We start from the raw sequence: 246,487 nt of genomic DNA on the forward strand, positions 1-246,487 counted from the left end.
TTCTCCTCCGCTTGTTCTTTACATGTTGCAACCAGGTCATGGACAGTTTCGGATTGATCCTTCACTTCATGTTCCACATTAAGAACTCTGTCACTCAGACCCTTTACTTCCAGAGAGAAATTAGTCACCAAGGTGGATAAATGTGACATAAGTGAGGATTGCAGGGAGATAAGCATAGCTTTCATTGTGGTGTCCATTACAGGCAGCCCAGTCGTGGGATATTCAAGTATCGATGACGCAGTATCAGGGCCTGTCATAAATTGACTGACAGCTGTCACATTCGATGGCTGAATATGTAATCCGTCATCAACTTTCCTCCTTGATTTAGCAGGGCTTTGTGAGGAAGGACTGTTCACAGGGGAAGCAGGCATTTTGACACCACTCTCCTCAGAGATTAAAAAGCTAGGGCCATCGTCAGGCAGGTCAGTGTATGGCCGTGATTGTAATGTAACTGCGTCACCTCCGCCATCCTGTGCCCGCTCTCCCGCTTGATTCGGCACTTCAAAGAAGCCTGTCAGTTTCTTATTTAGTTTTTGTTCCTTCCGCTTACCCCGCTGTGTCGGGTCCATCACGGCACTCACGATCGTACCTTTTATTTTCACCACCGCCGTGTCGGAAGGGATCGTTTCGCCGTGAATCCCCGGGTATCTGTCGGAGCCTCTCACTCAAGCGGCCATCTCGGTCGCGCGCAAGCCACGCCCCCCAATAAGCATTTTTAATAAATATAAGCATCATCAGTAAGAAGGCCACATAAGGAAACAAAGTGGTTGGGAGTAATCTTTCAAGGAGGATACACTGCAGTGTACTACAGGCCTGTTGGGATGGGATACTTCAAGTCAAGGTACTTAGTATGGTTTCTGTAAGTACTAAGGAACATACAGGGAGTAGGAGTAGCGTCCGACAACCATGTCAGCACTCGACTACCCATATTTTTATAAAATGGAACAAAAAAAAAATAGGGGAGAGAACAGAATGAGGGAGAGGGGGGGAATTTAAGATGGGGGGCAATATGTGAGGAGGGGGTGGGAGTGAGACTAATTTTGCCCTCTCTAGCTTTAGTAAATAAACCCCATTGTCTCTATGCTGGAGCTTCCTGTAATCACTGCTGCTCTCTCTCCTTGGGCAGGGTTACTGGTCTCGTTTCTGCAGACAGCCTGTAGTGGGTGGGGGCTGCTGGGTCCCTTCCACAGTTCAGCACCCTGCACAGACTATATACAGCACAGTGATGATATCACTACTACCTTTTACAAGGCAACAACTGGGGTTGCAAAGGCATTTGGTGCACACAATGTCATTTATATCCTTTGTGACTATTGAGGAATTTAGGGGGGTTTTTGTGCCTGGAGTTCCATTTTAAGCTCACTCCCATAAAATAAAACAGTGGGTCTAGAGAACTAGACACATGATCTTTGCTACAGGGATGGGGCAAGCATTATGAACTTCAATCATCACTTTCAGCAGGGATCACATTTGGTCATGTACCAGGTTCTGTGGAATTTCATAGTACAGTAGTTGGGACTGCAGGAAAGGTTACTGGCTTCTTTCTAGAAATGGCAGTTGCCGCCTTTGGCTTCAGTATAAACATTTTGATATTACTGGCACATAGAAAGAATTGTGAAATTGCTAATATAATCGCAGAACTGGGAAGAAAGAGACCGTGAAACACACTGGTTTAAATAAAGTTCCTTTCATTTCCCATTAACTGAGAAAGGCACAAGCTGTCAGCTGACACCGATTGCGTCACTTTTTTTGCTACATAAAATAAACACAAACGTTGCTTTTGAAACATTATCGAAAAGGGAAACTAAAATGATTTAGGTACTTTTCTTTTAAGTGTATATATTTTGAAAATGTTGACATACTTCACATACATATAATCTCAGGATTTTTAAACCAGCAAGTTACATATTACACTCATATCATGAAAGGGATACTCTTAAAGAGGAGTTCCACCCAAAAATGGAACTTCCTCTTAACCCACTCCTCACCCCCTTACATGCCACATTTGGCATGTAAATTTTTTTGGGGGGGGAGTGGGGGGCTTTAGGAGAAGGGGACTTCCTGTCCCACTTCCTCCTTCCGCCGAGGGGCTGCAAAGGCGATTAAGCTTAATCGCCTTTTGGCAGCCCCTCCCTGTAGGCGATTGCCTAGGACATGTCAGGTCCTAGGCAATCGCCTGTCCAATCAAACAGCGCCGGGCCGCTCGCGCATGCGCAGTGGGTGCCTGGCCGTGAAGCCGAAAGCTGTCACGGCCGGGTGCCCACAGTGACAATGAAGACGCCGGGGAGGGGGGGGAGAGGAGCGGAGCCCCGGCCGGCGCGTCGCTGGAGCAGGTAAGTGTCAGTTTATTAAAAGCCAGCAGCTACACTTTTTGTAGCTGCTGACTTTTAATAAACTTAAAAAATGGGTGGAAAACCCCTTTAATGTCTGAACAGAGAGGCAGGAGAGAGCTCACTCTGCACCTCTTCCCAGCTTTCTCCTCTACATTGTTATCTGTACTGAACTGAAACCTGCCTGCGCCCTGCCAACCAATGATGTCATCAGCTGCTAAGGGCAGGTCAGGCAGCTTTTAGTTTTGCCGTAAGGGTACAGATAACAGTGTAGAGGAAAAGGTGTGGGATGAGCTATTTTCCTCCTCTCTGTACACAGAGTAACCCTTTCATGATATGACTGTAAGGGGCATGAATACCTCCCTCCATCAGCTCATGTCCCATGGGTGGAATTTAACCCTGCACCCTCCCACTGCAGGGGAAGGGGGGGGATTTGCAGACCACTTAAGGACCCCTTCACGCCGATATACTTCAGCAGAATAGCACAGCTGGGCATAGGCACGTACCTGTACGTCACCTTTTAAGAGCCCAGCCATGGGTCGTGACCTGGTCCTGTTCTCTGTGACCGTGCCCGTGGGACCCGATCACCGCCGGTGTCGCGCGTTCGGGTCACAGAGGGGAAGAACGGGTCAGCTGAGTGTAAACAAACCTTTCCCCGTTCTTCCTAGTGTGGCTGTCACTGATCGTCTGTTCCCTGTGTTAGGGAATGACGATCAGTGACGTCACAAGCACAGCCATGCCCCCCCCCCTCCACAGAAGGAACACTCCCTTAGGGCAAACTTAACCCCTACACCGCCCCTCCTGGTTAACCCCTTCACTGCCAGTGTCATTTTCACAGTAATCAGTGCATTTTTATAGCAGTTTTTGCTGTGAAAATGACAATGGTCCCAAAAGTGTGTTTCCGCCATAATGTCAGAGTCACGAAAAAAAATCACTGATCGCTGCCATTACTAGTTAAAAAAATAAAAATAAAAAATGCCATAAAACTATCCCCCATTTTGTAAACGCTATAACTTTTGCGCAAACCAAACGCTTATTGCGATATTTTTTTTTTACAAAAAATATGTAGAAGAATACGTATCGGCCTAAACTGAGGAAAATAAAAATAAAAATTATATATTTTTGAGGGATATTTATTATAGCAAAAAGTTAAATATTGTTTTTTTTTCAAAAAAATTGTCGCTCTATTTTTGTTTATAGCACAAAAAATTAAAACCGCAGAGGTGATCAAATACCACCAAAAGAAAGCTCTTTGTGGGGGGGAAAAAATTACGCCAATTTTGATTGGGAGCCATGTCGCACGACCGCGCAATTGTTAAAGCGACGCAGTGCCGAATCGCAAAAAGTGGCCTGGTCCTTTACCTGCATAATGGTCTGGGTCTTAAGTGGTGAACTGCCTTCCAAAAGGCATTTTAGGGCTATTTTAGTGCGGGATGCCTATTAAGTTATGCGTTTTCCCAAACCACACAAAAATGCTCTGCCTTTTGCAGATGCATGGGGTACAATTCATTCTTAAAATGGCACCCTCACACATCCACCAATTGCATGTACATTTGCACCTACTGAAATGCATGGTACCACAGTATAATGCATTTTGGTGGGGGCGTGATTTAAAAAATCATGCCCCCCCCCATTTTTTTTTTTTTTGCATGTTTCATGAGCATAGAGCAGCCTATTAAAAAAACACAACACAGGACGAGCCCTGAAACTGGTGTGCCCCAGGATTGTGCACAATTCTAAAGGGTGCCTAAACACTGATAAATGCAACAAGTGTTTTAAAATAAAAACATTTAATACAGGAATGTGTACATTATTTATATATTCACAAAAAAACGATTTCCAATCATGTCCATAGTAAAATGTACAAATCCCCTATATATTTCCTGTAAGAATTGGCTAGTTCTATTACAAGGCAACATTAAACACTTGTACCTAGATTCAGGTACGGCGGCGCAGCGCATCGTATTTACGCTACGCCACCGTAAGTCAGAGAGGCAAGTACTGTATTCACAAAGTACTTGCCTCCTAACTTACGGCGGCATAGCGTAAATGTGGCTGGCGTAAGCGCACCTAATTCAAATGAGGATGGGGGACGTGTTTTATGCTAATTACTCGTGACCCGATGTGATTGACGTTTTTTACAAACGGCGCATGCGCCGTCCGTGTACATATCCCAGTGTGCATTGCTCCAAAGTACGCCGCAAGGACGTATTGGTTTTGACGTGAACGTAAATTACGCCCAGCCCCATTCACGGACGACTTACGCAAACGACGTACAAATTTCGACGCGGGAACGACGGCCATACTTAACATTAACTACGCCTCCTAGGGGCAGCTTTATCTTTACGCAGCGTATCTCTTACGGAAACAGCGTATCTTTACCTCGACGGGCGCACAAACGTTCGTGAATCGGCGTATCTAGTCATTTACATATTCTACGCCAGGGATATGCAATTAGCGGACCTCCAGCTGTTGCAAAACTACAAGTCCCATCATGCTTTTGCCTCGGTGTCATGCTTGTGGCTGTCAGAGTCCTTCTATGCCTCATGGGAATTGTAGTTCTGCAACAGCTGGAGGTCTGCTAATTGCATATCCCTGTAATCTACGCCGAACTCAACGGAAGCGCCACCTAGCGGCCAGCCTAAAAATTACACTTTAAGATATGACGGCGTAGGAGACTTACGCCGCTCGTATCTTAGCCTAATTTAAGCGTATCTGGTTTCCAGAATACGCTTACATTTACGACGGTGCAGATTCAGAGTTACGACGGCGTATCTACTGATACGCTGGCGTAACTCGCTCTGAATCTGCCTATAGGTCAATAGGATATACACCGACATTTTGTCTACATCCATTCCTTGGGATTCAATAAGGCACTTGTGACATATTTCTGGCTATGTGGATGTAGTTCGAAGCCTTGCTCCAAATTTACAAAACCCTGCAACATTTTCATTGCAAATTCCGATCTGAGCAACAAACGAAAAAAAATTGTTCCTATATGCAACACTTTTAGTGTAGAACGCTATTGTTGGAACAAGTTCATAAAGAAAACCACCATACTGGTGATAAAGGAACGGTAAATTGTTGCTTGTGTTCCATCTTTGAACCAGTTCTGAAACAAACTTCCTCTGGAGTGGATATTTGAGAAGTTTCCATTACTGTCCCAACTTCTTCAAATAGCGCCTCTGCCTGGAAAACAAAGGCACTGCACAGGAGAGATGATTGCAGCAGTTTTGTCAGAGTTGCAAAAGGTATGATCATATAAATATAGAAATAGAACCCGGTCAGGTTCTTATTGCTGTCTGGGTTCCCACTAGGAAAAATGTACCTTCTTTTGTGCTGGTGACCATCTTTTTTTTTTTTTTTTTGTCCCGAGGCGAGTGGCACTACGCGCCGGCCCCCGCCCCGACACCATTTTTTATTGTGAAAGAAACTAATGGAAATATCTAAAGTTTTGAGGTGCTACTGGAACAGGAATGGGGGAGAAATCTTCTAATGGGGACACGTGTTGTGACAACTGTCAGAGACTTCCCTCACGATGGAGCGGTGATAGGACATGAAAAAAGGAACTCTACCTCATGGAACATAAATAGCAAACAAACAATCAGGTAGGGGTTTTATCTATTCCCTGCTCTATCCAAAACAAAAGGTTTGACCAAAGCAGAAGTTCAGTCAAATCCTAACTATACTTAAACCTGCTCCCATCTCCATTGTATGCCTATTCTAGTTACCCTGTAAGGCTGGGTTCACACTTGTGTGAATTGGATGTGGGGTTGCGCCACATCCAATTCACATGACAGTCAACTGACCGCCTCTCAATGGAGCCGGATCACACACCTCCAGGGCAGCCATAGTTTGCACTGGGAAAGGGTCCTGTGCGTCTTCGGCCTCCGTTTCAGGCCAGATTTACCCCTGAAACGGTGAACAGAGACACACCGGACCCCCTGCACATTTAGTATGAGCCCAGCCTAAAGGAAAGATGCTTATACTTACCTATGCTGAAGATTCTCTGGTCCAGTCACATGACCTCTCAAGCAGTCAGCTTCAGTAAAGAGGAGAGATCGCTAACAACTCTAGAACCTGGGCGATGACGTCACCCATAGGCTTACTATGAGGTGTCCATTGCCGGCTGTCCTTCCTCTACACTGAAGCCGGCAATGGGATCTAATCACTGGACTGGACTGGAGCGGCTTCAGAATAGGTAAGTATAAGCATCTTTCCTTTACAAGGTAGTTACAAAAGGTTTAGAATGGGGGGTGTTTAACTATAAAAAAGGATTCAGATGGACTGTAGGAGGTAGTGGTATATGTTAACATACAGTATATTGTTGTGTCCAAATATCAGAATATACTCTTCCACATCAGACTATGGCAGATAAAGTAGAGTTTAGAGTGCTGCACTTTACTAAAGCTGATCCTCACATACACAACTTAATAAGGAATATATTTCCACAGTTCAAATGATACTAAAAATTGTTTCTAAGCCTGTTTTTTCCTTTAAATATCTTAGTATTTAAACGGGGCCTGTTTGTGCTTCCCAGATTATTTCTATTAAGGTCGTTTCTTGGGAACACAAATATTGATTTTCAAAAATGTACATTATTATTTCTTTAAACGTGAGAAACTAAATAAATACATTGCACATCTTTTTTTTTTTCCTGAGAAACAAAAAAAGTAATTACAAGCCTTTTGTTACATAATGTAGAAATCAACTCACGCGGCCGACCAATCCTATATTTACTCTAATGCCCCGTACACACGTCGGAATTTCCAATGGAAAAAGACAGACGGAATTTTTTTTCATCGGATATTCCGACCATGTGTATGCCCCTTCGGGAACAGAAAAATGTATATCGGAAATTCCGACAGAAAAAAACATGCATGCTCAGAAACAATTTGACGTGTGCTCAGAAGCATTTTTCTAGGCTCGCCGTAGTGTTGCACGTCACTGCATTTTTGACGGTCGGAATTTGGTGTGTCCGTGTTTATGCAAGACAGCTTGAGCAGAATTCCGTCAGAAAAAACGATCATGTGTGTACAGGGCATTAGTCCTAGTACTGTAGCTTCAGCTATGCCGCAATACCAGATTTCACCAGTGGCGGCCGCTGCAGGTAACATCTGAATATATACAAACACAATTAAAGGGGTGGTTTCCCCTAAAACAAATTTCTAACAATACATTCGGAAGACTGCTTACACTGCTGGCTTTTTTTTTTTTTTTTCGTACATACCTCGATCATATCACATATCGCCGTTTCATCCCTCGGCTTCCGGGTATGAGTCTTGCTGGACCTAGTTGATTGACATTCCTCCGACCGGCGCATACTGCGTGTCACGACTTTCCGACAGAAGCTGAACGTCATTGCGCAGGCGCCGTATAGAGTCGGCTCTATACGGCGCCTGCGCAGCGACGTTCAGCTTCTGTCGGAAAGTCGTGACGTCAAGTATGCGTTGGTCGGAGGAACGTCAATCAACTAGGAACGCCCACCGCCACAAGACTCATACCCGGAAGTCGAGGGATGAAACGGCGATATCGAGGTATGTACAAAAAAAAAAAAAAAAAAAAGACAGCCTACCCGCAGTGTAAGCCGTCTTCCAAATGTATTGTTAGAAATTTGTTTTAAGGGGGAACCACCCCTTTAAGCTTTAAAAACTAACAAAAAAACAGAAGAAACTGAAAATTAAGTTCTCTTCATAAATCTATTATATAAAAAACAAAAGTTGAATTTATTCTATAAAGAACTTTCCATTAAGTTTAAAAAAAAAAAAGTTATATACATTATATAAATATTTTAGAATAAAGTTGTTCACTTATATTTGTATGTTTTGTGCAATGGAATTTAAATTATTTTATATATATATATATATTATATATATATATATATATATATATATATATATATATATATATATATATATATATATATATATATATATATATATATCACTATTTCCTAAAATTATTTTTGTAAATCAAAAAAGAATGCGACGGGAATGTTTTCAGTCTTGAAGTGCTGTGATTGCATCCCCTGTGGCAAGTCGTTGATAGAGGTCCTGTAGTTTGGCTGGATGTGGCAGCTCCGCTCCAGGTGATGAAGGGATCTCGAAGTCTGAAGAGCTCTGAGACTCTGCTTTTCTATCACGCTTTGTCGGGTCTGGTGCTTCACCTTGGTTTTTACTCACTCCAGAAGGCGATTGTATTGTATTGATAATAGGGTCGCAGTTTGCGGTGCTTTGTCCTCCTTCTGGCTTGGTCTCTTCAGGTAAGTCACCCTCTGGAATACTATAAGACGACCTACGTACAGATGCCATTTCAGCAGCCCTCCTTTCTTGTGATGACACCAGTACTGTATCGGCCTGACTGTCCCATCCCTGACTACCTTGCTCAGAGATGTGCGTAGACTGGGAGGAACTCAAGGAGGATATATGAGTAGAATCGTCTGAATCACTGACAAGTATTGGGGACTGCGAGTTCTTGTCTTTCCCTGAACTTTCTACATGGTTTTCATTGCCCAAAGCATCGTCCTCTTCCACAGATTGGAAGAACGCGCTCCACTTTGGCATCACATCTCCTGCAGCTTTGACATTTTCCTGTATATAGTCATCCGGTTTCTTTTCAGAAACAACCGTGCACTCTACAGAACACTTGCCTCTTTCAATAGGCTTCTGCATTGTAACTAGTAGTGGGGTATCTTCTGCTTCTTCTTCATCATCCTCATCCTCTCCATTGGACTCCTCACAATCCACAAAATTTACTTTTGTGGTAACAGGAACTGGGGAGGCCGTGGGATTCTCATTAGGCTTGTTGTGTTCACATTTAGCAGACAATAGGTTTTCCTCCGGTTTCCAGCTGTTATCCCTGACAATTTTTTGTTTCAAATTAGTTAATGGGTAATCATCAAACAAATCCTCAATGCCATCCTCGTCTGTAAATAGAAGATTAAAGTTCATGCTTTAGAATGATAGAACATCCATCCACAGTCAAGCTATCACAAACGTGATCCTGAACCTTACATACAGTGGCGTCACTAGGGTTGGTGTCACCCGATGCGGTAAAACATGGTGTCACCCCCCCCCCCCTCTGTCTAGGCTGCCAAGCAGGCGGGGCACACCCCAAACCAGCCCCTGTAAATGATAGTATAGGGCAGTATAGTGTTAGGGTAGTATAGTGGCAGGTTGGTGTAGTGGGGTGGTATAGGACAGATTAAGGTGGTATAGGGCAGGTTGGGGTGATATAGGGTAGTTCGGGGTGGTACAGGGCAGGTTGGGGTGGCATAGGGCAAGTTAGGGTGGCATAGGGCAAGTTAGGGTGGCATAGGGCAAGTTAGGGTGGTACATGGGAGAGGCTGGGGTGGCATGGGAAAGGCTGGGGTTGCACAGGGCAGGCTGGGATGGCACAGGGCAGGCTGGGCATGTCAGCTAAAAAAAAAAAAAAACAGGATGGTGTCACCCGGTGCGGACCGCACCCCCCTAGCAACGCTTCTGCTTACATAGTGACTTTACTGCAGGGTATAACTTTCCTAAAATGTATAAAGCGGGGGGGGTCAACATCCAGTAGATCGTGGTCTGGGCTTGCTGATCCGCCATTCCAGAGCATCAGAGTGCAATGCAGAGGGACTACTTGTAAGGTTGGAGCTGTATTAGGGAGCAAGAGCCATATATGCCAATGCCTCCTCTTTACTGCCGACTCCTGTCCCATGCGGAGTGATACCAATTCCACCTCTTATGCCGGCTAGCAATCTCCAGAGTGGTGCCAGCAACAGGAAAGAGGCGATCTTCAGGGGTCAGTGTGAAGCAACACACTGGGCAGAATAGCAGTGTTGCGTTGCTTTCTCCCCACCTGCTTTAACCCCTTGGACCCAGCAGAAGCATGCAGTTGTGGGGCACTCAAGGCGCCTGTTGCTTTTGTTGGGTGCACTTCCTGCTGTGGCATGTTTATACTAAATGAGGGTAGGGATTGGGGGTGGTAAAACTGGGACTCAGCTGCAGGGTTTTTACCACCTCCTAACATTACGTGTGAATGAGCCCTAAGGGTCCTGCTGCTAATTGCTAAGGGCTTATTTACAAGTGCAGCAGGCACTCCGCTTCTCTGCAATACAAGTGTGTTTGACAGGTGGCGAGGAAGCAATATGTTGCCTCCTCACTACCCGATTTAAACCCATAATTGCCATGAAATGCACTTGATTACGAGACAATAGTACAGCAATTAGAGATTTAAATTGGGTGTGAGGAGGTGACACTGTGCCCAGTGATCTTTGACTTCTCCCATGTTGTTCAGGTAGATCTCTGCCTCTTTAAGGTTGCCTACCCCTGGTATAAAGATAGCGTAATGACGCGAGTGTCACTCACTGTCCTGGAGGTACTGTAAGCCCAGCCTGTGCGATGACGTGCAAATGACAGAATGACAGTGTCATCCTGCCCTGAAGTGGACCTCTAGCAATTTAGTTTTGCTTTTGGGATAAGCTACCTGAAGAGAGTACACAATAGCAAGATGGCACCAATGCATACATTACTATACTCGTGTAGACTAGATTAAAAGGGAAGTATGGTCAAAGCTTTTTTGGTCATACCTTCTCTTGTGGATCACATGAAGCCACATACACTATATTGTCAAAACTATTGGGACACCTCCCAGTCTTAGTCCGTAGGGTTCAAGATTGAGTTGGCCCACTCTATAACAGCTTCAACTCTCCTGGGAAGGCTGTCCGCAAGGTTTAGGAGTGTGTCTATGGGAATGTTTGACCATTCTTCCAGAAGTGCATTTGTGAGGTCAGGCACTGATGTGGACAAGAAGGCCTGGTTCGCAGTCTCTTCTCGAATTCATCCCAAAGGATTTCTATCGTGTTGAGGTCAGGACTCTGTGCAGACCAGAGCAAGTGTAGAAACTGCCCTCCCAAGCCTCATAAATTCAAACTCATACCCTACAGAATTTGATTAATGACTGCACCTACTTCAATCATTGAATGTGGGCAACAGGACTGTTCTCACCTTCTTCCAATAATTTCACACTCCTTGTTCGCTTCAGACTGCCCAGTGGCTTATACTTCATCACAGAGCTTTCTGAATAGGAATTACAAAGTGGCTTCAAGCTGTAAAGAGAGATAACCCACATTAAAAAGGTTATTTTCTAATAATTTAGTGTTGACAATACTTTATGATATTAATCAAACAAACATTCAGACTATTTAACCCAGTTCCCATCTGGGACAATGTTTTTAATTTCCCTCACACATTAAAACCAAGGATGGGCCGAACACACCCAGTTCGGTTCGCACCAGAACTTTCCGAACAAGAAAAAAATTTGTTCGAACACCGTTAGTCTATGGGAGGTATGTAAAGGACCTGGCCAGTTTTTGCGATTCGGCACTGCATTGCTTTAACTGGCAATTGCGCAGTCGTGCGATGTGGCTCCCAAACTAAATTTTTCCCCACAAATAGAGCTTCCGTTTGGTGGTATTTGATCACCTCTGCGGTTTTTATTTTTTGCGCTATAAACAAAAATAGGAGCGACAATTTTGAAAAAAAAAATGCAATATTTTTTACTTTTTACTTTTTTTACTTTTTGCTATAATAAATATCCCCCAAAAATATATATAAAAAAAAAAAAAAATTCCTCAGTTTAGGCCGATACATATTCTTCTACCTATTTTTGGTAAAAAAAAAAAAAGCGCAATAAGCGTTTATCGATTAGTTTGCGCAAAATTGTTAGCGTTTACAAAATAGGAGATAGTTTTATTGCATTTTTATTAATTTTTTTTACTACTAATGGCGGCGATCAGCGATTTTTTTCGTGACTGCGACATTATGGCAGACACATTTCTGGGACCATTGTCACAGCAAAAAAAAAAAAAAAAATTCTATAAAAATGCATTGTTTACTGTGAAAATGACAATTGCAGTTTGGGAGTTAACCACTAGGGGGCGCTGTAGGGGTTATGTGTGACCTCATATGTTTTTCTAACTGTAGGGGGGCGGGGCTGGATGTGTGACATCATTAATTGTGTTTCCCTATATCGGGGAACACACGATCAATGAAGCTGCCACTGTGAAGAACGGGGAGGCTGTGTTTACACACAGCTCTCCCCGTTCTTCCGCCCTGGGGACCGATCGCGGGACTCCACGACGATCGGGTGCCGCGGTCACGGAGCTTCGGCCCGGGTCGCGGGCCCACGGCTGGGCACTTAAAAGGACGTACAGGTACGTGCTTGTGCCCAGCCGTGCCATTCTGCCGACGCATATCTGCAGGAGGCGGTCCTTAAGTGATTAAAGCTAAACAAAAATATTCCTTTAAATTTTCATACCTGGGGGTGTCTATAGTATGCCTGTAAAGTGGCGCATTTTCCTTCATGTTTAGAAAAGTCCCTGCAATAAAATTACATTTCTAAAGGAAAAAGTCATTTAAAACTGATTGCGGCTGTAATGAATTGTCGGGTCCTGACAAAATTGCTAATTTTAAAGGCGTATATGCAAGTTATTGTCATAAAAAGGGTTTGGGGACCCGGGTCCTGCCCCAGGGGACATGTATCAATGCAAAAGAAAAAACGTTTTTTCGGGAGCAGTGATTTTAATAATGCTTAAAGTGAAACAATAAAATATTCCTTTAAATTTTGTTCCTGGGCGGTGTCTATAGTATGCCTGTAAAGTGGCGCATGTTTCCACATGTTTAGAACAGTCCCTGCGCAAAATGACATTTCTAAAAAGGAAAAAAAGTCATTCAAAACTACTCGCGGCTATAATGAATTGTCGGGTCCCAGCAATACAGATAAAAGTCATAATTTTTTTTTAAAAGGCATGGGTCCCCCCCCCCCTATTACCAGGCCCTTTGGGTTTGGTATTAGTATTAGGGGAACCCCAAACCAAAAAAAAAAAAAAAAACAAACACACACAACAGGCACGAAAAATAAAAAACTACTAGTGTGTACTAGGCTTTAGGGCCATACTTGGGGCCAGATTCACAGAAGAGATACGACGGCGTATCTCTGATACGCCGTCGTATCTCTCAGAGTATCTATGTGACTGATTAATAGAATCAGTTACGCATAGATAGCCCTAAGATCCGACAGGTGTAATTGACTTACACCGTCGGATCTTAGGATGCAATACCTCGCCCGCCGCTGGGTGGAGTTTGCGTCGTTTTCCTGCGTCTGGTATGCTAATGAGCATTTACGGCGATCCACGACGGTTTTCGCGTTCGTTACGTTGTTGCTAGTAATTTTTTCCCGTCGCAAATTTACACCTGCTTTAACATGGCTTAACATTAGTCGAGCCATGTTAAAGTATGGCCGTCGTTCCCGGGTCGAATTTCAATTTTTTTTTGTTTTGGCGTAAGACGTCCGGGAATACGAATGGACGCTACGCACGTCGCCGTTCTAAAAAAGGACGTCACATCGCGCAAAGCACGGCGGGAATTTCCAAACTGAGCATGCGCAGTACGTCCGGCGCGGGAGCGGGCCTAATTTAAATGGTACACGCCCCATTTGAATTGGGCGGGCTTGCGCCGGACGTGTTTACAAGGTAAGTGCTTTGTGGATCAGGCACTTACACTGAAAACTTGCGGCGGTGTAACGTAAACGGGTTACGTTGCGCCACCGCAAAGGTACGAGAATCTGGCCCTTGGAGATGCTCGGAGTTTGGCTCTATAGAAGTCAACAAAGGGTTCACTACAAAGTACTGAAGAACTTCTCAGTGCTGTTGTTCCTCCACTTCAATCCCAGCAACCATCTCCAGAAAGTTGGCAGTGATTACCAATTGTTGTACAATTAATGATATACTCCCTCCCAGGCTTCACGTGCCACAATGAAGGAAGGCAAGGCAAATTTCACACTTTAATGGTGAACAGAAGAGACCTAAATATAAGCTTAGGCAACAGAGGGTAGGTTTGACGTTTAGTTTACAGGATATGAGGGGATAAGAGACACTACATACTAGCTCAACAGGCTAAAAGAAATGGGAACAGCTTCAGCCTTGAGCTCCTCCTGAACCCCAAGGGGCACCTGTTGATCTAGTGGTGGTGGCACCTCTCATCCCCTTATACTCGTACTCCATTTCATGCTGAACCAGTGTCTTCAATGCTTTCTGAAGCACCGACCTTGAAAAAGTATCCAGAACAGAAGTTCTGACTTCAGACTGAATTTCTAATCCGCTTGCCTCTTATGAGCAAGCGACAGAAAAGTATGAAAATCAGAGACACCAATGGAATTAGTATTTTTAGAATGGGCTAAGCAACCACATCCTTTCCCTATAATCAGATGTATTATTCAGATTATTATATTTCCTGGTGTAACGTTCCAGTTTTGAATAATGCTGCATTATCACGGTCTAAAAGCTGAGCTGTTCTGGTTGGGGGTTAGTCAGCATGCTCTGATGGGGGCAAGCTTACTGAGGAGGAACAGGAAGTGAGAAATTCAGGCAAAGAAAAAAAAACATTTTAGAAGGGAAATCAAAAGGAAAAAGGTAAGTGAACCAACAATGCCCTAGCGTAAAGGAACCCATTTAGAAAATAAAAAACAAACCTTTACAACCCCTTTAACCACTTGACAACCGGGCCTATTTTGGCAGTTCTCTCCTTCATGTAAAAATCACATTTTTTTTGCTAGAAAATTAATCAGAACCCCCAAACATTATATATATTTTTTAGAAGACATCCTAGGGAATAAAATGGCAGTCATTGCAACTTTTTTTCCCTCGCACGGTATTTGCGCAATCATTTTTCAAACACCTTTTTTGGAAAAAAAACAGTTTCACGAATTAAAAAAAATAACAAAACAGTAAAGTTAGCCCAATTTTTTTGTATAATGTGAAAGATGATGTTACACCGAGTAAATAGATACCCAACATGTCACACTTTAAAATTGCGCACACTCATGGAATGGTGCCAAACTTCGGTACTTCAAAATCTCCATAGACGACGCTTTAATTTTTTTTACAGGTTAATATTTTCGAGTTACAGAGGAGGTCTAGTGCTAGAATTGTTTCACACGCTCTAACGCACGCGACGATACCTCATATGTGGGGTTTGAACGGCGTTTACATATGTGGGCGGGACTTGCATGCGTGTTCGCTTCTGCGCGCGAGCTACCGGGGATAGGGGCGTTTAAAACATTTTTTTTTTTCATTTTATTCTTATTTTACTTTCGGGTACCGGGCGTGACGTCATAACGTCGCGCCCAGACCTCCGACAGTCAGAGATGACTGTGACCGTCTGGTCACCAGTCATCTCTATGGTTCTTCAGCGAGCGCCGGCCGATTCACTCTCCGGGCTGCCGATGGCAAGGGAGAGCCCGGAGAAGCACCGGATGGCGGCGGGAGCGTCCCCTCCCGCTGCCTACAAAAACGATCAAGCGGCGGAACTGCTGCTTTGATCGTTCTTATTGTGCACAGAATCGCCGGCTGAAGACAGTGATATCTGAATGATGCCTGTAGCTGCAGGCATCATTCAGATATCACCGCACAAAGGGGAAGACGTTAATTCTCATACTGCGGTGGGCAAGTGGTTAATGGAGATAAAAAGGCACTGCTCCTGCTTATATCCCCTTTACAAGGAACACGCTCCGTTTTACAATTTTCACTGGCATATTACGGCAAATAAAGCTTTTACTTACATTTCTTCTACATATGCAACTGTTCTTCCAACAGGAATCACATTTGCATATGCTTTTGTCGGCTGAATATAACGGAGAAAATCTTTAATCTAAAAAAAAAGAAAAAAAAAAAAAAAAAAGCATGGATTAAAATTTATAAAAAAACAAACAAACAAACAAACAAACAAACAAACAAACAAACAAACAAACAAACACACACACACACACACACTTTATCTTAAAGCGGATCTCCACTCTAAAGTGGAGTCGCGCTGATCGGCACCCTCCCCCCCTCCGGTGTCACATTTGACACCTTTCAGGGGGGAGGGGGGTGCAGATACCTGTCTACAGACAGGTATCTGCACCCACTTCCGGCTCTACGATGCGGGAAAAAGACGGGTTTTTCCCTTGCTTCCCGTCCGTCCCCCGTTGTATGCTGGGAACACTCGGCTCCCAGCACACAGCGGGAGCCAATCGGCGGGCGCAGCGCGACTCGCGCATGCGCCGTAGGGAACCGGGCAGTGAAGCCGGAGCGCTTCACTTCCTGGTTCCCTCACCGTGGATGGAGGGGGGAGCAGCAGAGTGACGAGCGATCGGCTCGTCATCTGCTGCGATCGGCGCTGGACTCCAGGACAGGTAAGTGTCCTTATATTAAAAGTCAGCAGCTGCAGTATTTGTAGCTGCTGGCTTTTAATATATTGTTTTAGTGGCACATCCGCTTTAAAGGAAAGGCAGCAACAGACAAGCACTGACAAAAGCAATTTGGTTTAAAGATGTTTGCTACACCAATGGGGCTGCTGGGAATGTGAGAGTATAGCGGCAACCATTGGACAGTAGTAGAACATACCTCACTGTACGACGAGTGGAAAGAAAAGCACGCCCGGTATGAACTGTCGCCGGTTCTAAAAGAGAAAGGAAAAATTGGGGACTACTGACTTCATTTCACTTATATCATCCAATCATTGGCAAGCTAAAAATTCAGATTTTTTTTATTTCCTTACATGTCACCCTTAGATCTACAGCGACTGAACTTCAAAGTGCACTTGCAGTGCAAAGTGGATTTGCCTTTCGTAAATAACCCCCACTGTACAAACATTACACACACATCTATATTGTATAGCTATACGTTTAGTCCAGGGCTCGACAAATCCCGGTCGCCAGGTCGCCATGGCGACTAGAAATAGCGCCCTGGCGACTTGGCTTGTGAGCTGGCGCCGTCTGGTGGTGAGCCATTGGTATTACAAGTAATTACCACCAGATGTGTGAGCTGGCGCCATCTAGTGGTGGCCGTTGGTATTACAAGTTAAGAATTACAGGTTAAACAGCAATTCTAATGTCATTTTTCACTGCCATCTTCTTCCCTCTAATTAGAACCCCCAAACATTATATATATTTTTTGGAAAAAATTACACTTTTTTAAATTAAAAAATAAGACAACAGTAAAGTTATCCCCATTTTTTTAATATTATGAAAGATAATGTTACGCCGAGTAAATTCGAACCCAAGATGTCACGCTTCAAAATTGCGTCCGCTCGTGGAATGCCGACAAACTTTTACCCTTTAAAATCCTCATAGGCGACATTTAAAAAAATCTACAGGTTGCAGAGGAGGTCCAGGGCTAGAATTATTGCTCTCGCTCTACCAATCGCGGCGATACCTCACATGTGTGGTTTGAACACCATTTACATATGCGGGCGCTGCTCACGTATGTGTTCGCTTCTGCGCCCAAGCTCGTCGGGACGGGGTGCGTTTTCTGGCTCCTAACTTTTTTAGCTGCCTCCTAGATTCGAAGCAAATTTGTCCAACCCTGGTTTAGTACAGCTACATAATAAAAACACACACTTCCTGTTCCTCCTCAGTAAGCTGTTCTGGCTGACTAACCCCCAGCCAGAACGGCTCGGATGATGGGGGCAAGCTTACTGAGGAGGAACAGGAAGTGAGAAATTCAGACAAAGAATAAAAAAACATTGATGCCTTGTACACACGTACAAGATTTGACAGGAAAAGTTCCCGTCAGAAATCCAGAGGGGAAAGCCGCGAAACCTGCTTGGTTCAGTCTTTCCCCTACAGGAAAACTGCGATGGAGCTTTGGCCTGGAATCCCGGCCGTGTGTATGCTCCATCACAGTTTTTCCCATAGGAAAACTGCCAAAAACCGCCAGACAAAAGCCTGTCAGATTTTTCAGCGGGGAAAAAAGAGAACTGGTTCTTTTTTTGTCTGTCGGTTTTTGGGCAGTTTTCCCGTCGGAAAAACTGCGTTGGAGCATACACAGGGCCGGGATTCCCGGCCAAAAGCTCTCCTCACAGTTTTCCCGCCTGGAAAACTGGCCGTGTGTACGAGGCTTTAGAAGGGAAATGGAAGGAGAAGGTAAGTGAACCAACAATACACTAGCCTAAAAGAACCTATTTAGAAAATAAAAAAACGAACCTTTACAACCCCTTTAACTGAAGATTTAGTAGAACTAATCTTCCCTTAAAAGGTATAAATTTGTTGTTTTATTAGAATTGGGTGGTTTTGAATTGTACATTACAGCAGACCAGGAGTACAAATGCAGTAAGTTGCCAGCGATAGGCTACATTTTTCTACAGATACATAAAATACGATCAGGAAGGTCATGTGACACACACCTTGCAATCACACTGGTTTTTCTTGTCCTCTCACCAAACCACATAGTTGATGGTTTAATGCTAATAACTCGTAAAGGGACTCCATCATTTGAAAACATTCCACAAGGCAATCTGTTCCCTCGCAGGAATTCTTCATTCTTATTTAAAAGAGAAGGAACAAAAATAAATATTCAATGTTTCTTTTACCAGCCATTTTTTTTATGTATCTGTATTATTACTCTGTACTGTTTAAAAGTCAGCAGTGGGTTAATTGTACCTTGGTGGCAGGGTTTCTCTTTTTTAAATGTTAACTAAGAATTTTCTAGACTAGAGAACCTGTCCGTTATGGGGAAACCTCTTGCTTCAAAGTTTTCAGGGTCACAGACCTGAAACAAATATGGGCCCAGATTCACAAAGGAGTTACGACGGCGTATCTCCAGATACGCCATCGTAACTCTGAGTGTGAGGCGTCGCATCTCTGCGCCTGATTCATAGAATCAGATACGCCTCACTGTTGCCTCGAAACGAGCGGCGTAAGTCTCCTACGCCGTCGTATCTTGGTGTGCATATTTACGCTGGCCGCTAGGGGCGCTTGCGTAGAATATGCAAATAAGCTAGATACGCCGATTCAGAAACGTACGTGCGCCCGGCGCATTGATTTACGTAAGGGTTTTTTCGGCGTAAAGGTACCCCTGCTATATGAGGCGTAGCCAATGTTAAGTATGGACGTCGGGACAGCGTAGAACATGGGTCTTCAAACTACAGCCCTCCAGGTGTTCAGGAACTACAATTCCCATCATGCCTAGTCATGTCTGTGAATGTCAGAGTTTTACAATGCCTCATGGGATGTGTAGTTCAGCAACAGCTGGAGGGCCGTAGTTTTATCCCTGGCATAGAATTTTGTGTTGTTTACATCGTTTGCGCAAGTCATACGCGAATAGGGCTGTGCATAAGTTACGTTCACGTCTAAAGCATTGACTATTTGCGGCGTAATTTGGAGCATGCGCACTGGGATACTTTCACGGACGGCGCATGCGCCGTTCGTTAGGAGCGTCAATTACGTGGGGTCACGAGTCATTAACATACAACACACCCACTACCAGCCTACTTTGAATTAGGCGGGCTTACGCCAGCCCATTTACTCTACGCCGCCGTAACTTAGGGCGCAAGTTCTTTTAGAATACGGGACCTGCCTCACTAAGTTACGGCGGCGTAGTGTATCCGAGATACGCTACGCCCGCCTAAAGATAGGCGATTCTACCTGAATCTGGCCCATGAATTTCAGGAAAGATGGAAAATAGTCAGAAGCCCCCATCTGCATACATGTTCCAGATCACAGTGCATGAAGCCAAGCAGCCGGGAAATTTGCATTTTTTAGAAAGAGAGTCAACAATGGCAGCGCCTCTGTTCTCTAGTGATATATTAAGGTTGTACATCTGAATGTGAAAGGAGTAGTGTTATTTTAACATGTAAATTTTACCCCTTTTTTTATTATTACAAAATGTACAGGCCAATCAAAATGCATTCTAGAACTGTTCCAAAAACTAAATAATAATAATAATAATAATAATAATATATAAAAAAAAAAAAAAAAAGCTAAAAATACACATTTAGCTGTAGGCACAGTTTTTAAAACATTTACAATGAAAAAAAAAGCTTACGTCTTAAATATTTGTTTCCATTTAGGCTACTTTCACACTGGGGCGGGGGTGTGTTGGTGGTAAAGCACCCCTAGTTTTAGCGGTGCTTTACTGGCATTTTAGCAGCGCTTTTCAGCTCCTAGCGGGCGCTTTTAACCCCTGCTAGTGGCCGAAAAAAGGGTGAAAAGCGCCCGTGTTGCAGCGCTGCCCATTCATTTGAATGGGCAGAGAGTTTTGGTAGCAGTGTATACAAACCCCCTGCACTGCTTCAAAGATTCTGCTTGCAGGACTTTTTCCCCCATCCTGCAAGCGCACCGTCCCAGTGTGAAAGCACTGTCTTTCACACTGGGGGGGCGCCTTACAGGCCCTTTTTTTTTTTAAGAGTTAAAACGCCTGAAAATCGCGCCAGTGTGAAGGGGGGTCTAAATTTTTCTAGAGTAATAGCAAAGCTGCCACCCGACAGGATCTTAAAATGTATACAATGATTTATCGATATACAAGGTAGCCCATGCTTACATATTTCAGCCTACACAGCCTTAATCATAAGGATTATGTGTTTCAACCAACATGGCCCTAATCATATAACGAAAGCCATGTCAGCTGAAATGCGTGACCTTGTATACCAATAAAACTTAAAAAAAAAAAAAAAAAAAAGTATATATATTTAATTTTTTTATTTACTTTCTGCTATAAAACATATCCAAAAAAAAAAAAATTATATATATACAGGCATACCCCACTTTTAAGTACACAATGGGACCAGAGCATGTATGTAAAACGAAAATGTACTTAAAGTGAAACAATACCTTTTTTAACTTCTAGGGTGTAGTGGGGGGTCAGGGGCTGTAGTTAAGGTCTCAGGGGCTGTAGTGGGGGTGTCAGAAGCTGTAGTTAAGGGTCCCAGGGGCTGTAGTGGGGGTGTCAGGGGCACCCGGGAACAGGGCGGGCCATGCTCTCGGAGCTTCAGCTCCTTCTACTGTGGCTGCAAAATGTCTGTACAGTACTTGTAAGGCACTTTACATACACTCGCGGGTGTGTCCTTACTCGCGAGTGTATGTAAAGTGAGTGTACTTAAAGCGGGGTATGCCTGTATATATATATATATATATATATATATATATATATATATATATATATATATATATATATATAGAGAATAAAAAAAAAATTTGATAAATTTAGGCCAATGTGTACTCTGCTCCATGTTTTTGTACAAAAAAAATCCTCACTCGCTGTAATGTAATTCAGATGCGTCTCTGTATTTCTGTATGTTCCTCCTTTCTAAATAAAGAATTTATTAAAAAAAAAATAAAAAAAAATAATAAAAATAATAATCCTATTAAGCATATATTAATGGTTTGCGCAAATGTTATAGCATCTACAAACTATGGGATATATACTGGAATTTTTATCACTAGTTATGGCGGCGATTAGTGACTTATAGCAGGCCTGTGATAAACAATTACAGGAAATCACGCTTCCAACACACCCAGGATGTGTGTAATGTGGAATACTCTTCAACTGCCGTAGTTTCTAAGGACACCAATGATGCCCCACTCCAGGAATTAAGCATCAAGTATTAGGTCTTTTTTTCAGGGGGTGGTGGCAGGTTTTAGTTTTTTTATTTAAGGAGACAGAGCAGGTACTACTGTATAATGTGAAACACAATTACCAATGGATGCCGACAGGCATGAATCTGTGTCCTGCAATCGGTTGTCACGTGACAAAGAATTTCAGGCATGTTCTTAAACATGTCCAGTTTGTTCACATGCACCTGAAAAAGAAATAGATGACAATAGTAATTAAACTCTGACACACATACACTTCTATACTGAGCAATACTATATACACACACACACACACACACACACACACACACCTCACTGACTGCCAAGGGTCCCGCACCTTTAGCCACTAACTGCCACAGCACCCACTTCCTTGGCCACCGGCAACCATAACAGCTGCACCTTTGGCCATGAACCTACAATACAACAGTGCTCTTGGCCTTTCTACCAATGCATGTCAGAAAATGAGAATGGAATGGAAAACGGAGAATACATCAAATGAAATCGGAAATACATCATGGACATGGCCAGATGAAAATTTTAGTTTGAAAAACACATACATAGATTTTTTTTTCCCTACACATCAAGGCAACATTTATTGCACTCTGAGATAAGGAAATACTATCTAAATACAAGCAGCATGTGTACTCTCTCACTTAAAGTGGTTGTAAACCAACTCTGACAACTTGCACCTACAGGTAAGCCTAGATTAAGACTTACCTGTAGATGCAAGAAACATCTACTTAACCTACACGGTTAAGGAGATATTTGCAGAAAACTCTGCACCGATGTCTACGGCAGGCGCACTGAGCATCCCGAATTTCTGAATGGGATTATGCCAGTCCCACTCGCATGCGTGGGAGTGACGTCAGACACTCCGACCAGTCACAACGCCGGAGCGGCGATACCCGGAAGGCGCTCAGAGGGGACATGGTGGGGGCGGAGGAGGGGGAACGAGAAGCGCTTTGGGGGCTTTGATCTCAGGTAAGTCATTCATAATGAGCTTGTATGCTATGCATACGAGCTCATTATGCCTTTCTCTTGCAGTTTATTTTTCATCATCCCGGTATTGTTTTCAGTCGGCTTTCTTGTAAAAGCAATCCTAGAAGCTAAATCCGTCACACCGGGTGACCTGAGTGATCAAGCGGCGGATCATAAAGCTGAACAGAGACCAGAAGGGCACCGATCATCTCTATGGTATAGGAAACTGGAAACGATGGAGCATTTAATCACTTACGGTTTCACAATTGTAAGCAAACCCTATTGGGCTTGGAAAAAGCATCAGGTCATACTAATCTTGGTATGACATAAAGCTTTTATTGGCAGAGGATGGATCTGGGCACCATTAAAGGAAAACAAAAAAAGGGGGGGGGGGGGGGGGGTGGCGGGGAGAAGCGGTAACATTGAATATGCAAAGGACATAGATAATTCCTATATCTCTCCCACTCTCTTTGAGGAAAGAGTTTTTAAGCATTACCAATTTGCCAGGATTAAAATATGATGAAATAAGATAAGATGCTCACCTTTGCTCCAAATTCCTCACTCATGTTTGTGAATAAATACTCATATCCATAAGCGGCTTTGCAGTTAAACCAAACAACATGATGAGGACTCAGTGTTATCCAGCTGTGTACCAACTCCAAAACTCCAGATAAACATTCCTCCTACAGTAAGCAAAACCCAAGAAAAGTAAGCAAAACCAAATATGTGGAACTTCGTGAAAAATTACAAAGAAATGAAAAAAAAAAAAAAAAAAAAAAAAATGGACTTACTCTGCTAGGAATCTGGAAAAATTTAGGGTCGCAGAACGTTGTATCCAAATAAACGCTATCAATCTCTTTTACCCTAAAATAAATATTATATTTATTAATATGAATAATAGTATTAAGGGACATTTGGTTGGCTGAAATCCAGGCAATTTTTATGCTTTCATTTCAAATACCCAATTTAGAAATTACCGTATTTATCGGGGTATACCGCGCCCCGGCGTATAACGCGCACCCCAAGGTAAAAAAAGAAAATGTTTGCCCTGCGTTCATCGGCGGCCTTGTCCAGCGGCCTTGTCTGGCGTCCGTCTGCGGCTTCCTTGCGCGGGGTCCTTCCAGGTGAGCGTCTCCGGTGTCCGTTTTTCAATTTTGGCGGGAGCCAAATTTCCTGTGTGTTCGGCTCCGAGCCGAGTGCGCAGTACACTCGGCTCGGACAATGTCGGAGACGACGGGGTATCGGCGTATATCGCGCACCCACGATTTCCCCCTGATTTTAAGGGGAAAAAAGTGCGCGGTATACGCCGATAAATACGGTACTTACCTTGCACAATAGTAAAAAAAAAGTTTGCAACTTTGCACTTTAATTATTACATTTAAAGTGTTTGTTACCCCAACACGTCATATTCCTGATATGTGGCTACTGTACCATGTACTTGTATGAGAAAGTATCCTGTTCTCTTTGTATTGCTTCCTTTATGTGAAATCTCTGGTGTTCCTGCCAGTCTCTCTGCTTTCCTATTAAAAACTGACCAAACTAAGCAGGAAAGTACAACGTGGTGAGTTCTCTAGCTATGCTGGGAATTTAGTGTGTTCTCCAATGATCAGACCAGTCCTGAAACGCCTCCCGCTGTACAGCCAGCCAGTCACTGGGAAGCTCAGTGTACTGCTGCTTCCCCTCACCCCAGCTCTTATGTAGCTGAGAGCAGAGGGAATGTGATCACTTATTAAAAAAAAAAAAAAAAAATGTATGTATGTATGTATGTATATGTATATATATATATATATATATATATATATATATATATATATATATATATATATATATATATATATATATATATATATATATATATACACACACACAGTTGTATTCAAAATTTTTCAACCCCCACTGAAATTGATTGTTTTGCCCAGTTTGACATTGATTTTGATCATTCAGTCATCCTGCTTACAATTAAATCAAAGAGGCACGTGTAGGTCAGACAAATATAACATAACATTTATAATGAAATAACCACAAATGTCTTTTCTGTGCTCACATCATTATCAGATTTATTCAACCCCCAAGTGACATTCAATCTTAGTACTTAGTACAACATCCTTTTACAGTTATAACCGCTTTTAAATGTGAAGCATAGCTTGACACAAGTGTCTTGCAGCGATCTACGGGTATCTTCGCCCATTCGTCATGGGAAAAAGCCTCCAATTCAGTCACATTCTTAGGCTTGCGCATTGCAACTGCTTTCTTTAAGTCCCACCAGAGGTTCTCAATCGGATTTAAGTCTGGTGACTGCGATGGCCACTCCAAAATGTTCCAGCCTTTAATCTGCAACCATGCTCTAGTGGACTTGAAGGTATGCTTGAGATCATTGTCCTGTTGAAGGGTCCAACGTCTCCCAAGCCTCAGGTTTGTGACGGACTGCATCACATTGTCATCCAATATCTCCTGGTACTGAAGAGAATTCATGGTACCTTGCACATGCTGAAGCTTCCCTGTACCTGCAGAAGCAAAACAGCCCCAAAGCATGATTGACCCCCCACCATGCTTCACAGTAGGCAAGGTGTTCTTTTCATCATAGGCCTTGTTCTTCCTCCTCCAAACATAGCGTTGATCCATGGTCCCAAACAGTTCTAATTTTGTTTCATCAGTCCACAGAACACAATCCCAAAACTTCTGTGGTTTGTCCACATGACTTTTGGCATACTGCAGTCGACTCTTCTTATTCTTTGGAGACAGCAAGGGGGTGCGCCCGGGAGTTCTGGCATGGAGGCCTTCATTACGCAGTGTGCGCCGTATTGTCTGAGCAGAAACTTCAGTACCCACATCTGACAAATCTTTTCTCAGTTCCTCAGCAGTCACACGGGGACTTTCCTCCACTCTACGCTTCAGGTAGCGCACAGGAGTCGAAGTCAGCATCTTCTTTCTGCCACGACCAGGTAGCGTTTCATCAGTGCCCTTTGCCTTGAATTTGCGAATGATGCTTCCTATGGTGTCTCTTGGTATGTTTAACATCTTTTCAATCTTCTTATAGCCATTGCCCTTCCTGTGAAGAGTAATCACCTCTTCTCTTGTCTTCCTGGACCATTCTCTTGACTTCACCATGTTTGTAACCACACCAGTAAATGTCTAGAAGGAGCTGAGTATCACAGTCATTTCAAAGCTGCCTAATTGGTGCTTATTAGGCTTTATTGCTGCTCCCTGACATCCGCAGGTGTTTTCAATACCTGATTGAAAACACTTCAATGAACCTCTGTTCTTCAGAGTGGTAGTCTTTAAGGGGTTGAACAATTGTGTAAATGAAGAATTCACAAAAGAAACATTGACTACTGTATTACAAAACCAATTGATGTAATTTTAGTTGCATATGGTTCTTTAAGAAGTCCTTGTAGGATTTCATTCTGAATACAATTACAAATGTACACTAAATTCCCTAAAACCCTTTACAGCATTGGGGGGTTGAATAATTTTGAACACAACTGTATATATATATATATATATATATATATATATATATATATATATATATATATATATATATATATATATATAGCGCTGCGCAAACTGTTGGCGCTATATAAATCCTGTATAATAATAATAATAATATTTATAATATAATATTTATAATGTTTGTTTAGATCCATACAAACATGATTTGCCTTTCATTTCTATTTTGAACTGAAGTGTGAATAAAAGATACGCAACATGTTAACAGAAAAAGTATCAGCGGTTTTGGGTACTTCACAGTCAATTCCGCAACACCTTTGGTCATAGTGACTGGTAAACATTACAAAACGGCTTTCCCACACCATATTACTCATCAGCAACCATAGGCCTGAGATCCTATACACGACATGAACGTATTCTCTGGGTCGTTAAACCGCATGAGGCATGTATAGAAAAATAAATATGCTGTATTCTATGCACCTGTTTCCTGAATGTAAAAGCTCCATACGCGCCACTTCTCCTTTTGCAAGCCTGAAATCTCCAGTATACAACACGGTGCCATTTTGTCCTTGGAACAAAAACCTGAAAGGAATTGTAAAATGTTAGCGTAAAACTGAAAAAAAAAAAAGGGAACAATTGTTGACTACCAAAACATTTTTAACATAAATCTGACCTACAACACCTACCTAAAAAAAAAAATCCTAAAACAGCGCTGAAATATACTGTAATTACTACTGTTAAAAGTACATTAAAAAAACAAAACTTTTTTACAGGTATATCCGAGCTACCACGCGCTATGTAGTAATCATCCACTTCAAAAGTAGAACACTCACCCTGGAAAGGCCACCGAAAACCTCCATAAATCAACCAGGAAAGGGAAAAGGTGAGTGCACAAAGAAAACTACTAAAATACATTAGAACTTTATTACATACTGGTGAGCCAACGCATTTCAGCCGTCAGGCCTTAATCAGGGCTGAGCCCCGATTAAGGCCTGATGGTTGAAACATGTTGTCTCTTCTTGGCTATTTTTCCAACACTACTTAATAAAGTTCAAATGTATTTTTAATCAATTTTTGTGGTACTTGCCTTTTCCCTTTCCCTACACTTTTCACTTTGGATAGAGTAGGGAATGATTAAAACCCCTGCCTTGATTCCACCCCTCCTCTGCATCCCATTGGGGAGATTTCCTTTTACTTCTTGTAGACACAACAGGAAAGGAGATCCTTTAAAAAAAAAAACTTGAAAGTGAGAAAAATTTCCACTTAGACAGTGATCACCAAAATGAATGTCATCATTGGAAGATTTTCCCTATAATAATTTTGCCCATGGAACAATACTCAACAGTGTGACACTATATTCCAACATGGTGGAGGTTTTTACCTCTACTTTCCTTATCACCAATATGGGGGTATTTCCTTATGAATTTGTCACAACAGAGGCGATATACAATAAAAATGTCTTGCAAGTAAGAACTACTTTAACCCCCTTCCTGCCTAGGGCAATTTTCAGCTGTCAGCGCTGTCACACTTTGAATGACACTTGCACAGTCATGCAACACGCTACCTAAATGAACATTTTATTATTTTTTTAGACAGATAGAGCTTTCTTTTGGTGGCATTTAATTATCTCTGGGATTTTTATTTTTTGCTACATAAATAAAAAAAAGAAGACGACCAGGAATTTAGAAAAAAAATAAATTTTTCTTAGTTTCTGTTATAAAATGTTGCAAATAAATAATTTCTCTTCCTAAAATTTGGCCACAATGTATACTGCTAAAGTTCTTTGGTAAAAAATAACCCAAATCTTGGCACTGATGACAGCTGCTCTGTTGTGATAGGTGCACAAGATGCAATCTGGGCACCAATGGCGGCTGCACTGGCGCGACAGGTACATTGCTGCAATCAGATGACTCTGTGTGCGTTTACAGTAAAGCAAGGGTTAAATGTGGTAACTCACAGCTCCCGGTCGCTCTTTCCTCTCACACGTGGTCTGTGTGTGAAGGAGAGCCAGTAACGGCAAGCACCGGCTTTTGTTTACATTTTTGTGATTGGCTGTGATTTGACATAGTAATCACATGGTAAATAATTACTGTAAATGGCTCTCTACTCCGAGCTGTGAGGGGGTGTGTCCAAGCTGGTCAGAAATAGGTGCGCACCAGTGACAAGACATCATATGACATTCTTAGGAAGTTCCCACCCAGCAGTGATTTTACTATAGGCAAGGGCCAGAAGTGGTTATAGGTCAGGAATGAAGTGGTTATAGGCCAGGAATGAAGTGGTTATAGGCCAGGAATGAAGTGGTTATAGGCCCACAGAGATGTTTTACAAAACACATGCACCAATGTGGCTCAGTGTGCTGTACAAGTGACACGATTGGTCCCTTCAGGTGCAGAGCAAAAGCACCATCTGGGACTTCTTGTGTTCACCACTAACCTCAAGACCAAAAGGGATCCTGTGCTTTAGACCTGTGTACCATTAATAATACAGTTAGAAATAATGTCATACTGAAAAAAAGAAAAAACCCCCACACACACACACAACACGACTTAAAATGTAAACATAAAGGCTTAGGGGTAGATTCACGTAGATCGGCGTTTCTTTGTGCGGGCGTAACGTATCCTATTTACGTTACGCCTCCGCAACTTTTACAGGCAAGTGCCGTATTCTTAAAAGAAAGTTGCGGCGGCGTAGTGTAAATAGGCCGGCGTAAGCCCGCCTAATTCAAATTGTGAAGAGGTGGGCGTGTGTTATGTAAATCAGGCTTGACCCGTCGTGATTGACGTTTTTCCCCGAACGGCGCGTGCGCCGTCCGTGGAATTTCCCAGTGTGCATTGCTCCAAAGTACGCCGCAAGGACGTCATTGGTTTCGACGTGAACGTAAATGACGTCCAGCCCCATTCACGGACGTTTTACGCAAACTACGTAAAAAAAATCCAAAATTCTACGCGGGAACGACGGCCATACTTAACATTGGTACGCCGCACTTACGCCACCATATAGCAGGGGTAACTTTACGCCGGGAAAAGCCTAACATAAACGGCGTAAATGTACTGCGTCGGCCGGGCGTACGTTTGTGAATTCGCGTATCTAGCTGATTTACATATTCTAGGCGTAAATCAGCGTACATGCCCCTAGCGGCCAGCGTAAATATGCAGTTAAGATCCGACGGCGTAAGAGACTTACGCCGGTCGGATCTAATAGAAATCAATGCGTAACTGATTCTATGAATCAGGCGCATAGATACGACCGGCCGGACTCAGAGATACGAAGGCGTATCTGGAGATACGCCGTCGTATCTTGTCTGTGAATCTACCCCTTAATTTCTAGATATACGTGTGTAGCTTATAAAGGGCCCATGTCTGCCCAAAACTAACATTTCTGGTGAAAAAGTTGCTGATGAGTTAAATACCCCGACAAATACAAAGAGATTTACAAATACATCCAGTACATCTAAAATGTGAGAGCCCATTCCGGGGCTGGAGTTTGCCAAAAAGTAAAAAAATGCTCTAGTCGTGAAGGGGGTAAAATAGTAGGCCAGAGCTTAAAAACATATCTAGGGATTAGTACATACACAAACATTAGAAAAAGACAAAAAGTATTACTGAATGGGTTACATTACTGATCCTGGACAGTGACCGGCTGGTAACAGTGTGATCAAAACATCTTCTTTCTAGGTAAAAATAAAATAATTAATAACATATTACAAAACAAATACTTTTTTAAATAATTTTTTTAAACTGAAGTCGCAATTCCAAATGCAAAATAATTAAATGGGGGGGGGGGGGGGGGGTTGGGTGACATACACAGGGGTCTATATCTTTCCTTAAAAAGGAGTCAAAGAACTGCAGCTATAAGAATATGGACATTTTCATTTGACAGCTCAACCCCCATCTATTCAAAGCACAGTCCACACATAGCAGATTTTTAAGCACATCCGATCATCAGACTGTAGCTGGTGATGTGACTACTGTATGCCATGTAGGCCCGAAACAACAAATCGATTATGAAATTAATCCATTACAATTTTCATAATCAATTAATCAGCCAGTAACATAATGGGGTTAAAAAAACTAAAATTAGCCCTTTATAGTACAAAAAAGCAAATCGCTACGGTAAATATTACTTTCACTGTCCCACAGTAAAAAAATTGAACCCCTTACAGTATCGATTATTTGCTCTTTTTGTACTTTATTTTTTTAACCCCCATTATGTTACTAAACATCTCAGGCCGGGTCACACTTTTGTTTTTTGGTGCTTTTTGCAGAAACACACTACAGTTATTTACATGTTTTCCTATGGGACACGTTCACATCCATGATTTTTTTTTTTTTCAGCTGCTGCGTATTTGGAAAGGGCAAGGACTTTTTAATGCAAAACGGTGCCATTTAGTTTTTTTGGCTCAATATACTTCAATGTAGAAGCTGCAGAAAAGCATGTAATGTGTTTTTGCGGCAATTTGCGATTTGTAATCTGCCCAACAACAAATTGGCCCTATTATCCGATTAATCGAAACAATAATCGACCAACTAATCGATTAGTTGCAGCCCTACTGCCATGCAAATAATTAGCACAGCATATCCATCGATGTGGCAGCAAATTGGTGGCGATGAAGATGCTATAGCAAACATGCGACCCAAAAGTTGCACCCATGCGGCAGCACCGTTGAAACGGCAAACTTGCGATGACAAAGTTGCAACAACAAAGTTGCAACCATGCGACCTAAAAAATGCGACCACATGGACAGAAAACTTGCAACGGAATTCTTGTGACCATGGAACGTTGCGACCATGAGATGAAAAAGTGCGACGGCACAGTTGCGACGAAAAACTTGAGACCACGCGATGGATAAGTTGCAACCAATGCGCTAAAAAGTTGCGACAGCAAACTTGCAACCATATGGACAGAAAACTTGTGACCAAGAATAGTTGCGACCACGAGAAGAAAAAGCTGAATGGTGGGGGAGAACGGGGGAGGGGGGGGGGTTGGAATTTCCCAGAATTTCAGCTTTAAGAAACCTGTGGATTAAATATCTAAACGCAATTATAAATAGAAATCTCATTCTTTGGCAGACTGACCAACAATCCCCTCCAGTACTCACCTCACCAGTAGCTTCATCAACCAAGGAGATCTGAGTTGGAGTGTCCACTTCTATAGGTCTCTGTTGGAAAAAGTCACCGAATTAATAAAGACACACATCAGTAACACTAAACCAGGGTTTGACAAATTTGCTTGGAATCTAGGAGCCAGCTAAAAAAGTTAGGAGCCAGAAAATGCACCCGTCCCGACGAGCTTGCGCACAGAAGCGAACACATACGTGTCACGATCGTTAGAGCGAGAGGAATAATTCTAGCTCTAGACCTCCTCTGTAACTCAAAACATGCAACCTGTAGATTTTTTTAAACGTCGCCTATGGAGATTTTAAAGGGTAAGTTTGTCGGCATTCCACGAGCAGACGCAATTCTGAAGCGTGACATGTTGGGTATCAATTTACTCGGCGTAACATTATCTTTCACAATATAAAAAAAAAATTGGGATAACTTTACTTTTGTCTTATTTTTTTAATTAAAAAAAGTGTATTTTTTCCCCAAAAAAGTGCGCTTGTAAGACCGCTGCGCAAATACGGTGTGACAGAAAGTATTGCAACGATCGCCATTTTATTCTCTAGGGTGTTAGAATAAAAAATATATATAATGTTTGGGGGTTCTAATTAGAGGGAAGGAGATGGAGGTGAAAATAGTTAAAAATGACACACATTAAAATTGCTGCAATGCCAATGGCCACCACCAGATGGCGCCAGCTCACAGAAGCTTCCGAAGAGCTTGGGACTTCACAAGGCCGCGGCCTTGTAGGCTGCAAAGCCGCAGCCTCAATTACCGGCGGGCGCGGGCGCCAGGTCACAATTTCATGTCCCCGATGCGACCTGGCACCCGGATATTGTCGACCCCTGCACTAAAACATACCAGTGCAGTAAAGGGTTTGCCTGAAGACTCGGTACATGGAACCCAAACATGGTACACAACAATTTTTTTTTATATCTAGGCCTAAATATTGAGTTACTGGACACTTTTATCCCCTTCCTTCCCAGGCCAATTTTCAGCTTTCAGCGCTGTCACACTTTGAATGACTTTTGAAGTTGTAGCTTTTGGTCACAATTATGGGGAAAATTAAGAAATAAAAAATAATAAAAGAATAAAAAAGTGTTTTTTTTTTCCAATCCTTTACCACCCAATATTTTTTTCAGATGGCATGAATGAAAGCCATCTATTGTGTACAACCGTCGTGTGATCTGCTGTGATTGATCACAGCAATCACATGGTACCGGCAGCAGCCAGTACACAGATCTGTGATTCCGCTGTGTCATCCCGGAATCATGAATGTCCTGCCAGGCTGTCGTTTGTCCATAGGCCGGGAGGAGATGGTGCTTAAAAGGCAAAATGTATACATAAATAAAAAATGAGATGTTAAATTTTTGGTGTTCTATACTTCTTGGTGGTTCTCATTGAAAGGAGTGGGTCTCACCTATCCTGCTGAACTTCCCTATGTGTAATATAAATAAAAAATATATTACAGCTAAAGATGAAGTTTTTTTTTAGCTAAATAGTATTTCTCTTCCGTTCATGGATGGACACAGCAGCCTTTGACCTTAAGGAAGCGGATATAACCCTAAGGTCAAAGGCTGTTGTGTCCGTCCATGAACTCAGAGAAATGGATTTTACGGAGTACAAAAATCCTATTTTTTCTCTACAGCTTTAGTTACAGTATTTATCTGTAATGAAGGCTGTCATATGATGTGCAGGGTCCTGGATTCTGTAGAAATCTGTACTGCAGGGCTGACCAGTCCTTCCTCCTGCTGAATTCTCAGCACTGAATTCTCTGATACACTACAAGGTGATCCAACAAGGACACGCCTCCTCCTCCATTGAGAAAGGCCATTTTACCGATTACACTGCCTGTAACATGATCTGTGAATGGGGAGACAATTCTATGGGTGATCACACTCTCCTCCATTCATGAATTGTGTTGCAGTCAATGGAATCAGTAAAAGACTACAAATAAAAATAAAATAAAAAAATAAGGTATAAATAAAATACTTACCATGCGGTTTTCCCAGAATGCATACTTAGGACTTGTCAACAGAAGCTCTTTGGTGACTGGAGAACAATAGAGGAAAACTTTTAGGCTGCAAAAAAAATAAAAAAATAATCAGAGTCAAAACATCAACAGTAGCCACTTGCTTACTGGGCACATAAACCCCCTTCGTTCCCAGGCGAAATTTCAGCTTCCGGCACAGTGTCGCTTTAACTGACATTTGCGCGGTCGTGCGACGTGGCTCCCAAACAAAATTGACGTCCTTTTTTCCCCACAAATAGAGCTTTATTTTGGTGGTATTTGATCACCTCTGCGGTTTTTATTTTTTGTGCTATAAACAAAAAAAAAGAGCGACAATTTAAAAAAAATATATATATTTTTTACTTGTTGCTATAATAAATATCCCATTTTTTTTTAAAAAAAAACTATTTTTTCTCTCAGTTAAGGCCGATACGTATTTTTCGACGTATTTTTTATTTTTTTTTACAAAATCGCAATAAGCGACTGGTTTGCGCAAAAGTTATAGCGCCTACAAAATAGGGGACAGAATTATGATTTTTTTTTTATGATTTTTTTTTTTACTAGTAATGGCGGCGATCTGCGATTTTTATTGGGACTGGGATATTGCGGCGGACGTATCGGACACTTTTGACACAAATTTGGGACCATTCACATTTATACAGCGATCAGTGCTATAAAAATGCACTAATTACTGTATAAATGTGACTGTCAGGGAAGGGGTTAACACTAGGGGGTGAGGAAGGGGTTAAATGTATTCCCTGGGTGTGTTCTAACTGTGTGGAGGGAGGGGGGGTGACTGGGGGAGGTAACCGATGCTGTGTCCCTATGTACAAGGGACACAGATCGGTCTCCTCTGACAGCACGTGGAGCTCTGTGTTTACACACAGAGCTCCACGTCCCTGCTGTCACCTGCTGTGTCACCACCAATCGCATGTACCCGGCGGACATTGCGGCCGCCAGGTACACGCATCGGCTCTTCAGCGATGCTCCGGGACAGTGTTTACCCGCTGCGCGCCACCCAGTGGCGCGCGCGGGTAATGCTTTTAAAAAGACGTCCACTTGGCACTTGAAAGCCGCGCTGTTGATGTCTTTTGTCAATAGCGCGGGTCTGAAGTGGGTAGTATATTCCTTTGTGTAACACGGGAGAGAAACAATCCTGTGGGTGCCGAGGTGGACAATGGACAAGCTTGTAGTCAGTGAATCATTGCATTGGTACAGGTGCTGAAAGTGCCAGTCAATGGGCAAGCACACAGCCCACTGTGCAGTACTTGAGGGTGAACAAGTGCTCCAAGTCTAATGGCGTCAGTATAGTGGAGACTGCATTGGGCAGAGCCAGTGGTGGGTGTGCATGACAGTCAGACCAATACTCCAGTGAATATCAGTCAGTATAGACATATGCTGTGCAGGTCATGAGATCAGAAGTACACATATGATTTGCAGTCTGTGAATCAAGAATTAAATTTTTAAGGTGCCATTTCATGGGTAAGATCATAGGTGTTGGGGCATTTGGTTGGCAAATGCATAGGTAGAAGGAATACATTACTGCAATGCCAATTGTGGGCAGGCTGCCAAATGTTAGAGCAGTTGGTGGACAAGAGCGTAGGCACCATGACAGTAGGTGGACAAGTGCACTGTAAAGGCCCATACACGCAATCGGATTTTCCGACGGGAATTGTGTGATGGCAGGCTGTTGTCAGAAAATCCGACCGTTTGTATGCTCCATCGGACAATTGTTGTCAGATTTTCCGACAACAAATATTGGATAGCATGCTGTAAAATTTTCCGACAAAAAATGTGTGTTGTCGGATTACCCGATCCTGTGTACACAAGTCCTTTGAAAAAAAAAGTACAAAACACAAATGCTCGGAAGCAATGTTAACCATAACACAACATTAGCAGAAGTTGCCCAAAGGGTGGCGCTAAAGAGCTGAAAAAACACATAGTTTGTGTTTGTTGGCCGACAATTTTTTTGCCATTTGTATGCAAGACAAGTTAATGGCCAACATCCTTTTGGACAAAAGTCCTATGTTTTGTCCGCGGAAAATCTGATCGTGTGTATCAGGCTTTACAGTGAAAGATTACATTTTTACCGTGTCAATTGTCATTGCAGCCAGTGGACAAAAGCACAGGTGTCGGGAGAGGGAGAGAGACACAGACAGAGACATGATATATCAGATTATTTTACCATGATATATCATAAGCCTAGGCTTTTTACCAGACAAGAAACAGGAAGTGGGCCGTATAAGGTATTTACTGGCAATTATATATATATATTATATATACATACATACATACATACATACATACATATATACACACACACACACTTTTATACATGCTTATAAATGTTTCCTTCATTATGGAGATGTATTATTCCAGTTCTTAGTAGACAGGAGCCACAAGGCTGTGCAGCCCAGATGTGCACTGTTGGGGTGTGTGTATGTATGTATGTATGTATGTATGTATGTATGTATGTATATATACACACACACACACACACACACACACACACATACACACATACCCCAACAGTGCACATCTGGGCTGCACAGCCTTGTGGCTCCCGTCTACTAAGAACTGGAATAATACATCTCCATAATGAAGGAAACATTTATAAAGCAGCTGCAGCTTCCAACATTTGCAAAAATCAGAAAACAAGAAGCAGCATAAAATCCAAAGCGGTTTCATCTTTCAGAATAAACAGGCGACTGCTCCAGTTTCTTGTAATTCCGCCTATTCTGCGTTCTCTGTAACACACCTGCACTCCAGTCTTCGTTTTAGGAGCGGAGCACGAAGTCCTTTCATGTGATCTATAAAAAGTAAAAATTGCTGTGTTAATAGTTTATTAGACAAAGTATGAGAAAACACTAAATTCTAATAGATAGATTCAGTAACATTGCCGCAACTTTGCGGCGGCGTAGCTTAAGGAATTTAAGCTACGCCGCCGTAAGTTAGCGAGGCAAGTACATGATTCACAATGTCCTTGCCTGCTAAGTCACGGCGGCGTAGCCTAAAGCGGCGGGCGTAAGGGCGCTTAATTCAAATGTGTTTGAGGGGGGCGCGTTTTATGTTAATAGTGCTTGACCTTTGACGTTTCTTTCGAACTGCGCATGCGCCGGGCGCCTACATTTCCCAGTGTGCATTGCAGCTAAGTACGCCGCACGGGCCTATTGATTTCGACGTGGACGTAAACGACGTAAATCGCTATTCGCGGACGACTTACGCAAACAACGTAAAAATTTCGAATCTCGAAGCGGGAACGGCGGCCATACTTTAACATTGCTATTCCATCTAATAGATGGAATAACTTTAGGCCTGATAATGGCTTACGGAAACGGTGTAAAAGTACTGCGGCGGCCGGGCGTACGTTTGTGAATCGGCGTATCTACTCATTTACATATTCTACGCCGACCGCAATGGAAGCGCCACCTAGCGGCCATCCGAAATATTGCAATCTAAGATAGGACGGCGCAAGCCGTCCCATCTTAGATATGTTTAAGCGTATCTCTGTTTGAGCATACACTTAAACATAAGTCGGCGTAGATTCTGAGTTAGGTCGGCTTATCTACTGATACGCCGGCCTAACTCTTACTGAATCTACCTATAAGTGTTTAAGACATGGGAAAAGTGAAATAATATTTATACTGATAGATTTTAGGAGTTACAGACTTTGAGGTGTGAGAGATACACGGGGGACTCCTAGGGTGCTGTAGACACCCCTTAGAATATTGTTGGGCTGCTGCACCAAACCAGTCAGTGCTTGAGATCATTTCATGTACCAATCACAGACTGGTTCATGAATCTGTCCATGCCTGGCACTGGGCACTCCCTCCCTAGGAGTTATCACCCGTCAGGTTTGAATGATGGAGCTGTAGATGGGATGCAATGGCTACAGATGTTTGGATTCCACTTTTGTGAAGACAGTCAGGGGTTGATAACAGTGGGACTTTAGCCATAGCAACTTGATAATAAAAAAAAAATTGCCAGGAATATACATTCCACGTTAATAATTATTCCACCAAAATGAGTGAGCGCTGTAAATTGCCTCCATCATTGCCAACGTTTCTTCTTGTCAGAGGCTGCTATTTTACTGAAGCCCAGAGCCCCTGAACAGCAGTAAATCATAAAGTGAAACTAAACCCATCAATTTAACAGATAAAAAAATATAAACATTCGGTTATCGGAGAGTTCCAGTAATAGTTATTGGAGGGAAGGAGGGAGGATTAGAGGTTTTGCTCAACCTCTTGGACACAGAAAGTTCCCGTTAGGGGTGTCGGAGAGGTTGATGCACTCCGGATATCTTATCCTTTAATTATTAAATTAAATTAATTTAAGTAATTTAATCTGGTACACTCAATTAGTTTTATCCCTTATATAACTTATTGTGTGATAACGCTAGACCTAGGAATTCCTTGATATATGAAAATATTCTGTTTCTCTTTCAAGTTTAAAGTATTACTTTGAAATAGTCTTTTAATTTAGCTTATGTGAACTGCCTTACTTTCACCACATGGTGTAGAGCATATAGGATGGATAGATATAAGTGGCAGTTAATAAGACAGGAATGATTATTACGAATTGAAATGTATTTAAATTATTATATTTCTGCGTGCTATTGACTTATTTCTTGCTAATTTAATACAAATGTATGTATTTATTTTATTGAAAATAAACTTAAATTTGAATGAAAAAAAAAAAAAAAAATATATAAACAGTTACTGAAATGTTGGGATTTCTAACTGTCGCGTGCTTGTGACAATCACTTTAAAGCAGAAGTAAACCCATTCATTTAACAGTTTAAAAAAACAGTTACATTTCCAGCACATGCCGGGAATGTAACACTCCCATTGGTTGCGCTCTCAACCAAACTGTCAAATCATCCAATGGCTGGTGTCATAACTGATCACATGTGCAGCATCATGGCAGTTGTAGATCAAACTGAGGCCAAGATGGCTGCTTCCTTGGCTGTAAATTATAGGAGGGTTTACTTCCACTTTAACAACTTCAATACCAAAACACTTTTACCCCCTTCCTGCCCAGGCGAATTTTAAGCTTTCAGCGCTGTCACACTTTGAATGACAATTGCGCAGTCAGGCAACACTGTACCCAGATGAAATTGTTATTAATTATTTTGAGACAGAGCTTTATTTTGGTGCCATTTAATCCCCACTGGGGGTTTTATTTTTTGCTTAAAGCGGAGCTCCACCCTAAAGTGGAACTCGCGCTGATTGGAACCCTCCCCCCCCTCCAGTATCACATTTGACACCTTTCAGGGGGGAGGGGGTGCAGATACCTGTCTAAAGACAGATATTTGCACCCACTTCCGGCCCAGCATTCACGGGCAAAAGACGGGCATTGCATCACATCCCGTCACCCCACGTTGTGTGCTGGGAACACTCGGCTCCCAGCGACTCGCGCATGCGCCGTAGGGAACCAGGCAGTGAAGCCGGAGCACTTCACTTCCTGGTTCCCTCACAGTGGATGGCGGGGGGGGGGGGGGGCAGCAGAGTGACGAGCGATCGCTCGTCCTCTGCTGCGGACGCCGCTGGACTCCAGGACAGGTAAGTGTCCTAATATTAAAAGTCAGCAGCTGCAGTATTTGTACCTGCTGGCTTTTAATATTTTTTTTGGGCCGCACATCCGCTTTAAAAAGTTAAAAAACGACCAAAACATTTTTGGAAAAAAAAAGTTTCTTAGTTTCTGTAAATTTTGTAAATAAGTATAATTTTACCCTTCACTGATGTGCGCCGATGAGGCTGCACTGACGAGAAGGCACGAATATGCAGCACCGATAGGCGGCACGGATGAACAGGCACCGATTGTCATTACTGATGGGCACTGTTGGGGCTGCACTGATAATCATGGCATTAACCACTTTCCGCCCAATCCTATTCTGGCACTCCTCTCTTACATTTAAAAATCATAATTTTTTTTGCTAGAAAAATTACTCAGAACCTCCAAACACATATACATATATTTTATCAGAGACCCTAGGGAATAAAATGGGTCGTTGCAACTTTTTATGTCACGCGGTATTAGTGCAGCAATTTATCATAGGCATTTTTTTTTTTTTTCAATATATATTAAAAAAAAACACACACACATCAAACAGTTAGACCCCTTTCATACTGAGGGCGTATTGCAGGTACTATAGCGTTAAAAAATAGCGTCTTTGTTTTCTTGCAAGCATCCAGATCTCCCTTGAAACAAATTTCCCCAAGAGCTGCGGATCTTCGTTCCCCTGTGCTACTTTCCCACACCTGCTTCCCCTCTCTGGCTGGTCGTAAGATGTTGTCAGCTGTGGATCTTCCCGCTGCCACTCTGTTGCTACTTCATTCACTTTTGTGATTTCTTCTGACAATTTGTTGCGTGTGTGCGTCTATGCGTATGTGGTCTGTGCTTCCATCACATAACTTTTACTGAGGGGTGAACTAGTCTCTCTGATCCCCATCATGCTCTGCCCACCCCTGGGCCAGGTGCCCATCAAGGGTACAGTGGTTGTGGGGCGCTGAGGAAGGAGTGTCCAGTATAGACAACATCATCTACTTCTCTGTCAGGTACACAAATCCAATGCAAGCATGGTCACTGTCAGTGCTGTGCAAACACAAAACTATGTAGGATGCGTAGGACACATTTTACAAAGAATGGCATCGCTATGGAGGGTGTGGACCACACTCAGGTGATAGGGGGTGACACCATCAAGTAGAAAGTAAGGGGGGGGTGACACCATCAAGTAGAAAGTAAGGGGGGGGTGACACCATCAAGTAGAAAGTAATGGGGGGGGTGACACCATCAAGTAGAAAGTAATGGGGGGGGGGTGACACCATCAAGTAGAAAGTAATGGGGGGGGGGGTGACACCATCAAGTAGGAAGCAGGAGGGGGGGTGACACCATCAAGTAGGAAGCAGGAGGGGGGGGTGACACCATCAAGTAGGAAGCAGGAGGGGGGTGACACCATCAAGTAGGAAGCAGGGGGGGTGACACCATCAAGTAGGAAGCAGGGGGGGGGGGTGACACCATCAAGTAGGAAGCAGGGGGGGGGGGGCACCATCAAGCAGGAAGCAGGGGGGGGTGACACCATCAAGTAGGAAGCAGGGGGGGGGGGTGACACCATCAAGTAGGAAGCAGGAGGGGGGGTGACACCATCAAGTAGGAAGCAGGGGGGGGGGGTGACACCATCAAGTAGGAAGCAGGGGGGGGTGACACCATCAAGTAGGAAGCAGGGGGGGGGGTGACACCATCAAGTAGGAAGCAGGTGGGGGGGTGACACCATCAAGTAGGAAGCAGGTGGGGGGGTGACACCATCAAGTAGGAAGCAGGTGGGGGGGTGACACCATCAAGTAGGAAGCAGGTGGGGGGGGGGGGGTTTGACACCATCAAATAGGAAGCGGGGGGGGTGACACCATCAACCAGGTGACACTGACCCTAGTGACACCACCACTGTTCATGAATTCCATTTTTGTAGCAGCTATAAATACACATTCCTGACCCGACACAAAGCTTTCCTCATCTAGAATGAGCCATTGCTCACAATACAAAGACCCTCGGCTATAATAATAACATTACTGACTATAAAGATTAGCAGAGAGGGCTGTGGGTGGACACTTACCTTTGTGACAATGGGATAGAAAGAAAGCCTTGGCTGAGATGTTCTCCCTATCAAACCTGTCTATAGATATGGAGGGGTACTCCTTCATCCGGCCCAGGAAGGAGCTCATCTTAGCACCATCAGCAGGAACACACAGCCCCAATACAGAACTACACCGGAAGCGGCACACAAAGGTACAGCACACCGCACATGCCTCAAACTCCACATTCTGACCAATCAGCGCGCTGCAAACTATACACTAAGTTCCTCTCCTCGCCCGGTGGCCAATGGGATAGCTGGAGGCATGCGCACAACAAAGCACGTAGTAGCGGCGCTCTGTGTATGAACGTGCAGCCTCCCTCGCTGATTGGCTGACACTAGCTGATGTCTTTGTCTTCTCTCCTCCCCCTGAAGGTGCGGCGCGTCATTGGTTGCCAGGATACCAGGCTGGGCTCTAACGGTGACTGATCGGGTGTTTGTCGGTGCGGGTCTTGGGAGATCAGGTGAGGAAAGCCTGGGAGGGAATGTAGGGAATGGATAGTCTCTGTACAGGGGGCTGAGGACACATTTATAACAGAGAGGGCTTGGTGTAAAATAATGAAGTTAGTGGCAGATAGTGTTATTCTATATAAAATAAGTATTTCATACAATTTTCCATTATGTTGCCTGGAAAGTCAGTGATCTGGTTTCCATAGAGATGTGAGTGCGGAGACGCCGTCTCCTACTTGGTGTGTGTGCCCTGTACTCCCAGAGACGTGGCTCCCAAACAAAAAAAGAACGTCAATTTTGAAAAAAAAATTATATATTTTTTACTTTCTGCTATAATAAATATCCCAATTTAAAAAAAAAAAAAAAAAAACGATTTTTTTTCAGTTTAGGCCGATACGTATTCTTCTACGTATTTTTGTTAAAAAGAAAATCGCAATAAGCGACTGGTTTGCGCAAAAGTTATAGCACCTTCAAAATAGGGGACAGAATTATGATTTTTTTTTTATACATTTTTTTTACTAGTAATGGCGGCGATCTGCAATTTTTATTGGGACTGCGACATTACGGCGGACACTTTTGACACATTTTTGGGACCATTCACATTTATACAGCGACCAGTGCTATAAATATGCACTGATTACTGTGCAAATGTGACTGTCAGGGAAGGGGTTAACACTAGGGGGCGAGGAAGGGGTTAAATGTGTACCCTGCATAGTGTTTCTAACTGTAGGGGAAGGGGACTGACTGGGGGAGGTGACCGATCTGTGTCCCTATGTACAAGGGACACAGCATCGGTCTCCTCTCTCCCTGACAGGATGTGGATCTGTGTGTTTACACACACAGATCCACATCCTTGTCTGTGTATCCGCCGATTGCGGGCACCTGGCGGACATCGCGGCCGCCAGGCACGCACATCGGCACTTCAATGATGCGGAGGGGGACGTCCATAGAAGTCCTCCCGGCAATTGAGAGCCACCTTGTGGCCGTCTTTTGTCAATTGGCCGGATGTAAAGTGGTTAGCAAGGAAGATACATTCCACAATAATATTTATGCCACCAAAATTAGTGTGTGCTGTAAATTGTCTCGAGCATTGCTCCTGTTTCTTCTTGCTGGGGGTGGCCATGTTGCTGAAGCCCAGAGCCCCTGAACAGCAGTAAATCATAAAGCAGAACTACACCCATCGATTTAAAGTGGAAGTAAACCCGGGGATTTAACAGTTTCAGAAAACCATTACATTCTCGGCCAAACAATCAAACTGTCAAACCATCCAATGAGTGGTGTCATAACTGATCACATGTGCAGGATCATGACAGTTGAAGATTAAACAGAGGCCAAGATGGCAGCTTCCTTGGATGAAAACGATAGGAGGGTTTACTTCCACTTTACTGGTTTTAAAAAAACAAACAGTTACATTCCTGGAATGCTGGAAATTCAAACTGTCCTCAACCAAACTGTCAAACCATCAAATATCTGATGTCATAACTGATCACATGTGCAGCATCATGACATTTGCAGTTCAAACAGAAGCAACTTTACAGATAACAACTTGATAAAAAATAAATGTTCTTTTGCCGGGAACTCCAGCATTGCTCCTGTTTCTTCTTGTTGGAGGCTGCCATTTTGCTGAAGCCCAGAGCCCCTGAACAGCTGTAAATCATAAAGTGGGACTAAACCCATTGATTTAATGGTTTCGAAAAAAGTTGCATGCCTGGAATGCCGGGATTGCTAACTGTCACATTTGCTTGCGCCCTTAACTAAACTGTAAAACCATCAAATGTCTGGTGTCATAACTGATCACCATGGCAATTGCAGATCAAACAGAAGCAGCTTGGCTGTAGGGGCTCTTTTACACCTACTTCGGCTTCAACACACATTTACGGCTAGTTTACACTTGCTTTAAAACAAGGCCAACCTGATTTCGGAAGCAGGCAGGGTCCATAGAGGTTGTGGGCATCTGAAGTACTCTCTTATACCGATACTTTTTTCAATGTCATGTGATAGTGGACTGTGTCAGTATTTTTTTATTTTATTTTTTACAATGCTTTTTTTGTGGAAGGGGAGTGAACTGTGTCAGTGTTTTTGTTTTTTTTTACAATTTTACCTTTTGAAATTTAGATTTATTTTTTATCAGCCCTGTTGGGGGGGGGGGGGGGTTGTGAGATGTGACCCCTGACATCTCCTTTTTGAGACAGAGAAAGGGACTGAGGACAGAGATTCCCCAGTCCCTTTCTCTGCAGCCTCAGCTACACTGAAAATAAATGAACAGGAGACAACGGCTCCTGTTCATTCATAAACTGAAGCATCATAAACACAGCTTATGATGCTCTGTTATGAATAGACAGAGGCAGTGATCATCCTCCGCTCTCCATCCTGAAAGATCTGGGACAGGGGGGGACTGGAGGAGGATATGGAGGGGTACTGGAGGAGCACAGAGGATGCAGAGGGGGACTGGAGAAACACAGAGGACATGGAGGGGGGCTGGAGGAGCATGGAGGACATGGAGGGGGACTGGAGGAGCACGGAGGACATGGAGGGGGACTAGAGGAGCACGGCACGGAGGACATGGAGGGGGACTGGAGGAGCACGGAGGACATGGAGTGGGACTGGAGGAGCATGGAGGACATGGAGGGGGACTGGAGGAGCATGGAGGACATGAAGAGGGACTGGAGGAGCACAGAGGACATGGAGGGGGGCTGGAGGAGCACAGAGGATGCAGAGGGGGACTGGAGGACATGGAGGAGGACTGAAGGAGCACAGAGGATGCAGAGGGGGACTGGAGGAGCACGGAGGACATGGAAGAGGACTGGAGGAGCTAAAGGACATGGAGAGGGACTGGAGGAGCACGGAGGACATGGAGGGGGACTAGAGGAGCACGGCACGGAGGACATGGAGGGGGACTGGAGGAGCACGGAGGACATGGAGGGGGACTAGAGGAGCACGGCACGGAGGACATGGAGTGGGACTGGAGGAGCATGGAGGACATGGAGGGGGACTGGAGGAGCATGGAGGACATGAAGAGGGACTGGAGGAGCCTGGAGGACATGGAGGAGGACTGAAGGAGCACAGAGGATGCAGAGGGGGACTGGAGGAGCACGGAGGACATGGAAGAGGACTGGAGGAGCTAAAGGACATGGAGGAGGACTGGAGGAGCACGGAGGACATGGAGGGGGACTGGAGGAGCACAGAGGACATGGAGTGGGACTGGAGGAGCATGGAGGACATGGAGGGGGACTGGAGGAGCATGGAGGGGGACTGGAGGAGCATGGAGGACATGAAGAGGGACTGGAGGAGCACAGAGGACATGGAGGGGGGCTGGAGGAGCACAGAGGATGCAGAGGGGGACTGGAGGACATGGAGGAGGACTGGAGGAGCATGGAGGACATGGAGGAGGACTGGAGGAGCACAGAGGACATGGAGGGGGGCTGGAGGAGCACAGAGGATGCAGAGGGGGACTGGAGGAGGTCTGGAAGAGCACAGAGAGGGGGACCGGAGGAGCACAGAGGAGGAAACAGAGAAGGACACAGGGGACAGTCAGGGATGATTGGTGGGGGAAGTTACAAGGACCGATCTCCCTGTATACATTTCAGAGAAGCAGCTAAAAGCTGCCAAGGTATTGGATCAAGCATTGGAGCATTTGCATGAGTACAAGTACCCGTACAAATGCTTGGTATCATATGCAATGCGGATGGGCACGTGGATGCAAGTAGATTGTAAAAATAGGTGGAACTCTGCTTTAAAGAGGTGTTAAATACAAAAGCAAAAATGTAATACAGTATATAGCAGTTTATCAATCATTAGCGATGGGGCTGCATCAGTTTTCTTTTTTAGGCCTTTTTCCCTCTGTTTTCACCTGGTGATCTGGCCAATAACACACCTCTTATATTAGAGTGCCCCCAGTCTGAATGAAGGTGCACAGGGGGCACGGCAGGCAGCTGCATTGTCAGTTAAATGTATTGGCAGGTTTAGATTAACTAACAAATTTAAGCCAAACTCCAGCGCACACTTTATAAGCAGTGACATGAAACAGTTTTTTCCCTTTTGGGATAAAAAAGAAAACAAATGCAGTCATCACATCTAAGAACTAGTCAGCTGCAATATAATAAATGTTTGAGTTTAATACTGCTTTAATACTTACCAGTGGTCCTGCTCCTGTGCTGGCATCTTCTTCTGAGTTCTGGCCTTCAGGCCTCTTCATTAGCCATCAGGGGATGATGTAATTCCTGCGCATGGGCAGGAGCTGACTTAATATTTGCAGAACTGAATGAAGAGCCACTTTAACTTGTGCAATGTTAGTCTCTTACCAGTCCCAGGGCACTCCAGTAGTGTCCGCTCTTAGGTGAATGAATGTGGGGGTCGCAGTCTTAAGAACAGGATACTGAAGCAGCTTGGCACCAGAGTATGAGATGGTAGCAGTGCCGGTATGCAGGCAGCGACCAGCGGCAGCCGGGTAACAAGGGACAGAGTCAGCAGGCAGTGCAAGTCCAGGAAACAGGCCAAGGTCGGTAACAGCCGGCAGCGCAGTACAGAATGAGGAGGCAAAGACGAGTCCAGTAAACAGGCCGAGGTCAGAGAAATCAGATGAACAAGGTTAATGCAGGAGCAAAGTCAGAGTCCAGGAGAAAGCCGGATCATACACAGGTAAGCAGGTTCAATGGATCGGGTCACAGGAATACAGGTACAAGCTAAAGACCAATCAACAACTGCTCAAGGTGACAGGCCAGTTTAAAGGGGTTGTAAAGGTAATTTTTTTCCCCTAAATAGTTTCCTTTAACTTAGTGCAGTCCTCCTTCACTTACCTCTTCCTTCCATTTTGCTTTTAAATGTCCTTATTTCTTCTGAGAAATCCTCACTTCCTGTTTTTCTGTCTGTAACTCCACACAGTGATGCAAGGCTTTCTCCCTGGTGTGGAGTGTCATGCTCGCCCCCTCCCTTGGACTACAGGAGAGTCAGGACACTCTACGTTGCAGATAGAGAAAGGAGCTGTGTGTTAGTGGGCGTCCTGACTCTCCTGTAGTCCAAAAAGAAATAAGGACATTTAAAAGCAAAATGGAAGGATGAGGTAAGTGAAGGAGGACTGCACTAAGGTAAAGGAAGCTATTTAGGAAAAAAAAAATTGTACCTTTACAACCCCTTTAAATTGGCAACTGAGCGCCAAGTATGCACGCTAATTTGTATGCACACGATGAACTGGAATAATACATCTATTGCCTCCTTGCCTAAAAGTATTGGCATGTGAGCAATGCGCACAAATATGAGCATAAGCCCACACTGGTTTCCTGGTGCTGGGAATCTGGTTTACCTTACAGGTATATACATAGCTATACTAATCCAAGCTGGACCATTGTAACCATATACAACATTTACCATGCCTGGAATTCATCTTTAAGTTTGGAAAATGAAAGTTAGAATTAGATTGGTTGCCATGTACAGCTGCTAAAGTGCCCTCCACCATGTGTCATGATCTCAGCTGCACACCGAACCTAGAGAAGCGTCTGTTGAACAGCAGTGTCGTATCTGTAGAAATGCCCCTTTTCTCCCATCCCCACTGCCCTGCAAATACTACTACACTGCCGTCCCCAGCTCAGCACCACCGTCTCCTTGGAAATTTTCTTATCAATATATTGATATAATCAATATACAACAGTCAGATGACCCAGCTCTCTCCCAGCCTTTCTGCAGGGAAACATAAGCAGGAGGAGATTCCAGTCCTCTGCTGCTGGTCACATGTTCAAAATGTAAAAAAAATAACAGCCTTTGGAATACAGAGTACAAATAAATAAATAATATCAATAAACTGTTTTAAAGTGGCATAAAATATACACTTAGGGCTAGATTCAAGTAGCCCGCCGTAAGTTTGTGCGGGCGTAGCGTATGTTATTTACGCTACTCCGCCGCAACTTACACGGGCAAGTGCAGTATTCACAAAGCACTTGCTCCGTAAGTTGCCGCGGCGCAGCGTAAATGGGGACGGCGTAAGCGCGCCTAATTCAAACGAGTATGAGGGGGGCGTGTTTTATGTAAATAGTGGTGACCCGACGTGATTGACGTTTTTCCCGAACGGCGCATGCGCCGTCCGTGGAATTTCCCAGTGTGCATTGCTCCAAAGTACGCCGCAAGGACGTCATTGGTTTCGACGTGAACGTAAATTACGTCCAGCCCTATTCGCGAATGACTTACGCAAACGACGTAAAAAATTCAAAATTTGACACGGGAACGACGTCCATACTTAACATTGCGTACGCCTCATAATAGCAGGAGCAACCTTACGCCGAAAAAACATAAACGACGTAAAAAAATAGCGCCGGGCGTACGTAAATTGGTGAATCGGCGTATCTAGGTTATTTGCATATTCTACGCCGAAAACGATGGAAGCGCCACCTAGCGGCCAGCGTAAATATGCACCCTAAGATACGACGGTGTAAGAGACTTACGCCAGTCGTATCTTAGGCTAATGTCGGCGTATCTTGCTTTCTGAATACAGAAAGAAGATACGCCGGCGCAGCTTTGAATTTACGCAGGGTATCTATAGCCGGCGTAAATCTTTTGTACTTTATATGTTTATTCGTTTTTTTCTTTTCTTTACATAAAACAGCATATGGAAAGGCACAGGGCAAATACTCTGCCCAAAACAAACATGAATACAATCCTCTTGACAAAAAAAATACATACATATTCGCTCTGGACCCTCCCATAAACTCCCTCACTAAATCTTCCCACTCTAACCCTTTTCTTAGTCATCACTCTCTCTCACAGAGAGACAAGTGATGCATCTGCCCTTTCCCAGCTCCCCCCCCCCCTCAAAAGACGAGAAAAAAAAAAAAAAAAGAGAAAAAAAAGAAAAAAAGATAAGAGGGGGAGAGAGAAGGGGAACCCCATCCTCTCCCTCCCTTAAACCACAATTTATAACAGGAAAGTCGGTTTATCCTTCATATTATATTTTACATTATAATTCCCTGCGCGTATCCGATTCTTCATTTATCAGGTTCAGTCATTAATCTTTTCCCCTCATCTGAATTTTTAAACAAATTCCAGCTCTTCCACGTTTCTTTGTATAGTTTATTTTTACCCTTAGCTGAGAGAACTAGGTCTTCCATAGCTTCTATATCTCTAACTATTTATCCACTCTAAAACTGTTGGTGACGTAGTATCCCTCCACCGTAAGGGTATACCTGCTTTAGCTGCATTCACCAAATGGCACAGTACTGAGTTCCGATAAGTCTGAACTGGGATCTCAGATAGGTGAAGTAGGAAAAAAGCGGGATCATTGGGTATTTTTAACTCAGAAATTTTTTGCAAGATTTTCATAATTGACAACCAATAAACTCTTATTTTTTTACAAAACCAAAATATATGAATCAATGTCCCGCTTTCTTCTCCACATCTCCAACATCTGTCAGAATTTTCATTGCAGAATTTTTTGAGTCGTACTGGAGTATGGTACCACTGCATCAAGATTTTATAGTTTAATTCTTGAATTCGTGTACAGATTGAAGAGTTTAGAGTCAAAAAGATAATCTGTTTACGTTGTAATGCAGAGAAGGTCCTATCTAGGTCCTTCTCCCATTTGTTAAGGCCTGGTATCTCCTGATCCTCCCTAAATTTATTTAATAGTCCATACATTTTAGAGATCTCTCGGGCTAGTGGTTCTAAATCATTACAGTACGACTCAAAGATTGTTAACTGACGATGAAAATTACTTCCCGGGCCTAATGATCTAAAAAAATTACTTAATTGCAACGCCTGCCAGATATTGACTTCAAAAGGACCTCCTATTTGTATTAATGTTTTAATCGATGGCCAGTTTTCTGATATAATAAAATGTGAGGCCTGATATACTCCTTTCTCTATTAATAACCGGAAACATCCTCTTTCATTACCCGGACTAAAACTTGGGTTCCCCAAACAAAGGTGATCGCACTGTAGAAAAGTTCCCGTTTTGGCATATACGTGCAGTAATTTTTATGCCAATTATAGGGTGATTTTTAAGAGGAGCCGGTAATACTGTATAGCACCATGGTGCTCTACCTAAAGGAACTGTACTCAGCTGTTGTTCTATGTCAACCCACCTCTTAGATCTAACATGTTTACACCAGTCCACTAATCTAGATAGATGTACTGCATAATAATACTTAAATATATCTGGGACCCCCATTCCACCAAGATTCTTAGGCATAGTCAACAGATCTCTTTTAATCCTAGGACGTTTCCCGGCCCAGATAAAATTCATAAATAAACTACGTATCTGACGCAAAAAAGTCACTGGAATCTTAATTGGTAGCGCCTGAAGTAAATACAACATTTTCGGAAGAACGGACATTTTGATTATACTAATGCGGCCAAACCAAGAATGGGAACCAAGTCGCCATTTGTCAAGTAGGGCTCGTAATAGATTATACATTGGTAAAAAATTCATTTTAAAAATGTCCTTTTCTTTTGATGGAATATTTGTGCCCAAGTATCTAAGCATTGGACTCCATTTAAAACAAAAATTCGCCCGAATGGAATCCCGGGAAAGAGGGGATAGTGACATGCTCATGGCCTCTGATTTAGTCTGATTTATTTTTAAATTAGAGAGAGTGCCATATGTCTCAATCTCACTCAGCAAAGTAGGGAGAGAAATATGAGGCTCGGTTACTGAAAAAAGCATATCATCCGCATAAGCAGAAACCTTGTGGATTCCTTCCCCAACCCTAATACCCCGTATATCCGGATTCAGGCGAATTCTGTTCAGCAATGGTTCCAAAGAGAGAACGAAGAGAAGGGGTGAGAGGGGGCAGCCCTGGCGAGTACCATTCGAGATGCTGAAGGGTTCAGAAAGGACCCCATTTGCCTTTACAACCGCTTGAGGGTTTGTATAAACACTTTTAATCCAGCCAATCATTTGTTCTCCCATTCCTATTTGTTTCAGCACCTCAAATAAGAACCGCCAGTCTACCCTATCAAACGCCTTCTCCGCGTCTGTATTTAAAAATACACACGGTATTTTTTTATCATTTACCTGATTAATCAAATTAAGAACTTTTGTTGTATTATCTCTACCTTCTCTCGTGGGGACGAACCCTACTTGGTCTAAATCTATTATTTGGGGGATCCATGATTGTATTCTGGTTGCTAATATTTTCGTAAATATTTTTAAATCTGTGTTCAGTAACGAGATGGGTCTGTAACCTCCACAATCCGCCGGGTCCTTCCCCTCTTTTGGAATTAACGTAATATGTGCTCTCAGGGTATCCATAGGGAATGTGGAAGTCAGACCCACCGCATTAAAGACTTTTGTCATTTGTTTACTTAGCAACTCAGAAAATTCTCTGTAGTAACTTATAGTAAAGCCATCCGGACCAGGAGATTTTCCAGATTTGAATGATTTTAATACTTCAGTCACTTCTTTTACCGTAATAGGAGTGTCCAGACTATAACGGGCTGGTGAGGGTAATCTCGTCATACCTGTCGAGGTTAGATATTCTGCTATCCTGGACTGAGGGGAAGTAGCGTGAGGCAAGTTATACAAAGTAGCATAATACTTCCCGAATGTCTGGGCAATATCTTTAGGTATCTGTTTTAAATGTCCCTCTTTATCTTTTATTTGTGATATATAAGTTGACCTATTCTTTTCTTTAATTTTCCCTGCTAACAATCTGCCACATTTATCTCCTATTTCATAATCTATTTGTTTCCCTCGTTGGATTAGGGCTTTTGCTTTAAACCGTAAGATCTCCGACAGTTGTCTTCTCAGATGTCCCAGCTCCCTACCTACTGATGCTGTCTGTATCTTTTTATGCTGTGTTTCTAAGGTCTGGATCTCATCTAATAATTCTTTGGTCTGTTTTTCCCTTTTCTTTTTCAAAATTGCTCCATGTTTGATTAAAATTCCTCTGATCACGGCCTTGTGTGCCTCCCAAATCATACCTGGGTCACTCTCAGGAATGTCGTTTATCTGAAAATATGCTATCATTTCTTTAGATACATCGTCCCTTACTTCAGGATTTTGAAGAAGGCTTTCATTCAATCGCCAGCATCCCTTACGTTGAGTGGCCAGGGTAGACAGGGAGAGACACAACGAAACCGGAGCATGGTCCGACCATGTTATATTTCCGATTATGATTTCTGTAACGTCTGAAATTAAATAGTGTGGAATCAAAAACATGTCAATACGCGAGTACACTTGATGTGGGTTGGAAAAAAAAGTATAATCTCGTTCTTCTGTATGTAAAGTCCTCCAGCCATCTACCACTTGCATTTCATGCATTTTTTGTAGTATACTTCTTCGGACCCGACAGGGGACAGCTGAAGTTCCTGAGGAGGTGTCGATTCTAGGATCTAGGGGGATGTTGAAGTCCCCTCCCAGAATCAATCTCCCCTCTATAAAATCCCTTAATTCTGAAAGAATTTTTTTAACAAACTGGTCCTGCTGTTTATTTGGTACATAGATTGTTGCTAATGTTACCTTAATGTTTCCAATGCTTCCTTTAAGGAAAATAAATCTCCCATTAGGGTCTACCCGTTTGTCCACTAAGCACCATGGCACTCGATTAGATATTAATATTGAGACCCCCTTAGATTTAGCCTGTTGATTTGGAGCATGATACACACAAGGGAAAAATCTATTTTGAAGAAGAGGGAGTCTACCTGCCTTAAAGTGTGTTTCCTGAACATAGGCTACATCTGTCCCGGATCGCCTCAAATCGTTCAACAACATTTTCCTTTTCTCTGGGACATTAAAACCTTAACATTCAAGGAGGTAATCTTCACCTCTTCCATTTTTCAGACAATACTGACAACAACAACAAAAAAAAAAAATAAAAAAAAAGGAAAAAATAAAAATAAAATAAAAGGTGGGGGGAGAGCACCCCTCCCAAACATACCTATACGCCCCTTCCTAACCCCTTCTAATCCCTCCCTCCCTTCTAGGCCCAATCGGGCGCGCACCCAAAACTGAGCCACCCGGCTCTGAGTTTACTACAATCACCATCTGTAGTCAATCTTCTAAACGTATATATCCACTTTATATTTAAGCCAAATCGCCTTATTACTTTTTATTTATATCCATAAAAAAAAAAAAAAAACGCTCATCAACGCTACCCTATATCATCCTTCCTACTCCATCTCTCATAGGATCCGGATAATCCACTAAAACTCTAACAACACATATATCTATCTTCTAATCATTGCACATTCATGTTCCTCTGCTCTCTCCCTGGCAGTCACATCTTCCTTACTTCCTCTTCAATTCCCGAAAACGAATCTTTAACGTTTAAAGCAAAGATTCTCTATCTCTATCGCCGGCGTAAATCAATGCTGAATCTAGCCCTATATTACTAAAAGTATTGGGACGCTTGCCTTTACACGCCTATGAACTTTAATGACTTTAATGACATCCCAGTCTTAGCCCCATACACACTTTTATATGAGGTCAAACACCTTTGGGATGAATTAGAGTGGAGACTGTGAGCCATACCTTTCCTTCCAACATCAGTGCCTGAACTCACAATTCTGGAAGAATAGTCAAACATTCCCATAGACACACTCCTAAACCTTGTGGACAGCCTTCCCAGAAGAGTTGAAGATTAGAGCTGCATAGTTGGGCCAACTCAGTATTAGACCCTACGGACTAAGACTGGGATGCCATTAAAATTCACATGCGTGTAAAGGCAGATGTCCCAATACTTTTGGTAATATTGTGTATATTTGAAATCAAATCTATTATTTAGTGGAAATAACATGGTGTGGGCTGATTTCTGCCAGTTACAGGCTGTGTCACACCCCTGCAGTCTGTGTCTTAGAATAAGAGGGAGGCAAAGCCACCATTAAACTGTGAAATCCTGTCCCCATTATGTTGTGCTGGTTAGTGGGCATGGAGGAAGAGGGAGGGAGTGGGCTGCCATTAACAACTGTGTATACACCTACATGTGTGACTCTATAGACCAGGCATGTCCAAAGTCCGGCCCGCGGCCAAATGCGGCCCCCCTGTTGATTTAATATGGCCCCCCTGGGGATTTGGATATATATTGTTTGTGGCCCCCAGGGCCACAAAAGATATATACCGTATTTATCGGTGCTGCCCTGGAGGGGACAGGGAGGGGGCAGGACGAGCGCCGTCAGATTACATTAAGAGAATCTCCTGTTTAGTCAGCAGCGTCTGTATTGGAAGTCCCGTCTCCTGGGATGCCATTGGATGGCTGTTCTGTCTATCATAGGAGGCGGGACTTTGTATTAAAGAGGCCACAGAGTAAACAAGAGATTCTCCTGTTTGTAATCTGTCGGCACTCGTCCCGCCCCCTCCCTCTGCCCTCCGAGGCTGCAGATGGGCTTTGATCAGGTTGCACCGATGACAATGGTAAGGCTGCATTCATGGCACATGTGAAGCTGCATTTATGGCACATGTGAGGCTGCATTTATGGCACATGTGAGGCTGCATTTATGGCACATGTGAGGCTGCATTTATGGCACATGTGAGGCTGCATTGGTTACAATAGTAAGGCTGCCTTCATGGCAATGGTAAGACTGCATTCATGGCAATGGTAAGCCCGTGCGTGTTATCCGCCGATAAACACGGTATATCCAATTAACACGCCCAAGCTCATCCTCAGTCCTAAGCAGCACTCTGGGATTTGTTGGGGCCACAAAAGAAATGTATACAGTATATCCAAATAACACGCCCAAGCTCATCTATTCGCCACACACAGCCACAAAGGCAGGAGAATTCTTGTTGGGCGGTGTATTAGTGCTGGGATGAACACACTTAGACTGAATTTTAATGGTTCAAAGGATGTCAGGCAAAATAGTCGGCCCTCACGCATGTTCACTTCATCAAATCTGGCCTTCTTTGAAAAAAGTTTGGACACCCCTGCTATAGACACATGGGCTACTCGGGTGATATAGGGAGGAAATGCTAAACATAGAAACTCACTGAAAACTGAGCATGTGCAGAGTTCCCATAACAACTGCAACACATCGTGAAAAATGCTCTGGAGCCCACACACGATAATTTTTAATGACATTAAAAAAAAAAACGTCATTTTTTACAACCCAAAAAACGGTCATGTGTACGCGGCTTTAAAATTTTCCAACAACAAATATGTGATGTCAGATTATCCAATCGTGTGTACAGAAGTCCATCGGACAAAACTCCAAAGTACAAAGATATTTGAAGAAAAAGGAGAAAGGAAAAGGGTATTTTTTATGATGCAATAGATACTCATGTAGTGATGAGAAAAAAAAATCGTTTTGACCCAATGATACAAAAATATAAATTTTCTTTAACCACTTAAGACCCGGACCAAAATGCAGCTAAAGGACCTTGCCCCTTTTTGCGATTCAGCACTGCGTCGTTTTAACTGACAATTACGCGGTCGTGCGACGTGGCTCCCAAACAAAATTGGCGTCCTTTTTTCCCCACAAATAGAGCTTTCTTTTGGTGGTATTTGATCACCTCTGCGGTTTTTATTTTTTGCGCTATAAACAAAAATAGAGAGACAATTTTGAAAAAAATGCAATATTTTTTACTTTTTGCTATAATAAATATCCCCCAAAAACATATATAAAAAAAAAAAAATTCCTCAGTTTAGGCCGATACGTATTCTTCTACCTATTTTTGGTAAAAAAAAATCGCAATAAGCGTTTATCGATCGGTTTGCGCAAAATTTATAGCGTTTACAAAATAGGGGATAGTTTTATTGCATTTTTATTATTATTTTTTTTTTACTACTAATGGTGGCGATCAGCGATTTTTTTCGTGACTGAGACATTATGGCGGACACTTCGGCCAATTTTGACACATTTTTGGGACCATTGTCATTTTCACAGCAAAAAATGCATTTAAATTGCATTGTTTATTGTGAAAATGACAGTTGCAGTTTGGGAGTTAAACACAGGGGGCGCTGTAGGATTTAGTGTTCACCTCGTGTGTGTTTACAACTGTAGGGGGGTGTGGCTGTAGGTCTGACGTCATCGATCGAGTCTCCCTATAAAAGGGATCACTCGATCGATGCAGCCGCCACAGTGAAGCACGAGGAAGCCGTGTTTACATACGGCTCTCCCCGTTCTTCAGCTCCGGGGAGCGATCGCGACGGAACGGCTATAAACGAATAGCCGCGCCGTCGTCTTGGATCGCTCCCCGAGGGAATCCGACCGCCGCATGTAGCGGGGGGGGTCCCGATCGGACCCCCGACCCGCGGAAAGGCAGGGACGTACAGGTACGCCCATGTGCCTGTACGTGCCATTCTGCCGACGTATATCTACATGCGGCGGTCGGGAAGTGGTTAAACTTCACTGGGACGGTAGTAATGAAGACTACATAAAATGTATATCATAGAGAAGGGTACATTGGAATATCTTACACTTAAAGAGGAACTGCAGTCTGCTCACATAATTTATAATAAAAACATCTTTGCCATTCTGAAGTTTCCCTCCAATCACTTTGCATATTTTATATATACTGTGATTCTGTATTTGCCAAATATCCTGCAGAAATCTCCCTCCACTGAGTCTGGCTGCAGCCATTTTAACTGTGCGCAGCTGAAGCTGCTGCCTATTCGCTTCCTGGATTTACACAGAGGCACACCTCCAGCTCTGCAGCTCTCATTAGCCCTTTTATGACTCATGATTCAAACAGGAAGTGGGCCGTATAAGGTATTTACTGGCAGAAAAAAAATGTTTTTACTATCCAAAGTTAAAACAACAAGGGCAGAATAAGGGCCGGTTCACACTGGGGCGACTCGTTAGGCGACTCAGCCGCCTGACAAGTCGCGTCCCGTTCTAATAGGAGCGACGCAAGTCGCTCCGACTTAGAAAAAGGTTCTTGTACGACTTCGGGGGCGACTTGCATTGACTTCTATACAGAAGTCATTTTGCAAGTCGCCTCTGAAGTCGTCTTCAGGACGCCTTGCCAAGTCGCCCCCGAAGTCGTGCCGCCCCAGTGTGAACCGGCTCGAAATAATGGATGGAAAGATGAAAAAAAATGACTGAAGGTGTGCATTAAACAAATGATATACTTTGTCTCCTAGGTACATCAATTTTGTGTGACTCAAAGCAGTAATCATGTCTGGAGAGGATCCTGATTCCATTAAACCAAAATCAATGTCTCGGGCAAAGCAATGGTCAGATGAGATTGAAAATTTGTACAGATTCCAAACCGCTGGATATAGAGATGAACTGGAATACAAGCACATACAACAAGTAGATATGGTAGGTATTTTGTATGCAGTTGCAGCAGCATAAAGCTAGCCACACATACAAGGTTATTCCTTTATTTCTGAATAATTCTATACTGTTCACAAAATGAACACTTCTAAGGGCCCTTTCACACCAGCGGACCGTATGTCCATTTTTTCATCCTGAAAAGGGGACATGCATGTATCCCTATGAGATAGCGGGTGTCAGCGGATGAACATCTCATCGGTGTCTGCTATGCTCCAATTCTGCAGACGGAGGAAAATCCTATTTTCCCCCCATAGGGGAGAGCGGAGATCTACAAGGAAAGAGGGGGGTGGAGGCGCCAACTGTGATATTCTTAATGTTTGTTAATAATGTAAGTATAGTATATATATATACTCACAGGTTCACTTTGCAATGAAGTCCATCGAGGATGGAGGTGTCCTTAGGTCTGTAGATGCCGGTCTGCAGGCTCTGGTGGTGTTTCCCCGATGTTTTGAATATCGTGTCACAGGCTACTCAGCGATGTCACATGACAGGAAGCTCCACGCTGTCCAGTCTGGAACGCGGAAGCGGCAGTGACGTCACACGGCAGGGCAGGCAATCAGACAAGCTTGCCCTGCCGTGTGACGTCACTGCCGCTTCCGCGTTCCAGACTGGACAGCGTGGAGCTTCCTGTCATGTGACATCGCTGAGAAGCCTGTGACACAATATTCAAAACATCAGGGTGACGTCACTGCCGCTTCCATCCTCGATGGACTTCATTGCAAAGTGAACCTGTGAGTATATATACTATACTTACATTATTAACAAACATTAAGAATATCACAGTTGGCGCCTCCACCCCCCTCTTTTCTTGTACTGTTTTGCTGACAGAGGCCCAGATTCAGGTACATTTGCGCTTTATTTGCGGAGGCACAGGGCAACGATTTTGCCCTGCGCCCCCGCAAATATTTTGCGCTGCCCTCGATTCACGGAGCAGTAGCTCCGTAAATTGCGAGGGCGCGCCGGCAAAATTGCCCGGCGTAAGCGCGCGCAATGTAAATGATCCCGCCGGGGGCGGGAATCATTTAAATTAGGCACGCTCCCGCGCCGAGCGTAGAGCGCATGCTCCGTCGGGAAACTTTCCCGACGTGCATTGCGGCAAATGACGTCGCAAGGACGTCATGTGCTTCAAAGTGAACGTGAATGGCGTCCAGCGCCATTCACGATTCACTTACGCAAACGACGTAGATTTTAAATATCGCGACACGGGAACGTGGGTATCCTATAGCATTGGCTGCGCCTGCTATTAGGATGTGTAACCTTACGCGAAACCCGACGTACGCAAACGACGTAATTTGCGTACGCAGGGCTCGCGCAACGTTGTGAATCAGTGTTAGTATGCAATTTGCATACTATACACAGATCACAATGGGAGCGGCCAACGCAAGAATGCAGCCTAAAATCTGCGTGGCATAAGAGCCTTATTCCACGCAGATTTTAGGCTGCAGTCGGCGTAGCGATGTTCCTGAATCAGGAGCATTCGCTACGCCGGAGCAAGTAAGCAATTGCGCTGTGTAACCTACACAGGTGCAATTGCTTCTTGAATCTGGCCTAGAGGTTATGGACACCCTCTGAGGATGGCTGCCTCTTCTTGCCTTTGATACACAGAATAACTTAGAAGTGCCATCAGAGCCACTACTACCATTGTTTTAAAGGCATCACATCACTACGAGCGCCGGAATCCCCCCCCCCCCTCTCTGACAGGGCGGTCCCTGCACATTGTGCAGGGGCCACTCTGTCATCTGGCGGCCCAGCGGGGATCAACTGAGCAATCCCCGCTGAGCAAGCGGATGAGACATGTATGGATCCTCGTGGGATCCGTACATGTGAAAGGGGCTTAAGTCTCTTGGAAATCTGTTGAGCTATGATTGGATTTTTGATTGTATGAGAGAATGGTTTGAAGATAACATACACTGTATGACTCCCGTTATACAGTGACAGTACGCAGGTTTTTATTACTGTATACATTTTGGAAATGAATAAATTCTAGGAAAGCCACAAAAACATTTTCCAACTCCTTTACTCAGCGTTTCTCATAAAGATACATTTATACAGTTCCATCTCCTTTTCTTAGTTGCTTCATACAATCTAATTACATATTTTCTAGGATTGTAACGTGTAAAGGAAATGAAAATGAGGACACTAGATGAAGACAATTGTAGTATATAGGTCACTGCAATGCATTATTATGTATTACCTGTATAACCTACATACAGTACTTGTTATTGTAAAGTCCTGTACATGCTAATTTTAGCAAAGCAGTAGAATACTGAAACATTTTCACCACACAAAATATAATCAGTGTAAGAAAAAAGGTATCCTTCACAGTGGCGGCTGGTGTTTTTTTTTGAGTATGAGTGCCCCCATAGCAATCAGCTTGCTATGGGGGCACTTGGCAGGGGTGCAGGAGAACTGGCGGGGGACCCCAGAAGAGGAGGATGGAGGCTGCTCTGTGCAGTGGTTTCAGGTAAGTACTGTATAACATGTTTGTTATTTTAAGAAAAAAACATCAAGGCTTTACAATCACTTTAATTGAACAAACTGAAGTTAGAAGCTGATTGGTTACTATGCACTGCTGCAGCAGATTCTGTGTTCACTAGTTTTAGTAAATCTCCCCCATACCTTGCTGAGTAGATACCATATGTAAAATTATTATCTAATGTCAGATGCAGAAGAAATGTGTTGACTTTGAAAAAGGCAAGCTTCATACAGAGAGTATCGTATATACTTGAGTATAAGCTAACCCGAGTATAAGGCACCTAATTTTACCACAAAAAACTGGGAAAACTTATTGACTCGAGTATAAGCCGAGGGTGAGAATGCAGCAGCTACTGTAAGCGGGAAATAAGGGTCAACAAAGCCCATTTGCAGCCTGACCTCACTGTGCCCATTTGCAGCCTGACCTCACTGTGCCCATTGCAGCCTCACCTCACTGTGCCCATTGCAGCCTTACCTCACTGTGCCCATTGCCACCTGACCTCACCGTGCCCATTGCAGAATCCGATCTGTGTACCCGAGTCTGTGACATAGACGGCGGCCGTGCAGTTTTAAAAAATCGCGCTCCTCCTTGTGCTGTTCCGTGATAGGCAGAACACTTGGTTTCCCAGAAAACACTGTGTTCAGTGTTCCGCCTATCACGATCGCCCTCTTGTCCATCACAAACGAGAGGGCGATCGTGATAGGCTGAACACAGTGGGGTAGATTCAGGTAGCAATTACGCCTGCGTATACATAGATACGCAGCGTAATTGCTTAGTTGCGCCGGCGTATCTACTTTCTGTATTCAGAAAGCTAGATACGCAGACTTTAGCCTAAGATACGACTGGCATAAGTCTCTTATGCCGTCGTATCTTAGGGTGCATTCTTACGCTGGCCGCTAGGTGGCGTTCCCGTAGTTGTCAGCTTACAGTATGCAAATTGCATACTTACGCCGATTCAAAAACGTACGTGCGCCCGGCGTTCGATTCTTACGTCGTTTGCGTACATCGTTTTCGTCGTAAGGCTGCTTCTGCTATTAGGAGGGGCAGCCAATGTTAAGTATGGATGTCGTTCCCGCGTCGCGATTTTCAAAATTTACGTCGTTTGCGTAAGTCGTTCGTGAATGGCGCTGGACGCCATTTACGTTCACGTCGAAGCAAATGACGTCCTTGCGACGTCATTTGCCGCAATGCACGTCGGGAAATTTTAGGGACGGCGCATGCGCGGTACGTTCGACGCGGGAACGCGCCTAATTTAAATGATCCACGCCCCCTACGGGATCATTTAAACTACGCGCGCTTACGCCGGCCCCTTTTACGCTACGCCTCCGCAACTTTACAGGCAAGTGCTTTGTGAATCAAGCACTTGCCAGTAAAACTTGCGGAGGCGTAACGTAAATTTCTTATGTTACGCCAACGCAGTTTTTCACGCGCCCCTACCTGAATCTACCCCAGTGTTTTCTGGGAAACCGAGTGTTCCGCCTATCGCGGAACAGCAAGGAGGAGCGTGATTTTTTAAAACTGCACAGCCGCCGTCTATGTCACAGACTCTGGTACACAGATTCTGCAATGGGCACGGTACTGACTCGAGTATAAGCTGAGGGGGTGATTTTAAGCAAAAAAAAAAAGGCTGAAAAACTTGGTTTATACTCGAGTATATACGGTAAGTTCTAGAGAAAATTTTACATATAGTTTGTATATGTGAATAAAGTTCTATCATGTACTAAAATAAATTATGTTAGAAATAGTACTTCCTTACAATATGGCAAAGTGATTATTTAAAAAAAATATATGTTTTTTCTTATTCTAGGCAGAGCGATGGCCAGACACTGGATTTGTGAAAAAACTGCAAAGAAAAGACAATACATTTTATTATTATAACAAACAAAGAGAGTGTGAAGATAAAGAAGTACATAAAGTGAAAGTGTATGCTTACTAAATAAATAACTGAAAGTCTACCAAAAAAATAAATAATAATAAATTGTTTTAATTTCTTTACTTTTTACTGTATGCAAGGTAAATACTACATTGCCTAAAATCTAAAATCTGCTTAAAAGTAAATCTAAAATGACAAACATAAAAATCAGCACAAGAGAAATAACTCCACTCGCCTCTCCCTGGCTATTTTCTGCTCCTTTCTCTCCTTCAATTGAACCCCCCCCCCCCCCCCATATCTGAACTCACAGAATTAGGACACCCCAAATCACAGCACTCATGCATACACACAACACCCAGGCACCACATAATGTGACCACATTCCTAGGTCTATTGTTTACTATATTTACAGTATCCAGCTTTATAGGGTTTACAAATGTAGCGCTACCCCAGTGGGAGCTGCTTTATCACACATTCCAACTTTTTGAGATGGGAACGAAGGACACCTATTAGCATAAGTATGTAGGCATAGGACACACCCACCTGTCGTGCCCCCCTGAAGGGGGAATTAGACAAAAAAAGGGGTTGTAAAGGTACAATTTTTTTTCCTACATTGCTTCCTTTACCTTAGTGCAGTCCTCCTTCACTTACCTCATCCTTCAATTTTGCTTTTAAATGTCCTTATTTCTTCACTTCCTGTTCTTCTGTCTGTAATTACCGTAATGCAAGGCTTTCTCCCTGGTGTGGAGTGTTGTGCTCGCCCCGTCCCTTGGACTTCAGGAGAGGCAGGACGCTCTCTACGTTGCAGATAGAGAAAGGAGCTGTGTGTTAGTGGGTGTCCTGACTCTCCTGTAGTCCAAGGGAGGGGGCGAGCATGACACTCCACACCAGGGAGAAAGCCTTGCATTACTGTGTGGAGTTACAGACAGAAATACAGGAAGTGAGGATTTCTCAGAAGAAATAAGGACATTTAAAAGCAAAATGGAAGGATGAGGTAAGTGAAAGAGGATTGAAGTAGGGTAAAGGAAGCTATTTAGGGAAAATCATTTTTTACCTTTAAACCCACTGGTGCTTTTGCTTTACCACTACTATTTCTTTATATTGGCTTTGGAATTTTACAAATGCAACAGTGTAGAAATTAGATGAAAGGTTTAGCACTGGGAAACACTTTATGAAAGATAAATAGTGCATTATATATACAACTATAATAGATCAGACCAAAATGAGGGACAAATGAGGAGGAATGAGGGACAGAGGGACAACCACTTTAAGCAAATGCACTGCTACTGGGGGCAGAAATATAGATACACTACACACAACTAAGGTTCAGTATAAAAAAACAAACATCAGACTGGTTAGTGGTAAATGAACCCAATATATTGTCACAGGTTGCAGTAAATAGCAGTATGCACATAAATGAATAAGTAAAGGATTAGGCCAGCCAAAGTTCACTAGACAAAATATTCACTCGGCTATAACAGCATAGAATGGAGTGCCATGCATCTAAATTAACGTAAACCTGGTAATCCACAAAATCAGCAATAGGTAATGGCATTTGATAACAGTAATAGCAATGATAATCAATAATGTGATAACTCCTCTGTAAGAAGTAGGCTATATTCACTTTACATTGAACTCTACTGTATATGAATGGCAGTGATGACATTTAAAACTCCCCAAAGATGTACCTCTTATGCCCCGTACACATGATCGGATTTTCCGTCGGAAAAACCTTGGATGGCTTTTCAGACAGAATTCCGCTCAAGCTTGGCTTGCATACACACGGTCACACAAAAGTTCTCTGTACTTTTGTCCGTCAAGAATGCGGTGACTTACAACACTATGACGAGCCGAGAAAATGAAGTTCAATGCTTCCGAGCATGCGTTGAATTGTCTCCGAGCATGCGTCTGAATTTTGCCAGTCGGAATTTCTACAGACGATCAGATTTTCCGATAGGAATTTTTTACGTCAGAAAATTTGAGAACCAGCTCTCAATCTTTTGCTGGTGTAAATTCCGACAGCAAAAGTCCGATGAAGCATACACACGGTCGGAATTTCCATTCAAAAGCTCACATCGGACTTTTGCTGGCAGAATTGAGCAGTCTTTAGCCCTGGTTCTTCAGCCAGCTAGCATTGGGGCCCAATCTTTATGGTGGTTCACATGGGTACATTCCCAGTAAAGTCTGCATTCAGTAAATAATGCTGCTAGTTAGATGGCCAGTCCCTATGTTCTCAGCAACAACAGCACCAACAACCATGGTATTCAGCCTGTGAAAAATACAGCTCTCTCTTTATACCCAGCTCACATTGGGAATTACAGTCCAATCATGCATAGACTGGCATAGTAAAGTTTCTTTCCAAACTTCATCTCCCGTGATTCAATGCTGCCAACCATCAAGTCTCTTGAGCTCGCTCTGCTTAGTGTAAACCTATTCAGCTGACGTCTATTGGGAGCACTACAGTAGACCATCCTAAATCCTTCTCCATCTCTTGCCAAGCGCCTGGCTACAGAAAGTATTTGCAATTCTAAGTGATATCTTGGTTACCTAGTGTATTCAGCTACAAATAGACTTATCAATGTTATGTGTTAGTTAAGAGTAGAGTAGAGTGATTGTCTGTTCCTAGTAATTAGGAGCAGCGATCGGTCTCCTCCCCCAGTCAGTCCCATCCCCCCACAGTTAGAACACACACTGAGGGAACACATTTAACCCATTGATCGCCCCTAGTGTTAACCCCTTCCCTGTCAGTGACATTTATAAAGTAATCAGTGGCTATTTTTAGCTCTGATCGCTGTATAAATGTCAATGGTCCGAATAAAGTGACAAAAGTGTCCAATCTGTCTGCCGTAAAATCACAGATCGAACCATTACTAGTAAAAAGAATAATAATAAAAATGCCATAAATCTATCCCTTATTTTGTAGACGCTATGGCCCAGATTCACAAAGCACTTACGCCGACGTATAACAAGTTACGCCAACGTAAGTGCAAATGTGCGCCATCGTATCTGTGCGCAAGACCCACAAACAGAGATGCGCCTAAAACCAGGCTACACCCCGCCGACGTATCTTGCTTACGCCGGCGTAGAGTGGGCGCACATTTAGGCTGGGAGCATGGTGCCGCTCCCATTGATTAGTCATTCAAACATGCAAATGAGGGAAATACAGCGATTCACGAACCTGCGTGCGCCCGACGCAGGCTACGAGAGGTGCGCGTAAGTTGTACGTCCGGCGTAAACTTAAGCCCCATAAAGGAGGTGTAACCCAGCAGCAGACATGCAAAGGTCTGCACCAGGGAACACAAGCCGGTGTATTTTACGTTGGACGTGTGTCTGGCTGGGCGTAGGTTACGTTCATGGCGTACGCAGTGATCCGGCGTATCTTAGGCAGTTGTTCCGACGTGGTTGTGAGCATGTGCAGGGGGATGCGTCCACGTCACGGCGCATGCGCAGTTCGTTAAACGTACTTGTCTGGCTCTCAAACCATCATTTGCATGGGGTCACGCCTCATTTGCATGGGTCAAGCCCACTTCCACCTACGCCGGCCTGTGCCTTTGAAACCTACGCCACGCCGACGCAGCGGCTTCCTGAATCCCATGCTTGCCTCTCTGCGCTGCGTCGGCATGGCGTATGGCGTTTGTGTTACGGCGGCGTAATGTGCACCCAACTCTCTGTGAATCTGGGCCTATAACTTTTGTGCAAACCAATCAATATACGCTTATTGCGTTTTTTTTTTTTTACCAAAAATATGTAGAAGAATACATATCGGCCTAAACTGATGAGGAAATTTTTTTTGTTTTTGTTTTTTTTTGGGAAATTTTAATTATAGCAGAAAGTAAAAAATATTGTGTTTTTTTCAAAAACCGCAGAGGTGATCAAATACCACCAAAACAAAGCTCTATTTGTGGGAAAAAAAGGACATACATTTTGTTTGGGTACAGCGTGAAATTGTCAGTTAAAGCGACGCAGTGCCGCATCGCAAAAAGTGGCCTGGTCAGGAAGTAGGGTAAAACCTTTCTGGGGCTGAAGTGGTTAAGATCATTCATATTAAAGCAGATGTTCACACAAAAAGTGGGGACCCTCCCCCCCTCCGGTGTTACATGTAGCACCTTTCAAGGGGGGTGCAGATACCTGTAAAAAAAAGGTATTTGCACCACTTCCGGGTTCGGAGTCCGCCCCTTCGCGTTACCCACCCCCGCTGTCTTCTGGGAAACACTATTCCCAGGAGAGAGCAGGGACCAGTGATGGCGCGCAGCGCAGTAGGGAACCGGGCAGTGAAGCCGCAAGGCTTCACTTCCTGATTCCCTCACCGAGGGTGGCGGCTGAAGCATCCGAGGACCGAGCGATTGCTCAGCCTCGTTTGCTGACATCGCGGGCGCGCTGGACAGGTAAGTGTCCATTTTTTAAAAGTCAGCAGCTGCAGTATTTGTAGCTGCTGGCTTTTAAAAAAAAAAAAAAAAACGTGTGGACCTCCGCTTTAACATCATTGTAATTACAGGCAGCAGGACTCTGCATTCTGAACTTTCCCACTAGATGGAGCTGCATCGGTCCCACCCAGTCCTGGCTTTGACCAGAGGAGATAGAAGTGTATGGCAGGTAGGAAAGGCAGAAGGGTAGTTGAAATTTGGCGATCGGTGCATTGACCCACCTGAGAGCCAGTGTGAGAAAATGTGGCACCAGATGGCTGTGGTGTAAATTGAGTTTCCACTGCTTCACCTTTACCCTAATGTAAGCCTTGTCAGCACAGGGACAGAATCATGAGTGTCCAACCTCACTACTAAGGAGCAAGCCCAATGGGGTCAGGAATGATCAAACCACTGCATAGCTCCATTCAGGTATTGAGCCACTACTGTACAGAATTTAGGAGCAGATAGGGGCACAGAGAAGAGAGACTTGTGCATTGTGGACTCTATTCCTTAGTGTGTATAGACCCAGGGCAGCCATCACAAATTTTGGGGCCCCTTACACAGCTTTAGGCAGGGCCCCCCTGGGGACCATCGGGCCTCTTACAGGTGTAATGAATTTTTTTTTAAAATAAAGTAAAACGGGAGGGGGGCCAGCCCGGGCTTGTAAGGGGCCCTGGGGACCATCAGGCCCCTTACAGGTGTAATGCAAAAAAAAATTGAAAAAAAATGGGAGGGGGCCAGTCGGGCCCCTGGCGACCATCGGGCCCCTTACAGGTGTAATGCAAAAAAAATTGAAAAAAATGGGAGGGGGCCAGACGGGCCCCTGGGGACTATTGGGCCCCTTACAGGTGTAATGCCTGTACCCCCCTGATGGCAGCCCTGCTGTCACCACTGAGACACTTGTAAAGAAAGCTATAAAAATAAAGGATATATACCAGTAGTTACCTTTCTGGTGGCATGTGTATTAAAATCACAGGTGGCATGCTCTGTGATTGCCAAGTCCTTCGAACTCAGCTGATCACAAATCGATGTAAAGGGCCAATCACAGAAGCCCTTTACTAGGTGATCAGCTGTCAGCAAATGACAGCTGATCACAGGATGTAAACACAAGCTTCTTATCAGAAGAAAGAAGATAACCAGCTTATGTTAAAGGGACATCGGCACTGATAATCAGGACACTGGTGGTGTCCTGACTCCTGATTATCAGGGCAGTCCCACCTGTTCTGCCAATTAGTGCCCACCAGTGTTGCCAATCAGTGCTGCCTATCAGTGTCCTTCCGTGCAACCTCATCACCTATCAGTGCCCATCAGTGCTGCCTATCAGTGTCCTTCCGTGCAACCTCATCACCTATCAGTGCCCATCAGTGCTGCCTATCAGTGTCCTTCCATGCAGCCTCATCACCTTAACAGTGCTGCCTATCAGTGCCTTTCCATGCAGCCTCATCACCTATCAGTGCCCATCAGTGCTGCCTATCAGTGTCCTGGGTAATGGGCACAGTGGCTGCGTTTGGCATGGCACAGTGGCGACAATGGCATGGCACAGTGCCAACAATGACATGGCACAGTGACTGCGTTTGGCATGGCACAGTGCCGACAATTGATGGGCACAGTGGCGACAATGGCATGGCACAGTGGCGACAATTGATGGGCACAGTGGCGTCAATGGCATGGCACAGTGGCTACGTTTGGCATGGCACAGTGGCGACAATTGATGGCACAGTGGCAACAATTGATGGCACAGTGGCTGCGTTTGGCATGGCACAGTGGCGACAATTGATGGCACAGTAACTGCGTTTGATGGCATGGCACAGTGGTGACAATTGATGGCACAGTAACTGCGTTTGATGGCATGGCACAGTGGTGACAATTTACCCTAAGACCCCTTTCACACTGAGGCGCTTGAAAACTGCCTATAAAACGGCGAGTGCTTTTGCTGTGCTTTTCAGGCGCTCTTTATTGAAGGTCACGTGACTCACAAAACTGCTGCAAGAACCATTTTGAGGCGCTTCCCATTCATTTCAATGTGTGAAAGCATCCATTGATTTTAGTGGGAAGCAGTTTTTTTCGTGAGCTTTTCAGGCGCTTTTTCTAACGCAAAAGTGATTTGAAAAACTCCTCAGTGTGGAAGGGGTCCAAGTCCTGCTAGATGACTTCAGTCCGGCCCCTTTTGCAGGTATAGCTATATACAACAAATACAAATAAGTGCCTCTACCGTTTAACTGCTTCTGGACCGCCCACCACACATTTACTGCGGCAGGGCGGCCCGGCTGCGTTGTACATTGTTTCCGACTTGGGGGCTAAAGCGCATGCATGCGCCACCAGTGACCCGCACCCACTGTTATTGGACACAGCAGGAACCAATCAGCTGCAATAGCTGCCGATTGTTCACTGGACAGGGCAGAATGGCGGTCTGTCGCCGTAAACAAGGTAGTCCGGTGTTCTGTCAGAGAGGCTAGGTTCACACTGGGCTGCGCGAGTGAAGCCGTGGGAGCGCGCCCGCAAGGACTGCGCACAATGCGAGCTCTCACATGAATGTGTGGAGTTCTTGCGGGGAGAACCAGAGACAGCCGCTGAGGGACCCCAGAAGACGTGGATCTGGTCACCAGTCATCTCTATGCTTTCTATCCGGGGCTGGGCGATTTTTTCTCAAGGCACCGGATGGCACGGGAGAGCCCGGAGAAGCACCGGATGGCAGCGGGAGAGGGGGGATGTCCCCTCCCGCCGCCTATAAGAACGATCAAGCGGCAGAACAGCCGCTATGATCATTCTTATGGTGCGCGGGATCGCCCCCGGAACACAATGATATCTGAATGATGCCTCTGGCTGCAGGCATCATTCAAATATCACCGCACAAAGTCCAGGACGTCATATGACGCCCACCCGGGATGGGAGATCCCCTTTGTGGACGTCATGTGACTATGTGAGGTATTGAAGTGGTTAACCTCTTCCCTGCCAGTGTCATTTATACAGTGACAGTGCATTTTTTTTAGCACTAATCACGGTATTAGTGTCACTGGTCCCCAAAAAGCGTCACTTAGTGTCCAATTTGTCCACCGCAATGTCGCAGTCCTGCTAAAAATCGCTGATCACTGCCATTACTAGTAAAAAAATAAAAATGCCATAAAAATATCCCATAGTTTGTAGATGCTAGAACTTTTAGCATTCTCACTTTTTCTTCCTGTTTGGTTAATGTCGCCACCGCATTGTTTACCTCATCGGTCTGCTTGATTTACTTTGCAAATAAAACTTTTTTTATAAAAGAAAAGGAATTGTCACTTCTTTTGCTGCATTCTTGTTCCAGCAATCCCCTTATTATTACTACTGACAGCAATAGCAGCCCTCAGTTATCACTCAGGACAGGGGAAGTTTGGGGAACTAGAAAAATACTGGAGATAAGCCAGTAACAGCCACATTCCACCCCTCAACTTTGGCAGGTAGGTGTAGTGCTGTATAGGTAGGTGTGGCGTGGGTAGGTGTAGTGTAGGTAGGTGTAGTGTAGGTAGGTAGGTGTAGTGTGGGTAGGTGTAGTGTAGGTAGGTGGGTAGGTGTAGTGTGGGTAGGGTAGGTAGGTGTAGCGTGGGTAGGTGTAGTGTAGGTAGGTAGGTGGGTAGGTAGGTGTAGTGTGGGTAGGTGTAGGTAGGTAGGTGTAGTGTGTAGAGTGTAGGTAGGTGTAGTGTGAGTAGGTGTAGTTTTGGTAGGTGTAGTGTAGGTAGTTAGGTGTAGTGTGGGTAGGTGTAGTGTAGTGTAGGTAGGTAGGTGTAGTGTGGGTAGGTGTAGTGTGGGTAGGTGTAGTGTGGGTAGGTGTAGTTTTGGTAGGTGTAGTGTAGGTAGGTAGGTGTAGTGTGGGTAGGTGTAGTGTAGTGTAGGTAGGTAGGTGTAGTGTGGGTAGGTGTAGTGTGGGTAGGTGTAGTGTGGGTAGGTGTAGTGTAGCTAGGTGTAGTGTGTAGGTAGGCGTGGCGTAGAGTGTAGGTAGGTGTAGTGTAGTGTAGGTAGGTAGGTGTAGTGTGGGTAGGTGTAGTGTAGCTAGGTGTAGTGTGTAGGTAGGCGTGGTGTTGAGTGTAGGTAGGTGTAGTGTAGTGTAGGTAGGTAGGTGTAGTGTGGGTAGGTGTAGTGTAGCTAGGTGTAGTGTGTAGGTAGGCGTGGTGTAGTGTAGAGTGTAGGTAGGTGTAGTGTGGGTAGGTGTAGTGTAGCTAGGTGTAGTGTGTAGGTAGGCGTGGTGTTGAGTGTAGGTAGGTGTAGTGTAGTGTAGGTAGGTAGGTGTAGTGTGGGTAGGTGTAGTGTAGCTAGGTGTAGTGTGTAGGTAGGCGTGGTGTAGTGTAGAGTGTAGGTAGGTGTAGTGTGGGTAGGTGTAGTGTGGGTAGGTGTAGTGTGTAGGTAGGCGTAGTGTAGTGTAGAATGTAGGTAGGTGTAGTGTAGTGTGGGTAGGTGTAGTGTAGGTAGGTGTAGTGTAGGTAGGTGTAGTGTGTAGGTAGGCGTGGTGTAGTGTAGGTAGGTGTAGAGTGTAGGTAGGCGTAGTGTAGGTAGGTGTAGTGTAGAGTGTAGGTAGGTGTAGTGTTGTGGTAGGTAGGTGTACTGTGGTGTAGGTAGGTAGGTGTAGTGTAGAGTGTAGGTAGGCGTAGTGTATGTAGGTAGGTAGGTGTAGAGTGTAGGTAGACGTAGTGTGGGCAGCCCCTCCTCCTCTAGTCAGCCATCTCCACTCATCTCGGCTCATCAATCCCGCGACGTGAACGTAAGGGGGCGTGTCAATCAAAGCAGCCAGCTAATACGGTAGGAGATGAGAGATGTTCCTGCGCATGTGCAGATTACCCAGCTGTCACTGCCTCCTTAGAGCGTTGTACTGGTGGCTGTAGTCCGGGTAACTATGTCATGAAGTCGGGGTGACAGCTGATGGTGGCTCTCGTGTTGAAGTCGGGATGATCCAGGTGAGAGATGATGGGGGAGGGGTGTGTTTCCCCATGATAGGGATCAGTGTGTATCTGGCTGAGATCGGGGCATGCGGTGTGCGATCTCCTAGTGATCGGCGATCTCTCTGCACCCTGACACTCATTTCCCCCCATCCTAGTACAACCTGAACCTGGACATGTCTGATGGGACCCTCCATGGCTGGAAACTCATTTCTACACCCTGTCAGGTCACATTCTGTGTGTGTGTGTTATGTATAGATATATCTCTCCATCTAACACACAATGTGTCTCTATTAGCATGGCTAGAGCAGTGAAGGGTTAAATCTCCGGCCAGGTTTTATCACTGATGGGTCATTAGTGATTCTTTATATTGACACATATGATCGGGGAGATCACACACACACACACAATCACACACATCGGGGAGATCACACTACACACACACACATCGGGGAGATCACACTACACACACATCGGGGAGATCACACTACACACACACACACATCGGGGAGATCACATTACACACACACACACACACACACACACACACACACACACAGTGATCTGGGAGATCACACTACACACACAGTGATCTGGGAGATCACACTACACACACAGTGATCTGGGAGATCACACTACACACACAGTGATCTGGGAGATCACACTACACACACAGTGATCTGGGAGATCACACTACACACACAGTGATCGGGGAGATCACACACACACACAGTGATCGGGGAGATCACACACACACACACACACACACACACACACACACACACACAGTGATCGGGGAGATCACACACACTACACACACACACAGTGATCGGGGAGATCACACACACACACACACACACACACACACACACACACGCACACACACACACAGTGATCGGGGAGATCACACACACACAGATACATATTCCCCCAATACAATAATACATCCACAGTACAATGTAGTGGGTAACTCCCTCACCTGGCAGCAACAATGTCACAGGTTCAAACCTGGACCCGGACCAGATTCCATCTCCTCTGCCTGGAGTTTGCATGGTTCTCCCTGTGTCTGCGTGGGTTTACTCCGGTTTCCTCCCACACTCCGAGAAAAATGTGCGCAGAGAAGTGGATTTGACGTGGTATAAATACACGGTTAAAACATAATAAACACAGTGCATACACTTTTTGCCCAAAAAATACCCCAAATCACACTTTTTGCTCCAAATTTCACTTTCTGCTAAAAATTGCCCCAAATCACACTTGTGAAAGGCGCAATTTTGATGGGGCAATAGGGTGGGGGCAGTTTTTGATGGGGGGCAATTTTTCATGGGGGCAATAGGATGGGGGCAGTTTTTGATAGGGCAATAGGATGGGGGGCAGTTTTTGATTGGGGAATAGGATGGGGGCAGTTTTTGGCGGGGGCCGTTTTTGATGGGAAATAGGATGGATGGCAGTTTTTGACGGGGAAATGGGATGGGTGGCAGTTTTTGATTGAGGGGGGGGGGCAATATGATGGTGGTAATATGATGTAGGCTTTTGATGGGGCAGTTTTGATGGTAGACCTTTTTATGGGGCAGCTCCTGCAAAAGGTAATTACTTTTAAAAACATGCTGATTCTCACTTCTTCAACTTTTTACTTACTTTTTACTTACGGATTTAACCACTTAAGACCCGGACCTTTAGGCAGCTAAAAGACCTGGCCAGTTTTTGCGATTCGGCACTGCGTCGCTTTAACTGACAATTGCGCGGTCGTGGCTCCCAAACAAAATTGGCATTTTTTTTTTTCCCCATAAATAGAGCTTTATTTTGGTGGTATTTAATCACCTCTGCGGTTTTTATTTTTTGCGTTGTAAACAAAAATAGAGCGACAATTTTGAAAAAAATTTATATTTTTTACTTTTTGCTGTAATAAATATCCCCCCCCCCAAAAAATATATATATATATATATATATATATATATATATATATATATATATATATATATATATATATATATATATATATATATATATATATATATATATATATATATATAGTTTTCCTCAGTTTAGGCCGATACGTATTCTTCTTCTTCCTATTTTTGGTAAAAAAAATCGCAATAAGCGTTTATCGATTGGTTTGCGCAAAATTTATAGCGTTTACAAAACAGGGGATAATTTTATTGCATTTTTTTTATACATTTTTATATTTTTTACTACTAATGGCGGCGATCAGCGTTTTTTTTTTTGTTTGTTTTTTTCGTGACTGCGACATTATGGCGGACAATTTTGACACATTTTTGGGACCATTGTCATTTTCACAGCAAAAAATGCATTAAAAATGCATTGTTTACTGTGAAAATGACAATTGCAGTTTGGAAGTTAAACCACAAGGGGGCGCTGATGGGGTTATGTATGACCTCATCTGTGTTTCTAACTGTAGGGGGGTGTGGCTGTAGGTGTGACGTCATTGATTGTGTTTCCCTATAAAAGGGATCACACGATCAATGACGGCGCCACAGTGAAGAACGGGGAAGCTGTGTTTACACACGGCTCTCCCCATTCTAAAGCTCCGTGGGACCGATCGTGGGACTCCAGTGGCGATCGGGTCACGGAGCTTCGGACCGGGTCGCGGCACGCGCCCACGGCTGGGCACTTAGAGGACGTACCTGTACGTGCTTGTGCCCAGCAGTGCCATTCTAATGACGTATATGTGCAGGAGGCGGTCCTTAAGTGGTTAAGCTATTCATCCAGTTGGCTTTAGCAATTCAGCATTCCCACGCATTTTCTGCAGGAAATGCATTTTCTAGTTTCACATTTATTATTATTATAGCCAAATTTACCACCCTAACTCCTCCCACAGCTTTTACAGTACATAGATTGTTCCCGATTGGTGTGCTATTGCTTTGTGGAATGTTTCGCTGAATGGTTCACGAAATATCGTTGTTTTTTTGGCGAAATTGGTCCCATAGGAATGAATGGCGAAATGTGGGAGCTTAAAAATATCAGTGTGAACCCAGCCTCCATGTCATTTAGTAACAATTTTGGGGCCCCTTAAACAGCTTCAGGCATGGGTCTGGCCCCCCTGGAGCAGAGAACCATGGGGAGGGGGGGGGGGGTGCCGCAAATTAAGGTCGGGGGGGGGGGACTTTGGTTGCTGACGAACAATAAAATATAAGGGGGTTGCGATCCCTTAGAGTTCGGGGGGGCTTTGGGTGCTAGCGGAAAAAAAAAAGGAGGGATGCCATCCGGGCACCTTACAGGTGTACTGCCTGTACCCCCCCTGATGGCGGCCCTGAGTGTACTATAGTAGGGTGTGAGGGTCATGATTCCCTGCATCCCCATGCAGGTAGTTCCAACTGACACGAACAAGATTCAGCGGCTGCACAGACACATTGCTGGTTATTTGACATTCATGCCGGTCCCCAAACTCGCACACAGGGATGAGCTCTGGTGTGTTCGCACACTCCACGTGCAGAGCCTGCCAGGAAGTCGGCACGCCGCTGCGCTAATCGCAGGCAGGGAGACATTGTCCCGATGCGCGGCTGCAGAGATCAGGAAATGTCTCCTTGCCTGTGATTGGCACAGTGCCGTGCCGACTTCCTGCACGTGAAGTGTGCGAACACGCCGGAGCTCATCCTTACTCGCACAGTCTGTGTTCAGGGCTGTATACCCGTGTGGATGTCCCATAGAGAGAAGCGGCTGTGTCCATAGTGACATCAATAGGACTGCCTGTATTCAGGGCTGTGGAGTCGGAGTCGGGGGAAATTTTGGGTACCTGGAGTCGGAGTCGGCAAACAATGCACCGACTCCGACTCCTACTAAATTTAGATTGGAATAAAAAAAAAAAAAAAGCAAGTTTAAATGTCCCAATTCACAAAAAGTTATAATTAATGACTTCTCTACTGTAAGAATAAAGACCAATGCATGCAGTGCCTCACGTAACCGCAAAACGAACACGTTAAGTGACCGTGAAGAAGCATGCTTTTCATGTGCTTCACTATATGGCACACAACGCACAATTGGGAGCTGCAATACTTATACTTTCCATAGTGTTGTGTTCTGCTTTTACAGGGAGCGCATGTTAGAGAACCAGTAAGTGTCCAAATAAAAAAATTCCAACAGGAGTTTTATAAAGCACTAAAAGAAGTTGAAAAGTATGATCGCTCATCAAAACTTACTGTTGAAGAAGCCATCCTTGTTTATCCAGAGATCGTTAGTGATGTGGCCAGAATAGTTACTGCAATGCCACCCACCCAAGTCAGTGTCGAAAGATTATTTTCAGCCCTAAAAATAATAAAGTCTGACTTAAAGCGGATGTGCCATGGGAAAAAAATATTAAAAGCCAGCAGCTACAAATACTGCAGCTGCTGACTTTTAATATAAGGACACTTACCTGTCCTGGAGTCCAGCGACGATCGCAGCAGAGGACGAGCGATCGCTCGTCTCTCTGCTGCTCCCCCCCGCCATCCACGCTGAGGGAACCAGGAAGTGAAGCGCTGCGGCTTCACTGCCCGGTTCCCTACGGCGCATGCGCGAGTCGCGCTGCGCCCGCCGATTGGCTCACACGCTGTGTGCTGGGAGCCGAGTGTTCCCAGCACACAACGGGCGACAGACGGGAAGTCAGAAAAACCAGTCTTTTGCCCGTAGCGTGTGGCCGGAAGTGGGTGCAAATACCTGTCTTTAGACAGGTATCTGCACCCCCTCCCCCCTGAAAGGTGTCAAATGTGACACCGGAGGGGGGGAGGGTTCCGATCAGCGGGACTCCACTTTAGGGTGGAGAACCGCTTTAAGAGCTTCTATGAAAGAGGATCTGGCAGAGGCAATTCTCTTCCTTAGAACTCTACATTGAATTGATTTGCATTTGCTAAGCCTATAACTACATTTCAAGATTAATATAAACCATTTCTAGGTTTTACAGATTTTGTTTTTGGTTCATTATAGATAAGTTTTGTTTTTGTTCTAAAACAACCAAATAATGTGGTTTGTATTTTTGAACTGGTAAAGATCCTGTTCCTGATGTTTATGCCTGCTGCTACTATCCAGCCACTTGATTGATTAATACATTTTTTTTTATAAAACTTTGTTTTCATTGTGTTTGTCTTTTGCTTAAACTGTGCAATACAGTAGACTGTTGGCTTTCCAGCCAGTAGTCCTGTGGTAGGTTGCGTTTTTTTCCCTCAAGGAATGTATAAAATACATTCGCATATTAATACAGAGGAGTCGGAGTCGGAAGTACATAAAACTGAGGAGTCAGATACATTTATCTACCGACTCCACAGCCCTGCCTGTATTAGGATACACAGAACACCTGGATGTCCCTGCATGTGATGTACAGCGCCCTGTGTGAATGAGGCCTTTGGTGTGCTGCTGTTTCATCTTCTTATTATTAGATTATTACAGTGCCTCTATTCGCAGTAGTTCAGATGACTGTGCGGCGTGGTTGGATGAGTTGTCGGTTGTCATAGTTCTGACCTTTACCTGAACTTTCATCTCCCGATTCATCGTTTGTTTCATATTCACTAATGTTAAGTGTCAAAATCTTTTTCCTGGATCTGCAGTTGATGTGCTGGCTGTTTTGTAATAAGCTGCCCATAGATGGATCCCTCCTCTCCTTCCCTTTTTTTTTTTTTATATTTATTTTTGATCAGCCAGGGAGGTACAAAAACAAAACAAATTCCCCCATCCACACAATGGAGGAATCTTGTCCTCTGCGCTATTGTATTCTGACAGTGGGGACTTCTCTACTATCAGAATACACTGATCAGCACTGCAACCAACTGGCTGCAGTGCTGATTGGATGAAAACTTTCCAACATTCCTCTTCAAGAGAAGCCGATCATTAGATCAACTTCTCTCTAGTGCCAAAGTCCCCAAACTTTTTGGCATTAGGTACCGGTTTCACGGAAGCCAATTATCCCAGGGACTGGGGAGGGGCTATTCACGGAGTCTGTCCTTAGTTCCCCTTTACATCACAGCCTTCCCCCTTTTTTTACATCGCAGCCCTCTCCCCCCTTTTTTTACATCACAGCCCTCTCCCCCCTTTTTTTACATCACAGCCCTCTCCCCCCCCTTTTTTACATCACAGCCCTCTCCCCCCCTTTTTTACATCACAGCCCCTCCCCCCCCTTTTTTTACATCACAGCCCCTCTCCCCCCCCTTTTTTTACATTACAGCCCTCTCCCCCCCCTTTTACATCACGGCCCTCTCCCCCCCCCCCCTTTTACATCACGGCCCTCTCCCCCCCCCCCCCCCTTTTACATCACGGCCCTTTTTTCTCCCCCCCTTTTACATCACGGCCCTCTTTTCTCCCCCCCCCTTTTACATCACGGCCCTTTTACATCACGGCCCTCTTTTCTCCCCCCGCCTTTTACATCACGGCCCTCTTTTCTCCCCCCCCCTTTTACATCACGGCCCTCTTTTCTCCCCCCCCCCCTTTTACATCACGGCCCTCTTTTCTCCCCCCCCCCTTTTACATCACGGCCCTCTTTTCTCCCCCCCCCCTTTTACATCACGGCCCTCTTTTCTCCCCCCCCCCTTTTACATCACAGCCTTCTTTTCTCCCCCCCCCCTTTTACATCACAGCCTTCTTTTCTCCCCCCCCCTTTTACATCACAGCCTTCTTTTCTCCCCCCCCCTTTTACATCACAGCCCTCTTCCCCCCCCCTTTTACATCACAGCCCCCCCCTCCCTCTTACATCACAGCCCTCACACCCCCCCCTTTTACATCACTGTAAATGGGACTGCTCTGTAATGATTATAGTGCCCCTAGCAATCACAGCCACCCCCCATCATAGTGCTTTTGCAGTCTGCCCTCCCCCAGCAGTGTAGCTGCTGACTTTTAATAAACGGACACTCTCCTGTCCCACGGTCCAGCGATGCCGGCATTACAAGTGTGGGTACCTGGCTGGCCGCGCGCTGCACTCTCTGTGGCCAGGCAATCTTCTGTGACCTATGACATGTCCCAGAAGATTGCAGAGAGGGAGGGGGAGAGGAGGAGTCGCCTAGGGAACGAGGGAAGGAAGTGAGAGCTAGGTACCTGCCCCCCCCTCAAAAAAAAAAAAAAAGAAAAGCTACATGCCAAATGTGGCATGTAATGGGGCAAGGAGTGATTAAAGCGGACATTCCACTTTTGGGTGAAACCCCGCTTTAAGTGGTTAAATTATATGGGTTGTTTTTACAAGGAGATCGTTTAAAATCACTTTAAGACCCCATACACACTATTAGATTTTCTGTAGATTCTTGTCTTCAGATTTACCAAAAACATATAATATGAGGTCAAACCTTAAGGCCCCATACACACGAGAGGATTTATCCGCGGATACGGTCCAGCGGACCGTATCCGCAGATAAATCCTCTCGAGGATTTCAGCAGATTTCTATGCGATGGCGTGTACACACCATCGCATTGAAATCCGCGCCGAAATCCTCTGGCGATGACGTGTCGCCGCGATTATGACGCGGCGACGGGCGCGACGCTGTCATATAAGGAATTCCACGCATGCGTCAAATCATTACGACGCGTGCGGGGAATCCCTTTGGACGGATGGATCCGGTGAGTCTGTACAGACTAAGGCCCCGTACACACGATAGAATCCATCCGCAGATAAATCCCAGCAAATGGGTTTCTGCGGATAGATCCTATGGTGTGTACACGCCAGCGGATCTGTTTCCGCTGAGAAATCTCCTCTGGGATGGATTCCAGCAGATCGGATATTTGCTGTGATGCACAACAAATCCATCTGCTGGAATCCATCCCAACGGATGGATCCGCTCGTCTGTACAGACTCACCGGATCCATCCGTCCAAAGGGATTCCCCGCACGCGTCGTAATGATTTGACGCATGCGTGGAATTCCTTATATGACAGCGTCGCGCCCGTCGCCGCGTCATAATCGCGGCGACGGCGCGACACGTCATCGGCAGAGGATTTCCGCGCGGATTTCAATGCGATGGTGTGTACACTCCATCGCATCGAAATCTGCGGAAATCTTTGAGAGGATTTATCCGTGGAAACGGTCCGCTGGACCGTATCTGCGGATAAATCCTCTCGTGTGTATGGGGCCTTAGAGTTTCAATTTGTATGCAATCAGGCAGGCCATTGCACTACATGGTTTTGGTAAATCTGCAGAAAATCTAATCCTGTGTATGGGACTTAATTCGGGGGGTAAAGAGAAGCTAGAACTCCTCCCCGCCGCCTGTCAAATGCCTTCTTAAAAATGATCCAAACGTGAATTGCTCTTCAGAGGACACCAACAGTGCGAGAGAGCCCTTGGGGACCAGCAGCAGGGAACCCGCAGACAATGGCAGTGACTAGACCTTTGGCCTCTGTTCTTATTTTGCAGAGCATCCAGAGTTCAGTAGTTCCCCTTTTATACTAGAAATGACAAAGTTCTCTGCTTGTGGAAAGGGGAGAATGTGGGGGAAATGTTGCTTCAGTACTAGAGTTTATTGAGCCATTCAGCACATCCGGTCATCCAACAGAACCGGTCACCAGGATAATCATTCCCGACCACATTGTTTTATTTCTCTTTGGGTCGAGAAGCAAAGGTTTCCCCTGCTTTATATGGCTATTTGCATCCCTCATGGAGAGATTTCACCTTTTTTGTCCTGTCTAATGAAGCTGTCAGTTTATTGACCAGTTGTGACCTCACAATCGCTTAAATTGTTGATTGCCTAAAGCAGTGATCCTCTGCCTCAGTTCTCAAGTTCCCCCAACAGGCCATGTTTTGGGAATTTCTCTTATATAAAATAGTTGTCCAAAATACCAAGCTATTAAAGTGGAAGTAAACCCACCTATCCTTTTCAGCCAAGGAAGCTGCCATCTTGGCCTATATTTAATCTTCAACTGCCATGGTGCTGCACATGTGATCAGTTATGACACCAGCCATTGGATGGTTTGACAGTTTGGTTGAGAGCACGACCAATGGGACAGTTAGCAATCCCGGCATGCCGGAAATGCAACTGCTTTTTGAAACTGTTAAATCGATGGGTTTACTTCCGCTTTAACTCTGCTTAAAACACCCGTGCAAGATGAAGGAAAACCTGCAAACATGGCCTGTTGGGGGTATTTGAGGATTGAGGTTGAGAACCCTTGGCCTAAAGTATTGCTTGTTATACCCACTGTAGAACCTAAGGGGTTAATCCTCCATATTGTGTAAAAAGGCTGATCCTGTCTTCGCTGATCTGCCTCTTCTTGCACTGTCCCCAATTCATCTCCTGATGAGACAAAGCCTTTGGAGTCACTCTGCACATGCTCAGTTTGACGTGTATTGCTAGAGAGCTTTTTTTTCTTTTGTGGGGGGTGCATATGATCAGCACAGGGCCAATCAGCACTGTCCAGACAGAGGGTCAGGGGTCCTGGGCAGTCAGAGTAGAAGTAAAACTCCTCCAAGCTTTAACCAGACACTTATAGAAGTCACAAGACTGCTATATACTGCTGATGAGAAAAGGTACTTGGCCGTTTATATTTACTAAAATATTTGCATTTCTGTGTACCGTGGGAGACCAGATATAGTGAATGCAGGGTCCTGGGTTTAGTAACGCATTTTAAGGCCCCTTTCACACGGGGCAGTGAAGGTGCAGTGGCGGTATAGCGCCGCTAAAAATAGCGGCGCTATATCGTCAGAATTGGTGCAATATTAACCCCCGCTAGCGGCCGAAAAAGGGTTAATACCGCCCGCAATGCGCCTCTGCAGAGGCGCATTGCAGGCGGTATTACCGCGGTTTCCCATTGTTTTAAATGGGAAGGAGTGATATACACAGCGCTCCTCTCACCTCTCCAAAGATGCTGCTTGCAGGAGATTTTTTTTTTCTCTTCTGCCAGCGCATCGCCTCAGTGTGAAAGCCCTCGGGCTTTCACATTGAGAATGCTGGGCGGGAGTTTTTCAGGCGGTATTTAGGCGATATTTTTAGCGCTATACCACCTAAAAAACGCCTCAGTGTGAAAGGGGCCTAAATGTAATAACTTGATGCAACTGATCTTTTGTGCTATTCTCGGAGGATGGAAGGTGTCACTAGCGTGCCTCTATAGTGTGCAGTACACAGGTTTTAATAGATTTTTTCCCTGGTCCAATTCCAGGATACATGTTCTATTCTGCCGCTGAGCCAAATTCATGATGATGTGATGTGAGCATACATGCATGTATAAGAAATTAAACTGCTTCAGTCTCCATTATCAACTCCAACAGGAAACCCTTTATTCAAGTTACAGCTTTTATAGCCAAAGTGACATAAGCAAACGTCATCACATATGGGTGCATCTGATTGGTTCATCCACATATGGTGTTCCCTTATTACATCTGTTCTTGACCACGAGGCTTCGCATTCCAGGACATGGGGGCCATTTTCTTTTGCTCGGAGGGAGGAGTAGTGAAGGAAACATCTGTTTCTCATTTATCTGTTAGTCATTTTTGAGTAAGGAATCGTACTGCTGGCTGGTTACAAGACCACTATATAATATATATATATATATATATATATATATATATATATATATATATATATATATATATATATATATATATATATATATATATATATATATATATATATATATATATATATATATATTTACACATCGCAACATGAAAGAAATTAATAATAAAGAAGAACAATATGAGTGGTTAGAAGAGAGAGAGAGAACATAAACACAAAATAATCAACTCCATCACAAGGTCTCTAGGGGGAAGGGGGCCCGCTGTGCTTTCACTGGGGATTTGACTCTGGAAGCGCTCTTTGTTGTGATGCAGTCCGGTGATCTGCAGCTGTACCTGTCACTTGCGCTTACAGCACAAAGTGGATCCATGTATGCCGACACCGCTCTCACCTACTGAAGGAGCAACGCTGACAATACACAGATAACATACACACCTTTTTACGTAGGCTTTTCCTCACCAGTTCCCACAAACTATTCCAAATAATAACAGGTATTCATACACCAAGTAATAGTATGGAGTCTGAAAGGGATGAGGGGCTCAGAAGTATTTTGAGTGCGAATCAATGGCCGGCACTTATTGCATTTAATCGGTGCCTGTGATAGAGCCTGGGTATGGATGCTTTACATCCAGGGTTGCCACACAGGCTCGCAGCAATCAGAAAATGCTCCTGGAAAGATAAAATTGCCTACACTGTGCCACATGTATTTGCCTGAGCTCAGTACCGATAATGCACACTTAAAGGGTAACTCCACTTATGGGGAAAAAAATTGGCAAATAAAAATATAGTGTATACAGCTACACCACAAGTTCTTTTGTAATTGTTCTTAAAGTGGAGTTCCACCCGTTATTGTGTTTATTAAAAGTCAGTAGCTACAAAAAGTGTAGCTGCTGACTTTTAATAAAGACTACCTGTCCCATAGTCCAGCGATGCGGCTCTCCAAACCCTTGCTCCTCTCCGCAGCGCCGGCATTACTACTGTGTGCACCCGGCTATGACAGCTTGCGGCTTCACAGCTGTGTGCACGGCATTATCTGAGTGGCCAGGCAATCTTCTGGGACCCCTGACGTATTCCAGAAGATTGCTAGGAGGAAGGAGCCGCCAGGTGGCCTGGAGCGCAAGTAGGAACTGGTTATCTGTGAAAACTAGATACCCGTCTGGATTCCTTAAAGCGCAAGTTCCACTTTTGGGTGGCACTCCACTTTAAACATTTCCTTTCCCTTTCATAATGCAGCTCTGTCATTTTCTGTAAAATGCAATATGGCAACCCAGAGGTGTTGCTGTACAGAACACCCCTTGAAAATGTTTTTTCTTGCTTGTGTGATTAGCCTACTGATTTTATTTTATATATTTTTTTTCCCAGAAGTCTGCTCGAAGATACAAATCAGAATTTTGGCTTTTTTTTTTTTTTTTTTTTGGTGAGAGGCTCCTAAATAGAAATCTTGCCCAAGGCCTGATTCACACTTGTGCAGTTTGCATATTGCTGGTGCGTTTTGCATTTTTTCAATACACCTCTTTAAACCATTTAAGTCTATGGAACCGAGAACCAGAAAATAATCCCTGGCCCTAAAATGGTGAACTAGGATGCACTGCACCCCTGCTAGTTTTGCCAACCTCCAAAAAAAAGCAGCTACAAATTCTGTAGCTGCTGACTTTAATTAAAAGAACACTTAACTGGCCAGGGATCCAGCACTGTCCCCACCTGGTTCTTCGGCGGTACCCAGTGCCTCCATGCTAACTGTGTGGAACCAGCTATGACTTCTTGTGGTTCCACAGCTGGCTTCTCACTGCCCATGCGTGGGCTACGCTGTGCTGTGTGAATGGTCCCATGGGACCTGTGATGTGTGCTAAGAGGCTGTGGGCACGGGGGTGAACTTCCACTCAGATCACCTAGGTCAGTGGTTCTCAACTTGGGGGTCACATTATGATTTGCCAGGGGTCACCAAATCCTGGGCTGTTCCTGAGGCCTGCACTGTTCTCCCAGGAAGGGAGATAAGAGGGGGAGGAACAAAGAAAAAGGGAGAGCAAGAAAGACAGAGGGAAAGATGGGGGGAAAAAAACAAGGAATTAGGATAGAGAGAGATAAAAGGGAAAGAAAGGAGAACAAAGAGAAAGAGTGGTACATCCTAAAATGTACTATAAGGGGTTTTAATACTGTAAGGCACTCAGGGAGCGCTAAATGTCCGGGTTAGGGGCGCAAATTACTAGTCTTGCCTTGGGTGCTTTCAACCCACGTTATGAAAATAATTTTACTGTTAGGGGTCCCCACAACTTGGGAAATTTATCAAGGGGTCACGGCACTAGAAGGTTGAGAACCACTGACCTAGGTGGTCTGAAAAGAAATGGGAGTGGGTACCTGTCAAAACCAGGTACCCACTCCCGTTCAAAAAAAAACTAAAAAAATCCAAAAGTTAGAGGGGGAGAGAAAGCAGAACTTTCTGAACCTTTTGGGTCAAGTTCCATGTTAAAATGTCTTATAACAAAGGTGCTGTGGGGATTACATGAAAGAGAACCAGTTTTGTTGCAGCTGAAGTTTTAGGCATAGACTATTTTTGGATGGTTACATTGGTCCAGGCTGGAGTAAATGAAGTATGCATGTGCCATCCTGGGGGATCCCTGCAGAATCTGGAAATCATTGCTGCTAGCCTCCAGGTTCTGTGCTGAGCTGCTGCCCTCATGCTTGGTGAACACCGGAGGACGCTCACTTGGCACAGGCATCATTCAGGGAACACTTTGCATTTCATCAATAAAGGCAAAGCAGAGTCTGTTTGGACAGGCTGTAGAGGTGGGTTGGTGATGTCACAATCTGCACCTCAATCAATCCGAGAACGCTTTGCACTCATTGGGAAAATGTAGTGTTCCCTGAATGGTGCTTGTGCCAAGCGAGCGTCCTCCTGTGTTCACTAAGCACAGGACCTGGAAGCTAGCAGCAGTTTCAAGCTTCCACTGGGATCCCCGAGTTTTGGAACATGCGTACTAACCTTGGTCCAAGCTAGATCAATGTATCCTCTTCCCCCTTTTTTTTATTTTTATATAATTTCTTTATTTTTATTTTAACAAACGGAAAATGAACAGCCTCTTCCATAATCGACATGCATCACCTGTATATAAGCAACCAACAACATATCATCAAATTCAGTATCATTTAACCTTGACGTTGAATCTGGGGGAATATCAAAAACCGGAAATATCTCCATCTATATTCCACTTTCCAAATTGCTCGCCAAACCTGGTTAAGGGGGAGCGCAACACCTGATTCAGGACCTGGCACAGCAACTACCCCCCCCCCCCCCCCCCCCCCAATGTTCTGGACATAGCAGCTAATATCGGACTATTCCCCTCCTTTTTTTTTTTTGCCACCCTCCTGCCCACCTTTTAAAAAGGGGGGGGGGGGGGGAAACCTAATGCCCCGTACACACGTGCAGCATTTCCGGCGGGAAAGCATTTGTGAAGTATAGCTGGGGTTCTGTACCAATGGAAGATGATCTTATAATTTGTTTCTTGCATTTTCGTACAGGTCACTGTTTTAACTATGGAATGTATTATGTTGGCCACTTTTGCATATGCTCTCTAAAGGACCTGTACACACAATAGGACTTTCCGTCAAAAAAAGTTGGATTTGAGCTTTTGGTCGGATATTCCCACCGTGTGTATGCTCCATCCAACATTTTCTGTCAGAATTTCTGCCAGCAAAAGATTGAGAGCAGGTTCTCTATTTTTCCGACGGAAAAGTTATATTCCGTCTGTATGCAATTCCGCAAAAAAAAAACACGCATGCTCAGAATCAAGCAGAAGAGCCAAACTGCCTATCGAATTTCATTGATCTTGGCTCGTTGTACCTCACGGCGTTCTTGGCGGTCGGAACTTCAGACAAGATTTGTGTGACCTTGTGTATGCAACACAAGTTTGAGCCAACATTCTGTCAGAAAAAATCCACTGATTTCTTGTCGGAATTTCCGATCGTGTTTCCGGGGCATAAGATCATTGTATCTATGCAAAATGATGTAAGGGTTTATTGAGCCCAACATCTCAGAATATCCTTGCTTTCTTCTGCAGGGCTTGAAAACGCAGGCAGAATTTTTCTCAAAAGTTACACGGGAGCTGCCTGCACATTGGTATTCAGTGAACAAAAGTGAGAGCTAATGCTTGTGTATATGGCTTTTATCTCCTGCTGGGTTTAAATGTTATGCCTAATTTCATGCTTGTATGCTTTTTAAAAGCGTGCAAAACATTTTAAACACACGTCTGTTTGTTTGGTCTAATCACATGCCTTTGGAATTAGAAATAACGTATTCTTCAGTGTATTTTTCGGATGATCACAAGGATGCATTTTTGATTTGTTGCCATAGAGCCATCTTAGGTGTCTTCACATGCTCTGACTGCACATGAATAGGTCCAGGCATCCTTGCTATTATATAATTTAAAAAAATGTAAACGTTACTGCTGGATGGGATGCACTAAGAGTAGCTGGTGATTTCCAGGTACAGTTTGCTGCTGAGCCAGGGATGTGGGGTAGCGCACAGATACATTGTTACTGATACTGAATAAGCAAATGTATATGAGAAAAACTGGTGTGTAGAAAGTACCGTACCACAATGTGGTGGATTAAATGCATACCGTGTCATATAAAAAAAAAAAAAGTATAGGCTCTGTAGTAATGTGTTCATATCTTAACTACTTCCCGCCCGCCATATGCAGAATGACGGCAGGAAGGGGTTCTGGTAACCTGACTGGGCGTCCTATGACGTCCAGCAGGATAACATGCCGGCATGTGCCCTTGGGGGCGCGCAGCATGGCGATCGAGAGTGCGGCGAGTCAGTCTGACACCCCGCATCTCTGATTGGGATAAGAAGCCTCTGTCGGAGGCTTTTTACCACGTGATCAATCACAGATGATCATCGCGTGAACCAGGAAGTGCTGGTAAACGGCATCGATCTGCGGCTCTCCCTGTCAGAGGTGGTGGGTCTGTGCTGATCGGCACATTGATTATCGGCACAGCCCCCTCAAATGTACCAATCACCTGCCAACCAGTGATCAGCAATGTACAAACATTAAATTCTGCCAGTGCCCACCACAATGCCAATCGCTGCCCAGCAGTAACACCCATCAGTACCGCATTGGTGCCCATCAGTGCTGCATATCGGTGCCACTTATAAGTACCCATTAATTCAACATATTGGTGCCGCCTCATCAGTGCCCGTCGGTGAAGGGGAAAACCAAATGTTATGAAAAACTAAAAAAAATTTGTTTTATTTTGTTTAGCAAAAAGTAAAAACCGCAGAGGTGATCAAATGCCACCAAAAGAAAGCTCTATTTGTGGGAAGAAAATGATAAAAAATGTAGTTTGGGTACAGTGTTGCATGACCACGTAACTGTCATTAAAAGTACTACAGCACTGAAAATTGCCCTGGGCAGAAAGGGGCGTAAGTGCCAGGTATTGAAGTGGTTAAGGGAGTGCTGTGAGCATCTGGATCTCGTATTATGACTGTGCTCTGCCAACCACGTTCCCAGTTGAGGGACCACCATGAGTAGCAATGTCAAGTGTTGGTGGTGGCCACAAATCAGCCAAGGCGTGTACATATGTAGCACTCCCCTACCCCCAAGGAGCGTTTACAGACCCCAGTGGCTGGGTGGGCTGATATTTCAACAAAGGATAGACATTTACTAGGGTTATGAACAGGTGGGCATCGGTCACTTTTAGTTTATTTGTCACCATAAACTCTGGGATAGAGGCACAGGACACTTACAGAACATTGCAGACCCCGCTGGAAAAATCATGCTCCCAGCTTTCATAAGTAAGAAGAACCTTTTAGGCAGGGTTCACATATACAGTGGATATAAAAAGTCTACACACCCCTGTTAAAATTTCAGGTTTCTGTGATGTAAAAAAATGAGACAAAGATAAATAATTTCAGAGCGTTTTCTACCTTTTTATTGTGACTATATATATATATATATATATATATATATATATATATATATATATATATATATATATATATATATATATATATATATATATATATATAATCTAGGGTTGTCCAGATACCGATACCAGTATCGATACCGAGTATTTGCGGGAGTACTCGTACTCGCGCAAATACCCCCGATACCTAAATAGAATACTTCCCCCCCGCCCTCCCCCCCCCCCCCCCCCGCCGCTGCCGCCGCATCGAGGGACATGGCTAGAGGGACATTGCTGCATATGTGAGGGACATGGCTAGAGGGACATTGCTGCATATGTGAGGGACATGGCTAGAGGGACATTGCTGCATATGTGAGGGACATGGCTGCATATGTGAGGGACATGGCTAGAGGGACATTGCTGCATATGTGAGGGAAATGGCTAGAGGGACATGGCTGCATATGTGAGGGAAATGGCTAGAGGGACATGGCTGCATATGTGAGGGACATGGCTGCATATGTGAGGGACATGGCTAGAGGGACATGGCTGCATATGTGAGGGACATGGCTAGAGGGACATGGCTGCATATGTGGGGGACATGGCTGCATTTGGGGACACATTTAAAAAAAGTATCGGTATTCGGTATCGGCGACTACTTGAAAAAAAGTATCGGTACTTGTACTCGGTCCTAAAAAAGTGGTATCGGGACAACCCTAATATAAACTGTACAACTCTGTTGAAAAACAAAGTAAAATCGTTAAGGAGGGGAGGATAGTAAAGATAAAAAAATAAAACAATAAATAAATATTATAACTGGGGATGTAGCTGTGTTCAGAATTAAAGAGGAGTTCCACCCAAAAATGGAACTTCCTCTTAACCCACCCCTCTCCCCCTTACATGCCACATTTGGCATGTAATGTTTTTGGGGGGGGGAGTGGGGGCTTCAGGAGAAGGGGACTTCCTGTCCCACTTCCTCCTTCCGCCGAGGGGCTGCTAAGGCGATACGTCATATCGCCTTTTGGCAGCCCCTCCCTGTAGGCGATCGCCTGGGACACGTGACAGGTCCCAGGCGATCGCCTGTCCAATCAAACAGCGCCGGGCCGCGCGCGCATGCGCAGTGGGTGCCCGGCCGTGAAGCCGAAAGCTGTCACGGCCGGGTGCCCACAGTGACAATGAAGACGCCGGGAGGGGGGGGAGGAGCGGACCCCGGCCGGTGCGTCGCTGGAGCAAGTAAGTGTCAGTTTATTAAAAGTCAGCAGCTACACTTTTTGTAGCTGCTGACTTTTAATAAAGTTAAAAAATGGGTGGAAAACCCCTTTAAGCAATCCCATCCAAAATCATGTTAGGCTGGATTCACACCTTTTTAGTGCTTTTTATATAATATCATACCGTATTAATTGGCGTATACCGTGCACTTTTTTTCCCCTAAAACCAGGGGAAAATCGTGGGTGCGCGATATACGCCGATCCCTGCTTCCCGCGCTGTGTTTGAACGCCGCCGCCGACATATACCGAGCGCAGTACACTCAGCCAGGCTCGGCTCCCCTCGCGGTCACGCCCTGTGCCGCCTCCTAGCTTTTATGCGAGAGGAGCCAAGCGTGCCCGAGTGTACTGCGCTCGGTATATGTCGGCGGCGCGGTTCAAACACAGCGCAGGAAGCGGGGATCGACTCAGAAACAGCGCGGGAGGGCCGCAGACGGACGCTGGACCGGACAAGGCCGCCGATGGACGCCATTCAAGACACCGACGAGGGGCATTCAAACTGAGTTTTTTTCTTTTTCTCCTGAAATTTCCCTTCCAGGTTGGGGGTGCGCGCTATATGAAGATAAATACGGTATATATAATATTATATTCCTTTTAGGTAATCTGGTTAAATTCAAGGTTTTATCCACTGTGACCTTTGGATTGATCGGGAAGTGGGCGTGTTGTCTGGCTCTGAAATGTACACGGGGAGATGAGATTTTTTGCATTATTATTTTGAAACATGTTGAGCGACTTTATTGCAGGCTTTCCATGCTCACGGTTTGAGCGTTATCTATCTCTATTTTTATTGGATGGTCTTCTATGTTTGAGTTTTCATTTGTGTATAATAAAACATCAAATTTTTTACTATTTGTTTGTGTACTACTAATCAATGTATTGACACTGTTTAAAGTCCCAGGGTTTAGTTTACCCAAGTCCTTATTCTTTTCTAAAATTTCAAATATGGGATGTGGTGTCTGGTTTTGAGGATCTGTGTCCCACAAATTGCTTTTGCTTAAATGTGGTGTTTTTTTTTTATTTTTGTAGAAGGCTTGAAAGGCATGCCATAGTGCAGCACTCTTCAGCTAAATGAAATACAACTCTAAAATGCACAATAATAGCATCAGGGCAAACAATAGATGTCATTAAAATGTTTAGTAGCGATAACCTTGCCTTGTGAAACGGTGCTGACTTGTTCAAATGAATAAAAAAACAAATGGATACAAAATCACAAATGTATCTGAACTAAATATAGGTGTGTCTTAAAGCTCAATTTCCTTTTTATAAATGTGTGTTCATATTTACTGGAATGGTCTAGAGCTGTGAGCGGGGTGCCACAAGCCTCTGTTCTGGGATCAATTTTGTTTTTAAAGTGTTCATAAATGGTCGAGTCTCTCAAGGTTGGAATAAATCGTTCAATCTCAGTTGCTTGTGATACAAATCTAAGCAGGGAAATAACTTCACAACATGATTCAGCAAATCTACAAGAAGACCTCGGTAAAATTAAAGGGGTAGGCAGCTATTTGATAGATGAGGTTTAATATTGAAAAATGTAAAGTAATGCACTAGGGAGCTAAACAATAAGTTGCTTGCTAGGGGGAGAACCTCCAGGGGAATGGAGGATGGATAAGGGTCTGGGGTCCTAGTAGGTGACTGACTTGGCATTAGGATGCAAAGCCAGAAGACTATTCGCATGCATGAGAGAGGATTTTTACTTAAGAGATAAATCTGGGGAGGGATGGGAGGAAGAGGTGTGGAAGTGAGAGGTCTCCCTTGAATACCCCCCCTCCCCCCTTTTTTTTTTTTTCTTGTTCCTCCTTCTCTCATTTTCACTACGAGGAGGAGGACTGGGGCGGTCAAGCTCCCTTAAATCCACAATACTTTAGATTCCTTCAATTTTAAAATAGGATGGTTAGAATATAAACTTTAAATTAAATATGTTGCACACATGGGTGTTCCTATTTTTTTTTTTTTCTACCCTCTCTCTCATTGGGAGAAAGAGGGCTGAGGTAGTTGAGTTTCTTTAACCACTTCCATACCAGGTACTTACGCACCTTCCCGCCCAAGCCAATTTTCAGCTTTCAGCACTGTCGCACTTTGAATGGCAATTGCGCGGTCATGCTACACTGTACCCAAACAAAATTGGCGTCCTTTTTTCCCCACAAATAGAGCTTTCTTTTGGTGGTATTTGATCACCTCTGCGATTTTTTTTTTTTTTTTTTTTTTTTTTTTTTTTTTTTTTTTTTTTTTTTTTTTTTGCGCAACAACTAAAAAAAGGCTGAAAATTTGAAAAAAAAAATACGTTTTTATTTTTTTCTGTTAATTTTTTTGTAAATAAGTTTTCTCTTTCAATTACGGGCACTGATATGGCGGCACTAATGGGCACCGATGAGATGGCACTGATGGACATCGATGAGGTAGTACTGACGGGCACAGATGAGGTGGCACTGATTGGCGGCGCTGGTATGCGACACTGATGGGCACACATAGGCGGCACTGATGGGCACACATAGGCGGCACTGATGGGCACACATAGGCGGCACTGATGGGCACACATATGCGGCACTGATGGGCACTCATGGGCGGCACTGGGCACTCATAGGCGGCACAGATGGGCACTCATGGGTGACACAGATGGGCACTGCTAGGTGGGCACTGGGCATGGATGGGCACTGTGGGGTGGCGCTGATGGACACTGGGGTGGCGCTGATGGACACTGGGGTGGCGCTGATGGACACTGGGGTGGCGCTGATGGACACTGGGGTGGCAGCACTGATGCCAGTCAGTGCCCATTTGTGGGCACTGACTGGCATTTTTTTTTTTTTTTTTTTTTTTTTTTTTTTTTTTTTTACCCTTTTTTTTTTTTTCTGGCTTTTTTTTTTTTTTTGCCCACCCTGGTGCTCCAGGGTGGGCATCCCTGGTGGTCCAGTGTGGCGATCCGAGGGGGGGCTGCGCTGATAAACAATCAGCGCGAACCCCCCCTGTCAGGAGAGCCGCCGATCGGCTATCCTCTACTCGCGTCTGTCAGACGCGAGTGAGGAAGAGCCATCGGCGGCTCTTCCTGTTTACATCGTGATCAGCCGTGGTTGGACACGGCTGATCACGTGGTAAAGAGTCTCCGCCGGAGGCTCTTTACCGAGATCGGAGATGCAGGGTGTCAGACTGACACCCCGCATCACCGATCGCCGCGATGCGCGCCCCCACGGGCGCGCGCGGCATGAAATCCTGCAGGACGTTCTAGAACGTCCTGTCAGGATTTCATAACCACTTCCCGGACGTAAATCGGCCATAGGCCGGGCGGGAAGTGGTTAAATTCACAATATCTTAGAATCCTTCACTTATAAATTGGGAAGGTTAGAATATAAACCCTAAACCAAATATATTGCACACATGGGTGTTCCTCTTTAAGGGAATGAATGAGTCAGATTGACCATATCATACACAGAAATATGGGGTGTTTTTTTTTTTTTTTTTCCCTTTCCTCATTCTCTCACTTTTAATATGAGAAAGAGGACAGGGGGGGTCAAACTCCCTTAAATCCACAATACTTTAGAATCCTTCAATTATAAAATAGGAAGGTCAAAATCTAAAAAGGTTAACTAAAATCTGTAGTACACATGGGTGTGTTTTTTTTTTTTTTTTTTTTTTTGGGGTCTCATTAAAAGAAAGAGGTTAGGGATATATTTTTGCCCCCTTAAACTCACAATGTTATGTACATGTTTTTTCTCTCTTTCTCTCTTTCTCTCTTGTCAATATCTCTTCCCCTCCAAGTACCCAGAGTCTATTTTCTCTTATCCCAGAGAGCTATTAAAGTCAATCAGGGGGAATGTCTTAAAGAGGGGTATATCGATCAGAAGAGGATAGGATGAGGTGTAGTATGAACTTTGAATATGCCATCATAGATTAACCTATATAAGGGAATATAAGGAGACCATGTGTATGTTGTTGTTTGTATGTTAATGTATAAATGTAATAGTGTTTATGTTGTAAAGTATTTAATAAAGAAAAAATGGATTTTGAAAAAAAAGAGATAAATCTACAATTCTACCAATGGACAAGCCACGCAGTTTTCCTAGAGTTAAGGGTGCAGTCGTCCCCCCGCTCTCCCAAACGTCCACATTATGACAGGAGAGAGGCACAGCAGCGGGCTGCATATGCTAGATCCCGCTCGTCCTGCTTCTCCCTCTTTCAGGAGCTGCAGGACTGAATGGCCAGGAAATAAAGCAGAGCAGCACTCCATGTTCCTCCTGCCCCCACCTGACAGACTTTTGTAGCACACGGCCGAGTGAAGTGTTCTGGCTGTGTCCTGCAGGTTTGAAGCTTCTGCTATGAAGCTTCTGTCATCAGGTGAGACAGACTGGGGGAGGATGGTGATTTGGCATGTGCAGAGAATTTGCTGTAATGAGGTTGGAGGTGAATTTGTGAAACGAGATGAGGGCTGTGTAGGGGGGCAGGTTGGGTAAGCTGACACAGAGGTGGATGGGGGGGGGGTGGGGGTACAGAGGTGGACACGTGATACAGAGGTGAGCTATGGGTGGGAGGGGGCAGAGTTGAGCTGTGGATGGAGGGGGGGGATACAAAGGTGATCTGTGGGGGGGTGGTAAGGAGGTGAGCCGTGGATGGAGGGGGGGGATACAGAGGTGAGCTATGGGGTGGCGGTACAGGGTTGTGCTGTGGATGGAGGGGGGGGGGCGTACAGAGGTGGATGGGGTGCTACAGAGGTGGCTGTGGGGGGGGGGGTGGTACAGAGGCGACCTGTGGATGGGGGGGGGGTGCAGAGGTGGACGAGTGATACAGAGGTGAGCTATGGGGGGGGGGCGGTACAGAGGTGAGCTGTGGCTGTGGTGGGGTGGTGCAGAGGCGACCTGTGGATGGGGGGGGGGGGTACAGAGGTGAGCTGTGGCTGTGGGGTGAAACAGAGGCGACCTGTGGATGGGGGGGGGGGTACAGAGGTGAGCTGTGGCTGTGGGGTGATACAGAGGCGACCTGTGGATGGGGGGGGGGGTGGGGGGTGGGTGTGTGCAGAGGTAGACGAGTGATACAGAGATGAGCTATGTGGGGGGCGGTACAGAGGTGAGCTGTGGATGGGGGGGGGGGTTCAGAGGTGGATCGGTGATACAGAGGTGGCTGGGGGGGCGGTACAGAGGTGAGTTGTGGCTGGGGTTGCATAGATAAACAAAGGGGTGTACAGATGTGACCAGTGGGGGGTGTCCATGAAAATGTTTTCCCAGGTTGCAATCAATATTAAAGACTGTATAAAAGAAGGTGCAGTACAACAAGGCCTACTGCTGCACTTCCGGCGCCAGGAAGCGAATCGATCTTTCAACCAAAGTGATAGTGAGGTGGTGACACACTATCTATAGGTGTAGACACAATACCAATAATGTAAGGTGTTGTTTCTAAAAGCAGCTATTTAAAATAAATGGTGACCCATCTATAAAGTGTAAACTAAAAAGTTATCAAATAAAAGTGAACTGTTGTTCAAAGTGATAAAACAGCGCTATAAACAGATATACTCTGTTCAGATGGATATCCTGAATAGGTGATGGTGAGGGAGGTGATCGATCAATGGTATATAAGCACCTTATACCAAACAAAATTTGATTTGTGAATGCACCAAAATTGTGGATAAGTCGCCCAAAAAGGAGGAAATAGGCTTACCACAGCAAATCTAAATGAGATTTGCTAACAAACCATCTGTGTATTCAGGTACTGTGCGGGTTAAACCAACTCAGGCGGGGGTACATAGGAGGCAAAGAAACACAAAAATAATAGTGTAATATGACTAAACAATGACCCCTCCTAAGCATGGAAAAAACCTTTTGATTAATGCCCGTACAATATTGTAAACAAAGGTATGCATATATTGAAAAGGTTTCACCAATCAGCTTCTGTCCCCGGGAGCCGCGCGAGTGCTGTAGATCAGCTGGTCTCGTTCTCCTGCTGTGTTGGACAAAAGGTGAAGCGCGGTGGAACGCACTTTCGACTTCCGTGTAGCGTCTAACTGTAGCCACGCCCTGACGCGTTTCGTCACTTCCGACTTCGACTGAGGGCGTGGCTACAGTTAGACGCTACACGGAAGTCGAAAGTGCGTTCCACCGCGCTTCACCTTTTGTCCAACACAGCAGGAGAACGAGACCAGCTGATCTACAGTACTCGCGCGGCTCCCGGGGACAGAAGCTGATTGGTGAAACCATTTCAATATATGCATACCTTTGTTTACAATATTGTACGGGCATTAATCAAAAGGTTTTTTCCATGCTTAGGAGGGGTCATTGTTTAGTCATATTACACTATTATTTTTGTGTTTCTTTGCCTCCTATGTACCCCCGCCTGAGTTGGTTTAACCCGCACAGTACCTGAATACACAGATGGTTTGTTAGCAAATCTCATTTAGATTTGCTGTGGTAAGCCTATTTCCTCCTTTTTGGGCGACTTATCCACAATTTTGGTGCATTCACAAATCAAATTTTGTTTGGTATAAGGTGCTTATATACCATTGATCGATCACCTCCCTCACCATCACCTATTCAGGATATCCATCTGAACAGAGTATATCTGTTTATAGCGCTGTTTTATCACTTTGAACAACAGTTCACTTTTATTTGATAACTTTTTAGTTTAATATTAAAGACTGCCCTGGTCCTCAGGAAGGATGTGCTGGAGAGAATCCAGAGAAGGGCAACAAAGCTAATGTGGAGGCTAGAAGAGGAATGACTACAAACATTAAACTTCTCCTTGGAGAAGAGGCATTTAAGGGAGATGGTGATCACAATATAGAAATCTAGAAACGGTGACTAGCTTCAGGAGGAAACTATTTAACCTAAGGTCTCTAAAGACACAAAGTTGGATGGGAAGCAGTACAGTTGTAAACTGTGTAAAAGATTCTTTCCCGTTAGAGCGGTAAGGCTGTGGAAGTTCCCTTCTACAGTTGGTGTCGGCAGGTCACGTGCACGCACCCTCGGGTTGAACTGGATAGACCAGTCAGTGTCTTTATTCAACCTTGCCAACTATATTGTCTCTTTGTAGCCTCTTCCTATTTACATGCATGGCAGCCTCTTCTAGTAATCATCAGAAGCCTATGTTACAATGCAGGAACACAGCTGGGAGAAAGGGACAGGGCATTGCCACCATATAATGAGAAATGTCTAGAAAAAGGATCATCGGCTATCTATTATTTTAATGACAGCTGCAGATGTAAAACTATTGCAAATGACTTTTGAAATTTTGTTTTCACTTAAAATGAATCGTGTTTTGTACAAGGTCTGTCTTTATAATCTTTTATTTATGTATGTATGTATATATATATATATATATATATAATATATATATATATATAGAGAGAGAGAGAGAGAGAGAGAGAGAGAGAGAGAGAGAGAGAGACTCTCTCTATTCTCCTATAATATATAAAAATAATAAATTCTATCTCTTTCCTGTGCAACTGTCAAGTCTCTCTTTATTTCCCATATATAGTTTGTAGTGTTAACCGTTCCAGTGCACGTGTATAGTGTGAACAGGATCCTGATTAATGCAAATCAACGCACCAGGTCAAAAAAATTGCATGAAATAGCTTTTCTTTATACAACGAGGTGTGATTAAATGTGTTCTTTCAATGAAACAAATGAAATTAAAAAAAAATTGCACTGATTTGCTTGCTATGTACCTGGTTTGGGAAAATGTGCTATTGATCCCTGGATCATACCACTACTAGGGCTAGGGAAAAAATTGATTCGATTTTAAAAATCGAGTTGTTGGGTCAATCGATTCGATTCATATTATCCAAAAATCGATTTTTTTTTTCCAGGACCGACGCTAAGAAGGGCCGCGAGGCTGGCCGTCACGGACTAGGCCGAAGCCACGGCCTCGCCTAAAAACTCCTGCCCACAGCTCCTCAGGACCGGTGTGGTGTCCATTTAAAAAAAAAAAGTCGTATCGTTAATCAAGTTTTTTTTATATTTATATCGCCCAGCTCTTACTACTACTACTACCCATGTGCATGCTTCTATTGTCTGTTGGATTGAATCTAGGTCAATGGTAATGTAAAGCCTAGTACTGGACACACTAGACTCAGGCAGAGCCGCTGTACTAACTATCCAATGTTAGTACAGTGATCTCCCCTGTTCTATTGTGTTTTGACAGGACCCCACCCCCTGCCAGAGCACTCCAGTCACCGTTCTTAGCCATTGGCTGAGAGCGCTGATCGGGAGCTGATCGGCAGACCTTTTTCAGTCATGGCCCCCTTGACAGAAGCCAGAGTGGAATGCTTCTGTCAGACCATCTGTCGTACACACGGGCCGAACGGCGGACAGTCTTTTATTGACCCGGCCGATGCCACCCGACATTCGGCCCGTGTGTTTTAAGCTTTAGTCTTGCAGTAATGCAAGTAAGTCGCCCGTGTGCGCCCAATATTTTCTCACCCATTAGCTAGCACCAGGATAAAGCTCTTTTAGAAGGTTCCTATCAAAGTGTTGGGATTGCTGTTATCCTAAAACTGGTTTGATTTTATTGTGACGTTATGCGTTTTGGTCACCACACCGTATGTGTATAATGTAAGGGGTTGTAGTATCTCATTCAGTGTTCTTTGTGCTTCTCCAGGCAAGAAGTCACCCTGAAGTGAACATTCCAGGGATTTTTCTGTTCCAAGTAGTGAAACGTCGGTGCTTCCTTCACAAGTGGATGCTCTCTCTATACAGATTATATTCTGAAGGTTTCCGCTTCCTTGTCAGGTGTATGCTATAATACACGGAACACTCATTTAATGACTGAAGAACATTCTCCGTTTATAATGGACGACTATACCACCAGGACTTATGGAACAGGTGGCCAGGACAACAGACCTTTGTTTGGGGAGACCTCTGCCAGGGTAGGTACTTTGTGCCATTTTTGGTCATATTATAGATTAGCTCAAAGTGAATTTTTTCTTTTTTTTTTCTTTGTAGCTCTACAAGTATGTGTGAATAAATAATTTTGTCCTAATGTGACTTTACCTAGGCTCAAATGATGTCATCAGTCTGCTGCAGACAGGTGGAGACCCTTTTCTCATGCCTTGTACACACGATCGGTTTTCCTGGCGGTAAAAAGTTCGCCGGGAAAACCTGCTTGGTGGCTTTTTTTTCCCCCTACACGCGGCCGGGTTTCCCGGCAGGAAAACTGCCATGAGAGCTTTGGTCGGGAAACCCGGCCGTGTGTATGCTCCACCGCAGGTTTTCTTCATAGCCAAGAACTTCAGTCAACGAAGGAGTTATGCCGCGTACACACGGCCGTTTTTCGGGTTCTAAAAAAAATTACGTTTTTTTTTTTTAATGTCGTTTAAAACGATCGTGTGTGGGCTTCAGATAATTTTTGGGGTTCTAAAAAAATGGCCAATTTTTTATTTTTTTTTTGAACATGCTCTATTTTTTCACAACATTTTTATTGTTGTCGTTTTTAAGGTTGTAAAAAATGGTCGTGTGTGGGCTTTAACGACGTGAAAAATCCGCGCATGCTCAGAAGCAAGTTATGAGACGGGAGCGCTCGTTCTGGTAAAACTACCGTTCGTAATGGAGTAAGCACATTCATCACGCTGTAACAGACTGAAAAGCGTAAATCGTCTTTTACTATCACGAAATCAGCTAAAGCAGCCCAAAGGGTGGCGTCATCCGCATGGAACTTCCCCTTTATAGTGCCGTCGTACGTCACCGCACTTTGCTAGAGCATTTTTTTTCACGATCAAGTGTAGGCAAGGCTGTTTTAATGATCGGGTTAAAAAAAACGTAATTTTTTAGAACCTGAAAAACGGTTGTGTGTACGCAGCATTACATTTGACTAACTCTGGGCAGGAATTTCACTCCAGAAAGTAAATGCTGACCCTGAGTGATGCCTGAACAAAGATGGCTTCGTCCTTCAGATGAAGGCATTGCCAGGGGGGTGTACTATGATCTTTGTAAAAGATTTATTAGTACCTGTCAGTGCTAAGCTTGCATATCACTTGGTATGTATGACCTTAAAGTATAACTAAAAGCAAAATCCTGTTAGTGGCGAGAGGTTCAAAGTTTTTATTGCTGTCTGTGTCCCGGTAAAGGAAATTCACCCCCTCTAATTTGATATTTTTTAGCTAGCTAAATATCCCAAAATTTGAGTTGCCACATGAACAGGAGGTTTTCCAATGGGGCACTTGTTTCAACTCTTCAAGATGGTGTATCCCTCACATACTGTGGAGTCTATCTTCCTAATGAGATATGGCAACAAAGACGCTGGTTTTAGGTGGTTTTAAAGCGGTTGTAAACCACTGAGCGTTTTTTCTTTATTGTACCCGGCAAGGTAATGGCATAATGTGCTAGTATGCGGTGCATGTTTAGGAGATCTTTACACCACATATAGGTAAGCCTTATTATAAGCTTACTGATGGGTAAAATTCAGAGATGGGAGTTTACTCCTACATTAAAGCAGAGTTCCGCCGGAAAAATAAATAAAATATATATATATATATTAAAAGCCAGAAGCTACAAACACTGCAGCTGCAGACTTTTATTACATGGACACTTACCTGTCCAGGGCGCTCGTGGTGTCAGGTCTCTCGGCTGGAGGCGCCGCCATCTTTAGTAAGGGAATCAGGAAGTGAAGCCTTGCAGCTTCACTTCCTGGTTCCCTACTGCGCATTCGTGAGTCGCACTGTGCGATCCCACTGGTCCCTGCTGTCTTCTGTGTGTCTCCCAAAAGACACCGGTGGAATGGAGTAGGCGCTGGTCGTGGCGTAGGTCACTGCGGTGATCTTTGCCCGAAGGTGGGCGCAAATGCCTGTATTACACATGTATCTGCTCCCTCCTCCCCCTGAAAGGTGCCAAATGTGACACCGGAGGGGGGAGGATTCCAAAAAGCGGAAGTTTTTTTCGTTTTTGGGTTGAACGCCACTTTAAGTTTTGGCTTGAGATATATTTTAAAGCGGTTGTAAACCGCTGGACGTTTTTTGGGAGTTTCTTTTCCCCGCTTACCTGCAAGGCAAAGGCATAATGTACTAGTATGCATTGCATACTAGCACACTTTGTAAAACTTGCCCAAAAACAAAGCCTTCCCACGATGCAATGTCATCGCTGAAGATAGCTTACATCTTCACCAATCTTGCTTCTGGGTTCAGACTTGGCTCTGTGACTGGCTGGAGTCCCGATGACATCACTCCCGCGCATATGCCAGTGGTCAAACCCACAGGGCTCTGAAGGAACGGCATGGGTGGCTGTTCCTTCAGAGTGCATGTGTATGTGATGTCAGTGGCTGCATGTAAAGTAAATATCTCCAAACGGTGCACATTTAGGAGATATTTACACTACCTATAGGTAAGCCGCCTTCTTATAGGCTTGCCTATATGTAAATTTCAAAGATGGATGGTTTACTTCCTCTTTAAAATGGTGTTTCCCAACCCAGGGTTGTGTAGTAGAACTGTAGGGTACCTCCTAAAGCGGGGGTCAGCAACTGGTAGATTGCAGTCTGGGCTTGCTGACCCACCATCCCGGAGCATCAGACGGAGTGCACTTTAGAAGGACTACTTGTAAAGTTGGAGCTGTAGTAGGAAGCAAGAGCTGCATAAGCCAATGCCTCGTCTGTAGTGCTGACTCCTGTCCCATGCGGAGTGGCCTCATTTACTTGAATAGGTCCTGATTGGCAGGAGGTAGTATGCACCAAAAGCAGCCGGGGGCTTAATTCCTGCTGCAGCATGTGTACACCTTTTGGCTGATGCCTCAGCAGCTAAAGAGGGTAGGAATTGGGGCAGTAAAATCACTTGATTTAGATCCATGATTGGTGTGCAATGCACGTGATTTAGACACAATAGTGAGGAGGCGACACTTTGCCCGGTGATCTTTGACTTCTCTCATGTTGTTCAGGTAGATCTTCACATCTTTAAGGTTATCTACCCCTGTCCTAGAGGTTGCTAGGGGTTCATTATGAGCAATGTCTGCCTCCTTGGATAAGTTCCACTGACACCATTGATCCTTTTTAGCTATCTGTAAGGGGGACATTCTTTCCAAAGACCACAAGTGTAAGGAGCCTTCTTCCCACTGACCATCACATTAAGGCTCCTTTTCACATGGGGCGAAATCTGTCCAAGCGGATCCGCCTGCTCACCGGGGGGGGGATCTGTCTGCTGATCTGTGCTGAGCACGCGGATGACTGGTCGGTGTCTGCTCTGCTATGCAGAACGGACACAGCCCGCTGCTCTCTGAGGTGGTTGGATGAAAATGGATTGTAATTGTATGTCCCTTTTCCATCTGCTTGTCATCCGATGTAATCCGCTGGACAGATGGCAAACGTATCCCCATCTGTCTGATTTTTGGCAGATCAAATGCCAGCGGGTTACAGCAGAACATGTCCGCTGATATCCACCACCCTATAGAACAATGAATGGTCCAACTGGTTCCGCCTGAAAAATGGGACAGGTGGACCTGATTGGTCCATTGGTGTGAAAGCGGCCTAATGTATCATGTGTTGTAGATATAGTCATTTTTAGCAGAGGTTCCCTGAGAACGGAAAGTTATTCCTCTGTGTTGAAAAGGTTGAAAAAGCTGCTTTAACCACTTCCCGCCCGGTCAATAGTAAATTGACGTCCGGGAAGTGGTTGTATAATCCTGACTGGACGTCTATTGACGTCCTGCAGGATAACATGCTGGCGCGCCCGTGGGTCAGTCTGACACCCTACATCTCCGATCTCGGTAAAGAGCCTCCGGCCACCCATGAGTGCCCACCAGTGCCGCCTATCAGTGCTGCCATATTAGTGCCCGTAATTGAAGAAGAAAACTTTCTTGTTTACAAAAAACATTAACAGAAAAAAATTAAGTTTTTTTTTATTTTTTGTTCTGTTAATTTTTGGTCTTTTTTTAGTTGTTGCGCAAAAAATAAAAATCGCAGAGGTGATCAAATACCACCAAAAGAAAGCTCTATTTGTGGGAACAAAATTATAAAAAAATTGTTTGGGTACAGTGTAGCATGACCGCGCAATTGTCATTAAAATTGCGACAGCGCTGAAAGCTGAAAATTGGCTTGGGCAGGAAGGTGCGTAAGTGCCTGGTATGGAAGTGGTTAAAAAATAAATAATAAAAAAAACCTTTGTCTGACGCCAGCTTCCACTGTGCCTTATACTTCAGTTCTTAATAGTAAGTTGGATTACTTGTTGGTTTCTCTTTTATGGTGACCCCTGTGACAGGATTTCCCATATAAAGGTCTAATAATGGTGCTGTTCTCATGCATGGGGTCTTTTTATTTATTTTGTATTTGCTTATTTCAAATTATAGAGCAATCGCCAATAGAGCTTTGTAATGAGTGCAGTAGTTGGGAATTCTTATGGGGGTATATTCACTCACAGTAATCCCTTTTATAGATATTGTAAACATTTGATTTGACCTACCAACAACCACATCATTTTATAGGCTAATTCTGACTTTCTGACCATGAATAATGCACTCATATTTAGGGTGCAACATGATGCATGAGGCCATTCTGCAGCCCCTGCCCTCAAACCATCCCTTCTCTTAACCGCTTGCTGACCAGCGCACAACGATGTACGTCGGCACAATGGCACGGCTGCGCAAATGGGCATACCTGTATGTCCCCTTTAAATCGTGGGCTAGTGGGTGCGCCCACCCCGCAAACTCTATGTCCGCCGGTGGCCCGCGATCGTGACACGGAGAGGCAGAATGGGGAGATGCCTATGTAAACAAGTAATTTCCCTGTTCTGCCTAGCAACATGACAGGGATCTACTGCACCCTGTCATTGGGAGCAGTGATCTCCGTCAGTGTCATTTATACAGATTTTTATAGCACTGATCGCTGTATAAATGTCACTGGTGTCAAAAGTGTCCGATGTGTCTGCCGCAATGTCTTAGTCATGATAAAAATCGCGGATCGCCGCCATTACAATTTTTTATTTATTATAATAAAAATGCCATAAATCTATCCCCTATTTTGTAGACGCGATAACTTTTGCGCAATCCAATCAATATATGCTTATTGCGATTTGTATTTATTTTTTCTTAGATTACCAAAAATATGTAGAAGAATACACATTGGCCTAAACTGAGGAATACATTTTACATACACCGCACAACCGCGTAATTGTCAGTTAAAGTGACGCCGTATCGCAAAAAGTGGTTCAGCCCTCCAGCTGTAATATATATTATATACACACACACACAGCTGGAGGGCCGTTGTTTGAAGATCCCTGCTCTATACAGACCTGGGGCCATAGGAATAGTCTGTGGGAGTCTGTACATTGGTTGTGGTCACAAAGCTTTGTAGGCTTCAATGCAAAAAATGTATGCATGCACATTTTTTTTATTTATTTTTTTATTTTATTTTTTTATGTTTCAATATGGATGCATTTTTTATATATATATATATATATATATATATATATATATATATATATATATATATATATATATATACACAAAGCATTTGGGTCTATTAGAATTATGCATTCAATATGTACAGAGTGGAAATGGGATAAAGGAGACATTTTAGTTTTACTTATGTGGGTTGGTGAACTCTGCACATTGAAGTATATTCTATTTTATATATATATATATATATATATATAATTTTTTTTTGTGCTGGTTTCCATACTGTCTGATCATTTTATATTGTGCTTGATTTTTATTTTTGTCTTTTGAGCATGTTAAATTCAGGCATGTTTCATAACACGTCATGATTATTCATTTGCAGATTTATAATCGGGAACAGTTTTTGCAATTGTGTTTGTTTTTTTTGTTTTTCCCATGTAATGTTGTTTTTTTTTTTAACTTTAATGTAAAATCGGAAAAACCCTTCAACAAACTTTTCTAACCTCAGACGTGGATAGCTGCACTAAATCATTCATTCTTTTACATGAGGAGTTGACTTATGACTCTCGAGATTATTGCACAAGATGTTCTTGCGTACAAAATGACCTAGTATTGCTCTCAAATGGCTTTGAGGAAGAGGTAATGAAGAGCACAAATAATTGCAATGTTGACGTAATGCAAGATAACCTAAGTACCCTCAGAATAGAATAGCACTTTATATGGGGTATGTCAGGATAGAAATATAAGAGCTGCCAGTAAAGATGCTTTTACTTTTTGGATGCTCCTAAGCTGTTTCTCTTAGGCAGGCCATGCATTATGGTGTGTGTGTGTGTGTTTGTGTGTGTTTTGTGTTTTTTTTTTTTTTTTTCCATGGGTTGAAAGGGGAGGAATGCTTGATTCCCTCATCAACACAGTCAGTATTAAAGGGGTAACCCCTTCCGCAGTGCTATCGTGTTATGCTGGTGGGGAGCCTTCCCCCCCACTGGCAGAATACAGTGATCGCTGCTGGCGGTTATAGCCGCTGGCATGATCAGGCAAAAAAAGGCTGGTTGTGCTGAAGTTGATCGCTATAGTGACTTTAGTACAATCAGCCCACCCATAAGCAGATCAAAATTTGTCCGGTTCCTACTAAAACATCCAAGTTTCGATGTGTCCTAATATTTTTTTTTTTTTTTTTTTAATATACATTTTTATTTATTTTTTTCATTTTGCAAGGTTTTATTCTGTAAAGCCAAAAGAACAATACAGAAATAGTCCGGGGACAGTTACACACAGTATACTATTACACTGCATAGCATGAATCTATCCATTTCCGCTGCGGACACCCCCTATTCATGTGTCCAGCCCCTTTTGGGACACTGGGCGCATTCATTACAGCGGCAAGGGATTTTATTTTTATAAGCACCTAATTAGTCAGAGGCTCTAATAGGCTTCAAAATTTGGTGGGCTAGGGTCGCAGAGCATGCGACCTGGAGCCTACCCAGGTGTGTTACAACAGCAAATTAAGAACTTTCCACCTTCATGCAAGCGAACTCACATGGTGGAAAGCTCTCCTGTGATACAGCCAGCGGCTATAACCGCTCACTGTACCAATCGGCCCCACCCCTTAGCGCGCCGTGTCATTGGATATGATTTGACAGCAGCACGGGCCAATGGCTGCGCTGCTATCAATATCCAATGACGAGCCGACTCAAGCTGGGGGAAACCGTCGCGGGAACGAGCCCACGGATTTTCGGGGCTTAGGTAAGTAAAGCCGGGGGGGGCTGGGGGGGCCGTCATTGCCAGTTTTTTTTCACCTTTAATACATAGGATGCATTAAGGTGAAAAAAAAACAACCTTTACAGCCCCCTTTAAACACTTGACACTCCTAAGCACTGTGTAGGCACTTTAAGAGATATGGCGATTGGATACATTTAAAAAAAAAAAAAAAAAAATGTGTTACTTAGCCAACACAATGTACAGGGATATTGAACATGTATGGTATGTATTAATATTGTGTGTGTGTGTGTGTGTGTGTGTGTGTGTACATGCATACAGGTTTAACTGGTTGGACTGTTTTTTTATTCAACCTTACCAAGTATGTAACCGTGAAGTCTTTTATAAAAAAAAATCAGACCAAGCTGTCCAACAGGAGTGGTAGTCGAGGAGTTGAGTTTTAATGCTTGCAGGAGACTAATGTTTACAAGCTGAGATTAAACCATGTCCTGTGTTCAGGATTCACTTGGTTATATAAAATGTACTTTTTTTTTAATTTATTATTATTATTGCAAATGACAGTCCCCTTCTTTTTTTTTTTTGTCTGCTTTCAGGATAGAATCATCAACATTATTGTTGGTGTGTTAACAGCCCTTCTGGTCCTGGTAAGTATTTATGTTCTTTTAATGCCATCCATGCATTTTGTTCTAGTACTAGTGTAGTACCTGACAAACCAGTCCCAGTTTTCCCTTGTTTTAGTTGGTGAATGTGACAGACTCGGACCCTCTTATGTCTAAAATCATCCCATGTCCACTAGGGGCATAGGATGACTGAGAAATGATATCTTGGACTACCTGAAATGGGACTATTATGTAATTATTATCCACAATATATTCCAGGATATCTGTAAAGAACTATTTACTGGTTGTTGATTCTGAACTCAATGGGTTAATTGTAAGAGTAACTTGGCCATCTGTATGTACTCTGTGCTAATTGACCCTGCTATTGTGTGGAGATGTCCTGTGTTTACACTTGGAGTGCGGGACGTTCCGTTACAGTGTTCGTTAATGAGCTTCCTACATTTAAGATGTGCCTGTACACTCTCTCAGCCAATGAGGGAGAGACCCGATAAAGCCTCGGCTCTTGTGTACCACGCTGGATCGGGATCCGTATTGGGTAGGCAATTAAGGGGGGAGCTGCACACAAGATATTTTTTACTTTTATGCATAGAATGCATGAGGGTAGAAAAATGTTCAGCCTTTAAAACCACTTAACGTTGACTCGAAAAACTGCTTTCATATAGGTGTGTATTACCAGAGTGAATAGCTGTCACTGTCTTTGCTGCCTGTGGAAAAAAAAAAAAAACACATCGCAGTCTGTTACCCATTTTGTGTTCTAATACTGTAGGTCCTGGCTGTGCATCCTGGTGTGCCAAGATTTAGCTGCCCCCCGAAGCCATCAGAGGGAGTTCCAGCCAAGATAGAGGATGGACTGTGCACTAGGGCGCATGTACACTGCAGCTCAAAGAAGCTGCTCTTACAGGCTTTTTAATTATTATTTTTTGCACACTATGGCTTTTTCAGGAGTTTACAGGCAAAAAAAAAAAACTCCTACTAAACTCATGTTTTTGAGAGGAGGTTTCGAGCAGAAATGATGCCTAAAGCCTCGTACACACAACCGTTTTTCCCGGCAGGAAAACTGCCAGGAGAGCATTTGGCCAGGAATCCCGGCTGTGTGCGCTCCCTAGCAGTTTTTCCGTCAGGAAAACAGCCGGGAATGCCAACGGGAAAAAAGAGAAAATTATCCCGTCGGGATTCCCAGCAGAGTGTTTCTTGCCGAGAATACCGGTCTGTATGCTTACCTGAGTGTAGAAAAACTGTGTATGCTCGATAACACTTCGACGCATGCGTGGTAGCATACAAAGTTAGTGTGGGGTGTAGCAAGAAGGCAGCGACAGAATCGAATGTGACGAGACACCAGCTCGTCGTAGTCGATGACGTCACCGCGTTCTTGCCATTCAAAAGAACGGCGGTTATTTTGAGTGGCTGTCTGTTTGCACGGCTTTGCAAGGCAAGCTTGTCAGGAAAACCAACGTCGTTCCCCCCCCCCCCCCCCCCCCCGATGGGATTCCTGGCCGTGTGTACAGGGCTTTAGTGCCCAAAAATGTGTGAAGCTCTGACGTGGAAAAAAAAAAAAAAAACGCTTATGCTCAATAAAAACATGCAAAAAAGCACAAGCTTCTTCAAGCTTTTAGGCAGAGAAATACAAGTGCAATTGCTTGTAAAAGTAGCTTTTTTGAGCTGCAGTGTGTACGAGCCCCAAGAGTTTTGTCCAAGATTTTTTCTAGTGGCTTCCAGACGCAACTTATCCGCAATTTATCCACTGACATTGGGCTGTCCGGTTGCAGCGCATCTTCATGTACTCAGAAGGGACAGATGCAGCATTTTATGCTTGTACATGATTGGATAAGGAAAGTCGGCAAAGCTTTCTCTTCCTTGTGAATATGAAAACCTCTAGGGTTGGGATTATGTGGGCAACAATAATAATCAAAAAATATATAAAAAATAATTGATTTATTATACAAAATAGTAGAAAAATTCATAACAATACAATATCCTATAGAGGAAAAATACAGGCATATAAATCACAAAAAGACACAATGCCTAATACAAAATTCCCCAACGGGGGTAGAATGGAAGAGTGGCTCATCCTTTGCGTTTCAAAACAATCATTACAATTTGATCTTCCTCAGGGATATCATAATGTGTCTTTTTTTAATCTAAAGAAAAATAAATTGAATAGAAACTAATCATATTCAATGATATAAAGTTATTCAAAAAACAAAAGAAAAAGCAGAAAAAACTCACTTCATAAAATGCCTATACATGTGCATCCATTCCCCAGCAATCTGATGTCCCCTCCTCCAATTCCCAATGGCATCAGTGCACCCAGACCGGAAGCGCCGATGCCGCCATATTGGAAGTGGGAAAAGAGGTACATGGACAGCAAATGTGGACACCAGGGATATACAAAAAGGGCAAAAAATATGGAGAGGGGAAAGATCAAAGAGATGCACCTCCAAAACACCTAGGTCCCGGTGGAATGTGCATTCCCTATAGATCATGATATAAGGGACTAAATACCGGCGGTGCCAAGGAATTTAAACCCCAGAATATAAACTAGGAGATCATGAAGTCCACGGAAACGGCATGGCTGAAAAACCATGAAACTTCTTTCCCTGGCACCGGATGATAGGGAAGGCACCCAATGGTCAGAGACGGAACGAAATGGAAAGGGGCAGCACGGTGATGTCGTCGGGGTCAGGCAAGCCCAAGGCATATCGATGTACTGAGCATAAAAATTTACATGAATATATACAGATTATAATGATTAAATTTAAACAATAACCTTGGAATAAATAAAACCCCAAAAATATGTACACTGTGTCTCAAGAAGATCCCCCAGGGTTCCACTGAAAAGAATTCGCAATGATCTTGTTGATGGGGTAACCCTGGTCAGGGGCCAATGTGATGATGGGGGGGAAAAAAAATAACCAGGACAATAGGAGAGAAAAAAAGGGAAGAATTAGTCCGTTTTCCCTGAACTGAATCCATCCAAGAAGGGCCTGAAGCTCTCCATCTCATTAAGGCCAGGAGGGGTGGTGGCCTTAAGGCGTCTGATCCAACGCATCTCCCGCTGGAGTAAGGCCTTATTCCAGTCTCCACCCCGCTGTGGAATATGTATACGTTCTAAAACTGAAAACATAACTTTGGGCATTTTATACTGTTGTTGTCTTGCTACATGCCTCCCCAATGGGAGGTATAAGTTCCCAATTTTCATGCTGTATACATGTTTTTCCACTAGTTTCTTAAGTTCTTTTCTGGTTTTGCCAATGTAGAAAGCTCCACATTGGCAAATCATGATGTACACTACCCCTTGTGTTTTACAATTGGCATAGTGACGCAAATTGAAGATATCCCCATTGGGGAGTACCAAGGAGGGCCCTCCACCTAATGACTAAGCATTGCGTGCATGTACTGCATTGGATAGGTTCCAAAAGTTTTACATGGATCACCTCTACTCTCACCCTTATATTCAGTCTGCACGAGCATATTCCCAATGAATGTTGCCTTCCTAAAAGTCATTTGGGGTTTGGGAGTTATGTATCCCTTTTAGACTTGGGTCCTCCGTGAGGATGGGCCAGTTTTTATTTACAATCTTCCAGATTTTTAGATGTGCATCCGAGTAAGTCATTATGATACAAGGGATGTTCTTTTCTTTTTGAAAATCAAATCACGTCTTTTTTGATTCCCAAGACTCTATTGGAAGCCTTTCTAAGGCTTGTTTTAGAGTAACCTCGTGCCATCAAACGGTCACAGAGTTCATCCGATTCCTTTTGAAAGGCATTGTCTGAACTACAGTTTCTTCTAATCCGTAAGTATTGACTATAAGGGATGGAGTTCTTTAAAGTTAAAGGGTGAAAGCTCTCTGCATGCAACGTTGTGTTACCAGCTGTTCCTTTGCGATAAAGCTTGCTATTGATTTTGCCATCAATATCCTTGCATATGCTGACATCTAAGAAACAAATTTCTCTGAGGTCATACACCATGGTAAAGAATAGATTCAGGTGGTTGGTGTTCATGAGTTTTAAGTATTTTTCAACTCCTCCGAACCATCCCAGATAATCAAAATGTCATCGATGTAGCGTTGCCATAACAATATATGGCTTGCATACATCGATGCATGATCTCCTGATAGAAAATCCTTCTCCCACTCCCCCAGGTACAGGTTGGCGTATGAGGATTGTTTTTCTTCCTTTAAACCCTAAGGTCTAATTTATTTTATAGATTTTATAAACTGATATTTCAGATAGTTGGAGTTTCAGGGTTTTCAGGGAGGGTTCCAATACAGAAAAGGCTGTCGGTACTGCCCTAGGTAGGTAAGGTCGCTTCTCCGAGTCATTCAGTTAACAGGTGTGAGTGTCTGTATAACCAGAGATCTGTATTTGCGTGCAGTATCTTCTACATACGCGGGTGGGGGAGCTCCAGATTTGATTATGTTTCCTGCTTTTTCTTTTTCTGTAATGCAAATGTATTTCACTTCCTCAATTTACTATGTCATTTTCTTTTGTACAGGTAACAATTATCAGTGCTTTCGTATTTCCCCAACCACCTCCAAAACCAGTGAATGTTTTCTTTGCCTTCTGCATACTGCTGTGCTCAATAACTGGTCTCATACTGGTAAGTATTTTACTGTACATGGGAAAATTGGTATGGAGCTCCAGAAATCTTCTGTAATTTTTGAATTCAAGAATGAAGTACTAAAAAAGATTAGAACCGGTCAAGTTTTACTGCTATAGGAGGCCCTGCTAGAAAACGTAACCTTCACTTACTGCCCTGTTTTACCAGACAGGGAGCAAGGGAATTTCTTCACCACTTCCTAACTGCCAGTGTTTATTTTATTTTTTTCCTCCCCTTTGCAGGGAAACACAATCTGGCACACCCCCCCCCCCTCCCCCCAGTGGCGGTGCGTCCATTAAGGGTGCATGGGCGCCGCCCCCTCTCTCCAACCACCCCCCTCTGTGTAGTATGGATAGATTCATGCATTGCATGAATCTATCAATGGGCACTGTAGCCACTCCCTATTCAGGCGTCCGGACCCTTTTCAGATGCCAGGCACCTGAATTACACTCCTATGCTCCTGATGAAGCGTTTTGTACGCGAAACATGTCGAGAGTAAAAGCAAGATCTACTGTTCCGCATATCGGATTTAGCTTACACACGGTCGGTCAAAACCGATGAAAACAGACCTGAAGGACCTTTTCATCTGACCAAACCGACCGTGTGTGGGCCCCATCGGTCAGTTATCCTTCAGTCAAAAAATGTAGAACTTGCTTTAAAATTGAACCGATGGACGCCTAACCGATAGGTCAAAACCGACGGTTAGTATGCAAAAGCATCGGTTAAAAATCCATGCATGCTCAGAATCAAGTCGACGCATGCTTGGAAGTATTGAACTTCATTTTTTTTCAGCACGTCGTTGTGTTTTACGTCACCGCGTTCTGACGCAATCTTTTTTTAACTGATGGTGTGTACGCACGATTGATCATCAGCTTTATCGGATAACTGATGGAAAAATCCATCAGACCGTTTTCATCAGACTAACCTATCGTGTGTGTACAGGGCATTAGCCAATCTGGAGGCACAGATGTAATACCGGTCACCTCATTGGCTGAAGGCAGATGCAAACAGATCTGAGGTGCATTTTTGTGGTGTAAACTTTCATGTTTTTGCCCTTGGAAAGAAGAGGGAAGAGCACTGCAGGCACTTGATAAATGATTATATTTGTGCCGGCCAGTTGCTGCTATTTTTATTTATTTTTGCCTTGCAATAAAGCTGAATTCTATGTGAACAAGCTTAGAACTATTTTTATTTTTTATTTTTTTTCATTGGCTTTTACGTCTATAAATACAATTCCAGGAAGCGTTGTTCTAAAGAAATCATTACCATTACTGATCTGGTGGAGTTTCTGGAAACTTTTTTTATCGCAGGGCAAATATTTTCTAAGTATGACAGTTGCATTCTGCAATGCTAGGTTTGGCACGTCACAGCCGATAGGAAGACCTTTTGTTTTCCAGCTATGTTTCTCACTGACGCTTCTCTGTTTTTTTCTAAACTCATCTGATAAAAAGATCTCCCTGAAGGTGGACATACACAAAGCAATTTGTGATCGGTCTGAATACAAACAATCGCAAAAGATTCAACATTGATTTAACCACTTAAGCTCCGGACCTTTAGGCAGCTTAATGCCCAGGCCAGGTTTTGCGATTCGGCACTGCCTCGCTTTAACAGACAATTGCGCGGTCGTGCGACGTGGCTCCCAAACAAAATTGGCGTCCTTTTTTCCCCACAAATAGAGCTTTCTTTTGGTGGTATTTGATCACCTCTGCGGTTTTTATTTTTTGCGCTATAAACAAAAATAGAGCGACAATTTTGAAAAAAAAACAATATTTTTTACATTTTGCTATAATAAATATCCCCCAAAAACATATATAAAAATGTTTTTTTTCCTCAGTTTAGGCGATACGTATTCTTCTACCTATTTTTGGTAAAAAAAAAACGCAATAGGCGTTTATCGATTGGTTTGCGCAAAATTTATAGCGTTTACAAAATAGGGGATAGTTTTATTGCATTTTTATTAATTATTATTTTTTTTTTTACTACTAATGGCGGCGATCAGCGATTTTTTTTTTTTTTTTTTTTTTTTTTTTTTTTTTTTTTTTTTTTCTCTCGTGACTGCGACATTATGGCGGACACTTCAGACAATTTTGACACATTTTTGGGACCATTGTCATTTTCACAGCAAAAAATGCATTTAAATTGCATTGTTTATTGTGAAAATGACAGTTGCAGTTTGGGAGTTAACCACAGGGGGCGCTGTAGGAGTTAGTGTTCACTTAGTGTGTGTTTACAACTGTAGGGGGGTGTGGCTGTAGGACTGACGTCATCGATCGAGTCTCCCTACATAAGGGATCACTCGATCGATACAGCGCCATAGTGAAGCACGGGGAAGCCGTGTTTACATACGGCTCTCCCCGTTCTTCAGCTCCGGGGAGCGATCGCGACGGAGCGGCTATAAACGAATAGCCGCGCCGTCGTCCCGGATCGCTCCCCGCGGGAATCCGACCGCCGCATGTAGCGGGGGGGTCCCGATCGGACCCCCCACTCGCTAGAAGGCAAGGACGTACATGTACGCCCATTTGCCTGTACGTGCCATTCTGTGGACGTACATTTACATGCGGCGGTCGGGAAGTGGTTAAAATACTAAAAGAAGTGTTGCTATGTATTGTTCTACGCTTTTTAATCAACTGAATATAGCGATTGAGATTATGATCTCTCCATTTATTAATATAAACAGTCATATTTAATCAATCTGTATTACAATCCGTTCTCTGGCACACACAGTTATTTGCACATTTAAGCAAAAGCAATCGGCATAATTCCACTGATGCTGCAACGTTGAAATCTGTTAAGATCTGTCTAATTAGATTTAAACCGAGTATCTCTGGTTAGTGACTTTTATTCAATTCAGTCAGATGAGTCAATCGTGGATTATATTGATACGTGTGTGGACACCATAATACTTGTCTGCTTGTGGCCCAGGACCCTTTTAGTCGGTCCTACAACACCGCTCCAGCGCTAAATGTGTAACCTGATAGACTCCTGTGCAACACTTCCTCCTAACACCCAGGAAGTCAAGGCTGGCTTGTACATGTCACATGTACTTCAGAAGCTGTCATAGTTCATCCAACTCCACCCACTGTCTAAATCACCCAGAAGCTGTGAGGTCACATAGACCATTGGTCATCAACCCTGTCCTCAGGGCCCACTAACAGGCCAGGTTTTATGTATTGCCTTGGGGAGATGCAGTCTAGAATACTGCAATCACGGAGCAGCAAATGATATCACCTGTGATGTTTTTCAGTTATCTTGCAAACCTGGCCTGTTAGTGGGCCCTGAGGACAGGGTTGATGACCACTGACATAGACTATGTAGAGGGAGTAAAGCTGTCCTCAACACTCTGGCAGAAGTTGAGAAGATGGTCCTGTGCAAGAGTGGACCTGTAAGCTTTAGGGACCAGGAGATTGGCATTGTTTGTTTTTGGCAGAGTGAACGATTCTCTACCTCAAGACAGCCCTCAAACTAACCCTTATGCCTCGTACACACGTACGGGATTTCCGATGGGAAAAGTTCCCGTCGGAAATCCAGAGGGCAAAGCTGAGAACCTGCTCGGTTCAGTCTTTCCCCTACACATGGCCGGTTTTCCCGACGGGAAAACTGCGATGGAGCTTTGGCTGGGAATCCTGGCCGTGTGTATGCTCCATTGCAGTTTTTCCCATAGGAAAACTGCCAAAAACCGCCGGACAAAAGTCCACCGGATTTCCCGGCGAGAAAAAAGAGAACTGGTTCTCTTTTTGTCTGGTGGTTTTTGGGTAATTTTCCCGTCGGAAAAGCTGCGAGGAGCATACACACGGCCGAGATTTCCGACCAAAAGCTCTCTCCCCACAGTTTTACCGTCTGGAAAACTGATCGTGTGTACGAGGATAATAATTACATTTCAGCAGCTACAAATACTTTTAGCTGCTGACTTTTAATCTAAGGACACTTGCCTGTCCAGTGATCCCTCGATGTTGGCACCCCAAGCTGATTTCTCCATCGGCTGTGGTTGCAGGCATCTTTACTAAGGGAAACAGGAGGTGAAGCCTTGTAGCTTCACAACCTGTTTCCTACTGCGCATACGCGAGTCACACTTTCTGAATGTTCCACTGTCTTCTGGGACCTGTGTGGTCTCCCAGAAGGCATCGGGAGGGGCCAGAAATGTTGTAGATCGCCAAGATCATTGTACGTTGATTTTACCCAGAAGTGGAAGCAGGTACCTGGTTTTGACCCTCCCCTTTTCCACTGTGGCAGTGGAGGGTGTGAACAAGCGGAGTTTCCCCTTTTTGGGTGGAGCTCCCCTTTAGGTGAACTTAATCCATGTTTTATATACATGCCTATCCAGTACTGGGATCATCTGCATTGAAGATTAAAGATAGAGATGCAAAAGGTCCCAATACACCAGGTAGCCTGTTGCCACCAAGAAAGCACAAGGTTAAGACTTGTTGCTTTCATGATTCATGTGTTATTTAAAATATATATTCTCTTTTTTTTTTTTTCCTAATAGATCTTATTTAAACAAACCCTCACCATACAACTAAATTGAGCATTGCCATGTGTAGAGGAGTGCCATCTTCTCTATAGATAGATGTATTTATCCAGTGTATATAATATTGTTTTTGTGAACTTTGAATACAAAAGCATTTGCAGGATATGGGAGGGATGATGGTAAATGATAAGTTACATCTTTTGGCTGAGATCCCTTTTCAGTTATTATTTTCCCAGATGGAAATGTATTGAGCTTATACAGGTTGAAAGGATATAAGAGGGCAGCAATTTGATGGTATTCTTTATACAAAGATAAACATGTAGGATAGGTGTTCAGAATAGAGGCCCGACATTTGTTAAGGACATTTAGGGTTAAGAGACGTTCAGGATTCATAAAAACAACCAAATGTAATTGTACTCGCCTAGGTTGAGGCAGCATCAGTCCCCTGCTGGCTCTAATGCCTAGTATACAAGGGCCAAATGTCGGGAGACATCGGGCGGTTCAATGAAAAAAAAAAACTCTTGACACACACTGGTGAATGTCACCTGGTCCGACAGAAACCGTCCGCTTCTGTCTAACGAGCATGCTGGTAAGCAAGCATTCGTCCAGCAACTTATCAGCGTTCTCAGCCAATGGCTGAGAGCGCTGACCGGAGTGTTCTGGCAGGGTGGGGCACACGTCTCCCCCCCCCCCACACAACTGCTCAGTGGGGGAGATCGCTGTACTAACATCAGATCAGAAGTACAGCAGCTCCGACCAGAGCTGTCTTTTTTTTTTTTTTTTCTGCTAAACCCAGTGGGTTGAAAAAACATTAATAATTTGTGTGTACTAGGCTTAGGCCTCGTACACACGACAGAGTTTCTCGGCAGAATTCAGCGAGAAACTCGGTCAGAGCCGGATTCTGCCGAGAAACTCTGTCGTGTGTACACTTTCGGCCCGATGGAGCCGCCGAGGAACTAGAGAACATGTTCTCTATTTTCTCGTTATTCTATGGGAGCTCTAGGCCCGCCGAGCTCCTCGGCGGCTTCAGGGCTGAACTGGCCGAGGAACTCGATGTGTTTGGCACGTCGAGTTCCTCGGCCGTGTGTACGAGGCCTTAGGCCTGAGAGCTGAGCAATCAAACACTGCTGATAGCTCAGCTCTGTCTTCAGGCTGCAGAAAGTGGTGACAGTGAGTCACCATTTACAGGGGAGATGGGCTGTGCAGGGGGCGGGAGGGCTCTCGGTGCCTCGCCTTTGTGACAAAAACGGGTCACAGGAGTGCAGAACAATTTGCAATCATGTGATCCATAAAAGTTCAAACCACACATGTTCATCTCTTCAAATACCAGTTTCTTATTAAGCTGTTTTTTTTTTTTTTTTATAAAACCTTAACAGAGGATGTATGTTCTTGGGACAGTAATAATAATTTTATATTCTCCAGGATACAGTAATAGTATGTCTGATCCATTCGCTAGGGCTGTCAGAATCAACCAAGATGGAAACTACCCAAAAAGCAAAGTGGCATTAGAAATTCACAAGATCTGAACAATTTTCTGTCACCTTTTGTAGTGCCTGAGAGAACCTTTTGTAACATTTTTATTGCATCAAACATTAAAGTGGAGGTTCACCCACAAATGTTAATTTTTAACCTTGGATTCCTGCTCATTTTGTCTAGGGGAATCGGCTAGTTTTTTTAAAATCGAAGCTGTACTTACCGTTTTAGAGAGCGATCTTCTCCGCCGCTTCCGGGTATGGGCTGCGGGACTGGGCGTTCCTATTTTGATTGACAGTCTTCGATTTAAAAAAAAACTATCCGATTCCCCTAGACAAAATGAGCATCAATCTAATGTTAATTTTTTTTTTTTTAGGGTGAACTCCCGCTTTAACCTAACTGGCAAGCTTTGGTAGCTGGTCCATGGCATATACCTTGTTTGATATATAGGGGTTACTTTTACTAAAGGCAAAAATACGGGAGGTTTCGCTTTGCAAGAGAATTATAGAGAATGGGGGGGGGGGGGGGTTTTCTTGCATGCAAGTTGTTTTTTTTGAAAACTGAAATTTCACCAAGCTCTGGTAAAAATGCCCTTGCACAGTGCAACTCCCCTTGCAAAGTGACCCTCCTATTTGCCTTTAGTAAATCAACCCCATAGAGTGATAGAGTGCTAGATGGACAAGAACCCAGGAAAAGCATCTGGAGCAATATTGGTGTATCCCAGGATTTGACAAATTTGCTTGGAATCTAGGAGCCAGCTAAAAAAGTTAAGGGGCAAAAAACGCACCCGTCCCGCCAAACTCGCGCGCAGAAGAGTAGCGCCCGCATATGTAAACGGTATTCAAACCACACACGTGAGGTATCACCGCGATTGGTAGAGTGAGAGCAATAATTCTTGCCCTAGACCTCATCTGTAACTCAAAACATGCAACCTGTAGAATTTTTTTTAAACGTCGCCTATGGAGATTTTAAAGGGTAAAAGTCTGTCGCCATTCCACGAGCGGACGCAATTTTGAAGCGTGACATGTTGGGTATCAATTTACTCGGCGTAACATTATCTTTCACAATATAAAAAAAATTGGGCTAACTTTACTGTCTTATTTATTAATTACATTTTATTAATTTATTAATTAATTTTATTCTCTAGGGCAGGGATATGCAATTAGTGGACCTCCAGCTGTTGCAGAACTACAATTCCCACGAGGCATAGCAAGACTCTGACAGCCACAAGCATGACACCCAGAGGCAGAGGCATGATGGGACTTGTAGTTTTGCAACAGCTGGAGGTCCGCTAATTGCATATCCCTGCTCTAGGGTGTTGGAATAAAAAATATATATAATGTTTGGGGGTTTAAATTAGAGGGAAGGAGATGAAAACACATTAGAACTGCTGTTTTGCTACTTGTAATGTAACTACTTGTAATGTAACTACTTGTAATGCCAACGGCCACCACAAGATGGCGCCAGATCACAGAAGGTAGCTTAGGCCTGCAGAAGGCCCCAAAGCCGCGGCCTCAACTACCGCCCGGCCCGCACTGGACGGTAATTGAGGCCACGGCTTTGCAGCCTTCTGCAGGCCTAAGCTTCCTTCTGTGAAGGCCGCGGCCTCAATTACCGGGGCCCGCGCTGGCCGGTAATTGAGGCCGTGGCTTTGCAGCCTTCTGCAGGCCTAAGCTTCCCCGGGCGTCGGGTCACAATTTCTTGTGGCAGTTGTGACCGGGCGCCCGGATTTTGTCGAGCCCTGGTGTATCCTACTTGGTTTACAGATACTACATTGGGTAAATCTGTAAGGATAAAACCTGATGGGGTTGGGTGCCACTGGCAACTTTTGGACTCTACTGCTGAATGACTTTCTCTGAAATACTTTTATTTATTTTGCAGATTTTTTGGTACCGGCAAGGAGACTTGGAGCCCAAGTTTAGGAATCTCATATATTACATTTTATTCTCACTTGTCATGTTATGCATATGTGCCAACCTATATTTTCATGATGTGGGGAAATGAATTGTGGGAACAAAACAACATGAACTGCATTGAGAAGCATATTTTATGGCAATGCCAGAGAATGAAGACACTGGGTGGAAAACAGCACTGACATTTTCCTTTTATCCCTTTTAGGAAGGGAGGAGTTACTGCCATAAAGGACTTTTTCACCTTTTAAACCATTGTTGCACTTAAAACTTCTGCTAAGAGCCACGGACTGGCACTTTTCTCTTTTTTGTGTGTTTGTTTGTTTTTTTAAGTTGAAGGACTAACTAAAAAATATGAAGAAACAAAGACTGCACAAAATGTTAAATAATCTTTATTTTGTTTAAATATAATACCATTTTCTTTTTACTATGCAACAGATGCCAGTAAGTACTATATTTCACATGACCAAAATTTATGTTAGGCTGTGAAAACATTTTTTGAACAAGAGGGTTTCAATAAATAAAAATAATTTACTTATCTGTTTCTTCACATTTTAAAAGGTTAAACACTAAAAATAACTTGCTACTAAACTGGTCTCTACCGTATCTTACAGAACATTGTAGAGCAGGGATTCTCAACCCTGTCCACAAGTACCCCCAACAGGCCATGGTTTCAGGTTTTCCTTTAAATCGGAGAATTGCTTGGTATTTTGGACAGCAATTTTCGTTAAGAGAAATTGCCAAAACATGGCCTGTTGGGTACGAGACAGGGTTGAACCACTGTTGTAGACTTTTTGTCCTTTTTATTACAAATCAATACAACCTGTGCTTAGTCACCTAAATGGAGGGTTATTTCTGAGTTGTAGGGCTGCATCCAATGCCCATAACCAGCAAGCTGAACTGTGCCAGTGCCTTCTTGGGGATCATTATACGGTGATTAGAGATCCTGCTGGATAGGAGTTTAGTAAAAAAAATATTCTAAGTAGATTCATGAAATCTGACCTGGGCACATATATCTGTAGTGTTTTTTCTTATCTCTCTCCAAAGCACTAAGTCCCCTGTCTTTATGCTACTCTATTCTTCTGTTATCAGCATGATAACTTCTCAGACAACCAAAATAAAACCATCCTGAAATTTGTGTCTGGGTGGGTGCTATAAATTAGCAGAGAGATGGTCTAGTCACAGCATAGCTCTGCACATGTCTTCCTTCCTCTGCCTATGTGGAGGGGGTGTGTGCACGCCTTTCCTCCAATTAGCTGTCACATAGTGTATGCCAAGACTTGTGCTTAACAGGAAGAAAACCTTCTAACATGATGTGCACTTTCTAAAGAATATAGCAAGCTGAAGAAAGCAAATATACATGTGAAACTTATATAGGGAGATTTGCTTCATCTCTGTGTATCATCTGAGGCTGTTCACTTCACTGGGTATATGTGAAGGTTTACATCCACTTTAAAACCAAAAGAAAGTAGAATCCAGTGCTTATTCTTCTTTTTCAATCCCAGCACTGGCATAAGGAATTTGGTCATGTGCTGGACAGATGGGTTCACCCCCTTTACTATTTAATGAGAAAACACAAAAGGAATGTGCATGTACAACATTTGCTAGGCCTTGTCCAGTGAAGTCAACAATTTATCTAATTGGGGTGATTAAGAGGCTTATGGAAGAGCATAAGCAGTTATGCTTTTGAACTAAAGGTAATCCCTTCAAATGACTGCATTTGAAGCCCAACTCTAGAAAACAGTGTTTAGATCTGAACTGTTCCTATCCCGACATATTACTGCAGTTCTATAGAAAAGCAACCCTTTCTGGGTGACAACGATTGCTGTTTTTTTTTTAGGGCTCCACATGGCTCTACCAGTACCTGAGATGCAACAAATAAGTTTCTGCATGGCGCCCCCTGCTCCTGTGCATGACACTGCAGGTGGCTCTGAGAAATACAACCTGGCATCCCTTGTTTCCTTACAAACATGTAGTACAGGGATCCTCAAACTACGGCCCTCCAGCTGTTGCGGAACTAAACATCCCATGAGGCATTGTAAAACTCTGACATTCACAGACATGACTAAGCATGATGGGAATTGTAGTTCCTGAACAATGGGAGGGCCATAGTTAGAAGACCCATGATGTGGTATCTCTTAAGTAGGGTTGCCCGGAAACCTCTTTAAGACCGAGTACAGGTACCGATACATTTTTTTTTTTTTACAAGTACTCGCCGATACTTTTTTTTTTTTTTTATGTCATGTGACAGTATTTTCATAAACTGAAGCATCGTAAACACAGGTTACCATGTTTTCAGTTGTATGAATGGACAGAGTCAGTGATCACTGACTCTGTTCATTTGGAAAAGGAAGGAGTCGAGTTTACCGGCTCCTACCTTCGCTCTTGATCCTGACAGATTGAGGACAGAGGGGGTGGAGGGGAACACGGAGGAGGACAGCAGCAGAACAGGGGGGGGGGGGGGCGCGGAGGGGGAGAGCAGCAGAATGGAGGGGGGGACACGGAGCGTGGAGGGGGAAAACAACAGAACAGAGAGGGGACTGGAGGAGGATACAGGGACAGTCCGCTGTGATCGGTGCGTCTTTGGAGGGGGGGGGGGGGGGGGGGGTATATACAAGCACCAATCACTGCTGTATAGATTTCACTAAAGCATCTAAAAATGGGGGGGGGGTGGGTTTGGGGGAGAAGCTGTCGGGCTTTATTAAAATTTATACAGGCAGATCAGTGCTTGTAACTCCCCCCGCCGCACCGATCATCCCTGACTGCCCAGGTATCGGGTGAAGTATCTGAGCATTTGCCCAGAGTACAAGTACTCAGGGAAATGCTCGGTATAGGTACCTCTACTAGTATCGGGACAACCCTACTCTTAAGCCATATACACACTGACCCAAATCAGCTGGTACAGTAGAAACTGGATGACGTTCAGCCCATGTGTATAGGTCCTTGTTAGACAGAAGCTGATCAAACAAGGATGCTGGGAAACCAGCAGCCGATCAGCTAATGGCTGCAAGCACTGACTGGTGTGTTCTGGTGGGAGAGTGGTCCCCCTGTCAGAACACAATAGCTCAGCAAGGAGATCGCTGTACTAACATTGCATCGATTGTTAGCGAGGACCTCCTTGCGAGCCGTGTGTACCAGGCTTTATCTGTGACTCGATGGCGCTGTTCATATGGAAAGTACATGAGTTATATTAGTAACAAGAAAGAGAACACTGATTCCAGAAATGTCAAGCTGTCTGGATGCCCTTTTTTCATTGCCACAGGGTACAGCAATTAAAATGGTTGCCCGTGTTCCTCAGGCAAACTCCTTTTCATATGTAGGACTCAACAGGTACAACATTTTACAATACTTTTAGCATGGTCATGCAAGTGTAACGGCACAATAGCAAATATAACCTTCAAGTCCCCTTTTGATTAACCTTCATTGTAAATCCATAAATAAAAAGCGCTTACCCTGAAAGGTTCAGTAAATCCTTAATGAGAAAAAACAAAACTATTTCTCTGGCTTATACATTTTGTTTCAGTCTAATGAATGGTCAGCGCTTCCAAAGCACTTTGGAAGTGCTGCAACACAGGTGCTTTTAACCCCTTCTGTGGGGTTAAAATCGTGCCGCTAAAACGAGCGGCGCTTTAGCGCTAACGAGGCTGCGGCTCAGTGTGAAAGGGGTCTTGCAGCGACCTGGACTTTTTTTTGATCACTCAGCCAAAATACAGTTAAAATTAAACAATGGGTTTGATTGACTAATGGTAAATAGGATGCTCCTTTTGCCAGTAACTTTTAACTTGGCGAATGTGATTTTAGTGAATGTGAACATTCACTTTGCAAAACCTAATCATGCAAGGACAAAACTTGCTTGCACATGATTTGTTGATGGACGTCAGCAGAGATTGTAAAGATTTTTTTTTTTAATCATGTAAAACATGTTATACCTAACTGCACTGCGCAGCCCTGATCCTCCTGGGGGTCCCCCCCCCCCCAAGTGCCCCTTAGAAAGCTGCTTTCTATGGGGGCACTCGTGCAGGCTCGATCCCAAGACACACAGCTAAGCTTGGCCTCCACCCACAAGTTTTGTCTTTTTTGGATAGCATAAGGCAGTGGTTTTTAAACTCAACTCTCAAGTACCCCCAATGAGCCATGTTTTGGGAACTTCCCTTGGATAAAATAGCTCTAATCAATTCCATGTCATTGAAATTGATTTAAAGCAGCTGTGCAAAGTAAAGGGAAACCTGAAAACATGGCCCGTTGGGCGTACTTGAGGACTGAGGTTGAGAACTACTGGAGTAAGGGATGGTTATAACCCCGGTCCATTTTTCTTTACAGCCCTTTCTGTCCCATAGCCAAAACAGGAAGTGGGAGGGAATCCCTGGTTGTCACCAGAACTAGTGTCCCCATTGGAAGCTTTTCCTTTACCCTCATTCTGCTGGCAATTCAAAATTTGGGATTTTATTTCACTTTCATTATCAATGGTAATGATGAACAGGACAAATAGGTTTCTATTGCTGTCTTAGACAACATTAGGGAGTGTCACCATCCCTAACAGTTGTTCTCTTCCATCTCGGCTCTAATAAAAAAAAAAAAAAAAAAAAATCGGCCTTTAGTTATACTTTTGAGTTAATCTCACACTAATCTTTTTAAGTAGCACTTAAAGTAGCCCCAAGGTCAAAAAGTGAAGATTTGCTATGTTTTAGGAAAATTATTAACTGTGACTAAGCAGTACCGTGATAGATTTTGATCTTTGTCCTAAATTCCTGTTGACAAATAGCAGTGACCTTCCTGTGCCTTGAGCATCATCATTCTATATCTGCAGTGTGAGATCTAAGGCACTGTGCCGCTGACTGCTAGTTTACATGAGATGTGGTGATGTGACTAAAGTGCTCCTTACTGGAGAGAAAGCTGTATCTAAGGACCTGCAATGCAAGGATAAACCTGCTTCTGTTTCATCCATTGTGTGTAACTGTGCTTTCTGCACCTCCTTGAATATCCCTCCGCCAGTCATTTGCAAGCAGCTCTGACATGTGAAAGCAAAGCCCTGCTTCTCCCAAGATGGCCACCTCCAAAGAGAGACACGATGTGGAAAAAGGCATGGAAAGTGTTTTGGGCACAGTGTCCACAGTTCAGGTTCTCTAATATTTGAAGTGCTGCTATTTCTTTGGCTAGTTTTACTTAGCTCAGTGTGTGTTTTTTTTTTTTATCAGGTCCATAGAAAAATTATTCATGTTGTCAAAATTTTTATTTACCGTAGAACTATAGGCAAAACTTTTTTTTTTCATTTTGCATGGAGCAAAGCAGGGTTATAACCCCCATCAGAATTTTTTTTTCGCCATCTGTGTCCCATTGGGGAGTGTTCCCTTCACTTCCAGTTCCATAGCCATAGCCATACAAGAAGTGAGAGGAAATCCCTGCAAATTAAAAGCGGCATTCCACCCATTTCTGTGTTTATTAAGGCCGGGTTCACACCTATTCGAATGGAGTGTGGCTTAAACCGCATCCAATTCGCAGAACATTTCTAAATACATTAATTTCAATTCAATTCATTCAAAATAAATAACATGCCAAATGTGTCAGGGGGTCAGGAGTCCTTAAAGCGGATGTTCCACTTTGGGTGGAACTCCGGTTTAAAGGAATTCCTTGAGGGCTCACAGGCAGGGCTGATCCTAGGCAGGGTGCTTTGCACCCAGGTGCCAAAGTGCCAGAATTCTCCCCTCCTTCTGGCAGTGCTCAGAGGAGGGGTCGCTCCTCTTCCTGACACAAGGGTTCTAGTTTTCAGTGGCTGCTGAATGCTGATGTGCAGTAATGAATTCCTCACACTGGGATCCCGCACTGACTCTACCAACTCCAGTTGGAATGCCTCCCCTTCCATCTCTATCTCGGGCTGCAGCGAGAACCTAGGTGAGTCACAGTGTTCAGTGTGCTGGAGAATAGCATCCCTTTACACGTGCTCTGGGCTACCCCTGCTCTAGATGTTTCATGGCATGATAGATTTCACACTGACAGTGCGGGGGTGTCAGCGGCAAAGCGCTGCTAGTTTTAGCAGCGCTTTACCATAGTTTTAGTGGTACTTTTAACCCCCACTAGTGGCCAACTAAAGGGTTCAAAGCACCACTACCGTGGCGCTGACCATTGGTTTCAATGGGCAGAGGCACTTTAGGAGCGGTGTATACACACACTAAAGTGCCTCAAAGAAGCTACTTGCATGACATTTTTGGATGTCCTGCCAGCGCACCGCTCCAGTTTGACAGCACCCGGGCTCTCACACTTTTGTTTATTGTTAAGAGATTGTGTAAGGATCCCAGGGTAATGAAGACTTTGTGGGGGAGCATTTCTGTGGTTGAGTTGTTGCCATAGAAACATTTGTAAAGGGGAGGAGTTAGTAAATGACCACGCCCATGTGGGGTGCTTGTGACCCTAGGATCAGCCCTGCTCACAGGTCACCAAAACTAGTATCCCCATTGGAAGATTTACCCTCCATTACTTTTCTGGGGACAACCCAAAATGTGGGATTCTCTTTTATCAGTAAACAGGACAAATAGAGAGGGTGAATCTCCTTACCAGGGACACAGATCGCTATAAGAACTGAGAAGTGTTTTAATCCCTCTCCACTCTGTCCAAAACTGAAAAAAAGTTTTGCCTTTAGTTATACTTTAGGCTTTCTCAGTCATCGTTGTGTATGTGGCCTATGGAATTGCGCTTACTGCTACATAGGAATGTGTGTAAACATATCATCATATGCCTTGCAGCTAAAATTCACAGTGGCCATAACTTGGAATAGTTGCAGCTGCAGCCATCAGATATTTAGAAGTTGCTCAACAGAAGGGGATAAAAATAATAATTTTTCAGCATAAACCTGGATTCCATCTTGTCACGTCACACTTTAGGTATAAATCTTAAACCTATAAATAGCAAATACATATATTAGCACCTTTTGACAGGCTTGTTTTAGTTTTTTTTTTACATTACTAGATGAAGGTAATCAACTGTAGTGCTCTATATGGAAAACAATATACTGTACAATAGTAGCATGTCAGAATTTGCTTCAAAAACCCAGCCAACCATTAAAAGTCTAATATTGTATAACAAACTTCTACAATAAACCTGTGTGGCATTTGTAAACTAAAAGCAAAGCAACCTCTGTAAATAAAGCATTGCCCAAGACCCGGCAACTGACTAATACCTAGAACAGTGATGGCGAACCTTGGCACCTCAGATGTTTTGGAACTACGTTTCCCATGATGCTCATGCACTCTGCAGTGTAGTCGAGCATCATGGGAAATGTAGTTCCAAAACATCTGGGCTGCCAAGGTTTGCCATCACAGACCTAGAAGGGTTGATTTACTAAAGGTAAATGAGCTGTTAAATTTGCAAGGGAATATTCCCTTAGCTTAATAAATACCCTAGTAAAGTGAACAGCTCATTTTCCTTTAGTAAATAAACCCTCTAGGTCAGTGATGGCCCTATATGTCTCTTTTATAGCACAGGTCAGTCTCATCAGAGCTCTGTAAGATTAGGGTCACACTAGAAGTTTTTTTTTTTTAGTTTAAAACGATATATTAAAATCAAAATTCAATCTCAGTTTTTCTATAAACAACCTTTCTTCTATGGCTGTAATGTCACATGACAACAACACGTTTGCATTTTTTTTAAACAGCAACACCTACTTAGTGGTAACTTGTGACATCACCAGCACTTAGGACACACTACAGCAGGGGTGCCCAACCAGTGGCCCGTGGAGCCCTCTGATGTGGCCCTCGACCTCCTGCTTTGGGATGGAATATAATTGAAGACTGTTATTAAAGCTAAGTTTATTACTAAAATCATGGTGTAAGTATGGGCATATCTGTTCTGCAGTGGTTACTGGGCTGCTTTTAAACTGATCCGCAGGTGCAGAGTGGTGCACCTGCGGGTTACCTGCAGTGAGCCATAGACTTCTATTACCTGTGAGTTTGGTGTGCTTTCTAAAAGTGCACCACACCTACAGAATATAATAGAAGTCTATGGCAAGGTGCAGCTAACCTGCAGGAAAGCCCCAGGTGAACTGTGCTGCACTCGTGATGCGGGTAAACAACAGTGCATCGGTGTGAAAGCAGCCTTAGGCCCCTTTCACACAGTCAGACCGACCCAATCAGACCCTCCACCTCTAAGGCCCCGTACACACGACCGGATCTATCCGCTGGGATTGATCCGCGGATCAGTTCCAGCAGATAGATCCGGTCGTGTGTACGGCCTAGCGGACATTTCCCAGCGGATAAAAATCCAGCCGACGGATTCCCAGCGGATAAAAATTTCTTAGCATGCTACAAAATCTATCCGCTGGAATCCAGTCCAGCGGACTGATCTGGTTGTCTGTACAGACTCACCGGATCAGTCCTTCCGCTCCCATCCCTCGCATGCGTCGTAATGATTCGACGCATGCGTGGAAGTATTTACCTTCCAGGGTCGCGCACGTCGCCGCGTCATCGTCGCGGCCACATCACCGCGGATGTATTCCGCGGGGATATCGATCTGATGGTGTGTACAGCCATCAGATCCAAATCCACCAGAGGATTTATCCGCTGGAAACGGTCCAGGGGACCATTTCCAGCGGATATCCTCTCGTCTGTACGAGGCCTAAGGAGCGGCAGATGTAAATGGTGTTGTGTCCGTTTAAAAACGCCTACCTCCAATCCGATCTGCTTATAAAAAATAAAAAAAGAGCAGAGTGGGTTCTATAGAGTTGAGTGGGCTGCCATCCACCCGCTCTGCTTATTGTGGCCCTCCGTCTTCAAAAGGTTGGGCACCCCTGCACTACAGTCTGATTGTACCATCATATTTGCAATGTAATGAGGCCAAACCCATGCAATCAAATCAATTTCTATCCAATTGCACTGGAGATTACATCATATGCTTGTTGGTAAATCTAAAAGGTGATTGTACAATCAGTTTGTAGCTTTATTAAGGCTCATATTTATGTCCTAAGACTGATTTCATCCAACTTTTAAGACTAGTGCTAGTTCCAGGGCAGTAATAATGTGTGCAATTTCACTCACAGTGGTTTGTCTGCCCCAAGACTATTATGAATGGGTGACAATGAGTGCATTTTGGAGTGATGGGTTGAATTTCTGCCCTGCTGCTTCACATGTAAAGGTGCCTTCTATAGTGATGAACGGTAACACACCTCTCTTGCAGAGGCATAAATGCAGCCAAATGAAACTTTGGCTGACAAAGTGACTATGATAAAGGATTCAATTTAGGAGCATAGCTGGGTAATGACACTGAAAATACCTGACTGTAACAATAGAAGCTGGTGATAACATAATAGTGCATCATTTGTAGTGTAATAGTAACTGGTCTGTAGCAGCTAAGTGAGGGTGAAAAGTAGATTGCGTGCAGCAAGTCTAGGAATGGTTAGGAAGCAGTTCTATAAATCCTCCACATCTTTCAAGTCGTCAGAGTCTGGTCCATCAACCGAGGAGACAAGACTGTGGCATTTATTCCTGTGATGCTGCAATATTGGATCTAGAAAAAATTAATAAAGATGATCAGTTTTTTACATGGCAGAACATAATGGGTAAAATCAACCATGCAAAAGCTATTATACAATGATATAAATATAAAAATATTGGAAAATAACATATATAAAAACATAAATTTAGAGCTGAACTCTGAGCACAAACACTTTCATTTAAATAGTTTTTCTTAAAATCCACAAATCTACTTTGCACGCCCTGTCCTTACAAATCTAGTTATTAGGAGGCGCTGTCTCTGAGCCAATGAGGTGGGAGAGCGCAGACAGAGTCTCTGCTCTCGTGCACATAGCTGGATCGAGATCAAACTCAGGTAAGTAAAGGGGAGGAGGGGTTTGGGCAGGGAACTGCATGCAAAAGTTTTTATTTTTTATTTTAAAGGGGTAGTAGATCGCAAAAAAAAAAGGAAATTGTGCCCCCCTGCAGGTTTTTTTTTTTTTTACAAGAAACCCCCTGCAGATTTAAGTCATAATGTACTAGCACATTATGACAGACTTAACTGGACACAGAGACCCCAGCACAGTGCTGTCACCCCCCAGGCACGTCTATCTTCAACCTTTTGGGTTCATGGACTCTGGCTCTATGAATGGCTAGGGCTGAAATGACGTTGTGCACGGGAGCTCCGGCTCAAAGCTCTGAAGGTACAGCTCGGGTATGCCGTGCATGCGCTGGGTCACTGGCTGCATGCTATGTGAATATCTCCTAAATAGTGCAAGTTTAGCAGATATTCACTGTATCTACAGGTAAGCCTAAATATTATTATTATTATATCCCGTGATCAAGTCTCTTTCAGACGAAACGTCGGGAGGCGACGTCACCGCACGCTGAGGGCGAATCCTCGTTCTGTTACGCCGGCCGGCTGTTTACATTTTATGCTGTTTTTATCTTCGCAATTGTAAGTGTATCCGTCTATCTTTATATTAAATTTTATGGCGGTAATACACTATGTGAGTCTTTTCTTGTTTATGGACACTCTGCCACTCCATTGGTGACCTCGAGGACCATAACATCGAGGACATTTCATTCCCCCATGCTGGATTACACCTTCCCTGCTCTGTCTGATCCCCATTGGGATCATCTGTTCTGTATCTTTTTCTTTGGATGTTCTGTGACGTGATCGGTGATTACTTACATTTATCCTTTGGATTGTGATACTTCCTGCACTATTTGATCCGTTAGGATCATAGACTCTGGTAAGGGTCAGTATTTTCGTTTTGGTGGTGGTTTCCACAATGTCATCATCCATTGCAGCAGTGTTTTTTTTAACACTTTATAGACTGAACACAAATTTAACCTTTATATATACCAAAGACTTTGCAAGAGAAGTTTTTGCCTTCTCATCTTTTTTGGACTATTTTTTTCACAGATATGTACACATATTTTTATTATTTTACTTATTACTTTTTCACTAAGGTATCTATAATCTTTTTTTAGCGCGAATCCAGCTTTTTTCTTTTCTTTTGAAGCCTAATTATAAGCTTATCCGTAGGTACAAAGTTAAAAAGTGGACTTTACTTCCACTTTAATGCATAGAATGGATTAAGGTAAAACAAAAAAAAAACAAAAAAAACTTCTACCTTTAGAACCACTTCAAGTTTGTACATGGCCCTCTTGTTTTTAGAAAATATTTGCTTATCCCAGAGTTCAGCTTTATAAAAGCAAACACAGGCATATCCACCTAAATAATATTAATAAATGCACATATATTTACAGGGAAAAATTTGCATTTTTTTCCCCACAATGTCAGGCTCCTGCAGACTCTTCTTCCAACTTCCTCCCCATAAAGAAGTTGGTGAGCTGGAGAAACAGTGACGGCTGGTGCTCCAAATTTTTGGGGGGGCGCAAACAAACTGAAAAAAAACAAAAACAAACGCAGGCACTGTGCCCATCAAACACAGCCACTGTACCCATAAATTACCGCCACTGAGCCATCAAACACAGTTACTGTACCCATCAATTGCTGCCACTGTGCCCCATCAATTGCTGCCAGTGTGCCCCATCAATGGCCGCCAGTGTGCCCCATCAATGGCCGCCAGTGTGCCCCATCAATGGCCGCCAGTGTGCCCCATCAAATGGTGCCCCAGTGTGCCCCATCAAATGGTGCCCCAGTGTGCATCCCCCGCCCAGCACTTAGAGCCCATTCACACCTAGGCGTTTTGTCGCCTGTAGTGTGACGCCCGCTGCCGCCCCGACACGCCAGAGGGATGATGTAACATTGCCCTCTATGGAGATGGTTCACATCTCCACGCCGAACGCCTGCCGCCTGTCGCCTGAAAAAAAGTCCCGGACCTTTTTTTCAGGCGTCTTTCGGCGTTCGGCATAGGAGATGTGAACCATCTCCATAGAGGGGGTGAAGGCTGCATTCACAATCGTGGCGTTTTCTCGCCACGAATCGCGGTACAAAACGCTGCTATTTGTCGCCGCAATTCGCGGGACAAAACGCTGCGATTTAGTACGCCGAGGTGTGAATGCAGCCTTACCTGTCACGCCGCTGTCCTCCACACTCCGAGTCCTCTCGATGTCTTCTCCCGTCCTCTGCTATGATTGGACGCCTGATAGGCTTCCAATCACATCGCTTGTCGCTTCATCCAATCAGGTAACCAGACCCGAGCACCTGATTGACTGAGAGGCGGGTCAGTGTTGGGAAATCGATTTATTCGCTTCCCTAACACAACACTGAGTAAACAGCGAACACACAGCATTGCAAACACCCCCACCGCTGTAATTCAGATGCCCGGCGCTCGACAAGGGACCAGACACCTGAATAGGGCACGGCAGCGGTGACAATAGATAGATTCATGCAATGCATGAATCTATCTATTGGTGATAGACAGGTGGCAGGAGAGAGAGGGCGGCGCTCCTGAGCCCTTTATGGACGCACCACCACTGTGGAGGACGTGTCAATGGACTAAGAGTGTGGTGATCATTGCACTTGTATTCCGCTGGGAAATACAAGTCGCAGATCTCTGTGAGCAAATTACGTGCCAGTTTTGAAAGTGACAGCTGTGTTCTGGACTTTAGGCAATCATATAAATAAATGTTTTTTTCTTTTTTTTTTTCCTAAAGCAAACATTCTTTTGCCCATAGAGGGAAAAATAAAATCACTTAACTCCCTTCCCCTGCTCTACCAGCATCATACCTTTCCTTTGCTCCCCTGACAAAGTGCACTACATGGCACTATGAGGTATGAGTGAGCATGTGACTCATTCACTTCCCCCATGTGACACTAGTGACTCACGATTGGTCCATCACTGTCACATGGGGTTAGATAAATAGCCTATAGCACTGTGTAAGCTCCAACAAGACAGTTTGAAGCTATACAAACTGAACTTTTAGCTTCTTATGTGCCCTTTCCTTCTCACATAGCACAGTTGGGCAGAAAATCTCAGTTCATATGATGTGATGAAAACTTTTCCTGTCCTGCAGAAAATGTCAGCATTATACAGAGGTGGGGGAATAGAAAGGAAGCTTGTTGGAATTTGAAGAGCTGCAGTAAGAAAAATTGGTAACATTTAGGGATTTGAAAAAACACAACTACTCATTTAAAGAAGATTCTGCTTTTTAAAGAGAATGTGTCAATAACTTTAAAAAACTGCTAAAAATTTAAAGTCCTGTAACTTTGAAGCCTCATACACACGATCGGACTTCCAACTGACTTTTCCATGGATTTTGCTCCGAAGGGCGTTGTCCGTGAACTTGGTATGCATACACACGGTAGGTGTACACACGGTAGGACTTTTTCAGCCAACAAACACGAAAGTAGTGACGTAATAGACGCACTACGTGTTTTTTCTGCTCTTTACCGCCACCATTTGGGCAACTTCTGCTATTGTTGTCTGATCTTTAGCATTGGTTCTGAGAATGCGTGTTTGTACCTTGGACTTTAGTCCGATGGACTTGTGTACACACGATCGGATTAGCCGACGTAGGACATTTTTTGCCAGAAAGTTTGCCTGTTCACACAGCGAAAATTTGTCTGATGAAAAAGCGAAAAGGTTTGCCCGATGGAGTGTGCACACGGTGGAATGTCTGCAAAAACAGGTCCATCGGAGGTTTGTTGTCAAAAAGTCTGATCGTGTGTACGGGCCTTGAGGGGGCTCCAGTTCTGACAGGCAAAGCTTTGACACTTGTGGTTATGTTGTACCCACCCCCGAAACATTCCTATTGGCCCAGCACTATGACTGGCAGCCTCACTGGCTAATAGACATGAAAGGAGATAGAATAGGAAGGGAAGATTAGCCACTATCTGGAAGTGCCAAAGCTTTGCCCATCAGCTTGGCGCAGTTCAGCATTTGGCAAGTATGTGCAGCTATTTCTAGATGCCGGCACTTTTTATTTTGATGACAAATTCTCATAATTGTACTTGGTTCTCCTTTACAAATATGTCATATTTTCATAATACCCATTCACAACTGTAAATGAACCAACACAAACATCAACTATAAATCGGACACAAAAATAACACAATAAAGCCGGCTACCTGCAAGTGTGGTAAGAGGAAGCACAGACTCTCCATCAATATCATCACTTTGAATGTAACTATGACATGATGGGACAATAAGCACTGTTCCTTCTACTGGAGGCTTGCTGGCATGTTCTTCTAGAGCAGAAGGTCCAAGATTCTGTACCAAATAAAAAAGGTATACAGACTATTCATATGCAGTTCATTAGAAATTACAATGTTGGTAAATGATGTTAAAATGTAATATATTGATGCAAGAAAAAAAAAAAAAACGATGTCCCCTACCTGATTCCCTTATAAAGTTTAATGCAGCCTTTCTCAACCTTTTTAACGCAGAGGAACCCTTGAAATATAACTTTACGGGCTCAGGGCTAAAAATTATTATACCTACAACTCATGATACATTAGTGCAGTGGTTGTGCATCCATAAGGGTGCACGGGTGTCGCCCCTCTCTCCTGCCACTTCTCTATCACCAATAGATAGATTCATGCATTGCATGAATCTATCTATGGCCGCCACTGACACCGCCTATTCAGGCGCCCGGCCCCTTTTTGGGCTCCGGGCATCTGAATTACAGCGGCGAGGCATTTTTTTTAATCACCTGATTAAAACCATAGGCTCTAATAGGTGTCAAAAAAGGTGTACAGCAAGCTCCATGCTGGGCGCTCGCAGTTCACTCTGTGTGTTAGGAAAGCGAATGAATATAACAATAAACCACCTCTCCGCCAATCAGGTGCTCGGGTCTGTCACCTGATTGCCTGAAACAACAGGCGCTGTGATTGGCGCCTCTTAGGCGTCCAATCATAGGAGAGGACGGGAGGAGTGGGCGGGAGAAAACATTGAGGAAGACATGGAGGACACCGCTCGCTGCCTGCCGCCATCACCCGCTGCCGACCCGAGACAGGGTAAGTGCCGAGCAGACGACAGGCAGGTGGGGGGGCACAGTGGCAGCATTTAATTGGCACAGTGGCAGCATTTGGGGCATAGTGGCTGCGTTTGATGGGCACAGTGGCAGCATTTGATGGGCACAGTGGCAGCATTTGATGGGCACAGTAAGGCTGCAATTGATGGTTTTTTATTCTTTCAGAATTTTTCAGTTTGTTTGCGCCCCCCAAAAATGTTTTCTTCTGTGCCCCCTGAAAACACTGATCATATCCTTGAGAACTAGGAGGCCACGTTATTGGAAAGGTAGGGGCAGAATGCAGGGAAGGAAAGGCTTACTTCAGGAGACCCCGTGTGCTCCACAAAGCCTAACATACCATCATGTACCCATTCTGGAAGGAATCCTACAGGCAATAAAAAATCTTCCATCTCTACCCAAATTTAGAGCCTTAAAGCGGTGTTTCACCCTGCAGAACAACTTTTTAGCATAAAATTAGGCATAGTAGCGCAAGCTACAGTATGCCTGTCTTAATTTTTTTATCCCCGTACTCACTGTGTAATCGTAGATAGAAGATTCCGACTGCCCACGGGGAATGGGCGTTCCTTTCAAGAGGGAGGGTGATTGACGGCCGGCTCTGGCACGTCACGCTCCCCGAAGACAGCCGGAGTAGGTCTCGGCTCTTCACGGCGCCTGCGCACAGACTATGCGCAGGCGCCGTGAAGAGCCAAGCCTTTTTCGGCTATTTCCGGAGAAGCGTGACGCGCCAGAGCCGGCCGTCAATCACCTTCCGTCTGGATTGGAACGCCCATTCCCCGGGGGGAGTCGGAATCTTCTATGTACGATTACACAGTGAGTACGGGGATAAAAAAATTAAGACAGGCATACTGTAGCTTGCGCTACTATGCCTAATTTTATGCTTTTTTTTGTATAGGGTGAACCCCCGCTTTAAAGAGGACATTGCTCTACTCAGGTATGACATGCTGAAAATAAGAGAATCTACCTGGAAGGCAGGTTGGGAGATTGAGAGGATCAAGCTACACCCTTGAAACAAGACATGGCCGTGCTACGCTCCAGGTTAAATGCACAAGAAATGAGAGTTGAAGATCTAGTGACAGGCTTAGATGTAACAATCTCAGACTTATTGGAATCCTTGAGCATACAGAAGGAAGACGCTCTGTATAATTCATAAAGACATAAGCAAAACTTTGTTTTGTTTTGACAGGTATCCACTCCCACTTCCAGCGCATGCACAGTAGGAAACCAGCTGTGAAGCCGCACGGCTCACGTCCGGTTTCCCTTATCCAAAGTGGCGGCAGCAGCACCCAAGAGCCGATTCAAGAATCGGATCAGTTGAAGACACTGCTGGATGCCTAATATTCTCTAATATTAAAAGTCAGCAACTACAATATTTACAGTATACCAACCCACCCCCCACTGACAGACCCCCAACTCCCCCAAATACCACCCTCTTCCTCCACTGACAGCACCTCAAATACCACCCCTCCCTCCACTTATAGACCACCAACCCCCTCAAATACTCCCCCCCCCCCCACTGTGGAGCATAGAGGAGACATGCAGTGCCGCCCCCGCCCCCCCCCCCCCTCCAACAATACAATTAAAAGTCAGCAGCTAAAATTACTGTGGCTGTTTCCTTTTAATATTAGGGAACTTACCTGCCCAGGCATACAGCAGTGTCTTCCCCCAAGCCGATTCTTGAATCAGCTCTCCGGGTGCTGGCGCTGCCATTTTGGCTAATCCACGCAGATTCACAGCCAGTTTCCTACTGCGCAAGCGCAAATTGCGCTGCGCTCTGTAAATGGGCCGGCTGTGGGGGAAGGAGGAGGGAGCCGAACTGAGGCGGAGGTGGGAGTGGGAACCGGTCAAACCCCCCCCCCCCCCCCAAAAGTTGTCAAATGTAGCAGCAGAGGGGAGGAGGAGGCACACAAGCGGAGCTTTCCCTTTTGGATGGAGCTCTGCTTTAAGTAAAAAAAAGTTACACCCAAGCACATAAACCCCTCCCCCCCAAGAAAAATCTTTTAGAGGGCCCCCCATTCCCACACATATGCATGTACAAACGCAAACACGTATCAGGGGTGCCTACGATTGAAAGGCCGGAGTGAGAGCAATATTTCTAGCACCAGACCTCCGCCGTAAAAAACTAAACTGATGACCTACAGGGGGCTTTTGAAGCGTTGCCTATAGAAAATACAGGGTACAGAAGTTTGTCGCCATTTCACTGGTGCACGCAAATTTAAGGTTTGACATGTTGGGTATCCTTCTACTCAGTACAACCTCATATTTTATATGTTACCAAAATTGTGGGTAATTTATTGCATTTGTTTTCCCTATAAATTCCTTTTAGGGCTCTTTCACACGGGTAGACCGTTCAGGTCCACCTGCCAGTTTTTTTAGGCGGACCTGCTGACATCCGACCCGCTCCGATCCGCCAAAGTGTGATGGAGGAAAGCCCTATTTTCCATCCGTCTGGCGAATCGGATGACAACGGACTCTACCGTCAGTTGTCATCCGATCTCCCATAGGGGAGAGCGGCGCTCTGACAGGTCGGTCCCTGCACAGTGTGCAGAGACAGACCTGTCATCTGCCGGGTCAGCGGTGATCGACGGAGCGATCCCCGCTGAGCAAAGCGGAGCCCGCACACGGACACGGACCGTGTGAAAGAGGCCTTATTGTGTCTTTTACTGAAAATGTGCCTTTCCTACACCTTTGCGTCAATATCGTGCGACATAAAAATCTAACACTATTTTATTCTCTAGGGTGTCTGCTTTAAAAAAATATATCACGTTTGGGGGGTTTATGTAATCTTTAGGCTAAAAATGATTTTTAAACATGTCTGCAAAAAAAAAATATGCAAAAACAGCTTTGGCAGCAAAAGAGTTAAAGTTGATTAAAGACAAAAACTGTGGAGGTCACATGATTCCTGTGGAGCTCCAGTCTGCAGACAGGTATCCTTAGGGAAATACAGATGTGACAGGAAAATTTGACCTCCACGACTTGTTTCTAGTGTCTATTGAATGTTTGTGACATTAAAGTTCATAAAAAAAAAAAGTGGAGGTCACGTTTCCTGTCAAACATGGAGCTCCAGTCTGCAGCCAGACCCCTCTCAAAAAACCTGCAACATACCTGCGATTACGCACTAAAATATACCTACTGTTCTATCAAGGCACACAACCACTATAGAGGTGAGATCTTGCGGGTGTTCTCAAATACTTGTTCATGGAAACTTATTTTTTGACAGAACGCAATATGGCAGTCACAATTATGACTCTTAGCTGCCATAGGGCAAATGTGGGCTGCAAGATCTGCTACACACTCTGCTATGAAATAGGAGGTGAGAAAAAGAGTGGGGATAGCTATCCCTCTTAAGCCTCGTACAAATGATCGGATTTCTGTGTAGGACTTTTGTCCGAAAGGGCGTTGGCTAGGAACATGTCTTGCATACAAACGGCAAACGGCAAACATGAAACCACTTGGTTTTTCAGCTCTTTAGCGCCACCCTTTGGGCAACTTCTGCTAATGTTGTGTTATGGTGAGCATTGCTTCCGACCATGCGTGTTTGTACTTTGGAGTTTTTTCCGACAGACTTGTGTACACACGATCGGATAATCCGACAACACACATTTGTTGGCGGACAATTTTAAAGCATGCTATCCCACATTTGTCCGCGGAAAATCCGACAACAATTGTCAGATGGAGTGTACAAACGGTCGGATTTTCTGACAACAGCCTGTCATCACACAATTCCTGTGGGATAATCCGATCGTGTGTATGAGACTTTACTTTCTGTTTCTTTTATTTATACTATCTATGAATTAGATCTTGGTTGATTATATAAGATTGCAATCTACATTTTGATGAAATATGGAAAATGTGTGCACAACATCTGCTTTGAAGCAATTGCTTTAATAAAAGTCTTCTATATTTGAAATCAGAGGAATCCACAAACACTGCTCTCTACTCTCCTCACTCCAAAACCCAACAAAGCAGCCTTTCCAGATATGTTTCCATATCATATTTAAATGGCCCGCGGGTGCCGCGGAAGTGTAGATCGAGGTGCATGAAGAGTAGCGCAGGAAGCGTCTGTCATAAGTTCACTTGTCTCTCATGTCACACTGCTACTCCCCGGCGGCCCCTCCTCTCTTCTCGTCCATCCCCATTTGCTTGTGACATCATCTGAGATGGACGAGAAGAGAGGGGGGGGGCTGCCGGGGAGTAGCAGCGTGACATGAGAGACAAGTGAACTTATGACAGACGCTTCCTGCGCTGCCTTTGAAGAAAACAACAAGTAAATGCTGACCTGTGCCCTGGTGTGCTCTCATGTGCCCTGGTGTGCTCTCATGTGCCCTGGTGTGCTCTCATGTGCCCTGATTGTGCCCTAATGTGCCCTGATATGCTTTCATGTGCCCTGATTGTGCCCTGATGTGCTCTCATGTGCCCTGATGTGCTTTCATGTGCCCTGATTGTGCCCTGATGTGCTCTCATGTGCCCTGATGTGCTCTCATGTGCTCTGATGTGCTCTCATGTGCCCTGATTGTGCCCTAATGTGCTCTCATGTGCCCTCATGTGCTCTCATGTACCCTGATGTGCTTTCATGTGCCCTGATTGTGCCCTGATTGTGCCCTGATGTGCTCTCATGTGCCCTGATGTGCTCTCATGTGCTCTGATGTGCTCTCATGTGCCCTGATTGTGCCCTAATGTGCTCTCATGTGCCCTCATGTGCTCTCATGTGCCCTGATGTGCTTTCATGTGCCCTGATTGTGCCCTGATGTGCTCTCATGTGCCCTGATGTGCTCTCATGTGCCCTGATGTGCCCCGATGTGCTCTCATGTGCTCTGATGTGCTCTCATGTGCCCTGGTGTGCTCCCATGTGCCCTCATGTGCCCTGATTGTGCCCTTATCTGCTCTCTGGGGCCCTGATGTGCTCTCATGTGCCCTGATGTGCTCTCATGTGCCCTGATGTGCCCCATGTACCCTCATGTGCCCCAATGTGCCATGTGCCCTCATGTGCCCCATGTACCCTGATGTGCCTCATGTACCCTGATGTGCTGGGCTCTGTACATCAGGGTACCCTGTGCCCTGTACCCTGATGTGCCATGTGCCCTGTCCTGATGTGCTGTGCCCCATGTGCCCTGATGTGCTCTCATGTGCCCCATGTTCCCTGATTGTGCCCTGATGTGCCCCATGTGCCCTGATTGTGCCCTGGTGTGATCGTATGTGCCCTGCTATGCCCCATGTGCTCTGATTGTGCCCTGATGTGGCCAATGTACCCTGATGTGCCATGGGGCACATGAGAACACATCAGGGCACAATCGGGGAACATGGGGCACATCAGGGCACATGGGGCACAGCACATCAGGACAGGGCACATGGCACATCAGGGTACAGGACATGGCACAGCACATCAGGACAGGGCACATGGCACATCAGGGTACAGGGCACATGAAACAGCACATCAGGGTACAAAGCCCAGCACATCAGGGCACATGGCACATCAGGGTACAGGGCACATGAAACAGCACATCAGGGTACAAAGCCCAGCACATCGGGGTACATGGGGTACCCTGATGTACTGGGCTATGTACCCTGATGTGCTGTTTCATGTGCCCTGTACCCTGATGTGCCATGTGCCCTGTCCTGATGTGCTGTGCCCTGATGTGCCATGTCCTGTACCCTGATGTGCCATGTGCCCTGTCCTGATGTGCTGTGCCCTGATGTGCCATGTCCTGTACCCTGATGTGCCATGTGCCCTGTCCTGATGTGCTGTGCCCTGATGTGCTCTCATGTGCCCCATGTTCCCTGATTGTGCTCTCATGTGCCCCATGTGCCCTGGTGTGCTTGTATGTGCCCCATGTGCCCTGATGTGCTGTGATTGTGCCCCATGTACCCTGATGTGGCCCATGTACCCTGATGTGCCATGTGCCCCATGTACCCTGATGTGCCCCATGTACCCTGATGTGCTGGGCTTTGTACCCTGATGTGCTGTTTCATGTGCCCTGTACCCTGATGTGCCCTGTACCCTGTCCTGATGTGCTGCGCCCTGATGTGCCATGTCCTGCACTGTGCCATGTGCCCTGTCCTGATATGCCCTGCCCTGATGTGGCCTGTTGTGCTGTACCCCTATGTTCTGTGCTCTGATGTGCCCTGTACCCTGATGTGCTGGGCTTTGTACCCTGATGTGCGCTGTGCACTCATGTGTGCTGTGCCCTGTGCCCTGATGTGCTGTACCCTGATGGTGAGTGGTCAGTGTGTAGTGTAGTGGTCAGGGTTAATAATGCGTTCGCTGACACCAGTACTGTTTTTGAAGTTTGAAAGTTTGCATGCGGCCCCCCATGGGATATGGAAACTTGTCTTGTGGCCCTCAGGTAATTTGAGTTTGAGACCCCTGCTTTATAGCATATCTCACAGGCATCCTAAATAAACTAAACCCTGCCACAGCTTTACTAGGTATCAATCTGGATATCTATCCTAAAGAATATAGAACAATTGTATTCCACACACTAGTAGCAGCAAGACTCACTATAACCAGCCTGTGGAAATCCAAAGACGCGCCCAACTTATCGACAGTTATAGCTAGAATCAATATAAAGGCCCAATAGGAATTAATGCTGGCTTATAAAAACTATTCCATTACTACGTTCAGAAAGAAATGGTTAGCTTGGATCACCCATCCTAGAGCATCCAAATACTTAAGAGTGTAATATTTAATCTATTGTCAAGTTTGAAATACGTCAAAGTCAGATATATGCTTACCCCAGCTGTAATGTATTATCCTGGACCTACTTTATTGATCTGTGTAGCAAGTTTTGTTAAGTTCATTTCTGTATGTATGTGTATATATATATATATGTGTATATATGTGCATACATTTTCTGTTTCTTTATGATTTTCTATATACAAATAGTTAACCCAATTGAAAGCCTAGCCAATGCCTACAGATTGAACCCGGTAGGGGTAGGCTGGTACAGGCTACCAAGTACTGTATTGTTATAAGAACAATCTTATGAACCAAGGTAACTCAGTTGGTTACTAAGGATTAATGTGACAATTTTAATCTGTACTGTTAAGTAAATACTTTCAATAAAAATCTATTGTTAAAAAAAAAAAAAATTAAACTAGCAAAAATATCTACACAACTGAAACTAACAAAATATACATAAACAGGTGGAAAGCTTATGAAAAACACATAGAACGGGTAGTGCCCTATACTCTGGCAAATGCCTTAGTACCAGTATTCAGAAATCATGACACTCCTGCATCGTTAGTAGACTTGCTAATACAACTAGCCCATCAGCTTTCTCCTGTTGAATTCATTTTAAGCCTCTTAATAAAGAACACGTAATCTAATTAATAATAGTACCATCATCCAGAAAGTCAATGTTGAATAAAGAGAGGGCTTAAAGCAGTGGTTCTCAACCCTACTAGTGCCGTGACCCCTTGATAAAATTTCCCAAGTTGTGGGGACCCCTAACAGTAAAATTAATTTTGTAGCGTGGGTTGTCAGCACCCAAGGCAAGGCAAGGCAAGTAACTTGCACCCCTAACCCACGGACACTTATCAATCCCTGAGTCCCTTCCACTCCACATTTTAGGGTGTACCACTCTCCTTGATCTCCTTTCTTTCCCTTTTATCGCCCTCTATCCTAATTTCTTGTTTCCCCCCCCCCATCGCTCTCTCTCTAGCCGAGTTTCTTGTTCTTTCTCTCCATTTTTCTTTGTTCCTCCCCCTCTATCCTCTCCCTATGTATTCTCTATTTTTATTCTTTTTCTTACTCCTTGTTGATGGGGTGGGGGGAATGGGAAAAGTAGCAGTGCTGGGGGAGTTCTGATCAGCCCATTTAGGTGTTCTTGATCAAGGTCATCTGCTGATCTGAGAACTGTAGTGAGGACTTTGAATGGCAAATATAATCACAGGCAATGCTACTCACTGTGTCACTGGCTTTGTGGTGTCTCGCAGCAGTGACCCCTATGTTGAAATCAGAAGATGGGGTCTCCTCTAGCCCCTCCCACTTTACATTCCTCACCAGTCAGCTGACCTCTAGTGGTCAGCTGCGAATAGGCTGAGTGGGCGGCCGTGAAAAGGCTGGGAGAGTGTTGCGCGCTTCAGGAACAGCCTGGGGTTTGGTGACCCCTGGCAAATCGTAATTCGACCCCCAAAGGTGTCCCGACCCCCAGGTTGAGAACCACTGGCTTAAAGGGTGCCCACAACTAAAAGACCAAAAGTGGAGGGCGGCTGGACTATTGCGGTACAAAGTGAGTAGGTAAACTCAGAAAAGGTACATAGATAAATTATAAAATGTATTAATGTAGCAACAGATAAAAACAAACAAGAATATACAATAATATAGGACGCCGTGACAAACCGCACGTAACCGAAACTAATAATCTCCTTGGGGAAAAACGCGGTGGAAATAGTCACGAGGGGAGTCTCTACTAGTTTCCCCTCCTCCCTGCCCCCCCTACCTTCCCTCTCCCCTTCTCCTCCCCTGTTCTCCACCCTACCCCCCCCCCTTCCTGTACCTTATTTTCTCCTGTTTTTCCCCCCTCCCCTCCCCTCCGTTTTTACCCCCTCTTTCTCCGTCCCTCCCCTCTCCTCTCCCCCTTGCCCTCCCCGCCCCTCCACATTTTTCTTCACTCCATTTGCACCCCCCCATCCCCACCGTTTTTCATATTTACTTTGGCACTGGTTGGTTCACGCATCACGCATGCACACCACTATCCCCCTCCCATAAAAATGTAATGTTTTACTTATGGTCACCTCTTAAATCTAGCCGATAGGTCCATCTCCTCATCCGTCCCCCTTGGCTGGCACGGGAGGCTGGCGGGATCTCCTTAGGTAAGCAGCATAGCCCTTGTTCCCCAACGTTTATATTGTATTATGTTGCTGTTAGGTTTGCTTGTATGAATTTTTGTACTTGTTCAATACCTTTTTTTCTAGCCACTGATTGTATGTCAATTAATTTCAGAACTTTTTGTTCAATACCTTTTTTCAGCCACTGATTGTATGTCAATTTTAGAACTTCTCCTGACGAAGCGGCTTCGCCGCAAAACTAGTAGGGCTCCCCTCGTGACTACTTCCACCGCGTTTTTCCCCAAGGGGATTATTAGTTTCGGTAACATGTGTAGTTTGTCACGACGTCCTATTTTATTGTACAGGGTGGGCCATTTATATGGATACACCTTAATAAAATGGGAATGGTTGCCGCCATGGTCACCACCCATCTTGAAAAGTTTCCCCCCCTTACATATACTAATGTGCCACAAACAGGAAGTTAATATCACCAACCATTCCCATTTTATTAAGGTGTATCCATATAAATGGCCCACCCTGTATATTCTTGTTTGTTTTTATCTGTTGCTACATTAATAAATTTATCATTTATTATACATGTACCTTTTCTGAGTTTACATACTCACTTTGTACCGCAATAGTCCAGCCGCCCTCCCCTTTTGGGTTGTGGGGACCCTTTAAGCCCTCTCTATGCAAGACTTCTCCTGTTATTGGAAAATTCTAGTTGATGGGCACTTCATAACCACTATTTGGGACAGGGCAGAGCTCTTTGTACATGGAACACTATTACATATTACAGATAAAGGGGGAACCTCCCAACTGGGAAGAGCGCAATATATTTAAAAAAAAGTAAGATTCTAGAAAGCACACATGGGAAAGCAAAAAAAGCCGGCCATAGAATGAGCGATTTTCTTTCTTGTAACCATGGGTTGTAGTGATTAAGCACAGGTCAGATGTGTGAAACGCATCTACGTGACTAACACTTGGTGTCCCTGGTGTATTTTGACCGTCTGCAATAAAAGGCATTTTTGGAAACTTTGGATGTGCAGCCATTTCTTCTTTTTCTCAACCATGGGTTGCAGGAAAGAAAAATCGATTGATTCCCCCACCAACACAATCAGTGTTGATGGGGGAATCCCTCCCGTGGAGCCATTGTGTTCTCCCAGTGGGGGAAGCTGTCCCCGCCAGAAGAACACAGTAATTATTGCTAGTGGCTTTAACAGCCACTAGAAATAATCACATTTAAAATCCAGCAGGCTGGTTGTACCCAAGTTGATAGATCGATGAACTTGGGTACATTCAGCCTGCCCATATGTAACGATTAGCTCAAGGGGATGTCAGTATCTCAAAGTATCTGTATTGAAGCCCCCCTCTGTGTGAGGAGGGGGCGGAGAGTTTCATTGTTCCTGTAACAGCTTGTAACTAGATATAAACCAGGAAAATGTACCATTAAAACAGTCTACTTGACCCTTCAAAACGTAGCCCCGTCTCGTTCTTGAAAGGGCATTCGATAGGATTATTATTCTGCTCATTTTACCGCTGAACCTGACTCTCTCTCTCTGGATCTTGTGGATGGGGTTATACCAGCTGTACTTGCATATCGCAACTTGCCAGGGAAAAGGACGTCTCCAACGGCTGATACCCTCTCACTACTGGGGTAGCCGTTACACCATACACGGTTCCAATCTCGGCCGGTTCCTGCTGAACCATTTTTAGTGGGTCTGTGTATGTTGCAGGATTACAAGGTGGCAAGTTGACCAACAAGGGGACTTGCAATGTAACGTCATAGCATTCATGTTTTCTATTCTTACCTTTTCCATAAGGTTTGCTTCCAAGTCAATGCAAGCTTCACTAGGTTTTACCCCCACAACAGTTATGTCCTTTGTTACATCAGGATGTGGTAACAGCTTCATAGTACTCCCCACCCTCATCTTTGAGGACTGCTCAGTGCAATACAAAGAGTCATGTCTACCGTTAATGTCATTATGGTGGATCTCCTGGGAAAGATGGTCAGATTCATGACAACTCTGAGGACTGTTCAAATCTTCTTGATGTAAGGCAGAGTCTATAGAGAGCTCAGTCTGAGTGAAGGGTGAAGAGATGTCATCCGAAGCAAGTGTTCGAATTATAATTCCAGGCGTGTGGCAGTGGAGAGTGACATTGTCATTTGTACTTAGGAGGTGTTCTGGCTGTAAATATGAGAGAACACGATTAGAGGGATCCACATACACTGTGCACTAACATCCTCACAAATGCACCCATTCTTATTAAATAACAGTAATTCTTCTCTTACTCAAGAAATGTTTTCTTTTTCAATGGAAAAGCTTGACACTTACCATAATTGAGTATATCTTCTCAACCCAATGATATGGTATATACCTTACAGGAAACATGCTCCTTTTTTCGTGGGGTTTCCTTTAGTAACAGAAGTTTGGTTGCAGTACTTTATAAGCACCATCCACACAAGCCAGAGAGCTGAACTGTAGAAATGTTACAACACCTTGTTTTCCGATGTCAAGTCCTCCATAAGCACCATAATGCCAAAAGGAATTACATTACATAATGGCCTGCTATAAGAACGTCCGTTATTTCTTTTACTAGTCGTCATGAAGATTTCTTCTTAGTTGCTTAGTTTGGCCCATATTATCTACACCAGGGGTGTCAAACCTGCGGCCCAGGAGAGTTCAGCATGCAGCCTAGCAAGCCACAGCGGCCAGCACGTATGGAGGGATGCAGGGATGCCGTAAATGTATATGCATAGAGGCCATGGCGGCACAGAGAATGCAGGTGTTTCGTCAGATTTGGCGACCCGTCAGAATTGGTAACGGAAGTGACGTTCCGTCGCCGCCATCTTGCTACACCCTACACTTCCCCATAGTAAGGATACTCTGAGAAGGGGGAAAGCGGACATCTTGTTACACCCACCAAAGATTTCCATTTCACACTTATTTTTAACAGGAAAGTGAGTTGATATAGTCAAATACAGTGCTTAGGAGTCTGTCTGACTGGTTAGATATTGAATTTAAAGCAGCAAACTTCTGTCAGATTAGCAAACCTGTGAAATTAGCAGGTTTGCCGCTGCTTTTAAAATTCAACATCATAACAGTCCGACGGAGTTCTAAGTACTGGATTTCATTATATAAACTCATTTTACTGATAAATATAAGTGTAAAATGCAAAACTCCGATGGGTGTAACAAGATGTCTGCTTTCCCCTTCTCAGAGTATCCTTACTATGGAGGAGTGCGGGATGTAGCAAGATGGCGGCGACGGAACGTCACTTCCGTTACCAATTCTGACGGGTTGCTGAACCGAATCTGACGAAACACAGGAACAGGTACTGCCACAGCCAAAGGGATGCCAGGGGTGTCTTTTTGTAAAAGCACCGGCAACAGCAGGTAGCAACAGGGAAGTAAATTCAAGGACAGTTTTAAAATCTATGATCCATGATGTCCTGGCCACTGCTGTTCAAGAATGATCGGTCCTGCATGAAACACAGGCACGGGCACAGGCACAGCAGCCTATTCTAAAGAATGGGCTGCCGTGCCCGAGCACATGCGGCCCAGGACAATTCCTCTTCTTCCAATGTGGTCTAGGAAGGTCAAAAGTTTGGACACCCCTGACCTACACACAGTACTGTACTGCATTTGAGAAAACATGATTAGGAACAGTATAAAAAGTTAGAGGAGCTTTAGGGAAAAAAAAGGATTCTGCACTGTATAATTCTGCTATAAACATGGTATTGGTATCTCATCAATGGTATAGGTATGGTTTGCAGGTCTCACACCATTTTTGCACATCTTGCATTGGGCTGCTCAGAGAATTTCTCACAATTAACTGCTTTAGACTGGGTATAAAGATATTTCAAAGGGATGTTCAATATTCCCAGCTAAGTGTGTCATGGCTTTATCATAGATCCTCTAATAAATCTCCTGAGTCTTCCTTCATTTCTGTATATCATAACATTTTAACACAGCGAAATATCAGTCATGCGTTATTATGGTAACATTTACTTGTGTATATACAGTATATGTTGATATGTTGATGATATATGCCGATGAAAACTAAAGACTAATAGCCAGATTCAGATAGACTGGCTTAATTTTGAGGCGGCGTAGCGTATCGCATATACGCTACGCCTCCGTAAGTCAGAGAGGCAAGTGCTGTATTCACAAAGCACTTGCCTCCTAAGTTACGGCGGCGTAGCATAAATGGGCCGGCCTAAGCGCGCCTAATTCAAATGTGGAACAGGGGGGCGTTTTTTTTATGTTAATGACTGGTGACCCAACGTGATTGACATTTTTAACGAACGGCGCATGCGCCGTCCGTGGACATATCCCAGTGTGCATTGCTCCAAAGTACGCCGAAAGAACGTATTGGTTTCGACGTGAACATAAATTACGTCCAGCCCCATTCACGGACACCGTCAAATTTTCAAATTTCGACGCGGGAACGACGGCCATACTTAACATTGGCTAGGCCAGCTATTTGTTCGACTAACTTTGCGCCGGAAAAAGCCTTAAGTAAACGACGTAAAAAAATGCACCGGGCGCACGTACGTTTCTGAATCGGCGTATCTAGCTCATTTGCATATTCTACGCCGAAATCAACGGAAGCGGCACCTAGCGGCCAGAGTAAATATGCACCCTAATATACGACGGCGTAAGAGACTCACGCCGCTCGTATCTTAGCCTAATTTAAGCGTATCTGGTTTCCAGAATACGCTTAAATTTACGACGGCGTAGATTCAGAGTTACGACGGCGTATCTACTGATACGCTGGCGTAACTGTCTCTGAATCTAGCTATAAATGTTCTTTGCTTTGAACTAACCAATAAACTAGATCACTTTAATGCCAAGCTAGCTGCTATAGTACAGAAAGCATAAAACATATTTTTAAAGTATTTTGACACTGTAAGTAAGGGCATGGGACAATTTTGATCCAACAGCAGTTATATTACACATGCATCCAGTACAAGGGATTCCTACTTACGGATAAGGCGTGCACAATGATTTGCTCTGGTGATGCTGGGGAAGTGCTGGATGTCAATGTTACAGATGGACTGGATGCCAGGGATAATGGAAGACTTTGGGAAGATCCTGTTTGCAGAATGAAGGTGCCTGTCGTGCCGGCTGGCTGTAAATAGAATGACTGGAAGAGAAAAATAAACAAGTCACTAAAAAATCTTCTAAAGAAATAGGATTTTTGTTCTCACCAGAACATCCCTTTCTTGGAGCCCATTGCAGGACACAGAAATATAGCTACGGTCTGGTTATACTGCTGCTTACAGGAGAATTGTGACACTGGCAAACAAACAGCCATAGGCCAGCCCAAGAGAACCGATCCTCCACCCAGCAGGTCTCAGTTCGTAGCAAGCGGCCCCAAGAGCAGGATTATAAACACAAAGGGGTGGGACCTCAATGAACACCAAAATAGGATTTTATGGTGAGTACAAAAGTCCTATTATCCCTGTCATCTATTTAGTGACACAGTGATTTAGATACTATTGAAATGTCCAAAAGCAGTCCAACTGAGGAGCAAGCAACAAAAACACAGGCCCAACAAAACAGAACTGGGGATTGAAGCTTCCATAAGGCGGCTAAAGCAGCCAGGATTTGGGGGGGGGGGGGGTAGTCAAAATCCCCAGGAACTTTTTAATGATTTTCCTTTTAGGAAGATTCACTCTCTCCCTTTGTCTAAGTAACCCTTGTCCCTGGGACTGAAAGTGAGGGAAAATCCAATACTTGAGTTATTTTCAGAACAGAAATAGTGGGGAAATGTGTCTAGAGGCAGGCTTATCCCCATTCAGAGCCACCAGAGTGCACAGCCATGCATCTAGAGAGGCTAAGATTCATATTCAGGGTCACATTGGAATCCTTATAGGAGGGATCCTGTGTAGGATACGTTTTATATTCTAAGGGACAGCAAGCACACAGGATGCCTACACCTGTTATACCTGTCCCACTGGTGCCCCTTGTGTACTTCTTTGGAGTGAGTGTTTTCCCCTTGTGCCGATCAGCCAAGACAAAATACTTTTGCATACCCCACTCCTGAGGAAGCGATAAGCGCAACACGAAACACGTTGAAAAGAGCTTGATCTATAGGAAGCACCTCTTCATGTGCATAGTCTACACCTACAGCACATTTGATACACTTCTTTCTACGTCTTGGGTGGCCTTAGGATAATATGTCCCCTATTTGTATGTTATATACTGTGGATGAGCTCATAGGAGTTACTTTGAGAGGGTATACAATACATGGTTTTCTTATGTGATCCTTTTAATAGCAAGTTTTAGGTTGGTTACATATCAATAAAATGGCTTATTTTTAAATATGGGTTATAATTGATTTCTTTGAAAGATAATACGCATTTAAAACCCCACAAACGTACTGTTTATCCATAGGAACATACTGTACATTCGTTTTGACCAACTCAACTATGTTTTCCTCACTTCCCAAAAGGCTTGGATGCAAAGAATACAGCAACAAAAGTACGATCTTCTGAATGGATGGCACATTAATGGTACATAATCATTAAAGTGGAGTTCCACCCAAAATTGGAACTTCCGCTTATCCCACTCCTCACCCCCTTACATGCCTCATTTGGCATGTAATTTTTTTTGGGGGGGGGGAGTGGGGGCTTCAGGAGGAGTGGGACTTCCTGTCCCACTTCCTCCGAGAGGCTGGTTAGGCAATTAAGCTTAATCGCCTACAGCAGCCCCTCCCTGTAGGCGATCGCCTAGGACACGTCACAGGTCCTAGGCGATCTCCTGTCCAATCAGATGGCGCAGGGCCGGGCTGCGCGCGCATGCGCAGTGCCGCTCGCGCATGCACAGTGGGTGCCCGGCCGTGAAGCTGAAAGCTGTCACAGCCGGGTGCCCACAGTTGAAATGAAGACGCCGGCCGGGGAGGGGGGGAGAGGAGCGGAGCCCCGGCCGGCGCGTCGCTGGAACGCTGGAGCAGGTAAGTGTATGTTTATTAAAAGCCAGCAGCTACACTTTTTGTAGCTGCTGACTTTTAATAAACATAAAAATTGGCTGGAACACCCCTTTAATTACATTCTACTACCCTTCTGTTTTACCCCTGGCGACAATTGAAAGGTTTTTGCACCTTTATAAAATTATTATAAACAAAGTTTAAAAAGCAATAGCTGATGAGCCAAAAACACTTACTGGTAGGATCTCAAATGTCTGTAGCGTACCAGCATCTGGATCGGAACTGGGGGAGGTGGGGTCTGGGCCTATAATATATATAAAAAAATATTAATTGTTATTATTAAAAATTATAGCCACAACAACTACTCAGGCATCCAATAAAGAGGATTTCAGAATGTGGCTAGTGTTATCAGCCCAATAAAAGAAGCTCCCAAAGTTACATACATCCAACTTACATACAACTCGTACTTACAAACGGAGGGAGACAACAGTCAGGAAGTGAGAGGAAATCTACCCCCTATGAAGGGAAATTCACTCCTGTAAGTGTTAGCATGGAAACTAATCACTGAAGCACCATCACCAATCCTTGTTTCCACAACAACCCAAAATTTGAAAAATCCAGTGAGGGTAGGGGCACAGACAGCAAAACAAACATTACATGGGTGTTAACCCTTCACTATGATATTCAAAACGTTTAAAAATTATGTTTGGCTGGAGGTGCACTTAAAAAAATGTACCTTTTCCAACTTACATACAAGTTCAGTTTAAGAACAAACTCGCAAAACCTCATTTGTAACCCGGGGACTGCCTGTGCAGATAATCTGATGCCGCGTACACACGTTCGTTTTTCGGCATTAAAAAAAAATGACATTTTTAAAAACGTCATTTAAAATCATTGTGTGTGGGCTTCACATCGTTTTTCGGCTTCTGAAAAACAACAAAAGAAAAATTCGAACATGCTGCATTTTTTAATGTCGTTTTTTAAAATGTCGTTTTCGAGTTGTAAAAAATGATCGTGTGTGGGCTAAAACGACGTTTTAAACCCGCGCATGCCCAGAAGCGAGTTATGAGACGGGAGCGCTCGTTCTGGTAAAACTACCATTCATAATGGAGTAAGCACATTCATCACGCTGTAACAGACAAAAAAGCGCAAATCGTCTTTTACTAACAAGGAATCAGCTAAAGCTGCCCAAAGGCGAATAGAACTTCCCCTTCAGAGTGCCGTCGTACGTGTTGTACTTCACCGCGCTTTGTTCATAATTTTTCAAAAACGATGGTGTGTGGGCAACGTCGTGTTTAATGATGAAGTTGGAAAAACTTTGTTTTTTTTCATGCCGAAAAACGACCGTGTGTACGCGGCATGAGTCTTAGGCCTTGTACACACGAGCAGACATGTTCGATGAAAATGGTCCGCGGACCGTTTTCATCGGACATGTCTCCTGGGAGATTTTGGTCTGATGTGTGTACACACCATCAGACCAAAATCCCTGCAGACAGAGAACGCGGTGACGTAGACGACACCAACGTTCTCAAACCCGGAAGTGCAATGCTTCCACGCATGCGTCGAATCAATTCGATGCATGCGCGGGATTTCGGTCCGCTGGTTAGACGTACTAACCAGCGGACATGTCCGACGGACAGGTTTCCAGCGGACAAGTTTCTTAGCATGCTAAGAAACTTTTGTCCGCTGGAAACCTATCCGCTAGGCCGGGAAAATGTCCGCTAGGCCATACACACGGTCAGACATGTCCGCGGACCAGTTTCAGCTGACATGTTCGGTCGTGTGTACAAGGCCTCAGCCATAGTTAACCTTTGATCCTAACACCCTAACATCATTGAAATTATTATGCCTTGTACACACGGTCGTTTTTTGTGATGAAAAAAAACGACATTTTAAAAAACGTCATTTAAAATGATCATGTGCGGGCAAAACGTCGTTTTATGTCTTCTGAAAAACGAAAAAAAAAAAAATTCAAACATGCTTCAATTTTTGTCGTTTTTCAAAACGTCGTTTTTTAAACCCGCGCATGCTCAGAAGCAAGTTATGACGCGAACTTGAATGGAACAGAGTGCCGTCGTACGTGTTGTACGTAACCACGTTTTGCTAGAGCATTTTGAAAAAACAATGGTGTGTGGGCAACGTCATTTTTTAAAATGAAGTTTGAAAAACTTCGTTTTTTTCATGAGAAAAAAAACTAAGTTTTTTTACAAGACAAAAAACGACCGTGTGTACGCAGCATTACAGCTTTGGACCTCTAGGCCTGAATTATCTTAGATGGAAAAATAGGGCCACATCCAACCTTCCTTGACAACTGGTACTGGGATCAGCCAGAAAGGCACAGTGCTACAACCAGGCTCACTGCAGGCAGAGGAAGCCCTCCTTGTGGTCCTTGTGGTGGTGTTGCTGAGGCTGTAGGTTGGCAGAGCTTGGAGATTGATCCACCATCTCAAATTGGTTTACTAGGAATACTACGTCTTCAAGAGGGATGGAAGATTAGAAGTCCCAGGAATGGACTCCTAGACAGGGGTTAGGGTTTACCATTGAAGAAAATGGCTAGGACTCAAGAATTGGAACAGGGACCTCCCCCAGAGGTCAAAGGTCAGAAGGCGTGTTCCCAGAGGTCAAAGATCACAGGGCGTGGCTGACCCACCCCCACCAAAGTGTAGCGCCTACCCCAACTAAGTGGGGGAATGAACAAGTCGGGGTAAGCGTCTTGCTAAGACTCTGCTAATGTTATGTGCCCCTTACCCAGCCTATTGTTGAGCTTCCTTTCTGCTATGCCATGCATACACCAGCTCCCGCCATAGGGTACAATGGGACATAACCTGGTGACAGGATGTTATAGTCTATGACCCACACATGCACTTTATGGCAGCAGAGAAGTACACTGGCAAGCTGGAAACAGCCGCTGACTCGTGTGCAGGAAGTTATAAAGAGGTCCACACAGGACATCAGAGGCCTTGGGTTTTGATGACCACAAGTATTTTATGGCCATTAATTTGAAAGAGCTACTCACAACTTGTTAAAAACTTGACATATTTTCTGTACATGAATCCCTTTACATAAGCAATTATAAATTAAATTATAAATAAGTTTGAAAAACCTATGGACCGCACACCCTGTACTGATAATTAACAAAATATAAAAAAAAATATTGAGATTGAACGGATGTGATATATAGAGATTATTATATATAGATAGAGAAAGATATAGATTATATATATATATATATATATATATATATATATATATCTATAGATAGATAGATAGATAGTGTGAAGGACTTTTTTGCATATATGCTTCAGTTTAATTCTCCCTGCTAGTTTAATGCTGTGTGTGTTAGAGGTAAAAGGTGATTTCATGTGTGACTCATTCCTCTGCCTAACAGACTGTTGAAATGTTAACGTCCCACCCCCAGCCAGCTCTCTATTTTAAAAGGTAACTGATCTATTGTGTGTGTGAAGAAGACCTGTGTTTACCCTTAAGAAATGCGTCTACAGGGTCGGCTCCAAAGTGTCTGCCTATAATCTGTATGGGAGCCCCCACTGTGTGAGGGGGGGGCGGAGATTGTCATTGTAACAGTTTGTAACTACATATAACCTAGGTGTTGTACCATTAAAGTGTCTCTTGTTCCAGCAGTAAGCTTTGGCTCATGTGTGGCTTATTGGGCGATCCCAGGAATATTCCCCCTCGTGGAATATTGGGTGATTTTCTTTATGGGAAGAAGGGAATGTTTGACGGGGATATCTTCCACTACCGTCACAGATAGATAGATAGATAGATAGAGAGAGAGAGAGAGAGAGAGAGAGAGAGAGAGAGAGAGAGAGAGAGAGAGAGAGAGAGAGAGCAACCCTTACCAAAAGGGTCTAGTGATAATGAAGGAAAATTATACATAAATAAATGTCATACCGCGCTCAAAAATCACAAGGTATTATAACAAATATTAAAGTCCATAAACCACCACCAAATTCTTCAATCCAATTGAAAAAGTGGAGTATTCTTAATTGCTGTGAGGAATAAGTGCCATCTTCCACCGATAATTAGGCAACCATCCTACTCACCAGACCGACATGACACCCATTACAGGTAGTCAAACAAGCAAGGGTAACAATGTAACTTCCAGGGTGATATAGCCCCCAAATGGTATGTCTGCCAATGACGATATTGTCATAAATCAAAGAGAGAAGAGAAACTCCTAATGGTGTAATATATCAAGATTTAATCCAAAAATCTAAAACATGTAACATTTACAGTTCAGTAAACTTAAAGTGGATGTAAACCCACTCTCATCCTTTCTAAACTACTGCCATAGTGGTTATAAGGATATGCATGCCTCCTGCATGTATCCTTACCTGTCAAATGTCTCCCCTCTGTCTGTTATGAGACCCCCAAAAACGGCAGATTCTGTGGGTGGGTTTGTTTTCCGAAGCTCAGTGGGTGGAGTCATGATGTCAGTAGACTCCCCGCCCACCTCTACACTTCCCTTGTTAACATGCATTTTCTCCTGTGTATTTCTTAAACTGAACTTCTGCTATGATCACTGACATCCAGTCAAAAAACAGAAAAGTCACCACATGACTTCAGCATGCCCCAATCATGCTGAGGTGTGGATCAGCCAATTCTGGGAGAGCTGGAGAAGAAAGGAGGAGAGGATCTGAAGTACACTGAATGCCTCTCTCAGGCTTGTGCATGGAGATATGTAAATCGCCTGTCACTCACAGCAAGGGAGAAGAACTTGCTCAGAGCTGGATTAACTCTTTGTGGCAAGACTGGGCACAGATGACATTCTATACTGTACAAGGTGAAAGCCTTAATTTAAAAAAAACTAATTTGGGGTTTACATCCACTTTAAATCACCCCATACGAATGAACAGGCATGCCGATTGCGTTCCGCCTGCGCACCAGATAGATGGCGGAAGTGACGAGTCACGCACTAACCTACCCGATTATAAATTAGGCCCCAGAATTATCCTTCCAATACAAAGATCCAACAGGCACATAAAGCCACTATCACAACATATACTCTGACCACTTTTTTAGCATGCAGTAATGCAATTATCTTACCTAAATGAGTAATCTGTACAGGGATCTGCAATGCTGCCACCGAACTCTGAGGAAGAACTGGGCTATCCTCTAAGTGGGCTAATCTTATCTGAACGTGCTGCACACTGGAGTTTGCACTCGGAGACTGGATGTCCACCTTGTTCTCCAAATCTTGAGCACCCAGGAGAGTAGGTTGGTTTTCGTGCAATTGACGCAGGCCTTTAATTAATACTACAAACAAAAACATTTGTAAATGAACAATTATTTATGAAAATACCATGTTCAGAATAATGATGCACTATTTTGTGCTGACTTAAGAGAACCTTGCAATAAATGCTCATTAGTGGGTGTGTTGGAGCAGAGTATTACTGCAGTTATCCGTAATAAAAACATTCACAATCATATTTCATTGTTCTGTTTGATGAAACTTGAATATTATGAAAGCATATCATTAGCTTTACAATATCATAGCATACAGGGTTTGGAAATATTCTAACCACAAAAACATCATCATGTGATGCTAAATAATATTGCATTGGTATATTATTAAGAAATAACGGAATTTTGTCAAGTGCTATGGGTTCATTTTAGTGAACTACAGTGGAACCTTGGTTTACAAGTAACTTAGTTAAGGAGCTTTTTGAAAGACAAGCAACTTTTTTTTAATTAATTCTGACTCGGTTTGCAAGTGTTGTCTCGCAAAACAAGCAGAATTCAAGCTAATGGGACCTGCAGTACCACATTTGGCCCGAGGTGGGGGGCACCAGAGCCGAACGTCGCCGATCGGCGCCGTTCAGAAATGCATGAAAGGCCCGAGGACAGCTCGGCTGACCTCAGCAAATCTCGGGAACAAATAGGTAGATTCAGGTACATTGGATTAAAGTTACGGCGGCGTAGCTTAGCGTGTAAATTAGCTAGGCTAGTAATGATAAATTAGCTAGGCTAGTAATGATTCTCAATATACTTGCCTGCTAATATACGGCGGCGTAGCCTAAAGCGGGCGGGTGTATGGGCGCCTAATTCAAATGTGTGGAAGGGGGGCGTGTTTAATGCTAATAAGGCTTGACCTTACGTTTTTGACGTTTTTTTGTCACTGCGCATGCGCCGGGCGCCTGCATTTCCCATTGCGGCTAAGTACGCCGTACGGGCCTATTGATTTTGTCGTGGACGTAAACAACGTAAATCCCGATTCGTGGACGACTTACGCAAACGACGTAAACAATTCGAATCTCGCGGCGGGAACGGCGGCCATACTTTAACATAGTTATTCCACCTAATAGATGGAATAACCATAGGCCTGCTAATGCCTTACGGAAACGGCGTAAAACTACTGCGGCGGCCGGGCGTACGTTTGTGAATCGGCGTATCAACTTATTTACATATTCTACGCCGACCGCAATGGAAGCGCCACCTAGCGGCCATCTGAAATATTGCAATCTAAGATAGGACGGCGCAAGCTGTCGTATCTTAGATATGTTTAAGCGTATCTCTGTTTGAGCATACGCTTAAACATAGGTCGGCGTAGATTCTGAGTTAGGTCGACTTATCTACTGATAAGTCGGCCTAACTCTTACTGAATCTACCTAAAAGTCTTTCCGAGGTGTCAGCCGAAGTGTCCTCGGGCCTTTTCAGCTGTTTCCGAGGCTCTCCGGCTCCCTCCGCCTCTGGCCACATGCGGAATTGCATGCCATTGAAGTCAATGCGGAACTAATTATTTTAGTTTCCATTGACTTCAATGGGGAAACTCGCTTTGATATGCGAGTACTTTGGATTACAAGCATTCTCCTGGAACGGATTATGCTCATAATCCAAGGTTCCACTGTATATAAATGCATCAATATATATTTCGGGAAGCACCAAACAACCTAACAAGTGTAATGAAAAGGACTAACCTTGAATAAGCATTTACAGAGTAAAACAGACAGAGTAGGTATACACAATCATACTTTACTGACCAGTTTGAAGGCCTAAAGCAAATTATAATTTATGTGTTTGAGTTAGAACAGTAATTTTATGAAATATGAAGACACATCACAATACTTAAGCAAAAGGAGAATTTTCTGACACTTGCAACAACAAATCTACATTACCAGGAAAAGACACGTCCTTGTGGTTGGCGATCTGTCTTTTTACTGTCCACCATTTACTTCTGAGCCACTGTGGAGAACGAACACTGCTCCAGCCTTCTGCCAATAAATCCCAGTTGATGTCATTCTCATCCAAGACAGCAAACTCTGCTATTCTAGCATCAACAGAAATGGAATATTAGAAGACAGTAGGCATTTTCTCATAGACAGAATCCTACATGCACACCAGCATAAGATGAGCTTGCAAAATATGAGTAATAAAAAGTAACAAAAGTAGCTTTGAATGGCTAGAAAAGCATTGATGCTTTTAATGAACGTAGGCCCTATTTTAATTGTCAAATTTTACAACAAACCCTACAATAAAATCCACTGGGGGCGGTCAACAACCACACACTGGCTTCCTGGAATGGAGGACAGTTCCCCTGACCTAGCACGGGACCTGCAACTTATTATTTCTTTATCACTGGCAGAGTCATTCAACTCCAATCACCTGGGACTGTACAGCCACATGAATTTCCACCAGGAAGGTAGGAAGTGCAGTGCTGAAAGTGATATGCAGCAGCAGAGCAGGAGGTACAGCAAAAGAGCAGATGAGCAGGGGGTACAGTGTTGGGGAATGATGTGCAGGGGGGGGTACAGTGTTAGGGAATGATGTGCAGGGGGGTACAGTGTTGGGGAATGATGTACAGGGGGTACAGTGTTGGGGAATGATGTACAGGGGGTACAGTGTTGGGGAATGATGTACAGGGGTGACAGTGTTGGGGAATGATGTACAGGGGGTACAGTGTTGGGGAATGATGTGCAGGGGGTACAGTGTTGGGGAATGATGTGCAGGGGGGTACAGTGTTGGGGAATGATGTACAGGGGGGTACAGTGTTGGGGAATGATGTACAGGGGGTACAGTGTTGGGGAATGATGTACGGGGGTACAGTGTTGGGGAATGATGTGCAGGGGGGTACAGTGTTGGGGAATGATGTGCAGGGGGGTACAGTGTTGGGGAATGATGTACAGGCGGTACAGTGTTGGGGAATGATGTGCAGGGGGTACAGTGTTGGGGAATGATGTACAGGGGGTACAGTGTTGGGGAATGATATGCAGCGGGGTACAGTGTTGGGGAATGATGTGCAGCGGGGTACAGTGTTGGGGAATCATGTGCAGCGGGGTACAGTGTTGGGGAATCATGTGAAGGGGGTACAGTGTTGGGGAATCATGTGCAGGAGGTACAGTGTTGGGGAATGATGTGCAGGGGATACAGTGTTGGGGAATGATGTGCAGCGGGGTACAGTGTTGGGGAATGATGTGCAGGGGGTACAGTGTTGGGGAATGATGTGCAGGGGGTACAGTGTTGGGGAATGATGTGCAGGGGGTACAGTGTTGGGGAATGATGTGCAGGGGGTACAGTGTTGGGAAATGATGTGCAGGGGGTACAGTGTTGGGGAATGATGTACAGGGGGTACAGTGTTGGGGAATGATGTACAGAGGGTACAGTGTTGGGGAATGATGTACAGGGGGTACAGTGTTGGGGAATGATGTACAGGGGGTACAGTGTTGGGGAATGATGTACAGGGGGTACAGTGTTGGGGAATGATGTACAGGGGGTACAGTGTTGGGGAATGATGTACAGGGGGTACAGGGTTGGGGAATGATGTACAGAGGGGTACAGTGTTGGGGAATGATGTACAGAGGGGTACAGTGTTGGGGAATGATGTGCAGCGGGGTACAGTGTTGGGGAATGATGTGCAGGGAGTACAGTGTTGGGGAATGATGTACAGGGGGTACAGTGTTGGGGAATGATGTACAGGGGGTACAGTGTTGGGGAATGATGTGCAGCGGGGTACAGTGTTGGGGAATGATGTGCAGCGGGGTACAGTGTTGGGGAATGATGTGCAGGGAGTACAGTGTTGGGGAATGATGTACAGGGGGTACAGTGTTGGGGAATGATGTACAGGGGGTACAGTGTTGGGGAATGATGTACAGGGGGTACAGTGTTGGGGAATGACGTACAGGGGGTACAATGTTGGGGAATGACGTACAGGGGGTACAATGTTGAGAAATTATGTGCAGGGGGTACAGTGTTGGGGAATGATGTGCAGGGGGTACAGTGTTGGGGAATGATGTGCAGGGGGTACAGTGTTGGGGAATGATGTACAGGGGGTACAGTGTTGGGGAATGATGTACAGAGGGGTACAGTGTTGGGGAATGATGTACAGAGGGGTACAGTGTTGGGGAATGATGTACAGGGGGTACAGTGTTGGGGAATGATGTACAGGGGGTACAGTGTTGGGGAATGATGTACAGAGGGGTACAGTGTTGGGGAATGATGTACAGAGGGGTACAGTGTTGAGGAATGACGTACAGGGGGGTACAGTGTTGGGGAATGATGTACAGGGGGTACAGTGTTGGGGAATGATGTACAGGGGGTACAGTGTTGGGGAATGACGTACAGGGGGTACAATGTTGGGGAATGACGTACAGGGGGTACAATGTTGAGAAATTATGTGCAGGGGGTACAGTGTTGGGGAATCATGTGCAGGGGGTACAGTGTTGGGGAATGATGTGCAGGGGGTACAGTGTTGGGGAATGATGTACAGGGGGTACAGTGTTGGGGAATGATGTACAGAGGGGTACAGTGTTGGGGAATGATGTACAGAGGGGTACAGTGTTGGGGAATGATGTACAGGGGGTACAGTGTTGGGGAATGATGTACAGGGGGTACAGTGTTGGGGAATGATGTACAGAGGGGTACAGTGTTGGGGAATGATGTACAGAGGGGTACAGTGTTGAGGAATGACGTACAGGGGGGTACAGTGTTGGGGAATGATGTACAGGGGGTACAGTGTTGGGGAATGATGTACAGGGGGTACAGTGTTGGGGAATGATGTACAGGGGGTACAATGTTGGGGAATGATGTACAGGGGGTACAGTGTTGGGGAATGATGTACAGGGGGGTACAGTGTTGGGGAATGATGTACAGGGGGTACAGTGTTGGGGAATGATGTACAGGGGGTACAATGGTGGGACAAATTTCAAACTGTATATTTTGCAGAAGCCCTCAGCTAGCATATTCATCTCAACTTTACTGTACTCACCTTGCAGCACACGTTTCCCAAAACAAGGGTAAGTTACTATTTTCTTTACCACTTTCCATTGATCTGTAAATGCTCAGTGTTCATTTCTTACTACTATACATATGTAACTTATATAAGAAGGATAATTCAAACCTCATAACCAGATTGATTTCGTCTTCTTTGGTCCACTGCGTTCCACCGCTCTGCTTCCAGTTTAGATAGTTCAACCACTTGGAGCGACACTGCTTTTCAGAGCGCGTTCCCACTCGTTCTGCCACAGAAGCCCAAGACACTCCTTGTGTTACTATATCACCAGCCTCTGTGCCCGTCAGTTCATGAACAACGTCTGTTAGCCTTCTCTCTTCTTCATCTGTCCATTTTCCTGAAATAATACATATGTGATTTGAAAGATCTTAGAAGATAAATATTTCTCAAGGAGATGATAACAAATAGTCCACTTTATAGGGCCACCTCGGCTCTCATGTATTTAGTTTTTAGTGACAGAAATGACTGAAAGGCTACAGGACACTTCATTAGGTCAGACAACAGAAAGAGGAAATATCTATTAATTTGTTATGGCCAATAATGAACCTATACTTGAAATTAAAAATGGGTCTGTCTAACATGGGTTCATTAAGACCACATGCACACTGGGCCCTAAATATGAGCACCACTTGGTACAGCTTCAAGCCGCCGCGTATTTTAGCCTTTCATAGAGTTTGACAGGCTGCAGGCAATGGGGATAAATGCATCACCTGCGTTTATGGTCACGTGAAAACACTGGTATTGGATGCACAGGGGTCAAACACAATTAAAACAGTATAAACTTTCAGCATTAGAAACAGCATGTAAGCAGATGCAGTATGTACTCCCCACTGCAGGTGGCACTCGACTGAAGCGGAAATGCAGAAGGGGAAGGAAATTGTCCTTGGTTTCCCTAGGACTTCCTGGGATCACAAGGAGACCGCTATCTGATTGGACACTGGCACCGCACAAGACTTCAGTGGCCATCTTGGGTCAGGTAGAGTTTATTTAAAGTGGTTGTTAATCCACTCTAACCTGTATACACAATCAGCACTGCCTCTTATTGTAGTATCCCCCTTTGTGTGTGATTTATAGCTATAAATGCTGCAAATACCAAATTTCACAGCCGAGATTGCGATCACATGACCAGCCAGCTTTCTCCTTTTCTCCTCTGAGAGATGCAGCGGGCGGGGCTGCGATTCCCCCACTGACCTCAGTCTGGAGGGGAGGAGGAGAGAGCTGGATGGTCATGTGATCGCAATCTTGGCTCTTAAATTAGGTACTTACAGCATTTACATTTATAAATAATTCACAGCGGGGGACACTGCAAAGGGAGGCAGTGCTGATGGTGTATACAGGTTAGTGTTATGAGAGCAGCAGGAGGGGGGAGGGGGTGGCACTGTCACAAGCAGATAGACAGAGAGGGGAGGGGGAGGTGGACACAGGAGCAGAGAGGAGAGCAGATAGCAGGCTCTAGATGACAGAGGCATGTAAACTGACCACAGTGTCAGGCTCAGCGACCATGATACACTGCGGTCAGTTTTTAGAGGGGAGGGTAGAAACTGTCAGGATCAGCCAGGTTTTTTAGGTGTTACAGGGGACCAAATGACACAGGACAAGCACTGTGTCATATAACATGCTTTAAAGGAGCAGGATCCATTATTTTGGGGTTAACAAACGCAGGAGACTCTGGCTCCTGGGTTGATACGTTTTATGCAAGTTGCTAGTGTAGGGACAGGTTCCCCCATTTGGCAGGGACAGGACTTAGATTTAGGGGAAGGTTCTAGAAGAGTAGGGACAGTGCAGGTACTATGTCTACCTCCCTTCAAGAAGCCTCCCCTTAGAGTGTGGACTGGCCAGGTCTCATTCCGCTCCTCGTGGCAGACGCTGCAGTCCAAAGACTGTTGGTAGAGTTAGTAAGTGGCTCCAGACGCTGTGCCTTCATGCTGGGCCTAGGTGTATTGTGTTGGACGTTTCTACAATATATTGCTATTGAGTGAAAAAGAAGAAACTTTTGCGCTACTGTGAGTGAAACAGTGTTAAAGTAATATGAGTGTATATAAAAACGTCAAGAGCAGCTATATCTAAAAGTGTTCGCAATACACAAAAAATGATTGAAATAAAAAATGTGATAAGCGCTCCAAACAGTAGTGCAAACTACTACAATAAGTGTCCACAACAAAACCTCAAAACCCTGATGAAGTCACGAGGTACGTGACGCAACGGCGTAGGGATTCGAGATCACGTGACACATGCGTAAGCCGGAGGCCAGCAGAGAAACGTAAGACGGCGCTGTGTACGCCGCGTCCTGTACTATTTTTGCATTACTATTCATCTATAGATGCAAGAGTCCATTTTACTTATCAATAAAGTACCCCCCTTTTTTACTGTACTTCACCATTGGAGGCATCCGTTCTTTTCTCTCTCCCCCTGGCTCATATGGAGCATTGAGCACCCTTACAGGTCCATTATTCATTTGAAATTGGTACCAGCAACGGGTGTAAGAGGCGGCTATAGAGGATATCATTGGGAAGGAGCGAGATTGTTACCCCGGATACGCATACACCCACGCTACATGCCATTATATAGTAGCAACAGGTGACTGCTTAGGAACACTCTATATTTCCAGCTTCACAGCATTCTATTAGGAGTTTGACATGCATACCTGCCCACACCTGCCACTGGACAACATTGATGGTGTCATCAACGGACCGGTTCTAGGGACAAGAAAATCTGTTCTACAGAAGCATTATACAATGGAGGAAAAAGCAAAGCAGGCAGGGAAAAGGGGCAGCTGCAGCATGCTTGCTGTAAATGCTATATTAAGTACAACCGACTTGTCTCACACTTTTGGAAGGATAGGATTGCCTGAGACTAGTTCCACTTTTCTGTGATGCCCTCCATGTTGAAACATTGTGCTACCATGACACCCAAATGAAAGAATTGGTGTTAGTACACACAATGGGAAAGGCAACTCATGCATAGGCACAGTGGTTATAATACTGCTACAAAATTTAGGTGTACAATTATAAAGATCAAGTCCAATTTATGATAAATACAGTGCAGTGTACACAAATAAACATAGGCACATCACAACACAAAACCATATGTACCTATACAACTACAGCTTTAATCTGAGCAGGATTTGCACCTGTTTTACATGTCTCTTTCATTAGTCGACAGCGATCTTTGACAGAAGAGGCACTTCTACCCAGAGCAGCTCCTATTGTGGCCCAGTCATTTCCATGCTTCAAACGTAACCTTAAACAATTGGAAAAACAAAAAAAAATGTTTTGTGATTTTGCCAAGACTAATTGTATAACTACTGTATAATAAATGCATAGTTTGTGAACTTTAAAATAAAGTCAAGTCAGTAAAATAGTGCCATAGGCTTTGGTTTCAACCTTCTAAAATGGTAGCATAGGATAATGCCGCCAACACACGACGAGGCATTTTTCATGACGAGAAAAAAAAGGATTTTTGTACTCACCGTAAAATCCATTTCTCTTTCGTTCATAGACGGACACAGCCTTCATTGACCTTAGGGTTATGCTTCTTCCTACCAGGAGATTTCTCCTGGTAGGAAGAAGCATAACCCTAAGGTCAATGAAGGCTGTGTCCGTCTATGAACGAAAGAGAAAAAAGGATTTTTGTACTCACTGTAAAATCCATTTCTCTGAGTTCATAGACGGACACAGCCTTCATTGACCTTAGGGTTATGCTTCTTCCTACCAGGAGAAATCTCCTGGTAGGAAGAAGCATAACCCTAAGGTCAATGAAGGCTGTGTCCGTCTATGAACGAAAGAGAAATGCAATTTTTTAAATTGGTCATTAAAAACGATTGTGTGTGGGCTCCAGAGCATTTTTCTCGACGTGAAAAATGGGCATTAAAAATTTAGAACATGCTCAAATTTTTCTCGTTGTTTTTCACGTCGTGTGTAGGCTTTAACGACGGGAAAAAAAAAACATGCATGCTCATAAGCAAGTTATGAGACGGGAGCAGTCGTTCTGGTAAAACTAGCGTTTGAGATAGCACATTCGTCACACTGTAAAAGACTGAAAAGCACGAAGACTGAAAAGTGCGAATCGTCTCTCACCAAACTTTTACTAACACAAAATCAGCAAAAGCAGCCCAAAGGGCGGCGCCATCCGAATAGAACTTCCCCTTTATAGTGCCGTCGTACGTGTTGTACGTCACCGCGCTTTGCTAGAGCATTTTTTTTCCACGATCGTGTGTATGCAAGGCAGGCTTGACAAGAATCACATCGAGAAAAACTTTGTTTTTCCATGACATTAAAAATGGTTGTGTGTACGTGGCATTAGAGGCATACTGGAAAAACTATACAAAAAATAATACATAAAAAAATAAAAAATAAAACACACACACCCCAGATATCTTACACGACAACACAGGAGATGGTTTCTTCCAAGCAAAACCATTTTTTATTTTTTATAATTTGCATGTCCTTAACAATATTTAGGCCCCTTTCACACTGACACGTTGTTCAAGCGGTTTAGCTCTAAAAATAGCGTTGCTATACCGCCTGAAAAATCGTGCCCTGTAGTCTTCACACTGAAGCGGTGCGCTAGCAGGACCGCTCCAAAAGTCCTGCTAGCCGCATCTTTGGAGCGGTATAGGAGAGGGGTGTTTACCGCTCCTTCCCATGGAAATCACTGGGAAACCACGGTAATACCGCCCGCAATGCGCCTCTACAGAGGATAACTTGTAACCTATTAGAGATCTACAACAGCTTATAACATATTCCTGTCTAAAAAAAGGCTGGTCTTGGCTGTACACGTTATGCCGTACACGGTACACACAACCTTTTTTCGGGTTGTAAAAAATTAGTTTTTTCAACCCGATCGTTAAAATGGCCTTGCCTACACACGATTGTGAAAAAAAAATGCTCTAGCAAAGCGCGGTGACGTACAACACGAACGACGGCACTATAAAGGGGAAGTTCCATTCGGATGGCGCCACCCTTTGGGCTGCTTTTGCTGATTTCGTGTTAGTAAAAGACGATTCGCACTTTTCAGTCTGTTACAGCGTGATGAATGTGCTTACTCCATTACGAACGCTAGTTTTACCAGAACGAGCGCTCCCATCTCATAACTTGCTTCTGAGCATGCGCGTTTTTTTCACGTCGTTAAAGCCCCACACACGACCATTTTTTACAACGTTAAAAACGACGTGAAAAATTAGAGCATGTTCTTAATTTTTAATGCCCATTTTTTACATCGAAAAACGGTCGTGTGTACGCGCCATTAGTTCTTTATTAATGTGTGTGGACGAGACCGTGTTGCTGCCTTGTGTATATTGTACTGTATTCGGAAGCACCATTTTTCTCACAGGACAAAGACCTGGAAGCCCCTTAAGTCCCATAAGTCTTATCCATGGCTGCCTTATAGGCTGCACAGCACATTGGATTTAAACAAAAAAAAATGCAATGTTATTCAAAGGATTCACATTAAACAATACGCTTTATCATCTACAAAGAAACTCATCTTTAAACGTTCCCTTGCACACTGTGTAGTACTTACTCTCTTAGTTTTTCGATCTCAGCATGTGTGTACCTGAAAGAAACAATGGGAAAACCAAAATTAAGCATAGCATAAAAATGACATTAAAAGGTTTACAGATAGAATAAACCAGCCATACATGGATTGAAATTTGTCCGGTTTAGCAGCTTGTTGGGATTTTCCCCAATGATCAGTGCTGCCAACTATAGCCAGCAACACTGATCTCTTTATTCTGATGGTGGAGGAAGGCTCCTCGCTGCCAGAATACAATGCCACAGCAAGAGAGATTCCAACATCAACGTCCAATGGGTGGATGAGGGAATAAAGGAATTTTCTCTTGTTCAACCCACTGGTTGAATGAAAATAAAGGCACAATACATGGGCTGCCTAAGGGTAGTTTTATAAAGCAATAAAAGTTATGTTCACTAAACGTTCACTACAGGTGTATATTCCATGTGTTTTAAAGTGATATTAAAGGCTTGGCTTTTTTTCATTAAATTACCAATGTCATACTCATCTGCTCTGTGCAGTGGTTTTGCACAGAGCAGCCCAGATCCTCCTCTTCCCGGGTCCCGCGCCAGCACTCCTGGCTCCTCCCTCCTGCCCCCAGAGCAAGAAGCTTCCTATGGGGGCACCCAAGCAGGCTCACACCCTAGCTCTTCCATTTACACACACATACAGCCGCTGCTCGGCCCGCCCCCTCTCTCCTCATTGGCTCACTGGTTGTGTTTGACATCAGCGGGAGCCAATGGTGCCCGCTATCTCAGCCAATGAGGGAGAGTCCATGAAGAACCAAGGCTCTCATTCATGCACATTGATCCATCCCAATGGGGCTCAGGTAAGTATTAAAGGGGTTGCTACATACAGATGTTTTTTTTTATCTTAAAGTGGAGGTTCACCCAAAAACCTTTTTTTTTTTAACATTAGATTGAGGCTCGTTTTGTCAAGGGGAATCGGGTGTTTTTTTTACAATCGAAGCAGTACTTACCGTTTTAAAGATGCATCTTCTCCGCCGCTTACGGGTATGGGCTGCGGGACTGGGCGTTCCTATTTGATTGACAGGCTTCCGACAGGCTTCCGACGGTCGCATACATCGCGTCACGATTTTCCGAAGGTAGCCGAACGTCTGTGCGCAGGCGCCATATAGAGCCGCACCGACATTCGGCTTCTTTCGGCTACTCGTGACGCGATGTATGCGACCGTCGGAAGCCTGTAAATCAAATAGGAACGCCCAGTCCCGCAGCCCATACCCGGAAGCGGCGGAGAAGATCGCTCTCTAAAACGGTAAGTACTGCTTCGATTTTAAAAAAACTACCCGATTCCCCTAGACAAAATGAGCATCAATCTAATGTTAAAAATTTTTTTTCGGGTGAACTCCCGCTTTAAAGCATAGCATGCTTTAAAGGGGGTTGTAAAGGTTCACATTTTTTAAAATAAAGATAACAAACATGTTATACTTACCTGCTCTGTGCAAGGGTTTTGCACAGAGCAGCCCCGATCCTCCTCTTCTGGCTCCTGCTGCTATCAATCTATCCAATGAGGACAGAGACAGCAGCCGGAACCGGTGGGCTTGTGCTCATCACTGGAACGGTAAGAAAAAGAGGGGGCTTTGGGGGGCAGTTGCAGCAAAGAAGGTTTGCAACCCCTTTAAGGTAAAAAAAACTTCTGCCTTTAGAACCAATTTAAATTACACCTGCAGTGAATGTCGCATTCACCCCTTTATTCCTCTAAGTCTCTGGATAAAGTAATATGAATGCTATAGGTTATTCCGGGTGATACATGCAGGTGAGCAGCCCCCGAACACACACACTGTCTGCGTTTCAGGAGCCTCACCCGCTCGATTGTCAAATTAGGACGGGTGGCTGTATGAAAGCAGCTGCTGCCTCCCAATATGGGCTGCCTACACAGCTCAAGCCAAAGAATCAAAAGGCCCATTCACAGTCTATGGGCCTCAGAGCATGTGTAAATGAAGCTGTATAATAAACTGAGACCAAAACCATGATAGAGTTTCCTTTCAGCACATTTCTAGAACTAAAAATTGTAATAATCCATTTTAATATACACTATATTGCCAAAATTATTGGGACACCTGTCTTTACATGCACATGAATTTTATCGACATCCCAGTCTTATGCCGCGTACACACCATCACTTTATGTGATGAAAAAAAACGACATTTTCTGTGAAGTAAAAAACAACGTTTTTGAAACTTCAATTTTCAAAGACGAAGTTGCCTACACACCATCGTTTTTTCACAATGCTCTAGCAAAGCGAGGTTACGTTCACCACGTTTTTCCATTGAAGCTCGCTTCATAACTAGCTTCTGGGCATGCGCGGGGGTAAAAACGTCGTTTTAAATATCGTTTTTTGCTACACACGGTCAATTTCTGTGAAGTAAAAAACAACGTTTTGAAAAACGACACATAAAATGGAAGCATGCTTAAAAAAAAATTTGTCGTTTTTCACAAGACATAAAACGACGTTTTCCCCCACACACGGTCATTTAAAGTGACGTTTTTAAAAACTTCGTTTTTTTTCATCACATGCTGTCCGTTTTCATCAGATCGCTCCATAGGGACACAGCGGTGCCCGACAAGCCCCTCCCCGCTCAGTGAGCAGAGAGGAGCTTGTCATCGTCTGCTCAGCGGAGATCTGCGTACTGATCTGCCGCTGAGCCGACCGTAGCAACGGAGTCCGCCAAGTGTGAATGAAGCCTAAGACAGGAAGTGTGCTACTGGCCAGATCACCAGGTGAAAATCCAGGAAAAATAAATAATGCAGCCATTACATCTAATGCCCGGTACACACGATCTGTTTATCGGACGAATGGTCGTCCGTTTTTTTTTTTTTTTGCATGCTAATCTCACGTCGAATCTGATGAGTTTACTAAAGTCACGAAAATTCTCGTAAAAAAGATTAAAAAAATCGGAAGTGATGTCATTTTTGAACGACGGCTGTACTGAAAATCGTACGTTCTGGCATCGTACGGAAAAAAAATTCCGTGCATAGAATAATATCGGATGAACCGTCCTGATCGGCTCTCGAAAGCTCTGTACTAACGATCCGATTATCGTACGATCGTTTCGAAAGCAGCATTTTTCGTACGATTTTCGGATCGGGTGTACAGGGCTTAAAGCGGGGGTTCACCCTTAGAGGGCACTTTTCCCCCTTAGATTCCTGCTCGTTTTTACTAGGGGAATCGGCTATTTATTTTAAAATATGTGCAGTACTTACCCGTTTACGAGATGCATCCTCTCCGTCGCTTCCGGGTATGGGCTTCGGGAATGGGCGTTCCTTCTTGATTGACAGTCTTCCGAGAGGCTTCCGACGGTCGCATCCATCGCGTCACGATTTTCCGAAAGAAGCCGAACGTCGGTGCGCAGGCGCAGTATAGAGCCGCACCGACGTTCGGCTTCTTTCGGCTACGAGTGACGCGATGGATGCGACCGTCGGAAGCCTCTCGGAAGGCTGTCAATCAAGAAGGAACGCCCGCTCCCGAAGACCCATACCCGGAAGCGACGGAAGAAGATGCAGCTCGAAAACGGGTAAGTACTGCTCATATTTTAATACAAATAGCCGATTCCCCTAGACAAAACGAGCAGGAAGCTAAGGGGAGAAAATTTTTTTTTTTATAAATGGGTGAACTCCCGCTTTAAGGATTGGTAAGCTGTATTATTAAATTACATTTTAGGATTTGGTTTAGATAGGCTTTAATATTTTTCGACTTTCTCTTACTTTCCAACGTGGTTCCTGTCATCATACATGCGAAGAACTCTTCGATACACAGCAAAAAGTGGACGGTTCAGTCCCCAGGCTATTGTCCTATAGAAATCTTTCCTTTCATCCTTTGACATCTCAAAAATGATTTCAGCGGCATCTTTAATGCCATGTTCCTAAAAAGCAAGACAAATAGAAACAAAATAAACAAAAAGCCAAACTCTAGGCAAAACATTTTGTTTTACTGTGGACAGAGTGGGGAGGGGTTAGAGCCTCTGCCAGGGTTTTACTGTTGTTTGTGCCCTATTGGAAAGATTTCCCTTCACTTCTTTTCAGAGCAGGAAGTGGCAGAAAATCAGCAACACAGAAAAAAAAAAAAAAAAATACTATTTTAGTGGATTGAAGAAGGGTTAGATGTCCCAACAATGTACTTTTTGCACTCTGTGCCTTCATGTCCCAGTGAAGAAAGGAAAAATCTCACCAATGGGGGGTGACAGAAATGTTCACTCTTCCCCACTAAATATGTTGTTTTATTTAAATGTAATGTATATATGTATTTTTGAAATGATATGAAAGTTTTATGTGCGTATAATAATTGAATACATTTTTTATTTTTTACATGGCGGAGGGTTAGGAGACCTACCCGGAACCAATGCACGTTTAGGTGGAGTGGGTGGAATGAGGGGAGGGAGAAGCGATTTATACAGTAGGGAGGGGGGGGGATTTGTAAATTTTGATTTGGGGGGGGGGTTTGATTGGGGATTGGACTTGTTATCCACTTTTTTCTTTTCATTTGTTTTTTAGATGGTCCAGGAGAATTTAAGAGGAGTGTGTGGTGTGGGACAGATCAATTTCTTTACCTAAGTGTATGTTAGATGATAGATCCATTTCTGTATTTATGTGTATTTAAGTGTACTTTGTGAATGTTTAGTGTTTTTTTGAATGATTTGCAAACTGTTTTTGCAAAGTATGTAAGGTTTTATATTGGTATAAACTCAATAAAAACTATTTATAATAAAAACAAAGCTGACCTAGGGAAAAAAAAAAACTAACAAAAAAAGTTTGGGATTAAATCTAGACATAAGACTGGTGGTGTTCCATCAAAGACAATTCAAAATATGCAGATCTGCACTTGTAAATGAATAAGGTAACAGTTGTGCAGCAGATGGACCAATCTGAGAACAGGTCTTGTGCAAAGATTTTTGTCTACTTAGGCGAAGGTGCATTTTGTCACCACCCCCTCCACAACGGCAGTCCTCTAGCCATTTTTTTTTTTTATTTTTAGTTTACACGTCTTCAGTAATTTTTTCAACTTTCCATCTATTATTCTTTTGCGCGTGTTGTTTTAACTTTGGATAGCCCTGTCTGAGAACTACGTTGAAAGTAAGAATCTCTTAAAAATATACCAATCCCTTAAAATGTACCAATCCAACAAATAAAACTTACCTTCAAGTATCTGTCTATGTTGCTCATTAAGATTGCTATCTCCTCTTTGGACCACATGCCTTGTTTCCATCTGTGACCTAAAATAAAAAAACATAAATAATGCTGCATACATGCATACTGCTGTACTTATAGGATGATGTGAGATTTCAATAAAAGGAAATTATAGTCTATTTTTTTTTTATTTGTTATGTGTTTATAGTTTTTTTGCTCACCCATAATGCTCTGTAAATCCAGTGCTATAGGTCAATGCAATCTATTAAAGTGGAAGAAAGGCTATACCTAACTATACCTATTCTTAAACATGTTCTGTCTCTCCTCCTATCATTTCTACTGTATATTATATACACACATAATTTTATATATATATATATATATATATATATATATATATATATATATATATATAAAACATAAAAAGGAAGATTTGTGTACTTAAAGAGGAGGTCCAGTTTGAAAAAATAAAATAAAAGTCTCATCAGAAACAAATACTGTATCTGATGACTTTTAATATAAGGACACTAACCTGTCCAGGGATCCTGCATTGTCGGCACCCTCTAGCCGATTCATCAATTGGCTACGGGTGCAGGTGCTAGCCTGCACTAGGGGGAGTGCTACAATGTGTTGTCAGGCACAGAGGGGTATCCATCGAGTCTGGTATGGATTTTAAGGGGAACCCCACGTCAAAATAAAAAAAATGAAAATCCATGCCAGACCTTTATCCAAGTATGTAGAATGGCAGGTCAGAAAAGGGGGGGGGGGGGGGGGACTAGTGAGCGCTCCACCCCCCACCCCATAGAACCTTGTCCCCATGTTGATGGGCGCAAGGGTCTCTTCCCCACAACCCTGGGTTGTGGTTGTGGGGGTCTGCGGACGGGGGTCTATCAGAATCTGGAAGCTCCCTTTAACAAGGAGGCCCTCAGATCCCGTATACCCCTACTCATTCACCAACAAAATGTCAAGAAGTAATAAAAACACAGGGCCAGATTCACAGCAGAGATACGACGGAGTATCTCAGATACTCCGTCGTATCTCTCAGAGTATCTATGCGACTGATTCATAGAATCAGTTACGCATAGATAGCCCTTAGATCCGACAGGTGGAATTGTTTTACACTGTCGGATCTTAGGATGCAATACCGCGGCCACCGCTGGGGGGAGTTCGCGTCGTAAACCAGCGTCGGGTATGCAAATTAGTAGTTACGACGATCCACGACGGTTTTTCGCGTTCGCTACGTCGCTGTTAGTCTAGTTTCCCGTCGCAAAGTTAGTCGTCGTTTTAGGTGCCCTAACTTTACACAGCACACGTATGTGCTGTATAAAGTATGGCCGTCGTTCCCGCGTCAAAATTTATAAATTTTTCCTTCTTGCGTAAGACGTCCGGGAATACGGAAGTACGCTACGCACGTCGCCGTTCGAAAAAATGACGTCACTTCACGCAAAGCACGGCGGGAAATTCAAAAGGGAGCATGCGCAGTAGGTCCGGCACGGGAGCGCGCCTAATTTAAATGGCACACGCCCCTTTGAATTACGCGGGCTTACGCCTGAGGCCGCCAGCGGAAGTTTTCATGCAAGTGCTTTGAGAATCAGGCACTTGCGATGAAAACTTGCGGCGGTGTAACGTATCTACGATACGTTACACCGCCGCACTTCTACGTGAATCTGGGCCACAGTTTTTGACAATAGTGTCCCCAGGCACTATATTTAAAGGAATTTCTAATTTTTATTGTTGCACTTTAAAGATCATTAAAATCACTGCTTCTTTAAAAACGATTGTTTAAAACATGCATTGATACATGTCCCCCAGGGCAGTAGCTGGACCCCCAGCCCCTTTTAAGGCCAATAAGTTGCATATAAGCCTTCACAGTGGGCACTTTTGATTTTTCGGTTCGGCTCCCATAGACTTCAATGGGTTAGGTCATTCAGGTCAGAACTTTTCCCCTGTTTGGGAGTTCTGCTGAGAACCGAACAGGGGGGTGTTCTGCCCATCTTTAGCCTTTAACACATATAGCAATGTAGGGTACACGGACTATGATAAAACAATGCTATTCAATCCGGGACTACCTTTGTTGGTGAGAGAATCTTTGTCTTCTTTGCTGGTAAACCACGCTCTACTAACTGCTGACATGTCCTCATTGCCTGCAGGAGAAATGTCATCAAGCTGCTCATTTTGGAGAATCTTGATGAGGGAAGAAAGATTAGAGAACATTTAATCAAGTTCTACAAGTGTAAAAACAACCAATACTCTAACTGAGGCATAGTGTATACTGTATATTAGTTACTATGCACATTATGCATACATTATATTTACATGAAATAATAAAAAACAGGTTAAAGGAGAAGTTCACCTTTACAAAAAATAATAATAAATGCAATTTTTTTTGCAGGTAAAAAACATGCATTTATTTTTTTATTTCTTTATCGTTACATCACGGGACACAGAGCGGCATTCATTACTATATGGGTTATATGGAGTACCTTCAGGTGTAGACACTGGCAATCTTCAAACAGGAAATGCCCCTCCCTATATAACCCCCTCCCATAGGAGGAGTACCTCAGTTTTTACGCCAGTGTCTTAGGTGTTAGTCATGGTTTAGCTTGCCTCCGCATCCTTGGGATTAGGTGAGCTACCGGTTCTGTCCAAAAAAGCCTGCGCGCTAAAGTGGTCAGTAACCGGACCCCAAACCCTTGGGGTATAGCCCATAATGCTTTCTTTTTAAGAGAGCTGGACCCTGGGCCCAGAACTTAGAAAACCTTTGGGGCGCCTAATGTTTTCTGTTTGCCAGGGTGCTGTATGGGCCCAGGACAGTGGATCCTTCATGGAAGAAGAAGGTTCCCAGGGCCTGAAGGTCTAGACATCCCCACGGAGATGGGGGAAGATTGGACCTCTTGCTTGGCAAAGTCCTGCGGCATGGAGCAGGTAAGTAAGGGGAAAAACCTGCGGAGCTTGGCTCTTAGCAAGTTTTTTCTGGGAGGTCACAGGGGACATGCCTAAGGTTATGCATTGCATCTGGCAAACCAGTCACATATCATGAAGATAGGATGGCTCTATATGTTATATTTCCCCATAAAAAGTGACCTCCCTGGTAGTGTTGGAAAAGCTGTGAGTGGGGCCTTTTATGTACAAGTGTATGTGTGTGTCAGAGAGCTATGCTTACCTGCAAGCCTCCAGGCGATGCTCTATCCAGTCCTCTCCCTCATGCCTGCAAGGCAGGCAAAACGCTGACCTCCTCGTGTGTTCCAGGCCTGCGGCTGCAGGAACAGAGAGGCCCTTCCTCCCAACCCCCCCCCCCCCCCCCGTCGGCGGGCGCGCGCGCGGTGCGCGTGCACGTGTTATAGACGCATTTGGCGCCGTTTTAGCTGGGGGGGGAAGGGCGGGTCAGTGGTTTAAAGGAAGGGGCGGCCCTTCCTTAGATGCCACAGCTCATTCATTTCTCTGGCTTAAGGGAGGAAGGACTGGAGTGAAGCACGGGGCGCTGAGGACACACAGTGGCCAGAAAGAATACTACAGTCTTCAGAAGATTGTGGTTTAGCCTAGGAATAGGCTGGTTTTCTTTTCCATCTCATAGTCTTTTCTTTGGCAATACTACTCAGGGGGATAGAATGTTTTTTCTTGCCTAGATTGAAAAAAAAAAAAAAAAAAAAGAAGAAAAGTTTTTCTTTGAAAAAAAAAAAAAAAAAAAAAAAAAAGTGTCATCTGGGGTAGAGGAAACATTTTTTTTCCCCAAACAGGTGTTTGGGCATTTAACTATTATAAGTCCCAGGTACCAATAAGTAGGAGGTGTACCTCGGTATTGTACCATGGCATCAAGATCAGAGGGTACAAAAGGTGGGGATTCCCCCGCAGAATCTGAGGTCTCGGATAGAGCTATGCCGCTGCTTTCCCCACAGGGAGCCTTTGGGCCATCGGGGTCTGGGGCTAGAGCTGACGCGAGTCAACCCAACCCTAAGGTGGTCACGGAGGAGGTGTTACTCGCCTCTTTAAATGAGATGCGGAGAAGCATGGGAGAAATGATAGCCGCAGCCATGCGGGGTAGTAAGCGGAATAGATCTCCGTCACCCGTGCGCGGACCCTCGGAAGAGGAGGTCCTTTCCTCTGGGGAATTGGACCTCTTGGACAGAGACCAAGTAGGTTCAGGGATCGAAGATCCGGATACAGAGGAGTCTGGGGCAGTCTCCCTGAGGGAGAGCTGGTGGATTCAGGGCTTGACGGACTTGGTCCATAAGGCATTCAACCTGCCTGTACCAGATCTCCAGGTATCGACGGTTTCAGCTTTGGGCTCACTGAGGGCGCCTCAAAGCAGTGCTGTGTTTCCGATCCATCCTCTATTGGAGGAAGTCTTATTCCAAGAGTGGAACAAACCAGACAAGGTTTTCTTTCCACCTAAGAAATTTTCTGTCTTATATCCTATGGAAGAAAAGTTTTCCAAGAGATGGGCTTCTCCTGCAGTAGACGCAGCCATCTCATGTGTTAACAAATCGTTAACATGTCCTGTAGAAAACGTACAGGTTTTCAAAGATCCAGTTGATAGACGCTTGGAAGCCCTACTTAAGAACTCCTTCACTTCTGCAGGGGCAGTAGTACAGCCAGCCGTGGCTGCGATTGGAGTCGCTCAAGCTTTATCGGATCAATTTAAGCAAATGCTTGAACTTATTCCTGCCGAGCAGGCAGAAGAATTTTCGGATGTCCCTAAGGCCATATGTTTTACGGTAGACGCAATCAAGGATTCTATCCAACAAGCGTCACGTTTATCATTATCCCTTATCCATATGAGAAGACTCTTATGGTTAAAAAGCTGGGAGGCTGAGCCCCCATGCAAGAAGCTCCTGGCAGGGTTTCCCTTCCATGGAGGACGGCTCTTCGGAGAGGACTTAGATAAATACATTCAGACCATTTCAAGCGGCAAGAGTACTCTCTTGCCAACTAAGAAGAGGGTTCAGGGACCTGCGTTTAAACGACAGTCCTCCCCTGGGCAGGGGCCCTCTAATGCCAAGCAGTATCGACGGCCTCCTGCAAGAACAAACTTCGGCTTCAACAGCAGATCACAAGGACAGGCTGTTAGGGGCAAGAGGCAGTGGTTTCGCAAGCCAGCAAAACCAGCCCCCAAGTCTACCTCATGAAGGGGCGCCCCCACCCACGAAGGTGGGGGGAAGGCTGCGACTCTTTTCGGAGATTTGGGAAGCCAGCATTCCCGACGAGTGGGTACGGTCTTCCGTGGCCACAGGCTACAAGCTAGAATTCCTAAGGTTTCCTCCTCCTCATTTCCAGGAGTCGAGGATTCCAAACGATCTGGAGAAAGGAGCCGCATTAAGGTCGGCTCTAGATCGTCTACTTTCCCAGGAAGTAATAGTAGAGGTACCAGTCCTGGAACAGGGGCTGGGTTTCTACTCCAACCTATTCATCATCCTAAAGCCCAATGGAGATGTCAGGCCAATTTTGGACCTAAAGATGGTAAATGCATACTTAAAAGTCCGCTCATTTCGGATGGAATCCGTGCGGTCAGCAGCTGCCACACTCCAAAAAGACGACTTCATGGCGTCCATAGACATAAAGGATGCCTACCTTCATGTTCCAATTTATCAGCCACATCAAAGATATCTACGCTTTATGGTGGCTTCGCGTCATTTCCAATTCGTGGCGCTTCCCTTCGGGTTGGCTACGGCCCCCCGGGTGTTCACGAAGGTTCTAGCTCCAATCCTAGCCAAGCTAAGGATCCAAGGGGTCACGATCCTAGCATACCTGGACGACCTCCTAGTCATAGACCACTCGTCTCCCGGCTTGGAACGAGCAGTGGCCCTCACGGTCCAATACCTCGAGAGGTTCGGCTGGGTCCTAAATCGAGAAAAGTCAGCATTCCAGCCCACAAGGCAGTTGGAATATCTCGGCATGAGATTAGACACGGAACAACAAGGGGTGTTCCTACCTCTGAGGAAGGTCAAAGCCATCAAGGAATTAATCCTACTGGTTCTAAGCAAGAAAGAACCGACTATTCGCCTATGTATGAGATTACTAGGCAAGATGGTGGCTACTTTCGAGGCGGTGCCATACGCCCAGAGCCACACTCGCATCCTGCAGGCAGCCATCCTGTCAGCATGGAGCAGAAGGCCACAGGCCTTGGATATCCCGTTGCCTCTCTCATCAAGAGTCCGGCAAAGTCTGTGTTGGTGGTTAGACCCTCAGAATCTACTGAAGGGAAAATCTTTCAGCCCAGTGGCTTGGAAGATAGTGACCACAGACGCCAGCCTGACGGGCTGGGGAGCGATTGTGGATGGTTCCACTCGCCAAGGTATTTGGGCAAAGCCAGAGAAGCTTTTACCCATCAACATCTTGGAGCTCAGAGCTGTTCGACTAGCCCTCAGGGCTTGGACGTCGAAATTGCAGGGGCTCCCGGTGAGAATTCAATCAGACAATGCCACGGCAGTGGCATACATAAATCACCAAGGGGGGACCAGGAGTCAGGCCGCTCAGAGAGAAGTGAGCTTGATTCTCCTATGGGCAGAGGCTCATGTGCCCTGCATATCGGCAATATTCATTCCCGGAGTGGACAACTTTCAGGCGGACTTCTTAAGCCGCCAGACTCTATGGCCGGGGGAATGGTCTCTGCATCCACAAGTCTTTCAAGCACTCTGCCAAAGATGGGGAGTGCCGGACGTGGATATCATGGCATCGAGACTCAACAAGAAGCTAGACAGGTTCATGTCCCGCTCAAGGGATCCGATGGCCTGCGGAACCGATGCTCTGGTTTGCCCTTGGCATCAGTTCAAGCTTCTTTATGCGTTTCCCCCGCTCCAGTTACTACCCCGCCTGCTGCGCAGGATCCGGGTGGAGCACATACCAGTTATCCTGGTAGCTCCAGCATGGCCCAGAAGGGCTTGGTACTCACTAATCCTAAGGATGGTAGTGGGAAACCCTTGGACTCTTCCTCTACGGCCAGACCTGCTATCGCAAGGTCCGATCCTCCACCCTGCCTTACGGCATCTAAATTTGACGGCCTGGAAGCTGAATCCTTGATTCTCAGGGGTAGAGGTCTGTCTCAGAAAGTAATCTCTACCCTAATCAGAGCCAGGAAACCGGTCTCTAGGGTGATTTATCACAGGGTCTGGAAGGCCTATATAGGCTGGTGCGAGTCCAAGCTATGGCTTCCTCGCAAGTTCACCATAGATAGAGTTTTAAGTTTTCTCCAGCTAGGAGTGGATAAAGGATTGGCATTAAGCACAATCAAAGGACAGATTTCTGCCCTGTCAGTGTGGTTTCAGCGGCCGCTGGCCACCCACTCGCTGGTTAAGACCTTCCTTCAAGGGGTCTTACGTATTAAACCTCCAGTTAAATCCCCGCTTTGTCCGTGGGATTTAAATCTTGTTCTGTCGAGTTTACAGAAACAACCGTTTGAGCCGTTGGCTGAAGTTCCTTTGGTTCTACTGACAAGGAAGTTGGTGTTTTTGGTTGCCATAGTTTCCGCAAGAAGAGTTTCGGAACTGGCAGCCTTATCCTGTAAGGAACCATATCTTATATTTCATAAGGACAAGGTCGTTCTCCGCCCTCATCCTTCCTTCTTACCGAAGGTCATATCCAGTTTTCATTTGAACCAGGATTTGGTATTACCATCCTTCTTCCCTAAACCTACTTCCAGAAAGGAAGGGTTGCTGCATACCTTGGATATTGTCAGGGCCATGAAGGCCTATCTTAAAGCTACAGAGAAGATCCGGAAAACAGATGTGCTGTTTATTCTACCGGATGGGCCCAAGAAGGGGCAGGCAGCTGCAAAGTCCACCATCTCTAGGTGGATTAAGCAATTGATCACTCAGGCCTACGGCTTGAAAGGGTTGCCTCCTCCAGTATCATTAAGGGCTCATTCTACTAGAGCCATGGGCGCCTCCTGGGCAGCACACCACCAGATCTCTATGGCTCAAGTTTGCAGGGCGGCAACCTGGTCTTCTGTCCACACATTTACAAAATTCTACAAGTTGGACGTAAGAAGGAATACTGATACTGCCTTCGGGCAGGCAGTGCTGCAGGCTGCAGTTTGAGACCCTCGGATTCCGGGGGCTCCTCTTTTTTTGAGTTAAATTTAAAATTTAAGATTATTTTTCTCAAATAAGTTGGATTTATTATGATTTGAGTATATCTCTAAATTAAATCCTTTTGTCTTGGAGATGTTCTCCCTCCCCTCATTGTAAGCATTGCTTTGGGACATCCCATATAGTAATGAATGCCGCTCTGTGTCCCGTGATGTAACGATAAAGAAAAAGAGATTTTTAATACAGCTTACCTGTAAAATCTTTTTCTTGGAGTACATCACGGGACACAGAGCTCCCACCCCTCTTTTGAGGACCATTTTGGGAGGCATACTGCTTGCTACAAAACTGAGGTACTCCTCCTATGGGAGGGGGTTATATAGGGAGGGGCATTTCCTGTTTGAAGATTGCCAGTGTCTACACCTGAAGGTACTCCATATAACCCATATAGTAATGAATGCCGCTCTGTGTCCCGTGATGTACTCCAAGAAAAAGATTTTACAGGTAAGCTGTATTAAAAATCTCTTTTTTGTAATAATGCTGTAAAGCATTGCACCCACGATCAGCAGATTGTGTATATGGGTTATATGGAGTACCTTCAGGTGTAGACACTGGCAATCTTCAAACAGGAAATGCCCCTCCCTATATAACCCCCTCCCATAGGAGGAGTACCTCAGTTTTTACGCCAGTGTCTTAGGTGTTAGTCATGGTTTAGCTTGCCTCCGCATCCTTGGGATTAGGTGAGCTACCGGTTCTGTCCAAAAAAGCCTGCGCGCTAAAGTGGTCAGTAACCGGACCCCAAACCCTTGGGGTATAGCCCATAATGCTTTCTTTTTAAGAGAGCTGGACCCTGGGCCCAGAACTTAGAAAACCTTTGGGGCGCCTAATGTTTTCTGTTTGCCAGGGTGCTGTATGGGCCCAGGACAGTGGATCCTTCATGGAAGAAGAAGGTTCCCAGGGCCTGAAGGTCTAGACATCCCCACGGAGATGGGGGAAGATTGGACCTCTTGCTTGGCAAAGTCCTGCGGCATGGAGCAGGTAAGTAAGGGGAAAAACCTGCGGAGCTTGGCTCTTAGCAAGTTTTTTCTGGGAGGTCACAGGGGACATGCCTAAGGTTATGCATTGCATCTGGCAAACCAGTCACATATCATGAAGATAGGATGGCTCTATATGTTATATTTCCCCATAAAAAGTGACCTCCCTGGTAGTGTTGCAAAAGCTGTGAGTGGGGCCTTTTATGTACAAGTGTATGTGTGTGTCAGAGAGCTATGCTTACCTGCAAGCCTCCAGGCGATGCTCTATCCAGTCCTCTCCCTCATGCCTGCAAGGCAGGCAAAACGCTGACCTCCTCGTGTGTTCCAGGCCTGCGGCTGCAGGAACAGAGAGGCCCTTCCTCCCAACCCCCCCCCCCCCCCCGTCGGCGGGCGCGCGCGCGGTGCGCGTGCACGTGTTATAGACGCATTTGGCGCCGTTTTAGCTGGGGGGGGAAGGGCGGGTCAGTGGTTTAAAGGAAGGGGCGGCCCTTCCTTAGATGCCACAGCTCATTCATTTCTCTGGCTTAAGGGAGGAAGGACTGGAGTGAAGCACGGGGCGCTGAGGACACACAGTGGCCAGAAAGAATACTACAGTCTTCAGAAGATTGTGGTTTAGCCTAGGAATAGGCTGGTTTTCTTTTCCATCTCATAGTCTTTTCTTTGGCAATACTACTCAGGGGGATAGAATGTTTTTTCTTGCCTAGATTGAAAAAAAAAAAAAAAAAAAAGAAGAAAAGTTTTTTTTTGAAAAAAAAAAAAAAAAAAAAAAAAGTGTCATCTGGGGTAGAGGAAACATTTTTTTTCCCCAAACAGGTGTTTGGGCATTTAACTATTATAAGTCCCAGGTACCAATAAGTAGCAGGTGTACCTCGGTATTGTACCATGGCATCAAGATCAGAGGGTACAAAAGGTGGGGATTCCCCCGCAGAATCTGAGGTCTCGGATAGAGCTATGCCGCTGCTTTCCCCACAGGGAGCCTTTGGGCCATCGGGGTCTGGGGCTAGAGCTGACGCGAGTCAACCCAACCCTAAGGTGGTCACGGAGGAGGTGTTACTCGCCTCTTTAAATGAGATGCGGAGAAGCATGGGAGAAATGATAGCCGCAGCCATGCGGGGTAGTAAGCGGAATAGATCTCCGTCACCCGTGCGCGGACCCTCGGAAGAGGAGGTCCTTTCCTCTGGGGAATTGGACCTCTTGGACAGAGACCAAGTAGGTTCAGGGATCGAAGATCCGGATACAGAGGAGTCTGGGGCAGTCTCCCTGAGGGAGAGCTGGTGGATTCAGGGCTTGACGGACTTGGTCCATAAGGCATTCAACCTGCCTGTACCAGATCTCCAGGTATCGACGGTTTCAGCTTTGGGCTCACTGAGGGCGCCTCAAAGCAGTGCTGTGTTTCCGATCCATCCTCTATTGGAGGAAGTCTTATTCCAAGAGTGGAACAAACCAGACAAGGTTTTCTTTCCACCTAAGAAATTTTCTGTCTTATATCCTATGGAAGAAAAGTTTTCCAAGAGATGGGCTTCTCCTGCAGTAGACGCAGCCATCTCATGTGTTAACAAATCGTTAACATGTCCTGTAGAAAACGTACAGGTTTTCAAAGATCCAGTTGATAGACGCTTGGAAGCCCTACTTAAGAACTCCTTCACTTCTGCAGGGGCAGTAGTACAGCCAGCCGTGGCTGCGATTGGAGTCGCTCAAGCTTTATCGGATCAATTTAAGCAAATGCTTGAACTTATTCCTGCCGAGCAGGCAGAAGAATTTTCGGATGTCCCTAAGGCCATATGTTTTACGGTAGACGCAATCAAGGATTCTATCCAACAAGCGTCACGTTTATCATTATCCCTTATCCATATGAGAAGACTCTTATGGTTAAAAAGCTGGGAGGCTGAGCCCCCATGCAAGAAGCTCCTGGCAGGGTTTCCCTTCCATGGAGGACGGCTCTTCGGAGAGGACTTAGATAAATACATTCAGACCATTTCAAGCGGCAAGAGTACTCTCTTGCCAACTAAGAAGAGGGTTCAGGGACCTGCGTTTAAACGACAGTCCTCCCCTGGGCAGGGGCCCTCTAATGCCAAGCAGTATCGACGGCCTCCTGCAAGAACAAACTTCGGCTTCAACAGCAGATCACAAGGACAGGCTGTTAGGGGCAAGAGGCAGTGGTTTCGCAAGCCAGCAAAACCAGCCCCCAAGTCTACCTCATGAAGGGGCGCCCCCACCCACGAAGGTGGGGGGAAGGCTGCGACTCTTTTCGGAGATTTGGGAAGCCAGCATTCCCGACGAGTGGGTACGGTCTTCCGTGGCCACAGGCTACAAGCTAGAATTCCTAAGGTTTCCTCCTCCTCATTTCCAGGAGTCGAGGATTCCAAACGATCTGGAGAAAGGAGCCGCATTAAGGTCGGCTCTAGATCGTCTACTTTCCCAGGAAGTAATAGTAGAGGTACCAGTCCTGGAACAGGGGCTGGGTTTCTACTCCAACCTATTCATCATCCTAAAGCCCAATGGAGATGTCAGGCCAATTTTGGACCTAAAGATGGTAAATGCATACTTAAAAGTCCGCTCATTTCGGATGGAATCCGTGCGGTCAGCAGCTGCCACACTCCAAAAAGACGACTTCATGGCGTCCATAGACATAAAGGATGCCTACCTTCATGTTCCAATTTATCAGCCACATCAAAGATATCTACGCTTTATGGTGGCTTCGCGTCATTTCCAATTCGTGGCGCTTCCCTTCGGGTTGGCTACGGCCCCCCGGGTGTTCACGAAGGTTCTAGCTCCAATCCTAGCCAAGCTAAGGATCCAAGGGGTCACGATCCTAGCATACCTGGACGACCTCCTAGTCATAGACCACTCGTCTCCCGGCTTGGAACGAGCAGTGGCCCTCACGGTCCAATACCTCGAGAGGTTCGGCTGGGTCCTAAATCGAGAAAAGTCAGCATTCCAGCCCACAAGGCAGTTGGAATATCTCGGCATGAGATTAGACACGGAACAACAAGGGGTGTTCCTACCTCTGAGGAAGGTCAAAGCCATCAAGGAATTAATCCTACTGGTTCTAAGCAAGAAAGAACCGACTATTCGCCTATGTATGAGATTACTAGGCAAGATGGTGGCTACTTTCGAGGCGGTGCCATACGCCCAGAGCCACACTCGCATCCTGCAGGCAGCCATCCTGTCAGCATGGAGCAGAAGGCCACAGGCCTTGGATATCCCGTTGCCTCTCTCATCAAGAGTCCGGCAAAGTCTGTGTTGGTGGTTAGACCCTCAGAATCTACTGAAGGGAAAATCTTTCAGCCCAGTGGCTTGGAAGATAGTGACCACAGACGCCAGCCTGACGGGCTGGGGAGCGATTGTGGATGGTTCCACTCGCCAAGGTATTTGGGCAAAGCCAGAGAAGCTTTTACCCATCAACATCTTGGAGCTCAGAGCTGTTCGACTAGCCCTCAGGGCTTGGACGTCGAAATTGCAGGGGCTCCCGGTGAGAATTCAATCAGACAATGCCACGGCAGTGGCATACATAAATCACCAAGGGGGGACCAGGAGTCAGGCCGCTCAGAGAGAAGTGAGCTTGATTCTCCTATGGGCAGAGGCTCATGTGCCCTGCATATCGGCAATATTCATTCCCGGAGTGGACAACTTTCAGGCGGACTTCTTAAGCCGCCAGACTCTATGGCCGGGGGAATGGTCTCTGCATCCACAAGTCTTTCAAGCACTCTGCCAAAGATGGGGAGTGCCGGACGTGGATATCATGGCATCGAGACTCAACAAGAAGCTAGACAGGTTCATGTCCCGCTCAAGGGATCCGATGGCCTGCGGAACCGATGCTCTGGTTTGCCCTTGGCATCAGTTCAAGCTTCTTTATGCGTTTCCCCCGCTCCAGTTACTACCCCGCCTGCTGCGCAGGATCCGGGTGGAGCACATACCAGTTATCCTGGTAGCTCCAGCATGGCCCAGAAGGGCTTGGTACTCACTAATCCTAAGGATGGTAGTGGGAAACCCTTGGACTCTTCCTCTACGGCCAGACCTGCTATCGCAAGGTCCGATCCTCCACCCTGCCTTACGGCATCTAAATTTGACGGCCTGGAAGCTGAATCCTTGATTCTCAGGGGTAGAGGTCTGTCTCAGAAAGTAATCTCTACCCTAATCAGAGCCAGGAAACCGGTCTCTAGGGTGATTTATCACAGGGTCTGGAAGGCCTATATAGGCTGGTGCGAGTCCAAGCTATGGCTTCCTCGCAAGTTCACCATAGATAGAGTTTTAAGTTTTCTCCAGCTAGGAGTGGATAAAGGATTGGCATTAAGCACAATCAAAGGACAGATTTCTGCCCTGTCAGTGTGGTTTCAGCGGCCGCTGGCCACCCACTCGCTGGTTAAGACCTTCCTTCAAGGGGTCTTACGTATTAAACCTCCAGTTAAATCCCCGCTTTGTCCGTGGGATTTAAATCTTGTTCTGTCGAGTTTACAGAAACAACCGTTTGAGCCGTTGGCTGAAGTTCCTTTGGTTCTACTGACAAGGAAGTTGGTGTTTTTGGTTGCCATAGTTTCCGCAAGAAGAGTTTCGGAACTGGCAGCCTTATCCTGTAAGGAACCATATCTTATATTTCATAAGGACAAGGTCGTTCTCCGCCCTCATCCTTCCTTCTTACCGAAGGTCATATCCAGTTTTCATTTGAACCAGGATTTGGTATTACCATCCTTCTTCCCTAAACCTACTTCCAGAAAGGAAGGGTTGCTGCATACCTTGGATATTGTCAGGGCCATGAAGGCCTATCTTAAAGCTACAGAGAAGATCCGGAAAACAGATGTGCTGTTTATTCTACCGGATGGGCCCAAGAAGGGGCAGGCAGCTGCAAAGTCCACCATCTCTAGGTGGATTAAGCAATTGATCACTCAGGCCTACGGCTTGAAAGGGTTGCCTCCTCCAGTATCATTAAGGGCTCATTCTACTAGAGCCATGGGCGCCTCCTGGGCAGCACACCACCAGATCTCTATGGCTCAAGTTTGCAGGGCGGCAACCTGGTCTTCTGTCCACACATTTACAAAATTCTACAAGTTGGACGTAAGAAGGAATACTGATACTGCCTTCGGGCAGGCAGTGCTGCAGGCTGCAGTTTGAGACCCTCGGATTCCGGGGGCTCCTCTTTTTTTGAGTTAAATTTAAAATTTAAGATTATTTTTCTCAAATAAGTTGGATTTATTATGATTTGAGTATATCTCTAAATTAAATCCTTTTGTCTTGGAGATGTTCTCCCTCCCCTCATTGTAAGCATTGCTTTGGGACATCCCATATAGTAATGAATGCCGCTCTGTGTCCCGTGATGTAACGATAAAGAAAAAGAGATTTTTAATACAGCTTACCTGTAAAATCTTTTTCTTGGAGTACATCACGGGACACAGAGCTCCCACCCCTCTTTTGAGGACCATTTTGGGAGGCATACTGCTTGCTACAAAACTGAGGTACTCCTCCTATGGGAGGGGGTTATATAGGGAGGGGCATTTCCTGTTTGAAGATTGCCAGTGTCTACACCTGAAGGTACTCCATATAACCCATATAGTAATGAATGCCGCTCTGTGTCCCGTGATGTACTCCAAGAAAAAGATTTTACAGGTAAGCTGTATTAAAAATCTCTTTTTTGTAATAATGCTGTAAAGCATTGCACCCACGATCAGCAGATTGTGTATGCAATGCCTCCGCCCTGCAGTCTGTATATCTGTTTGGCTGCACCTCCGGACTGAGACAGAAAGACTAAGGGCCCTTTCACACGTGCGGACCGTATGTCAGCATTTTCATTCGTCCGTTGCGGATGAAAACGGGACATACATGGGTCCCTATGTGATTACGGGTGTCAGCGGATGACCATCCGCTGACACCCGTAATTTGTCCGCCTCCGCAAAATCGGACGGAAGAAAATCCTATTTTTCTTCCGTCTGCCGGATCGGATCGGATGAACGCGGACATACGGTTCGTGTTCATCCGATCCCCCATAGGGGAGAGCGGAGGAAAGACAGGGCAGTCCCTGCACAGTGTGCGGGGACCGCCCTGTCAGCTGCCAGCTCAGCAGGGATTTTACGAAGGATCCCCACTGAGCTGTACGGACACACGGAGGTGGATCATTACTGATCCGCCCCGTGTGAAAGGGCCCTAAATGAACTACCTAGAAACTTAATGAACTACACAGTGCTGTGGTAGTTAGAGAACTACAAGCTGACAGCTGCAAAGTCTTTCCGACCTTGTAGTTTTCCCATTCACAGAACACTGTAAATGGATGAGGAACCCAGCGGGTGGAGCCTTGCACGCCTGCGTTTATTGAAGGTGAAGATAGCTGTCAGACCGAGGGTTCGGCTGGAGCAGGGGCCGATGCATCTGTAACATGTTACACCCTGAATATGGGTGTAACATATAACACTGACCATTCGGGCTCTCGGGCACTGCCCGAGGGCCCCATGCCACTAGGGGGCCCCATCAGGGTTGCCAGCCTCAGTAAAACCAGGGTCAGTATGTAAAAATCTGTGTTTTTTTACATCTGTTCCTAAAATGTCCCTTACCGACATCCTTTTGGTCTAAAAATCCCAAGATTATAGCTGCCTCGCCTCTCCAGTACCTTCTCAGTGTATACTGTGTGTGTATACTGTGTGTGTGTATACAGTACTGTGTGGCCCCATAATCTCCTATTGCCTGGGGGCCACATAATCTCCTATTGCCCGAGGGCCCCATGAGTTGTCAGTCCGCCCCTGCACGTTACAAAAGGTGAACTTATCCTTTAAATTACGGTATGTCTGCTTTAGTTAGAACTACATAAAATTTATCCCATATATGTAAATATTCAGTCATGCATTTTACAGAGTAATTTCAGGTAACAAGTGAAACCAAATCTATTAGCTACTGTAAGGCCTTGTACACACGACCGAACATGTCCGCGGAAACTGGTCCGTCGGACCAGTTTCCGCGGACATGTCCGACCGTGTGTAGAGCCTACCAGACAGTTTTCCGGCCTAGTGGACAGGTTTCCAGAGGACAAAAGTTTCTTAGCATGCTAAGAAATTTGTCCGCTGGAAGACTGTCCGTCGGACAAGTCCGATGGTTAGTACGACTCATCGGACATGTCCGCTGGCCCGAAGTCCCGCGCATGCGTCAAATTGATTCGACGCATGCGTGGAAGCATTGAACTTCCTGGGTCGCGCACGTCGCCGCGTCATCGTCGCCGCCACGTCACCGCGTTTTCTGTCCGCGGGGAATTTGGTTTGATGGTGTGTACACACATCAGACCAAAACCTCCCAGCAGACATGTCCGATGAAAACGGTCCGCGGACCGTTTTTATCGGACATGTCTGGCCGTGTGTACAAGGCCTTATCCTGCAAACTAAGCAAATGTGCTAAAATCAGAAAGTCCACCCTATTCATAGTTCTGACGCCTGTGCTGTGTAAATTCCCATTTCTCTCTGCTTCCTGCATCACCAATCACAATCAAACTTCTATGGCAGGTAAGAATTGCTTAGTAGCTTAATAGCACTGCCTTTTTTCTTTATACAGTATATATGGTTTTTATATGTGAAAGACATCAAGATGCCTGCCCTTGGTGTGTTTGGGAATAACGCTTCTACATTACAAGCAGAAGTTCTTAGATTACGAGCTTACTAACAAACGGTAAAAGGATGGACTGATTTTCTACAGCTACACCTGGAAGAAACAGACATACTGAGCAGGTAAGCTAAGCTTCCCCTATATATTTCATGGGGTCATTTTCAGTTTTGACAACAGTGCACCTTTAACCTGGACAGTGTGATGTCATGCACTACTGTTGCTAATCAAGGGGCTTAATACAGGCCGGAGGCAAACATGAGACAATCTAATCTGCAATGGTCATGTCAAACAAAGATGTCATATTTAACCACTTTATGACCGCCCTATTGTAGCTTTACTGCTACAAGGAGACTGCACTATATACGCGTGATCCCATACTTCTGGGTCGTGGCGTGCGCATGTGTGCCGCCGGCTCGCTCCCTGTGGGGGTGCACAGGGGGTGTCACGGACTTGATGTCCACCGACACCCACTGATCCTTAGGTACACAGGCAGAATGGCCTGTGTAAACAAGGCAGACTGCCATTCTGCCAGTAGGGAAGGCATGGATCCTGTGTTCCTCTTGTAAAAGCACCGCCTTCCCCTTGTAAAAGGAACTCAGTTAAAGTGATACTAAAGCTAGGTTCACACTGCTGCGAATTCAAAATCGCGATTTTGCTGCGATTTCGGCCGCGATTTAAGAGACATCTGTGCAGGGTTCAATGTAAATCGCGGCCCGAAATCGCAAAAAGTAGTACAGGAACTACTTTTTGAAATCGGTGCAGCGCCGCAGATGCGGAGTCGCACCGATTAGGACGGTGCCATTGCCGACAATTGCCGGCAAATGCCGCCGATTTGAGATGCGATTTGACATGTGAAATCGCATCTCAAATCGTACCAAATCGTACCCAGTGTAAACCTGGGCTAAAGTCTAATTTTTTTATTATTTAAAAATAAATGTCATACTTACCTGCTCAGTGCAGTGGTTTTGCACAGAGCAGCCCAGATCCTCCTCTTCTCCACTCCCACGCCGGTGCTCCTGGCCCCTCCCTCCTGCCGAGTGCCCCCTTAACAAGAAGCTTGCTATGGGGGCACCCGAGCTGAGCCGCTGCTCTGTGTGCCCCCTTGATTGACAGCAGTGGGAGCCAATGGCGCCCCGCTGCTTTCTCAGTCAATGAGGAGGGAGAGTCCCGCGCAGTGGAGTCTCTCATGCAACATCACTGGATTGAGATGGCCTCAGGTAAGTATTAGTGGGGCTGCTGCACACTGAAGGTTTTTTATCTTATGCATAGAATGCATTAAGATTAAAAACCTTCTGACTTTAGAACCATTTTAACCCTTTTGATCGCCCCTGACATTAACCCCTTTCCAGCCAGTGTCATTAGTACAGTGACAGTGCATATTTTTACCACTGATCCCTGTATTAGTGTCACTGGTTACCCAAAAAAGTGTCAAAAGTGTCAGTTAGTGTCAGATTTGTACACCGCAATGTTGCAGTCCCGCTATAAGTCGCTGACCGTCGCCATTACTAGTAAAAAAAATAATAATAATAATTCCATAAATCTACCTCCTAGTTTGTAGGCGCTATAACTTTTGCACAAACCAATCAATATACGCTTATTGAGATTTTTGTTTGCAAAAATAAGTAGCAAAATACATAGGCCCAGATTCTCAAAAGGAGATACAACGGCGTATCTCCAGATACACCGTCGTATCTCTGAGTCTGAGCGGTCGTATCTATGCACCTGATTCTTAGAATCAGTTACGCATAGATTTGTATTAGATCCGACCGGCGTAAGTCTCTTACGCCGTCGGATCTTAACTGCATATTTACACTGGCTGCTAGGGGAGTGTACGCTGATTTACGCCTAGAAATATGTAAATCAGCTAGATACGCGAATTCATGAACGTGTGCCCAGCCGACGCAGTACAGATACGCCGTTTACGTTAGGCTTTTCCCGGCGTAAAGTTACCCCTGCTATAGAAGGCGTACATGCGGCGTACCAATGTTAAGTATGGACGTCGTTCCCGCGTCAAATTTTTAAAATTTCACGTCGTTTGCGCTAATCGTTCGTGAATGGGGCTGGACGTAATTTACGTTCACGTCGAAACCAATACGTCCTTGCGGCGTACTTTGGAGCAATGCACACGGGGATATATCCACAGACGGCGCATGCGCCGTTCGTGAAAAACGTCAATCACGTCGGGTCACAAGTTATTTACATAAAACACGCCCCCCTGTTCCACATCTGAATTAGGCGTGGCTTACGGAGCAAGTGCTTTGAGAATACTGCACTTGCCCGTCTAAGTTGCGGAGGCGTAACGTAAATAGGATACGTTACGCCCGCTCAAAGATACGCCGCTGTACGTGAATCCGAGCCCAACTGTCCTATATTGATAAAGACATTTGATATTTTTACTTTTTATTTTTATGTGTTTTTTAGCAGACAGTAAAAAATATTGTTTTTTTTCCCAAAATTGTGGCCTTGTTTTATTTATAGCACAAAAAAAAAAAAAAACATGCAGCAGTGATCAAATACCACCAAAATAAATCTCTATTTGTGGAGGAAAAAAAAGGACATAACATTTATTTGGGTATAGTGTGGCACGGCTGCACAATTGTGAGTTAAAATAACGCAGTGACGTATCACAAAAAATGGCCCGGTCATGAAGGAGAGTAAATGTTCCGGAGCTGAGGTGATGAACCTATCACTTTACTGTGAATTCACTACTCATCTACCTTCCTGTGCTCCCTGCCACCCCTTTCACCCATCATGGCCTCCAGTAGAATGCCTTTTGAAGGCTTGGCTCCAGTCTGTATTGCAGTTTACAAAGGGAACTTTACTTCCACCCTTATGTGACAATGCTTGAGTCTATCTGTTGGACACTCAGGAGCTGTGCAGTCACCATGAAAGGAAGCGTCACATGCTCCCAACACCTAGAAGTACCTGGAAGGACACCTAGTGAACAGGATGTAGAAGTGCACGGGCAAGGTAAGTATTAGGACCAGAGGAGAAAGGCTATAAAGGGAACCTATTATTTAACCCTGGATGGATAAAGTGATAGGTTTATTATAACTTCAGTCTATAATTTTATTGTAAATATTCCTCTGCTTCCACATTTTACCTGTATCTGAGTTATGGATTCTTCATTAATGTCGCCATCCACCACTTCCGTGGTGGCAGTCATGGTCACCTCAAAGCTTGGGTCATTTTCTGACATTAAAACATACAAAATAGTTGAAATTAATTCAAAGCAGCATAACCAATGACACATAAAAACCTCAAGTGAATGTGTTCTCAGGTGAAAGGAATTTAACTTTAATATCTTGCAATTACAGGAATTATAGAATGAGAGCACCAACCCAACTCAAGGTTGGCATTTAAACATGCACCACCTACCTTTCCGCAATGTAAATGTCCCCCAGTACCAAATTCTAATTACCGGTATGTGTTTTTGAAAGCAATGTTTCAAACACAAATAAAGTTTCTATAAAGTTTTGGGGTGTAGCTGGAAATGACTGTTAGAGAAACCAATAGCCACACTACCAAACAAACCGACACTCCCCTTTGCCTCATCCAATTTCTATGGTCACATGTCAATGGATTTCTCACATTTGCTGCAGTTTACAATTAAAAAAGGAAGCGCAAAGCCTCGTACACACGATCAGTCCATCCTTAACCGATGAAGCTGACTGATGGTCCGTCTTGCCTACACACCATCGGTTAAAAAAAACGATCGTGTCAGAACGCGGTGACGTAAAACACAACGATGTGCTGAAAAAAAAATGAAGTTCAATGCTTCCAAGCATGCGTCGACTTGATTCTGAGCATGCGTGGATTTTTATCCGATGGTTGTGCCTACTAACGATAGGTTAGGAATCTATCGGTTAAATTTAAAGCAAGTTGGCTTTTTTTTAACCGATGGTTAAATAACCTAGGGGGCCCACACACGATCGGTTTTGACAGATGAAAATGGTCCATCAGACCGTTGTCCTCCGGTTAACCTATCGTGTGTACGAGGCCTAACAGTAAAGCCTCGTACACACGATCAGTCCATCCGATGAAAACGGTCTGAAGGACCCACCATCAGTTAAAAATCCGATCGTGTCAGAACGCAGTGACGTAAAACACGACGTGCTGAAAAAAACAAAGTTCAATGCTTCCAAGCATGCGTCGACTTGATTCTGAGCATGCGTGGATTTTTATCCGATGGTTGTGCCTACTAACGATCCGTTTTGACCTATCGGTTACCAATCCATCGGTTACATTTTAAAGCAAGTTGGCTTTTTTTTTAACCGAAGGTTAAATAACCTATGCGCCCACACACGATCGGTTTGGACCGATGAAAACGGTCCATCCGACCGTTTTAATCGGTTTAACCTATCGTGTGTACGAGCCTTTACAGTACGACATGTAACTGCATTTCTGTGTCAAAGTTCTACACTGTTTTCGTTGGATTTTACTAATAAGTAACTATAGATGCTCCAGAATGAAATGGCGCTTGTATAAAAATCCATCTACAAGGACCTGCACATCTTGGATTCAAGAAATAGTAGACTGTATCTTGTCTTTAACTGTAATAGATTTTTAAAGAAGTTTCTGCCTATGGATGGCAAATAAAACTTTTCTATTTTTTCATAATTGTGGTATATATCTCTGTCCATACTCCACTGAGGCAAAATTAAAGTCCCACTCCACTCCACTTTGAACTTCAGTCGCATAATATTATGTATTGTAGGCCTACCGCCTGTATTTTTTTCCCATGTCTGGGGCTCTCCTTTGAATCCTTTTAACTAGGGTTGTCCCGATACCGATACTAGTATCGGTACCGATACTGAGCATTTGCGCGAGTACTTGTACTCACGCAAATGCTCCCGATGCTTCACCCGATACTTTTTTTTTTCAGAGAGAGAGCGGGCGGCGAGGGGGCGGAGAGCGGAGCAGAGCAGTCCTCAAAGAGAAAGTTAAGACCTCCCCCCCGCTGCCACTGTCTAGTTGATCAGCACGGGAAACAATACAGCTTTCATTTGAATAGCTGCGTTTTCCCCCGCCGCGCCATATATAGCCCCTCCCCCGGGCATTTTGATAGACAGATCACCCGTCCCAGGATTGGATGGGTGATCTGTCTATCAAAGTGCCCAGACAAGGGGGAGGGGCTATATATGACGAGGTGCGGCGGGGGAACACACAGCTATTCAAATGAAAGCTGTATTGTTCCCCGCGCTGATCAACTAGGCGTTGGCGGCGGGGGGGCTTGGCTTTCTCTTTGGGGACATGGCTGCATTTGTGGGGAACATGGCTGCATTTGTGGGGAACATGGCTGCATTTGGGGACACATTTAATAAAAAGTATGGGTATTAGGTATCGGCGAATACATGAAAAAAAGTATCAGTACTTGTACTCGGTCCTAAAAAAGTGGTATCGGGACAACCCTAGTTTTAACAAATCATGACCTATTTCGTTGTGACGATGTGAAATATCACCAGTGAAGCTGAATTATGTTATGGAAGCGATCTTTTCATTTTCTGCTACTTGTGTGTTTTGCTCAGCATTAAAGATAAGGAAATCCTGGTACCATTCTGAGGACAATGCAGGATCAAATTCCCATCGAGGTCCTGTGTGAGCGTTAGGGAGCTTCTTGTGGTTTGAAGTTTCACTCTTCCAGACTCTTCTTCACCTGTGCTCATACTCAACCTGCAACAAGGACATAAAACTGCTGACACGTAATGGAATGGCCACATAACACAGCAAGAGAGTCATCACTTACCAAAGACATAAACAACAACTACAAGTAACATTTGATTGGTGCCCAATGGACTCTGAAAGACAATAATTTCTAATAAAGTTCCTATAGTACCTGCTGTAAGTGAAATGTTTTATAAACAGAGCTGACACAAGAACATATGTAATCACATTTAGAAACCATTAAAGGATAAGTTCACATTTTTTTAAAGTTTTATTTATGCAATAGGCATTCCTAAATATAAAAATGTGTAAGGTACCTTTTTAAGGTGATGCTAAAGTCAAGTTTTTATTTTTTTGGTACAAATAACAAATATGTTATACTTACCTGCTCTGTTGCAGTGGTTTTGCACAGAATAGCCCGGGTCCCTCTTTGGCTCTTCTGGCCCCTCCCTTCTGTTGAGCTTGCTATGGGGGCACAGCTCCGTGTATCTATTAAGACACTGAGCTGTGGCCCAGCCCTGCCCCCTCTCTCCTCATTGGCTCACTGACTTTGATTGGCAGTAGCGGGAGCCAATGATGCAGCGATACTATCTCAGCTAATGAGGAGGGAGAGTCCAGGGCAGCCGAGACACTTCTGCAACATCACTGGATCGAGATGGGCTCAGGTCAGTATTGAGGGGGTTGCTCACACAAAAGGCTATTTATCTTAATGCATTGAATGCATTAAGATAAGAAAACCTTCTGGACTTTACAACCACTTTAAAGGGGTTGTAAAGGTTTGTTTTTTATTTTCTAAATAGGTTCCTTTAAGCTAGTGCATTGTTGGTTTACTTACCTTTTGCTTCAATTTCCCTTCTAAATGTTTTCTTTTTTTGTCTGAATTTCTCACTTCCTGTTCCTCCTCAGTAAGCTGTTCCGAGCGGTGGTTAGTCAGACAGAACAGCTTACTGAGGAGGAACAGGAAGTGAGAAATTCAGACAAAAAAAAACAAACATTTAGAAGGGAAATCGAAGGAAAAGTGTATATTAGCTTTCTAAATATCTTACCTGTACAGGACGGAAGTTTTTTCCATTTTCAGTAGGCAAGTGCCTCCACTCAGAGAGAGACAAAGACGACTAAGCAGCACTAGATATGTGCAGAACAAAAAATTGGCTTAGCTTTGTTATTTAAATAATTTAATTTAGTTAAATTTGTTAATTCGTTTTCGAATTTGATTAGTAATTTTCCAAATTCTAAAAATTCATTCTATTTTTGAAAGACAGTTATAATCGATTTTATTATATTCTATATTATTCCAGTCTATTGTTTTTTTCCAATTATATTCTCTTATTTTCTATTCTATTTTATTCTATTCTAGTCTAGTCTATTGTTTTTTCTATTCTATTCCCTTCTCTTATTTCCACTACTCCGCCCATGCAACCTCCCGACACATGAAAGTTAACCCCGCCCCCCCATCCCGGAGTATACCCTCTTCCCGGTATCCCACCTAAAACCCCAATCCTACCATTCTATACAATACAATCTCCAATGCACTAACCGCTAATATGGTCTAATGAGAAAAAAGTCCACATACAGGTTGTAATCCAAAAGAGTCCATTGATTGAAAGTATTGACTTTTTTTTCTCTTCATCAGACCATATCAGCAGTTAGTGTATTGAAAATTGTATTGTATAGGAGAGTAGGATTGTGATTTTAGGTGGGACACAGGGGAGAGGGTATACTTAGGGGTGGGCTTTCAGGTGTCAGGGGGTTGCATGGGTGGAGTAGTTGAACTTGGGTGTGAGAACGAGGAGGCAGTTTAGGGGATTACAGACACATGTGAGATATTTTGTGTCCAAATAAATATTTCCTGCTATAGAAGCATAGAGGTGCTATATCCTTTTTGGTGGTTTGTTTTGTGTTGGTATATTTGGATGTACCTCTCCTTACTTTGGGTTGGCAATGTGCTTACTTTCAGGTCTTGCGCTGTGTGGCTGCACTCCTGCATTGTGAATGCAGGAGTTCGGCTGCTCAGCACAGATGCCAATCAGAGAATGCTTTGCGTTTTCTGAAAGAATGTAAAGCGCTCTCTAAGGGCTCATACACACATGACATTTGTAAAAACACCAGCACTACAGCAGCGCTAAAATCTCCCGGTTTCCCAGTGTTTAGCTCGCAATTTTTGGCGTTTTTTTGGCGTTTTTTTATTTAAAACACTCTTAATGTATAAACACCTAAAAATGTCAAATGACTGATGCGTTTTGCTGTGTTTTTTGCCATTTTTCATTCTTACAGCTTGTTTTTACAGCTACCGGAAGCACAGGCCGACGTTTTTTTCTACTGCCCCTAAACGCCTCTGACAGTTTATTTGTGCATTTACACATAGGCTAACATGGAGGGGCTTTTGGAGGCAGGTAAAAAAAAACGACAAACACCCCTAACAGCAGCTGTAAAAATGTCTTGTGTGCATGAACCCTAACTGAACAAGATGAAAAGGTGGGGTGGTGATATCACACTCTCCACTTCGTCCAATCAAAAAACACTTGTTATTCATTTAGAAAAATGCAAAGCTGACCTCCTGTGTTCACAATGCAGGAAAGCAGCCTGGACCCAGAAGCAAGCGGAGATCACGGAAGTAGCAATGTCTGTTTCAGGGATTTCCGGCTTCCAGGGGATTCGGTCAGGAATGGTACAATGTAACTATGTATAACATGCCAATGCTGCAAATATTCTTTTACAAAAAACAAATTGGTTGCAATGGTACTTTGCATTTCAGTTCTGCAATTAAGTTCTCTCTAAAAAAAATATTGCAGTTGGACTATGGTCTTGGTGATCTGCACAGTATAAGGACAATTCATTATACTGTGGGTTTGAAATGCCCTCTAGAGGAAATTTTTGATATTACAAATAAGTATAGTACATGGGAGATATTTATATCCCATCTTTAACCACTTCCATACCAGGCACTTACGCACCTTCCTGCCCAAGCCAATATTCAGCTTTCAGCACTGTCGCAATTTGAATGACAATTGCGCGGTCATGCTACACTGTACCCAAATGAAATTTTTATTATTTTGCTCCCACAAATAGAGCTTTCTTTTGGTGGTATTTGATCACCTCTGCGATTTTAATTTTTTGCGCAACAACTAAAAAAAGACCGACATTTTTGAAAAAAAAGGATTTTTGTACTCACCGTAAAATCCATTTCTCTTTCGTTCATAGACGGACACAGCCTTCATTGACCTTAGGGTTATGCTTCTTCCTACCAGGAGATTTCCTGGTAGGAAGAAGCATAACCCTAAGGTCAATGAAGGCTGTGTCCGTCTATGAACGAAAGAGAATTTTTTTTTTTTTTTGGTATTTTTTTTGTAAATAAGTACGTTTTCTTCTTCAATTACGGGCACTGATATGGCAGCACTGATGGGCACCGATGAGGTGGCACTGATGGTCACTGATAGGCGGCGCTGGTATGCTGCACTGATGGGCATTCATAGGCGGCACTGATGGGCACTCATAGGCGGCACTGGGCACTCTTTGGCGGCACTGATGGGCACTCATGGGTGGCACTGATAGGTGGGCACTGGGCATAGATGGGCACTAAGAGATGGACACTGGGTGGTACTGATGGCATTTCTGGGCATCATTTCAGCCAGTGCCCATGTTGGCAGTCAGTGCCCATTTCTGGGCACTGATTGTGTTAATTTTTTTTTTATTGGTGTTTTTTTTTTTTTTGCTCTATTGAGCACCGGGGGGCACTCCCTGGTGGTCCAGTTTTGGCATCCGAGGGGGGGGCTGCGCTGATAAACAATCAGCGCGAACCCCCCCCGTCAGGAGAGCCTCTGACCGGCTCTCCTCTACTCGCGTCTGTCAGACGCGAGTGAGGAAGAGCCGATCAACGGCTCTTTCTGTTTACATCAAGATCAGCCGTGGTTGGACACGGCTGATCACATGGTAAAGAGCCTCCACCGGAGGATCTTTACCGAGATGCAGGGTGTCAGACTGACACCCCACATCACCGCGCTGCGCGCCCCCACGGCATGACGTCCAGTCAGGATTTCACAACCACTTCCCGGACGTCAATTGACTATTGACCGGGCGGGAAGTGGTTAAATGGATGTTTTATACACTAATTCTACACGAACGTAAAAAAACAAATCGTTTTTAACGTTGCACGTTGTCGCATACAAATCTAGATTTCCTCACCTCCTAGGGAGTACGTTTTTTTCCTCTTTTGTTAATTTGCCTACTAGGGGGAGTTTTGGTGGTCCCCGAGTTCATGGTCCTTTTACTCGCAAAAATAATAGTAAAAAGTTTTGTTATGGTGATGCGTGCGTGTATATTTATTAGGTTGAATATAGACTTAGGATACTTTATTAATGTAGTCTTACAGAGCCTGGGGAAGTGGGATGTTTAGGACCCACGAATTGTATCGTAATGATCGCCGAAACCCCAGATGTTATTACTATCTAGGACTTCTGGAGAGATCTGGCTTGGAAACAACAAAGGAGATAAGCAATTTTCTGACCAGTGGAAAAAGATTTACTGTGAAGCAAATATTTATTCTATGTGAAATACAGGTGCATCGAAAAATATTTGAACATCTCATCGGTGCATCTCAAAAAAATTGAATATCATTAAAAAGTTTAATTTATTTCAGTATTTCAAAAATACTATAGAAGAGGGAGGGGAGAAGAAATTGAATAAATGTATGAAATTGAAAAGATTATGTATGATAAGAAAAGTTAATATCAAGGTTTTATATTAATGTAATCTGTTTTTTTATATACGATGATGAAAACCAATAAAGAATACAAATATATAAAAAAAAAAAAATATTTCAGTAATTCAATTTTAAAAGTGAAACTTATTTTATATAGATGCATTACACACAGTGGCCCAGATTCAGGTAGAATTGCGCTATATTTGCGCGGGCACAGGGCAACGATTTTGCCCTGCGCCCACGCAAATATTTTGCGCTGCCCTCGATTCACGGAGCAGTAGCTCCGTGAATTGCGAGGGCGTGCTGGCAAAATTGCCCGGCGTAAGCGCGCGCAATGTAAATGATCCTGCCGGGGGCGGGAATCATTTAAATTAGGCGCGCTCCCGCGCCGAGCGTACAGCGCATGCTCCTTCGGGAAACTTTCCCGACGTGCATTGCGGCAAATGACGTCGCAAGGACGTCATTTGCTTCAAAGTGAACGTGAATGGCGTCTAGCGCCATTCACAAATCACTTACGCAAACGCCGTGAAATTCAAATTTCACGGCGCGGGAGCGGCGGCTATACTTTAGCATTGGCTGCCCCTGCTATTAGAAAGGGCAGCCTTGCGCTAAAGTTGCCGTACGGAAACTCCATACCTGGCTTGCGCGGGGCCCGCGCAAGTTTGTGAATCAGTTGGTAGTATGCAATTTGCATACTACACGCTGATCACAATGGGAGCGCCCCCTAGCGGCCCCCGCAAGAATGCAGCCTAAAATCTGCGGGGCATAAGAGCCTTATGCCGCGCAGATTTTAGGCTGCAGTCGGTGTAACGAGGTTCCTGAATCAGGAGCACTCGTTACACCGGAGCAAGTAAGCAATTGCGCTGTGTAACTTATGGTTACACGGGCGCAATTGCTTCTTGAATCTGGGCCAGTGATATATTTCAAGCATTTCTTTCTTTTAATTTTGACGATGATGGCTTACAGCTAGTGAAAACCAAAAATTCTGGATCTCAGAAAATGTGAATATTATATAGGACCAATAAAAAATAAAGGATTTTTAATACACAAATGTTGGCTTGAATACAGGAAATGGGACCAAGTGAGTATAGGGTAAGGGCTGCTTGATGCCGACTAACCCATCAATAGTCACATGTCAAGGGGCGTTGATGTTGGCATACTGAAAAGTATGTCCATGTACAGTGTTGTATGAACTCAATACTTGGTCGGGGGGTCCTTTTGTATGAATTGCTGCATCAATGCAGTGTGGCATGGAGGCGATCAGCCTGGGGCACTGCTGAGGTGTTATGGAATCCCAGGTTGCTTTGATATCGACCTTCAGCTTGTCTGTATTGTTGGGTCTGATGTCTCATCTTCCTCTTGCCAATATCCCACAGATTTTCTATGGCAGTGATGGCGAACCTTGGCACCCCAGATGTTTTGGAACTACATTTAACATGATCTCCAGTAGACTGCAGAGTGCATAAGCATCATGGGAAATGTAGTTCCAAAACATCTGGGGTGCCAAGGTTCGCCATCACTGTTCTATGGGGTTTAGGTCAGGTGAGTTTGTGTGCCAATCAAGCACAGTGATACCATGATCATTAAAGCGGAGTTCCAACTATTTAAAATTTTGCAGCTACAAAAAGTGTAGCTGGTAACTTTTAATAATCAGACACTTACCTGTTCCGCGGTCCAGCGACACGGGCGCATGAAGCCCCGCTCCTCTCCGAGGTGCCGACGTTCTAACTGTGGGCACCCTGCTGTGGTTTCACAGCCAGGCACGCACTGCGCATGCTGGCGCAGCGCTCTGTGAATGGTTGAGACCTGTGACGTGTCCCAGAAGATTGTAGGGAGGGGGGGGGAGAGGTGAACTTCCTTCCTGCACCGCTGAGCCAGAGGAGGAAGTGGGAGCCCATAAAAACTGGGTATCCACTCCACCCCCCAAAAAATTACATGCCAAATGTGCCATGTCAGGGGGTCACCATCACTTAAAACGGAAGTTCCATTTTTGGGTGGAACTCCACTTTAAACCTGGTATTGGTACTTTTGGCAGTAAGGGCAGGTGCCAAGTGGAAAATAAAATTAAAATCAGCATCTCCATAAAGCTGGTCAGCAGAGGGAAGCATGAAGTGCTCTAGCATTCCCTGGTAGAGGGCTGTGCTGACTTGATAAAACACAGTGGGCCAACACCAGCAGATGACATGGCTCCCCAAATCATCACTGACTGTGGAAACTTCACACTGGACCTCATGCAGCTTGGATTCTGTGCCTCTCCATTCTTCCTCCAGACTCTGGGACCTTCATTTCCAAAAGAAATGCAGAATCCGAAAAGAGGACTTTGGAGCACTAAGCAAGAGTCCATTCCTTTTTTCTCCTTAGCCCAGGAAAGACGCTTCTGACGTTGTCTCTGGTTCAGGAGTGGCTTGCCACAAGGAATGTGACATTTGAAGCCCATGTCCAGGATCCGTCTGTGTGCGGTGGCTCTTGAAGCAATGACACCAGCCTCAGTCCACTCCTTGTGAATCTCCCCAAATTCTTGAATGGCCTTTGCTTCATAGTCCTATCCCTGTTGCTTGTGTACCTTTTTCTACTACACTTTTTCCTTCCATTCAACTTTCCATTATTATGCTTGGATACAGTACTCTGTGAACAGCCAGCTTCTTTAGCAATGACCTTTTGTGGCTTACCCTACTTGTAGAGAGTGTCAATGACTGCCTTCTGGACAACGGTCAGCAGTCTTCCCCACGATTGTGTAACCTACTGAACCAGACTGAGAAACCAGTTAAAGGCCCCCTTCACACATGCTGTCCGATCAGGTCCGCCTATCTGTTTTTCAGGCGGACCTGATGAGACACTCCATTCACCTCTATGGAGCGATGGATGTCAGCAATGACATCCGCTGCTATCCGATCCCCCAAATCCTCCAATGGAGGTCCTATTTTCCATCTGTCTGGCCGATCGGATGAAAAGAGACAGGCGGTATAGAGGAGAGCGGGACTCTAACAGGTCCATCTCTGCACATTAAGTGGAGACGGACCTGTAATCCGGCTGCTCAGCGAAGATCAATGGATTAATCCCTGCTGAGCAAGCGGAGTCCGTAAAAACAGACATGTCCCGTGTGAAAGGGGCTTTACAGGTGCTTTGAGTTATTTAGCTGATCATAGAGTATGACACCATGAGATACCGAATTTCGGGTTTTCACTAGCTGTAAGCCATAATCAAAATGAAAAGAAGAAAAATGCGTGAAATATATCACTCTGTGTGTAATGAACCTATATAATATAGAAGTTTCACTTTTTGAAACTTAAAGCGGACCTTCAGTAATTTTTTCATCTTTCCATCTATTGAATCTTCTGCCCTTGTTGTTGTAACTTGGGATAGTAAAACATTTTTTTTCTGCCAGTAAATACCTTATACAACTCACTTAAGCCTAGGCTTATGACATCATGCAAAGCTCTCTCTCTGAAATCTCGTAGACACACGACCGAGTTTCTCGGCAAAAACCAGCAAGAAACTTGCTGGGAGATATTTTTTTGCCGAGGAAACCGGTCGGGTGTACATTTTCGTCGAGGAAACTGTTGAGAAACTCAACGAGCCAAAAAGAGAGCAAGTTCTCTATTTCCTCGACGGGAATGGAGAAACTTGCCTTGTCGAGTTCCTTGACAGCCTAACAAGGAACTCGACGAGGAAAGCGATGTGTTTCGCCCGTCGAGTTCCTCGGTCGTGTGTACGAGGCTTCACTCTCGTGAGAGTTTGCCAGGAAGGGAGGGGGGGGACGAGTCATAAGAGGGCAAATGAGAGCTGCAGAGCTAGAGGTTTGCCTCTGTGTAAATCCAGGAAGTGAACAGGCAGCAGCTTCAGCTGCCCACAGTTAAAATGGCTGCAGCCAGACTCAGTGGAGGGAGATTCCTGCAGCATATTTGGCAAGTACAGAATCACAGTATATATAAAATATGCAAAGTGGGTAGAGGGAAGCTTTAGAATGGCAAAGATGTTTTTATTACAAATTATGTGAGTAGACTGCAGTTCCTCTTTACCTCGGATTGTGAGTAATGCAATTTACGAGCATTTCACAATATGAGCTATTATTTTTTTTAAATCCTGACTTGGTCTGCAAGCGTTGTCTCGCAATACGAGCAGGATTCAAGCCAATGGGGTGTGCAGTACTGCATTTGGCCAGAGGTGCTCAGAGTGCATCCAAACGGTCCTCGAGTGTTTACGAGTGTCTCCAGCACCCCCCCACCTCTGGCCATATGCGGTACTGCATACAATAGCAGTCACTGTGGAACAAATTATCAGAGTTTCCATTGATTCTTATGGGGAAACTTGCTTTGAATTACGAGTGCTTTGGATTACAAGCATTCTTCTGGAACAAATTATGCTCATAATCCAAGGTACCAATTTTTTGAGATGCACCTGTATGTTTGTAGGTCTATAAATTGTCTACTATGGTCAAAATATATATTTTAATGATCTATGGATCAATGTTTTACAGGAATAAAATAAATGTATGGAATTTAAATTGTGGTGTACATTGAAAGTCCTATGCATGGTTGGTTTTCTACTGGTTGGTGCCCAACTGCGCAATTCGGGCAATTTATACGTGGTCTTGCATCATTAGAAACACTCAGCCCGGTAGCGTAGGATGACAAGGCATTCCCCTGCTCCTCCTCGAAGCTAACAAACTGGCTGGAGACTGCACTGTCCACTTTTTCCTGTGAAGACTAGAAATTCAGGGATGCGGCACTAAGCAGATCAAGAGCTGGGAGCATTGATAGCTGTAAACTGCAAGTGCTAAGATTTTTAACAAAAAGTTTATTGGAGATGTTTGTTTTATTGTTTCCAATGTGACAAACTAAAGAACACCGAAGGTTTAATATCACTGTAATTACCACCAGTTTCCTAATGTGCAGACTGGCAGCAAGTCTTTCTCAATAAGTTGCAGCCAAAGATGGAACTAGTTTCTAATGGAGCTAGTTGCCGACTGTGTAAATAAGAGTCAGCATAAATGTCAAATATGCTTATAAGTGATAAAGCCAGTTTGTGAGGATGAGGAGGAACTGTTCTACCTTGAAAGACTATGAGACTCAGGCTGGTATACTTAAAGTCAGACTTTTGGAGAAGGGTTATGATCCTGAATTGCTGGAAAACACCTATAATGAGGTGGCTGTCATTGATAGGAATACCTTATTGGCCCCTGGCGCCAAACAAATTAAGGATAGACCTATTGTGCCATTTATCACCACATATTCTAGCCAGCATTATGCCATAAAAAGATTGATTAAACAGCATTGGCACATATTATCTAATGACAGGATTATTAATACATTTTTACCAGCTAACCCTCAGGTAATCTTCAGAGGTGTACCCTCATTACGGGACAAGGTTGCCCCCAATGTAGTGGACCCTCCTACCAAAAAAGTGTCTTTTTTTCAGCGGGATATTAAGGGATACCACCAATGTAGGAATTGTACAGTGTGTAAACTGAATAGGATTAAAACAAAAAAAAACCTATGTTTCACTTCAACAAGTACATTGAAAGAACACAAAATTGAGCCATTCATTACGTGTAACACAACTGGCGTGGTTTATCTCTTAGAATGCCCATGTGGGCTACAGTATATTGGCAGGACCAAAAGACCAATGAATGTTAGATTAGGTGAGCATATCACCAATATTAGATCAGGATTCTCGCAACATTCAGTGTCCAGCCACTATGAGCAATACCACGAATGTAACCCAGAGGGGACCCTTTTTATTGTGATAGATAAGTTTGATCCTCACTGGAGAGGAAGCTCATTGGTTAGAGAGCTATCCAGGATGGAAATGGCCTGGATTTATCGAATCCGTACATATAGTCCTTACGGATTGAACATAGATACAGACGTAAATGCATTCATAGATAATGGGTAGTATTTGTGTTTCTATAATCATTGCTTGTAAACCAACTCTGAGCCTTGGTACATCTGGGCCCTTAATGATTTTTCTTTTGGGTATTGTTTTTAAAAAAAACATATTTTTTCTCCAAGTGAACAAAATTTGAACACAAACCAGTGACTAATATCACTATTCCCCCCTTAGTTTAACAGACTGAGGTCTTAAAATCCTTCTTAAATAAATATCTGTTTCCCCCCTAATGGAAATTACATCCATTTGGCTTTTTTGTTGTGGCCACAAGAGGGCAGCTTTTCTAGCACCCTCTTGTCAACAAAAGCTAGATCTAATTCCAAATGGTTACTAATTATTGTAACTTATATCCAACTTCCTATTAACACGGAGATATCCTGTTTTATAGAATCATTTTTAAGGCAAGCATGCCTTTTCAGGCTGTATTTTTATGTGGGGTGATTTTTATTTATCTTGCAATCAATTGTTTGGATGCTTGGTTGCTCTAGGCGTGAGTTACCATGCATTCATTATTGATATGCGCCTTTTATTTTTAATTTTTATTTTTTCCTTTTTAAGCTGTTCTATATTACCTACAGTTTTAATACAGTTGGGTAATTTTTTTTTTTATTAATTTTATTATTTACTCTCTGAAGGCGGATGTCTGCGATCATCAAGGATGCAGATTTATGTAAAGCAGTCTGTTTTCCTTTTGCAGGCTGCTTTCTGACATTTTGCCTGTTCTAGCTATATGGATTATTTAATGTCCATTAATATCATAACATTTAATTTCATTTATTATCCAATAATGTTAGCCATCATCTACGGACTCTTCACTGCTAGTGATGTCATATCTAGATATTGCGGTGGACGTCTGTGACCTTTTGGTCTAATATCGGGTAGCTCCTGATGTTGTATATTATGATAAGTGTGGCGAATCAACACGCTGCTTTATATATATTTTTTTATTTCCAATAGTGTTATGTGTTCTACCCGTTTTTTTAGTTTTGGTATTATCACCTACAGTGTCATACTGGCAGGGATCCCAATTCAAAAATGGTGGTTGATGTCCGCGATCTCCAAGGTTCAGAGCTGGGCGGTCCCGGATGTTATGTATTGCTATAAAGAGTGGCGAGTCAGCACGCCGCTTGTGCCCCTGGAAGAAGTCATTATTGTGACGAAACGGCGTAGGGAGGAGCGACGTGCTGACGTCACCACGATTCGTACCACGCTGTATACCCGGAAGGACGAGCGGACAGTAGAGCCGGCCGGCTATTATCGATACACGCACTTTTTTATCTGCATACTTGTAAGTGCACTACTTTTTATTATTAAAACCATTCTCAACGGTATTACGCTATATTAGTGGTTTTCTCCTCTGGGTTGTACTTATGGAGAGAGTTGGGTCTGATGTAGAGGATTGGTGAGATTGGAGAGAGACTGACGGCATTTCCCGGATCCCTTAAATGGCTCACATGTTTATATGCCTGACTAACTTCTTGCTCTGGTAAGCAGTTAGATTATAAGTGGTGGAGGATTCTGTCATCTGCTATACAGATTCACAATATCATCTGGACATCTTTAATCACCCATTCGGAGAACGTTCTGTCACTTATTTGAACTTTTCTGATACATCCTTTTCATGAACTTTTGCACATAATTTTTTCACAATATTCATTTATTACACTGGTGTTTTGTGTGCATCACTTATAAGCATATTTGACATTTATGCTGATTCATGTTACAGCGCAGCTTTACCTTTTTCTGTTTATTATTTATGTTTATCTGACATATAAGCTGCAGCAGTATTTTTATTATTTTTTTATTTTTAATTTTATATTTTATTTTATTTTAGTTTTGTATAGTTTCAGCACTATTCACTTGTCCTTGGACCTGCGCAGTATTTTTTTGTATACATGTGTAAATAAGACCTCAATCGCACATCAGCGTTTTTCTGCTCAAATGCAATAATTAACCACTACCCACCCGGCTTATAGCAAAATGACGGCTGGGCGGTGGTTCAGTTATCCTGACTGGACGTCATATGACGTCTTTCAGGATAACTGCTGGCGCTCGCAGCTTTGCGATCGGTGGTGCGGCGTGTCAGTCTGACACACCGCACCACCGATCTCGGTAAAGAGCCTCTGACAGAGGCTCTTTACCACGTGATCAGCCATGTCCAATCACGGCTGATCACAATGTAAACAGGAAGAGACGTTTATCGGCTTTTCCTCACTCGCGTCTGACAGATGCGAGTAGAGAAGAGACGATCGGCGCCTCTCCTGACAGGGAGGGCCTACACTGATTGTTTATCAGCGCAGCCCCCCGCGGATGCCCCCACTGGACCACCAGGGATGCCGCCAGGACCACCAGGGATGGCCAGCACACATGGATGACCAGGTATGCCCCCCATGGCCACCAGGGATGCCCCACAGTGCCCTTAGGCCTCGTACACACGATAGGATAGCCAGAGGACAACGGTCTAAAAGACCATTTTCATCGGTCAAAACCGATCGTGTGTGGGCCCCATAGGTTATTTAACCTTGGGTTAAAAAAATAGGAACTTGCTTTAAAATGTAACCGATGGACGCCTAACCGATAGGTCAAAACAGATCGTTAGTATGCAAAAGCATTGGTTAAAAACCCGCGCATGCTCAGAATCAAGTCGACGCATTGAGCGTTCTGACACGATCGGTTAATTAACCGATGGTGTGTAGGCGTGACGGACCATCAGTCAGCTTCATCGGTTAAGCGATGAGAACGGTCGGATGGACTGATCGTGTGTACGCGGCTTAGAAGATGCCAATCAGTGCCAAGAAATTGTGCCAGTCAGAGCCCACTACAAATGCCTGCCAGATGTCTCATTATCAGTGATGCCCAGCAGTGCCACCTATCGAGCCCATCTGTGCCACCTATCAGAGCCCATCAGTGCTGCCCGTCTATGCCCATCAGTGACACCTATGATTGCCACATATCAGCGCCCATCAGTGCCACCTCATCAGTACCCATCAGTGCAGCCTCATCAGTGAAGGAGAAAACGCACTTATTTACAAAATTTTATAACAGAAACAAAGAAAAATGTTTTTTTCCCCCCAAATTTACGGTCTTTTCTTATTTGTTGCGCAAAAAATAAAAACCCCAGCAGTGATCAAATACCACCAAAAGAAAGTTATATTTGATCAAAATGATAAAAAAATGTGTTTGGGTACAGTGTAGCATGTCCGCGCAATTGTCATTCAAAGTGCGACAGCGCTGAAAGCTAAAAATCGGCCTGGACAGGAAGGGGCGAAAGTGCCTGGTATTGAACTGGTTAAATAAAAATTAATTATAAAAAATACATAAATAGGGATGCACCGATGCCATTTCATTTTTTAATGAGTACAGATACTTGTTTGTTTTTGTTTTTTTTGTATTCGTCAACACCAATTACCGATACCTACAACTGTTTTGTTTACACAGCTGTCAGCAATGGTACAAAGCATTGAAAATTTATTTGCAAAATAAAAAAATAAAAATGTTGCTTTTTTTTTCAATGTGAAACGTGTAAATATATGTTAAAGGTGAAAAAATATTAATGAACAAAGCAAAAAAAAAGTTTTAATTATAAATAGTTCATAAAATAGAACTGAACAAAAAAAATACAGCAGTAAATAATATTTAATTGGAGAAGGAAAATAAGGAGTACAATAAGGCCAATTAGAGTAAATTAAGGATTAATAAGAGGTTAAACAGAGGAACATTAATTTAAAAACAAACAAAAAATTTTACTTGACAGGTTGGTTTAAACTTTCTTTATCTGCAGATCGAAGTTCATCCTTTGATCTGCGGATGAATAAACAGAAAGATACAAAAAGAAAAGGGTTATTTACTAAAGGCAAATCCACTTTGCACTGAAAGTGCACTTGGAAGGGCAGTCACTGTAAATCTGAGGGGTAGATCTGAAATGAGGGGAAGCTCTGCTGATTTTATCATCCCATCATGTACAAGCTAAAAAAAATGTTTTTTGTCCCCCTCAGATCTACAGCGACTGCACTTTCAAGTGCACTTGTAGTGCAAAGTGGATTTGCCTTTAGTAAATCAGGGTTTGACAAATTTGCTTGGAATCTAGGAGCCAGCTAAAAAAGTTAGGAGCCAGAAAACGCGCCCCGTCCCGACGAGCTTGCGCGCAGAAGCGAACACATACATGAGCGACAGCAATAATTCTAGCCCTCCTCTGTAACTCAAAACATGCAACCTGTAGATTTTTTTAAACGTCGCCTATGAAGATTTTAAAGGGTAAAAGTTTGTCGGCATTCCACAAGCGGACGCAATTTTGAAGCGTGACATGTTGGGTATGAATTTACTCGGCGTAACATTATCTTTCATAATATTAAAAAAAATTGGGATAACTTTACTGTTGTCTTATTTTTTAATTAAAAAAAGTGTAATTTTTTCCCAAAAAAGTGCGCTTGTAAGACCGCTGCGCAAATACGGCATGACAGAAAGTATTGCAACGATCGCCATTTTTTTCTCTAGGGTGTTAGGATAAAAAAATATATAATGTTTGGGGGTTCTAATTAGAGGGAAGGAGATGGCAGTGAAAATAGTGAAAAATTACATTAGAATTCCTTTTTAATTTGTAATGCTTAACTTGTAATACCAACGGCCACCACCAGATAGCGCCAGCTTACACATCTGGTGGTAATAACTTGTAATACCAACGGCTCACCACCAGATGGCGCCAGCTCACAAAAAAAACAACCCTATTTCTAGTCGCCATGGCGACCTGGCGCCCGGATTTGTCGAGCCCTGGTAAAAAACCCTCAATGTTTCTTTTTATCCTTCTGTTTATGCGCAACGTTATTAATAAACATTGCCTGGCTGCTGGGACTTCGTTTACACTTCAGCTGTCAACAGGAGAACCCCACTGACAGCTGGATGAGTTATCAGTTGTTAAGGACGTGGCGGCCCCGCTCCTTAACAACCGATAGTTGCTAGCTTTTTTTTTTTTTTTTTTTTACTGTCAGTGGGGGAATCCCGCTGACAGCTAAAAGAACCGAGCCTGAAAGTATTGGTTTCAGGTATCGGCGCATTTGCACGAGTACCGATACTCATGCAAATGCTTAGTACCAACCCTATATAGCAAACCTATAAATCCCTATAAATAACTAATAATAATTATCATAAATAAAAAGTAACAAAACAAAATGCATAAATAATCCTCACCTCAAACCCTAACCTAACAAAATAAATATATAAATAAGTAAACAAATAATAATGAACCCCTAATCATACGCTTTAACCCTTGCTAAACTTTCTTTATTGGCTAATAAAAAAATGGCAAAGCTCATAAGCGCGATGCTCAGGTGTTGTTATACTTACCTGTTCTGTGCAATGGTTTTGCACAGAGCAGCCTGGATCCTCCCATTCTTGGGTCCCCCGCCGGCACTTCAGGCCCCTCCCTCCTGCCAGGTGCCCCCACAGCTAACAGCTTGCTATGGGGGCACCCGAGCCGAGGCCACTGCTCTGTCCATTCAGACACGAGACCGCCACCTCTCTCTCCTCATTAGCACTCTGATTTTGATTGGCAGCAGCATGAGCCAATGGCGCCCACTGCTGTGTCACAGCCAATCAGGAGGGGTAGTCCCGGGCAGTCGAGGTTCTCGTGCAACATCGCTGGATCGAGATGGGGCTCATGTAAATATTAGGGGGGCTGCTGTACACTGAAGGATTTTTATCTTAATGGATAGAATGCATAAAGATAAAAAAACCTTCTGACTTTAGAACTAGTTTAACCACATGGTTACTGGGAACTTAAACCCCCTTCCTGCCCAGGCCAATTTTCACCGCTGTCACTCTTTGAATGACAATTGCACGATCATGCAACACTGTACCCAAATTAAATTTTTATCTTTTTTTCACACAAATAGAGCTTTCTTTTTTTCTGTTTTCATAGTTTGTTAAAAAAAATTGCAAACGGGTAATTTTTCTACTTCACTGATGTGCACTGACGAGGCTGCACTGAGAAGGCGGCACTGGTGGGCACTGATAAAGCGACACTGGTGGGCACTGATGAGGCAACACTGAGAGGTGGGACTGATGGGCACTGCTTAGCAGTACTGATACGCACTGGTGGGCACTAGTTAGTAGCAGAGGCTCTCTGTGTACGAGACCAATGTGGCTTATCTTTTTCTCCTCATACTATGAGCGCAATGGAAAATAACAATTATTCTTGGCTTCTGTTTACATCATGTGATCAGTTGTCATTGGCTGACAGCTGATCACATGGTAAAGGGCCAGGATCTGCCCCTTACTCCTATCTGTGATCAGCCGAGTCTCAGAGACTCGCTAATCACAGAGCGTTCCACCCGCAGGGGTGTAGCCGTCTTTCAGTTATAGCGTGGGCGTGAAGAGGTTAATGGAAGGATCACCAGATATTATTTGAATCAAAGCTCCACATTTAAAAAGATTTAAAATCTCTTTAGAAATGACATTAAAGAGTAACTAAAGTCCACAATACTTAAAGCGGATGTGCCACGGGAAAAATATATTAAAAGCCAGCAGCTACAAATACTGCAGCTGCTGACTTTTAATATAAGGACACTTACCTGTCCTGGAGTCCAGCGGTGATCGCAGCAGATGACGAGCCGATCGCTCGTCACCCTGCTGCTCCCCCCTCCATCCTCGGTGAGGGAACCAGGAAGTGAAGCGCTCCGGCTTCACTGCCCGGTTCCCTACGGCGCATGCGCGAGTCGCGCTGCGCCCGCCGATTGGCTCCCGCTGTGTGCTGGGAGCCGAGTGTTCCCAGCATACAACGGGGGGACGGACGGGAAGGAAGGAAAAAACCCGTCCTTTGCCCGTATCGTAGGGCCGGAAGTGGGTGCAGACACCTGTCTGTAGACAGGTATCTGCACCCCCCTCCCCCCTGAAAGGTGTCAAATGTGACACCGGAGGGGGGGAGGGTTCCGATCAGCGGGACTCCACTTTAGAGTGGAGATCCGCTTTAAAGCAGAAGTTTGCCCACCTCTGCAAAAATTAAAAGCCAGCAGCTACACATACTGCAGCTGCTGACTTTAATGAATAGGACACTTATATGTCCTGAAGTCCAGCGATGTCGGCACCGCAGCTGATGTTGCCACTGCCAGTAAGGGAACCCGACAGTAAAGCATTATGGCTTCACAGAGTCCCAACTGTGCATGCGCGAGGCACCGCTGTGCTCTCTTACCAGCTCGGCTGTGGCGAAAGGAGACGGGAGCAAATCTGCTGATGTAATTCACCTGGGGACATCATCACAGCCAATCAAGGTGGCTGTAGACTGGTAACCGAAAGAAGGTGCTCCCCCTGAAATGTGCCAAATGTGGCACCGAATGGGGGTTCGGGGGGGACAAATGAATGGAAGTTCCACTTTTGGGTGGAACGCTGCTTTAAATGGCTTCAACCATGCTTGGGACAAACATAGACCTATACAGACAAAAAATAAACGAAAAAGAAAAGAAACCAAAAACAAACAAAATAAATAAATAAATAAACGGACAGACTCGATAGACTACTCTACTTTTTTCTGCTGTCACTTTTCAATGTTTCCAATACTTACCCTAGCTCCAATGCTCTGCAAGGTCCCTCGCCAGCACCTTCTTCCGGGTACCAGTCTACAGCCACCTCTATTGGCTGTGATGATGCGACTCCTGTGCACGCACAGGAATGCAGTCCTGCAGACACACAAGCATCGTACCTGAGTGTCTACTGAACGGCGCATGCGCTGCTCAGTGTACATTTGAGGGCCGGTTCACACAGGAATCCGTGCCTTGTTCCCCTGCCATTCCAACGCGTTCCTGCGCAATTTGATTTTACAGCCTATACATTTGAATGAGCTGCAAATCTCACCGAAACACAAAAAATGCGCTACATTTAAAAACGCGCCACCCTGAATCACATGGTATTGCAGTAGCATGTAATTTGGTGCCTATAAACCCACTACATTTGTGATCTGCATTTAACAGTACATGGGTACTCACGTGCAGGTCGCAAAAGCAGCGTGTTTGAATGTGGTGCAGTAAACGCACATGGAACGCACCTTTCCTGGTGACCATGCATACATTGATTTCCCATACATTCGGATATCCATTTGATTTATTGGCGAAAAACTTTAAATCCCTCAAAAAGTACCAAAAAAAACAAAAAATGTAAACACATCATATACACGAGGATGTAATCAAGATGGATATTTAATACGATCGTGTTTTCCTCCACAACTGATCAGACAAATCTTAATATGATCGATCGGTTAATAATAAAACACATTGGATAATTAAGGGGGGGGGGGGGTACGATGGTAATGGTTACATGCATGGCCACCTTTATCCTGACCCCCATCCCCTGAACTCTGCAGTCAGTGACGGTACAGGACACTTTATCCAATGATCTCTATGCAGTGACAGTGTATAGCACACGTTGTATGTATGGAGCAGAATGACAGTTGGTGATGATGATGATGCTGCACTGAGCGCTCCCTCCCTCCCCCACACATCTCTGTCAGTGATGATGATGGAAGGGAATGTAAACAATGATGGCGGGGTGATGTGATGGGCTCGGGGTCACGGCCGATGTTGTGCACGCCGCTCCTGTCACTGGGCCTGATACTCACTTCCTGTTTTCAGTCCGGGTACTTGGCGAGCAGGATGGAGGCTCCGAAATACCAGGATGCAGCAACACAGCGCTCCATGGATCCCAGTGTTCTGTATAGGAAGTGGAGGGCGCTCACACGTCACTTCCGCCCTCACCTGTCATGGAGGGGGATTGCAGGCTGCGCTGTGTAATGTTGATGAATGACCCGCAGTGCAGTGCTCACTGGACTCCCAGGATGTGGGTCTTCTTCTCCCCCCACAGCTCTTCCATGGACAGAATCTGCTGCAAGAGATCTGTTTCTGGAAATGTCTAGAAGCAATATTAGAAGAAGTGGAAGCCATAGTGATAATGGATGGTTTATAAATTAAAGTAGATGTAGTTCCACCCAAAATTGGAACTTCCGCTTTAACGACTCCTGACCCTCTGACATGCCACATTTGGCATGTCATTTTTTTTGGGGGGGCGGGTACTTCGTTTTGACAGGTACCCAGCTCCCACTTCCGATCATAGCGCAGAACGGAAGTTCTCTTCTCCCCCCTCTCAACCTGCAATTTTCTGGGACACTTCACAGGTCCCAGAAGATTGACCGGCCTTTCAAAACGCGCAGAGCGACATGCGCAGTGCACTCGCGACTACGAAGCCACACTTGCAATGGCGGCGCCGCGAAGAGAGAGAAGCGAGGCTTCAGGTGGCTGCTTCACTGGACCGTAGGACAGATGAGTGTCTGTTTATTAAAAGTCAGCAGCTACACTTTTTGTAGCTGCTGACTTTTAATAAACACATACATTGGTGGAACTCTTCTTTTACATTAAAGCGCCTACTACTTCAACATGCTTTTTTGACGCTTCATTGATCCCCCCCACACACAAAAAAAAAGAAAATTCAGCAGGTATAAATATTGTAGCTGCCGATTTTTACTATTAGGGTACTTACCCGTCCAGGCATCCAGCAATGTCCTCACCCAGGCCGATTCTTGAATCAGCTCATAGGTGCTGCCACCACCATCTTGGCTAAGGGAAACCGGCAGTGAAGCCTTGCGGTTTCCAACTGTGCATGCACGAATCACGCTGCGCTTTCTCAATGGCCCGGCTGCGGGGGGTGGGGGGGGCGGCAGAAAAGGAGGGCAAACATCTGGCTCCCTTCGCCATGGTTAACTGAACTGGAAGTGGGAGCAGATGCCTGTCAAAACCAGGCACCAGCTTCCTCCCAAAAGGTGCAAAATGTGGCAGCAGATTGGGGTGGAGGCAAAAAATGCAGAGCTTTCCATTTTGGGTGGAGCTCCACTTTAAGTTGAAGCTTTGCAAATGCCCTGTATGGGTTAATTTTTGATTTGTTTTAAAGGGACCCAGTAGAACCTCGTCTCAGCAGTACCCTCATTCAGCAGAACCCCAGCTCAATAGTACTCCTGTTTATCAGATCCCCAGCTTATTAGTACCCTCATTGAGCAGATCCCCCGCTCAGTAGTACCCTCAACTCTGCTGATCCCCCCTCAGTAGTACCCTCAGCTCTGCTGATCCCCCCTCAGTAGTACCCTCAGCTCTGCTGATCCCCCCTCAGTAGTACCCTCAGCTCTGCTGATCCCCCACTCAGTAGTAACCACCAGCTCTGCTGATCCTCTGGTTTGCTGATTTTTGCAGTCACTGCTCACCTCCCACTCTGCTCACCATATGTGACATTTAGTTTCTTCTGCTCTGCTGATCCTCTGTCACTCAGTCCTGTCTCTCCGGTCCCCACTCACCTTCCGCTATAGTGTTCCCATGTTGCACACTGCGTGTGTGCTGTCTGCTAGTTGCTCTGCTCCAGTCTGGACCACGCTCACCTTCCTGCGTCTCCATGCTGCACACCAGATGTGATGTCTGTACCAAACACTTGCAGAATATACAGTATATACACATGAACTGCTGATGACGTCTTTGCGGGTTCGCTTATTGGTTTCCCAGTGCATCCTGGGATGTCTCATACCTGCAATATTTCCAAAACAAAGCAAAGCTAATGCTAAGTAAATGCCCCTCAAAGCTTCAGGTGCTGTAAGTGAGCTTTATCATTGACTTCAATGGAGGCTTCAGAGACACTTTGAAGCACCAAGAAAGCAACGTGAGGTAACTTTTTTGAAGCAAAGCAAATACAATGTGTGAACAGGACTGTAATGTGACCATTTATTTAGAGACAGGGGCTTTCATTGGCATTCAGAGTTCTTTGAAAAAGCGTGTCCAAAGCCACATTTTGAAGCAAGCATAAACAAGCCCTAACTGAATGACATGGATGCTACCCAGACTTTTACCTTCCTCTGCCATCAGCTCGCCAGCACAACCACCGACCACTTCAGAGGGTCAACCCATGCAAATTGGCCTAATTAGTCAGGCCTTGTCCTCCAAGGAGAAGTTGCTAACCTTTGTATATACTGTGGAACGTCCGGCCACTTTCAGTGCAACTGTCCAGTCTGGCCAAGTCTATCTCTCGATGCCCTACATAACTTCAGGTATCAGTCAGGACATGTTGCTCTTCCAATTTCTTTGCAGATGGCTGGAAGGGAAATAAAGCTTTAGCCCATGGACTGCATCGTAAACTTACCCTTTACTGGGCTTTTATAAGAAAAATATCCCACTCTTCACAATCATGTTTTATTCATGTCATCAGTTTTCAGCAGCACCTATGTTTGTGACCAAGGATTTTCAAGGATAAAGCACATGAAGGGCACAATTAGAACCAAAATATCGGATGTGCAGCTTGAAAATTCATTGAAAATAGCTACTACATCCATCGAACCAAATATTGATGTGTTAGTTTATCAAACACAGTGTCAAATATTACACTTGTTTATGTTATCCTCTTTTACTTTTATAATAAAAAAATTACAAAAAAAAGTAAGTTGTATTATTCTGATAGGTACTTTATCGATCTTAACCACTTAATCACCGCCTTATACCCGAATTACGGCTACAAGGCAGTTCCTTAACTCTGGGAGGACGTCCATGGACGTCCTCCCAGAATCGCACTGAATCGCACTGAATCCGTGACCGCCGGGTCCTCTGGCATCACGGATTGCGGTAAATTGCCACTGATATCGGCTGTTTACCATGTGATCAATGTCCAATGACGGAACGATCACATGTTAACAAACCGGCGTCATTTGATGACGCCGGTTCCTCCCTCCTCTCTCTGTACCGATCGGTACAGTGTGAGAGGAGAGAGCGGGTGTCAGCAGCGCTGTGGGCTGGATCTGTGAATATTGCAGTCACAGATCCAGCCATCCCTGCAATACTCTGCAATACCCCTGCGCAATACTCTGCAATACCCCCTGCGCAGTACTCTGCAATACCCCTTGCACAGTATTCTGCAATACCCCTTGCACAGTACTCTGCAATACCCCCTGCACAATACTCTGCAATATCCCCTGCGCAATACTCTGCAATACCCCCTGCGCAATACTCTGCAATACCCCCTGCGCAATATTCTGCAATACCCCCTGTGCAGTACTCTGCAATACCCCCTGTGCAGTACTCTGCAATACCCCCTGTGCAATACTCTGCAATACCCCCTGCACCAATACTCTGCAATACCCCCGCACAATACTCTGCAATACCCATACTCTGCAATACCCCCTGCACCAATACTCTGCAATACCCCCGCACAATACTCTGCAATACCCCCGCACAATACTCTGCAATACCCATACTCTGCAATACCCCCTGCGCAGTACTCTGCAATACCCCCTGCACAATACTCTGCTATACCCCCGCACAATACTCTGCAATACCCCCGCACAATACTCTGCAATACCCCCGTACAATTTTCAGATATTGGCACCATAGCTTGTGGACGCTATAACTTTCACAAAGACCAAATAATATTTACCAATTTGTACTTATTTTTACCAAAGATATGTAGCAGTATAAATTTTGGCCAAAATTTATGAAGAAAAATTACAAATTTGCTAAATTTTATAACAGAAACAAAGAAAAACATTTTTTTTTACAGAATTTTCAGTATTTTTTCTTTTATAGCGCAAAAAATAAAAAACCCAACAGTGATTAAATACCACCAAAAGAAAGCTCCATTTGTGGGAGAAAAAGGACAACATTTGTATTTGGGTACAGTGTTGTATGACTGAGTAATTGTCATTCAAAATGTGAGAGCACCGAAAGCTGAAAATTGGTCTGGTTATTAAGGGGGTTTAAGTGCCCAGTGGTCAAGTGGTTAAAGATCGTTAATTTGTGATCTACTCGACTCTTTCTGGTCACCAGCTACGCTTATTGTCAGTGCATTTTATGTGTGGCACAGACAATTCCTCTTCTTCCAGTGTGGCCCAGAAAGGTCAGGACCCTTGCTGAAGAGGAGACAGGGCTGCAGGTAGACAGGTACAACTTATGTGGGTGTTTTATTTTCATGTCAGTGTATCACCCTTCACTTTGTGTGTGTGTAAGGGTTTACAACCACTTTAACCCTGTAGCCTATGAACTATTGCTTTCAGAATCCTACAAGATCCATCCAGTATTCCACGTTTCATTACTCAAGCCAGAAATTCAAGATTTCCCTAATGAGATGGCCCAACACCTCCATCAATAACTGTAGGAGAAGGTGTTGAATTGGAGTCAATTTTGCATTACAGGAAACAGGGAGGTCAAATTCCATACCTTATTAAATGGAAGAGTTACTCTCCTGAAGAAAACTCTTGGGAACCAGAAGACACCAAAATACTTATTTTACCCGCTGTATATTCCCCCTTGCAGGAAAGGAAGTGTGTCTCATGAAAGAATAGTGACCTGCTGCTTGCAACACGTGAGGTGTAGGGGATTTGGAGAAATATCCATATGGGTTAGGCCCATAGACATGCATGGGAGAAGGACATTAGAACGCTGAATGCATGGGAAGGCTGAGTGGTATTCCCTGGTTTAATGCAAGAGTTACCGAAGATTGTTTATTTGAACAAGTACTTAAGTGTTCTGTGGAAGTAGTATTAAGCCTAGTATGTGTAGCCTAAATGGCAATGTTCCCTATAATCAACCCGCTGACCTGCTATTAACCTTATTTGACACTCTGCCTCACACTTAATTACACTGACACCTGTTTCTTTAAATCTTAGTCTCTTTTTTTTATTAAAGTGTATTTTGTGAGTGTACTCGAGAGAGGAGCCTGGACTGCAGGAGTTGGGAGTAGGCAGGCCTCCCCCATTCTGCCACCTTTCTCCATGCCTCGGGTGGCAATGGCGGGTGCGTGAGGGGGTCCTCCCACATAGCCCGCCCTACCTGCTCCGCTTTGAAGCCCAACGGGGCAGAGGGACTCCCTATAAGGGAGTGAGAGGATCTAGCCCGCTCAACCAGCCCCGTTAGTCCTTCGCCTCTCTTTTTAGAGGCCGCGTGGTCAAAGTGCGTGCATGTTAACCCAATTTCGAGTGCGTGTAAGTGTGGTAGTTTTTGTGGGAGGGGGGTGGGCGTACTAAGCACAGGTTTTACCTCGCATAGCACACCCACCGGGAGCCGGGCTGAGACCACCAAACTCAATTCACATGTAGCCGAGACCGGGATCCGAACCCCTAGCTGCAGAGGTAAATGGCTTGTCAGCGTAGTGCCAATCGCGTTGAGCCACCGCAGCTCCCTAAAAAAAAATCTTAGTCTCTTGCTGCTGCCGTGACCCCATGAGGAAAGGGAGGCCTAAACGGCTGTCCCTTTTACTTCCCCATTATCTGAGATTTGCACACTCATATAAGGACAAAATTAGTGCTACTGTAGATCGTCGTATAAAGGCAGCATTCATGTAACTAAGATCTTGATACCGATATAGGGCGGTATCAGTGGTGGAACTACCAGGGCCACACTTGGGGCTGGGCCCTGGCATTCTGCCACTGTCGTGGGGGCCCCAGCGAGGTTGCAACATGCAGAGCTTTGAGCTGAGAGCATCTCTCTCATACACCTGACAGTTCCCCCAACTCCTCCAGCACACGGATGGGAGAGGAGAGAGCTGATCTGCTCCTTCTTCCGCCCCTCTTCTGTGTGCACTGCAGGAAGTGTGAAGCTAATCAGCCGAATTTGATCATTGTGCACACACAGAAGGAGAGGGGTGGGAAGAAAAAGGAGCAGATCCGCTCTCTCCTTTCCCATCCGTGTGAGGGAGTAGGGAGGAGGAACTGTCAGTGCAGGCTAGGAGTCCTGCTGAGGAGGCACTGAAAGGCAGCATTGATGAGCACTAATAGGTGGCACTGATGGGTATTGATGAGCACTGATAGGCAGAACTGATAGGCAACATATATAAACACTGATAGGCTGCACTGATGGACCTGCACTGATCATTAGGGTACTGATGATCAGTGCCCTGATTCTCAGTGTAAACAATGTACTGACAGTCTAGCTGGTTAACGGATTTCCTTTCCCTAGACAGACACAGCATGGGAGGAAAGGATTGCCGATAACCGTCAAGTCTGTTTACATCTGATCAGCTTGGTAAAGGGCTGCTGTGATTGGTCCTATACCGTGATCTGTGGGGGCACACAGGAGGCAGGGTTATGGGAGGATATCCATGGACACCCTTCCTGAACTGGATGCCCGGGGCTTGGATGGAAGGGGGGTCCTTCATGGTTTCTTGCACCGGGGCCCTGAAGGTTCTAGTTGCGCCTTTTTGCAGCATTAGTGGTACCTGAGATCTTGACACTTATTTAAGGGCAGAATTTGTGGTACCTGTGATATTCACACAGATATAAAGACAGAATTGTCAGACCCATATAAGGGCAGTATTAGTGGTATCTGAGATCTTCACCAGTGGGGGCCCGTCCATTAGGGGTGCAAGGGTGCCGCTCCCCCCCCCCCCCATCCATGCAAGGATTCCAATCAGGGGTTTGAGTGTTTTTTGAAGCACATGATTGGAGCCAGAAGCTCTAATATGCTTCAAAGAAGGTTGGGGTCCTGAACCCACCCAGTTGTGTGATAATAGCAAATTAATATTGTGGCCACCCCCCCACAATATTTACCACAAGCCGCCGCTGATCTTTACACCAATATAAGAGCAGCATTAGTGGTACCTGAGATCTTCACACTCATATAAGGGCAGCGTTAGTCTAACTAATATCCTGACACTCATATAAGGGCAGCATTAGTGACACCCGAGGACCATATTTTAAAATCACAGCCCTAATTAAATATTACATTGTTTTTATTTTGTAAAATGTATATATTATATTATAGTACATTTAAAATAAATTTAAATTGTGCATATATTTTCGTTTTACCTTACCTGGTTCTGATTTCTTGCTGCAATTTACTTGCGCTTTTCTTGGCCACTAGGTGGTATTGGTATCACTTTCTGTGACTAATATTCTAATTACCCTGTCAGCGCAAATATGGCAAATGAAAGCATAATACAACTGAATGTACAACAATCCTCATTGTCAGAGTATATGAACATTTAAAATTCCTTCTATCATTATACAATAGATGTTTATATTACTAACCTTTATTTAAGAAGTCACTGTAAAAAATTATTTATAATAATGATTCCAGTTCCATTAGTGTGTCTCTCTCCGTCTCTCTCTCTCTCTCTCTCTTTGTCTCTTTCTCTGTCTGTCTCTCTCTCTGTGTCTCTCTCTTTCTTTCTCTCTCTCTCTCTCTCTCTCTCTCTCTCTCTCTCTCTCTCTCTTTGTCTATTTCTCCGTCTCTCTCTCTCTCTTAAAAAGCCACAATATAAGACATCATTAATCTGCATTGTCATGTTTAAAACACCAATCTTGTTTCATGTCTATGAACATTTTACCTGTGCACAAAAAGAATAACATTTTGCTACGTCAATTTTCAGCACAATAATGTTTTACTGTTACTATGGTACTGCTAGGTTCTTCCACAGACTCTGCACCTGCCAAACTGAGCGTGCATAATAATAGGATCTTGTCACAATGCTACGTTTAAAGTGATTATTATATTTTTAATAATGAAAGTTAAATCAGAACGCCAACCAAACAGTGAAAATAAATAATGCTCCTGTCTTGTACGTTGGACTTTGCATTTCTCTACTGCAGTGAATAGTACTGCTTTGTCATCAACACGTCACTTTCTCTGATGAGATCACTCTGCTTTCACCTCCTGCCAGGTTTAACAGTAGGAAAATATATTTTGCCCAAAAGAGACATCTCAATCCAGCAGCTGTGCGTTGTCAGCCCCCTAACATCTGTGCACTCTCAGCCCCCTTCACACCTGTACGCTCTCAGCACCCCCACACCTGTATGCTTTTGGCCCCCCTCACACATGTACGCTCTCAGTCCCCTCACACCTGTGCGCTCTCAGCCCCCCACACCTGTACGCTCTCAGCCCCCCTCACACCTGTATGCTCTCACCCCCCTAACATCTGTGCGCTCTCAGCCCCCCTCACACCTGTACATCCTCAGCCCCCCCACACCTGTACACTCTCAGCCACCCTAACACCTGTATGCTCTCAGCCCCCCTAACACCTGTGTGCTCTCAGCCCCCCTCACACCTGTACACTCTCAGCCCCCCTCACACCTGTACGCTTGCAGCCCCCCCCTCACACCCGTGCACTTTCAGCCCCCCTCACACCTGTATGCTTTCAGCCCCCTCACATGTATTTACTGTATATGACACAGACAGAATGTGCACACACACATGTACACACACACACATATACACACACACACACATATATATACACACACCCATGTACACAGACACACACACATGTACCCAGACACACACACACAAATGTACACAGACACCCACATGTACACAGACACACACATGTACACAGACACGCACACACGTACCCAGACACGCACACACGTACCCAGACACACACACATGTACACAGACACACACACATGTACACAGATACACACACATGTACACAACACCCCCCCCCCCCCTCATGGGAAAAGAAAGGAAGTTTACCGCTCAGAGGTCCCAGAGAACTGCAAAGTGGAGTCCAAACTCTTGGGTGCAGGCACTGCAATAGTATGCAAAAATGTATAAGAAAGAACCGGGACGGCCGCACTCCAAAAATAAAAATGTGTTCCTTTTAATAAAAACTGGTCACAACATGGATGTCACAGCAAAAAATCAGGAAAAAGGGCTAACGCGTTTCACACTCTCATACAGTGCTTATTCATAGCGAGCTATGAATAAGCACTGTATGAGAGTGTGAAACGTGTACAAAAGCCCCTACTTGTTAGGTGGTGTTCCTGGTCCCAGCTCTTGTGCAGTACACACGAGGAGTGCACATGCAGGAATTTGCCAGAGGTGGAAGCAGAGCCCGATGGCAGCTCAATCACACAAAGAAGCAGTAGCCAACTGGCACTCCTACAGAAAGCCAGAAGCTCCCCTGCACCTGACCCTCCCTTCTCCCATCTGATTGGGCCTGTCCAGACGCTTGAGCCTCTTACAGGTGTATGCTCCCCTGATGGCGGCCCTGGACATAGTACCAGTTAAATAACACACACAATTAAAAAGAATAAAAAAAAACCCTGGCTGGATGCCATTTGAAAGTCTATGTAAAAATATCATGAGCATTAGTGGGGATTTACTAAAACTGAAGAACTCTGAATCTGGTGCAGCTGTACATAGTAACCAATCAGCTTCTAACTTTAGCTTATTCAATTAAGCTTTGGCAAGAAAACCTGAAAACTGATTGGTTTCTATGCAGTTACCAATAGATTTTGCACTCTCTACCTTTTGTAAAAAACCCCTAAAGCAGGCGTCTCAAACTGGCGGCCCTCCAGCTGTTGCAAAACTACAAGTCCAATGAGGCATTGCAAGAATGACAGTTACCAGCATGACTCCCACAGGCAGAGGCATGATGGGACTTGTAGTTTTACAACAGCTGGAGGGCCACCAGTTTGAGACCCTTGCCCTAAAGAGTATATATAAATTTAGCAATCCAATTGCTGACCCTCCTCCTCATGTCTCCTGCATTGTAACATTTAAAAAATAAATTTAAAGAACAATTTGAGTGTAGCTCTCTGCGTGTGGGGAGCTTGAGAAATGCCCCCACTCAAACAGGATAACTGTAAGAGAACCAATAAAATTGGCAGTGCTTCCACTCAGGACAGGGCCTTTGTGCACAGAGGAGATTCCCTTCCTGGTAAATTAATCAGTAAAAAAATAAAAGGACGTGAGAGCAGAAGAACTGATGCAACCAGCATATAACATCAGTCATAAGCATTTAGATGCACCCCAATATAGAAATAATACAAGCTTTATATAAGAATAGATTAATAACAGTAAATACATCTGACCCATGTTGAAATTGTGCACACATGCTCAGGTATATATAGTTATTAATAGAGATACCTTCAGATGAATGTTGCAGCAGAGTGCAATTGCAGGGACCCTTGAGGATGTCTTTGTGTCGGAGACCTGAAGATAAGATCTGCGGTCAAGGGGAGATATTACACCTGTTGTCCAACCAGCCTGAAATGGGGCTTCTTATCGGTAGGGACTGTGGTGTAGTACTGGAACTGTGGTAGTGGAACTCAGACTCCGTTTATCTACTCTGTGCCTTAGTTCCACCCTAACAGTTTTTAATCTGACATGCAACCGGACCTCTAAGCTAATGATACCGACATGACCACCAGATGCCTAACCTGGCTCTAGCCTATGCTGGTTATCGAGCCCTAAGCTAAGACTAACTATAGAATACAAGACCAGAAGGGACAGGGTTAACTAGAATAACAGGAGCTGCAAATAAAATATATTGAAATAAAAAAGGTTCACCTACCAATATACTGGAAGGTGACCACTACACATACATTGGGACATACATAGCTATCTGGCACTGTGCATGTGAAATAATAACCAGGACATTGCAGTGATACTCTGTCTGCCACAAGGATTTAGATAGACGCTTAGCAGCTGCAGTTAAACTATTAGATCATAGGAATACTTGCATAATAGTCCCTTCTGGTTTGGGGTTTAGCTGCCTGGACAGGACAGGTGGCTGGGACTTTCTCTCTCTCTCTCTCTCTCTCTCTCTCTCTCTCTCTCTCTCTCTCTCTCTCTCTGTCTCTCCACTTCCTCCTTCCAGGGTTTTAAAGACAACAACCCAGGGACAGAAAGTGCATACATAATATATTTACAGGCATTTACAAATTCAGACAGTATAAGACAGCATATCCTTACACCAGGTATGGTATATTTTTACACAGTTACATTGGCAGATGCCCCTGTAACAGGGTTGCCAACCTCCTGCAGCATTGTATACTGACAAAACATGGGGAATTTTGCATTCATTTAGAGAATGCAAAGCATTCTAAGAATGGCGCCCCTGCTGAGTGGCCGCCCTTAGTTCAAAGCAAGTGGAGAAGACTGGAGTAGCAGTGTCTACTTCAGTTATTTACAGCTTCCAGGGGCATTAGCCACATATGGTATATATTATTATTATACACTATTTAGCGGGGGGCAGCACAATTACAGTAAAGTTCAATACAGAAGTGACAGGAGGGCCCTGTTCGTAGAGCTTACATTCTATAGGTAGGGGGTGGTGGTACAAAAGGTAATAGATGTGGGGAATGATTTGATGGGGGGATACATATACCAATGTAACCATGTAAAAATATACCATCCCTTAAATTCTTAAAGTGTTACTAAACCTAGGACCCTGCACTTACTATATCTAGTCTCCCACAGTACACAAAACATGGAAGTGCAATTATTTTAGTGAATATAAACTGATAAATACCATTTCTTATTAGCAGTAAATAACAATCTTGTTACTTCTATCAGTGTTCGGCCAAGCGCTTGTAGGAAGAGTTTACGTTCTGTCCTATGAGGCTGCGTGACCCCTGAACCTCTATCTGGACAGTGATGATTGGACCTGTGCTGATCACATGCACCTTCCCAAATAACAACCAAAACTCTCTAGAAATACACACCAAACTGAGCATGTGCAGAGTGGCCTCAAGGCTCTGTACTATCAGAAGATGGATTCGGGACTGTGGAAGAAGTGGAGGAACAGAGAAGACAGAATCAAACAGCCTTTTTTAACAATGCGAAAGATTAACCCTTTAGGTTCTACAGTGGGTATAACAAGCATGCTTTACTGCATATACAGACTGATTTTACTGTTATGTGTTTAGTAACACTAAGTGCACTTATTTATACTGTGTATGTGGTTTGAATTCACTTTTCACGGCTCATAAAAAAATACAAATAAACTATATTAAAAATGTATTTGTTACATACAAGTTTTCTAGAATCAGCCCTTGTGTGACTGTAACCAAAAGAGACAATCTGTAGCACTCTTATTTAAGGTGTTGCTTGGAATCATTCAGCCTTTAGTTTATGGTGAAAAGGTCACTGAGCATTACCGCTTTCCCTCGGATAGTAAGCTCGCTTATTCTTTTGGAAAGTGCAGGACTTGTACATTCTAATTGTACAAGCATGTCTAAGAGCAGACAAACATGAACTGATTTTTTTATTATCAAAAAGCAAGAATTTCTTCTTAGAGAATGATTAATAAAAGTTCATTCTATTCTGCATATACCAAAAAAAAAATCCAAAAGGAAAAACACTGTGCTCGATATAAATATGAATGTTAAACACCAATATTAAAGCGGAGTCCCGGCCACAATTTCACTTTTTAATTATAAATACCCCTGTAATACACAAGCTTAATGTATTCTAGTAAAGTTAGTCTGTAAACTAAGGTCAGTTTTGTTAGGTTGTTACAGCATTTAGACACTTTATAAAATAGAAATTGACTGGGGCCATCTTAAGTGTGGGCATCATGAAGCCAGACTGTATGACTTCCTGGATTTCAGCCTTGCACATGCTCAGTGCTGCACAAGCGGTGTACTGTCCAAGTCACATGATTCTTCGAGACTGGGGAGTGCACAGACTCCTGGAAAGTTACACCCACTACATTCCCAGGAGTCTGTGCGGTGTAGGTTAGGAAGCTTAAGCACCTAGGTGCAGGAAGTGGGAAGATTAACTATTCTGCCTAGCAACAACACTTTGAAGGCATCTAAAAAAAAAAATGTTTTTCTTAAAGGACTAATGACATTTTTTTAAAACTACTGATGTAATGTTATATTTATGGGTGGAACTCCACTTTAAGTGTTAAATAATGAATAAATAGCTGCCAGTACCAAAAATTTGTGATACAAAAATTAATAAAACATGTGGAATATACAGTACAGCGCTTAGAGAAATTGAAAAAAAAAATCTGATTGTGAACAGATTTTAAATGTAGCTATAATAACTGGAAAGTAATGAGAGTTCAATCTCACAATAACAGATTATAGTGAAAAAAACTGTGTGTGTGACACAAAAAACGTATATGTGAAAAAGGGCTAAAAAGAAAATCAAGAAGAAAAATTCCCACTACATGTGATAAGTGAAAAAACATAAGAGCATGAAAAAATCAATCCTCATGGAATAAAGCTGTCCTTATAGGGTTAATCCAAATGGTCATCCAAGAGATAGGTAGAGGGATAGAGCAAACTTCATCCACCAGGAAAGGCACCCAGAAGTAGTTATTGAAGACTCCTTACCCTATCAATGTGACCACTATTACAGTGGTCTCAGCAAGCGTGGGGATTTTAGGTCTCCCTCTGGACCTTCTATGGTATATCTGAGGCGATGTCTGCTTATCTCGAATGAACAGAAGAAGAAAAGACCATAACATAATACCAAAGTTTAATTTATTAGGCCAAAAAAGCTATGCACTTACAAGACCATGAATATCGAATAGCGATTTAAACAGATCCGAATGCAATGGAGGCGCGGCGGCTTCACCTCCTTCTCCTGCTTGTGTGTACTCCGTGCTTCCTCGTCTGGAACGGCGTGATGACGTCGAATCTACAAGCCACACCTATGCGTTTCGTCACCACAGACGTCGTCTGGGATTGGCTTCTAGATTCGCGTCATCACGCATGCCCTTATATAATGCCGATGCTCCATTTTGACTAAGGGCAAACGGAAATAAGGTAATGGGAAACAAACAGGGTAAATAGCCTGATATTAACAGCTGCAATGGAGCAAAAAAACAAGCCAAATAATTAAGGAGAAAACACCACCATCTTGTGGAAATATAGCGGAAGTACACGGAGCAACACATATGAGATTGGAAATGTATATCGCAAGAATAATTCAATAAATGTGAGTGATCCAGCATAAAGAATTATTGAAATGGAATATTACAATAAAAATATATTAAAAGACATATTATGAATATATAAAATAATGGAAATTGAAAATATTAAAAATATTAAAAATAGAGAAAAACAGGCTTCACATAAATTTGCATCGTTTGAAAGAATTTAACTTACATATTTTGCATTTACGGCATGGAAAAAAACCTGCACTGATTGCCCTTGGGTGAGTGTTGTTTGATCCACTAATTTTTTTGTGCTGACGCTGTATTATGTCACGTGGAGAGAGGGGAGGAGGAGGAGGGTGTGTTTATGTAATTATCCACATGTTCTTATTGGTGGCTGTTCTTTATATATTTAATGGTGTTGCACTGATTTTTTATCACTTGCCTGAAGAAGGGGTCCTGCGCGGCCTCGAAATGTTGCAATCTTTGTGATGTTTTTACTGCATTAAACTTTTGGACGTCTTGTACGATCCGCGGTGTGCTGACAAATATGTTCGTATGATTTGTTGTTCCAGTTCCCAGCTGGTGATCGCTTCAGCACCCATTTTTGTACTTATTGGCTGTTTTTCCAGGAAGGTGTGCGATTGGAATAATAACTAAGTACTACTAAAGAGACTGCTCCCATACTAGGCGCATTGCCCGTAGTGAAAAGAGCACCTGACGCCATTGTCATGACAAGACTCGGACACCCCTGTACTCTACCGAAACTGGCTCGCCTTCAGCGCATAGTTATGAAGAGGGTGGCCCAGGACTACGCGTGGGAGTTCCCTTACGTGCCTCCAGCTCTCATGGCACAAATTGAGGAAATGAGAGAGGAATGGTGCAAGGATGCAATATGGGAACACTTGAATGTCCCGGGTGCTGCTCGTGACACGGACTATACCTTTGTCACTCTAGGCCACCGGTTTAAAGGTTGCTTAAAGGAATGGAGGCCTGGTCTGTACATTTACAGCGATCGAGTGGTTCTCAAGAGTCCAGGGAAAGTGGATCAAGTTTATTCGATCACCACAAGAAATGCTCTAGTTGATGTGATTGCTTTGCCGGATCCCAGATTCTACAAATAGACCCAATGCCTACGGTGTAATTTTTATTTGCTGCTTTTTGAAGAAGTCATGGACTGGAATGTAAAAGGGGGGAACTAATGCGCAAAACCAAAACTAACCAAAGGCACTAAAACTCTATAATAAGTAATAATATTAAAATACTATAAAAAGCAGCAGCCACTACCAAAAGGTGCTCACACCGAAGATCAGGGCTGGACTGGGACAAAAATGTGGCCCTGGACTTCATCCAGACTGGCCCACTTTGACAGGTCTCTTCCACGGCGACCGGACAACTCCCACACCCCCCCGGCCACCCAAGCCCCCTCTCCCCTTCACTAGCCATTAGCCATTTTAGTTTATTAGAGTAGAATGGCTGGTACTGGTACTCTTATAGGCACTAACAGTGGGGAAGCTGGACATTATTTCACCCGGGGCAAAGTATAAGTTTGGTGCCCCCCCCTTATGGGACAAGATTAGGCAGAAGTAAGTGAGAAACTGCCAGGCCACAGCTGTTGAGTCAGCTGTCTGTCCCCTCCCCCATGCTCCTCTGTCGCCCCCCCTGCTCCTCTGGTCCTCCCCCTGCTTCTTTGTTCCCCCCAGGTGAGCGCTGCGGGAAGGGAGAGACAGAGGAGCAGAGGGGGCGGCGGTTCACTGTCACTGAAGCCGGCCCACTGAGCCATCGGCCCACCGGGAAACTCCCTGTAGTCCCAATGGCCAGTCCATCCCTGCCGAAGATCAATTGTAAAATGGGGGGTGTAATGGCGCTTACCAATAAATTAAACGATAAAATATATTCCACATAAACGCACAGCAATGTGTGAAGTATGACCAATGTATCCAATTAAACGTGTTCCACTCCTATTTCCTTATATCCCACCATACATCAACAACTATGATGTGCGGGATGGAGATTGTGAATATAATGAAATCAAAAAAATATAAAATGACTAAAAAAGATTTTACAGTCAATGACAAAATATTAAATGTGAAAAAAAGTATTTGCAATAAATGACGTGATAAAGTCCAGTGCAAACGATAAATAATTAATAAATAAGTGAAAATACCATCAATAGGATGAATAAAAATACACCTTAACAAATATTAATAATAGAAAAATTGTCAATAAGTGCACTAAAGTGTGTTCAAAAAAAGAGAGAATAGTGTTCAGACAATTAGTGTTCACAAAAATATATGTGCTTCAATAAATCTCCAAAGTGCACGGTGCTCCATAAAAGTCCAAAATTTCAAAGTGCTTGATTGAATATTTCCCCAAAAGTGCAATAGTGCTTGTACAAAGATGATACTGCAATCACCGCACGATCATTCAGTGTAGTTGTGCAGATCTTAATAAAGGAAATTCTAGCCTCTCACCTTAGGACAGGCTAGATAAAGCCTATATTGATGTCAGTATGGCCCAGCAGGTTCAGCTGTGGATGTCTAACTCCAGGCCAGCCCACTCCAGTCATCCAACCACGGATCTCCCAGAACGCTCACAGACTGGCACTCAACAGAAGCACAAAAGGGATTCCCATAGTGTAGTAGGCAAGAATATGTTTAATAAAAATAGTAATAACTCACATTTAAAATTCGCTGTGATCAGCATGCAATTGATGACAGAGAAAAAAAAGCAGCAGCAGTTTCTCCGCTCTCGGCCGCGAGCGGAGATGACATCACCGACGGCACTCCTCCTCCTCCTGACGCGTTGCGTGACAGATCGACGTCACTTAATCATAGGCTGAAGTGCCGTGGGTGAGATGGTGACATTTATAGGGCTGCGGTTGGCGCGCGAATCGGTAAAGATTTGACTCGCCAACTCAAAACAAAATAATTTGATGCGCCAACTCAAATAATACAATCCATCGTACTTATATGGCATAAGGTATATCGAAATGAAAAGATTCTATATATTGTCCATGATGGGTCCCTCTAATGATGAAAAGGTAAACATGTTCTAGATAAGGGAACACAATAGATATATAAATGGGAGATATAGAAACCACTGGTGGTACAGCTCCCTCTAATGGATAAACCAGAAATCAAAGTGAATGTGCAGGTTTAAAACCAATGGATCTCAATAGGTTGCTGGAAAATACTAATGGAACTCCCTCTAGTGGAAAATAGAGGAACAACAAAAGAAGAACTAATCCTATTATAAATCCATTGCACAGATAAAACTAAATAAAATTCATAAGACAATTAAAATGTATAAATAACTGATCCATCTAAAAGGGAATGAATTGTCTTGCTGGCAGGGATAAATTATATTTCAGGATAATCAACCAGGTAAGGCGAGAACAATTAAAATTCAGAGAACAATTAAAAAACATAAAAATGAATTCACAAGAAGAGGGTGTTAAAATCTAATAATTGGAGATAAAACAATTCAAATCAAATTCTATGTTGTGCCCATTCGGTGCCAAGGTGCATAATTCATGAATCCACCGAGATTCAGCCTGGCTGATTTTTTGTACTTTATTATCACCCCTCCAATGGGGTTTATATTTTTCAATACCCCATACTTTGAGAGAAGAGGGGTTATGACAGCGCTCATAGTGGCGGGATAGACTGTGTTTCGGGAATCCGTTTTTTATGTTCTGTGTGTGTTCGTGTAATCTTTTCCAGAGGGGTCTTTTTGTTCTTCCCACATATTGAATTTGACACGGGCACTCTTAGGCCCCATACACACGAGAGGATTTATCCTCAGATACGGTCCAGCGGACCGTATCCGCGGATAAATCCTCTCGAGGATTTCAGAAGATTTCTATGCGATGGCGTGTACACACCATCGCATTGAAATCCCCGCTGAAATCCTCTGCCGATGACGTGTCGCGCCATCGCCGCTATTATGACGCGGCGACGGGCGCGCCGCTGTCATATAAGGAATTCCACGCATGCGTCAAATCATTACGACGCGTGCGGGGAATCCCTTTGGACGGATGGATCCGGTAAGTATGTACAGACGAGCGGATCCATCCGTTGGAATGGATTCCAGCAGATGGATTTGTTGAGCATGTCAGCAAATATCCATCTGCTGGAAATCCATCCCAGGGGAGATTTATCTGCGGATAGATATCCGACGGAGTGTACACACCATAGAATCTATCCGCAGAAACCCATTTGATGGGATTTATCTGCGGATAGATTCTTTGGTGTGTATGGGGCCTAACAGGTACACAACTCCTTCCGTTCTACATGAGATAAAATCTTTAATTTTATACTCTTTTCCTGTGAAGCTTGACTTAAAGGTTTCTTTTTTCTTTTTGCTTTCTTTTAGTATGTTTACAAGTAAAACAGGTTTTACAAGGGTAATAACCTTTTTCGTTAAAAAAGGAGAAGCTTTTCTTTTCGGGAGGATCCAATACATTTTTGGCAATTAAATATCTCAAGGTGGGAGCTCTCCTATACGTACTTGGACTTGGACTTTTATGGAGCACCGTGCACTTTGGAGATTTATTGAAGCACATATATTTTTGTGAACACTAATTGTCTGAACACTATTCTCTCTTTTTTTTAACACACTTTAGTGCACTTATTGACAATTTTTCTATTATTAATATTTGTTAAGGTGTATTTTTATTCATCCTATTGATGGTATTTTCACTTATTTATTAATTATTTATCTATCGTTTGCACTGGACTTTATCACGTCATTTATTGCAAATACTTTTTTTCACATTTAATATTTTGTCATTGACTGGAAAATCTTTTTTAGTCATTTTATATATTTTTTTGATTTCATTATATTCACAATCTCCATCCCGCACATCATAGTTGTTGATGTATGGTGGGATATAAGGAAATAGGAGTGGAACACGTTTAATTGGATACACTGGTCATTACTTCACACATTGCTGTGCGTTTATGTGGAATATATTTTATCGTTTAATTTATTGGTAAGCGCCATTACACCCCCCATTTTACACATGGATTGGAATGAACGCCCCTTTTCAGTTTTTGTTTTCTTTTTTTTTCCTGGAGGGATCCACATTTTTTTGGTTAGAATGTGAAGAACTTCGGGGGGGGGGGGGGGGGTAAACATTGTGATAAGTTAGTAAGATTAGGGTCACAAGTTTTTTTTTCTTTCCACTGATTGCTCTAATTTGAGTATGGACAGCCTTATGTTGGTAGTACCAGCGCACTGACCACTAGGGGCAGTGTTCTGCAACTTCTACCACTGCAGAAAGACTAGCTTGTAAATATATTTCTCCTAAGCCTTGCAATTTGATAAATTCTCAGCACTTAGTTTTATTGATGTGTTGCTTTGGGAGGAAAGGAGGTTTCGCCTTTGCTGGGGAAGGTGCAGCTTCGGTTCTACCCTTAGTGACCTTAAATGTGTATTAATGTATATTTGCATATGATCTTTCATTTTTATATTTTTCAGGTTGCTGATCTTCTATAAAAACTGCCAGAGAATGGGGCAGAATAGATAGTCAGAAGTGTTTTGATGTCATAATGTGTCACTGTAATGACTGTAGAAAGAATGTTTTATATTGTTATATATGGAGTGGAGGTTTGTGTGCTCCTCCCCGGCAGCCTGTCAGGGGGGTTCAGCCTCGCTGTGCATGCTGGGGGAGGGTATTTATGGGACAAACGCCATTGTTCTGGGTTTTTCTTCGGAGTGCGGCACCCACTTTCAGGGTGACTGCATCACGGCCCCCCGGCGTAATGGCCTTCCAGGCCGGGGTGCGCGTGCCACGCGGTGTTCCTGGTTCCGGGACCATGTCGGTCCGGGACAACTTAGCTGTGGCGGGGAGCCCAGTGGTTCACTGGGTTCCCAATCCTGAAGATCCCAAGCAAGATACCTGTTTGGTGGGGAGTACATCTAAGGAGAGCCAATGAGAAGCTGGCGATCCAATAGGGTCTCGACAAACCACTGAGGATCAAGGTAGCTGGACACTGAGAGGCTGGTCACCTGTCAGTCGGTACCTGAAACTATCTGAGATCCAGGCACAATTTTATTAAGGAGGATCATCTCCGTAATTATAATCACAGGGAGGGCCTGTGGCAGAGCCTGGCTTTTCCCTGAGTCCATTTCAGTAGGGTCTGTGGCAGAGAATTTTCCTTCATTTTCGAGCGATACTCTGGCTGCCAGGTCAGTGAGAGGGGCCTGTCCAGGTACGCTATACCCACTCTGACTGGAGTGGCGAAGAATACAAAGCATTGTTAGGAGCAGGACTGTTTCCCTGTTGTTATGCCTGAGTCTGCTATTTCTCCTTCTACTTCACCTCTACTCTTCATCACAAGTTTTAATGTTTTTACCGGCTGGGTAATGAAGAGCACGGAAAAAGACACCTGTCGTGGACATTCCGTTACTGCTATATGCACTGTACACCCCTAGGACGGCGGAGGAGCCACGAGGTAAAGTGCCACCCAAAACAAACCAGCAGCTCCTTCAGGGGGTAGTGCTACATATAAAGTGTTTTTTTTTCCGCAAAAAAAAGTTTGCTAATTTTCTAGCAAAGAATATCTCCCTCAGGCTGGATGTCCCGAAATGTGCCTGAAATCTCACGGTGGACTGACCTGGGAGGCAGCACCTCTCTCTAGGTCTAATCTCTTCCTCTCCCTCCTATCTAAGAAAATCCCCTCAGATCAGCAAGATGGAGTCTCTAGTTCCCTTGCTCCCAGAGCAGGCTGTCTATTGTAGTTCTGTCTCCATAGAAAGCTATGGGGCCGTTTTAGATGGGGATTACATATCCCAAAATCCTCTGCAGCTGCTGCTGCTTGTTAAAGTCCATCTGATTTGCTCATGTAATTGCTCCTGTCATTGGCTCTTCTCCTCCTGCCAATAGGGACAGAAAAGTGGATCCAGAGTGATCAGCTCTGTGTGTCTGAGTGGGTCAATGAGGAGAAATGGGAGGTTGAAAATTCCACTGCAGCTGCTCGCAGGCACTTTCTTCCTCACAGAAGAACCTTGGCCAGCTTGGCCAGACCACGGGATGTGCAGAGCACCTGCTACAACAGGGGTATAAGTGCCCAGTAAGCAAGTGGTTAGTACGGCTTTAACCACTTAACACCCGCCCGCGGTCAAATAACGGCGGGCGGAATGCTCTATTGTTCTGACAGGACGTCATATGACGTCCTGTCATTTAAAGCCTCTAGGGCACGCGCGCACCTGTCGCGTCACTTGGAACACAGCACACGGGCACAGCACACGGGCACCCGCGATTGCCCAGTAACTGAGCAGGGACGTGGAGCTCTGTGTGTAAACACAGAGCTCCACGTCCTGTCAGGGAGAGAGGAGACCGATCTGTGTCCCTTGTACACAAAATAATCTAGAGTGGGTGACTGGGGACAAAGAGAAGGCAAATTTATTAAATGTTTTCTTCAGCTCTGTGTATACAATGGAGCATGGGGGAGCTCATGTCCAAAATGGGGGTGGGAGTGACACAGCCCCAAATCCACAATGGCTCAAAAGTGATATGGTCCAGAAATATTTAGACAGAATAAAGGTGGATAAAGCACCTGGACCTGATGGCATCCACCCACGGATCCTAGGTGAGTTGAGCTCTGTCATTTCAAAGCCACTGTATCTAATATTTAGGGACTCATTAAAGACAGGAATAGTACCACTGGATTGGCGCAGGGCCAATGTGGTGCCCATATTTAAAAAGGGAACAAAGTCTTTACCAAGTAACTATAGACCTGTTAGTTTAACTTCTATAGTTGGGAAGATACTGGAACGTTTAATAAAAGACCACATGGATGAGTTCTTGCTGGAAAAAAACTATTTAAGCAACAGACAACATGGATTCATGAAAGACAGAAGTTGTCAGACAAACCTGATTTCCTTTTATGAAGAGGTAAGTAAAACCCTGGACAGAGGCGTGGCTGTGGACGTGATATATTTGGATTTTGCAAAAGTGTTCGATACAGTTCCGCACACACGGCTCATGTGTAAGGTAAGGTCTACAGGATTGGATATATCAGTTTGTAAATGGATAGAAAACTGGCTGAAAGACAGAATTCAGAGAGTCGTGGTTAATGATTCTTACTCTGAATGGTCCAATGTTATCAGTGGTGTACCCCAAGGTTCAGTGCTGGGACCCTTACTTTTCAATATATTTATAAATGATATTGGGTCTGAGATCAAAAGTAAAATTTCTGTCTTTGCAGATGACACCAAGCTATGCAGTGGAATAACGTCCTTACAGGATGTCTCCAATTTACAAGCCGACCTCAATGCTCTGTCTAATTGGGCGACTGAGTGGCAGATGAGGTTTAATGTAGATAAATGTAAAGTTATGCACTTGGGGGCTAAGAATATGCATGCATCATACATACTAGGGGGAGTACAACTGGGGGGGTCTGTAGTGGAGAAAGATCTGGGGGTTTTAGTTGATCATAAGCTCAATAATGGCATGCAATGCCAAGCTGCGGTTTCCAAAGCGAGCAAAGTCCTTTCTTGTATTAAGAGAGGTATGGACTCCAGAGACAGAGATATAATTTTGCCCCTGTACAAATCATTAGTAAGACCTCATCTGGAATATGCAGTTCAGTTTTGGGCACCAGTTCTCAAAAAGGATATAGGAGAACTGGAGAAAGTGCAGAGAAGAGCAACCAAATTGATAAGAGGCATGGAGGAGCTCAGCTATGAGGAAAGATTAGAAGAACTAGATTTATTCACTCTTGAGAAGAGGAGAATAAGGGGGGATATGATCAACATGTACAAATATATAAGAGGTCCATACAGTGAACTTGGTGTTGAGTTATTCACTTTACGGTCATCACTGAGGACAAGGGGGCACTCTTTACGTCTAGAGGAAAAGAGATTTCACCTCCAAATACGGAAAGGTTTTTTCACAGTAAGAGCTGTGAAAATGTGGAACAGACTCCCTCCAGAGGTGGTTCTGGCCAGATCAGTAGATTGCTTTAAGAAAGGTCTGGATTCTTTCCTAAATGTACAGAATATAACTGAGTACTAAGATTTGTAGGTAAAGTTGATCCAGGGTAAATCCGATTGCCTCTCGGGGGATCAGGAAGGAATTTTTTCCCCTGCTGTAGCAAATTGGATCATGCTCCGCTGGGGTTTTTTGCCTTCCTCTGGATCAACTGTGGGTATGAAGTTGGGTGTATAGGATTTTACTGTGTTTTTTTATTTTGTTTTTTGTGGTTGAACTGGATGGACTTGTGTCTTTTTTCAACCTGACTAACTATGTAACTATGTAACTATGTAACTATGTAACCTCCCCCAGACACTCAATAGGCTACACATTTAACCCCTTCCCCGCCCCCTAGTGGTTAACCCCTTCCCTGCCAGTCACATTTATACAGTAATCAATGCATATTTATAGCACTGTTCACTATATAAATGTGAATGGTCCCAAAAATGTGTCAAAAGTGTCCCATGTGTCCGCTATAATGTCGCAGTCCCGAAAAAAAAACGCAGATCGCCGCCATTCCTAGTAAAAAAAAAATAAAAAAAAATCATTATGTCCCCTATTTTGTAGGCAATATAACTTTTGCACAAAAAACAGGTTATTGCGTTTTTTTTTTACCAAAAATATGTAGAATAATACGTATCGGCCTAAACTAAGAAAAAAAATATTTTTTTAAAAAAAATTTGATATTTATTATAGCAAAAATTAAAAAATATTGTGTTTTTTTTCCAAAATTGACGCTCTTTTTTTGTTTATAGCCCAAAAAATAAAAACCGCACAGGCGATCAAATACCACCAAAAGAAAGCTCTATTTGTGGGAAAAAAAAGGACATCAATTTTGTTTGGGAGCCACGTCGCACGACCGCGCAATTGTCAGTTAAAATTACGCAGTGCCGGAAGCTAAAATCTCGTCTGGGCAGGAAGGGGGTGTATGTGCACAGTAGGCAAGTGGTTAAACCTGTACATGAAGTTAAATTATGGTCCATTTAAAGGTGGCAATTTATGTATACAGCGGGCAGGGGGGGAATGTTTTAATACAAAGTTGGTGTGGTGTGAATCTTTTTTTTTTTTACATTTTTTAGTGAATGAATAAAGGGTACTATGTACTTCGCAGTCATTCATGTAGGGGGGATTAAAATACACAGCAGACAATGGGATCGTAGAAAAAAAAGAACTTGTTTTAGTTCAATTACATTCAATTCAATTACATTCGTTTTTTGTTTAGTCTTTTCCTCTATGTGGGACTTGTTTTTCTTGTTTTCTGTTTGCTTTGCATTACACTTCTCTTGTGAGTAAACTGTATTGCAGTAATCTGCTGTAAATCTCGGCCCACAATGATTGTCATTTGCATACATTACATTGCACTTCAAAGAATATATAAACAGAACATAATACTTGTGAAATGTATTTTGAACCTTTACTTGTATAGTACCACCATGCTATCCAATGCTTTCCACAGAATACTGGTTATATACATATAACATGACTATTTTGTTCTAGCAGTAGTTCTATATAAACTGACTGTCAGCAGAATGACCATAGTAAATATTGCTATGCATAACATCTTCCTGGTATGGCATTCAACAACGCACTCGGCAAGAGTTACCGCTTGAGCAAATGGAAGATTGGGGATAGACCACAGATTGTCACTCTTCCACATTAGCTGTCAGAAGTAAACACAACAATGACATTATTATTATTATTTAGGTACTTATCTAGCGCCGTCAATTTCCGCAGCGCTTTACATATACAATGTACATTCACATCAGTCCCTACCCTCAAGGAGCTTATAATCTAAGGTAAACGATCACTGGTTACCTCAGGCGCTAGGGGGAACCTTGCAGAGGATTAATTTGTCTTCTAGGATCCCAGCGGCCTTCTTGGGAAAGCCTCTGTCTGATTGGACACACAGCTTTTCTGAAATATAGGCAGCCATTTTGGACCTACAATGGGCCAGATTCAAGAAGCTATTGCGCCCGCGCAACCATAGGTTGCGCGGCGCAATAGCTGTTTTGCTCCCGCGTAGCGAATGCCCCTGATTCAGGAACATCGCTACGCGGACTGCAGCCTAGGATATGACAGACATAAGCCTCCTTATGCCTTCATATCTCAGGCTGCATTCTTGCGTTGGCCGCTAGGGGGCGCGGCCATTGTGATCGGCGTATAGTATGCAAATTGCATACTACCACCGATTCACAAAAGTTGCGCGGGCCCTGCGCACGCAAGGTACGGAGTTTCGGTACGGCGACTTTAGCGCAAGGTTGCTCCTGCTGTAGCAGGGGCAGCCAATGCTAAAGTATAGCCGCCCTTCCCGACGGAGCATGCGCTGTTCGCTCGGCGCGGGAGCGCGCCTAATTTAAATGATTCCCGCCCCCGGCGGGATCATTTACATTAGGCGCCCTTACGCCGGGCTATTTAGCATATCGCCCGCGCAATTTACGGAGCTACTGCTCCGTGAATCGTGGGCATTTCAAAATATTTGCGTGGGCGCAGAGCAAAAATCGTTGCCCTTTGCCCACGCAAATATTGCGTGGATCTACCTGAATCTGGCCCAATATATATAGCCCCTGTGGGGAATGTGTACATACGGACAGACCCTTGCTGGCTAGGGATAGATAGGCCTCATGCAGAAAAAGGTTCTTGAGGTGCAAGGACACACTAGGGACAGTCTGGAGTGCCGCTATATACTACTTGGCACATCTTTGCACTCTACAGCACCAGCATAGCACCCTATCTTGGAGGCCTACCAAGAAAGCCTGAGTCTGCATTCACACCTGAACGCGGCGTATTGTACCGCGATTTGCCGATACAAATTGCGGCGTTTTGTCCCGCGATTTGCCGCGACAAAACGCGTCGTTTTTTAACCTAAAATACGCCGGAGGGGTGATTAAACATTGTTGGCTATGCCGAACGCCGAAGCCGCCTGAATAAAAGGGTCCGGGACTTGTTTTGAGCTTCAGGCGTACGGCGTTTCGGCGTTCGGCGTGGAGATGTGAACCATCTCCATAGCCGACAATGTTAAATCACCCCTCCAGTGTATTTCAGCGTATTTCAGGCTGCAATAGCGTCGTGCGTCGGGTGTAAAAACGCCTAAGTGTGAATGGAGCCTGATGCCTAGTACACGCGACCGGGATTCCCGAGGATCCTGAGGGGAAAGCCGAGAACCTACTTTCTATACTTTCTACTTTTCCCCCGTACAGACGATTGGTTTTCCCGTCGGGAAAACTCTGATGAGAGCTTTTCCTCGGGAATCCTGACCGTGTTAATGCTCCATCTGAGTTTTTGCCCACAGGAAAACTGCCAAAAATGGGCGGTTTCTGCTACACACGGCCGGGTTTTCTGATGGGAAAAGTCTGTTGGGAATCCCGACGGGAAAAAAGAGAGCTGGTTCTCTTTTTTTGGTTTGGCAGTTTTCCCTTCAGAAAAACTGCGAGGGAGCATACACACGGCCGGGATTCCTGGCCAAAAGCTCTCCTCGCAGATTTTCCCGCTGGAAAACACGGTCATGTGTACGGGGCATAAGGCTTCATTCACACATGTTGCTAGGGGGTGGTAAAATCAGTAATTTGAGCTGCAATTGCACAACTACCCAACTGCCCGCCTGAACCAGGGCATGCAGCCAATCAAAGCTGTAAACATATAGTGGCTACAATGCTGTGCAAACGTTACAGAGCATGTCACATTTGGTTGGCGCTACCACCACCCATGTGCAGATAATTCGATTTTGGTGCAGCATTTACAAGCCTAAATCAGGTTGTGCAGAGGTGGCATATTGCCTCCTCATCGTCTGTCAGAGGTCCTCTGAAAAGCTATCCACCGCAGATCACTTTTCAGAGTGGCAACAACCCCTAAAGGGTCCCATTTAAAGGGGAATTTTCAAATGCACTGCCACATGTAGGTTTGACATAATTGAAATGCCTTGCTATGGAACTGTAAAAGCGCCTTACTGTACAACTGCATTGTTTTTAATGCTCACCCACTAGTTTGGGTTAATACTATCTAATGGTTTTTATTTGTCTTTAATCTATTTCCTAATAAAATAAAATATTTACATATACATATCATTTTGTGTGTTCGATACAGTGCCTAAAAAGTCCCATTTTCTGTGGTCTCTATTTTGCTCTGTGTTATTTAGGGATGAGGCATAGTGCATCACTTTTTATGTCCATGTCATTGTGACATAATTTATTAATTGTTGTACTGTTGACCATTACATAAATAGGAAAAGATTTTGTCTCTTGTGGTCCCTTTAAATTCTCACCATCTAAACTTATGTAGCGCTACCCCCGGAGGAGCCGCTGATTAGATTTGGGATCAGCGTAATTATGTTACCTCTATCATGTGTCTAGGGATGAGGATGATAATGAGAGTAGTCATGGAATGTCCAGACAACAGGGTGACGTTTTCAATGCTTCATTTCTGGCCCAACACGACCAACAATCAACTTGAGGTAGATAGGATAGGTTGGTGAAAGGAGAGAACTTTGCAGATTCAGGCCTATGGATAAATTGAAGCAGTCCTGCTTCTAGTAGCAACTTTTACTTCGTCACCACTCCAGAGTGGGTATAGTGCCCCCGGACAGGTCCCTCTCACAGGCCTGGCTGCCGGAGAGTCACTAGAACTTCTGGGAAGGAACAAGTCTCTGCCACCGACTTGGCTCTGGTAGAACTAGGATTAGTAGAGAAACCTCTGCCACAGGCCCAATACTCAGGAACAGTAACGTTAGAGCGAATCCTCCCAGTAACACAATCTTGCCTGAATCTTCCCCAGGTAGACTTGATAGTTTGAGGTCACCGACTGACAGTTTGCAGCATACAACCTGCCAGTGTCCGGTCACCCAGATCCCCGATGGTATCGCCTAAGACCTGTTGGATCACCTGCCCCTGGGTTCTCCTCAGACCGACTCCCCACCGAACAGCACAACTCGCTTGGGACCTTCTTGATAAAGGTGGGGGACCCAGTAAGTCACTGGGGCCCCTTGGTAGCATCAGTTGCTCCAGGCCATGAGGGCCCAGAGTCATGTAGCACGTTCCCCCCCGGCCTGGTAGGCCATATCGCCGGGGCCCGTGATGTGCGCACACCCTAAAGGTGGGTGCCGCACCTGGAACCAGGAACCCGCGAAGAACCCCCAAAAATACCGTCTGTCACAGAAATACCCTCCCCCAGCATGCCCCGCGAGGGAAACACCCCTCCAATTGGCTGCTGGGGAAAAGCGGCTCCTCCCGGACCCCTCTGGTGCCACCTGCCATCCAGAGATGGAACTACATCTCTGGAGTACAGAATGACCCACAGGACAGTCCAGAACCGACAGAGACCCAATTTAGAAAAACATCACGGATGAGAGCAAGGTAACTCTCTCATCCCCCAACTAAATTTATCATAGCACCTGTACTGAAAGTACACAGGCGCTACACTTATATTATAAAGAATATTATAAAGAATACAATCGACAGAAGAAAAGCTCTCCAAAATAGACAGGAATACCCAAAACTTCAGAGTGGACAGGAGTAGAGCCCAGGACAATATAGGTAGGCATGTAGTCCAGCTGGAGCTTCCATAAAGTATAGAAAACCAACAAATATCCTGTAATTATAGTGTATGTGTGTAGCACCCTCTACCATAGGTAGGTGCTAGATGTGTAGTGTTTGAGGTTCTGTCAGTACAGGTAAATTTAAGCAGGCCTATGCTGCTAGCTAGGCCTGTTTGTGTTTGATCTGGGGGCAGGGAGTGGTTAGTGTAGCAGTGGGTGTGACTGACATGTACTTCAGCTTTTGGGCGCCTCCCCTACTTGAGAATGTTCTGGAAGAGGGGCAGGGCCGAGAGTTGGAGTGGCATGGAGTACATGTGAGGAGCCCTGACCAATCCCCAACTAGGACTGGCAGGGGGCAGGCCTCCTACATATACTCACAGTCAGCCTGCTGGGGGAGTTGTCGACTGGGTGAATTGAAAGGTGGAGTGCTAGACTGCAAGCTGGAGAAACACCTCCATCTGGGTGGGGGGGTGTGGGAGCTGGGAGGGTGTAACGCCATAGACGTTACTACATATAGAACGAGCGCAGCTGTATCTGATTCTAACAGCTGCGCTCCATTCTATAACACGTCCGCGTCACTTCCGGTGCGCGGACGTCTGTGGTTCACGCTGGAACGCGGAAGTGCGTCCCAGCGTGCTGTGATGGGAGCCCTTCACACCCGGGTTATTTAAACCCTCAGGTGCGGCGGCGGGGTGTTCGATTATTCTTGTTGGACCCCTGCCGCCACCTGGGACCCAGAACCCCCTGCTGAGGAACCTCTCCCACCTGGACTCTCTTGCCACATCAGACCCCGTCTCTACCTTGCTTCTGGGGTCACCTCCATGGGACTCATCCTCTACCCCTCTGTCTGACACGGATCACATATTGGACCACCAGTCTCCACCTGCTCCATTGACAATCGGAACACTGTTGAAATCATCCAGCTGGGAGGAACCACCTGCAGTAACAACCAAACCGCAAGTACCTTATGTGACATATAACAAGACGTATTGTTTATAGTCATTGCTGTACCTAAAGAGGACTGTGTTCATTCCCTCACTTACTACATAGTAAGACTAGGATACCTGCCATGTACTTTGCCTGTCTGTTGATTTCACCACTGAATGTGGAGTGAACCTGCAGTGATAGCATACCCAGCTATTTCCAACTAAAGTACCTCTTGTTAAACTGAACAGCCATTTACTAATTGTAGAGACTAATTATATACTTTACTGAACAACTACGCTTATGAATTAATAAGCTATATCAAATATATGTTTTGTTCTCACTGGAGGTTGTGATGATTTAACCCCAAACTCTTTTATCAAATCTGAGAGTGATCTGGTGGTTGACCTGAGTTGCCTCCGCTGCTGAGATCCAAAATTATAATCTAGTATCCAGAGTATTGCAGAGTCTTAACATAATAATCGAACCCTAAAAAAAAAAAAAAAAAAAAGAAAAAAAATGGATCCAGCGGAGATTGCAAATCACATAGTGGGACTTTCTCAAAGGGTAGATACCCTTACCGCTAATATGAATGAGTTACGCTTAGAAAATGACGCCTTACGTAATCAAAATTTTGCGCAAGCCAGAGAGAGACCTGAACCAAAGGTCTGCCCTCCAGAACCCTTTTCTGGTGATAGGAAAAATTACCGGCAATTTATTAGCTCATGCCGCTTGATGTTTGAGCTGCGCCCCCGCACTTATTATTCCGACAGGGTTAGAATCCTCACCCTAATTTCCTATCTAAAGGGTGAACCCAGAGTTTGGGCCGATACTTATGTTGAGGAACACGGGGACCTCCTTGGAGCCTTTGACACTTTCCTGGATGAAATGTCCTTGCTATATGAAGACCCTAATAAACAGTTGCTTATTCAAACCCTTTCTAAAGAGGTTTCCCATTTACCTAAGGATCTGAAAAGACAACCAAATGGAACGTATACCTACAACAATAAGATTTACATTCCACCTACGTTACAACTCGTATTGCTCAAGCAACTTCATGATTCTCCACTCGCTGGTCATCTTGGAATCAGTAAAACCATCCACCTCGTTAAGAGACACTACTGGTGGCCCCATTTAACTAAAACGGTTCAAGATTATGTCCGTTCCTGTGACATTTGTGCCTCCAACAAACATTCTAGAAACCCTCCCTATGGTCTCCTAACTTCCATCCCAATACCCAATAGACCCTGGGATGTCATCTCCATGGATTTCATAGTTGATCTCCCTAGGTCACAGGGTGCAAACACCATCATGGTCACAGTTGACGTACTAACGAAGATGGCTCACTTTATTCCCTTAAAAAATTTGCCAACATCCCAAGAAACAGCAAAAGCCTTCATCTGCAATAAGCTTAAGCTTAATGGATTGCCTTCCCAGATCATTTCAGACCGAGGCTCACAATTTATCTCCAGATTCTGGAAGGCCCTTTGTCAAACCTTACAAATTGATCACCGTATGTCCACTGCTTACCACCCTCAGACAAACGGACAAACAGAACGTGTCAACCAGACACTCGAACAGTATCTCCGTTGTTATTGTACCCATCTACAAGATGACTGGTTTCTTTTGCTTCCTCATGCTGAATTCGCGTACAACAACGCCACCAGCTCATCTTCTCAATTTTCACCATTTTACGCGAATTACGGTTATCATCCTAAAAGTTTGCCATCCTCCTTTCTTCCAAATAATGTTCCCGCTGTGGAAAACTATCTTTCAACCATAAAAAGGACTTTGTCTATACTCCGCTCCAACCTCGAGGCTGCTCAGCAAAAACAAAAGAAATATTATGATTCCCATAGAACAGCACCTCCTACATACAAGGTTGGCGATTTAGTCTGGCTTTCCACTCGGAACCTACGCCTTAAGATACCTTCAAAGAAACTTGGTCGACAATTCACTGGACCTTTCCCAATTTCTCATGTGATAAACACTAACGCTGTGAAACTACTTCTACCTCCAGATTGGAAGATTCATCCCTCATTTCATGTTTCACTTATTAAACCTTACATACCTAATCCCTTTCCTAACCGACATCCTCAACCTCCTCCTCCTGTTGATGTCCTTGGTGAGACTGAATATGAGGTAGAGAAGATTCTGGATTCCAGAAAGAGAGGTTCTTCTCTCCAGTATTTAATACGTTGGAAAGGTTATTCTCATCTCGATGACTCCTGGGAAAATTCTTCTGAGATTCATGCTCCTCGACTCATTAAACAATTTCATCACAGGTATCCTGATCGACCATCTCTTACTAGGTGCACTGTAAGGGCCCCCTTGAGGAGGGGAGTATGTAACGCCATAGACGTTACTACATATAGAACGAGCGCAGCTGTATCTGATTCTAACAGCTGCGCTCCATTCTATATGTAGTAACGTCTATGGCGTTACAGAGGGAGACTCTCCTTACACGGTCATGGAGAGGTGTCCTGGAACAGGAGCTGGAGGAGCAGTTGGTCCGCACTGTCCGGGTAAATCTTCAAGAAGAACTCAGGGCAGGAGTCGGTGAGTGGAGCAGAGTGGCGATCTGGAAAAGGCATGCTAGGGGAGCTGGGTGCAGAGCCAGAGGAAAAACTGTGGTGTGTTGTGTCAAGTCGCTGCAGTCTGAGGACTCAGGATTTGCAAGTCGGGCTTGCTGGCATCAGTAGTCCATTGTCAAGTATGCTTTAATAATTAAATGTTCAGGGCCATCAAGAAGGGGTACTGCAGGCCCCTGGCCTATTAGGCTGGGTTCACACTACGGTTTTCCCGTCCGTCAGCCGCATACGATTTATATGGAAAACCGCATGCGGCTGAAACGGACGGGAACGTATGGAACCGCACACATGTGCGTTTTCCATTAACATTAATGTTAAAGGAAAACGTATGCGTTTGCCATACTGTTTTAAAAACGACCGCAAAACCGTGGTTGAACACGGTTTTGCGGACGTTTAAAAAACGTTTTGCCAGCAAATCGTACGCACCCGGATGCATCTGAGTGCATACGATTTGCAATGCATTCTCTATCTATACGTTTTCCCGTCCGGGCCCGTACGTTTTCAATACTGAAATCGTATGCGGCTGACGGACGGGAAAACCGTAGTGTGAACCCAGCCTTATTCATCAAGTGAAGTTTCAGCTAGGAATCATTAAGAGTGAGGCCTAGCCTGTTCAAGATGGTGGGACAGGATGTTGAATGCTGTGACAGGGAAGTGTTGTGCAGGAGGAGAAGAGTGCAGAGGCGGGAGAAGTTCTGAGGTGAAAAGTCTGTCCAGATTAGAGTCCACCATTTTTTTTGTTCTGTAAAGATAATGTGAAGTCAGATCAGCTCCAGCATTGCAAATACCAATTGTTCTATGGGCATCCCATATCCCTTTCCCCCAACAAAGTTCAATCCCCCAAATAAAACAACAAAACAAAACAAAATACTTTTTATTGTCTACAAGTGTGACGTATGGATGTCTGGCAGCAAGGTGAATATGCGTGGATGTTAGTAACTAGTGGCAACACGCCGCTACATGTGTTTACCATAACAGTAGAAAACACCAGGGCTTTTTTTCAGGGGGAACTTGGGGGAACTCAGTTCCACCACCTCTGGCTCAGACCCTTTGGTGCCTGCTCATCACAATCACTTGTAAACACAGAAGTCTGGTTTCTGTGTTTACAGAAGTGAAGTGACAGCTCTGTACTCTTTATGTAATGCAATACTGGTATGTAATGCCCCTTTAAGACCCTCCTACTGTTTTCGTGAAATTTGAGTGACCACACCTACTATTTGATTTGATTTGGAGGGTGTATGTAGGGGGAGGGGTTTGTGGGGCCGTGGTTAAGTTCCAGAACCTATTGTTTGAGAAAAAAAGCCCTGGAAAACACTATACTTGAGCCTAAAAGGAATTATGAAACCTGACCAGTGCGCATCTTGGTTCCTTTCAGCAGAGCCTGGGAGTAGAGCGTAAACTTGGTGGTGGTGGTGACGCTTGGATTATTTCACTGAACACGGGGAATGTAAATTTCATAATAGCCATAAGCACCTGGCTATTGATGTGTGGTATTCCCTGATGCTGAGTTCTCACAACATGGGAAGCATCATCCAAAGACGGCATTATATGTTACCTGAGGTTATGGAGCTAAAGAAATTTTCACTTCACTTAAGGATGTTATCCACCCTCTGTCCAAAAAAATTGAAAGTCAGCAGCTACAAATACAGTAGCTGCTGACTTTTAATTAAATCATACTTACCACTCCAAGGATCCAGCGCTGTGATCACCCAGGCCAGTTCTTCACCAGTCTTCAGGTCCCCGGCACCACCATGTTAATTGTGGGAAGCTGGCTGTGACTCATTGCGGCTTCACAGTCGGCCCTGCACCCTGTGAATGCTCCCACAGTCTCCTGGGACTTGTGACGTGTCCCAGAAGCCTGCGGGGAGGGGGCAGTACTTCCACTCGGATTGCCTCTGCCTGTAAAAAAACAGGTACTTGCGCCCCCCCCCCACCCCCCCCCCCACACACAAAATAAGTGCAGAAAAGCAGAAATTCCCTTAAAGGGTGAAGTTCCACTTTAATGAATAAGGTGAAGCAGTGTTCACTTCAATCATCCAACCATGTGTAAGCAAGCACCATGCACATGCCAAAGTGAGCTTCACTTTGTTTGCTAAGCTGAGGCTAGGTTCACACTGATGCGGTGCGATTTGATTTTTCAAGTGCATTTTCAAGGATCACAGCCAGTGCGATTTCACACCCATTCAGCTGTGATTCCAATGCAATTTGTATACCTAACTTTTGCGCCTCTTTGGTCCAGTCACATGATCCCGCAGCTCAAACCCCCCTGTGTCAGGGAGCACTCAGCAACGGCTGGGAATTTTGTGAGCAGTGACGTCACTCATAGGCTCCCATATTCCCTTCTCTCCCCTACAGCTGCTGCTCACTGGCACAGGGGAGCTGGAGCTGCAGGGTCACATGACCGGATCGGTTTTACACAGGTTAGACAGGTTAGGTAGCAGGAGACGGGAGGGAACATTTCAGCATAGCTAGTGCTAACCAGGATTAAATATTAAATATTCAGGACATTCCTGATGATTAATACAGCATACGTACAGTGAGGGAAAAAAGTATTTTCTCCCCTGCTGATTTTATTTGTTTGTCCACTGATAAAGAAGTGATCAGTCTATAATTTTAATGGTAGATTTAGTTTACAGTAAGAGAATAACAACAAAATAAATCCAAAAATCCAAAAAAATGCATTTAAAAAAAAGTTAGAAATTGATTTGCATTTTAATGAGTGAAATAAGGATTTGATCCCCTATCAATAGGCACGATTTTTGGCTCCCAGGTATCTTCTTTACAGGTAACGAGCTGAGATTAGAAGCACTCTCTTAAAGGAAGTGCTCCTAATCTGAGCTTGTTACCTGTATAAAAAACACCTGTCCACGGAAGCAATCAATCAGATTCCAATCTCTCCACCATGGCCAAGACCAAAGAGCTGACAGGGACAACATTGCAGACCTACACAAGGCTGGAATGGGCTACAAGACCATCGCCAAACAGCTGGGTGAGAGGGTGACGTGACAACAGTCGGTGCGATTATTCACAAATAGAAGAAACACAAAATAACTGTCAATCTCCCTCTGTCTGGGGATCCATGCAAGATCTCACCTCGTGGAGTTTCAATGATCATAAAAACACTGAGGAATCAGCCCAGAACTACACGGGAGAATCTTGCCAATGATCTCAAGCCAGCTGGGACCATAGTCACCAAAACAATTGGTAACACACTATGCCATGAATGACTAAAATCCTGCAGCGCCCGCAAGATCCCCCTGCTCAAGAAAGCACATGTACAGGCACGTCTGAAGTTTGCTAATGAACTTCTGAATGATTCAGAGGAGAACTGGAGTGTTGTAGTCAGATGAGACCAAAATCAAGCTTTTTGGCATCAACTCAACTTACCGTGTTTGGAGGAAGAGGAATGCTGCTTATTACCCCAAGAACACCATCCCCACCGTCAACCATGGAGGTGGAAACATTATGCTATGGGGGTGTTTTTCTGCTATGGGGTCAGGACAACTTTACTGCATCAAAGGGATGATGGACGGGTCCATGTACCATCAGATCTTGGGTGAGAACCTCCTTCCCTCAGCCAGGGCATTGAAAATGGGTCGTAGCTGAAGGCTCAAGTTACTAAATGTCAGCCTCGAAACCTTAATGACTTGGAGAAGTTCTGCAAAGAGGAGTGGGACAAAATCCCTTCTGAGATGTGTGCAAATCTGGTGGCCAACTACAAGAAACATCTGACCTATGTGATTGCCAACAAGGATTTTGTACTGAGTCATGTTTTGCAAAGGGATCAAATACTTATTTTACTAATTAAAATGCAAATCAATTTATAACCTTTTGAAAGGCGTTTTTCCGAAATTGTTTTTTTTGTTATTTTGTCTTTTACTGATAAAATAAACCTACCATTAAAATGATAGACTGATCATTTCTTTGTCAGTGGGCAAACATACAAAATCAGCAGGGGATCAAATACTTTTCCCCCTCACTGTATGTATTTTTTTATCCTACCTCCAAATGGCCAGAATAAAGTAGTATTGACTTATTATGTGTGTGTATATCACAGTTCCTCTTCTCGATCAGACAAAATATTCCACCATGTGTCTATGCATAGAGCAGATTGAAATTTCACTGTTATGCCTCGTACACATGCTCGGGATTTCTGATGGGAAAGTCAGTCGGGAATCCTGACGGGAAAAAAGAGAGCCAGTTCTCTTTTTTTGCCGGCGGTTTTTGGCAGTTTTCCTGGCTGAAAAACTGCGAGAGAGCATACACACAGCCGGGATTCCTGGGCCAAAATCTGTCATCGGAGCTTTCCCGTCAGAAATCCCGGCCGTGTGTATAAGGCATAATCCTAGGGAGGGAGCAGTTGCGGTAGTTATGTTGGTGCTCCATAAAGACCCAGCTAGTAAGTGTAGTCATTGCAAAATTGGAAAAAAGCCTGGGGGAAAAAATCATATCAATGCCTATTCATTTATTTACAGATCCATTTAAACAGATGCGTGAGTTGAGCCCAAAAATGTGGAGTGTCTAGTCACACAGCCATGAGGAAAACTGAAATGGCTGCCCCCAGTGAAGAGACCTGCCCAGCAAAGTCCACGCCTCCAATACAAAAAACTTTACTAACAAGAACAGGGAAGTGTGGCAGCAGTGAAAGAAATGC

At 44.3% G+C, this 246,487-nt stretch overlaps 4 protein-coding genes across 6 annotated transcripts; 2 read left to right on the forward strand and 2 right to left on the reverse strand.

Moving 5' to 3' along the window:
• Window positions 1-8,265: 8,265 nt before the first annotated feature.
• DCLRE1C (DNA cross-link repair 1C) lies at window positions 8,266-41,149 on the reverse strand. Its single transcript, XM_040343425.1, has 14 exons — window positions 40,870-41,149; window positions 36,019-36,070; window positions 33,246-33,330; window positions 31,249-31,308; window positions 29,765-29,820; window positions 26,631-26,732; window positions 23,492-23,564; window positions 23,243-23,383; window positions 21,827-21,928; window positions 18,536-18,672; window positions 16,756-16,810; window positions 15,930-16,018; window positions 11,318-11,418; window positions 8,266-9,255 (listed from the first exon to the last, which is right to left on the reverse strand). The coding sequence occupies exons 1-14, from the start codon at window positions 40,976-40,978 to the stop codon at window positions 8,330-8,332; spliced, it is 2,088 nt and encodes a 695-aa protein (XP_040199359.1). The 5' UTR covers window positions 40,979-41,149; the 3' UTR covers window positions 8,266-8,329.
• A 93-nt stretch (window positions 41,150-41,242) lies between these two features.
• MEIG1 (meiosis/spermiogenesis associated 1) lies at window positions 41,243-60,966 on the forward strand. The gene is made up of 3 exons (XM_040343426.1): window positions 41,243-41,351; window positions 56,340-56,520; window positions 60,819-60,966. The coding sequence occupies exons 2-3, from the start codon at window positions 56,374-56,376 to the stop codon at window positions 60,945-60,947; spliced, it is 276 nt and encodes a 91-aa protein (XP_040199360.1). The 5' UTR covers window positions 41,243-41,351; window positions 56,340-56,373; the 3' UTR covers window positions 60,948-60,966.
• A 9,092-nt stretch (window positions 60,967-70,058) lies between these two features.
• TMEM243 (transmembrane protein 243) lies at window positions 70,059-117,372 on the forward strand. Of its 2 annotated transcripts, none has more exons than XM_040343428.1 (5): window positions 70,059-70,208; window positions 96,341-96,608; window positions 104,361-104,411; window positions 108,882-108,986; window positions 117,043-117,372. In XM_040343428.1, the coding sequence occupies exons 2-5, from the start codon at window positions 96,504-96,506 to the stop codon at window positions 117,100-117,102; spliced, it is 321 nt and encodes a 106-aa protein (XP_040199362.1). In that variant the 5' UTR covers window positions 70,059-70,208; window positions 96,341-96,503; the 3' UTR covers window positions 117,103-117,372. The 2 variants fall into 2 exon arrangements, with proteins under 2 accessions (XP_040199362.1, XP_040199361.1); XM_040343427.1 differs by having other exon boundaries at window positions 70,062-70,208; window positions 116,806-117,372.
• An 8,168-nt stretch (window positions 117,373-125,540) lies between these two features.
• On the reverse strand, window positions 125,541-209,901 carry DMTF1 (cyclin D binding myb like transcription factor 1). 2 transcript variants are annotated; one of them, XM_040343431.1, is made up of 16 exons: window positions 209,800-209,901; window positions 190,500-190,618; window positions 188,049-188,137; window positions 170,385-170,499; window positions 168,325-168,401; window positions 166,897-167,054; window positions 163,184-163,216; window positions 160,794-160,903; window positions 157,772-158,000; window positions 154,554-154,705; window positions 152,485-152,694; window positions 147,657-147,724; window positions 145,477-145,635; window positions 142,297-142,674; window positions 130,815-130,956; window positions 125,541-126,326 (listed from the first exon to the last, which is right to left on the reverse strand). In XM_040343431.1, exons 2-16 carry the CDS (start codon window positions 190,609-190,611, stop codon window positions 126,229-126,231), a joined length of 2,130 nt encoding a protein of 709 aa, XP_040199365.1. In that variant the 5' UTR covers window positions 190,612-190,618; window positions 209,800-209,901; the 3' UTR covers window positions 125,541-126,228. The 2 variants fall into 2 exon arrangements, with proteins under 2 accessions (XP_040199365.1, XP_040199364.1); XM_040343430.1 differs by lacking the exon at window positions 209,800-209,901 and having other exon boundaries at window positions 190,500-190,858.
• Between the last annotated feature and the right edge of the window lie 36,586 nt (window positions 209,902-246,487).

The sequence above is a fragment of the Rana temporaria genome, chromosome 3 (genome assembly GCF_905171775.1).
Source record: "Rana temporaria chromosome 3, aRanTem1.1, whole genome shotgun sequence".
Taxonomy (NCBI): Eukaryota; Metazoa; Chordata; class Amphibia; order Anura; family Ranidae; genus Rana; species Rana temporaria.

What these genes read in the sequence shown, in the direction of transcription:
- DCLRE1C (XM_040343425.1), bottom strand. Translation starts at nt 40,978, where the DNA reads ATGAGCTCCTTCCTGGGCCGGATGAAGGAGTACCCCTCCATATCTATA. An exon ending in TTTTCCAGATTCCTAGCAGA is followed by an intron (nt 23,384 to 23,491) that starts GTAAGTCCATTT and finishes TGCTTACTGTAG; the next exon opens with GAGGAATGTTTATCTGGAGT. An exon ending in AAAACCAGTGTGATTGCAAG is followed by an intron (nt 16,811 to 18,535) that starts GTGTGTGTCACA and finishes TTTCTCTTTTAG; the next exon opens with AACCGGCGACAGTTCATACC.
- MEIG1 (XM_040343426.1), top strand. Translation starts at nt 56,374, where the DNA reads ATGTCTGGAGAGGATCCTGATTCCATTAAACCAAAATCAATGTCTCGG. An exon ending in ACATACAACAAGTAGATATG is followed by an intron (nt 56,521 to 60,818) that starts GTAGGTATTTTG and finishes TTCTTATTCTAG; the next exon opens with GCAGAGCGATGGCCAGACAC.
- TMEM243 (XM_040343427.1), top strand. Translation starts at nt 96,504, where the DNA reads ATGACTGAAGAACATTCTCCGTTTATAATGGACGACTATACCACCAGG. An exon ending in TAACAGCCCTTCTGGTCCTG is followed by an intron (nt 104,412 to 108,881) that starts GTAAGTATTTAT and finishes TCTTTTGTACAG; the next exon opens with GTAACAATTATCAGTGCTTT. An exon ending in CAATAACTGGTCTCATACTG is followed by an intron (nt 108,987 to 116,805) that starts GTAAGTATTTTA and finishes TTTATTTTGCAG; the next exon opens with ATTTTTTGGTACCGGCAAGG.
- DMTF1 (XM_040343430.1), bottom strand. Translation starts at nt 190,665, where the DNA reads ATGTGGCCATTCCATTACGTGTCAGCAGTTTTATGTCCTTGTTGCAGG. An exon ending in CCTGCATTGTCCTCAGAATG is followed by an intron (nt 188,138 to 190,499) that starts GTACCAGGATTT and finishes TTTTAATGTCAG; the next exon opens with AAAATGACCCAAGCTTTGAG. An exon ending in ACATAGACAGATACTTGAAG is followed by an intron (nt 167,055 to 168,324) that starts GTAAGTTTTATT and finishes CTTGCTTTTTAG; the next exon opens with GAACATGGCATTAAAGATGC.